Source organism: Adiantum capillus-veneris, chromosome 4 (assembly GCF_014529385.1).
Source record: "Adiantum capillus-veneris isolate H3 chromosome 4, ASM1452938v2, whole genome shotgun sequence".
NCBI classification, from domain to species: Eukaryota; Viridiplantae; Streptophyta; class Polypodiopsida; order Polypodiales; family Pteridaceae; genus Adiantum; species Adiantum capillus-veneris.
This window is the reverse complement of record NC_140934.1, coordinates 96,041,851-96,330,208: the sequence shown is the minus strand read 5'-3', so window position 1 is coordinate 96,330,208 and position 288,358 is coordinate 96,041,851. Positions and strand designations below refer to the sequence as shown.

At 42.4% G+C, this 288,358-nt stretch overlaps 1 protein-coding gene and 1 pseudogene across 1 annotated transcript; one reads left to right on the top strand and one right to left on the bottom strand.

The window, feature by feature from the left end:
• The first annotated feature begins 45,046 nt into the window (after window positions 1-45,046).
• On the top strand, window positions 45,047-178,564 carry LOC147459646 (transducin family protein / WD-40 repeat family protein). Its single transcript, XM_086510859.1, has 19 exons — window positions 45,047-45,199; window positions 45,339-45,481; window positions 47,222-47,249; window positions 48,457-48,557; window positions 48,958-49,161; window positions 49,840-50,083; window positions 64,994-65,169; window positions 65,433-65,515; window positions 115,086-115,158; window positions 115,333-115,398; window positions 115,551-115,736; window positions 130,317-130,529; window positions 130,606-130,690; window positions 130,774-131,068; window positions 131,140-131,419; window positions 176,566-176,797; window positions 176,884-177,098; window positions 177,690-178,019; window positions 178,104-178,564. The coding sequence occupies exons 2-18, from the start codon at window positions 45,356-45,358 to the stop codon at window positions 177,837-177,839; spliced, it is 2,757 nt and encodes a 918-aa protein (XP_086366985.1). The 5' UTR covers window positions 45,047-45,199; window positions 45,339-45,355; the 3' UTR covers window positions 177,840-178,019; window positions 178,104-178,564.
• On the bottom strand, window positions 63,132-64,520 carry LOC147459647 (uncharacterized; annotated as a pseudogene).
• Window positions 178,565-288,358: the final 109,794 nt, after the last annotated feature.

Sequence of the window (288,358 nt, the reverse complement as noted above, 5' to 3'; positions counted from 1 at the left end):
GAAATTGACTACAGGATCAGTTTTGACTTTGCCGGATTTGCAGAAGGCATTCGAAGTATATTGTGATGCTTGTGGTTGTAGTGTGGGTGCGGTCTTAATGCAAGAAGACCATGTCATTGCCTATGAGTGCCAATTGTTTTCAAGGCCGGAATTGACAGCACAGATATATGAGAAAGAGTTTTTGGCGGTTATCTATGCTCTTACTCAGTGCCGACATTACCTACTCGGAGCCGATTTTACGGTCTTCACAGATCATCATAGTTTACACTACTTCTTGTCACAGAAGCAGCTATCGGAAAAGCAGGTGCGGTGGGCAAACATCATGTCACAGTTTCACTTCCAGATTGTCCATGTGCAGGGAGAGAAGAACTTGGTGGCGGATGCTTTGTCCTGGAAGCCGTTGGTCTTGGCTATTTCTGTGATTCATCATAGAAGCTTCAAGGACATGGTCGATCAGTATGCCATAGATTCAGATTTTGCAGATGTATTCGGTCGAATACAGAATAGGGAGGTAGTAGGCGGATATTCCATTCGGGATGGTTACTTGATGAAGAAAACGATGTTATGCGTTACACAGCCGTTGATGGAAAAGGTTCTAACCGAATGCCACTATCCACCATTTACGGGTCACCGCGGCATTGATACCACCTTGAAAGGTGTGGAGAGATACTTCTTTTGGCCGAGACTCGAGAAGGACATGGACGATTTTGTACGCAGTTGCTTGGTATGCCAGAAGGTCAAGTTTGACAGGCATAAAGCACAGAGATTTGTTACAGCCTTTACCCATTCCCACCCACCCTTGGGAAAGTATTGCTATGGATTTCATTTTTGATCTCCTGAAGACACAGAGTGGGCATGATGGTATCTAGACCGTTATTGACAGATTTAGCAAGCAAGCTCATTTCATTCCAGTGAAGAAAACAGTCAAGCCGGATCACTTAGCGAGACAGTTCATTGCCTAGATATTCAGATTACATGGCATGCCTGAGACAATTGTCTCCGATTGAGATCCCCGATTCACGAGTTTGTCTTGGAAGGCTATTTGGGAGAACATTGGCACGAGGTTGCAGTTCTCATCATGTTTCCACCCGCAAACAGATGGGCAATGTGGGATTGCAAATTCAGCCGTACTGGATTTATTGAAGTCTTACATTTCGGATTAGAAGACTCAATGGGAAAAGTTTTTGCCTTTGGTGGAATTTGCCTACAATAACACGATTCACTCTTCGACGGGGAAGGCGCCATTTGATATGATTGAAGGTTCTCCGAAGGTTCCACCCTTCTTAAGCACGAAAGGTAATATTTTTGAAGCCAACCAGTACACGAGGGACTTGGACACTGCTTTTGCCAAGGTCCGAGAGGCTTTACAGAAATCTCAGGAAAGACACAAAAAGGCAACAGATCGACATGGTCGCGATTTGAAATTAAAGGAGAACCATTGGGTGCTCCTACGTTTTGAGAAGGCACGCCTGAGAAAGAAAAAGGGAAAGGAGCGTCTTTTTCCAAAGCTTAGCATGAGATACTATGGACCTTTCCAGATAAAAGAAAAGATAAATGATGTCTCCTTTGGATTGAAATTGCCCGATACTTGGAGAATTCACAATGCTTTTCATGTGAGTCTCTTGAAGCCTTTTAAAGGCAATGTGCCCAATTATGGGGAGCCAGATGAGCAACCCAAAGTGGAGGAAAGCAAAAAGATACTCGTTCCAAAACAGATATTGGCACATAAAGATAAAAAGATAAAAGGTAAAGTGATAAGGCGGTTCTTGGTTAAATTCAAGAACTATCCCGCATTGGATGCGAAGTGGATGGAGGAGTAGGACCTGGCAGATACTCCTCAGATTGTGAATCTTTACCTTGAAGCATTCGATTTAGCATAGTTTACTCCGATAGAACCCCGATTTTAGCATGGGTGGAATTTGGTGCAGCGGCCTTGCACAAGAGGGGAGTCACTCCGCTCCTTTGTCAACAAATTGCCCTGATTTTGATAATAGAGTCATTGATGTCCCTATTGGGTTTCAGGGATATTGTGGGCTGTCAGTATTCTGTTGTAATGACTTTTAAGATTTGGAATTCCTGATAATATGATACTGATTTGTACTTGACTTGTTTAAGTACAGGAGTTGATAGACAAAATGACTACAGCATTTTGGTCTGATAGATCTGTATAGACATAATTGCAATAAGGATTAGTTCATCGCGCATCTGAGAGGTCCCGACTAGATCTAGATGCGATTGCTAAATACGTTGCAATTTAATCATGGTCTGAGATTAGAATGATTGTTGAATGTGATTTTTCATGTGATGTCAAGTGATGTCCTGTGATGTGACTGTCGATTCGTACATGTGCTAGATGTGTTGTTCCTAGAATGTGTTGCTAAGACAGTATATGGCCTCTTTTTGTTTTGCAAGCGTAATCGAGGGCGATTACAATGCTTTCAAGAGGGGGGGTATGTCACAAACTGGTGATGTAGCATGACCCGACACAATCCCAGAGTGGGGCAGCAGACCCGGTTACACCCAACTGGCTGGCAACAGGCCCGTGAAATGCGGAGAGAGGCTGACGTGGCAACAGCGGAAAATCTGGAAGCTGTGGCACATGGCAGTTGTACGGCAGCTCCGTGAATTGTGACGCAAAAAGCGGATAGTGTGTACAGAAATCTGCTTTTTGCACAGGCTGAATTCCATGCAGGCTGATTTTGGCAGTTTTTGAGTCAATTTCTTTATTTTAAGAGCTTTTGAGTGAGAAGCTTTTGGGGCTCTGCTTTTTGGACATCCCTTGTAACTTATAAATTGGTGGGCAGGGCCCTCACTTCTCAAAGCATCTGGACGTAGAGTCTGAGAGTTAGAACCCTCCCACTCTCTTGTACTTTGAACACAGATTAATACAAAAGGAAATACCGAAAGGGGCGCCAGTCTTTGGGGCCAATATCTCTAGGCATGGAACTCCGTTGGGCCATGTCAAATCAATAGTCAATTGTGTACTGTTTTGAAGTGAATCTCTGTTGTGTCGCGGTAGAATCTTGATTTGGAGTGTCCAAGTTTGTTATAGTAGATGAGAGGATCTGCTTCACCACCCATTGCATCCTCTGTCATTCTTCTTGTGTCTATAGCTATGAGTAGTTCTCTACAAGGCCTTGAGAAATACTAGAAAATTTGGGAGTCGTCCTTCTAGGATTTTATATATGCAGGGGGGGTGCTCCTCCCTGGTCTCCTCCAATGTGTTGCGCTTATACGTAGTGAGGCCTATAGGCCGGTTTTCATATGCTTTGACGTTGAGTCTTTGTCTCTAGACTCTATCTCCATTCGGTTGGCCTTTTTCTCCCCCCTCTCTGATGTGCCATTGCTATGTCTCTTCCCTCTCATAAGGTTGCATCCTCTCTCTTCAAACTAGACCTGCCATCACCATTCCTTCTCCTTGCAAGGTGCAAGTGCAAGCATATCACATGCATGAGATCATGTGTTGAGAGATCATAGGCCTAGAGAGGCTCAAGATCATGCTTAGAAATAGGAGGTTTATTGTCAAATTCCACACCTTCCGCTTTCAATTCTATCAATGTCGTATCTTTCTAGGGTGTAGTATACGATCTGTTTTGGATCTGCCCAAAAGACACAAGTTAATGAGACACATTCCCGCATCGCTTGAGCCATTGTAATACTTACTCAACAAGTTTTTGTATATGATGAAAGAAAGTGTTATCTCGTTGTCGTTCACATCAAAACCTCTCTCTCTCTCTCTCTCTCTCTCTCTCTCTCTCTCTCTCTCTCTCTCTCTCTCTCTCTCAGACACACATATTCACTCACACTCAAATATATACACAATTAAGAGATGTGGTCTCTTTAGTTGAAAATAATAAACTGTCGATAATATCTTGTCGAATAAAAATTACATAAAGTCGATGTAGGTTTGAAATTACAACAAGGTTCTGGGAAATTACTCAATCGAAAAGAGTTTGATATAATTTTGAGATTACAAAAAGCTTCTGAGTGACTTATAAGTTTGATAGATTTGCTATAAGTTCGTCTATGGTAAAATTCAGCAACATCTTTATGTGAAGTGGTGGTATCATCTGGCAAAGGTCCATACAATGATTCATATCGTTGAAGCTTTGCTTGTGCATCACTTAACTCTATTTCAAGCTCAAGAATCCAGCCACGAAGCATGTCCGGTGTTTCTCCTTGGTTGGCAAGGTCTTGTCCTTGGCTGGCTAATTCAGTCAGTGTTTCTTACTCTTTAGGAAGTAAAACAATACGATGCTTGCGAGGAGGCATTGGATTATTTGCATTGCATGCTACCACCTTTTCTCCAATCGTCCACGTCCAACGCCAGCGGTGCTTGGACGATCTGACCAATCCACTCTCTTCAACAAAACATATTGAACATAGCATTGCTGGATAAAGTAAATTGCTACTTGGTTAATGTTTGTTAGGCATCTCTCTTGTCGTATAAACCTTTGCAGCAATACACGTGCCAGTCCTTTATGTTGCAAATCAGAGAGCTTTAACGGAGCTGTATCTTTTATTGAAGACATCCCTTGTGAGCTACCTCCTAAACGAGGTAATGATGACCATGCAATTGAACTTCTTCCAGGAAGTTCACCGCCTAACAAACCTCCTTATAGAGTTTCTCAAGCTCAACAAGAGGAGATTATGCGGCGAGTGCATGAGTTAGTTGAGAAGGGCATGGTTAGGCCTAGCTCATCTCCATTTTGCTCACGTGTACTATTAGTGCAAAAGAAAGACGGCACATATCGCATGTGTGTCGACTATAGAGCACTAAATAGGATCACTATCAAGAATAGGTTTCCCGTTCCACGGGTAGAAGATCTATTTGATAAGCTACAAGGATCGACCTACTTCAGTAGGATTGACCTAAAAAGTGGTTATCATCAAATAAGGATACTTGATCAAGACATTGTAAAGACCGCATTTCGCACCACCTTTGGTCTTTACAAATACATTGTCATGCCTTTTGGCTTGACCAATGTACCAACCACATTCAACCGCTTGATGGAGAAGTTGTTCAGGCCTCATCAAACCTTCACTGGAGTGTTCTTTGATGATATTATCATCTACTCTAATTCATTAGACAAACACAAGCAACACCTCCAGGTAATATTTCAAGTTTTGAGAGAGAATAAACTTTATGTTAATCGAAAGAAAAGTAATTTTTTCTTGCAAGAGATTCAGTATTTAGGTCACATTATCTCTCAAGATGGCATCCAAATGGATCCATCAAAGTTAGAGGTAATAAAAGGATGGCCTAAACCAAGGAATCTTCATGAACTAAGAAGCTTTATAGGTATGTGTGCATACTACAGACGCTTCATAGAAATATTCTCACAAATTGTGGGACCCTTACATGACCAAACAAAGAAAAGTGTTAGGTATACATGGTCTGCTAAGGAAAACAATGCTTTCGAAAAGCTTAAAGAAAAGCTTATCTCTCAACCTATGCTTACACTACAGGATCTCTCAAAACCATTTGAGGTCCAATGGGATGCTTGTGGTGATTGCCTTGGAGCTGTTTTGCTCCAAGAAGGGCACTTCATAGGATATGAGAGTCGAAGGCTCGACCCTGTTGAGCAAGCTCTAGGCATATATGAGAAGGAACTCCTTGCAGTTCTACATACCTTAGACTCATGGAAGCACTATTTATTGGGGAAAACGATTGGGTCTTCTTAAAGTTTCCCAAGGCTCGATTAAGGCACACGATGGGCAAGAATCCTACAGGCCACCAAAAGTACTATGCTAAACTAGCAAAAAGGTACTACGGTCCCTTCCAGATTCTTAGGCCAATCAATGAGATGGCCTATCAACTCAAGTTGCCCAATCATTGGCTCATACACAATGCTTTCCATGTGATCCTATTAAAGCCTTACAAAGGAGAGCCACCTCAAGAACCAACTATTGAAGACCCACCGGAGATCGAGGACCAAGAGGAGGTGCTACAGCCCGAGTCCATTCTCCGACATGAATACAAGGTACTAAGAGGCGGTAAGACTATCCGACGATATCTTATTAAGTTTAAGAATTATCCTTTTGAAGATGCTAGATGGATGCAAGGCATACAATTAAAGGATAACCTAAACCTTGTCAATGCTTACAATGCTTCCCAAGAGTAAGCAAATGTACAAAATGTTAAAAATGAACAAATTTTTTTGCCTTATAAGACTCTCTTTTTCTTTATTGTGCACAAAAATGAAGTAGTATGCATGCTTAGATCAAGTTTGCGGAGACGACGTCTCCCAAACACCAAGTAGAGCTTGTCACTCTACTATGGAAGATTGATAGGACTAATGTGCAGACATGCTTGCGGCAGCCTCAGGCTCTCAAGCGCCAAATGGACTAGTCATCCATTGTGGAATGATGTCGTAGGGTAACATAGGGAACCTCTACCCGCTAAGAAAAGGACTCATGAATATGCTTTATCTTCTCTACACCATAGTCGAGGACGGCTATGATTTCAAGAGAGAGGTAATGTCATAATAATCAATATCTAATTCTCCTAAATGATTTTCTCATATTAAACTGATCATTTAATGTGGGGAAGTGCCAGGGGAGAAAAAGCTAGAATATTGGTTAAGCTAGCAGACCGGCCACAGTAGGGATCCAAAGGAGGGAAAATAGGGATCCAAAGGGGGGGCCATCTACAAAAGATCCATGTGCAACAATGGGCTAAAAAGACCGTAAGGTTCAGCCCATTAAGACTTCCAAAATGCTAAGGTTCCGAAATTCAAAGGTTGTGTCCAAAGGTCAACCCTAGGGGAAATTGGATGCTTTGTGTGTAACTAAAAAGTCTTTGCATATCCCTACATGGGAGGGGGCGAGCCCTTCTTCTATGGGATGAGAGAGAAAGTCACACAAACACACACACACACACACACACACACACACACACACACACACACACACAGGCTCCCTTTACACAAAGGGAATTAGGGACACATGTCAGCTCCCTAGACCAGATGCCCACAAGGTGTGCCCAATTCCTATTGGATGGCCTTGGAGGTGGACCAATGAGAATTAGGCTAGAGTAAATCTAGTTTAATTAATTTAAAAACACTTAATAAAAGAACCAATGAGAATTAAGTCTCCTAGAAGACTATTGGACAGTCTCCCAAGGGGTCCAATGAGCATTCAGGAGCCCAATGGCTTGCCTGATTCCTATTGGCCAGGAGGCAAAGGGGTCAAATGAGAGTTTAGTTTAATTATTAAATTACCTAAAACTCTCACAAAAGGGGAAAGGGGGACACATGTCAGAAGGCTATCACTTATGCTACTTAATAGCCATTGGCTTGACTTGGGGAGGTCCAATGGGGAGCCTGCAAGAGCAATTAGCAAGAGGGCTCGCCCAAGAGAGAGAGGGGGCTGATTTTTGCAAGGCATTATCACACACACACTCACATAATCTCATGTGTGAAGAAAGACAAGACCATCTCTTACCAAGCTTTAATGGAGAGCCATCACCTACTCCAAGCTTGTGAGATAGAAGCCTACATCAACACACTCTTGGCATGTGGATGCAAATCCAACCAAGAGCCAAGCTTCAATGCATGCTCATCTCCTCTACCAAGCTAATTACTAAGCTAAATCTATGCTAATATGAGTGATTATGTGAGGAGATGTACATCTTTCTCGTAAAATATTCCTTCTTCCTCTCAATCTACTCTCATACCCTGCTAGCTCTCACCATCTTCGAAGGTGTATGAGGTCTTGGGTCTGAGAACGGGGATAATTAAAGTTGTGTTTGCTAAGTGTTTTGCTTAGTGCATGAAGCTTTCATCTTCATTGCACTAGCTAGTCTTGAAGGAACACAAAGAATTGTATTGTACAATGTCTCTCTTGATGGGAGAAACCATAATACAAAGCCTTTTCGAGGGGGGACCGGCTCCATGAAAATCCGGTCCTCAATTGTTGTCAATAGCTTAATTTCTCTCTCTTTTGAAAGTATTGTTGATGCTATCTAACTATGTGTTATGCTTTTTGTTGCTCTCTCCACCCAAGCACTCTTGTAATTCTCATTAGGAATATATTCTAATGAAATGCCCACTATGTTCATGCTAATTTCCGCTACACATAAGTTTTTAGGCCATTAAATGTTACATTGGTATCAGAGCACAAGGTTTCTCTTTTCTTGCTCAAGAAGGGAGGTCCTCAAGCTAGCTATAAATTGTTGGTATTATTAATTGCATGTGAGTAAGTAGAATAGGGATTTTTCAGCCTTGCAGTGCGCCTGCCTTCGTGCAGTTAACGGGGCATCACCGTCGAGAGCTATGGTCTTAATAGTGGAGTCCTATGGGGCTTGCCTACGGCTTAACCACTATTGAGCTATTAGAAGCTTGACAGGAGCCGGTGCTATTTTGGTGTCGAAAGACCCTCTCTTCTATTCCTTGCAATTAAGGGTATTCGAGCCGCAGGTACAGTAGCTTGAGTGCTTTTTCTAAAGGGGTAAAGAGGAGTAGCAACTATGGCTTGAAGTGCCAAAGTACACCTAAAAAGTTTACACCTAAAAGTTGTTAGAATGACTTACAATAGTAAAGAGAGTGAAATTAATGTTGATAACTTTGATTTTGCTCATGAGCAAGCTACTAATGATGCTTGTTAACTATCTTGTTTCTAGGCTTCAACAAGCCATGGGCAATCCATCTCTCCAAAGAGAAGTGCAACGGGAGCTCCGTGCTCACGAGATTCTCCAAGCTCATCACCATGACGAGAGAACACCTAGGAAGCCTCCTTGTGAGACTACCAAAAGAGGTCTCTCTCCGATTCGGGAAGAAGAAGAGAATCCCTACGAAGGACTCAAGAATTTACTTCTTGATGTTGCATCTCCTTCCCAAAGGAGAACTCAAGAGCCTCCATCGAAGGAACGAGAAAGAAGTGAGTCTCCCGCTACCTCGACAGAGATGGCTCCACGAAGACGGCGGGCTAAACGCTCTCCATCACCACCAAAGTGGAGAAGACCATCACACTCTTCTCCACGCCATAATTCAAAGAGGGATGATAAAAAGCAAGAGAAGAAAAAGGCGAGAAAGAGGACACCCTCTTCTCCATCTTCTTCGTCCTCTTCCTCTTATGGACGTGATGGTAAACACGAAGAAGATCAAGACAAGAAAAAGGCGAGAAAGAGGTCACCCTCTTCTCCACCTTCTTCAAATTCTTCACCTTCTGAAGAAAGTGATGGTGCAACCTTTGAACCATCAAAAAGAAGAGGCCATAGGAAATCCTATGCCGCATGGAAGAGGTCGTCCAAGCTGAAAAAATTCAAGGAGGGAGGGAAGAGGATCTCTTTCCTTACCTATGATGGTACCTTTGGTGCTACAGACAAAGTCTTGGCCTTTATCCAGCAATTCGATGCGGCGTTTGGAGATGAGGGCTTCACGGAGTCCTCTAAGCTACGCCATGTAGCTATGCACTTTCAAAAGTCCGCCAGGCAATGGTGGTCAACGGTGAAGCTCCAAGAACATGGAAAGCTTTAAGAGCTTCCATTATGAAGCAGTTTTTGGCCACCGATGCCAAAGACAAAGTACTCACCGAATGGCGAAGCTTAAAGCTCTCTCCCTATGAATCCATCCACAAATATGTAGACAAGTTTTGGGACCTACAACTCAAAGCCACTGTCTTCAAAAAGTTGGATTTTAGAGAACAAAAGCAACAATTTTGTGTGGGCTTAACCGAAGAAATGGCGGAGTATGTCAAGTCCCAAAGGCCACGTACCATATCGGCGGTAATACACCATACTATGGTGGCCTCTCGAATCAATTTCCAAACGGGGGCTAAAAGAAATAATAAGCCCCCGGAAAACAAGGGTTCCAATGAGCCTAAGGGGAAGGACAATGTCCAAAAGTCTCCTAAGGGCAAATCCAACAAAGCTAAAGAGAAGGGAGTTTACAAAGGTAAGAACAAATTCTCTCCTGAAGAGCTTGAGCGTTATCGCAAGGATAACTGGTGTTTCAAGTGCGGCGAACAAGGGCATGTGTACCGCGCTTGTCCCCAAAAGAACAACTGCCAAGATCCTCCTAGAGCTTCCTTGGTTGAAATCCAAGAGGAGGAGACTCCCCAAACTCAAGAGAGCTACACAAGACAAGCACACACCACACAGAGATGGAAAGCTTCTTCTTCTTCTTCTTCTTACAGAAAAGAGAGTACAAAATGACTAAGTGCTAAAACTGAAAAGTAGCACATATGTACATGTGGTCACTAAGTGTGAACTCGCTAGAAGCGTACTAGGCTGGCACTATAAGTGTAGTCCAGCTGTAGAATCACTGGCAGAGATCCTCTGTGTCGGTCACCTAACGCGCCAGTGAGTAAATGTCGTAAGCAGCCAAGACCCGTAGTGGATGCAGCTCAAGATGTAGAGCTCGACATCTCAACACTCCCCCTCGAGCTCTGCATGTCACAGAGTCCAAGCATAGTCCAGAAACGTCGAAGCTTCTCAGCTCCGAGGGCCTTGGTAAAGATATCCGCTATCTGCTCCTCTGTGCTGACGTAGACCAAGTCGATGTCGCCCGCCAACACTCGCTCTCGAACGTAGTGGTAATGGACCTCTATGAGCTTGGTCCTAGCATGAAACAATGGGTTCCTAGCCAACTGCATGGTGCTGAGGTTGTCACAATGGATGACAATATGCTGGTCCACCTGCACTCCCAAGTCCTCAAGTAATGTGCGTAGCCAAGCTACCTTGCACGCTGCAACTGTTGCACCTCTGTACTTGGCCTCTGTGCTCGATTGTTGAGCCAACAGAGGATCACACCCACATTTTTGCTCACACTCATCATTTTGTAACCATTGATTGTAATAAATGTCTTTCCGACATTAATTTTGATTTGAGCCATTCATTAAGTAACGGGACTCAATTGAGTTTCCAGCTTGTAATTCCGAAGTAATTTCACTTGCTGATGTAATTAGTTAGAGATGTTCTCACCTCCAAGGCTGAGGTATATAAGCCAAAGTTTTTGTAACCTAAAGGGATTCAGATTATTAATCAAGGTGAGTTTTTGAGCGCCGTGATTGTGTCTGAGAGAGAGTGAGAGAGAGAGAGAGTCTTATCTACTTGCTACGCGAGCTACGGAGCCGCCATTGGAGAAGCGACACCGCCATTGTGTTAGCAACGGCGAGAGCTACGCACAGATACCAAGAGTGCGCGCTATCGGCTTCTATGTGTGGTAAGTTCTTACGAGCTTCGGTGTGAGTTTTCTTCCAACTCGTGTGTCGGAATGGAGCGTACAGTATATCTATAGAACCACAACGAGTAGAGCTACACATTGGTACCATCGGGGTCAAGTTTTGATCACCTGTATTTTTCGGCCTGTCTTCATACGCGTTTACCACACGGAGTGATTATGGGTTGATTTTGCAGTTCAAGTCTTTAGGGTGCTGTTCTAACCTAGTGTATAGACTTCCCCTTGAGTTTGAGATTGATTCAATGATTCTAGATCCTGTTTCGTATAGCATTCGTTCGTAGTACGGATTTCAGTCACTTGCATATTTTAGAACTTAGATTTGATTTCCTTAGTAGTGATTGTCATTAGAAGGTCGAGTAGGTGATTTGACACCCACCTAGTTGTTTCCATGCGCCTGCGGGTCAAGCTCCGTCCTCGTCTGACAAATTCTGTTGTTGGTTGAGTTCTCGCTATTTAGCTTCCGCTAGCGGCGTAACCGCCTTAACATCGATAAAGCAATCGTAGGCTGCTTTTTGCTGCTCCAAGTAACAGCAGCACTCCCAAAAGAGAACATGAAGCCACTCATAGATCTCCTATCAACAATGCTACCTGCCCAATCTGCATATGTATACCCATACAATGCTAATGGCGCATCTGCTGCATAGAACAATGCGTAGTCAAGAGTCCCTTGCACATACCAAAGTGTGCGTCGTACTCCATCCAAATGTGGCTTCTTCGGAAGCTGCATGAACTGACTCTCCAAGCCTACTGTGTAGCTCAAGTCTGGCCTTGCGATAGTCAAGTAGATTAGACTACCCACAATCTTCCTGTACATCTTGACATCCTCAACAACATCAACCTTCTCTGCACTCAGCTTTGCATTCACATCCAAGGGAATAGAAATTGGCTTACAATCAGCCATACCATACTTTGACAACATGTCCAAAGCATACTGTCTCTGTGACAGCCATACACCCTCTGGAGTCCTGATCACCTCAATGCCAAGAAAGTAGCGCAACTCGCCCAAATCTTTCATTTCAAACTCCTGTTTGAGAAGACCCTTCACATGGTCAATCTCCATAGCATTGTCACCCACAATAATAAGGTAATCTACATATATGGTAATGACCACAATCCCCACATCACTCTCACGTACATAGAGTGAATGATCAGCATGAGCTCTCCTAAACCCAATACTAACAAGATACTTGGCAATCCTGTCATACCATGCTCTAGAGCCCTGCTTCAAACCATACAAATCTTTGAGAAGTCTGCATACATAATCTGGGTAACCTGGATCGACATAACCAGGTGGTTGATCCATATACACTTCCTCTTGCAACTCACCATTCAAGAAGGCATTCTTTACATCCATTTGATGCATAATCCATTCTCTAGATGCAACCACTGCTATGACAGCTCTCACAGTCGTCATCTTTGCCACTGGAGCAAAGGTCTCCTCATAGTCTATGCCATACGTCTGTGCATAACCCTTTGCGACCAGCCTTGCCTTGTGACTCTCAATGCTACCATCAGCCTTATGCTTGGTTTTATACACCCATTTACAGCCAATAGCTTTCTTGCCACTTGGCAATGGCACCAACTCCCATGTGTCGTTTGCTTCCAATGCAGCCATCTCTTCATTCATTTCATCATCCCCATGAACATTTCCAACTGCATCCTCAAAACATGTGGGCTCCACATCCTGTATCACCTTAGCCATGTAGGCTTGGTGATGCGCTAGATACCCATCATAAGTCAATTTTTGAACTGGATTTCTGACTCTGTTAGATCTGCGCGGTCCTGGGTCACTCCTTTGCCCTCTAGCATCTTCTTGTACTTTCCTTACACCAGATGTCCTGACAGCCGGAATTCCAAATTCCTCATCAAGACTTTGTTCAGAACCATCTGAATCCATGTCTACATGTGAAAACCCTGATGATGCATCAGCCATAAAGGGAGGTTCATCAACCTTTTCCTTTCCTTTTCGTGATACATTCCCTTTACCTGCTGGTGGAGTAACCTGCGTACGTAGTCTACCATTCCATGGCTTCTCAACAGAGCCACGAGAAGAGGACTCTTGTGGTCCACTCAAAACCTGTGACTGTGGCCTCACATTTTGTAGAACCACATCATCTTTTACATCAGCCCCAATAGTGCCATGTGCATTACTGTACCAGCTGCTCATCTCATCAAAGACTACATCTCTGCTCACTCGTAATTCTCGTGTAGTAGGATTGTAGCATCTGTACCCCTTTTGTTCAAGGGAATATCCCACAAGAATAAATTTCTCTACTTTAGGATCCAATTTCCTACGCAAATCATCTGGTACATGCACGTAAGCTATGCAGCCAAACACTTTCAAGTGTGCAAAATCAGGCTTTGTACCTGTAAACTTTTCCTCAGGCGTTACATCATGCACCGCAGCTGTAGGTGTCCTGTTCATAATGTACACAGCTGTATTTACAGCTTCAGCCCAAAAATGATGAGGCATGTTCTTCTCATTCATCAATGCACGTGCAACCTCTGCAATGTGCCTGTTTTTCCTTTCTGCGACCCCATTCTGCTGTGGAGTATATCTGCATGTAAACTGCCTGCGTATACCATGCATTCGTAGAAAATCTGAAAAATCATTGGAGAAGTACTCTCCCCCTCCATCTGACCTCAATGTCTTGATTTGCATATCTGTCTCCTTCTCAATCATGACTTTGAAGTCTTGAAAGTGACCAAACACTTCACTTTTGTTACGCATGAAGTAGGCCCATACTTTTCTTGTATGGTCATCAATGAAAGAGACATAATACCTACAACCATGTATACTTGCAGTATCGGTTGGACCCCAAAAATCTGTGTGCACCACCTCAAGTGGCTTTTTACATACATTGCGCTCATGTGGAAATGAGCCCTTTGACTATTTTCCAAACTGGCATGCTGCACACACTTTATGCATACCATCCACCTTGAATTTGGGCAAACCTTTAACAATCTGTTTTGATTGCATGCTGTGCAATCTCTGCTCATTGACATGGCCAATGCGTTTGTGCCAAATGTCAACATCAGCCACAACACCTGTGCCCTGTGCAAATAATGCAGCTTTTACCTCAGGCATGTCAACATTCAGCATAAACATTCAGCCCACACATTTGCCCTCTGTGATCAGCTTACAGCCATTGTGGAAATCTTCTATATAACAGCCATTTGGATTGAAGCGAACCTGCAAACCCTGCTCAACCATTTTTCCAACAAAAACAAGATTCTTTGTAATGTTTGGGACATGAAGTACATCTGCTAAGTACTTTGAGTTGCCACTCTTCGTATTTAGAAGTATGTCCCCTACATGAGCAATGGGGTGAGCTGTGTCATCTCCTGTCTGCACATAGCCTGACACATCTGGTTTGCGCATATCTCTAAACCACTCTCCACGAGACGTCATGTGATTAGAGGCACCTGAATCCACATACCAAACATCATCTCGGGTGGAATTCTCTGCAGTCATTGTATTCATTACATGCGCTCGTTTTTGTTGTCATCTGCATCTCTGCTAGTAGATGCATAGTTTCCCTGTTCTCTCTTTCCACTTGCTTTTCCCTTTGGACGTTCACGTGACATGTGACCTCTTTCACGACAAGTCCAACATTCTCTGCTATCTGCAGTATGTTTCTGCCTGCTTGATCCTGCACCACGACCTCTTTGACTCCCCCTGCCTTGAGACTGGTTTCCCCTGCCACCTGTATTGTTTTGATTTGATTGACCTTCTCAAAATTGGCCCCTGCAACCCCTTGGGCCTCGACCACGACCTCTACCTCTACCTCTGTTGGAGTTAGAATAGAAGGCCTGTTCAGAATTATTTCTACCATGAGAAGAAGATATGTCAAGGTTCTTCTCCTCAAGAATAAGCATAGAAATCAAATCTTGGAACACGGGGATGCCGTCTCTTGTATTCATGGAAGACCTGAAATGTACATACTCATCTCCTAGACCATCCAAGCATGCACGGACAATGTCATCGTCTTCCACTGAGACTTTAATAGATCCAAGAGCCTCGATGATACTCTTGATCTTCAAAGCATAATCATTGCATCCTGGGATAATTAAGCCAATTTGGCTTCTTTTCTGCAATCCTGCCATGCTCGTTCCAGTTTCTGACTCTTGGCACCGGGCAGAAGGTTGCATCCTCCCGAATCTCCTTTGGAGCCTCTACCAAGTAGATGAGGTAGGCTGGGTATTTGTTCAGCCAACCTTTCCTCCATCTAGGTTGAGAATCTACAATCTTCTTCGATTGTTCATCCTTTGTGATGTCGCCTTCATAAAGAGCGACATACTGCTCCTCCTCTATTCTCTTTTTCGTCTTTATCACTTCAAATTTCATCAGAGGGAAAGGCAGGCTGGGTTGCATCCACTCTTCGTGGAGCACTTTTGTGTCTAAACCTTGAAGTCTAATGGAGATGAGGAGTCTCCTTTCCCATTCCATTTCCGCCTTGGCACTTTCCTCTGTTGACTTTTCTATTTGGTCCTGGAGCCTTTGTTCTTCTCCTTCAGAGATTCCTGAAGTCGAGGCCACTTCTTGAACTGGGGCTGGATCTTCGATTGTGGTTGCTTCTCCAGTTTCTGGTAGCTCTATGGCTGCTTCCCCTGCTTCTTCTTGTGGTGTCTCTGTTTCTCTTCTTTGTTGCTCTTGGAGGTCTTGGAGCTGTTTGCGGAGGGCCTCATTTTCTGTCCTTAGTGTTTGGTTTTCTGATGTGAGCCTCTCCTCTGCAGCCAGTGATCCCTCTGCCATGTGCAATCTTTGTACTTGCTCTAACCTCAGCTCTCTTTGCAAACTTCTGATCTGCTCTTCCAGAGCTGGTACGAGGGCTCCCTCTTGTTCTGTTCCTGCTCTGCTAGCTCTAGGGGTGGTCCTGAGTCTCATGATTGTCCTTTCTTGAAGTTCGACTCTTTCCCTTAGCTCAATGAGCTCATCCTTGGCTGCCTCCAGCTCATCTTCTATTCGCTCCTTTGCTTCTTGTGAGCTTGTTACCTCTCTTGAAGCTTCGGCTAGTTGGAGTATCAAGCCGTCCCTCTCGTTTTCTGCGTCGTAGAGTGATGCTTTATGACTTTCAGATTCAGTCATAGCATTCTCTAACTTCTTCTGCAACTCTGCTTCCTTTTGTTTTGCTGTCTCAAGTGCTACTTCCTTTGCTCTGGATCTTTCTTTAATCTTGCTGAGCAATTCATGCACCATGTGCATGTCTTTTTCATCTTCATCTGTCAACTTGACAGCTCTTTCTGCCACCACCTCCAATGGCTTCGGCTCGACCATTTTTTCTTCACTCTCCATTGTACCCTTTGTCTTTTCTTTCGTCCCTTTCCGATCATCTTGTTTCCGTAGGGATATCCCATAAACTGCCTTCAGGGCCTCTTCTTCACTGTATCCGATCGCTACTAGATCCTCATAATCATCTTTCTTTTGCTGAACTGGATCTATCTCCTTTTCCTTGGTCCCGGCCTCCGGCTTTTCCATAAATTCTGTTTCTATTTCTATTGTGGTTTCCTCCACAATAATTTTCGTCTTCTTCGGGCTTGGTTCATCAGTAAAGGAGGGCTGATTGTCCTCAGTCATCTTGGCTTTCCCTTTGTTTGCTTGCCCGTCTTTCTCTCGAAGTTCAGTAGACTCATCTACTTCCTTCTTCTCCTTGTCGTCCTTTTTCAGCTCAGCTTTTAAAAGCTGTACTTCCTCTTCAGTATAAGGCTCGACAGGTTGCTGCTCCAGTATGGCCTCCGACTCCTCATAAGCTCTAATATATTGATCATATTGATCAACATGTGGCCTGGCTGAGCTGGTTCCGACTTTACTGGGGTCCGGCACCCACATTTCTTCAAAGTCCCCCTTTAGAGCTCTTTGCGCTCTAAACTGCTCCACCAGCCTTTCCATTCTTGCGGCTTTTTGACTTTTGGTCTGCTTGGGATCGGCCTTCTTCTTCACTTTCTTCTTGAGCGGCTCGTCCACGGCCTCTTCAGGTTCTGAAACTATTTCTAGTTTTCGGCGTGCTCTTGTGGACGCCCTCTTGGACACTTCTTGCTGTTCTTCCTCCTCATCGGCTTCTCTAAGCCACTCATTCTGGGAGGGAATCTGTGGCCCTTGATCCCTAGCTCCAATAGCTTCATAAGCTATTCTTGTTAGGATTTCTCCTCCTCCTATGTACCTTGGCTTCTGGTTGTGCATGGCGATTACTTGCTCGTGGATGTATTGAGCATAATTCACCTCTTTTGGCACGTTGCTCTTCAGTGCCCATGTGATGGTTGTGGCAATGGCATGGGGTGGTGTAGTATACTTCTGCGGTCTTTTGCTGCACACATGGAAAAACTGGTTGTATAATCGGCAAAGGGTTGCCGCTCGTTGATCTGCCATATCTCCGTAGGTTGTATTTTGTTTCTTTGATCCATAGACCTCTATGGCCTCTCTTCTTTCTCTGACAGAACTCCCTTTGTTGTGCAGCTTCAGTGCATCTGCAATGAGCTGTGGAGTGATCTGTACTTCGACTGTTTCTCCATCCATGGCTGTCAATGTGGCTTTCCCATCCTTCTGAATGGATGTTGCCAACTCATACACTCTTCTTGTGTCTACACCTGATGGTCTCGAGGTGAAGAACCTGTGTAAGTCAGCCTTTTCCAGGTATCTGCTGATGTTCTCTGATCTGCTATAATCCACTAATTCTCGTGGGATCATAGGTACATCGACCGATTGCCCTTGAGGATCTCTGAAAGTCCCCTGGTAGATCTTTATTCCCTCTTTTTCTAGTACTGCTTCCTCCATCCAAGTCTTGGTTGGCTTGAGGGTTTCTGTTGGAATATCAAAAGGTTCTGCTTCTGCAAGAGCATCCTTGATGGTTGGTCTTTTTCTCTTAGTTGCCGATGACTTAGCGGAATCCATGGATCCTGTAACTCCAATTACAGAAGTTAGCGTCTTTTTAGTACTGAAAGCCGAAATGAAGCTTTTAACTATTCAAATGACTTGAAAATTGAAACATGAGCTATTCAGGGCCTAAGGATGCAATGTAGGTGAAAAAATATGCAAACTGGGCTCAAAAACATGCTTGAGACATCATACGCGTATGATGTCTTTTGTGTCAGAATGACTTCATATTGGTTGTGCTTGTAGCTGATAGTGTATACATGAGTATCATATGCTTGGATTTGAGTTTGGATCCCATTTGGTCAAGTTTTGGCCAGTTTAGTCCAATTCAGGCTCTTGGGCAAAATTTTGAAAGGGAAATGGATTTTATGATCCAAATTGGGTAAAACTTGGTGGATCACCTTCAAATGGCATGTAGAACACTTCTGTTTGGTGGTTGAAGCCCTTAGATGCCAAAATCACATAGTGAGACATCATACGCGTATGATGTCTTTTAGTGCATTTTTGGACCAAATTTCTCTATAAGCTTGGATTTGGCTTTAGATAGGCTTATTCAGTGGATTTATCAAGTTTGGATAGAATTTGGGCTAAAAATGGCTCTGGAGACATCATACGCGTATGATGTCTTTTTCATCAATTTTTCATGGGATTGGTTCTGTGGACTCTCCATGTGCTAGTGAAGGATTGTTTATACTCAAATCTTGGTTTGGACTTGAATATGTTGGAATTGGGACAAAAATAGGCTTTGTATGAAGGATTTTCTCTTAATTGGGCTAATGGGGTGATCCACTTGACCAAATGGTTCCAAACTTCATATGTAGCATGTATTAGATATATATAATGGATGTATGATGACAAATGAGCATTTTTGGCTCTGTAAGTGCAAATAGACATCATACGCATATGATGTCTTTTGTGTCAAAATGGTGCTTTTTGGTTCCAGATAGCTTGTAGATGTGTTAATCAACAATCCTACAAAGTTTCAATGAGTTTGGAGTTATTTTGACAAAATTAGGACCAAAAATCAATTTTATGGCCTACTTTGCGTCTTTTTGGTTTTCCTTGGGTTTTCTAACTCCAATTCTCATGATACTTGGTTCATAGGATGTGATTAACATGTGGAATGAGGCTATGCACTCAAATGTTGAAATGGATGTGAAAATCATGCTGTGAGACATCATACGCGTATGATGTCTTTTCTTGAAATGTTGGTCTTTTTGTGCAAAGAATGCTTTGTGCTAGTGCCCTAAGCCCTGCTAACTAGTTTTCAACTTAAAAAGTCATCAGTTTAGCTAAAAAGCCCCCTTATAGGCCTTTCAGTCTCCGAAGTCGTCTTTTTGCCTTGGAGTTGAATTTCTTCAACTTTTCTTCTTGAGAGTTGCATTTCCAGCTCATTGGATATGTTGTGAAGCCACCTATTCGGTTGAACTTGACTTTGGCTCCCCGTTCTCCATCTTTCTCCATTTGGTTGCCCGAAAGCGTCTTTTTCACCATCGGTAAGTGAATCAGCTTTCTTTTGGGTTTTGCTTGCAAACATAAGTCATCCATGTATATTTTAAGCTGCTTGTGAAGTTTCATGTCATTTGGTCGTCAATTTTAGCCGTTATGCCAAAATGACGCTTTGTGTGTCCGCAGCCGAATCGGTTGTTCTGACTTACTTTTGGTGGTACAAACCTGGAGATACTCCATGGTTGCATTGCCCTCGATGTTGTTAAGCTTCCTGAGAAGTTTTGTGTCGTTCCGACAACTTTTTTCTGTTTGCCTCTTGCAGGCTCTGTTGACCTAGGGTTTTTCCAGTCGTTCTTTCTCGAGCTTTGAGTGCTAGAAACTCATCTTCTATGTTAGGGTAACCCACCTCTAAGTTCTTGCAAGGTTTGGTTAGGCGGTTGTGCCCCTACCTAGCGTTCTTCCCCATTCCCCGTCTGCTCTTGTTTCTTGGTTTTGGTGAGTTTTCGCGACAAAAGTTAACGATAAGAATCAAAAGCTTATGGCAACGAGTCTACCTCTCATGTCTGGTGTCCTCTGAGCTCTCGTAGCAGTCGTAGAAGGCGGTAGAAGGTCGGATGCTCCTGTGTGCTCTTTGCTCTCTCCAAGAAGGTAATCGTGGAAATGAGCTTGATAGTGAAGTGAAAAATACTTAACTTCGGGCTTCCCGGATCACTTGTTACCAAATTTGACATGTGCTCCTATCTCGTCGTGAAATGCACTTTAGGATTTGAAATTTCTCAATTTGGACTCCATTTGACCTGTTTCTGAGAAATCTGTCCACTTTGCCAAAATTCTGTCATTTCGGGCTTTCCGCAACTTTTTCAGAATTGTACCCCATTTTTACCATGGGTTGCCCTTGTCATTAGGATCATCACCGTCTATTCTTTTCTTTTTTCCGATCTCATTTCACCTGCTTTTTTATTTTTCTTTTACTTTTATTAAGAAAATCATAAAAATAAAGGAAAAATAGTAAATTGAAGCCAAAAAAATTCCAAACATACATGATAAATAGCTGGTAACCCTGTGTATATGAATATACACTTCTTTGTGATTTCTGGACTTGGATTACCACTTTTTTCCACTTTTTAGCTCCAAAAACACTCTTATTTAGTGATATTTACACATCTAGAGACCCAAATTCATCATCTGATCTCTTCTTTGTTGCAAAACAAGATATATAAGGGCATAAATATTATCAATATCCGCAATCAAACATAAAAAATTGCAAAATCATGTAAGACACTGCCCTTGTAATATAATTTTTGTTTTTCTTTGTTTTTTTCCGCTTGTAGCTGCTTTGTAGCTCCTGTATACCTCCCCCCCTCCTAGTCTGAGTCCTCCCGGATGACTATGAAGTGTCTGTGGGTGAAGCATTGTAGTTGTTTTGGTCATCAGTTCCCAATGCAATTGTAGAGCGATGATACAACAGTCTTTCCAATAAAGCTGCTCTTTGTTTGATTGAAGGATTGGTGGTCGGGTTTTGGGTTGGTTTTGGCACTTCGGTAGTAGAATCAGTAGATGGATTCTGCGTTACCTTGTTGTCTTTTTTTACTATCCAAATCTGCTTCCGCTTTGCTTGTGCTTGCCACAAACTCTTTGCGACCCAAACCTGCTTTGTTCTGTGTGTTGATTTCCTCGCCTTGAAATACCTAGGAGTTTCCGTTGATTGTATTGAAGTGAGTTCCTTTTTACAAATCTTTGGGATCCAAATTTGCTGGCTGTAGCTTTGTGCCGTCATGAACTTCTTTGGAATCCAGATCTGTTTCACTGTCCTTGATTGTCTGGGATCACTCTGTTGTCTGGTATTGAAGACTCTGTTTTCCACCTTTTTGTTCTCTGGCACAGCCTTTTTTGGTCTCCATACCAACTTTGACTCCTTTGTTTTCCAAGGTTGAGCTGTTATAATATTGCTTGTCTTCCTTATCCACTGTTGAGAATTCCTCGTCGAAGAGTACTCCGGTTGTATAGAAACTTTCGGTTGCCATTGCTTCTTCTTTTCCTGTGTTTGTTGTTTGCCCTTGTCCGTGGATTCTTCCTTTGGAGTTGGCTCTGCTCCTTTGGTGAACTTAACTGATTGACTTTCACCTTCGTATTTGATAAGCACTGATTTAGAATTCCAGTCAATCATTGCATTATATTGCTTCTGCCATGGTTGTCCTAGCAATAATGGATGTTGTGTAGCTTGGTCTTCAACCACGTAAAACATATGAGGATACACATATTGGTTAATCTGTATATGTAAAACTGTGCATCCGACAGTTTTGATTGCATTCTCAGAGTAACTCTTTAACTCTTGCTTGGCAGCAGTTAGTTTAGTGTCATTTGTCAATTGTCTATACAAACTGAGTGAAAGTAGGTTAGCTTGAGCTCCTGAATCCAATAGTGCTCTGGCTTTGATTTGGTTGGTTCCTATTTTGCATTCAATGATTGGTTCTTCTTTGTCATTATCCATTTCTGTTATACTAACTGCGTTTATTCGTATTGCTCCTTCATTGCGCTGTTTCTGACGCAGTAGTCTTCTTTTCTCCATTCTTTCCTTCGCCTCGGCTTGCGCTTCCTCCACAATCTTTTTCTTTTTCTGGACACGCAGCTTTTCTTGATGTATTTTGAGAAGCATGTCTTGTGTTAGCGGCAACAGATACTTTTTCACTCTGCATCCACTAATCCAATTGGGCATTTCTTCTCCGTCTAATGTAGCAAGCTTGACGGCTCCACTTGGTGATAGATCTTTAATCACCAGAGGTCCCATCCCTCGCTTTTTAAGCTTCTTAGCATGCTGTTTCAGAGTGTAAACTAGGACATAGTCCCCAACTTTAAACTCTTTAGTCCGCACATGCTTATCAAAAAATTCCTTTTGTCGCCTTTTTTGAGCGTAGATAGAAGCTACTGCTTTTAGGCGAAGCTCATCTAGCTTTTCCAGGTCATCTATTCTATCAGAGAGCTCGTGCCCTGTCCACTCTAGATCCTTAGCCACCCTTAAGGTTGAAATCAAGAATTCTATTGGTAAGATAGCATTTAGCCCAAAAACCATGTTATATGGGGTCGTTCCTATGGATGTTTTATACGCCACCCTATATGCCCATAATGTTGAATGCAACTTTTGGTCCCAGTCAGTTCTCGACTTAGATACAATCTTCGTGAGGACCGTGCATATGGTTTTGTTTGTTGCTTCAGCTTGTCCGTTTGCTTGTGGATGATACGGGGCTGATTTCCTATGGATTACCATGAATTCATCTAGAAGGATCTCTATCACTTCATTTATGAAATGTGTGCCTCGATCACTCACAATTTCTATTGGCAATCCATATCGTACAAAGACGTATTCATACAGAAATTGTGCCGTGGTCCTGGCATCTGCTTTTTGAGTTGCCTTTGCTTCGACCCACTTTGTTAGATAGTCTGTAGCCACAACGATGTATTGTGCATGAGTCTTATATGCAGGAGGTGAAATGGGTCCGACATAATCAATCCCCCATTTTGCAAAAGCTCTTGCCCCCATCATTGGTCTAAGCGGCATATCATCTCTTTTAAGTGGTACTTTGGTCCGCTGACAGTCATCACACCTTTTAACGTATTCCTCAGCGTCCATATGTAATGTTGGCCACCATATTCCTGCGGCTAAGACAAGTTTTGCTGTCTTATCACCTGAGAAATGGCCTCCACCTACTCCTCCATGAGCTTGCTCCAGGATTATCACATACTCAGACTCTGATGCGCAAATCCTAAGCTGGTTGTCTTTACCTCTCTTATAGAGTTGATCTCCTATTAAAGCGTAATCTCTAGCTTCTGTCTCTACAGATTTCTGACGAGCTTTTGACGTTCCTTCTGGGAAAGTTCTATTTGTGAGATATTCAACAATATACTGACTCCATTCTGGAGCGATCATTATCTGATATAATGTCGAATACTCCGCTGGCGGTTTTGATGAACATACAATACATACAGTGACATATTCATGTACGCTTTCTTTCATTCCTGGCCAATAGACTCCCAATTGTAACAAATTCCTATATGTGTTCCTTCTTGAACAATGAAATGCACATTCCTGAACATGTGCTTCGCGCAGATATATACTATATTCCTCAGGATTGATGCATAGTCGTAAAACATGATCATTTCCCAATTGATACAACCTTCCTGCAATCAATTGAAGATTCTTGGATTGCTGAATAGCAATATGTTTCAGGTTGTATTCTCTTCTATCGAACTCTCCTCCATAGGTTAATAGGTCAACGACATTTTGAGACCACTTAGGTATCATTTCTATGTTGAACAAGTACGCGTCTGGCATGTCGTCATCTACTCCTATAGGGTCTTCTCCATTCGTCAATCGCGAAAGATGATCAGCTCTAAGATGTGTTTTTCCTTTCTTTACTACTACCGTGAAGTCGAATTCCAGTAAGATAATGAACCATCTCACTATTCTCCCGGTATTGCATGGTTTATTCACTAGGTAGAGCAAGGCTTGGTGATCCGTAAAAAACACAAACTTGTTGGCTAGAAGATAATGCCGAAATTTCTTCACAGCATAGATCATTCCTAATCCTTCTCGCTCTGTTGTGGTGTAATTCTTCTCTGCATGGTTGAGCTGTCGACTGGCGTAACAGATAGGAAAATCCATGTTTCCTTCTTCTGGCTGAGCCAGAATGCATCCTATTGCATATGCCGAAGCATCTATGTGCACATGGAATATCTTCTCCCAATCTGGTGATTTCAAGACTGGAGCAGTAATGAGTGCCTCTTTCAATTTCTTGAATGATTCCTCACATCCTCTGTCCATTCAAAGTTCACTATTAGCCTGTAAAGTGGTTGGCCTATTATAGCGTACATGTAAATGAATCGTCTATAATATCCGCAATGTCCCATAAAGCTCTGTACTTGTTTCGCATTGGTTGGTCTAGGCATATCCACTATAACTTTTATCTTCTCTAAATCCGTGGATATTCCGTTTTGTGAGACAATATGTCCCAGAATTCTGCCCTGTCGGACCATAAACACACATTTCTCAGGATTGAGACAAATGCGATATGTCCTACATTTCTCAAATACTTTTCTTAGGTGTTCTAGATGCTCATCTCTCAGGAGAGAATGTACACATAAGTCATCCATGTATATTTCGAGAAACAGCCTTAAGTATTCTTTGAAAGCATGCGTCATCAGCCTCTGGAAGGTTGCGGGAGCATTGGTTAGACCAAAAGGCATAACCGATAAGCATAAATTCCCCACTCCGTTGCAAAAGCTGTTTTATGTTGATCTTCCAGTGCTATGGCTAGCTGGTTATATCCTGAAAAACCATCAAGAAAGGAGTATGCTGTTTTCCCTGATACACGCTCTAGAACATGATCAGTTATCGGCAGGGGATAATTGTCCCTGATTGTTGCAGCATTCACTTTCTTTAGTTGACACACACTCGGAGTTTTCCGTTCTTCTTAGGTACTACCACAATCGGAGATACCCAATCAGTGTGTTCAATCTCGTATATGAATTCAGCTTCCATTAGCTTATCTATCTCTTCTTTGATTCGCTTAGCAAACGTATCATTATATGTGTATGGTCTCTGTCTGCTAGGCTTTGCGTCTTGTTTCAGTGGGATTGTGTGTTGGCATATCGATGGGTCAACTCCCTTTAAGTCCTTATAAGACCATGCAAACACATCCCTATACTCTCTGAGAAGACTCAAAAGTCTCTCTTCCTCGCCTGGAGACAAATCTGTGGCTATGTACACCGGTCTAGGTGGCTCACCTGGAGCTGCTAAATCAACTTTTTTTGCATCCTCCGGTCCGTCATAAGATTCGTTCTCCTTCCTCTCTCGAATAGGTGGGGTTAATATCACCTTCCTATCCTCTATTGTGAATTTCCTATAGTGAGAGGGAACATCCATGTTTTCCTTGATTTTGGCGTTTTTGTCCTCTCCACTCTCAATTTCTGTAGTCCAAACTTCTTTCAGAGTTTTCTTGAGCTCTCTGTACTTGTTTCTACGTTCTAGCTTGGACTCCGTGTGTTCTCTGTTGCGCTTGTTCTTTTCTGATTTTTCTGTTTCAGTTTTCGTTCCATTATTTTGAACTTGATTTCTTGAGCCTCTTTTGTCTTTTCGTAAGCTCTTTTGATCACTGCCTCTCATTCTTTCAGAAATCTTATCCTTAACACAATCTTCAGCCTTTACTAGCATTAGGAATTGATTTTTTCCTCTTATTCTAGGCATCGGATTGGTTCTAACCCCTTTTGTTTTTTTCTTTGCTCTATAGTGTTTCTGGCGTTGTTTAGTTTGGTTCGGAAAATCATAAAATCGGACATCCGTTATAGTTTCTTCGTTTCCGCTTGAATTGTCCGTTGACTCGTTGTCTGCTTCATTTCCCCACTCTGGATGATCGGGAATGTCGTGAAACACCTCTTCTTCATCTTCCTTTTCCAGTGTATCGTTCTTTTCAGTTTCTTTTTTGAGTACAGTTCTCAACATGAAATACGGAACCACGTCGTACCCGTCCTTGTCGCAAAATTTCGTTGTGGGACCATCCGGAATTGCACAAACATCTAGGGTTGCTAGAATGTGTGTCCATTCTAATGGTTCAAACGTGTCCTCTGGAAAGGGTTCTCCTACATAAGTTTCGTCTTCGATAGCCCTTTCTAAAACACATTCTTCTCGTTTCAGACTTCCACATTTCGAAGCTCCACACATCCATAACTCCTTGGGTTTACCTAACCAAGCTGGAAATTCGGATCCCGCCAAAGTAGCTGAATCAAACTCCTCTACCGGTGTTCGGTTCACATCTTTGTAGCTATGGTCTTTCAGGTTCACACGTGTAGTGGTTTCCATATTTCTCAAGTATATGTGATCGTAGCCCCAATCTTGGACCATTTTCAACTGTCTCATGAATGGTCTTCCCAGTATGATATCATAGTTATTCTCCTTGCCAAAATCGACAATAGCAAAGTATGTTCGTATTCAATGCCGCAAGAAGTCACTACAACTTTCTCTAATAACCCCATAGGTTTCTCCATGTGTCCATCTGCTAATTGGAGTTTCAACCTAGTCTTCCTTATTGCTGGTTTCCCCCATTTTTTCCAGATTTCTTTTGTAGCAATGGCTACCCCAGCTCCGCTGTCTAGTATTGCCATTGTGTTCACTCCTTGGAATTCAACTGGTAAGGTTGTATTCCCCTCTTCACCTTCGCAATACTCTCCGACCTTGTTTAAGGGTACAGGCTTAGCGTTCTTTTGTGGCTTGCTCAGCTCCTCAATGCTCTCTTGCAATCTCGATGTTGGATCTTTTATCCCGAATTTCTCCAAGCATTTTCCTACAGTGGTCCACATATGTGGTCTTAGCCTCAAAAGCTCAGCTAGAGTGATAGTGCATGTCACTGGTGTTGACAAAATCTCTATCAATCCTTGCGAGTCCATGACTTTTTCTGATGAGATTCTTCGTGAGGGAAGTGCTCTAATCTCGGATTTTGCTTCATACTCTCCTAAGTATGAAGGTAAGGTTTTCAGTGAATGAGGTTTGCTCTCCATTGTTCTAACAGAGCCCCCATCTCCCCAGTAAGATTGCAGATCCAAGTCCACTTGAGATCCTGCCTCAAATTCCACTATGGGAGGATTCCTGATGTCCTTTTCCCAATTTGTCTGATTAGCTTGGCAACTTAGCTCGTTTGCAAAGTTTGCCTCTCTCACTTGTTTCCAAAATTCATTGTAATCCTCATCTTTTCGTAAATCCTCTGTATGACTGGATGAAAACTCTCTATCTCCTGATCGGTTGTGTTCAATACTATGCGGTCATCCTTTTGTGTATTTTCAGGCTTTTGTGCACTGGGAGTCTTTTCAGCTACCCGTGAAACGATAGTCTCTTGCTGAATTGGGTTTTCCTTTCCACAATTCATTGTTTCTTTTGGTGGTTCTAATAAGGCTTGTGCAGTCTCGATCATTCTCTGGCACATTTCAAGTCTCTGCTTTTCCAATTCCGCGTTTGGGTATGTCATCCACCTCTGTTCTTGTGTTTGGTTGTTGTTCTTTAACCTAGCTTCGTAAGCTCTCATCAGTGCGTCCAATGGTTCGTGTACTTGTCGACTAGCACTGATCCCCCTGAGCTTAAGCTCGTTGTTTCTTTGATACTCTTTTGTTTCGTTCTTTCCGGGCTCATCTCTCGTTCCCGTTTTGACTCTCAAGTTTTTCTAATCTAGCTTTAGTTTGCTTTAGTTCCTCAGCTAGAATAGCGTCTTCACGTTCTTTTCTCAACTTCATGCGTGCTTTTCTAGCTTTCCATGTGTTTTTCTGACTCCGCGGTCCTTGACTAACCACTTCAGTCGCTAACTTTCCATTCTCAGGTTCTCTAGTGGTTTTCTTAGCTTGAGCTCTAGTAACAACTTGCGTTGGTATCAGAGTTTCATTTTCAGACCCACTGCTGGTAGGAATAGTTTCTAGCATATTCAATGTCGTCTTTTGCACTTTGTTTGGATTCTTTGAACAATCCTCAATGAAGTGAGTAACCCCACACTCAGTGCAATAAGCGTTAATTCTAATGATTTCCGTATGTGGGCAAACATTCATCAGATGGTCACCTCCACACTTGTAACAGGGTCCTAGTGCTGGTCTTGGTCCTGCTTGATTCGTCCTTTGTGGGTAGGATGGTCTTTGTCCTGTTAACCCTCCATGAGCTATGAACATCAATGTTCTTGCGTCCAAATTGTATCTCTCTTCATCAGAAGCACTTGTAACTGTTGGTGTTCCAACATTCCCCATCATGCCCCATGGTTCTGGTTGTTTTGGTTCTTCTGGTGGGTAATAAACTGTCGGAGACATGTGTGCACCCGATTCTTCATAATAGGCTTGAACAGGCACTAAGGCTTGTTCTTCCTGATTCTCTAAGGTTGGTGCATATCTAATGCCCACTGGTCTTGCTCCTGGTAAAGGTGGTTGTTGTCCCAATACCGGTTGCGGTCTTTCTATCCCCATAGGTCCAGGTACATTTCCCGTTGGGTATCGAGGTACTGGATGTATTTGAGGTGGTGCTAATTGAGCAGGAGGTGCATACTGGCGCTCCCTTACATACCCTTTGTTGTAATAACACTCCTCTGTTGGATGATTTGTCCATTTTTGTTCAATAGCACACCATTTCAGTGTTTTTGGCAATGGTTTTTGGTATGGTGCCATCCTTTTTAGAGCATCTTCTATCATTTGCTCTACATTTGGCATGGTTGTTGTTTGAACATTCTTTTTAGTGGTAGTCTCGCTCGCTACGGAGGAGGAGCTACTGGATGCAAAATCTGTATCCGCTGACACCTCTCCATAAACCGTACAGTTATCCACTAAGTACAATGCCTCTCTCGTTACTTGCTCGAAACTTGTACAAGCTTTCAAGTGCAAGTCCTTCTTGAGAGTGTCGTTCCTCAGCCCCTCAATAAAGAGAACAGATAGTCTGTCATCTTGTGGTCGTTCACGTATTGGACATCTCTCAATGTATTGTTTGAAGCGAAGTGAAGCTTCCTTCACTTTTTCGTGTTCTCTCTGTTTAAAAGCATATATTTGTGAGACCGTATTGTGCTTAATCCCTCGTTTTGAGAATTCCTCAGCAAACTCTCTTAGCAAATGGTCAATGTCATGGAATCCCCCAATGTTCATTGGTTGAAACCATGTCAATGCAGTACCTTCTAGAGTAAGACCAAATCCCTCGTATTGTGTATGGAAATCTGTTATCTGCTCAGCTCTTAAGACTTGCTTAAAGAGTGACACATGTGCATACGGATCTCCTGAACCACCATACTTCTTGGGCATACACTTGGCTACTTGAGATGGTCTCATACGTCTATGATCTTTTACCAATCTCATTGCTCCTGTGTCTAGGCTAAAGCTTTCTCTAGCACCATGGACTTCATGGGTTACCCTTGTCGGTTCCTCTGCCCTCAATCTACTACTGGGAGGTAAATGTGATGGTTCCGCTTCAAACCTTGGACCTGGAGTGGTATAGGTGGGGATTGGAACAGCACTACCTCGATTCGTCTCCATTGACTCTCTGGAATGTAATGATCCCATTGGTCCGAGCTTCGAGTCCCAAGGTTGACTGAAAGAGTCAGCAACCTGAGTTCTTTGTCCTCCTGTTGTCATTGAGTTTTGCACTCCATTTGTTGGTGCTGGTCTATGTGAGCTAGAAGTAACATAATACTGATGTAGTGGTCCCCCAAAGTATGTATATCCTTCTAATTCTTTCTTGCCCATTGTTGAGTATTGCCTGCCATACTTATCGTAAGCGGCAATTTTCACTTCCGATCCCTCTGTGTAGGTAAAGACATACAGTCTTTTTTGGTCTGTCAACTCTCTGGTGTAGGGTTCTTCACATCTATAATAGAGATCTTGCTCCCCATTATTATATTTGTACAGCCCCACATAGATGTTATCAGTGTTGATCCTTGTAGTTTCATTCTCTCTTCTTAACCTCGCATTAGGGAAGTTCATTATTGGTGCTTTCTCCTCGAGTTCTTCATCTATTTTGGCTTTGGTGCCCATCAATCCCCACTTGTCCACAATGTTAGGGTTTAGGACTACCAAGTACATGGTACCCTCGTCATCTAGATATCTATCTCCGCTATAGCTCACAGGCACTAAGTCCTTGAACTCACTAGGTCTATCTTCTATCTTTACACAATAGCGGTCCATTCCATCTTTGTAGATCTTGGCACCTTGCTCATTGTCGTACTGGTATTTTATGAACAATAGCTTCATGGTGGCGGAAGGGTTTGATGATCCTGCTGCCATATTTTCTCTGTTGTTCAGCTTCAAGTGTTCCAAGTTTTCGGTGAAAATCTCGTAAGATCTCTCCGAAGAAGTATCAGAAACACTTCCTTCAAAGATCGGCTCTAATGGTTACACCCAACTTTGGTTTACACTTCCCTCGGTTGATATGACACTTGCTGGTTCCCCTTGTTTTGGTTGATTATTCCGAAGATTCCTGCCTGATCTCAAATTCATCAATTCCCCTAAAGGACTGTAACTTTTCCGTCTCGGCAATTTGTTTTCCCCAAGTTTTTGTGGTCAGAATTGATCCAAACTGACTGATACTTGGTCAATTGTTTAATCTTGTCAGTTGGGCAACTTCTGTTTCATCAAGTGAGAATTTTGTTACTGTTATGCTGAAAAAGACATTATACGCGTATGATGTCTTTTTTCACAGATTTTGACTATTTTGGTTATGCTCACTCTCAGTGACCCCTTTATGCTCTGTTCACTCACAAAATTCAGTTTGAACTCTGTTTGAGCAAGTTATGGCTAATTTAGGCTTTTCTTGGCAATTTTCTGCTTTTGACTTGTTCTTTTGGTCAATTGTGATCCAAATGGGATGAAACTTGAAATATAACCTCTAGACAGCTATTACAATGGATCTGTGTTAGCAAAGTATCAAAATATGTCCAAAATTAGGTCAAAGACATCATACGCGTATGATGTCTTTTTCATCAATTTGGGTCCAAACTTGATATTTATGCTTTCAACAGTGATTGTAACAATCTTGTCAGGTCAGATTTTAAAAATAAGCAGTGGATGTGCCAAAAGACATTATACGCGTATGATGTCTTTTGTCCCAGATTTTGACTATTTTTGGTTTTAAGCCTTCTCCAATGTTTATAATTGAGTTTCAAGTGTTTTTGTCAGGTTTGAATGTAAAAACAAGATTTGAATCCAAAATTTCCTATTCTTTGCGTTTCTTGGACTCCGACTTGTCTTTTCGGGTTTCTTTGAGTGTTAATGCTCTTGTTTTAAGTTGATCTTAGGGTAAAACCCCCCTTCTCAACACTCTGGCAATGTCAAATTTTCAATTTTAGTCTCTGTTTAGGTCCTAAGACATCATACGCGTATGATGTCTAAAGTTGCAGATTTCCAGTTTTTCAGCACAGAACTCTTCCAATAGCTCTTTTAAGTGCTCAGCCACAATCAGTTACACAGAAAATTTTTCTGAACTTTGCTTATTGCATATTTCACTACCAAAGAGACTTTTTCAGTGATCTAACATGCAATCAAACACATCAAGCAAATAGAACACCAATTGATAGCTCTAGATCAGGATCAAATCAGGCCCTACCTAAGCTACTTCTAATCATAAAATGGATTTTTTGCAATTGAAAATATAAAGAGATTTACTACCCCACAAGGAGTAGCAAATGCTTTTTATGTCAACAACCACTTAAACACCATCAAAAACAATCTAATCTAAGCTAAACTAAAAATACTGTCAACACGGAAGACCCAGGAATACCCCACTTCCTAGTATCTCTCGAGACCTTCGGAGTCCACCACTCCTAGATCTTTTCTAACTAAAGTATACAAAGTAGTTTATACGACTCACCTCGTAGGATTAGTCTAAGGTCACCTACTTAGGGCTCTCGTCCCCGGCAACGGCGCCAAATGTTAAGGCGGTTACGCCGCTAGCGGAAGCTAAATAGCGAGAACTCAACCAACAACAGAATTTGTCAGACGAGGACGGAGCTTGACCCGCAGGCGCATGGAAACAACTAGGTGGGTGTCGTTGTAGTATAGTGGTGAGTATACCCGCCTGTCACGCTGGTGACCCGGGTTCGATCCCCGGCAACGGCGCCAAATGTTAAGGCGGTTACGCCGCTAGCGGAAGCTAAATAGCGAGAACTCAACCAACAACAGAATTTGTCAGACGAGGACGGAGCTTGACCCGCAGGCGCATGGAAACAACTAGGTGGGTGTCAAATCACCTACTCGACCTTCTAATGACAATCACTACTAAGGAAATCAAATCTAAGTTCTAAAATACGCAAGTGACTGAAATCCATGCTACGAACGAATGCTATACGAAACAGGATCTAGAATCATCGAATCGATCTCAAACTCAAGGGGAAGTCTATACACTAGGTAAGAACAACACCCTAAAGACTTGAACTGCAAAATCAACCTATAACCACTCCGTGCGGTAAACGCGTATGAAGACAGGCCGAAAAATACAGGTGACCGAAACTTGACCCCGATGGTACTAATGCGTAGCTCTACTCGTCGTGGTTCTATAGATATGCTGCACGCTCTATTCCGACACACGAGTTGGAAGAAAACTCACACCGAAGCTCGTAGGAACTTACCACACGTAGAAGCCGATAGCGCGCACTCTTGGTATCTGTGCGTAGCTCTCACCGTTGCTAACACAATGGTGGTGTCGCTTCTCCAATGGCGGCCCCGTAGCTCGCGTAGCAAGGAGATAAGACTCTCTCTCTCTCTCTCTCCCTCTCAGACACAGTCACGGCGCTCAAAAACTCACTTTGATTAATAATTGAATCCTCTTTTTAGGTTGCAAAACTTTGGCTTATATACCTCAGCCTTGGAGGTGAAAACATCTCTAATTATTTACATCAGCAGGTGAAATTACGTCGGGATTACAAGCTGGAAACTCAATTGAGTCCCGTTACTTAATGAATGGCTCAAGTCAAAATTAAATGTCGGAAAGACATTTATTACAATCAATGGTTACAAAATGATGGGTGTGAGCAAAAATACGGGTGTGATCCTCTGCTGGCTCAACAATGCTCGAAAAGGATAAGGACTTTCTCCCCCCTCTCTCTCTTTCCCTACGTAGCAGGCACCCAACCTCTCAGCTCCAAGTGGTGTTGTTTGTCTCTCTCTCCCTCCCTCTCTCTCTCTCTCACTCTAACACACACAGACAAGCTGCAGTAGCTGGAAGTTCTATGCTAGACAATTCTCTCCCTGAGGCACATGAACTCAATAAGCATTAATGAGTTGATGATGGTTCTCTCTCACGCACATGAGCTCACATAAGGGAGGCTTTAATGTTGCTGGCAATTGCAATGCAACGTTATTTCTCTCTCTCTCTCTCTCTCTCTCTCTCTCTCTCTCTCTCTCTCTCTCTCACACACACACACACACACACACACACACACACACACAGAGAAGGTGTCTCTCTCCAATTGACACACATCAACACTGCACGAAATGATGGGAGACATTGGGAGTGGTTGTATCTCTCTCTCTCTCTCTCTCTCTCTCTCTCTCTCTCTCTCTCTCTCTCTCTCTCTCTCTCTCTCTCTCTCTCTCTTCTCTCTCTCTCTCTCTCTCTCTCTCTCTCTCTCTCTCTCTCTCTCTCTCCATCACACACCGACACACACAAGGTGGTCTCTTCCCGTGTAACTCCTACAACGCGCATGCCCCAGAAACACACGTACAATAGATCTACAGTGGATTCTATTCCCATGCTAATTGGAGATGTCGACGGCTTAAATGTGAGTAGTGTTGAGCAGTCTTCCTTGGAGAAGAAAGGGGAGGCCGACATGTGGAGGGGTTCATTGAGCTCCAAAAATTTAAGCTTCATTATACATACTAGTACGATCGGCCACCTTCAGTGGTCTCTCTCTCTTTCTCTCTCCCTCTTTTGGAATCTAGCCTTTAGCTCGCAGCTTGCGCCGCATGTAAAGGGGACTCCCCTCCGCCATATTATGTTAAGTAGAAGTATAGATTTTATCACGCGGAGTAGATATTTCTAGTTAAAGCAGGGTATGCAACCCAAGTTAGCAAAACCTGGGAAATGATTTCAGGCCATGCTAGGGACTGATTTAGTAGCAAAGAATAAAATTTTCAAATTAACTTAGGAAATTATGTAATGATTGTCAAAGTAAAAACACATTGTTAAAAAGCTAGAATAAAAATATCTTCATCAAATATTTAGTTTGAATCATTACTATGTCTAGATTCTCCATTTTTTATAATAAATTAAAAAGAAAAATTGGTAAATTAATTTAGAAAAGTATGTGATAATTTTTAGAGTTATAATAGAATATTAAAAAGCCATATTAAAAATTTCATTAAAAATGTACTATGTACAAAACTATAATGCAATGAAAAGGCTTAGATTTTTTTTAAATGATTGTATGAGCTAAGAAAAATTAGTCATGGAAATTTTCAAGGTAATGCGTATAATTTTTCTATACTTTATCTAATGATCGAGAATCCATTTAAAAACTAATAAACGGTATGGCTCCAAAAAGAATGCGTATGAGCTACCAGAAGGAGGGGGAGGTCAATTCAAGAGGTACAAAAAAGTTTGGATAATTATTATGTCTAAAATCCTTCGTTTTTTATAATAAATTAAATGGAAAATTACCAAAATACCCCTCCACTTTGTGGAATTTCCCAAAATACCCCTCAAATTTCAAAAATTTCCAAAATATCATTATATCTATTTTGGTTGGATTCTTCAAAATTTAATCTCACAATTAGGGGTATTTTGGGAATTTTGGAAAATTTGAAGGGCATTTTGGAAATTCCCACAAATTAGAGAAGTATTTTGGTAATTTTCCCTAAATTAAAAGAAAAATTGGTAACTTAATTTAGAAAATTATGTAATAATTTTAAGAGCTATAATAGGATATTAGAAAGTCATGAAAAAATACGATAGCAAATTTTTATTTTATACAAAACTATAATCTAATAAAAAAGGCTTAAATTTTTAAAAAAATCGATTATCTAAACGAAGAAAAATTATTCATGGAAATTATCAAGGTAATTTGTATAATATTTTGATAGTTTACCTAATGGTTGAAAATCCTTTAAAAAATTAATAAAAGGTATGGCTCCAAAAAGAACGTGTACGAGCTATCAGACGGAGAAGGACGTCACTCCAAAGAGATTTTTTTTTGCTCGAGCGAGCTATACATCTGACCAATGAGAAGATTGGTTAAATTACATGACTTCTTGGCATGTTTACAAAAGGAAGATGGTGTATAGAACACAATTTTAATTTATGATCATACTGCCATTGAAGAGATGTTGCACGTTCATGACATGAAACCCAATCATTTAGCTTGCTTTGGGGAGAGTAAAGACTACTCGTACTACCTAATGTACATGCGGACATTGAAGAGATTCCATTGCATAATGACATGGAAGCCATCTCTCTAAAGACAACATGGTACCCTTTCGGGCAGTTTCGGGATATTTTTGGTACAAAACCCCATCTTTGTGTGTTAAAATGAGACATTTGGACAATCATTTCTAAGGTTTTTGGGTGTTCCATATGCAATGTTGTGGTCAAAAATTGTCAAATTCTAACAACTGGAAAAATTTAGACCGATACAAACCCTTTTTGGATCTTTCCACTTTATTTTGATATTGAAACTCTATCTCTAAGCTCATGATGAGATGTATGGATATTTACTTTTAAGGTTTCCAGACATCTAAAATACAATAGTATAGTCAAGATGATTAAATTTTATCTTTCTCTCATATTATCATGCATAGAAATATTCAACAAATTATGTTTTGTAGATATAAATATTGAAGAAGGGGAGTAGACCATTTTTAAGTCAAAACATCTCTTCCTCGGGTGATATGTGGGGCACATGGATGCTTCATAAGTAAAATTATCGAATGTACCTTTGGTTTTTAGCTCAAACTTTTTTTTTTTGATATATGTTCTTTTAATAAAAGTATCAAAGGTGATCAAGACAGTGTTGTCTTTTGGTGTTTGTAATGTCCTCTTGGGTGTGGAAATTAAGATTGGATAGCTTTTAAAAGTAATTCACCTCCCATATTTTGTGGCCACATTTTGTGGTAGAACTACTTGAAAATAATTTTTTTTGCTTATAGAGAAAGATGGGCTTTGAAAACTCTTTTTTTTCAAGAATCACGTGTCTTCTCTCTTCATTGACTTGTTAACATTTTTGTAGCAATAACACCACCAAAATCTAGTATACTTTACCGCAAGCCTCAAGTGGTTTTTGATAGCCACAAGATCCAGAATGTACTCAAACTTTCCACAACAATAGGCCACATCCTAACAAACATCCCCATGATGAAAAATCTCTATTATGACACCTTGGCAAAATGCACCTATTTTTAGCAGATTGATTTGGGCAGTTGATGCACTCTATAACATCATCAAAGTGTGCTTTATCTACTTCTATACTTGAAACTTGATTTAGATGTGCTAAACATGCAATATAAGCAAAAATACAATGTAAATAGCCATACTTGAAGTTACACAATGCCACAAGTAATTTACATCAAATGGAAGAGCTTTCACCTACAAACACGTAGCTATGCTTGGAATTGCAATGCCAAATCATACAAGAGAGATACGTAAGGAATAAGCAAGAGGGTAGACACAAATAGCAACATTAGTCCTACACTCACTTTTGATTATCCAAAACTTAGGTCGGTTTTACAAAAGTTATCTTGTATACCTTAGCCAAGGTTTAGAAATGATGATTTTGACTCAAACTTGGGGTATAATGGGGCTAATAATTACAATCTGAAAGCTCGTGGCCCAACTATTGACTTTACATCTCCGAATGAATGACAATGTTTGGACTCGATGGGTTTTGCATAAATGAGGGTAGAGTTACAATAATTGGTCTCAGTATGATAAAAATAATGGAATTTTTATCTTGTGTGCTAAAATCCCCCCCTCCTAGCTTGGGTTGTTTGGGACACAACTACCTGATGGCGAAGTAGTAGTCAAACTTTCGTGCTTTGTGAAACTTCTACAAGGCTTCCAAGGCTTCTGGTACTTGATTTGCAGTTTCTTTTCCCTTTACATGAGGAAGCGCTCATCAATTTTATTCTTCAACTCAATTGATGAGTAGCCAATGAAGTGTGCCCAAAGGTTGCATGGCTGAAGATTTTTGATATGTGAGTGAAGAACCCCATGTAAAATGCTTCCTCAAAAGTTTGCATGTAATAGGATGGCAAAAACATTAACCTGACATAATACCCATAGAAGTGGTTTACTCAAATAAATCATAGCGTAATCCCTAGTTGCCTTTGAGGAAAGACATGCATGGCGCATTTGCCTGCTCGGCTCATGTAATCTTTTGTTTGCTTGCTTGAGGGTAATGCCAGCCATGGGTGGTCGAGCCTAGTGGCTTTTGAGTAAGAGTTTATGGTTGCCCCAACTTTGGACCCATGGATAGAGCGTTGGATCCTTCTTTAGAAAACTAAATAGCTTGAGTGGCAGTTGAGGCAAAAAAGAAACCATGAGGGGTGTGGCTTAGCAGTCAAATGCTTGATTTGTGAGTAGCCTTTCCTTTATCTTGAGTAGCTCATATTTGATCAAGGGATAGGGAAGGCTTTATTGATGCCATGTGTCATCAATTTGCTTTGGAGACACTTGGGCCACATTTGTTGAATGCAAAATTTGCTCTTCACATAACATGGCTTCCTTCCAAATTTCTTGTGCTATATTTACCTCTAGAGATTTTTCAACTTCAACGGACAAGCTTGTTGATGGCAAGGAGTCCATTTCTATCTCCAATGGGGCTATTTCTGGTAGAGAAGATGTTCCCCCTATCTCTAATATACACTATAAGAATTGTAGAGCTTCCGTATCCTGCATGCTTGCTTGACTATGTCTTCATCGATGACTGAAATTTTACCTTTGTTCTCTTCTTTTTTTAGCAAATCCACTTTTAACTTAGCTATCTCCTTGAGATAGACATCCTCTTTTTGTATAAAAATCAAAGACAATTCTCTTCTTTGCATTTGCTCAAGTTTGAGTTCTATTTTGAGGTCCTTTGTCTTCTTTTCCATAGCTTGGTAAGCTTCATTTGTACCTTGTAGTGTAAGGACAATACATATGGTTCTCAACCTAGTAAGGAGCTTGTCTTGATCTTTGTTTTGTGATTTTTCCCTTCTTAGTTGGGTTTTTGTCACCTCTAAGTGTATCTGCAACCATTGGACATGTGCACTCATATTGAGAAAGGCTATTGTCTTCTCCTTGGAGCATTGTTCACGTGCTTCTACAACAAATGAGAGTTGTTCCAATACTTTAGCCATTATTGTTAGCTCTTTCTATTGGATCTTGTACAATTGATGATTCTCTTCCAAGAAAGAATTTGATGCCCAACCTTGCTAATGTTACCTTTCAAGCTATTGTTTTCGCTTTGGTCTAGTAGGTGCGCGTGTTTTGGCTAGTGAAGTGACTTGTGCAAAATGACTGCAGTTGGTGTGTTGCAAAATGGGCGTGCCTATTTTCCAAGGTGGCTTGTGAGTTCCAATTTGAATTTTAGCACATATTCATGTTCCTAGTTCTACTTGGAGTGCTCTGGTAAACTTGCATGTGAGAATGAATTTTAGACTTGTCAAAAAAAGAGGCATGTCTATTTTGAACTTGGCCAGAATGTGGTCAAATGCAATTTCTTAAAGCACAGATGCAACATAGAGTATTTTACATTTACCCTACTCCTATTGTAACTAAAAAGTTACACAAGATGATGAAGTAACGACAATTATTTGAAATTTACCATCCTAACTTACTGACTAATCTTTAGTCTCAAGTGTAGGGTAAATCTATTGCTTCTCAGATCAACATGGCTTGGAGATAGTGATAGAGAAGATAAGATGCAGGAGTAGTGAGCAAAAGATAAGAGAGATTAGATTATGTTTTCTTAGCCTTTAAATAGGCTTACATCCTGTTCACACAAAGAGATGGCCACCCAAGTTGGGCTAACCCAACAATCACCCTCTTTAGCCAAACAGGGGCAAATTCATAGCTGATGGGATCTCTTGGATACAATGTGGTGGTTCGGCCATTAAAATTTAATCTGGCTCTGGCTCTTGATTGAATACCCCTCCAAGTCACTCAAAAATGATAGTTTCTCTCTCTCTCTCTCTCTCTCTCTCTCTCTCTCTCTCTATATATATATATATATATATATATATATATATATATATATATTTATTTATTTATTTATATATAATTCACTTGCCAAAAAAGTAAATTCTTTTACTTTCTTAGTTTGAGAGAGAGTATACCTTCATCTTTTGGCGTATTAAAACATTCCTCAAATGAGAAGGAGAAAGGTGTACAAAATTTTGACTTCTTTTCAGACAATGTTTTAAGATGGCTTTTTCTAGTTTGTAAAATGGGTCCCTTTAAAATTCGTATAAGGGCCTCATAACTTCCTTTCCAATTGTTTGTGGTTTTAAAATGCTAGCAACAAGAAAGTGTCTCTCTAGGGGTGCTCCCATAGTGGATCTCTTGTCACTGAGAATGATGATGGCCTACTGTTGGGGCAAGAAGGATCTAAGGGGGTAAAACTAGAGTATAGGGTTCATCCAGTTCTTGAGCACCTTAGAATGAGCTACAATGCGCGGATCTGGATATCACAAGTAAGCAAAATCCATCATTTTTGTTTATTGATGAGGGTAAAAAATGAGCCAACAACAACTATACAACTCCAAGCTGCCACGAGAAAGTTTTGAAGCCATCCCCTTTGGTGTTTGCAATATGACTAAGGAGATGCTGCATGGTGTTAATACATACAAACATAACAAATGTTTGGATGGTTACACATTGAATGTTGATTTTAATCTTGAGGTAGCTCTACAAAGCCTAGAGACATGTTGTGCTTAATCGGTATTTCTATACTTCATGGATAGGCATATGCTGACTTAAGGCCTATGGAATTGGGAGAGTGTGTGCCTCAGGGCAAGTGGTTCAAGATCGTTATAAGAGGAGGTGTATGGTGGGTTTCATTCTTTGCGTATGCCATGTTGTGCATGGCATACTTTTGCCCACATCAGGAGTTTAGGAATTTTTTCTCGGTGTGGGTTACGCTTAAAAACCTTCCTCGTTGGCTACATGATCATGTTCATTCCATTACCTCTCTAATGGGCTATGTGTTGTTCATATCGAGGCTACAACGGATTAGGTCTAGGTTGGATGTTAAGGTTTGCATCTTATGGAAAATAAGCAAGCCCATTCCCAAATATGTTGATCTAAACATGGGATGTTTTGGAGCCTTTTAGCAAGAGCTAGAATTTGCCTCTTTCCCCAACGCATGTTCTAAATGTCACAATATTGGTCACTATGCTATGAGCTATGCAAAGGTGGAGATTGTCAACAAGCCAGTGGTCACATCCACTTGGAGGCGAGTTGTTAGGGTTGTCAAGCCACCTGTTACTAAACATGCAACCCTACCAGAGCAAGGAACACGAGATCGAGCGGTGGTCAGGGATACACTGATTGAGAAGTCTACATCAAAAAAGCAGGAGGAAAAGAGAATACAGGGGAAGAAGTATTAGATCGGTTTGTGTATATAGTGATTGAAGAAGCTCGTCTTCCTATTACAAAAAAATAAGAGGTGGAACATAGTAGGCTCGAAGTGTCTTCACATGAAATATTGACAATTCAAGAAAATCAAACGCATGATGTCATCAGTGAAGCCACTCATTAGCAAAATCTTGATCTCCTTAGCCATATTATAGGTGCCCTAGTTCATCTAAAAGTACTAGTTTGGTAAAAAAGAAGAAGAAAAACAATGTATTGTCCTTCGGCTAAGACTACTCCATTGCACCATGAGGGGTTGGAAACTTAGAAATCTCTATTCAAGGGGAGGAGCATTAGCATCAGTTTTTTATTTCGCATTAGTGTTACTTAGCTTTCCATTTTCATTCAATAAAGCTCATGAGAAAGCTACTGCAACAACCATGGCAGCAACAACACCAAGATGGTGCCGGTAGCAGAGTCGAAAGACAAAGAAGTAGGAGTGGAGGAGGACAAACAACGAAATTGTGGAGATGAAAGTTTTATAGACTCTTGGACTAGAGTTATGTGTTGGACTCATGGATTGGAGTCGTGCTCCTGGATTTGAGTTTTTATCATCAGTTGTCTCTTGGATTGGAGATGGTCCTCTGGATTGGGGATGATGGTAAGCCTGGATTGGCATAACTATTTTCTATTGTCATAGTCCAAACCCCAAGGGGAGGGTTGTTGGGAAACGTGGGATTTGTCCTATGTTGGTGTGTATATACTCTATCCTACTAGGATGCATATGTGGCACAAAACCATGTGGTAGCATGTGGGAAAGGTACCTAAGGGTGTGGGTACCCGTGGGGGTCATTCCTAGAGGGTGTGGACTCACCTAGAGTTAGTCAATGGACTCCTAAATTGGCTTGAAAGGTCACCCACGAGTTTGCAAGTTGGATGGGCTCATTTGGACCCATTGTATGATGCTAGATGAGATGCCTTAGCCAACTCTATATAATGAGCCTTTTGTACACATTTTTAAGTAGAACCAATCAATCTAGTTTTGCATCTACATTCTACTCTATTTCTATTGTAATTAAATGTCATTGGCATGTTAACACCATGGATGCTTCTCTCTCTTATCCTCCATAAACTCTACAAATGTAAGCATTATAGCCTCTCATCAAACTTGTCATTATGATCCCTCCACCAAGGAGCTCTTTTACAAAGGAGCACTACCATAAATCGGCGACCCAACCATAGGAGTGCGATATATATAGACATGGCCATTCACACTTGATTGGAGGACACTAACCAAACATGAGTAGCATGTGCAACATAAAATAAACACCTTCATTGAAAATATGGACCCTTTTGTGCTTATTCCCTTGTTGAGTGTATCGGTCTTGTGAGTGTTTTATTGCAAATTGAACACTGAATGAATGTGATAAAAAATCAATACAAAGCTATTAATTGTAGGCACTATACATGGACAATCTAGATGCAGGTGAGGGAAGAGAATGAGCATAAACAACTTTAATGGAGACTTACCCATTGCAAGGTGAATGGTGTTATTGTATGCAAACTATAAAATATGAAAATAGTCATCCCAATTACTTGGTTGTGAATGCACATATACCTTAAATCAATGATAGTGCAATTAGTGACTTTAAATTGATCATTAGACTTAGGATGGAATGAAGAGGTGAAATCAAATGTTGTGCCCATATTTTCAAACAAACTAGTACACAATGCACTACAAAACTTTGAATCTTGATAAGAGATCATTATTTTAGGCAAGCCTTTTGCAGAAAAACAATGTCTAAATACAAAAGTGTGGCTTGATGTGAAATTAGAGTTTTGTTACCAGGAATAAATTATGTTTTCTTCAAGAATCGATCAATTATGGTCAAAATCATAACATGTTTATGAACGTTGGAGGAAAATCGGTAACAATATCTAGTGAAACATACTCCCAAGATCTCTCAAGAGTAAGGAGTGGGTATGATAAACTTAAGTTTTTACTATTAAGAGACAACCATTTGAGAAGCAAACAAGATGAAAAATATTGCTTAACATCAATTCTAATGGTTGGCGAAAAGAATCTTAACGCAAAAATTGATAAGTGGCTACAAAACCACTATGTTCAACATAACAAGGTTTGTGCAACTCCTCAATAATCTTGAGACGAAAAAGTTTAGTCACACAAAGCTTATGCATGAAGTACATAAAATTTTCTTGATTTGTGTATTCAAAAAATGAATTGGGTAATCCAAAAATGAATAGGTAGCATGCTCAATCAAACATAACCATGTAGTTTTGAAACTATTATGTGTGTGTAGTGGCAGCCATAGCTGCAAAAAATGTAACCTCAATGAGTGATAAATCATTAAGTTAAGGTCTCCTACTCAAAGCATCATGCACCCCATTCTCCTTCTACGATGTTATAGGTTGGTTTGAAGATTTTTATAAAAGATGCCCACTTAATATGTTTATTCAAAAGTAAAGGCTGGGAGAGAAAATATTTGAGGCTCTACTAATCTCTATAAATAACAAAATCAACAGGCATTAAAATTGCGCTTTCCATTTTTAATTGCATGCATAACAACTGTGAGTTATTTGTTGGACACATTCTCCTAAGATCCAGATGGCTTGAATTTGCAACCTTTAAACACAATGGCTGATTGTCTTGCATGCATGCACCACCAATTCCCTTACCACTTGCATCAGTAGCAACTATGACATGTGGATGAGAGAATCTGGTAATTGTAAAATTTGTGCACGGTCAATGAATCTCTTAATGCTTGTTGAACGGTCATACAAACCAGTCTAAAAATATGGTGGTCCTTTTTGCAACAAAGTGAGATAGTGTGCCTTTTATGCGATATCCCTAACAAATTTCCTTTAGGAGCTACACAAGTCAAGAAAGGCCTTAGCTCATGCAAATTCTGTCTGGTTGAAGTGTTATGTCTATGGTGAAGCTTGATGGCTATGTTAAGGTACTATAATTTAATGGAACCATGGAGCTCCAAAAAAAACATTCTCATGCTTTGAGGGGGAAACAAAGAAATCCTCTCGATGCACATATCCTTCAACATCTACTTGAAGCTTGTTAATGGACTAAAAGCATGCTATGGTACCGATAGCTTGTGTCCATCAATGTCTACTATCAAACCATGATGCTGCATTTTTTGTACGAAGCTATATTACTTCTTTTTGTATCGTATATTGTTGGGTAGCTCATTGCAAGTACAAACTAAAAATTATAATCTTTGACAAAATTCGATGAAATTTATAAATTTTTAACCACAAGTCCATTTGATGCTATGCTATTTGATAGCACAAACAACTTTTCACCATTACATGCTTTCACCCAAGGAGAAAATGAACTATAACTTCTTGCGTCTCAACATCTCCGTATATCCTTATCCGTACCTATATATGGTGGCTATGTCATTGGAGGAGCATATTGAGGTGTGGTGGGTGGGAAGTAACAAAGGGCAATGTAGAGTTCCTCAACTGCATCTAGTCTAAGTGCTTCATTTCAATCCCATATAGGTACAATTCCATATATGTAGCTTTAGAGTGGTCTTATAGATTTCATGGCCTTATTTGGGACTCTGCTAAAGAATACTGACTTTTTGTTCTTGATAAAAATCAAACTTTCTCTACTTTTGAGTAGCTATAATCGTTGGCATATGTATACCCATACATGAAAATTGATTTAGGGGCAAGACCATCTCCTAAAAAAATGCCCTTGCTCTTAAGTGTTCTTCTCAAGCTAAAAAGAAATCCTTCATAGAGCTACCATTACTAGAAAACAAAGTATAAAGGTTCTATCTTTAGAAGTTTCTATGGCTCCATTGGTGTTGCTACTTCTCTTCCTTATTCTCCAAGCAGTTGTATGGCTAAGATTTTCAATACACATTAGCTTGCATAGCTCCTTAGTCTCCACATGGTTCCTCATCATTAAACTGGTCACCCCCACATGAAGTGCCCCTGTCTTCCTCCTTTGTCCCTCTTGAAAATTCGTGTTGATGATAGAAGATGTTGGTTTGGGAGATGTCGAGACGTGAGCAATATTTAGTTTCCTTGCCACTTCCATCCATTGGATGCTCTCTACATGCTTGCTTACAACATCAATCCATGCCTTCAAGCCCTCTTCTACATGTGATATCATCATCAAATTTGTTTTTGGCATCTCACTTAGTGCTCTCTCTTTTTTGGTGACACGTTCTATGTCTAATTTGCATGCCAAAGTTTGGTTTTAAGTTGCTGCATTGCCCCTTCCATCTCAATTATCTTATTTCCAACGCTCATGAATGGCTTTGTATTTCAAAATGGCATCTTTCAAAGCATAATATTATCATCCTTCTTGTGAAGCCTTTTTCCCTTTTGTGTTTTGCATTTCTTCTTCCACTTTGCAAACTTTTTCTTCCATTAATGCTTGTATCTAGAACTCAAACTAGTCAAGTATACATACATGTCTTGCATTTTTGGGGTGTGTTTGATTTAGTTCAAGCGCTCTAGACCAAAGCGTGTATACATTTCCTGCAAGGGGTTTATCACAAACCTTCATGCTCGTAACTTGATAGTGCTTAACAACTAATTTAAAGTAATAGAGCCCCCTTACGAAGAAGCAGCGCAGAAGCCCAGCTGGCGAGAGAGAGAGAGAGAGAGGTAAGCTGTGGGACGGCTGCGCACTCCTCAAGTGATTCTTATTGGGCTGCTGCTTTTTACCAGTTGCAGAGAGAGAGAGAGAGAGAGAGAGAGAGAGAGAGAGAGAGAGAGATTTTACATTTCATGTTTTTTCTGAAAGGTCAAAAGCAGGAAGAAATGGGCATCTTTGAACCTTATCGCGCGCTTGGCTACATCACTGATAACATCCCATTTGTTGTGCAACAGAGAGGTTTAGAGAATTTTGTCACAGTTAGTGTTGGAAAAGCCTTCCAAATTTTCAATGTAAGCTTTGTTTCTTTAATTTGAAGTAAGGTTGAGTGATTGATTAAGTTAAGGAACGATTATACATGTCTATTTATTTTTTTGTGTATGTATTCATGATGGAGCTAGTACGTTTTTTTAAATTTGGTGGATGACTGTCATGATTTAGTACTTGCACTCTCCTTTATAGCTGAAATTGCTATTCATGAGTAAGTAAGACCACAGTACTGCTTACACAGTCTTGGTGCAGTCACTTAGTGGTTAAACCATATATAGTCCACCCCCCCCCCCCTCTTCTTCCCTTCTTCCTAGCAAAATATGATGGGAGGTGTGTGGGTTAAGGAGACTGAAAAAACAGCAGTGAAAACCCCAACCATCAAACACATAGTAGTACTATAGCATGCATGCTGTTTGGCTAGTTGTGTTTTCCGACACCAAGAATTGTTACATGGGGTAGGTTTGGTAAAATTATAAAGAGGCAAAGTGCTTCCTTGAACAGAGGCAAGGATCCTTCTTGAATGGAAGCAAGGGATTGGCGCGGCAAGTAGAGGGGTTACTTGCTAGAATCGGAGGAAGGCCCCTACCATGAGATCGGCAAATGAGACAGATTGCATGGTGAAAACAACCAAGAGGAAAAGGATCTCCAGGGTACCCGGACTGCCTATGGACACACATGAGGTGAACCTGATGCCCATAGCCACCGTCCTTTAGCACCCCCTAGTTGGGGCTAGCGTCCAAGGATGTAAGCATACACTTGTAAGACCAAGTGTTCCATATCACCCCGCCTCACCTCCTCGAGGTAACCTCGTGCATGCTTATGCCTCACGGGCTGACCATTTGCACTCTGCCAGTGGAGGTTGTTATCTACAAATGAGGTCTTAGCCTCCTTTTGTGAGTGACTGGTGGCATTGGCTGGTTTCACATTACGTCGCTTGGCCTTGGTTTGCTTATATATTATCTTACCCAATTTGCCCTACTTATTTCCCAACAAAAGTCACTCAAAATAATAAGTGAAAAATGTCAAAAATAAGGAAAATAGGTAAAATACACTGGAAAATTCCCCTGAAGGATTTTGATGGGAATGCTTATGATCATGCTGTGTGCAACCAGAGGATATGCATCTACACTAAGTGCATGGGCATGCATGGTCTGCGAACAGACTCACAAAAGTGCCAGATCACTTCTAAATCTAGACTGACTGGACTGACGGAACCCTTGTCGTGCTGTAGCTTGTCCACGAACACATAGGGTTGGATGTGTCTCGTGACAATATATGAAGAAGTGTACTCAGTGTCAGGTTAGCAAGGCACGTCTTAAGAAACATTGCCTCTTGCATCCATTAGAAATCCCTCATGCCAAATGACAAAGTATTTCTATGGATTTTATAGTTGGTTTGCCAAATGTAGTGACTGCAATAATGCCATTTGGGTCATGGTGGATAGACTAGCCAAATTTATACCAATGACATCGATAGTAAAAAGCCATGAGTTGGTGGTTTTATTCATCGATCAACTTGATAAGCTATATGGCTTGTGTGCGGATAACATCAGTGATCAACATACTAAGTTCATTGGACAATTTTAGCAAGATGTATTTACTCACCTTTAGACAAAGTTGTGTATGTGATCGTTATTGAGAGTCTAATTGACAAACTGAAAGGATGAATCATACATTGGAAGATATGTGGAGGGCTGAGAGAGAGAGAGAGAGAGAGAGAGAGAGAGAGAGAGAGATTATTTCTGGCTTATGTTTTCTTTGCAGTGTGCAAAGCTTTCACTCGTTTTTGTCGGTAAGAATCTTCTTTTTGAGAGCATAAGAGGTTATCTAAAAATCCTCTTTTGAAATTGTTTTAGAGGGTTAGTGTAAGCAAGTGTTCTTCAATGGTTGTCGGGATCTAATTCTTGTATTGCTTGGAGTCGCTGAAAGTTAGTATGGTGGGGTATCAGATAATTTTTGAGTGCTTTTTAATACTGTTACCTTCCTGAAAGTCTACTATCTTAGATAGTAAAGTTGTCAAATGATGGGCGTTCTGCGGGTAGATATTGACGTGGTACTTTAAATTTGCTTTGTATATAGGTGTATGTACATAGGTTTGGATAGGTCCTTCAAAGCATGTTGAAAAAACCTGAAGAAGGAAAGCCGATATAACTTACTGAGGAGAAGAGGGATATACACAGACTCCTCACGATGAGTGAATGACTATTTCAGTAGTGTGTCGTGCCTTCTGATTCCATGCCATTTGAATCGTGTAAGCCTGTTGTTGTTTAACTTTTTGAACCCATAACGTCTCTGTGGCCTACTTGAATGGGTAATGGTTCACTTCAAATGCGTTTCATGGAATCAAGGTGACAATCAAGCAGTGCTTAACAAGCTTAACAAGCATAAGGAAATCGTCAATTAAGTCTCCTTTTTAAATTTTTGGATGTGTAGCATTTAGAAAGACATTGTTGGAGCTTGAGGATTTGGGACATGAGTTGGACCAGTAGTGTTAGTCTGCGACAGTAGTATATCTACTTTTATCCAAAAGAATATGATATTAGAACAAGGTCTTTGAGGTGGCAATAATGAATTGCTGATCTAAACTCCACGTGGGAATACCATTGTCATATGCAAACTAGTGCTGGGAGAACAGGGGTTTCCTCACACATGCTCAAACTCCTTATTAAAGTGCAACATTTGCCTGTCCTACTATACTTTCAATTTTAGCATGAACTCGAAATCAGAATAACTCTTTACATTTGAAGAAGAGATTCAAAATTAATTGAGAAAACGTGGTACTTCTCAGCTGCGACAGAGTAAATGAGATGTGTTAAAAAATAGCCTGCCTACTACTGTGTTGATGGATCAGTATGTTGAGTGACAGCAAGAAGATAATTTCTTTGAATAACCTGCCTACTAGGGTGTTGACTGAATTCTATGCCTTTAGCATCAACATGTTGAGCTACGGCGAGTAGGTGATTGTTTTTTATTGTTACCGGTTTGTTACTTGTTTGCAGCACCTCAGCTGGAGAAAAGAATACGTTCTCTTGCTTGTTGGCGAGATTACACATATGCTGCCGCAGGAAGATCGATTTTTGTCTTTCGACGGGCACAACAGGTATCTGTTGCCGTTTTATAACAGGAAGCATCTCCTTGTAGTTTAACAATTCTAGCAAAACAGTTCACTTTTAACTGACATAATCAGTATTTAGTCTTTTCTGCTGGCAGAGTTGAGGTAAAGTGATGACTTGTTTTCTTCTTTTGAGGTCTTAAGAACGTAATTAGCTAGATCCACATAAAGAGCAGAGAGGAGTTTTGACAGTAGTGGGTTGGCTAGCCCTTTTCTTTTGTGAAGAATGCAAGTCCAAAGACAATGTCTAGAGCAATTGATTAATGAATGACAGATACAAATCTGGGTCTAGTCATCTACTAGCTACATTAATTCCTCTCCATGATCTGTCCATCTTGGCAAACTTTTCCTGCTTAGGTGTCACTAAGGGCTTTTCCTTTTGTCACAGGTTGCTCAATGGTCTGCTCATCAAAGTAAAATTGTGCACATCGTTGCTCTTGGAGATCATATCCTAAGTGCTGATTCTAAGGGATGGATTTTTGTCTGGGAAGCCACCAATCTGGAGAAAGAGGCTGCTCCAGTACGAAATTTTTTTGTGGAAGAGCCAGTCTTACCAACATGCTTAATGCATCCAGATGCTTACCTAAACAAGGTATTTTCTGGGAAGTTTCGGGCAATCTCCATGTATGCTGCATGTGTGTATCTTTTGGGAGCCGGTCTCTGGTTGACGTTCGCTCTTTGAGTTGTCTCATTAAGCACTTTGCACAGCTTTTGAGAGGGATGTTGTTTCTGAGAACAAATTTTGTGGAAGTCTCCTGAAGGTTTTTGAAAATTGGTGGGGAGCCATTATGTGCATTGAGTGGGTGATGAAATCAAGGTTTAAGGTATATGATCCATTTGAGGCCAATTGCCAGCTTTATGTATGCAAGCAAGATTTATGGGAACATTTTCAGTAAAGTGACCAATGGTGTCCTCGGTGCTAGCATTCTTTGAAGCTAATTTAGAGGCTAGAAAGCGTTCATAATTATCAGTGCTAGGAGATTTGAGTTGGGTTTTGGTACATCCAGCGTGTGAAGTGTGGGCTATGGCATTACTGCAGTGTTCCTCTTTCTACTCCTGATTGCGGGAACAAGCATGGAGCATGTTTTAAGGAAACCAACCCACTTAACAATAAAAGCACCCGGTTTTTTTCATGGAAGCACTTAAGGTTGTTCTGTTCAAGTCACACAAAGCTTTTGGTGCTTCATTGCCAAATTTAACCTGCTTTGTTTTTAACTACCATTGTTTTGGTAAGCTTCATGTGCTGTCTTCTGACTTTTCTTTTGTGCAGGTGATTGTTGGGACCGAAGAAGGATCTTTGTTTTTGTGGAACATCAGCACAGGAAAACTGCTGTATAAATTTAAAGGCTGGGGCTCTCCTATTCGGTGCTGTGTGTCGTCTCCTGCATTGGATGTTGTTGGTATTGGTTGTGGAGATGGGAAAATATACGTTCACAATCTTAGGTTTGATGAAACTGTCACTACCTTTAGTCACACAACAAGAGGATCTGTGACTGCCCTGTCCTTCAGGACTGGTAACACCTTTTTTAGAACTCCTTGGTGGTTTATATTTAAGAGTGGATCTGATGTTTAAGTCTACTGCTCTATTTTTGAGTGTTTCATTGAGAAAATAATGCTAGAAAGAAGAAAAGAGAGAAATGAATGTTTTTACGATGGTGTAATAGTATTGCAAGGGAATGGAGCGGTCCTTTGAGCAAAACGCAGCGTCAAAGTGGCAGCAACCTGTGAAAATAGAAAGTCTGGTGCTTTGCCTATTTCACAAGCCCTTTAACAAAAATCTTCATATTTTGCACATTGAAGCTTCTCATGTGTCTGCTTTAATCTAGTTGAGAGTTAATTTTGAGCACTAGTCACTATGTCAATGGTTTGGGTTCATCCAACACTACATTGCCGGTTTTATGAAGCATTTAGATCATCGAAGGATAGCTTTATTTTTAGAAGCTTCTGGAAGCTTTGATTTATTTTGAAAAAGATGGCAGCTTTTGGGGCTCTGCTTTGGCAACCCTTGTAAACCTTTAAATACGTGGGCAAGGCTCCCACTCTGCAGAGCATCTGGACGCAGAGTCTGAGAGTGAGAACCCTCCCACTCCCTTGTACTTTGAGCACAGATTTAATATAAAAAGAAATACCGAAAGGGGCGCCAGTCTTTGGGGCCAATACCTCTTGGCACGGAACTCCGCTGGGCCGTGTCGAATCAATTGTGAACTGTGAACTGTTTTGAAGTGAATCTCTACTGTGTTGCGGTAGAATCTTGACTTGGAGTGTCTAAGTCTGTTACAATGGTATTAGAGTGTGGCCGATTTCTCTTCTACCGGGAAATCCGATCCTTTGCTCGCGACACTTTATGGATTCAAACAGAGATCAATCAACTTCCTCTGCATCTGGGGATGCGGGAAGCGATCACGAAGAAGATTCTCATGAGGAGTACGACTCGCCTCGGCCTACTGAGGCGGAGATTGAAGAGATGGAGCGTCAGCAATTGGTTGGCGATATGACAAATATGATGATAAATCTTGCGAAGGATCCCAAATTTGCAAAATTTTTGACGCAGTCATCCTTCGACGAAGTGCACTCTCAGTGGTAGAAGGCCACATAACCACCCCTCAAACCGGCACTCAAGGAACCTCCTACTCCTATGATGTTTACAGAGCAAGAATTAGAAGAGGTGGTTGATACATGCATTACCCAGCTTTTTGACGTAACCAACAAAGCCAAAAAGCACGACAAAAAGCAGAAGAAAGGAATTGACTTCCCGGGCTATTTGGGTCGTCAATCTGCTTTTGCCTCGGCAAGAAAACAGAAGAAACACGTCAGATTTGAAGGAGTATCCAGTTCTTCTTCTTTGGACAGTTCCTTCTAGCTCTTCTGACTCGAGCGAAGAAGAAAAAGCGAAGCAAAAAGCAAAGCTTCGGAAAGGGCAAGAAAAAAGCAAAGAAGCCTAAGTTTTGCCCAGTTTCTGGCAGTTCTACAGAGGACTCTTCTTCAGATAGTTTGGACTCCGATGATCACAGATTTTATGCAAAGAAGAAGAGTTTCTATAAAGCCAACTAGTATGACTTTCTGGAGGATAAAAGCAAGAAAGTCCGAGAATCTAAAGAAGGTGGACAATCAATTTAATTTGACACGTTTTCTGGATTTCGAGATACTTCGAAGGCTTTGGCCTTCATACAGCATTTTGACATAGCTTTCTTGGAGGACATTACTCAAAGCACTCCAAGATTCGGAGGGCTACCTCTTAATTCAAGGGAAATGCTCGAACTTGGTGGTCCACTCTTCTATTGAACAAGAAAGCGCCAGTAAATGGCTGAAATTTAAAAGGCTTTTTATTTTTTCTTGGTTGACTCGGGAGTAGGAACGCGATATACGAACTGCTTGGAACCATCTTTGGATGACCAAGAAAGATACCTTGGACGCATATTGCGAGAGATTTTGGAGCTCTTTTGTAACTGCTTCTTCATTTAAGAAGATCTCGTTTATAGAACAGATTGAGCGGTTTACCTTGGGACTTCCTACGGAGATCCGAGCTCACTGCTTAGAGCAAAAGTCAGATTCTATTTAAGAACTGATGAGTCATGCGAAACGGGGCTTTGCCATACACTTAGGCAATTTGACTTACGCCGCAGATGAGATCATGACGCAGAAAACAGAACAGACTTCTAAAAATGAAAGTAGAAAGAGGAAGAGCCCCCAAGATCAGAAAGATAAGGATGCACGACCCCGGCTCACTCCTCAGGAGAGAGCCAACTACATTAAATAGCGGAAGTGTTTTGGATTCGGGGAATAAGAACACATCTCCGCGAAGTGCCCTAAAAAGGCACAGAAAGAACAAGATGAAGAAAGGCTAGAGAGTTCAAAAGCAGCTGAGGAACGTGGACGGAAAGGCAAGATGAAAGCAGGATTGGTTCCAAATTGCATGGGTACTGACCCAAGCACGATTGATGAGAGTACAGAACTTCGCCGAGCTGGGGGCAAAGTGAAAGATCAAGAAGCCCTGATTTTCTTTGATGGAGGAGCCAAGGCCAACTTCATTTCACCTGAATTGGCGGCGCGGCTCAAGATTACGCACGATCGGATGGGGCCACAAGCAGAGGCAGTTCTAGCGGCACCCGACAGGGACGTGGCCATTACACCCGTCATTGGCAAACTTCGGTTGCATTGTCAGGGGTATTTGGGGCGAGGACTTCTACATAATGCCCTTGGAAGGTTGTGATGTCCTCTTGGAAATTCTTTGGTACCATAAGAACAACGCCGGGGTCGACTATTGGGCGAAAAAAGCGACTTTGACTACAGAAAAGGGCCGAACCATTGTACTTGATGTAAAACTTAAGAGCGAGTCTGTCCCTATTGTATCGGCTTTGACCGTTTCAAAATTAATGAAATCCAGTCTCTTTGTTTACTCGATCTTTTTGAAAGAGTTGAATGATGATCATAGGACAAATATGTCCGATCTAGAAAAAGAACGCCAATATTTTCTCCACACTCATGCCTATTGCTTTTCTGAGGGCCTGATAGGCGAGTTGCCACCAGCTCCTCCCGAGGATCATACCATTGATCTGATACCTGGAAGCACACCACTGAACCGGCCACTTTATCGTGTGAGTCGAGCCCAGAATGAATAAATTATGAACCAAGTAAAAGACCTCTTGGAAAAGAGTCTCGTCTAGCCGAGTACTTCACCTTACGGCTCTCCGGTGTTGTTGGTTTTGAAGAAAGACGAATCTTGGAGAATGTGCATTGACTATAGAGCTCTCAACAAAATCACCATCAAGAACAGATTTTTGATTCCTAGGATCGATGATATTCTAGACCCACTACAGGGATCCTCTTGTTTCAACAGGATCGATTTAAAGAGCGGATATCATTAGGTGTGAATCGCGCCGGGAGATGTCTACAAGACAGCTTTTCGGACACCTTCGGTTTATTCGAGTTTTTGGTGATGCCTTTTGGGCTTACCAATGCTCCAACGACCTTTAACCGAATGATGGATAGGATTTTCAGAGAGTACAGATCTTTTGTGGGCACTTTCTTTCTTCTCCAAGGATGAGGCAGAACATAGAGAACATCTGCTACGGGTCTTTCAGGCATTACGAGATCACAAGTTGGTGATTAATGCAAAGAAAAGTGAATTTTTCCTACCCGAGATACACTTTTGGGGACATATCGTCTCAGCAGCAGGAGTGCAAATGGACCCTGCCAAGGTAGAGACGCTCCGTGATTGGCCCGATTTGAAGAATGCCCGTGAAGTTAGAAGCTTCTTGGGCTTATGTTCTTACTACCGGCGGTTCATTAGAAAGTTTGTAGAGGTTGCCTCCCCTTTGCATATCTTGACACAGAAAGGAATCCCTTTCTCGTGGGGATCCACAGAGGTGTCTGCCTTTCGACTGCCTTTCAGACATTGGAAGAGAAATTGACTACAAGACCAGTTTTGACTTTGCCGGACTTGCAGAAGTCATTTGAAGTATATTGTGATGCTTGTGGTCGTAGTCTGGGTGCGGTCTTAATGCAAGAAGCCCACGCCATTGCCTATGAGAGCCGTTTGTTTTTAAGGTTGGAATTGACAGCACACATATATGAGAAAGATCTTTTGGTGGTTATCCATGCTCTTACTCAGTGACGACATTATCTACTCGGAGCCGATTTAACGGTTTTCACAGAGCACCAAAGTTTACGCTACTTCTTGTCACAGAAGCAGCTATCGCAGATGCGGTGGGTGAACATCTTGTCACAGTTTCACTTCCACACTGTCCATGTTCAGGGACATAAAAACTTGGTGGCAGATGCTTTGTCTCGAAAGCCGTTGGTTCTGGCTATTTCCGCGATACATCATAGGAGCTTCGAGGATATGGTCGATCAATATGCCACAAATACAGATTTTGCAGATATTTTCACTCGGATATGGAATGGGGAGGTAGTAGCAGGATATTCCATTCGGGATGGCTACTTGATGAAGAAAACCATGTTATGCGTTACACAGCCCTTAAGAGAAAAGATTCTAACCGAATGCCATTGTCCACCTTTTACGGGTCACTGCGGCATTGCTACCACCTTAAAAGGTGCGGAGAGATACTTCTTATGGCCGAGACTCAAGGACGTGGACGATTTTGTACGTAGTTGCTTGGTATGCCAAAAGGTCAAGTTTGACAGGCATAAAGCACAGGGATTGTTACAGCCTTTACCCATACCCACCCGCCCCTAGGAAAGTATTGCAATGGATTTCATTTTTGATCTCCCGAGAACACAAAGTGTTATGAGCGCGTATAGAGCTAGAAGAGAGCAAGAGGAGACGCTCACAATATACAAGAACTTGAGACTCGATGATAAGCTTAATCTTGATTACAATACTTAATACTTTATTAAGAGAACTAGATACAAGACTTTGGATTACATGACTTGAGTACAAGACAAGGCTTGATTGCAAGGACAAGACTTGAACATAAGACAAGAACTAGAAGAGGGCTTTCCTCATAAGATGGAAGATCATGCCGCTCCTGAAGTACCTCCAAGCGTGTTGGTCCTGGCGGAATATAGAGAAGACCCTTATAGTAAATTAGTCCATCAGTTTCTTGAAAGTCCTCATTAATCCCTTGTCCTTGTAGTTGTTGTTTAATATTCTGAGCAAGTGGGTCCATGGCAATTTACGTCTTCACTTTAGAAAGAAAGGTAGAATGTTCAGGAGCTTGGCTTATGGTGGCGTTTAGCTTAAGCTGCTCAGGTTTCAAAATCATTGACTCTTGTTGAGCAAATGCTTCGTGCAAGGTAGGATCTTCTTGATAAGGCATCTGGCTTACCTTGTTGACGGCCAGCCCTATAAGAGATAAGAAAATCAAACCTTGATAAGATACCACTCCACCTGGCTTGGCGACGATTCAAGACGCGGGATACCATGAAGTATTCCAAATTCTTGTGATCTGTATAGACAGTGATCTTATGAGGAGCTCCTTCAAGTAGGTGACGCCAAGTGTCGGAGGAGTCGAGATTGCTAAGAGCTCTTTGTCATGGATTTCATAATTGATTTCTGCAGCTGAGAACTTGCAGGAATGAAAAGCCACTGGATGTACTCCACTATCCTCACCTACTTGGGATAGAATAGCGCTAAGGGCAAAATCTGAAGCGTCTGTTTCTAGAATGAAAGGCTTTGTAGGATTTACGTGAATTAGAATGGGTGCGGTCGTGAAAGCTTGCTTGAGAGTCTGAAAAGGTTTCGCTTCCTCTGAGTCCCAAACAAACTTATTATGGCATGTCAACCTTACGAGTGCTGTAACCACCTTGGAATATCCCTTGATAAAGATACGATATAAATTTGCAAATCCAAGGAAACATTGGACATCTCTTACCGAGGTGGGTGTCTCCCAATCAAGGATGGTTTGAACCTTCTTTGGATCCATGGAGATTCCCTTTTCAGAGATAACATAACCAAAAAAATCCACCTTAGATTGATGAAAAGAGCACTTCTCCAACTTTGCATATAACCTTGATGCACGAAGCTTTTCAAGCACTAACTATACACGGTGTGTCACGTGCACATCTAAACCTATGTGTACGTGGACAAGCTACTTCATGACTAGTGTTCAGTTCAGTTCGGTCAGTTTAGATTAGGAAGTGATCTGGCACTTTTGTGAGTTTGTTCGCAAACCGTGCATGCCGAGGCACTTAGAGTAGATGCATATCCTCTGGTTGCACACACCATGACCATCAGATTACAGTCAGAACCCATCAGTAGCATTTTTACAGTGCATAGACCTATTTTCCGTATTTTAGCCATTTTTCACTTATTATTTTTAAGTGACTTTTGCTGGAAACTAGGTAGGGCAATTTTGCAAGGAAGTATATAAGAAAACCCAGCGCTAGCACTTTCTGGTAGAAGAGGCAGTAGGAACTCCGATTCAACAGGCACCTTCTCAGCAGGGTCCCCAAGACCTAGCGTTTTCAATCATCTGCAAAGCTAGTGTTTTTGGACAAGACCAGCAGCCTAGCGTTTTTACATTGCAAATCAACCGGCAGCAGTAGAGGACAGATCAGCCCTAGCGTTAGTGGGTTGCACTAGCAAATTCACATCGTTGTTGCAGCAGGACCCATTTTCAGCCCTAGCGTTTTTGGATCAGCATACCATCCTAGCGTTTTGCAGATCCTTTGCGACAGAACTGTTAGAAGCATCAGCGTTTTAAGTTTTCAGTAGTCAGACATCGCAATAGAACCCCCGAACCTCGTAGATCTCACCTTCCCGCAGCAGATTCTCGCTGCATGGTGGATTCCGCGTAGTTTGCAGTTTCAGCCCGGAAAACGCAGATTTCAGCATCTGCGTTTCAGTGCGTCGTTGTCGCATCGTCGCCATCGACATCGTCACCGACCTAGAGCGAGAATTCAACAGATCAAGATTTGCATATTTCAGCCCTTAGCATTTTCAGATTTCAGCCCGTCTCGTCGCCCGTCCTCATCGTCGGCGACATCGTCGGCAAGTCCAAGCATTGTAGAGATTTGTGCAATCATAAGTAGACCGCTCTCTCCATAGAGAGTGGGGCCTTCGGAGGAGGGTGTGACAACATTCTGGTGTAGTATTCTTCTTCTCTTATCTCTCAGTCTCAGCACCTTCATTCACAGTGTTTATCCACTTTGTTTGTGTCCATTGCACTCTCTCACTAAAGGAACGGAAGGCTCTCCCTTCCGTAAGTAAAAGGAACCCTTGAGCACAGTTCGGAGCACTCATCTTGAGCAAAGTTCAACATTTACTTCCGCTGCACCTAACATGGTGCTCATGCTCTTCTTGATCCTTGGAAAATATCAAGATATAGTATATTATCACAAAATAATCCAAATACTCCCGAAAGATGTCGTTCATTAAATGTTGAAAAATTGCTGGGGCATTTGTGAGACCAAATGGCATGAAGGTATATTCAAAATGGCTATACCTTGTGCGAAAGGCTGCCTTCCATTCATCACCTTCTTTGATTCTGACTAGGTTGTAAGCACCACGAAGGTCTATTTTAGTAAAATATTCTTGCCTTGCCAACACGCTCAAGAAGCTCTGGGATCAAGGGAAGGGGATAGCGATTCTTGACGGTGATCTTGTTCAGGCCTCTATAATCCACGCACGTCCGGAGAGTTTTGTCCTTCTTTTTTGCAAAGAGTATTGAAGCTCCTGCTGGGGACTTTGAATGCCGTATGAACCCCTTAGCAAGATTCTCATCAATATTTTTTCGTAATTCTACCAATTCATCTTGAGATAGCTTGTATATTGGGCCAAAAGGGGGTTGGGTTCCGTCTTGAAGCTCTATAGCACAATCATAGGGTTGATGCTCCGGTAAGAGGTCTGCATTCTTCTTCTCAAAAACATCATTGTAATCTTGATATTGACGTGGCAATGCCTCCATGATGTTTGTTGTTGACATGTCGGTCGGTGTTGCAAATATCAAGAAAGTTGGATACTTTTTTGCTGCACGCATGAAGACCTTGGCTCCAAGATATATAGGCCTATTATGTCTTCCGTTCTTCTTTTGGACTTTCCGTGGTTCAATTCTCCGAGCCCTCCAATCGATGTCAGGGTTATGTAATTCATGCCACGGTAGCCCAATAACAATTGGATTGCTTGGGCTTTGTATGATATTGAACGCCGGCATATGGATCTTGACTAGTAGCATAAAACTTGAAGTGGACTCAGCGGGAAGAAAGAGACCTTCTTTTGCTTGACTTTTGTCCAAGTGGTCGGTCTCTATTCAGGTTGGACATCCATGTTTTTCGAACACGTTGAGGCCATTGCACCGTGAACCTTCATCCTTCTCTTCCTTGGACATTGTTGAACAATGTGCCCTTGCTCTCCGTAATACATACATAAGCCATTAATGCGTCGCCTTTGCTTCTCTTGGACGGAGAGAGGTTGAAACCGTGCGGAATCAATTTGCATGGGCTCAATGCTTGATTCATGGCCTTGTTGAGGTGTGTAGTCATTATGTGTCACTTTTGTTTGGGATCGCAAAGTGCCCCAAGACGCCTCTCTTGTCGTCTCTCAAATAGTCGATTATCACATTTTATTGCTTGAGAGATGAACTCGCTTAGTATGTGAACCTTTGGCATAGTCAATAAAAGATCTTTTACATCATCCTTTAATCCCCACCGAACTTGGCTAATGAAAAAATCGCAAGTGAGCTGTCGACGGATGCATAGACGGATGCAGGTCTTGATCTTGGGTGGAGATTTTTAAGTTTGGTTTCAGCAACCCTTGCTCTATCAGTATCCCCAAAGGTTGCAGAGAACTCCCGCACAAAAGCTTCAAAGTTATGAAGGAGAGGAGATTCTTTTTCAAGTAAGGGAGCAAACCAAGAGAGAGCCGTACCCGAGAGGAGGGTCCCAATAAGGCCTACTTGAGAGGCATCATTTGGATAACGCTCTTGTTGTATTTGAATGAAGAGACGCTCTTGTTGGAGAAAACCTCTAAACTTTGATCTAGTCCCATCAAATTTTTCAAGCATGTTGACCTTCGGCTCCTTCTTATGTTGTTGAGAATAGCTGGATCTTGCAGCTTGTGCTTGATGTGTGCTTGTCTTTTGCATGAGCACCATGTACGGTTAGTGCTTGAAAAGCTTCGTGCATCAGGGTTATATGCAAAGTTGGAGAAGTGTTCTATTCATCAATCTAAGGTGGAATTTCTTGGTTATGTTATCTCTGAAAAGGGAATCTCCATGGATCCAAAGAAGGTTCAAACCATCCTTGATTGGGAGACACCCACCTCGGTAAGAGATGTCCATGTTTCCTCGGATTTGCAAATTTCTATAGTATCTTTATCAAGGGATACTCCAAGGTGGTTACAACACTCACAAGGTTGACATGCCATAATAAGTTTGTTTGGGACTCGGAGGCCGCGAAAGCTTTTCAGACTCTCAAGCAATCTTTCACGACCGCATCCATTCTAATTCACGCAGATGCTACAAAGCCTTTCATTCTAGAAACAGACGCTTCAGATTTTGCCCTTGGCGCTATTCTATCCCAAGTAGGTGAGGATGGTCGAGTATATCCAGTGGCTTTTCATTCGCGCAAGTTCTCAATTGTCGAAATCAATTATGAAATCCATGACAAAGAGCTCTTAGCAATCTCGACTCCTTCGACACTTGGCGTCAACTTACAGATGCCGGCCGAGGGGCCTAAACCCTAAGAAGAACAAGTAACAGAAGAAGTTCTCCCAACTTATGGAGACCCGTCCGATGGGGCCCCAAGTGACAAAGGATTAAAATAAAGCAGAACCCGCACACACACAAAAATTGATGATGTGGTAGATTCTCGACAATTGCGCTGGCATGATGGCGTGGCAGGCTGTACAGATTTCCATAAATTGCACTGACAGCTTTTTGGCTTTGCTTTTGGACCAGAAGCTTTTGAGTTTTAAAGGCTTTTTTCTGCAACTGCTTTTCAGGCCAAGGGTCTTTAAATATGAGGGTAGGGCTCATTCTCTGGCATGCTTCCTGGAGAAGGTGCAGAGTCTGGAGTACCGGCTTGTACTATGTTGATGCAATATAAAGAAATACCGAAAGGGGGGCCAAGGTTTGGGGCCAATACTCTCTGGGGTGGAATTCCGCCACTCCTGTCGCGTGTCGTCTCTCTCTCTTTCTCAATTCAATTGTTAATGAAGTGCTAAAAGTCTGTTCAGTCTGTTCTTTTCTATTGGCACGTGGTGCCCGTCTTGTGACAGTGGTATCAGAGCATCAGGCGTGTGTTTTTCTGAAAGCATACCGGTCCTACAAAAGAGCAGACAGAGCTATTGGAATTTTATTTGAGGGATCTTCACCCTCGAACCCGAACAGAGCTATCGGAATTTTATTTGATGGATCTTCGCCCTCCAACCCGGACTTATTAGCCCCTCCCACCCTTACTTCATCGTGCATCAGGCGCGCTCCCGTCTTCATCGCTCGTCTTACAGGGCATAAGCCATTAAGATCACTTGCAAGAGAAGGATCCAAGATTTGTTTCGAGCTGTTGTTTTTCTCAGAGATAGTGCCATGCAGATGTTGATATCTACAACTACCAAGCCGCACACTTCCAAGGACTTGGCAAGCTTTCAAGAAAACTTTTGCCCGAAGTTATATGTTTCTGATATCTTCCTTCGGAGTGCAACTTCTGGTAGAGTGAGGTATCCTGAAATGCTTGCCATGGAAACCCTAGTAGATTATATTTCTCGACATCTCTCAGTAGATGTCTCTTCACGAGCAGATGACCTTGGAGATCCAGTGCGATTGCTATCTTGGGACTACCATCGCCGCCAAAGAAACATTGTTTGTCCAAGAGCTGATAGACCATGCTGTGCTCGGCTACGACCCTATGGGATGAACCTAACCCTAATTTTTGGTGCAGGTTTCAGGATGGAAAGTCAGTCGACTTTTCGAGCTCGACTGATGTCGAGATTGCCTTTTCTAAGTTTGAGTTCTGTTTGGAATTTGTTTGAAATGGATGGTATCTGTTTTGAACCTGTTTTGGTACTGATTTGAATTGTTTGACTTTGGTTTGATACTGGTCTGATACTGGTTTCAATATTCGTGATTTTACTCCCAAGTGGAGAAGTGAGAAATAGTGTTTTGGTATTGTTTGAACCTCGGAACGACGCAGGCCGATGCTTGGGAAGCGTTTCATTGTATGCTAGAAAACCTCCGAACGACGCAGGCCGATGCTTGGGGAGCGTTTGGTTGTATGCTTGTAAAATAATTGTTGTGACTCCCGGCCTGGACATGGATGGTTATGTGGGAGGAGTATTAAGAAGTCTGAGCAGTGGTTACTCTCAGCACCTCCAAACGATGCAGGCTGCGGTTTGGGGGTGTTTGGTTGTAAAAGGCCTCTATATCTCCCGGCCCGGACCTTTTTAGGTTATGCGAGAAGAGTGATGAGGGAGTCGTTGAATATCTCCCGGCCTGGACCTTGTTAGGTTATGCGGGAGGAGTGTTCATCGGCGACTTTATGTTTCTATGTCTTGTAACATGCATATGTGAGCATTTGTGTTGCATTGTGATGTGCCAACTACTGAATATTCCTAATTGGATGAGATTGCCTGGGTATGTAATTTTAGTGCATCAAACGGTCTGGGTGTGATGGCTAATTTTACTACGCCGGAATATCAAGAGTTTCGATCTGGACGAAAGGAGAAGCTAACTCCTTGATCAAAAGAGCAGAAAGGAGAAGCTAACTCCTTGATCAAAATAGCTGAAAGGAGAAGCTAACTCCTTGATCAAAAGAGCAGAGAGGAGAAGCTAACTCCTTAATAAAAAAAGCAAACCGATTGTCCCTCGGAATCTCCCTCGGAAATTTTTGAGCTAACTCGAGTTGTTTTGCAGATATGCTGTAATCGCGGACGATTACTCTCTTTCAAGAAGGGGAGATGTAACAAACTGCTGACGTGTCAAAGCCTAAAGAATGGAGCCAACTTACAGATGCCGGCCGAGGGGCCTAAACCCTAAGAAGAACAAGTAACAGAAGAAGTTCTCCCAACTTATGGGGACCCCGTCCGATGGGGCCTCAAGTGACAAAGGATTAAAATAAAGCAGGAGCCGCACACACGCAAAAATTGATGATGTGGCAGATTTTTAAAAATTGCGTTGGCATGATGACGTGGCAGGTTGTACAGATTTCCATGTTTTGCGCTGGCCGATGACGTGGTATGCTGTACGGATTTCCGTAAGTTGCGCTGACAGCTTTTGGCTTTGCTTTTGGACCATAAGCTTTTGAGTTTTAAAGGCTTTTTACTGTAACTGCTTTTCAGGCCAAGGGCCTTTAAATATGAGGTTAGGGCTCATTCTTTGGCATGCTTCCTGGAGAAGGTGCATAGTCTGGAGTATCGGCTTGTACTGTGTTGATGCAATATAAAGAAATACCGAAAGGGGCGCCAAGGTTTGGGGCCAATACTCTTTGGGGTGGAATTCCGCCACTCCGTGTCGCATGTTGTCTCTCTCTCTCTCTCTCTCTCTCTCTCTCTCTCTCTCTCTCAGTTCAAATGTTAATGAAGTGCTAAAAGTCTGTTTAGTCTGATCTTTTCTATTGGCACGTGGTGCCCGTCTTGTGACACACCTTGTAGATTTCGGATGATGGAAGCTTGGATGACCGCTTTCTCCTCTAGCGAAGCGATCCTCCTACGCATGCCATCTCTTTTTTGAGTCCATCTTTGAAGAATGGTGCTCCTCTCCTTCCTCCACTCTTCCACTTCATTTCTCCATTCTCTCATTTCCTTCTCTATTGCCGACATCCTTTTCCCTGCCCGCATGAAAGAGGCTTTGTGGGCGGTCGGCGAGGGATGCGTCTTCTTACACGTGGGGGAAGCCATTGGTACTTCTCCGATGCTTCCCATGTGAGATATGATATGATATGATATATTGACGTCTACAAAAGGCCAAAATGACCTATGAGACCAACAAGTTGCAAACTGGTGAATCTAATACAAAGTCCGTGTGCTGAAAGAAAGACTTAACATCCTAAACAAAATGTTGGAGTGAAAGTGAAAGGGGAAAGACTAGAGACTCTCTAGTCAATACAAAGGTACAAAATAATGAGGGATGCAAGAAACTTAAGCTACTAAGAAGGGGATAATCCTCCAGCTCAGAATAAATCCAACATCGGTCGATATCGAATCTCCTCGATGTCCTACATGGTCAAAAACGTGACTGGGTATCGTGCATGGCTCGCCAAAATAATCCGAATCCTCCTCTGTAATCTTCGTCTGTGCTGGGATGCCCTTTGTAATCGTGGACGCCTGGATCTCCCTAGGTCCATCACACGGTCAATCAATGTGCCTCTAGTGGAAGTGGGATATGAACTCTGCTGCAGAACTGTTTGTCTAATTGTCTAGTGGTAATGGTTGGCGTGAAATAGTCTGTAACCTGCCGCTAAGTCTGTCTCTTTGGTCGCCTCAACAAGCAATCTCTATGTCTCCTCAGCTCAAGCAAGAACAGACCCAAGCATCTCTGATCTTGATATCCCATAACTCTGGAAAGTGGTCCAAAACCCTCCCTGAATAAGTAATGGAATCGCGTGCGAATCTCAAAGTATCCGGAGCAATGACATATGTAATGCAATTTTATCTTTGGCTCGCTATGGCATACACGACATACCTTGGCCTCAACCGGAACTCCTTTATGTCTGCCAGTCTCAATCTCAAGCTGGTGTGAGGATGTGCGTATCTACATCGCACCCCATATGATAAATGTGTATCCATATAGTTGGGCTTGACTTCAAAGCCATCTGCTGTGAGTTGGAGAAAATGTTCTTTGTAAAAAGCCATCTTCGTGCCCAACTCTTGAGTAGGCTCTATCCAAGTCCTCCTGGTGTCCATTTGAATCAAGTCTTGGCGGATAAGTCTAGTAATCTCTGGCCGTGTCACAGTGAGAGAGAGGGCCTCCAAAGAGTACTGGAAGGGAGGCAGTCTGTCCATGCTAAAACCATGCATCTGGAACCAAGAAGTCATCTATCCATACCAGGAGGCCGTGTCTCCCTGTAAGGCAAACTGCCAGGAAGGCTTGAGAGCAAAGCGGGCATATCTGTTTCTGGGAAGGTCCCACAAGCTATGTATGAAAGAGACTGATCTAGTAAGTGCCTCAATCACCACCGTAGCGGCAACTAGCTCTGCTCTAATAATCTCATGAGGTACTGAGGCCTTGGCTCTGATCATCCGGGAAATCATAGATACCAAGGGCCTCTCCATCCCTTTCCATCGATTAGTGCTGCCAGCTCTGTCGTGACAACCAACTGAGGGGCCCCAAATCTGCACCCCATACATCATAGCTGAGGTCAGCAAAGTATCAAAAAGCCAAAGTTTGGTCCGAGGTTCCTGAAACTGAACCTATGAACACATGCTCTCAAGTCTGCCCAAGGGTGCATAGGCTTTGGTTAATCTAGTGTCTGCTGCTCTTCTCAGCGAAAAAACTGGCCCACTACAAACTACCCCCAGATAAGTATATGCATATGTATACTCCACAATCTCCTGCCCATAGGTAAATGTAGGAGCTGACCTCTTGACCCACTGTGGTGTGGTGTTAAACACCATAACCTTGGTTTTACCAAGGTTGACAGAAAATCCACTATCCTCCGGAAGGAAACACACGTAAGGCATCCAAATGGTGCTGCACTCCCTCTGGGGAGTCAGGCAAAACCCTTGAAAACAGCAAAAAACAGTTTCAAAACCCTAAAAAACAGTGACAAAACCCTAAAAACAGCAAAAAAGAAAGTTTCAAAACCCTTAAAAACAGTAAAAAACAGTGACGAAATCCAGAAAACAATGAAAAAAAAGTTTCAAAACCCTAAAAAACAGCAAAAAAGTGGTGGAAAAACCCTATAAACACACACACAGAGAGAGAGAGAGAGAGAGAGAGAGAGAGAGAGAGAGAGAGAGAGAGAGAGATTTTATTACTCTATTTGGCACATACCTAATGGCAAAAGCGCTTAGACTATGCTATCATGTGCAGATGGGCAGCCCATCTTGGCAGCTGGAGGCTCCTCAGGTGTCATAAGCATATGGAATTTGGAGAAGCAGAAGCTACAGGGTGTTATAAAAGATGCTCATGAATCTGCAGTTTGTGCTCTGTATTTCCTTTCCAATGAGCCTGTGCTACTTAGTGCAGCAGCAGATAATTCCATTAAAGTAGGTTTCAAACTTTATCTTTTCTCCCCCCCCCCCCCCCCCCCCCCCCCCCCCCCCCCCCTTTTTTGTACATGTACTGCCACATCACTTTCCACCTCATTAACAGCTTGTTGTGTATGACACAAGTGTGAAATTGTGTAAATGGCGGCAAATACTGAGAGCTTGTCTCTTTTATTACACATTTTTTTCTGCCAAAGTTGTAGTAATGGTTTGCCCACAACTATTGAATGGAGCAGTCTATTTTTTTCTTTTTGGTTTGATAGATGTGGATCTTTGATAGTAATGATGGGGAAGCTCGATTGCTGCGTTTTCGGAGCGGCCACAGTGCTCCTCCAGCTTTCATGAGGTAGTTAGGTTTTGCACAACTTTTCTTTTGAAGGTTGCATTTTTCATTTAAACGTGACATTGACTCATTGTGTTCAATGATTTATAGATTTAATTCTTGTTATGTCTGTCTTTGCATGTGTTTGTATATTTGAAGAAACATATATGTGCGTATGTGTTGGTCTGTTTGTAAGCATGTGGTGTGTGCGTGCATGTTGTGTGTGGGGAATGGTCAATGTCTGTTTGTTTTTCTTCCTTGACTAATTGCAAGGGATTGATCTCTACCCTTAAGAGGGTCTGATCAGAAGCTGACACACGGGAGGCCTTGGTGAAAAGCTCCATAAAGCATCCGAATTTTTTCATACGGCAAGCCAAATGGGCAGGATATTTCTCAGGGTCCTTCAGCTCCTTGCGTAAAGGACATGCGCTTGTGGGTGGTTATGGAATATTGTGATACACTGTACTATGTGGATGTTGAAAACTGCTCACATTATTAGAGGCTATAGAATTGTTTTATGGGCACAATGTTTCACTGGCAGCTTGCAAGCAGTAGCTGTAATTCACAAGGTTCTTTACTGGCAATTGTGAGATATTATGTTTTTGCTGGCCTTGAATGATAAGATTAATGATTGGTGTGTTCTCGGGCATTCACCCATTGTTGCCTTGTCAAGAATGTCAGCCAAAGTTTTGCTCTATGGCAACTTGCAAGCTACGAAAATTGGTGGGACACGTTGCCGACAAGTTTGCATGGGCACTTGGACTACCCCAATTTATGTCAGTGCAGGGAGTTCCTCCTCTAGAGCTTTTACTTAAAAGATTCTTGGTACCTTATCATCACCAAGAAGGGTTGCTTACAGGTAGCGTGTATTGAGACGGATGCGCATTTCTGTTCTCATCCCTGAAGCACTTACAATGTCCTGACTCCCAAGTCTAAACCCAGCAAGTCACCTCACAAGGCAGTAAAAATCTTGGAACAACTCTGAACTGACCTGAAAAACAGCAAACTGAACTTGCAAATAGTCTTCAGACAAGAGACACAGTGGCGGAGTGCCACTCAGTAGTAGCTGTTGGGTCATGTTTATCATCTTCTTCACGTCGTCGTCTAGATTAGCCAGTTTGCACAGCACGTCTGCACATCCCTGCAGAAGCATTGGACCCTCAACTAGGTGCCTCTGGCGGTATTTCTTTATTTTATTGATGAACTCTAGCAGTTACAACTGTTCTGAATGCTCACACTTACAATCAAATACAATCAGAGTTGCAAATTGTGCCGGAAATAAGCTAGTTTCATTAACTGTAGCGGACTTATATGAACAAAAGAGAGAGTTTCATTAAGGAGATTCCTCAGGAACAAAAAGAAAGTGCTTGGCTGGAGTCTATAACAAGAAACAACATAACTTGTTAGCTTGGCATGCAAATAACTTGAAAAAGAGAGAGAGAGAGGACCGGATTTACTTGGAGCTGGTTCCCCCCTCCTTTGTATCATAACTTCTCCCATTGAGAGGGACTTGTTTACAATACAATCTTTGTGTTCTTCATAGCCCAATTGATGCCATAAAGATGGAAAGCTTCATGCACCAAAATTACACTTGGTAGGTGCAAGAAGACAAAGTGATTGCAATGGATAAGCAGTTGTTTCTCGGGTACTCCAATATGCCCGAACTCAAGCACATGCCGAAAGTTTGAGTTATGATGATGCGATGTACGTACTTTGTCGTTACACGGAGGAGTTATGCCTATCAAATGTAAAATGGGACGGACACCACGTGCCAACGGAAAAGAACAGACTGAATAACTTTAAGCACTTCAAATAGCAATTGTATTGAAAGAGATACAAGACACGAGAGACGGGGATTGGTGGAGTTCTACCCCAAGAGAGCACTGGCCCCACTGGCGCGCCTTTTGATATATATATATATATATATATATATATATATATATATAATTTTTTTTTTTTCGAGAAAAAGATTCTTCCAATAGTTGATAAAACTGCCCATAGGGCTACAAACCACCTCTACTAGAGAAGGCTACATCAAAAACAAGGGGAGTGAGTAAACAATATGTACAATGGAGGCTAATTCACAAAATGGGAGGAGGAAAAAGCCACTTAGGTGGCCAAGAGTGCCATCTGGGCACACCTTGGACCATGGTGAAGAAAGGCCCTAGGCGCCAGAGTCGCAGGAAAGCCTCTTTGCGCTCCCGCTGCCTGCGGTCGGAGTTGCCATGGAGTCTCTCGAACTACCCTTGAGAGTGTGAATCAGCTCCAACCAAAAGTCACGAATAGTCTCTACCGGTGGGACAAGGTGAGCCTCGAAGATGCAGAAGCAGTGGGCCCGCCAAATGAACGAGTGTCAGGCTACAGACGAGCTCCCAACACACCTCTCTCTCGTTGCACCACTCTTGGGGGGTAAGCTCTATGGCAAGTTGGAGTGTAGGTCGATCCCCTGGATCACTATTATCTTGCTGGTGGGGGCTAGCTCAAAATGGAGCGCAGGGCTCGTGAGAGTGGATCGGACTGCAACACCTCAAGTGTACTGTCGAGCTGTGGAAAGAGCTGGCATCAACCGAAGAATCCAAAGCCAAACTTGCTGTGCCATGGGGCAGCCCCACAGACTGATCGGCGGAGCTTGAAGAGATGGAGCGTCGACAACTGATCAACAACGCAAGAAAGATGATAAATTTTGCGAAGGACCCGAAATTTGCAGAATTTATGACTCAGACCTCCTTCGACGAGGTGTATGCACAATGGCAACAGACCAAAAACCACGCTCCAAACCAGAACTCAAGAAACCTCCTACCCCAAGGATGTTTACTGAGCAGGAATTAGAAGAGGTGGTTGATGCACAGATTTCTTAGCTTTTTGACGCGTAGAACAAAGCAGAAAAGCACGACAAAAAGCAATAGAAAGGAATTGAGTTCTCGGGATATTTGGGTCGTCACTCTACTTTTGCCTCGGCAAGAAAGCAGAACAAGCTTGTGCGGTTTGAAAGATTACCTAGTTTTCTTCTTCTTCTTCTTCTTCGAGTTCCTCTAGCTCTTCCGATTTGAGCAAAGAAGACAGAAAAGGCAAAAAGAGAAGCAAAAAGCAAAAGGACAAGCAAAAGGCAAAGAAGTCTAAATCTCGCCCAGTTTCGAACGGTTCTACAGAGGACTCGTCTTCAGATAGTTGGGACTCCGATGGCTGCAGATTCTATGCGTAGAGAAGAATTTTTACAAAGCAAACCAATATGACTTTCTGGAAAATAAAAGCAAGAAAGTCCAAGAGTTCAAAGGTGGACAGTCAATTAAATCTAACATGTTCTCTAGTTCGAGATGCTTTGAAGGCTTTGGCCTTCATACAACAGTTTGACATAGCTTTCTCTGGAGGGCGTTACTCAGAGCACTCCAAGATTCGGAGGGCTACTTCCTATTCAGGGGAAATGCTCAAACTTGGTGATCCACACTTCTATTGAACAGGAAAGCGCCAGTTAAATGGCTGAAATTTAAAAGGCTTTTTATTTCTTCTTGGTTGACTCGAGAGTACGAACGCGACATACGAACTGCTTGGAACCATCCTCGGATGACTAAGAAGGATACTTTAGATGCATATTGCGAGAGATTCTGGAGCTCTTTTCTACCAGTCTCTTCATTTAAGAAGATCTCCTTCAAAGAACAGATTGAGCGGTTTACCTTGGGTCTTCCTACAGAGATCCGAGATCAAAAGTCAGATTTCATTCAGGAATTGATGAGTCATGCGAAACGGCAGTTTGACCTACCCCACAGATGAAATCATGACACCAATGAATGAACAGACTTCGAACAATGAAAGTAGAAAGAAGAAGAGTAACCCAGAAAAGAAAGAAAAGGATGCACGACCCAAGGTTACTCTTTCCCAGAGAGCTCTTTACATCAAAGAGGGGAAGTGCTTCGGATGCGGGGAAATTGGGCTTATCTCCGCGAAGTGCCCTAAGAAGGCACCGAAAGAACAAAACGACAAGGATGAAGACATGCTAGAGGGTTTGAAAGCAGTTGAGGAACGTGGACGAAAAGGCAAGATGAAAGTAGGACTGGTTCCTGATTGCATGGGTACCGACCCAAGCACGATTGATGAGAGTACAAAACTTTGCCGCCGAGCTTGGGGCAAAGTGAAAGACCAAGAAGCCCTGATTTTCTTTGATGGAGGAGCCAAGGCCAACTTCATTTCACCTGAATTGGCGGCGCGGCTGGAGATCACACCCGATCGGATGGGTCCACTAGCACAGGCAGTTCTAGCGGCACCCGGCAGGGATGTAGCCATTACACCTGTCATTGACAAACTTCGGTTGCATTGTCAGGGGTATTTGGGGCATGAGGACTTCTACATAATGCCTTTGGAAGGTTGTGATGTCCTCTTGGGAATTCCTTGGTACCACAAGAACAACGCCGTTGTCGGCTATCGGGCGAGAAAAGCGACTTTGACCGCAGAGAAGGGCACAACCATTGTACTTGATGTGAAACTTAAGGGCAAGTCTGTCCCTATTGTATCGGCTTCGGCCATTTCAAAATTAATGAAATTCAGTTTGTTTGTTTATTCGATCTTCTTGAGAGAAATGAATGATGAGAATATGACAAATATGTTTGAACTTGATAAAGAACGCCAAGATTTTCTCCACACTCATGCCGATTGCTTTTCAGAGGGCCTGCCAGGTGAGTTACCACCCGCTCGTCTTGAGGATCATACCATTGATCTGATATCCGGAATCACACCACTGAACCGGCCACCTTACCGTGTGAGCCGAGCCCAGAACGAAGAGATTATGAACTAAGTGAAAGACCTCTTGGAAAAGGGTCTTGTCCAGCCCAGTACTTCACCGTATTGCTCTCCAGTGTTGTTGGTTTTGAAGAAAGATAGGTCTTGGAGAATGTGCATCGATTATAGAGCTCTCAACAAAATCACCATCAAGAATAGATTTACGATTCCTAGGATCGATGATATACTTGACCTACTACAGGGATCCTCGTGCTTTAGCAGGATCGATTTGAAGAGCGGATATCATCAGATTCGAATCGCACCAGGAGACGTCTACAAGACAGCCTTTCGAACGACTTTTAGGTTATTTGAGTTTTTGGTGATGCCTTTTGGCTTAAGCAATGCTCCTGCGACATTTAATCGGATGATGGACAAGACTTTTTGAGAGTATAGACTATTTGTTGGCACTTTCTTTGACGACATCATTGTTTTCTCCAAGGGTGAGGCAGAACATTGAGAACATCTGCTTCAGGTCTTTCAGGCATTACGAGATCACAAGTTGGTGATTAATGCGAAGAAAAGTGATTTTTTCCTACCAGAGATACACTTTTTGGGACATATTTGTCAGTAGCAGGAGTGCAGATGGACCCGGCCAAGATAGATACTATCCATGATTGGCCCAATTTGAAGAATTTCCATGAAGTTAGAAGCTTCTTGGGCTTGTGTTCGTAGTACAGGCGGTTCATTAGAAAGTTTGTAGAGGTTGCTTCCCCTTTGCATATTTTGACACAGGAAGGAGTCCCTTTCTCGTGGGGACCCACAGAGGTGAGTGCCTTTCAGACTTTGAAAGAAAAGTTGACTACAGGACCAGTTTTGACTTTGCCGGACTTGCAGAAGTCATTTGAAGTATATTGTGATGCTTGTGGTCGTAGTCTGGGTGCATTCTTAATGCAAGAAGGGCATGTCATTGCTTACGAGAGCCGATTGTTCTCAAGGCCGGAATTGACAACACAGATTTATGAGAAGGAGCTTTTGGCAGTTATCTATGCTCTTACTGAGTGACGACATTACCTACTCGGTGCGGATTTTATTGTCTTCACAGACCATGAAAGTTTACGCTACTTCTTGTCACAGAAGCAGCTATCGGAAAAGTAGATGCGGTGGGCGAACATCTTGTCACAGTTTCACTTCCAGATTATCCATGATCAGGGATAGAAGAATTTGGTGGCAGATGCTTTGTCTCGGAAGCCGTTGGTTCTGGCTTTTCCGCGAAACATCATAGGAGCTTCGAGGGTATGGTCGATCAGTAAGCCAGAAATACAGATTTTGCAGACATTTTCACAAATTACTGGATGGGGAGACACTAACGGGATATTCCATTCGGGATGGCTACTTGATGAGGAAAGCCATGTTGTGCGTTACACAGCCGTTGAGGGAAAAGGTTCTGACCGAATGCCACTGTCCACCTTTTATGGGTCACCGTGGCATTGCTACCACCTTGAAAGGGGTAGAGAGATACTTCTTTTGGCCGACACTCAAGAAGGATGTGGACGAGTTTGTGCGCACTTGCTTTGTATGCCGGAAGGTCAAGTTTGACAGGCATAAAGCACAGGGATTGTTACAGCCTTTACCCATACGCACCCGCCCCTTGGAAAGCATTGCAATGGATTTCATTTTTGATCTCACAAGAACACAGAGTGGTCACGATGGTATCTGGACTGTTATTGATAGGTTTAGCAAGCAAGCTCATTTCATTCCAGTGAAGAAAACAATCAAGCTGGATCACTTAGCGAGACTGTTTGTGGCCCTGATCTTCAGATTACATGGCATGCCTGAGACGATTGTCTCTGATAGGGACCCCATATTTACGAGTTTGTTTTGGAAGGCTATTCGGGAGAACATTGAGACGCGATTGCATTTCTCGTCATCTTCCACCCGGAGACTGACGGGCAATCTGAGATTGCCAATTCAGTGGTACTAGATTTGTTGAAGTCTTACATCTCGGATTAGAATACTCAATGGGAAAAGTATTTACCTTTGGTGGAATTTTCCTAGAATAACACGATACACTCTTCGACGGGGTAGGCACCATTTGAGATTATTGAAGGTGCTACGAAGGTTCCATCCTTCCAAAGCACGAAATATTTGATTTTGAAGTCGATGAGTACACGCGCGACTTGGACATGGCTTTTGCCAAGGTTCTCGAGGCTTTGCAGAAATCTCAAGAAAGATAGAAAAAGGAAGTAGATTGCCATCATCGTGATTTGAAATTGCAGGAGAACGATTGGGTGCTCTGACGTTTTGAGAAGGCACGCCTGAGAAAGAAAAAGAAAAAGGAGAGGCTTTTTCCAAAGCTTAGTATGCGATACTACGGACCTTTCCAGATCTCCGACAAGATAAATGATGTCTCCTTCCGACTCAAGCTGCCCGAAACTTGGAGGATTCACAATGCTTTTCATGTGAATCTCCTGAGGCCTTTTAAAGGCGATGTGCCCGGAGATGGGGAGCGTGATCAGCAACCCGAAGTGGAAGAAAATGAGGAGATCCTTGTTCCAGAACAGATATTGGCACATAAAGACAGAAAGATTAAGGGTAAAGTGATAAGGCGGTTCTTGGTTAAATTCAAGAACTATCCTGCATTGGATGCGAAGTGGATGAAGGAGGAGGACCTATCAGATACTCCTCAGATTGTGAAACTTTACCTTGAAGCTTTTGGTTTAGCATAGTCTATTCCAATTGGAACCCCGAATTCAGCTTGGCCGGAAATCCAGTGCAGTGGGTATGCACAAGAGGGGAGTTACTCCGCTCCTTTGTCAAGAGATGCCTCGATTTTTGATACTAGAGTCATTGATATCTCTTTGAGCTTTAGGGCTACTGAGAGCTGACAATATTTTGCTGGAATGACTTTATGAAATGGAATTCCCGATAATATGATACTGATTTGTTATTGACTTGTTTAAGTGCACGAACTGATATACAAAATGACTGTAGCATTTTGGTCTGAATGATCTCGATAGACATGGTTGCAATAGGGATTAGTCAATCGGGCATCTATGAGGTCCTAATTGGATCTAGATGCGACTGCTAATTGCATTGCCTATAAATGATGGTCTGAGATCCGAATGAATTGTTGAATGTGATTTGTCATGTGATGTCAAGTGATGTCCTGTGATGTCATGTAATGTGACTGCCGATTGGTACATGTGCTAGATGTGTGTTCCTAGTGCGTCGGTACTAACAGTCAGTGTCAGTTAAGACAATTTATGGCTTCTGTCTGTTTTGCAGGCGTAATCGAGGGCGATTACAATGCTTTCAAGAGGGGGGTATGTCACAAAATGGTGCTGTGGCTGCCCAATGCACACACACAGAGCCATCCCTGGCCTTGCTGAATGCTGACGTGGTAGACACCGTACGGACATGCCGAAAATCGTGGGGCTGTTGACACGTGGCATGCTGTACGGACGCCCGCGTTTTGCGGCAACAACTGTACGGAAAATCCTAGCAGCTTTTTGCGTGGCCTTGCTTTATTCCATGCAAGAGAATCAGAGAGAGAGAGAGAGAGAGAGAGAGAGAGAGAGAGAGAGAGAGAGAGAGAGAGAGAGAGAGAGAGAGAGAGAGAGAGAGAGAGAGAGAGAGAGAGAGAGAGAGAGAGAGAGAGAGAGAGAAACCTCTTTTGCTTTATTTCAAAAAGGCTTTTGATTTTGAAGCTTTTGGGCTCTGCTTTTAGCATCCCTTGTAAATCTATAAAATAGTTGCCTGGGCTCTCATTTCTCAGAGCATCTGGACGTAGAGTCTGAGAGTGAGTCTCGACCACTCGCTTGTACTTTGAGTTGCAGATTAATAAAAAAAGAAATATCGAAAGGGGCGCCAGTCTTTGGGGCCAATGTCTCTAGGCCGGTCGGAACTCCGCCGGGCCAGTGTCGAATCAATTGTGAACTGTGAACTGTTTTGAAGTTTGTGGTGTCGCGGTAGAATCTCGACTTGGAGTGTCCAGGTCTGTTACATGACAACCCAGATAACGTAATGGAGTCCGTGGGGGAATCCACCTGAAGCCCTCACCCGGCGACCAATCAGGCGTAGGAGCATTGCCAACCCAAAAAACCACCGTCTTCCTTAGTTGATCAGTGCTCTTGATGCACAACAAAATACCTTCAGAGCGTGCTCACACCTATGCAAATTGGCCTCTTGGCCCTCCATGTACAAGGCTGAGTTGTCAGCAAACTCAGTGTCAAGTAGCTCGTCTCTCCTAATAGGGAGCTCTAAACCACGCAATCCAACCTGCTGTGAAGTCAAAAATCTGCTCATCGCCTCAACATAGAACAAAAAGAGGGAGGGGGCTAGAGGCCAACCCTGTCTCACAGAACGTGTGAGCATGAAGAGTTCCCCTCTTTCCCTTTCCAAGAACACCTGACTATTCGCACACCTGTAGAGAGTAGAGACACCTCTGATCCAAGCATCTAAGAAACCCATCTTGCGTAGAGTGCCTTCTTAGAAGTCCCAGTCAACTCTGTTGTAAGCCTTCTCCCAAACGAGGAGTATCACAAGATCCTCTCCTCGGAGACGCGCAAGGACAGACGCCTCCCAAAAGGTGAAAATGTTGTCAAGGATACTACTGCTCTCAAGTAGTGGCCGAATTCTCAAGCTCAGAGTCTTTGCTAGAATTTTGTAGATTGAGTTGAGAATGGTGATGGGTCGCCACTGCGGAATCTCATCCAAGGAGCCTTCCTCCTTGGGAATAAGGTAGATCAAGCCCTTACTCATGTTGTCAGGCATCTCGCCAGTGTACAAGATGTACTGATATGCGCTACAAAGATCTGAACCAAGCAAGTCGCAATACTCCAAGCTCCTCTAGCTGGAGGGGAAGCTCTAGTCTCTGACGCATCTCCTCAGTAACAAGGCAAGGCATCTGCATCCAAACCTGTTCTCTGCATGCATCCTGACGCTCTGATTGAGGCTCAGCTGACAACAAATCACAACAAATCACAGTTGACCGCCTCAATTGGATGACATTGGTGTGCCCATGGCGGGGCCCCACCGTCTCAAAGAACTCCCCTTTAACTTTGTTACCCACCTGGGTCCACTAAGATGCTTGCCAATGGAAGGCAAACTTCGGCCCCACCTCGCGCGCGTGCACACACACACACACACACACACACACACACACACACACAGAGAGAGAGAGAGAGAGAGAGAGAGAGAGAGAGAGAGAGAGAGAGAGAGAGAGAGAGAGAGAGAGAGAGAGAGAATCTACACAGGTGTGTGCCATTTTCCCTTTTTTTGTTGTGGTGCACACATAATTAAAACTAGAGTCAAACAATTTAAATCGGCACCAAGACAGGTTTAAAACAGATACCATCCATTTTAAACAAATTCCAAGCAATATCTCCAAACAATTTATCAAGGAAAATTCAAAAAACTGCTAAATCAAACTGGAAAAGCATTCTCGACATCAGTCGAGCTCAAAAGTCGACAAGGCTTCTGTCTTGAAACCTGCACCAAAATTTAGGGTTAGATTTATTCTATAAGGTTGTAGCCGATTGTGCTGTGGTCCATAAGCTCTTTGACAGACAATGTTCCTGAGCAATGATGGTAGTCCCAAGACATAGCAATCAGATGGGGTCTTTTGCAATTTAAAACACTAGAGAGCAACACAAAGCCACATAATGAATTAAAACACCATAGGAAATGTAGAATCTAGCCTAATCAAGGAGTCGGGAGTCAAGACAAAGGTCAATAGATACTAGAGCAAAGCAAGAGATGGCAAAATATGGAGCCTTCAAAACCAACAATACTGTAGACTCAAATGACTACAAATGACTAGAGTCTAGGGAAATGGCCCGAAACGTTTCAGTGAAATGGGCAAAACAAGTTGATTTTCTTTTTTTGCCCCCTTTTGACTGATTGACCTCAAACCACCGGTTTGGGGATTTTGTAAGCCATATACAAAGGTTGCCTTAAAAAATCGATAGATTTTTTGACCCTCACGCACATCAAATAATCTCTCTCTCTCTCTCTCTCTCTCTCTCTCTCTCTCTCTCTCTCTCTGAACCTTACACATAAGCTTGGCTCCCTCGTACGTTGCTTGAGTTGGCTTCCGACTTACCTTGTTCACTCATGACTCAAATCTCACATCTAGATTTTGGTGCTTCACATGTCTTGACACACGAATTTGTATGTATATTTAATGTATGATTTATAGGTACATACATGTAAAATGAAACCTGTGTTTCACTTTCTTTGAGGTCCAAAACGAAACATTTCAGAAACCTCAAAACCCCGAAAGGAAGGAAACACCGAAACGTTTCATGTCACATTGCTCGCCGCAAAGGGGCATGGTCCCCATGAGATTCTCCATGAGAACCCATGTGTGTTGCAGAAGGGATCGGATCCTTCGTAGAAGAAGAATCTTTGTGAGCTTTGATAGTACTATTACAGGCTTGGACAGAAATCGATAGCAACACATGAACAGAAACTGCAAATTCAATGAACTTGACGAGAGAGAGAAAAGTCGACATGGCACGACGCACTTCCGCACCCAAATTCGCTTGCCCCAAAGATTGGCGCCCCTTTTGGTATTTCTTTATTATTATGCTCGCAAAGTACAACTTGCCGGGGGTCCAACTGAAACCGGCCCGTAGGGCGGTAGGCGTTGGCTTTCACCTGAAATTCTTTACTTTAGACACACACACAGAGAGCACTTGCAAAGGAGACCTGTAACGGGAATTAACACTTAATCACACACACGGCTCGGAAGCTAGAATGCTCCGAGTAGACGTCGACAACCTGTAGGCCCCAAAATTGGCGCCCCTTTCGGTATTTCTTTATTCTTTAGGAGGGTAAAGTACAAAGAAGAGTCCTGGGAATCCTTTGACTGTATCCACTAGATACCGCCTGTTTTGGCAAAATTTCGGCAGCATAACAGCCCCAAAACCTGCGCGAAACCAATTCCCCTGTTGGAACTCGCTTCTATTGGCGTATACCCTCTGATTCCTGTCCAAAAACAGTAAATTCAGCACGCTGTATTTACTGGTTTTTGCCCCGTTTTCAGCCCCAAACAGTCCCCTAACTTGACGAGAGAGAGAAAAGTCGACATGGCACGACGCACTTCTGTACCCAAATTCGCTTGCCCCAAAGATTGGTGCCCCTTTCGGTATTTCTTTATTATTATGCTCGCAAAGTACAACTTGCCGGGGATCCAACTGAAACCGGCCCGTAGGGCGGTAGGCGTTGGCTTTCACCCGAAATTCTTTACTTTAGACACACACACAGAGAGCACTTGCAAAGGAGACCTGTAACGGGAATTAACACTTAATCACACACACGGCTCGGAAGCTAGAATGCTCCGAGTAGACGCCGACAACCTGTAGGCCCCAAAATTGGCGCCCCTTTCGGTATTTCTTTATTCTTTAGGAGGGTAAAGTACAAAGAAGAGTCCTGGGAATCCTTTGACTGTATCCCACTAGATACCGCCTGTTTTGGCCAAATTTCGGCAGCATAACAGCCCCAAAACTTGCGCGAAACCAATTCCCTTGCTGGAACTCGCTTCTATTGGCGTATACCCTCTGAATCCTGTCCAAAAACAGTAAATTCAGCACGCTGTATTTACTGGTTTTTGCCCCGTTTTTCAGCCCCAAACAGTCCCCTAACTATCCTCTGCCGTTTTCAGCCCCAAACAGTCCCCTAACTGTCCGTATGGCTGAAAAACAGTAAAATTACAGCGCATACACAACGCTGATTTTGCACATGTACGGTGAGGTTATGACCCTCACCAGTGCCTGCTTTGGAGCAGCAGCTAGCTACCCCTGTTCCTGCTCAAGGAGGCTCTTGCCTCAACACAAAAGCATGAACCCACACAACTGTACATCAGTCAAATGAGTAGCCCTCTTGTGGGGCATCACATAACTGCACGTAGGGGAGAGAGAGAGCAATGTGTAGCTTGCAGGGCATCACTCCTGGCACCACACTGTACATGAGAGGGAAAGGAAGCACTCCATAGCTCTTAACCTGTGCAAAAGCTGAAATGAGGCCTCTCCCAGCATAAAATTCAGCGCCACTTCTTCTGCAAGAGGAAAGTGCATGAAAATTCGACACTTGGCGCATTTACAAGCATTTGCCCGTTTCGGGTTTGTAGCTTAAAAATATCCTGACCGGTTGCCCAGTTGACTTCGTGGCAGAGTTATAAAATGTTCCCCTAGTCATACCGGAGGTAATGACGCGAACACATTTCACGGCCCAAAATAGCAGTTCCCTAAATTTTAGGAGATGCTTCCGTTGGGCTCCCACTGGTCTTCTGACCATCTATCCTCATTGGAGCCGCATCCAAAAGTGCAATGTGGCCCAACTGTCGGATACTTTTTGTTGGTAGTCCCACCTTGACTTTACCCCTTAATTGAGTTCACCTCCTAGTATCCACCAACTTGCTAAGTGCGACGGGGGGACCTATATGATCTTGCTTTGAGCCTAGACATCTGTAACCGGCCCGTAGGGCGGTAGGCGTTGGCTTTCACCCGAAATTCTTTACTTTATACACACACACAGAGCACTTTGCAAAGAGAACCTGTAATGGGAATTAACACTTCAACTCACACACGGCTCGGAAGCTAGAATGCTCCGAGCAGACGCCGACAACCTGTAGGCCCCAAAATTGGCACCCCTTTCGGTATTTCTTTATTCTTTAGGAGGGTAAATTACAAGGTAAGGTCCTGGGAATCCTTCACGTGTATCCACCTAGATACCATTTGATTTGGCCAAATTTCGGCAGCATAACAGCCCCAAAACTTGCGCGACACCAATTCCCCTGCTGGAACTCGCTTGCACTGGCGTATACCCTCTGATTCCTGTCCAAAAACAGTAAATTCAGCACGCTGTATTTACTGGTTTTTGCCCTGTTTTCAGCCCCAAACAGTCCCCTAACTGTCCTTTGCCAGTGGGGCACGATTCCCAATGATCCTGGCGTCCGTATGGCTGAAAAACAGTGAATTTACAGCGCATACACAGCGCTGATTTTGCACCTGTACGGTGAGGTTATGACCCTCACCAGTGCCTGCTTTGGAGCAGCAGTTAGCTACCTCTGTTCCTGCTCAAGGAGGCTCTTGCCTCAGCACAAAAGCATGAACCCACACAACTGTACATCAGTCAAATGAGTAGCCCTCTTGTGGGGCATCACATAACTGCACGTAGGGGAGAGAGAGAGCAGTGTGTAGTGTGCAGGGCATCACTCCTAGCACCACACTGTACATGAGAGGGAAAGAAAGCACTCCATAGCTCTTAACCTGTGACAGGTTGCAAATGAGGCCTCTCCCAGCATAAAAATCAGCGCCCATTTTTCTGCAAGAGGAAAGTTCATCAAAATGTGACACTTGGCGCATTTTCAAGCATTTTCCCGTTTCGGGTTCGCCGCTTAAAAATATCCCAACCGACGCGTCAGTTGACTTCGCGGCAGAGTTATAAAGTGTTCCCCTAGTCATACCGGAGGTAATGACGCGAACACATTTCACGGCCCAAAATAGCAGTTTCCTAAATTTTAGGAGATGCTTCCGTTGGGCTCCCACTTGTCTTCTGACCATCTATCCTCATTGGGACCGCATCCAAAAGTGCAATGTGGCCCAACTGTCGGATACTTTTTGTTGGAAGTCCCACCTTGACTTTACGCCTTCATTGAGTTCACTTCCTAGTATCCACCAACTTGCTAAGTGCGATGGGGGGACCTATATGATCTTGCTCTGAGCCTAGACATCCTCTTACCATACGAATTCCAGTGCCGACCACTTCCCGTCTGCGGGTGAATCTACCGTTCACATTGGCCATACAATGTCCGACCGTTTGCTACTTCAAGAAGAGGGTCTTAAACAAATAAAATAAACCCCATTGGAAAGAAACCAACAACCAAGGTTAGCAGTTGCCACATCTCTGTGACATGGTTAATAACTGCCACGTCCTCGTGACATACCCCCCTCTTGAAATCGCAAACGTCCTCGATTGCATACCATAAATACACGCCACTGATGATCTTGTGCTATTAACACTCTTTTATCATCGCATGTATCCGCAAGAAAGGTCGTAACATACATAGATACAAATGACTTAATGAGGCCTTCATACTTTTGCCATTTCCATCTATGGCACTGAATTCATATGTACATTTGATGTACTAGCTCTATCATTACCCCTCCTTTGCACACGCTGGGTTGGGGCATAAGTAGGCTGTAACCCAAAGGCTTCAAGGTAAAGCTGCAATACATTTGGTGACTCTGACAGTTCATGCTCTTCCATCCACTTTGCATCCATAGGCGGATAGTTCTTGAACTTCACCAAATAGCGTCTTGCAACTTGTCCTTTAACTTTTCTGTCCTTATGTGCCAAAACTTGCTCAGGTACCAGGATCTCATCAAGTTCCTCAACTTCTGGCTGATCCTCAACTGGCATATCTTCTGGCACATCACCCACGAAGGGTCTTAGAAGACTCACGTGAAACGCATTATGAATCTTCCATGCATCAGGCAATTTCAGCCTGTAAGCCACATCGCTGATCTTGTCAAGCACTTGAAAAGGTCCATAGTAACGCATGCTGAGCTTAGGAAACAGCCGTTCCTTGCCCTTCATCTTCTTTAACTTTGCCTTTTCGAACCTTAGGAGAACCCAATCACCAGGTGATAGTAGCAATTCACGACGGTGACGATCAGCAACATTTTTCTGTTTTGCCTGAGTCTTCTCCAAGGCAACTTTAATCTTCTTATACATCTCATCCATGTTCTCAACATATCGATCTGCCTCAAAGATCCTGTCCTTGGTGTGCAAAATGGGAGGAACCTTTTTGCCGCCTTCAACAATCTCAAAAGGTGCTTTGCCAGTAGACGAATGCACCGTATTATTGTACGCATACTCAAGCATAGGCAAATACTGTTCCCACTTGCCCTTATTATCTGACACATAGCATTTCAGCAGATCTAAGACAGTAGAATTAGCCTCTTCTGACTGTCCATCAGTTTGTGGATGAAACGAAGACGAGAACTTGAGCGTAGTACCCATGTTCTCAAACAATCCTCTCCAGAACAAACTGGTCATGCGAGGATCACGATCACTGATAATCGATTGTGGCATACCATGGTACTTAAACACATTGTACATGAACAAGCGTGCCATCTGATCAGATTTTATCTTCTTCCTGACAGGGATAAAATGGGCCTGCTTGCTGAACCTGCAGATAATGGTCCATATACCATCATTCCCTGTTGGCGTTCTTGGAAGATCAAAGATAAAGTCCATAGCAATGCTTTCCCATGGCTTATTCGGAATCGGCAGTGGTTGTAACAACCCTGGTGCCTTTTGCCTGTCAAACTTGACCTTTTGGCAAACTATGCATGCTCGCACAAAGGCATCCACATGTCTCCTCAAGGTAGGCCAATAGAAGAACGTCTCTACCGCTTTAACTGTTGGATCAATGCCACGATGCCCTGCATACGGTGGGATATGACTCTCTTCCATGACCTTATGTCGCAGTGGCCTAGTGACACAAAGTCTGCCATGCATCATCATAAAACCATCTCTGAGGAGGTAGTGCTCGTGATGTTGCCCCTCTTGTAACTGTTCAAAGATCCTTGCAAAATCTTCATCAGCAATATACTGTTCCTTCATGTCATCTAACTCATGATGATAAGGAATTGACACATCTGAAATTTGTGGCTTTCTTGATAACGCATCAGCCACAACATTCTTCTTGCCTTCCACATGCATAATCTGGAAGTGGAACATGGAAAGAATGTTTGCCCATCGCATATGCTTTTCGGATAACTTTGACTGTGTCAAGAAGTATCGCAAGGTCTGATGATCTGTTTGGACAACAAAATTAGCACCTAAGAGGTAGTGCTTCCAGCTAGAAAGCGCATGAATCACGGCCAAGAGCTCTTTCTCATAGACTTGCATAGTCCTCTCTGGCCCTTGCAAAATTCGGCTTTCATAGGCTACTACCCGTCCATCTTGCATTAGCACTGCTCCGATGCTACTGCCACACGCGTCACACTGGACCACAAATGACTTCCTGAGATCTGGCAAAACAATAACTGGATCTGAAGTCAACTTTTCCTTTAAGAGACTAAAAGCTGAAATCTCTTTTTGGGTCCATCTGAAAGTGACCTCTTTCTTTTGCAATGCGTGAAGAGGCGATGCTATCTCTGCAAAATTTCTGATAAACCTTCTATAGTAGGAACACAATCCCAAGAAGCTTCTGACATCGTGCACAGTCTTTAAGTCTGGCCATGTCTTGATAGCTTCGACCTTTGCGGGATCCATTCTAACACCATCCTTTGAGACTATGTGGCCCAGAAAGTGGATCTCTTCAAGGAAGAATTCACTTTTCTTAGGATTGACAAGTAACGTGTGACTGCGCAGCTCTTCGAACACAATGGTCAAGTGACGCCTATGCTCCTCTTCATTCTTCGAATACACTATCATGTCATCGAAGAACGTTCCAACAAACAGTTGATGCGAGCGGAAAATCCGGTCCATCATTCTGTTGAACGTGGCAGGAGCATTTGTTAGCCCAAACGGCATCACTAGAAACTCATAAAGACCAAATGTCGTTCTAAACGCAGTCTTGTGCACATCATCTGGCCTTATACGAATCTGATGGTACCCACTCTTAAGGTCTATCCTGCTGAAAATTGCAGCACCCTCTAAACGATCGAGAATATCATCAATTCTAGGAATAGGGAACCTATTCTTGATGCTATTCTTATTCAACGCATGGTAATCAATACACATGCGCCATGAGCCATCCTTCTTCTGCACTAGGAGCACTGGGGAGCAAAAGGGTGAAGAACTAGGCTGAATCAGCCCCTTCTCTAATAACTCCTCAACCTGGCCCATAATCTCTTTCTGCTGCGCCGCACTAACCCTGTAGGGAGGTCTATTTGGTGGGCTACACCCTGGCACCAAATCTATCCGATGGTCCTCAAGTTTCTCTGGCGGCAATTGCGACGGTAATGAATCAGAAAAACAGTCACTAAACTTTTGCAAAAATGCTGACCTTTCTTTATCTAACACAGATAAATTTGACCGATCACTATCTGAGACATCACGTGCAAAAATCAAGTACACAGAAAGATGATTCTTTATTACAGAAGTGATAGCAGAAGCAGATACAATAGGGACTGACTCTCCTTTAAGCTTTACATCCAAGATGTGAGTTTTGCCCCTATGCTGTACAGTGATCTTTTTGTTGTAGGCATCCAAGACTCCATGGATTCGGAACATCCACGGGATCCCCAACAAGGCGTCACAACCTTCCAGCGGCATGATATAAAACTCTTCAGTGTCCACATACGACTGAATATGCAGACGCAGTTTTCCAATGATGGGAGTAACACACTCTGAGTGGCCAGGACATGCCAACCCTGCCTCTGCTGTGTATCCCATCTCTTCAGCTTTGATGCCCAGCTTCATAGCCAACTCTGGTCAGATAAAGTTGGCTTTGGCTCCTGGATCAAAAAGATGAGTGCCTTCTGATCCCTAACTTTACCCCATGCCTTGCATAACTCACTGGCATCTGTGCTGGGCCTGTCACCCACCATGTCTGGCACTAAACCTGCCGTGGGTTTTGGCTTCTTGCCTTTCTGATCTTCTTTATCCTCTGAGTCAGCTGGCCTTTTCCTTTGTGGACAATTGATAGAAAAGTGACCAGGCTGCTCGCATATAAAGCATTTGTTCTCAGCCATTAGGACCTTCTTTTCCTCGAGCGACTTGCGCACAAAAGGCTTCCTTTTCTGTTTCTTTGCCTGCGCTCTAGAAGTGCCGGCTGAATCCTTGTCTTTGATGGCCTTTTCTGACCCCTGTGACGCATCAGGAGCCGTTTCCACAAAGGACTTCTTCGCTGAATTTTTTTTTTGCTGCCCTCCTTTGTCACTGCTCGGAAATCCACTGTCCTCTCCTTTCAACAAGGTAAGACTAGTGTTCGCAACTTCCATAAGCTGAGTAAGGGTAGCCACTCTGTTCTTTGTACAGTAATCGCGAAGCCCTTTACGCAGCCCTCAACAGTACTTCTCTATCTGCTCTGTCAATGGCACAAATCTGTAGGAGGTCACTCAGAGTAATGCTTTACAAAACCTCCTATTGTACTCCAGCAAGCTCTTGCACGAAGCTGCCGTAAGCTGGTGCCAATCTGTCAGGACATCGGCTTCAAATTCATTCGATAGCCAAGCAGATACAAACATTTGCTTGAAGTAAACCCAAGTGGCGGGTGCCTGTCCTTGCATTAACAATGTCGTCCACCATGTAAGCGCATTGTCCTTTAAGAAAGTGGTAGCTTTTCTGACCTTAGAGGCCTCTGTAAAATTCCCTCCCGCATAAGCTGTATCAAACTGCTGGAGGAAAGTGAGTGCCTTCGTCTTGTCCTCGAAACCACTGAAGGTACTGAACTTTACCGCTGCACCACCTTCTTTGTAAGCCTTCGGCTTCTCTAGTGCCCCCAAATTGTCATACGGAATGGTCTGCAACATGGGCACTGTAGTAGGCATGATTGGCACGTGTTGGCCATTCACATTTTGCGTCAGAGGTGCGATATCTGGCTGCTGTCCAGAAAAACCAGCCATGCCAAAATGACCCTGTGGCACCCCAAACTGGCTGTGGTTGCTCTGAAAACCCTGTTGCATGCCGATACTACCATACATGGGGTTTGGCATGATGCCTTCCATACCCCCGAACACTGTTCCTGGCATGTACGGCTGACTTCCAGGCGCATAACCAGCCATACTTTGGAACACTGATCCACCCTCGAAATACCCAGGATGTATCGTGGGTGGTGGAAAAACTGAGTGCATGGCCTGGTATCCAGCTCCCTGTCCATTCAAGACAGCATGCTGGCTCTGAAAGGTGGCGGGCTGAACTGGCATAACCTGTGGAATAGGCATTCTAGCCACCTGTTCAAGCATGGGAGGAACCTGCTTTGGAGCCCCCGACTCCGCAACATGCGAGTGTTCCCTTTCCTCCTGCGTCACATGAAGTACCTGGGCTTGAGCATCAACAAGCTCCGTACGCGGCGTAGGTTGCCTATTTTGCTGTTGCACTGGTGGCGCTTGTAAGAATTCCATAAACCTCGGATTCTGCACCAGCTGCGAAAAGACATTCACCGCGGCAACTAACTGAGTCTTGAACGCATCATCCTCAAGTTGCCCTGTCATAAAGCCCTGTACTACTGGAGGGACATTCACGTTGACAGGAGGTACAGACTGACATGGCCGTGAGCTCTCGCCAATCTTAAAAACCATAGGAATCTCCTGCCTGTCCTTTGAAGAGGAACCCTCTTCCATAATTCCTTTCCCCTTGTTGGTCATAGTGTGATCCCCGTGTTCCTGCACTGTGTGTCTTTACCCTGAACAATCCAGGCTCACTCTTTGAGGAAAAAGTGATTGGTATCCCGGCAATGGAACCATGAAATCGGCCCGTAGGGCGGTAGGCGTTGGCTTTCACCCGAAATTCTTTACTTTAGACACACACACACGGAGCACTTGCAAAGGAGACCTGTAACGGGAATTAACACTTAATCACACACACGGCTCGGAAGCTAGAATGCTCGGAGCAGACGCCGACAACCTGTAGGCCCCAAAATTGGCGCCCCTTTCGGTATTTCTTTATTCTTTAGGAGGGTAAAGTACAAAGAAGAGTCGTGGGAATCCTTTGACTGTATCCCACTAGATACCGCCTGTTGTGGCCAAATTTCGGCAGCGTAACAGCCCCAAAACTTGCGCGAAACCAATTTCCCTGCTGGAACTCGCTTCTATTGGCGTATACCCTCTGATTCCTGTCCAAAAACTGTTAGGGAATAAAGGCCTAAGTGCCTTGTACTTATAACTTATAAGTTAAAAAGACTTATAAGTGAGGGGGCCCAAGTGTGAATGGCCCCCTAGTCACTTACTCATATACTCAAATGTGAAGCCCAAAAACAATAGCGTGGCTTTTCCCAAAAATTAAACGAGCTCTCTCTCTCTCTCACGTTTTCTCTGCGTGTGCTCTTTCTGCGCCAATCTCCCCTTCTCCTTCACTCTCATTGCATAGGACAGCAAGTGGGCTCTCTCTCCTGCTCCCCCTCACATGGTATCAGAGCTTTAGGGTTTCCAAGAGAGCCATCTTCGCAACACAGATCAGAATTCTGTTTTTGCTCGCTGCGGGAAGGATATATTCAACCGTTTTCGATCAACTCTGTCGCGAAGGGATCCTCTCACCGTGTAGAATCGACCTCCGGTGACAGTTTCCGCAAAATTAGGGTTTCAAAACTGTCGAACAGCAGCCTATTTCTGCTGAAATTGACCAATTTCGGGGTCAATTTGATGCAATTTCATTAGGGCAAGTCTCACAGGTCAATCTTACAGGTGTTTCCACCAACGAGGTTCTGAAAATTCAGCAAAACAGGTGTTTACAGGTCCGATTTTTGCTCAGTGAATGTACGCTGTTTTGGGGTGATTTCGCGTGAAATTTGCTCGCTGTTTTTCTGTAACAGCAAGTTGTTTTTTGCCCGATTGCGCACATTTGGGCGTGTTTAGGTCGGCAAAACAGGGTTTCAGTGTTTGCAATCACTCAGAATGGCTTCTAGCAGTGAAAGTGGCAATTTGTTGCACATTCGCAAGCTTGAAGGTGCCCATAACTTTGCTATATGGAAGAAGCAATGTTATAATGTGATGTTGCAAAAGAAACAGGCGAAACCTATTAAGTTATAGGGTGTGAAACCGGTTGATATGGAGATTGAAGAATGGGAAGAAGTGGACGAGTTGGCTCGCTCCACGATCATGCTTTGGGTGTCTGACAATTTACTTTTCAATGTAGAGAATGAGCAGACAGCATGGGGCATGTGGAAGCGTTTAGACGAGTTGTATGCACAACAGAGTGCTGCCAGTAAAGTGTATTGGCTTAAGAAGCTTATGGATCTCCGCATGAAGGAGGGCATGCACATGTCAGTGCACCTCAATGAATTCAATTCTATTTTCAGCCAACTGACAGAGCTGAAATTCACGATTGATGAGGAGTTCAAAGCTACTTTTCTGCTATGCACATTGCCCGAGAGTTGGGATGTATTCCGGACAGCTCTTAGTAACTCAAGTGCTTCACTTAAGTATGCAGATGTAGAGAGTTCTCTCTTGATGGAAGAGATGAACAGGAAGAACACCACAGGTGGGTCTTCTAATGCATTGCACTTGAGAGGCAGGTCTCAACAGAGGGAGAAATCTGACAGTAAGGACAGGGCACGCAGCAAATCTCGTAGGAAAGATGTTGTGTGTCATCATTGTGGAAAGAAAGGGCATTATAAACGGGAATGCTATGAGTGGAAGAAAGAGAAGAACAAGGGTGCTGAAACTGATGCAAAGGACAAGGGAAATGCCAAGAAGAGCACTGTGTTGATTGAGGAAATCAATGTTGCTAGTAGTTGTGACAGTGGCAGCAGCACTGATGTACTCAATGCCTCTTCTGTGGATGCACATACCCTTGCTATGGGTTCTGATGTGGACATGCATACTTGGATTCTTGATTCAGGTGTCTCCTTTCATGTAACACCTCATAGGGATTGGTTTACACAGTACTCAGGTGAGGTGCAGGGCACTGTTTATTTGGGAGATAACTATGCATGTGACATTGCAAGTATTGGCAGTGTCCAGTTTTCCTTTGCTGATGGTATGACTTTTGTTTTGCACAAAGTGCGTCATGTGCCACAACTCAAGAAGAGTTTGATTAGTACAGGGCAGCTAGATGATGCAGGCTATCACACCACTTTTGGTGATAGCAAGTGGAAAATTTGTAAAGGGGCCCGGATTGTAGCCAAGGGTTGTAAATCGGACACTTTGTATCCTTTGCATGTATCTAGTGTGCGTGACCATGTTGTCGCCGTAACCGAGCAGCCAAGTGTTTCTTTGTGGCATGGCCGGTTGGGACACATGAGTAAAAGAGGAATGGAAACTCTGTCTCGTTGTGGTTATTTGCCGTGTTTGAGGTATGCTGATTTTTCTCATTGTGAGCACTGTATTTATGGTAATCACAATCAAACACCGCACAAAAGGTCTCTCTCTTTGAAGTCTGACAGGTTAGACTTAGTGCATTCCGATGTATGTGAAATGCCACAGTTGTCCTTAGGGGGAAAGAAATATTTTGTCTCGTTTATCGATGATGCTACACGTAAGGTGTGGGTGTATCCAATACGTGCTAAAAGCGATGTTTTGGATATTTTCAAGAAGTTTCTTGCGTTTGTTGAGAATCAAACTGACAAGAAGCTTAGGTCTTTGCGCTCAGACAATGGGGGGGAGTATGTATCAAAAGCATTTATTGACTTTTGTGCTACTAAAGGTATTAAAAGAGAGCTCACGGCTCCTTTTAATCCCTCTCAGAATGGAGTTGCAGAGAGGTTGAACCGGACTATCCAAGAGAAAGTTCGGAGTATGCTGTCACATGTTGCATTACCTCATGGTTTTTGGGCAGAAGCTGTGCAAACAGCTATTCACTTGATTAATCGCTCACCTAGCAAGGCTTTGGGTGGAAAGGTGCCTGAGGAGGTGTGGTCTGGCAAGCCACCCTCATATGCACATTTAAGAGTGTTTGGTTGTGAGGCCTATGTTCACATCCGGAGTGAACTGCGCACCAAACTAGAACCAAAGTCTCATAAATGCATTTTCCTAGGATATGGTGAGGATGGTGAAATGGGGTATAGATTATGGGATCCCGCATTACGGAAAATCATACGCAGCAATGATGTCATCTTCAATGAGAATTGCATGCACAAACAGCCCACAAAGGTGGAGGAAGTGCGCCGGGTTGTTTTTCGTGAAGATGTTACATATGGACAGCCAAGAAGGCCCAATGTTCAGCAGCCTTTACATGCTGAAAATGGTGCTGAAAATTAGCCATTAGCTGCTGAAAATCAGCCCCAACAAGTTGCCATTGATGCACCACAGGTAGGGGAACAGGTTGATGCTCCTAGACCGCCCGTTGTTGCGATGCAACCGGCTGAACAGCCTGCTGTTTTTGATGGTTTACAGGCTGAAAATCCACCTGTTATGGATCATTGGGTGCGTAGGTCTACTCGGGTGACAAGGCCCCCCGATAGATATGAACCGTCTTTGGACTATGTCATGCTTATTGATTGTGGTGAGCCGCCTTGCTATAAAGAGGCTATGCAACGGGAAGACAGTAAGAAATGGTTCAAAGCAATGGTTTCGGAAATGCAGTCTTTGGAGAAAAACCATACATGGGACTTGGTTGATTTGCCTAAAGGGCATAAGGCTCTGCCATGTAAATGGGTTTACAAGACCAAGGTCACATTTGACGCTTCTTCTAAATACAAAGCACGTTTGGTTGCTAAAGGGTACAAGCAAAAGCATGGTGTGGATTTTGATGAGATTTTTTCTCCTGTTGTAAAGCTTGCCACATTACGTTTTGTTTTAGGCCTGGTTGCTTCTGAAGATATGGAGTTAAAGCAAATGGATGTCAAAACAGCGTTTTTGCATGGCGATTTGCTTGAGATGATCTATATGATGCAGCCAGAAGGTTTTGTGTCAAAGGGGCAAGAGAAGAAAGTATGTAGACTCTTGAAGAGCTTGTATGGTTTGAAACAGTCTTCCCGTGCATGGTATCACAAGTTTGATACATTCATGAGGTCTCAAGGATACAAAAGAAGTAATTCTGATCACTGTTTGTATATCAAAACGGCAAGTGATGGATCTCTTCTATTGCTGATTTTGTATGTTGATGACATGCTTATTGCGGGTAACAATGTCACGGAGTTGGATGCACTACAGCAAAGCTTAAAGCATCGCTTTGACATGAAGGATCTTGGTAATGCTAATCATATTTTGGGCATGCGTATCTCTCGAGATAGACTCAACAGGCGTCTGTATCTATCTCAACGAGATTATGTTATCAAAGTGCTACATCGTTTTCATATGGATGGGGGAAAGGCACTTGGTACTCCGCTGCCTCCATATGTAAAACTGACTGCACGTGACTGCCCAAACACCAAACACAGATGATATGCGGGCTGAAATGGCCAAGATTCCTTATGCATCAGCCGTTGGCAGTTTGATGTATGCTATGGTTGCTACACGTCCGGACATTGCATTTGCGATGGGAGTGGTAAGCAGGTACATGAGCAATCCTGGCAAAAAGCATTGGGAAGCAGTGAAGTGTATCTTGAGATACTTGAAAGGCACTAAAGACTTGTGTATTTGTTTTGGGAAGAGTGAGACATCTGTGCATGGTTTTACAGATGCAGATTTTGCTGGACATCCAGATTGCAGGAAGTCTACCTCTGGATATGTGTTTACATTCACAGGAGGTGCAGTTTCTTGGATTTCTAGACTGCAAAAATGTGTTGCTTTATCTACCACTGAGGCTGAGTATGTGGCTGCCACTGAGGCATGCAAAGAAGCTTTGTGGCTCATGCGTTTGGTAGAAGAGCTTGGCATTAAGTCACCGGTTCCTGTGCTACACTGTGATAGTCAAAGTGCTATTATGCTTGCAAGGAATCCTGTTTTTCATGCCAAGACAAAGCACATAGAGGTGAAGTATCATTTTATGAGGAGTGTGCTTGATGACAAGAGCATTACACTTGTCAAGGTGCACACAGATGACAATCCTGCAGATGTTTTGACCAAGAGTCTTCCAGCAGAGCGGTTTGCATATTGCCGTCAGATGATGGGTGTTGGATGAGTAATTGCATGATCAGCTGTTGTATCATAGTTAGCTAATTCTTTGATCTCCCAAGGTACATTGCCTTTAGGTGGGAGGTTGTTAGGGAATAAAGGCCTAAGTGCCTTGTACTTATAACTTATAAGTTAAAAAGACTTATAAGTGAGGGGGCCCAAGTGTGAATGGCCCCCTAGTCACTTACTCATATACTCAAATGTGAAGCCCAAAAACAATAGCGTGGCTTTTCCCAAAAATTAAACGAGCTCTCTCTCTCTCTCACGTTTTCTCTGCGTGTGCTCTTTCTGCGCCAATCTCCCCTTCTCCTTCACTCTCATTGCATAGGACAGCAAGTGGGCTCTCTCTCTTGCTCCCCCTCAAAAACAGTAAATTCAGCACGCTGTATTTACTGGTTTTTGCCCCGTTTTCAGCCCCAAACAGTCCCCTAACTGTCCTCTGCCAGTGGGGCACGATTCCCAATGGTCCTAGCGTCCGTATGGCTGAAAAACAGTAAAATTACAGCGCATACACAACGCTGATTTTGCACATGTACGGTGAGGTTATGACCCTCACCAGTGCCTGCTTTGGAGCAGCAGCTAGCTACCCCTGTTCTTGCTCTAGGAGGCTCTTGCCTCAGCACAAAAGCATGAACCCACACAACTGTACATCAGTCAAATGAGTAGCCCTCTTGTGGGGCATCACATAACTGCACGTAGGGGAGAGAGAGAGCAGTGTGTAGCGTGCAGGGCATCACTCCTAGCACCACACTGTACATGAGAGGGAAAGGAAGCACTCCATAGCTCTTAACTTGTGACAAAAGCTGAAATGAGGCCTCTCCCAACATAAAATTCAGCGCCACTTCTTCTGCAAGAGGAAAGTGCATGAAAGTTCGACACTTGGCGCATTTACAAGCATTTGCCCGTTTCGGGTTTGTAGCTTAAAAATATCCTGACCGGTTGCCCAGTTGACTTCGCGGCAGAGTTATTGGCACATCATCACTATGTTACAGATTCCAAAAAGATGATTACAAAAGGGACGGAGGCCTATACTAGCACCACTGTTGAAAATGGGTTGCCTAGACTCCAACCTAGCAGGAAAGATGGATTTATTGATATGAAGATCGTCACTTGGGTGTTTGCCTCTATTAATTGCCCTGGCTCAAAAGCGTCTGGATCACCCAAAGAGGACTACTCCCATATAGTTACGTATAGTTCGGGGCGGGTTGGAAAACCGCCGAAGCCCCAAAACCACGTGATTATAAATCTTGGCAAAAAGTTTGCTGAGGGCTCACTTGTGAGCCGCAGGTTCAAAAATTTGCCGCAATTGCCAAAACAGCACCTCGGAGGCTCCTCAGGCCATTTTGGACCGCAGGGACCAGGGGGCTTGGTTATGGCCCATGCGGGGCTCTCAACTTCAAGACATCCCTTCAGGGAGCTCTTGGAGCCATCGAGGCTCATGGGGCCGACGGGCCCGAAAAACGTCGAAAAATTGTCCGCGAGGAGGGGGGGATGTGTGAGGGACTCCATGGGTGTTATGGGGGCTAGCCATAGGACCTTCAAACTTGACTTGGAGCCACGGGCAACAAACGATCCTTCAATGTAAGCAAAGTTAGCACCTAGATTCCTTTGCAGCCATCGCATCCTTCCAGAACTTTCAATTTGCTCACCACATGATCTAGTCATCCATCCAGATAGGAATCTTGATGCACTAGTATCTCATTCCATCATTCATCATTCTTCATTATTATACATTCATTCAAATTTCATAAGACAAAACAAAATTCATGGTTCTTATTGTCAATGGAAAATTATCGAATTCATTCCTGGGCCGCTGTCGCTCCCAATTGCTTTCAGATGCATTCTCCTTGCTCCTATCAACTGTAACCTGTACACAATTGGCCGCCATGAGACTTTCTTGTCAGCTGTTTTTGGGACTGGAGGCCTTCAGGGAGGTGTATATATTACTATTGCGGACTCATGGTACCAGGCTATTGTGGGCAGAGGTATCATTGTGCCAGGTAGGGCCCAGTGGGTTACTATGCAGGTTCATGGTAGCCTTATGGGCCTCTTGAACATTTATGCGTCCAACTTGTGAGTGCACGGCGTGAGTTTTGGTCATATCTTTGCCTCATGAAGAGCAGTGGTGTGTTGGGGGGGACTTCAACATGTTGGAGGATCGTTCGAATAGGATAGGAGGCAGCCATACTAGTGTGCACAGGGTTGAGTTGGCAGCTTGGGAGAGTATGTATGACCTCGAGGATTTCAGATGTGTGGCAGCTTTCAACTGAACCATAGTTAGAGCTTTGAGATGCATGCAGGGAACAGGTTTGGGCATAGATGCCTCGCTTAGTCATTGAGGAGATGCAACAAAGGCTTGATACACCAATCGAGTTGGAGGAGCTTCATGAGGCCCTTAGGGGTAGCTGCCCAGGGGAGGATGGTTTGACTCCCATCTTCTTTTTGGAGTGCTGGGAGCTGCTTGGTCATGATCTTTGTAGTGCTTACTAGCACATTCTGCACACTAGAGAGATGCGTGACGTCATGAGTGACGGCTTGATCTATCTTATCCCCAAGGAGGGAGGCTCCTTGGACTAGATTCGGCAGTGGCGTCCCATCACTATTCTCAACTCAGCCTTCAAAATCTTAGCAAAGGCTCTGAGTTTGAGAATACAACCGCTTCTCGAGAGTATTATGCATGAGACCGAGACATGTTTTGTCAAGGAGCGTAGCATCCTTGACAACATCTTTACATTTTGGGAGGCATTTACCCTCGCACGTCTCCGAGGAGATGATCTTGTGATACTCCTCTACTTTGAGAAGGCATATGACAGACTTGACCTGTCACAAAGTGATGACGTGTCTGCCTGAGAGCATGCGGGAAACCCTAACCCTGACTGCTGCTGAAAACCCTAACCCTAAAACCTGCAAACCATAAAATCTGCAAGAAACTCAACCCTAATCCTAACCCTAAAAACTGTCATAAACCCTAACCCTAACCCTAGGGCAGCGCTGATCTGATGACGTGGCACTGTACGGCCCTACTTGGTTATTTGGATCGTCTGTCGACATTTGACAAAGCAAAGAAAGAGAAGAAGCGTGTTCGATTTGAAGAAGTACCCAGTTCTTTTTCTTCTTCTTCTTCTGACAGTTCTTCTAGCTCTTCAGATTCGAGCGAAGAAGACAGAAACGGTAAAAAGCGAAGCTAGAAACAACGCTTCGGAAAGGGCAAGAAAAAGGCAAAGAAGTCTAAATCTCGCCGAGTGAGTGGCAGTTCTACAGAGGACTCGTCTACAGACAGTTAAGACTCCGATGACGGAAAATTTTATGCGAACAAGAAGAATTTTTATAAAGCCAACCAGTATGACTTTCTGGAAAATGAAAGCAAGAAAGTTCGAGAGTTTAAGGAAGGTGGACAGTCCATCAAATTTGACACTTTTTCAGGACACAAAGATGCTTCGAACGCTTTGTCTTTTATACAGCAGTTTGACATCGCTTTCGCGGGAGGACGCTACTCTGAGCACTCCAAGATTCGGAGAGCTGCCTCTTATTTTAAGGGGAATGCTCGAACTTGGTAGTCCACACTTCTTTTAAACAAGACTACGCCAGTTAAATGGCTGAAATTTAAGAAGCTTTTTATTTCTTCTTGGTTGACGCAAGAGTATGAACGCGATATACGAGCTGCTTGGAACCATCTTCGAATGACCAAGAGAGATACAATGGATGCTTATTGTGAGAGGTTCTGGAGCTCTTTTCTACCCGCCTCTTCATTCAAAAAGATTTCGTTCAGAGAACAGATTGAGCGGCTCACCTTGGGTCGTAAAGGAGATCCTTGTTCCTGAACAGATTTTGGCACATAAGGATACGAAGAATAAAGGTAAATTCTGAAGGCGGTTCTTGGTTAAGTTCAAGAACTATCCTGCATTGGATGCGAAGTGGATGGAGAAGGAGGACCTAGCAGATACTCCTCAGGTTGTGAAACTTTACCTCGATGCCTTTGGTTTAGCATAGTCTACTCCAAATGGAACCCATAATTCAGCTTGGCCGGAGATTTGGTGCAGTGGGATGCACAAGAGGGGAGTTACTCCGCTCCTTTGTCAACAAATGCCTTGATTTAGATACTAGAGTCACTGGTGTCTCTTTGAGCTTCAGGGATACTGAAAGCTGACAGTATTCTGCTGTATGACTTTATGAAATGGAATTCTTGATTATGATACTGATTTGTTCTTGACTACTTTTAAGTGCAGGAAGTAATAGACGAAATGATTGCAACATTTGGTCTGATTGATCTCGAATAGACATGGTTGCAATAGGGGTTAGTCAATCGGACATCGATGAGGTCCTGATTGGATCTAGATGCGATTGCTAGCTACATTGCCGATAAATCATGGTCTAAGATCCGAATGTATGTTGAATGTTATGTGATGTCCTGTGATGTCTAGTGATGTCCTGTGATGTGATTGTCGATTGGTACATGTGCTAGATGTGTGTTCCTAGTACGTAGGTACTAACAGTCAGTGTCTGCTAAGACGGTTTATGGCTTCTATCTGTTTTGCAGGCGTAATCGAGGGCAATTGCAATGCTTTCAAGAGGGGGGTATGTCACAAAGTGATGACGTGTGTTCGAGAGTGTGCGGGAAACCCTAACCCTGACTGTTGCTGAAAATCCTAATTTTGGAAACCCTAACCCTAAAATCTGCCAAAAACCCTAACCCTAATCCTAACACTAAAAACTGTCATAAACCCTAACCCTAACCCTAACCCTAACCCTAACTCTAGGGCAGCGTTGATTTGATGACGTGGCACCGTACGGCCCTACCCGCTTTTTGCGGCGTAAAATACGGAAAAAAAGGGCCAGCTTTTGGCGGCAGCTTTTCTCTACGCTAGTATGAGAAAGACAAAGAGAAAGAGAAAGAGGATACTTTGCTTTATTTTATGCTTTTGATTTGAAGCTTTTGGGACTCTGCTTTTGGCAACCCTTGTAAACAATAAATAAGCGGTTTGGGCACACTCTGCAGAGCATTTGGACGCAGAGTCTGAGAGTGAAACCCTAACTGCCCTCTTGTACTGTGAACATTGATTAATACATAAAGAAATACCAAAAGGGGCGCCAATCTATGAGGCCAATATCTCTAGGCACGGAACTCCGCCGGGCCAGTGCAAATCTGTTGTGAAGTGTGAACTGTTTTGAAGTGGTTATTTGGTGCTGTCGTGATTGATTCTTGACTTGGAGTGTCCAAGTCTGTTACATGACCGGGACTTTCTTGAGGGCAGTGTCAGCTTTCTACAGGTGTGCACAGTCAGGTGCTTTTGGCAGTTGGAAGAGGGGAACGCTTCATGCTCACGCGATCAGTTAGACATGGCTGCCTGCTTGCCCCCTTTCTTTTTCTCTTCTATGCTGACGCGATGAGCAGATTTTTGACTTCACAGGAGGTTGGTTTGCTAGGATTAGCACTTCCTACTAGGAGAGATGAGCTTCTGGATGCTGAGTTTGCTGACGACTCAGGCATGTATTTGGAGGGCCAGGAGGCCAATTTGCTCAAGTGTGAGCAAGCTCTCGAGGTGTTTTGTTGTGCATCGGGAGCATTGATCTATTGGAGGAAGACAATGGCTTCCTAGGTTGGCAGTGCTCCCATGCCTACTTGGTTCTTGGAGAGGGTTTAGGTGGATCCCCCCAAGGAAAACCGTACTCTATTGGGGCTGTCAGGTTGGTTTGGATTCATCTCTAGAGCAGCAGATTGCCTCTCCTCCTCTCCATTAGGGGGAAACTGCTCTATTGGAGCTCAACATGGCTCTCTTTGGCTGGCAGGGTTGTAGTGGCCAACCAGGTGCTTTTAACTACTATGTGGTACATCACGTCTTGCTGGATCTTCTCGAGTTCATGCATTAGACATCTGGAGAGGCTGATCAAGAATTTTTTGTGGTCAGGGCGTGACACTCAGTCAACTCGGGCCAGAGTTTCCTGGCATGTCATCACTTTACCTTGCTTTTAGGGAGGGTTGGTGATGATTGATCCATCATGGCAGAGTAGAGCCCTCCTTGGGAAGCTTGTGATTAGAGGACTTCTTCCAGGGGAGTAGCCCTGGAAGGAGTTATTCCTACACCGGATTCATACCTAAGTCCCTCAGCTGGGCGGCCCATGGAGCCCTTCCACCAAGTGGGTTTTCATAGAGATGCGCAAAGTTGTCCTCAGCAGGAGTTGGGAGGATGGCTTTGATGTGAGCCTACTAAGGTCTTGGGAGCAGCTGCGGAGTGGCCTTGAGTAGCACTGGCCCACTTGCATTGAGGAGCTTGAGGTAGCCTCGTGTTTGGAACCCTTTGGTCAGTAAATAGCGAGGTCACATGGATGGTAGCATGCCTCATGTTTCTTGGGGTACCATGGTAAGGGTCTGACACATACTTTTGGGGACCGACTGCAGTTTTCAGGTCTTCCCGAGGAGATTCAGAGCACTCAAATGCGTGTGATGAGGGGGATGCAGAGCATGTGCCAGGACATTATAGAGGCTATGCCTGCTGAGTGGCATACCATCTTGAACCGACAGCTCCCCGCTAGATGGGGGCTTTCACGCGTTTGGAGGTCCTCATTGGAGCTAGGGCTTGTTGAGAGAAAGGATCTTGCATGTACTTTGAGGTTCAGGGAGAGGGTCGTCTCCACAAAGTCTCGGTTGAGGCACCACAGGTGGCAGAGTGCTGATTTCAGAGGATCTGAGTTGTGGGCATTAGTGGGAGGACTTGTCTCTTAGATCCTGACGCGACAGATCTTGGGTCAGGACATTGACGGCTTTGGGCTTAGGAGAGCCGATCTTTGGTACGAGTGTAGTGGGACTCGGGAGAGTGGTTTTGACAGAATTCTTTCTCTCAGCAGATCACCCAAGGACCCTTTTCTTTCAGTACACAACTCATCTAAGGCGCCACATTTTGATAGCAGGGAGAGAGACTCGTCTTGCTGCAGCACTTCATTGGCAGGAGGAGGGTCTCACAGCCGAGTTCTTGTTAGTTTTTTTGGGAGCGCTTGTGGGATAACAGACAACCGAGGAGAGTCACCATGTTTCAGTTGCTAGTAGTGCATAGAGCTATTGCAGTGGGGAATTGGTTGGTACACAATGGTCTCTCGGTAGAATGCGCAGCCTGTGGTCACCCACTGGAGACTCAATGCTGTTTGTGGGACGGCCCCATTGTCACAAATTGGTGACGTGGCAACCCTAGAAGTTGTCCCAACTTATGGCAAGTGACACAACAATTAATCACAGCATGCTGTCATGCTGTAGGATACCCAAAAATCACGTTGACTTGCTGACGCGGTAGGGCGTACGGACTTCGGCGTTTTATGCTGGTTGTACGATCTCCGCGTTTTACGCCGACTGTATGGACAGATTCCACAAAACGCGCTGATTGCTTTTGATGGCAACTTTTGGGACAATTGCTTTTGGAGATTATAAGCTTTTGAATTTAGAGATTTTCGGGCTCTGCTTTTGGGGCATCCCTTGTACTTACCCGCTCTCTTGTACTTTGAACACAGATTAATACAAGAAGAAATACCGAAAGGGGCACCAGTCTTTGGGGCCAATACCTCTAGGCACGGAACTACGTCGGGCCGTGTCAATTTTGTGAACTGTCTGTGCATTGAATCTCTGTGGTGTCGCGGTAGAATCTTGACTTGGGGTGCCCAAGTTTGTTACCGTGGTATCACAGCACGACCAATTTCTCTTCTATTGAGAAATCAGATCCTTTTCTCGCGACACTTATGGATTCCAACAAGAAACAGTCGACTTCTTCTGGATCTGCGAATGCGGGAGGAGATCACGAAGAAGATTCTCATGAGCAATCAGAGGAAGAGTACGGCCCACCTCGGCCTACTCAGTTCGAGATTGAAGAGATGGAACGTCGACAATTGGTTGACGAGGCAACAAAGCAGATGATTAAAATTGCGAAGGATCCAAAATTTGCAAAAAGTGCCGATTAATCATTCGAACACAGAATACTTCCTGTAGGGGTTCTTTGGACCTCGACTCGAGAGCCAAGATCGGTTCTTCGTGACTGATCGAATCTGCAATGAGGTAGCTTCACTACACAAAGTATCAACTAAACCATCATCCTTGTGAACAATCACATCTTTATCCTGCAAAACATCATGCTCGTGAATAATCACATCTCGATCATGCAAATCATCATGCTTATCATTATAATGCAAATCATGTGTGTCGTGCTTTGGAGAAGAAAAGACTGAGAGAGTCTCCTTTTCCTGATTCTTGTCAATTTGCGTCCGCACACTAGAAAAGAGTCGAAACAACTCTTGCATGTGTTGGGCTCTCTGCGCTTCACTTTCTAACCGTCGTTCTTCGCACTTGCGATCGAATTCGGCTATTCTTTCTTCGCACTCGCAATCGAATGCGGCTATTCTTTCGTCGCACTCGCAATCTTGGTCCATCATCGTCTTGACCAAAGCCTCCATCGGATTTGGTACAATCCTTGGCGTTGATGGGGAAGGGGGAGGGTCGGAAAAACCTCCCGGTTTAGGGTAAATTCTTCTTCGCCACTCCCATGCTCATTACCTCCATGCGAAGTATCCATTCCACTTCGGGTAATAACCATACGCTGAAGTCTTGGGTTCTTAAGTTCACCAGGAACTTGGGTTCTTGTGGTTCTTGGGTTCTTGGGGGTCTTGAGGTTCTTGAGGGTCTTGAGTCTTGAGGTTCTTCGTTAGCTTGCAATCTGTGTTAGAGAAGGATCTTCTCTTACCGAGCTCTTCTCTTTCCTGCGGGCGCACCCCTTGGCGGCCTTGCACTCACACCAAGGTTGCTTTTTCCCACCTCACGTCGATTGGCCGGCCGCTAAGTGCACGGTCCGCTCTCAATGAGTAAAAGAGGCACAAGGGGAGGTTGGACAAGCCCTTCTTTCTTGGGATTCCTATCACTCTTCAAAAACACGATCAGGAATCGACACGCCCAAGTGGACTTGGGTTACGTGCGACCACAACAAGTAAAAAACATTATGTGGTTCTTTCCTTGAGTGATACAGAACACTGCCAAAGCTCTAATACCAATGTAAGGTGCAGCGGAAGTGAATGTTGAACTTTGCTCAAGATGAGTGCTCCTCCTTTTACTTACGGAAGGGAGAGCCTTCCGTTCCTTTAGTGAGAGAGTGCAATGGACACAAACAAAGTGGTGAACACTGTGAATGAAGGTGCTGAGACTGAGAGATAGAGAGAGAAGATTACGACACCAGACTGTTGTCAAACTCTCCTCCGAAGGCCCCACTCTATGGCGAGAGCAGTCTACTATTGATTGCACAAATCTCTACAATGCTTTGAACTTGCCGACGATGTCGACGACGATGAGGATGGCGACGAGATGGGCTGAAATCTGAAAACGCTAATGGCTGATATCTGCAAATCTTTATCTATTGAATTCTGACTCTATGTCGGTGACGACGGCGATGACGACGATGCAACGACGACGCGCTGAAAACGCAGATGCTGAAATCTGTGTTTTCTGGGCTGAATTTGCAAACTTTGGTGGATCTGACCGTGCGGCGATGATCTACTACGGGAAGGTGTGATCTACGAGGTTTGGGGGTTCTATTGCGGAGTCTGACTGTTGAAAACTGAAAACGCTGATGCTAATGATGGTCTTGTCACGGAGAATCTACAAAACGTTGTGTTGCTTTGCTGATCCAAAAACGCTAGGTCTGTTCTGATCTTGCTGCAAAAACGTTGGGGGATCTGCTATGTCTACTGTCGCCAGGCTGCTGCAACTGCAACACACTGGGCTGAATCTGCACTTGAAGAAAACGCTGGCTGTTCTTGGCAGAAAGCGCTAAGTCATCCGTCGGTGTGTGTCTTGCTGAGAAGGTGCGCTGTTGGATGTCAGGTCCTTGCTGCCTGTTCTCCCAGAGAATGCTAGCGCTAGGGTTTCTTATATACATGCTTGTCAAATTGCCCTACCCAGTTCCCAACAAAAGTCACTTAATAATAATAAGTGAAAAATGACTAAATAGGGAAAATAGGTCTATGCACTGTAAAAATGCTCTTGATGGGTTCTGACTGTAATCTGATGGTCATGCTGTGTGCAACCAGAGGATATGCATCTACTCTAAGTGCCTGGACATGCACGGTCTGCGAACAGACTCACGAAAGTGCCATAACACTTCCTAAGCTAGGCTAACTGAACTGAACTGATTTCATGTCATGAAGTAGCTTGTCCACGTACACATAGGGTTAGATGTGCACATGACGTTTTTGGTGATGCCTTTTGGCCTTACCAATGCGCCAGACTTTTAACCGAATGATGGATAGGATTTTCAGAGAGTACAGATCTTTTGTTGGCACTTTCTTTGATGATGTTATAGTCTTCTCCAAGGATGAGGCAGCACATAGACAACATCTGCTCTACAGGTCTTTCAGGCATTGCGAGATCACAAGTTAGTAATCAATGCCAAGAAGAGTGAATTTTTCTTATTGGAGATACACTTTTTCGGACACAGATGGACCTGGCCAAGATTGAGACTATACGTGATTGGCCAGATTTGAAAAATGTTCATGAAGTAAGAAGCTTTTTGGGCTTATGTTCTTTCTATCGGCGGTTCATTAGAAAATTCGCAAAGGTTGCTTCCCCTTTGCATATCTTGACACAGAAAGGAGTCCCTTTCTCGTGGGGACCCAGAGAGGTGACTGCCTTTCAGACTTTGAAAGAGAAATTGACTACAGGACCAATTTTGACTTTGCCGGATTTGCAAAAGTCATTCGAAATATATTGTGATGCTTGTGGTCGTCGTCTGGGTGCTGTCTTAATGAAAGAAGGCCACGTCATTGGCTGTGAGAGCCGATTGTTTTCAAGGCCGGAATCGACAACACAGATTTATGAGAAAGAGCTTTTGGCAGTTATCCATGCTCTTACTCAGTGGCGACATTACCTTCTTGGAGCTGATTTTATGGTCTTCATTGATCATCAGAGTTTACGCTACTTCTTGTCACAGAAGCAGCTTTCGGAAAAGCAAATGCGATGGGCTAACATCTTGTCACGGTTTCACTTCCAGATTGTCCATGTACATGGACATAAGAACTTGGTGGCAGATGCTTTGTCTCGGAAGCCGTTGGTCTTGGCTATTTCCGTGCTTCATCATAGAAGCTTCGAGGACATGGTCGATCAGTACGCCACGGATCCAGATTTTTCTGATGTATTCAATCAAATACAGAATGGGGAGGCAGTAGCGGGATAATCCATATGGCATGGCTACTTTATGAAGAAAACGATGTTGTGCGTTACACAACCGTTCAGGGAAAAGGTTCTAACTGAATGCCATTGTCCACCATTTACGGTTCACCGCGGCATTGACACCACCTTGAAAGGTGTGGAGCGTTACTTCTTTTGGCCGAGACTCACGAAGGACGTGGACGATTTTGTACGCAGTTGCTTGGTATGCCAGAAGGTCATGTTTGACATGTATAAAGCATAGGGATTGTTACAGCCTTTATCCATTCCCACCTACCCTTGGGAAAGTATTGCTATGCATTTCATTTTTGATCTCCCGAAGACACAGAGTGGACACGATGGTATCTGGACTGTTATTGACAGATTTAGGAAGAAAGCTCATTTCATTCCAGTGAAGAAAAGAGTCAAGCTGGATCATTTAGCGAGACTGTTAATGTCCCCAATATTCAGATTACATGGCATGCCCGAGACAATAGTTTCTGACAGAGATCCCCAATTCACGAGTTTGTTTTGGAAGGCTATTTGGGAGAACATTGGCACACGGTTGCAGTTTTCGTCATCTTTCCACCCGCAGACAGATGGACAATTTGAGATTGCAAATTCAATCGTACTGGATTTATTGAAGTCTTACATTTCTGATCAGAAGACTCAATGGGAAAAGTTTTTGCCCTTGGTGGAATTTGCCTACAATAACACGATCCACTCTTCGACGGGGAAGGCGCCATTTGAGATTATTGAAGGTGCTACAAAGGTTCTACCCTTCCTAAGCACGAAAGATAAGATTTTTGAAGCCGATCAGGACACGAGGGACTTGGACACTGCTTTTGCCAAGGTTCGGGAGGCTTTAGCGAAATCTCAAGAAAGACAAAAGAAGGTAGCAGATTGACATTGTCGCGATTTGAAATGAAAGGAAGACGATTGGGTGCTCTTACGTTTTGAGAAGGCACGCCTGAGAAAGACAAAGGGAAAGGAGCGGATTTTTCCAAAGCTTAGCATGAGACACTATGGACCTTTCCAAATAAAAGAAAAGATAAATGATGTCTTCTTTAGATTGAAGCTGTGCGATACTAGGAGAATTCACAATGCTTTTCATGTGTATGAGACCGAAATGCTGCAGTCATTTCGTCTTTCAGTTCCTGCACTCAAGTATGTCAAGTACAAATCAATCAGTATAATTTTCATTTTAAAAAATTCCAGTTCTTAAAGTCATACAACAGAATATTGTTAGCCCAGTAGTATCCGTGAAACCCAAAGGGACATCAATGACTCTATATCAAAAATCGGGGTTATTTGTTGTCAAAGGAGCGGAGTGACTCCCCTCTTGTGCAAATCCGTTGCACTAGATTCACCCATGCTGAAATTGGGGTTCTATCGGAGTAGACTACGCTAAACCGAATGCTTCAAGATAAAGTTCCACAATCTGAGGAGTATCTGCTAGGTCCTCCTCCATCCACTTCGCATCGAATGCAGGATTGTTCTTGAATTTAACCAAGAACCCCTAATCACTTTACCTTTAATCTTTCTATCTTTATGTGCCAATATCTGTTCAGGAACAAGTATCTCCTCGCTTTCCTCCACTCAGAATTGCTAATCTGGCTCCTCATCATCGGGCACATCGCCTTTAAAAGGCTTCAAGAGACTATGGTCAAAGATTTGGAATGAATTTGAATGTGATTTGTCATGTGATGCCCGGTGATGTGACTGTCGATTGGTACATGTGCTAGATGTGTTGTGTCTAGTGCGTCGATAGTAACAGTCAGTGTCTACTAAGCACTGTGACATAAAAACGCGTTTCGGCCCTTCGAAACGGCGAAACGGCCGAAACGTTTCGGTGAAATGGGCGAAACGAGAGGATGTTTTTTTATTTCTCCCCTTTTGACTTGCTGACCCAAAACGGGTGTTTTAGGACTTTTAAACCCATTACAAAGCTTTATGAGGAGGACTCTAGCTAATTTCTTATTGATATTTGGGCATTTTATGTAGTATGGCCAAAACTCAACTCATGTATTATTGGTCTTTTGGTTAGGACTCAAGATTCAGATCATGTATTAGGAACTTCTGGTTTGATTTGAGTCCTGATTCTTGTTTTGAGAACATGAGTTTAGACATTGTTATTTGTTTTACTGTTGTAATTTATCATGGTTTTGGCTTGGCTAGGTATTTCAATTTCAGCTCTTACCTTGTTCACTCGTGACTCAAGTCTCACATCTAGATTTTGGTATTTCACATGTCTTGATAGGTGAATTGTATGTATATTCAATGTATAATTATAAGTACATACATGTAAAACGAAACCTATGTTTTGCTTTCTCTGAGCTCTGAAACGAAACGTTTTCAGAAACCTCGAAACCCCGAAACGCACGAAACCCCGAAACATTTCATGTCACACTACTACTAAGACAGTTTATGGCCTCTGTCTGTTTTTGCAGGCGTAATTGATGGCGATTACAATTCTTTCAAGAGGGGGGTATGTCACAAATTGGTGATGTGGCAACCCTAAAAGTTGTCCCAACTTGTGGCCAGTGATGAGGGGACCCCGGGGACACATAGCAATTAATCACAGCATGCTGCCTTGCTGTATGGATACCCAAAAATCACGCTGACTTGTTGACATTGGCTCTACGGATCTCTGCGTTTTACGCTGACTGTACGGACAGATTCCGCGAAACGCGCTGATAGCTTTTTATGGCAGCTTTTGGGACAATTGCTTTTGCAGATTATAAGCTTTTGAATTTAGAATTTTTGGGGCTCTGCTTTTGGGGCATCGCTTGTACTTATAAATTAGTGGGCAGGGCCTCACTTCTCAGAGCATCTAGACGCAAAGTCTAAGAGTCAGCACCTACCCGCTCTCTTGTACTTTGAACACAGATTAATACAAAAAGAAATACCAAAAGGGGCGCCAGTCTCTGGGGCCAATACCTCTAGGCACGGAACTACGTCGGGCCGTGTCAACTTTGTAAACTGTCTGTGAAGTGAATCTCTTTTGTGTCATGATAGAATCTTGACTTGGGGTGTCCAAGTTTGTTACACCCATGGCATAGCAGGTTTGGCTTCGGATTCTTTGGCTGATGCCCTCACTTTCTACAGCCAGCCAATACACTTGGGTGCTGCAGCTTGGTCCACACTCACGGGCCCAACGCTTCAATTTGAGATGGCTTTTGCGAGCAAGATGGTAGTGATTCAGGAGGGCAGGCTTGCACTCCAGCCCGCAAGAGAGCTCATTCTTTGGGAGTGGTGAAGTGATAGAGAGTGGTGCTGGGAGCTCATTTTTAGAGGGTTTTGAAGTCAAACTTGAGAAGCTAGGAGGGCAAAATTGGTATGTAGATTGCATGAGGCATTCTATGGCCTAAAACAAGGCTCAAGGTAGTGATACATGAAGTTTGAGAAGTAAATGCAGTCCCAAGGGTATGAATGGAGCTAGGAAGATCACTGCTTGTATACTTGGAAGTTGAACGATGGTTCACTTGTCATCTTGATACTTTATGTCGATGATATACTCATTGCTGGGAAGTCCAAAGATGAGATTGCCATCTTATAGAAGTCACTTAGCACGCAGTGTTTTATGAAAGATTTGGGAGATGCGAGTCACTTTCTTGGTATGGGTTTCATCTAGCGAGCCCGCTGCTTTCGCATCTTTGAGGCTCATCTTGTCCCACCGGTAGAGATCGTTCGTGACATATGGGTGGAGCTGATCCATAGTACATACACTTAGGAGCCAGTTTGAGAGACTTCAGGGCAGCTCCGACCGCATGCAGGAGCGCCGTGAGGCCTTTTTGCGATTTTGGCGCCCATGGCCCTTCTTCACCATGGTTCAGGGTGTGCCTAGATGGCATGACTGGCCACTAGTGTGGTTGTTTCGTCCTCCTATCTCTTGATCTAGCCCTCACTTCACATATCTTGTCTTCTCATGGGGAGAGTCTCCCCATGGGCAATTTTATTACCTAATGGAAGGATCTTTTTCTTGCAAAAAAAAAGAACAAGAGCTTCCAGAAACATTAATTTAACACATGCTGAAAGTTTTTGCAAAAACCCTAATTTGCTGCTAGAAACCCTAATTTTCCAAAGTCCTCAAAATCAAAATCCGTTTGCGTCAATGCGTAGAGCTCATCGAGAGGATCAACTTTGACTTCTGTTGCGTATCCAAGTTCTGAACGGCTGAAGAGATTTTTAGAGGCCTTTGCAATATAGAAAAACATCAAAAAGCATGTTATTAGAGCTTCTTAGGGCGAAAAGGAACTTCTGTTTCTTCTTCTCCTCCTCTTGTCGTTTCTTCTTCATCCCACCTTATAGCTCCCATCTGTAGGTTGACATAGAACCAGTTTTCCTCTTGAAAAAGGAAAGAAAAGACAATTGTGTATATCTCCATGTTTTCCATCCATGTTGGTAGATTTGCAGAGGGCAAGGAAGCAAGTTGTGCTTTGATACCACTTTAGTAACTTCTGACGACGGATCGAAAGGGAAACACGGAGATATTTTGCAATCTACACACTTGGCAACACTTTTAGTACTTCAAAACAACTTCAAAGAGAAAGATAGAGAGAACCCATGCGAGATACAGAGTGGCGGAGTTCCACCCCCTAGACGCCACAGACTAGCGTCCCTATCGGTATTTCTTTATTATCAATTCACGAAGGTACAATTTTTGAGCCTTTCCTTTGCTTCTCCACGCGGTAGAATAATGCCAAAGGGAGACCCCTCGTCACATATTTAAAGGCCTTTGGCCCAAACTCAAAAGCTGTACATGAAAAGCACGTAAGTTTAAAAGCAACTTCTTTATTCATGTTTTAGGCCCCTCGGCCAAGGTTCTATAAGATAATCGGGTTGGGATTTTCAATCCTAACCCCTCTTGATCTTTTAGGCCTCTCGGCCATCTTTAATAAGTTGGTAAAGTCTTCTGTGTGTTCTTCTTCTTCTAGGGTTCAAGCCCCTCGACCGAGATCTATTCCATTGGTGAGAACTTGATGGTGCCACGTCACTGACTGGTCACAATTTACCCCTACGTTGATTTTTCGGTGAGGGCACTCCCGTTTTGCTGGGGTCTCTCAAACCCAACCACGCGTCTGCTACAAGCGGAGATGGTAGACCGAGAAGAAATGGTGGGGTCAGGACTATGCCCCATTATTCGTCGTCCTCAATGAAAATGAACCAACAAGAGGGAGCTTTCCCCGTTCGTCGACGCTTCTCCGCCTTTTCTTCACAGCAGCAGACACAGATGGAGGCTCAAGCTTCGCCACAGAGGGACTCCAATGAAGTCCCCTCGCCTGACTCCGCTGAGCTCACTATTCAACTTGCTCTCTCACACATAGAGCAAGCGAGACTAGCTGCAGAGATGGAACGCCTGTAGGTGACTTCCGTCATCTGCAAAATTCTCGGCACCAGACCGAGCAGAGGAGAGCTACGTGATCTTCTTCAGGCCCGCCTTCTTGCAGAGGTGGGCAAGATCTTGGACGTTCAGTTCTTCAGACGCGGCTACTATTAGATAAAGTTTGAGACCTCCGAGATGGCGTCCAAGGTCATTGCGATGAGCCCCTGACCATCCGAGTAGCTCGAGCCTACTTTCGACAGTGGAGACATGGTTTTGACCCAGCTTCAAATGTTCTGGTAGAGGAGGTAGACCTTCTCATCTCCGTCTGCTTGCTTGGTTTGAGGAGGGAGTACCTACCACTTTTGTCCAGGATGGGCTCAGAGATTGGGACCGTCCTGGAGACACCTCGCATGACAGCCTCAGTAGCTGCCAAGGCGGCGGGCATTCCCTCAGTACGTGTTCTGGTTAGGGACACACCCACTCTCCCGAAGGTCATCCTACTTCCTCAGGTGAGTGGGGGTTGGTTCCAACAGAGCGTGGAATATTCGGGCCTCCCGATCCAGTGTTTCATTTGTCGACAGATGGGCCATCTTGCGAAGGCCTGTCCACAGAGGAGACCCCGACCTACACCACAGGCCTAGCCCTAGCCCTCAAGGGCTGGCCAGCAGCAGTAGGCAGAGGCACAGAGTACTCCGGCAGAGCCACCCTCCGAGCCTGGGGTTGAAGCGGAGGAGGGCTGGCAACAGGTTCGTGGTCGACGTCGGCAGGGGCCACCGCGCCAGCTTGCACTCAGAGTGGTCCTCAGGCTCCTGCCCAGCAGCAGTGGGTTCCCACGAGGAGCCGATTTGACCCTCTTCAGCAGGACGAGGTCCTTGCTCCAGCCTCCGCCTCAATCTCTCCCTCGACAGCCCCTCCTCCCCTTGAGTTCCCCCCCTCTGATCACATGGGAGACCTAGGGGTTACAGACGTGCTTCAGACTCTTTGGCCATTGGCCAAGTTTGTTGTGACACCTCCAGATGTAGCAGGATGTAGACACATTGTGGTTCACTTTTTTGCTGACACGCAAAGTCTGCCATGCTATGTACACATACATGAGGTGTCACAAGGACGTGGCAGCTGTTGACTATGTCACGAGGACGTGGCAACTGCTAACCTTAGTTGTTGGTTTCTTTCCAATGTGATTTTTGTTTTATTTTTGAGACCCTCTTTTTGAAGTAGCAAACGGTCGGACATTGTATGGCGAATGTGAAAGGTAGTTTCACCCACAGACGGGAAGTGGTCGGCACTAGAATTCGTATAGTAAGAGGATGTCTAGGCTCATAGCAAGATCATGTAGGTCCCCCCGTCGCACTTAACAAGTTGGTGGATACTAGGAAGTGAACTCAATAAAGGCATAAAGTCAAGGTGGGACTACCAACAGAAAGTATCCGATAGTTGGGCCACGTTGCACTTTTGGATGCGGTCCCAATGAGGATAGACGGTCAGATGACCAGTGAGAGCCCAACATAATCATTTCCTAAAATTTAGGGAACTGCTATTTTGGGCCGTGAAATGTGTTCGCGTCATTACCTCCGGTATGACTAGGGGAACATTTTACAACTCTGCTGCGAAGTCAACTGGGCAACCAGTCGGGAGATTTTTAAGCGGCAAACCTGAAACAGGAAAATGCTTGTAAATGCGCCAAGTGGCAGATTTTCATTGACTTGCCTCGTACAGAAAAATGGGCGCTGAATTTTATGCTGGTAGAGGCCTCATTTTGGTTTTTGTCACAGGTTAAGAGCTATGGAGTGCTTTCTTTCCCTCTCATGTACAGTGTGGTGCTAGGAGTGATGCCCTGCACTCTACACATTGCTCTCTCTCCCCCCTACGTACAATTATGTGATGCCCCTCGGTTGGCTCTTCATTTGACTGATGTACAACTGTGTGGGTTCATGCTTTTGTGCTGAGGCAAGAGCCTCTTTGAGCAGGAACAGGGGTTGCTAACTGCTACTCCAAAGCAGGCACCGGTGCGGGTCATAACCTCACTGTACAGGTGCAAAATCAGCGCTGTGTATGCGCTGTTAAATGACTGTTTTTCAGCCATACGGACGCCATGTCAGAACCCTTGGGAATCGTGCCCCACTGGCAGAGGACAGCTAGGTGACTGTTTGGGGCTGAAAACAGAGCAAAAACCAGTAAATACAGCTTGCTGAATTTATTGTTTTTGGGCAAGAATCAGAGGGTATATGTCAGTGGAAGTGAGTTTTAGTAGGGGAATTGGTTTCGCGCAAGTTTTGGGGCTGTTATTTTGCCGAAATTTGGCCAAACCAGGTAGTATCTAGTGGGATACAGGTAAAGGATTCCCAGGACTCTATTTTGTAATTTACCCTCTCAAAGTATAAAGAAATACCGAAAGGGGCGCCAATTTTGGGGCCTACAGGTTATCGACGTTTGCTTGGGGCATTCTAGCTTTCGAGCCGTGTGTGAATTTAAGTGTTAATTCCCGTCACAGGCTTCCTTTGCATGTTCTCTGTGTGTGTGTCTAAAGTAAAGAATTTCGGGTGAAAGCCAAAGCCTACCGCCTCACGGGCCGGTTTCATGAGGACTCTTGGACAGAGGAGGTTGCTTTATGCACGGCCCGGTCTTCTTGGGCTTGGGCTAGACACTCTTTGCAGTCACGCCTATCTCGAGGACGCTCGGATGCGGATTACTCCCCATCCAAGCCTGCCTGGAAGATAGCACGATTAGTTGCTGCGGCAGAATCAGTTCTCTCTCGCTCCTCATGAGGATCGTCTCATGGAACATACAGGGATTAGGTGGGCCCCAGTTTCAGTGTCAGAGGGGCCGACTGCGTCAGGAGCTTCAACGATGCCTTGGACCTTCTTATGCTACAGGAGCATCATCTGTGTGAGAGCCACATTAGACGTTGTGGTCAGCTTTTGCATGGACGATATGAGACTTTTTGGGCAGCTGCATTTGGACCTGGAGCCATCTAGGGCGGGGTATGTATGACTATTGCGGATTCTTTGCAGCAAGCCATTGTGGGAAGACGGATTATTGTGCCAAGCAGGGCCTAGTGGATCACTATGCACGTTCAGGGTTGTCTCGTGGGCTTCCTGAACATCTATGCGCTCAATGTGGCGAATGCACATGCAGAGTTTTGGTCTCAGATTGTTGAGTCTTTGCCACAGGCAAAGCAATGGTGCATAGGGGGTGACTTCAACATGTTGGAGGAACCCTCTGATAGGATTGGTGGTAGCCATACTACTGTGCATGGAGTTGAGCTGGCAGCTTGGGAGAGGTTTTGTATGACTCTGTGGGTTTCAGATGTGTGGCAACATTCTAGCTTTGTGAGGCCCCCAGATAGCCAGGCCTTCTCTCGTTCGGACCGCAGAGTGGGAGGCGTGAATCTATCTCTGATAGATCGCTTCTACACTAGGTACCACTTCTGTGACTTGGGTGGGATAGTTGGCATTCTGGCAGGGACTTCCTTTTCGGACCATGCACTAGTGATCCTTACAGTGACTGATCGGCAGAGGAGGGGGAGCACGATGCTACGCATCCCAGAGAGGGTCTTGCTGGACTCAGCGCTTAGAGAGCGAGAGGAGGCTCTTTGGATAGAGAGCTTAGACATGCAGGAGTCTCGGGCTGACAGAGTGGCCTCAGGACTTGCTCAGCTTAGTCGACTCTTTCTTCAGGAGTCTTCGGCTCGCCTGGGTGCAGCGAGAGAGGAGGAGCAGTGTCTCCGATGGGGCGTTTCTTCCTTGCAGAGGATGCAGGAGCAGCATCCAGACAGTCCTTGGGTGGAGGAGCAGTTACAGCAGGCTCGCCAGGAGCTGGTCAGGACAGAGGAGAGGCGCCATGAGTTTGCTTTCCATTGACATGCATCTCAGTGGACCCAGGTGGGTGACAGAGTGACAGGCGCTTTCTTTGAGGCAGTGGGACCCCGGCATATGCATGCCAAGGTCAGCTAGTTGAGGAGGCCCGACAGGTCAGTTGCTTTAGAGCCGGAGGAGATGCGTGCAGTCGCTACTGACTTCTACCGTAATCTACTGTTTGCAGAGCCTCAGTCAGAGCATCAGGATGCATGCAGAGAGCAGGTGTGGGCACAGATGCCTTGTCTTGTGACTGAGGAGATGCGCCAGAGGCTTGAGCTGCCTCTTCAGCTAGAGAAGCTACACACGGCTCTTAGAGAACTCCCCCATGGTAGCTGTCTAGGTGAGGATGGCTTGACTCCCAGCTTTTCCTTGGAGTACTGGGACTTGCTTGGCTCAGATCTTTGTAGTGCTTTTCAGTTCATCCTGCACACAGGAGAGATGCCTGACAGCATGAGTGAGGGCCTGATTTACCTCATTCCCAAGGAGGGTGGCTCCTTGGATGAGATTCGATTGTGGCGCCCCATCACCATCCTCAACTCACTCTACAAAATTCTTGCCAAGGCTCTGAGTTTGAGGATCCAGCCACTTCTAGAAAGCATTATACATGGGACACAGACAGGTTTTGTCAAGGAGCGTAGTATCCTTGAGAACATCTTTACTTTTTGGGAGGCTTCTGCCGTTGCGCGGCTCCGTGGTGAGGATCTGGTGATTCTTCTTCTCGATTTTGAGAAGGCCTACGACAGAGTTGAGTGGGACTTTTTGGAGGGCACTCTACCCAAGATGGGCTTTTCAGATGCTTGGACCAGAGGGGTGTCAGCTTTGAACAGACGACACACAGTGAGATACTTTTGTCAGGAGGTAGAGGTGATCGTTTCATGCTCACACGTTCGGTCAGACAGGGCTGCCCTCTTGCCCCCTTCCTCTCTCTGTTCTATGCTGAGGCGATAAGCAAGTTTTTGGTTTCACAGCAGGTTGGTTTACGTGGCTACTGGACGCTTAGTTTGTAGACGACTCAGCCTTGTACTTGGATAGCCAGGAGGCAAACCTTCACAGGTGTGAGCAGACTCTTGAGACTTTTTGTTGTGCATCAGGCACATTGATCAACTGGAGAAAGACAATGGATTTCTCGATTGGTAGTGCTCCTACGCTTGATTGGATGCCAGGTGAGGGTTTCAGGTGGATTCCCCAAGGGACTGCAGTTCGGTATTTGGGCTGTCAGATTGGTTTGGACTTGTCTCCCGAGCAGGAGATTGCTCCCCTCCTCTCTATTAGGAGGAAGTTGTTACATTGGAGCTCCGCATGACTTTCTCTGGCAGGCAGAGTTGTAGTGGCCAACCAGGTGTTGCTGGCTACTATGTGGTACATCACTTCTTGTTGGATCTTTTCGAGTTCTTGTATCAGCCAGGTTGAGAGGCTGACTAGGAACTTCCTTTGGTCAGGGCGTGACACTCAGATAGCCTGGGCCAAAGTGGCATGGCATGTCATCACTCTTCCTTGTTCTCAGGGAGGATTGGGGATCATAGACCCAGCATAGCAGAGCAGAGCCCTTCTTGGGAAGTTTATCGTCAGAGGACTTCTTCTAGGAGAGGAGGCCTGGAAGGAGTTCTTGCTTCAACGGCTTAGTGCTAGGGTCCCTTAGGCTGGAGGCCCCTGGCGACCCTCGACTTAGATGGATTTTCACAGAGATGCGCAGAGTTGGCTTGAGCAGGAGACTGGAGGACCGCTTCGCTATGAGTCTACTCCGATCTTGGGAGCTACTTCGGAGAGGCCTGGAGTAGCGTCAGCCTACTTGCACGGAGGAGCGCCTGAGACCACTTGTTTGGAACCCCATGGTTAGAACTTAGAGAGGCCACTTGGTTGGTAGTCGGCCTCATGTTTCCTGGGGTTCCATGGCAGAGGGTCCAACACGCTCTTTAGGTGACTGGCTATAGTTTTCAGGCTTGTCAGAGGAGCTTTAGGGCATTCAGCTACAGGGCATGAGAGGGGTGCAAACTTGCAAAGTATGTGTCAGGACATCTCAGAGGCTGTACCAGCTGAGTGGCTCACACCTCTGGAGTCAGCAGCGCCTAGATGGATGGGAGCCTTCATGCGACTGGAGGTTATCATCTTAGTTCGGGCTTGCTCAGAGATTGTACCCTCCCTGTTTTTCGAGCTACAGGGTGAGGGACGCTTACACAGAGTTGCAGTAGAGGCCCCACAGGTGGTAGAGTGCTGTTTCCAGAGGATCCGAGTGGTGGGCATCTGTGGGAGGACTTGTGTCATAGATCCGACCCAACAGCTCTTGAGACTGGCCACTCGAGACTGTGGGCTTGGGAGAGTTGTCCACTGGCACGAGTACAGTGGGATCCTGGAGAGTGGCTTTGGAGGGACCCTTTCTCCTCAGCAGACCATCCAGGTGTCCCTTTCTTTTAGTACACTGTTCGACTGGGACGTCACATACTTGCAGCATAGAGAGAGGCTCGTCCTGCTGCAACACCTCATTGGCAGGAGGAGGGTCTCACAACTGAGTTCTTGGCATCTTTTTGGGAGAGGTTGTGGGACTCCAGACAGCGGAGGCGAGTCACTTTGTTCCAGTGGCTGGTTGCACACCGAGCTACAGCAGTTGGGAGCTGGCTTGTACATAGTGGTCTCTCGGCCGCATGTGCAGCTTGTGACCATCTTGTGGAGAGTCAGCTTCACTCTCTTTGGGACTGTCCTTTGGCACAGCAGGTGTGGCTTCGTGTTCTCCGACTGATGCCAGCTCTTTCCACAGCTCGGCAGTACACTTGGGGGGCAGCTGCTTGGTCTACTGTCACGGGACGGCCAGCACTTCAGTTTGAGCTATCATCCACCAGCAGGATCATGGTGATGTAGGGGGGTTGACCTTCACTCCAGCCTGCTACAGAGCTTACTCCAAGGAGTGGTGCAGTGAGAGAGAGGAGTGTTGGGAGCTCATCAGCGGCATGACACACTGGTTTTGCATCTTCGAGGCTCGCCCTGTACCACCAACAGAGACTGTTCGGGATCTTTGGCTAGAGCTGATCCATACTCTCAGAGGACAGTTTGAGAGACTACAGGGCAGCTCCAACCGCATGCGGGAGCGCAGAGAGGCTTTCCTTCGACTCTGGCGTCTTGGGCCTTTTTTCACCATGGTCAAGGGTGTGCTCAGATGGCACTACCGTCCACCTGTGTGGCTTTTCCCTCCTCCCATCTCTTGATTTAGCCTCATTGTACATATGCTGTTTTTTCATTGGGAGAGTCTCCCCATCATGATTGTTGTAGCCACCTTTTGCAAAGGTGGTTGTAGCCCTATGGGCAGTTTCATGAACTTATAGAAGGATCTTTTTCTCGAAAAAAAAAAGCACACAAATCATATGATATTACTAATTAATGCCTGAAAGTATCCAAAAACGGCTTTCATATTGTGGCACCCAAAAACACATTTTCAGTGTCCAACTGCCACATCAGCAATCCGTACAGCTACCATGTCAGCACCCGTGAGGTGCGATTTGCAGGCAGCTGTGCTGTAACTTGGGCGTTGAGTTCCACATCCAGTTGTCTTCTACTCTGCTCCTGTTGGATAGTCGTGACACGTCACTATTTTGTGGCATACTCTGGTAGTTAAAAGGTGTGAGTCCCAACCATAACATGCATTTCCCAACAGAGAATTTTGTGCTGATGATACAAGACCATTGTATCAAACAATGTTTCAGATTTGATGCATGGATAGGCTCCATGACGTGACTCATGTTTCAGCTGGTATGATAGGGATGCTATCGTTTGTGATTTGCTGTTGTTTTCTTATATTAAACGCTCATTGTAGTATCTTATAATCTATGCATGTTGCTGCCTATGCTAAATGACATTGGACAACACTTTGAAGGTACTATGGAAGTGGAAGGCATATTCTTTCTGCAGGTCATGATCGGGCCTTTCGAATGTTCTCAACTATTCAGGTACTAAGGCTGTCCATCGAAGACGGGCTTAACAGTTGCTTACTTTGATCTGGAGGATACGTTCATAGGACAACATGGTTTAGGCTGAGATGTTTGTTTGGCCAATGAGATGCTGATGTCCAGTTTTATACAGCAAATGTTTTGAGACCTTCTGATTATATTATGGGTGTCCAGGATCAACAAAGCAGGGAACTTTCCCAAGGGCATATCGCTAAACGAGCGAAGAAACTCAAATTGAAGGTATTAATGGGTATGGACCTTTGCATGCTTGAGAGTATGTGGGTTCTTTGCATGCTTGAGAGTATGTGGGTTCTCTTTCATGTTCAGATGTTTACCTGATTGGTCAAGTATCTTATGGTGTGCCATAATCACGTTGCATTAATCTTGAACAGGAAGAAGAGTTAAAGCTTCCTCCGGTAGTCTGCTTTGATGCAGCAGAAATACGTGAACGGGACTGGTGCAATGTTGTGACATGCCATGTTGATTGTACTGTGGCTTATACCTGGCGATTACAAAATTTTGTGATTGGAGAACAGATTTTGAAGCCAACTGTTGGGACTAATCATGGGTCTGTTGAGGTAGGTAGACCTGGAACTATCCTGATCTCTCTCTCTCTCTCTCTCTCTCTCTCTCTCTCTCTCTCTCTCTCTCTCCCCCCCCCCCCCCCCCCCCCCCCCCTCGCTCCCCTAGAACAGCATCTTCTATGAATAAGGGCACAGGATCTTCTATGAACATCTCCCTAGAGCCCGACACAAACTATACAAAGTGGTTGATTAAAATAGGGGTGTATCCCCCAAAAGAGTCAGAAAGCAATCTCCAAGACTATTCCTTGGTTTTCAACGTCTCAGTTTATTACATGTATAATTCTATTAGTTTTGATTACATTAAGAAGTGGAAATTTCTCCTCTTATGATCTCATCAATGCATCAGCACAGCTAGAGGAATATTATCTGTGTCAATACTACAAGAAGGGATGCAATTGGATGAGAAAACCATTATGCTCTGAAGGGGAATGTGGCCGTATTAGAAGAAAGATCTGGAGCAGGAATTCAAGGTCTCTCTTTCTCTCATTTTTTCAAGAAAAAGCATCTATTAATTAAACAGCTCAGGGGCTTAGATCCCAAGATAAAATATACCAAGTAGTGGATTGCAACGGAGTTGTATTTCCAAATATGATTCAAAGCAATCTCCTACACTAATTTTTGGTTGCCAACCTGTCCCAGCTTCTTACAAATACAATTTCATTAGCTTTGGATACATCAAGAGGTGGAAAATTTCCCTCATACGTTGTCATTAACACAGCTAGAGGAATATCATCTTTCTTGGTACTACAAGCAGGGATACAAGGTAGAAGAAAATCATCAAGTTGTACAAAGGAATGTGGTGGTACCACTGCAGAAGTAGAAGGAATGTCTGGAGAAGTAATGGATTGTGGAATCTTTGCATCATTTGTGTCATGGGCACACTCATGGAGATTGGAGGGGGTGATGGAGGGCCTCACTAAAGTCTTGCGCACGGAGACAAACGAGAGCTTGGAGAGGGGAGTACCTAGTACAAGGCTACCAGTGGGAGTCTTCATAGGTGTATGCGACACATCACTTCTCGAGGCTCAGATGGAGTGGCAATCCTCGACATACGAGAGTTGCAGTGCAGAGTATGGATTGTAGCCAGAGACCTTGGGGTCGGCTTTATGTGGATAGTGGATGAGGCTACAACTACAGGAGGAGCGCTTTCTTTATATTGCCATATGCTACTTTTCCTTGTCAGGGGCGAAGTTTGCAGGTGCAAAAGGAGACACAAAGGAGGATGGCCTTGGAGAGGAGGAGAGGGAGGAGGGAGATACACTCTCACCACATGCATGTCTCGTAGAGGGGATCTTGGAGCACTCTACCTTGGGAGAGGTCTTCCCCATGGGAGACTTCAACGGGTAGGCAAAGAGCTGGTAGTGTGAGACATATGATTCTGAGGAGTAAGTTTCTACCCCCCTCGGATGAGGTAGGCATGGAGACGACCTTAAGCGATACGACGACACCCATACCATATTGGTGCCACGTATTTTGACTAGGGCCGCAACATTGTCTCATTATGTATAACGAGATGGCTTAACCTTAAGCGATACGACGACACCCATACCATATTGGTGCCACGTATTTTGACTAGGGCCGCAACATTGTCTCATCATGTATAACGAGATGGCTTAGAGGCCCATTCAAGGACTGATTTGTATCCACCATTAGTCTGATGAAGGTTGCACAATGGATTGCGCACTCGGGTCTATAAAGGCTCTACACTTGCAGCATTTCGGACCATGCCCCATAATATATGGTATGATGGAGTGCAGAGATCTCTACAAACGACGTTGAGCACGGAAATCACTCAAGGAGATCATAGAGCACAAGACCCATGAGATCACAGAGCGCAAGGCACAAAGAATCTACCATGCCTTCAAATAGCCACTGATATTGGAGCCCCAGTACCCACGTCCCACCCCATCGCCATTCTTCATGGATGTGATGGTAGTAGAGAGGGCCATCCGTCGCTTACAGCATGGCCGGTCCACAAATTATAAGAGGTATGCAGAGTAAGCACCTCATATATGTAGACTATCCCGATTGGCCACTAGGTTGAGTTGACCTCATATGGAGAGAGAGAGGGGCTTAGAGGACCATTGATCCAAGAAAGCAAGATAAATGCACTGGAAGGTCGTGTGGCGACTCTCAGGATGAAGAGATTGCGTCACTCAAGAAGGATCTCGCTGAAGCACGATCAAGAAACACTCTTGAAGAGGGAGAATTACAATCCTTAGTAATAGAAGAACTCAACACGATCAAGGAGCAAGTACGGGCCATCAAAGAAGGAAAAGAGCAGCACAAAGAAATGACGACTTCTTGGTTGGATGTTATTACGAAGACTCAACAGAAGGCGGATAAGGCGTGAAATGGACCAAGGTTGTCATGAAAGGAAAAGGTGTCATCAAAACTAATATCTAACCAACCCGAATGATTTTCTCATATTAAACTGATCGTTTAATGTGGGAGAATAAACGGGAACAAGGGTTAGAATAGAGACATGTGGCTTTCAGATCTATCTCAACATGGATCCAATGGTAAAGGGGTCCAAATGAGAGATGGTGTGTCAAAGAGCAAGGCTAGCTAATGGAGCTTAAAGACCTTAGGGTTAGCTTCAGTAAAGACCTCCAAAGATTAGTGTTAAAAAGTCCTTTGACCTTACGTAAGTTAGGGTTGAGCTTGAGGTGGGAACCCGGCCAAAGCTTGATGTGCTTGTTGTGCTTGATGACTAAGGTGCTTGAGGTGCTTGTTGTGCTTGCCAGCTAGGGAGCTTGAGGTGCTTGTGGGAACACCACCCAAGCTTGAGGTGCTTTGTCATGCTTGCTGATTAAGGTGCTTGAGGTAAGGTGTGCCGAAAGTCAAACCACTATCCCTACAAGGAGGGGCGAGCCCTACAAGAGGGGGCTAGAGAGAGCACACACACACCCTCACACAAGGCAAGCTTAGTACAAAGAAAGCAAAAGGGACACTTGTCAAGCTCCTCCTCATGTTGTCCTCATGGTGTGCCTAAAGCCTAGTGGTTGGCCACCCAAGGGGTCCAATGATAAATTAGTAGCTTTAATTAATTGTTTTTGTATTTATCAAGTCCTCTCTCTCAAAGGGGAAAGGGGGACACTTGTCCCAAGGCTAGCATGCTTGCTTGATATGCATCTTGCTTGTGATTGGCCAGACTTGCAGGGGTCCAATGAGCTTCAAGGCTTATGCTAGAAGAGGGGATCGACCAAGGAAGCTAGGGGCATGCTTGGGGGGTATGCTCTCCCCCCCCTCTCCACACACACACACACACACACACACTCTCATTGTGTGAAGTGCAAAGTGCAAGAGGTCCATCTCCTTCTCCAAGCAAGTAGAGAAGTTGAGAGCTTATACCAACACTCTTGGCTATGGAATGCAAATCCAACCAAGAACCATGCTTCAATGCTTAAGCTTGCCATCTTCTCCATCTTCATTTCTATGCTATTATGTATGCTAGCATGAAGAGTGATGATAAGTGAGGAACCTAGTTCTTTCTCCTATGAAATGTTTCTTCTTCCTCTTCCCTACCCTCATTCCCCGCTAGCTCTCTCCACCTGCGAAGGTGTTTGAGGCCTTGAGACTGGGGCTTGGGATAGTTAATGCTTTCCACAAAGTTTATGTTATGCTCGTGATGCACGAAGCTTTCCATCTTGATTACATCACCTAGGTCACAAGGAACACAAAGATTGTATTGTACCAAGTCTCTCTTGATGGGAGAAAGTATAATACAAATGCCTATTTGAGGGGGGACCGGCTTCACATAAATCCGGTCCTCGAGTGTTGTCATGTTCTCTAAACTCTCTTGCAAAAGTATTGTTCATGCCAAGTTAACTAAATGCTATGTTTATGTTGCTACCATCAATCAAGTTCACCCTCTATGCTCTCAAAATAATTTCACCAAAGTATTTTCTTTAATTTTCGCTACTCTCAAAGTTAATAGGTCATTTCCATTACATTGGTATCGGAGCATTTGGTTTCTCTTTTCTTGCTTAAGAAGAGAGGTCTTTAAGTAGCCTATAAATGGTTGATTTTGTTAATTATAGTAGGGAAAGTGGGACTGGGATCTATTATCGGTTTTGTTGAGTCCACTATGTGGGATATGGTGCAGACCTCGGGAGCTTTGGACTTAATAATGAGGTCTTTTTAGACTTGCCTACGGCTTTACCATTATTGAGCCATAAGAAGTTCGAAAGGAGCTAGCCCTTGGCAGCTTTGCAATATTAGACCCACTCTACTACTCTCTATAATTAACCAATTCTAGCCGTGGGTGTAGATACTTAAGTGCCGATTTTCAAAGGCTAAGAGGAGGAGCAACTAAGGTTTTGAATTGCCAAAGCATACACTAAGTACGTACACAAATTTTGTTAACATGGCTGACAATAACCACAAGAGAGTAGAATGAAAATTGATAACTTTGATTTTGCACATGAAGGTGCTAATGATGATGCCCCCATGTTTGTCAATTATCTTTTTACTAGGTTGCAGCAAGCTATAGGCAACCCTGCTTTGCAAGCTGAAGTTTCTCAACAACTTCGTGCTTATGGGATTTGCCTTCCTCTCCAAGAGGAGAGAGAGCTTAGGAGGCCTCTTGAAGAGACCCCTAAAAGAAGACTCTCTCCCATACAAGAGGAGTAATCCAAAGAGCAAGAAAGCAATGAATCCCTAAGTTCCTCTGAAGAAGTGGCTCCAAGAAGAGGGCGGTCTAAACGATCGCCAACTCCTTCCAAGAGGAAACGTTCAACCCACAATCCTTCTCCTCGTCACTCCAAAAGGGAAGAGAGGAAACAAAGGATGAAAAGGGCAAGAAAGAGGTCACCCTCTTCTCCTTCTTCACCTTTCTCCTCTTCCGACGAAAGCTATGGCTATTCTCCTAGAGAATACAAGAGGGGAGGATATTGCAAATCTTACCCTGCATGGCGAAGGTCACAAAAGCTCAAGAAGTTCAAAGAGGGAGGAAAGAGTATCTCTTTTCTCACCTATGATGGCACCTTTGGTGCCACCGACAAAGTATTGGCCTTCATTCAGCAATTTGATGCGGCCTTTGGAGAGGAGGGCTTCACGGAGTCCTCCAAGCTATGCCATGTAGCTATGCATTTCTAGAAATCGGCTCGTCAATGGTGGGCTAGCCTTTGTGGCAACGACGAAGCCCCAAAGACATGGAAAAATCTATGAGTTTTCATCATGATGCAATTCCTTGCAAGCGATATAAAGGACGAAGTGCTTACCGAATGGCGTAGTTTAAAGCTTCTCTCTCATGAGTCTATCCACAAATATGTAGACAAATTTTGTTATTTTTATCTCAAGGCTACTGTCTTCCAAAAGATAGACTTCACCGAGCAAAAGCAACGATTCTGTGCGGGACTACCTGAAGGGATAGCGGAGTATGTCAACTCTCAACGGCCTGCTTCTATCACCGAAGTAATCCACCACACCATGGTTGCTTCGTGTATCAATTTCCAACAAGGGGCTAGACGGAATGTCAAGCCCATGGAAAACAAAGACAAAAATGATGCAAAGGGAAAACCAATGCCCAAAATTCTTCCCAAGGCAATTCCAGCAATAATAACAACAACAATCGGTTGAAGGAGAAGGGAGTTTACAAAGGTAAAAAAAAACTTTCTCCTAAAGAGCTTGAAGCTTTTCGCAAGGACCATAAATGTTTAAGTGTGGGGAGCTGTCACAAGATAGGCACCACGTGCCAATAGAAAAGAGCAGACTAAACAGACTTTTAACACTTCAATAACAACTGAACTGAACGAGAGAGACGACACGCGACACGGAGTGGCGGAATTCCACCCCAAAGAGTATTGGCCCCAAACCTTAGCGCCCCTTTCGGTATTTCTTTATATTGCATCAACACAGTACAAGCCGATACTCGAGACTCTGCACCTTCGCCAAGAAGCATGCCAGAAAATGAGCCCTAACCTTATATTTAAAGGCCCTTGGCCTGAAAAGCAGTTACAGTAAAAAGCTTTTAAAACTCACAAGCTTATGGTCCAAAAAGCAATGCCAAACGTTGCCAGCGTAATTTACAAAAATCCGTACAACCAGCCACGTCATCATGCCAGCGCAATTTTTGGAAATATGCCACGTCATCAGTTTTTGGCGTGTGTCCAGATCCTGCTTTATTTTCTTCCTTTATGTCACTTGGGGCCCCATCGAACGGGGTCCCCATAAGTTGGTAGGACTTCTTCTGTTACTTGTTCTTCTTAGGGTTTAGGCTCCTCGGCCACATCTGTAAGTTGGCTCCATTCTTTAGGCTTTGACACGTCAGTAGTTTGTTACAGGAGCAAGGACATGGCTATCGTTCTTGCCCCAAGAGGAATGATCGCAATGAGACTCCTAGAGCTTCCACCATCGAAGCTCCAAAAGAGGATGCTCATTGCAAAGGTTCACCTCTGTACTATGCTTGGGGAAAGGTAAGGGAGCATGATGTCTTCATCTTGTTTGACCTTGGCTCTACGCACAACTTTATATCAACGGTGTTGACCATCAAGTGTTGGGCATTCAAGCTTTTGAGATGGGAGATGCTGTAACGACCGACACTGCTTTCAAGGGACAGCGAGCCTCCGTTGCTCCCTTGATTGGGAAGTTGAGGCTCCATGTCCAAAGCTTGTCGACAAAGAAGACTTTTTCATCTTTCCTCTCCAGCATGAGGATGCTATCCTAGGGGCATCATGGTTCAACCGCATGGCTGCCAACATGAAGTTCCCTGAAAGGAGAATCTACTTCACCTATAGGGGAAAGAACATGTATATAGATGCTAGTGAGTTTAGTCGCACTATACCACTTGTAAATCCTCTTGCTTTTGATAAATCAATAAAGAGCTCAGTTTCCGCGTACATGATTTTTGTCAAAGAGTCTCTAAAAGATTCTAATGTTTCATCAAATGTAAATGGTAGGAATCAAGAAGAGTTAGACTTGTCTAATTTTCTAAAAGTATTCCAAGATCTGTTCATCGATGATATCCCTATGGATTTACCTCTAAAACGAGGGGATGGTGACCATCAAGTTGAGCTCCTACCAGGAAGCTCACCGCCTAACAAGCCTCCTTATCGAGTTTCCCAAGCTCAACAAGAGGAGATCATGAGGCAAGTACAAGAATTGGTTGACAAAGGGATGGTGAGGCCTAGCTCCTCTCCCTTTTGTTCTCCAGTCCTATTAGTGCAAAAGAAAGATGGTACATACCGTATGTGTGTGGACTGTCAAGCACTAAACCATATCACTATCAAAAATAGATTTCCCTTGCTTGAGGTAGAAGATCTGTTTGATAAGCTACAAGGCTCTATCTACTTCAGTATGATTGACCATTAAAGTGGCTATCATCAAATAAGGATAGTGGATGAAGATATTCTATAGACCGCGTTTCGTACAACGTTTGGCTTTTATGAATATCTAGTCATGCCTTTTGGCTTGACTAATGTACGAGCCACGTTCAATCGTTCAATGGAGAAAATCTTTAGACCCTACCGAAAATTCACTGGAGTGTTCTTTGAGTCTTTGGAGGAACACAAGCAACATCTCCACGTGATTTTTTAAGCATTGAGGGAGAACAAGCTTTTTCTCAACCAAAAGAAAAGCGAATTTTTCCTTCAAGAGATTCAACACTTAGGTCATATTATCTCTCAAGATGGTAGCCGGATGGATCCATCGAAGTTAGAGGTAATAAACGCATGGCCTAATCCAAGGAATCTACATGAGCTAAGAAGCTTTATTGGTATGTGTGGATACTATAGATGCTTCATAGTAAAATTTTCTCAAATAGCATGACCATTACATGACTTAACAAAGAAGAATGTTAAGTATTCATGGATTGCTAAGGAGCAAAATGCTTTTGACAAGCTCAAAGAAAAGCTTACCTCCCAACGAGTCCTCATGCTTCCGGATCTCTCAAAGCCATTGAGGTCCAATGTGATGCTTGTGGTGATTGCCTTGGAGCAGTCTTGCTTCAAGTAGTCTTAGGTATTTATGAGAAAGAGCTTTTAGCTGTTCTACATGCCCTAGACACATGGAAGCACTATTTATTGGGGACTCCATTTTTCTTACAAACCGACCATCAAAGTCTCAAGTACTTCATGACGCAAACCAAGCTTTCCGACAAGGCAAATTTTCTTTCGCAATTTAATTTTCATATTGCTCACGCTACGGGTAAGCACAATCAAGTGACCAATGCACTTTCACGACGACCAAAAGTTAATGTAGTGTCTATAGCTACTCACAATGATCTATCTTCTATGATAGATGAGTATGCTACTGACCCTGACTATAGAGATATACTGTGAGCCCTTGCTTTGGGGAAAGAAAGAGGAACCATTCACCTTGCAGGATGGTTATCTTCTCTACGGAACTAGGCTATGTGTTACCTATTCCCTTCGTGAGAAAGTCATGTATGAATCCCATGCTCCTCCCTATGCCGGTCATAGAGGCATTCAACCTACTCTCCGAGGAGTAGAGATTTTCTATTGGCCTACCATGAAAGTGGACATACAAGAGTATGTTTCAAAATGTGTAGTATGCCAAAAGACCAAATATGATAGAGGGAAGCAACCTGGATTACTCTAGCCATTGCCTATCCCAAATTCACCATGGGAGAGTATATCCATGGATTTTATCTTTGGATTACTCAACTCTATCCATGGGAATACGGGAATATTGACGATACTCCATAGATTTAGCAAGCAAGCACACTTTATTCCTGTCAAAAAGACTATTAAGGCACACCAAATGGCAACACTCTTCATATCACAGATTTTCAAACACAATGGATTGCCGACGTCCATCGTGTCAGATAGAGATCCTAGGATGACGAATAATTTCTGGAAAGGTCTCTTTGAAAATCTAGGAACAAGATTGAATTTCTTTTCAGTCTATCATCCAAAAGGTCTCTTTGAAAATCTAGAAACAAGATTGAATTTCTTTTCAGCCTATCATTCACAAACGGATGGCCAAAGTGAGATAGCCAATCTTATGATACTCGATCTACTAAAGACTTATGTTACCGAAGTAGATCAATGCTCACAATGGGAAAAATACTTCACTCTTGTACATTATATGTACAATAATACTGTACAAACTAGTACGGAAAAGCATCTTTTGAAATCATCGAGGGAAGACCTAAAAGTCCCTTGCTACTTAAAGTACATGGGAAGATCTTCGTTGCCGATGAGTATAGCCGTGACCTACAAGAATCTTTTCAAAAGATTAAGGATGCTATATCCATTTCTCAACAAAGGAAAAAAGCTGCTAGTGACAATCACAGAAGGGCCTTATCGTTCAAAGAAAATGATTCGGTCTTACTTAAGTTTCCTAAGGCTTGATTGAGGCAAACGACGGGTAAAAATTCTACAAGCCATCAAAAGTATTATGCTAAACTAGCAAAAAGATACTACGGTCCTTTCCAAATCTTGAAGCCCATCAATGAGATGGCTTATCAACTCAAGTTGCCCAACCATTGGCTCATACACAATGCTTTTCATGTGAGCCTACTTAAGCCCTACAAAGGAGAGCCACCAAGCGAACCAATTATTGAAGACCCTCCCGAAATTGAAGACCAAGAAGAGATGCTACAACCCGAAGCTATCCTTTGGCATGAAGACAAGGTCCTACGACATGGTAAGATTATCCGATGGTATCTTATTAAGTTCAAAATTTATCCTTTTGAAGATGCTAGATGGATGCAAGGAGTACAGCTTAAGGATAGTATGAACCTTGTCAATGCTTACATTGCTACACTAGAGTAAGCAAATGCACAATTGTTTTTTTCAAAATGATCAATGTTTGTGTCTTATAAGACTAGTTCTCTTTTTTATTGAGCACAAATTTAAGTAGTATGCATGCTTAAGAATCATGTTTGTGATGATGACGTCTCTCAAACACCAAGTAGAATTTGACACTCTACTCTGACAGAATAAAATGGACTAACGAGCAGATATGCTTGCGGCAACTGTATCTCCCAAGCACCAAATGGATTAGTCATCCATCTTGGAAAGATGTCGTAGGGAAAGAAGGGATCCTCTACCCGCTAAGAAAGGTTGACTAATGACTAGGGATCTCTCTCTTCTACCTCATAGTCCAGGACGACTATGATTTCAGGAGAGAGGTAATGTCATAAAAACTAATATCTAACCAATCGAAATGATTTTTAATATTAAACTGATTATTTAATGTGGGAGAATAAACGGGAACAAGGGTTAGAATATAGACATGTGCTTTCAGATGTATATCAACACGGGGCCAATGGTAAAGGGGTCCAAATGAGAGATGGTTTGTCAAAGAGCAAGGCTAGCTAATGGAGCTTAAAGACCCTAGAGTTAGCTTCATTAAAGACCTCCAAAGGTTAGTGTTAAAAGGTCCTTTGACCTTAGGTAAGCTATGGCTGAGCTTGGGGTGGGAACCCAGCCCAAGATTGAGGTGCTTGTCGTGCTTGATGACTAAGGTGCTTGAGGTGCTTGCCGTGCTTGCTGACTAAGGTGCTTGGGGTGCTTGTGGGAACACCACTCAAGCTTGAGGTGCTTTGTCATGCTTGCTCACTAAGGTCCTTAAGGTAAGGTGTGTCACGATTGTGACTATGTTAACAGCATTACATCTACTCCTAGTTGCAGATACGCGAAGTGCCATGCCAAGGAGGACCCCTACGTTTGGATGGTCACACCCCTTCGCTCAAAAGACGTGCCTCTTCGCCAAAAACCACGCTTCTTCGACGATTGGTCACACCCCTTCGCTCTATGGGTGTGACTCTTCGTCCAATGGTTACAGCTCTTCGCCGAAAGGATATGTCTTTACGTCCAAAGTCATGTCTCTTCACCAGGAGACGTGTTTCTTCATTTCTGTCTCTTTGTCTCCTACATAAGGAGCCTATTGTATTCAATTTCAAGCAGTCATTAATCAAACACAGAGTCTTCTGAGTCTTTCTTTGAGTTCAGTTCAGTTTCTTAAGTCTTAATCATGAGTTTAAGTACTTAATAAAGGATTAGTACCTAGAATCCTTACAGTGGTATCAGAGCAAAAATTTTCCGAGACCCTAAGGTTGTGAGCCTTTCATCCTCGCCGCTGCACTCTACCCCCTTCCCGGAATTGTATGGAAGCAAAGGAAAGATGGCATACTAGCTACCAGCTTAATGTGAGGTATTCCTAAACTCTACCATTTACATCCTTAATACAGATATATGTACGGAGGGATGACATACCCGATGTGCGTGCGAAAAGACAACTCCCTCAACCTCCCCCTTCTCAATCGGAAGCCTTAATACCCGCTGAGAAAGCTGAAGATTCAGAAGATTCCAGTTCTTATGTGACAACCAATAAGCACATAGCTCCTTCTTTGGCCGTGATCCAGGCAAGAAAATTCGCCTCATCACTGTCCTTGCAGAATATAGTCTTTGTCTCTCTACGGATACCAAATGCTATGGTGAATGATAATTTTTTAAACTTGAAGATTCCAGACCTTAGCTTCAGCGGTGCAAAGGACAAAGCAGATACAGACTATTGCAGCATGACTTCAGTCTCTGCAATTGAATCTTTGGACACAACTTGTTCGAGTGATAAAGCTTTACAGATGGATATACCTTCAGACACTACTCTGTCTCAGTCTACGACAGCCCTTCAGGAAGATTTTACTGTTCCAGATAAACCAATGGAATCCCTTACAGTATTCAACCAATGGTCATCACTCAACAGAAAACTCAAGTCAATTTACTAATAATTTCACTCGAAGCAGATACAGACTCAATCTTTTATTGGACAAAGCTCGAAGTTACAAATAACTTTGACAAAGGCACTTATCAAGTTGCAGATATGATCAGTTTTCAGTTTGGCAAAATAGTCATGGTCAATAACAGTGCCATGGCCTGGGACTTAACAGAAAGAGCTTTGGATGCAGAAGCACTACAACAATACATTTCCTTCTTTCCGGAGTTTCTACAACTACCGTGGGTTTTATTTAAAGAGGGAGGGAATATCACGATTGTGACTATGTTAACAACATTACATCTACTCCTAGTTGTAGATACGCGAAGTGCCATGCCAAGGAGGACCCCTACGCTTGGATGGTCACACCTCTTCGCTCAAAAGACGTGCCTCTTCGCCAAAAGCCACACTCCTTCGACGACTGGTCACACCCCTTCGCTCTACGGGTGTGACTCTTCGCCCAAGGGTTGCAGCTCTTTGCCGAAAGGATGTGTCTTGACGTCCAAAGTCATGTCTCTTCACCAGGAGACGTGTCTTTTCATTTGTGTCTCTTCGTCTCTTATATAAGGAGCCTATTGTACTTAGTTTCAAGCAGTCATGAATCAAACACAGAGTCTTCTGAGTCTTTCTTTGAGTTCAGTTCAGTTTCTTAAGTCTTAATCATGAGTTTAAGTACTTATCAAAGGATTAGTACCTAGAATCCTTACAAGGTGTGCAAAATTCAATCATCAATCCCTACAAGGAGGGGGCGAGCCCTACAAGAGGGGCGATGAGAGAGAGCGCGCACGGCGCACACACACACACACAAGGAAAGCTTGGTACAAAGAAAGCAAAAGGGACACTTGTCAAGCTTCTCCTCATGTTGCCCTCATGGTGTGCCTAAAGCCTATTGGTTGGCTACAAGCATTCATAGGAAAGCTGATGTATCTCTGCGGTGATATCACCAACTTCCAAGGCAAACCTAAAGATTGCCTAAGAGAAAGCTTGATGAACGGGAAGGGACCTGCATGAATGCGATGGAACATTTAGCCATTACAATGGCGCCACAGGGTCCAGTAAGCCGAATATTTGACCCTCATAAAGAAGATCGCGAAACGTTGTAATGTCGGTGAGAAAATGCCAAATGCCCAAAACCGTTTGTGGAAGACTATGCCTAGAAAACGGAGCCGTATACAAGCCGATACGCGGCGAAGGAAATCTCTAGTAATGCAGCAATCCCACAACAAGTGGCAAACATTCTCTTCCGCAATCGAGGAATGGACACAGGAAGAAGGGCGGATATGACATGCCCTAAGAAAAGTGTCGATTGGGAGCACTCCAAGCAAACAACGCCAAAGAAACAATCGCTCCTTCAAAGGCAGTTGGCTTTTCCATAGGGCAGAGAGAAGCTTCCTCCACTAGATATCAAGTGCAAAAGGGCATTACAATGGTCAGCAAGCCAGGGTTGTGGTAGAAGAAGAGCATAAACTCGACTGGCAAAAATATCTCAAAAAGGCATTTCCTGAAGATTCCAATCAGACGTGCGATCACCATCAAGCAAAGGTGTAATGGAAAGAAAATCAAGCAACATGTGCTGAAGCTCTCTCCAGAATTGATGGTAATGCATGGCCAATCCAAAACGACGAGCGGCGAAAGGAAACTCTAAAGTGTATCTAGTCGCATCCACCACATCCTCAACCACACGAATGCCACGACAAGAGAGAAAGTAAGCCTGGCGAGGCGAGCGGTCGACCAAAGTAAGAGAGAATGCGCGGCTCCAATGAAGACTCTCCAAACGAAGAGAATCAACTTCTAGCCGAGCATTCCATGATAGATGAATCGTAACCTCTTTCCAAGCAGATATCAAAGTAGAAGCAAGAGGATATCCAGGAATGTGCCCTGCCATCTTGCCAAATACCACCTCCCAGATAGATGATTTTCAATGGCCAAATGAGGAAGTAACAACATGCTGACTTAGGCATGCAAACACAAGAGTCCAAGGATGAATTTGTTGCGCAAGTGTAGGGAACAACATAGCTTTTCTAGCAAGAACATGCTTGCGCAAGTCCAAGATATTAAGACCACCAAGACGTTGAGGAGTGCAAAGCTTCTCCATCGACATAAAACGTAAGCCTTTTTCACGAGCATGAGTCCGCCACAAATGAGACAAAACCGGCTGACATGAGAGAATCAAGACAATGACGAGGCCAATGCATCAGTGGCAAAAAGAACTGAACATGTGTTATTAGGATGCTCTGAACGATTTGCAGTCGAACATGCAATGGCCAAGTTCCAGTAATTGCAATTTGACATTCAATCGTTGCATAACCCAATCCACTTTTTGAGAGTGAGTGACATTCCATCCAATTGGATACCCCAAATGCCTAGTAATCAGATTCGGAGGAACAATCTCACCTGGCCACAACAGACTATGCCAATCGCAAGAACAAATTGGCAGAAGCTTCAATTTACAAAAGCACCTTCTAGGATCCCTAAAGACGTACTACAAGCATCCCTAGGACCGAACCCTAGGCACCTCATCATGGCAGCAATGAAGTCCCAATGTACAGCGTCAAAGGCCTTTTCAATATCAACTTGCATAAACTATTCTCCAGATTGAGTCCTAGCACCAGCTTTATCAATTACTTTTAGTCTTTGGTTTCCAGTTCGGCTTTTTCTTTTTTGGGGATGTATAGCGGATATACCATACATGTACATTGACTTGTCTCATAGGCCGAGTTCGAGTTTTTGAAAACGTTAATGAAATTCCTCATTCTCTCTCCCCCCGCGCCGTGTTCTGCTTTTCGAAAATGTCAATAAAATACTCTCTCTCTCTCTCTCTCTCTCTCTCTCTCTCTCTCTCTCTCAATAAAATGAAGATGCATTCAAAATTTTTATGGATATGTTCAGGCTTGTGCGTTGAGCTCTTGTGGGAACTTCGCAATCATTGGAACCGAGGCAGGGCATGTGGAACGGTTCAACATACAATCAGGTTTAAGCCGGCAGATTTACCATGATGCCAGTTTAAATGATTACAAAGCTCATGAGGGGGCAGTAGTTGGACTTGCTTGTGATGGCACCAACAACCTGATTATTAGTGGCAGCTATGATTGCCATGTCAAGGTAAGCTGGGCATGTGACAACCTGCATGTTGATTTTAGTTTTGTCTTTCTCACGTTGTTATGCTTTGGCTATGTAGGTGTGGAGTTTCAAAGGGGGTCAAGAGAAGAGCAGATGGTTGTTGGGATCACCGCTTGTAAAGATGATTTTCAATCGAGGGAGTGGTTCGTGTTCCTTTCATATATGTCCATTCTCATTATGGTTCTCTAATCAGACAGGACACATCGAACATCATGTTGTGTTTCAGGATTGCTTGCAACCGTGTCATATGATCTGGTTTTGCGCGTTTATGATGTCGAAGCTGCAAAGTTGGTACGCATGTTTGAAGGTCACAAGGATCGTGTAACAGATTTGTGCTTTAGTGAGGACGGAAAATGGCTTTTGTCTTCTGCTATGGATGGGACCATTAGGGTTTGGGATGTTGTTTCATCGAAGCAGTTGGATGCAATGCGTGTTGTGGACCCTGTGACCTCTCTCTCTCTGTCTCCTAGCATGGATATGCTAGCAACAACTCACATTGGACATAATGGAATATACTTATGGTGTGTATTTAATCTCATTTTTCCTCTTTTTACAAACCCCCAAGTTTTGATTATTTGTTTCATGATCATAGGGGCAACAGGCTGATTTATACCAGCACGATGGACTATGAGAATGCTGGGAGTGGAAAAAGGGTGGTTGACAAATCATTGCCTACTGTCCCCTCTGCACATGAAAGCACAGAAAATTGTTCGTTTATTGAGGATCCAACAGCACTCAAGACTGAGCAGAGAGGGCTGCAGCAAGAAGAGGAAGATTTTACTACCAGCTCTCAGATCATGCCTCAGTTGGTTACCTTATCGCTGCTTCCTAAAGCTCAGTGGCAAAGTCTTCTACACCTCGACATTATTAAGGTCTCTCTCTCTCTCTCTCTCTCTCTCTCTCTCTCTCTCTCTCATTGGCACGGTTGTATGCATCTATTCTTGAGCAGCAGCTAGTAGATGGGCAGAGAGGGAGGGGATATGCGCAGCCGGGCAGGCAGGGTTCAGGAGGGGTTTTTCTACTCTTGACCATATCTTGACACTCAAAGCCATCATTGAGGAGGGCAGATCGCATGGGAGACGGATCTATTGTAGCTTTGTGGATTTCCGCAAATCTTTTGACATAGTGCCCAGAGCTAGATTGATGCGTAGATTACAGCAGATGGGAGTGTTCACAGAGCTCATTTGGGGGGTAATGGCATTATACAAGTCAGTAGTGGGGCATGTACGCACCTCAGAGGGTCTATCCACACGGGTTCACTCCACTATAGAGGTGAAGCAGGGCTGCCCGCTCTCTCCTACTCTATTTGGTATGTATGTGGATGAGGTTTCTGACTACATTGAGAGAGATGGTGATAGAGGTGCACAGCTGGCAGGGACATGGATACCACTATTGTTATATGCTGATGATATTGTGTTGATCTCCGACTCTCCGGAGGGGATGCAACGTCACTTGGATGCTTTGCATAGGTTTGCCCAGGAAAGTGGTTTGTCCGTCAACCTTGGTAAAACCAAGGTCATGGTATTTAATACCACCCACACTGGATCAGGAGGTCAGCACCCACATTCACATACGGCCAGGAGACAGTGGAGTATACAAATGCTTACACTTACCTTGGAGTAATTTTTAGTGGGCCAGCATTTTCATTGAGGAGGGCAGCAGAGACTAGATTGACCAGAGCCGATGCAACATTGGGTAGATTGGAAAGGATGTGTTCACAGGTTGAGTTTCAGGAGCCTCCGACGAAGCTCTGGTTCTTTGACACTTTGGTGGCTTCTGCATTGGTTTATGGAGCTGAGATTTGGGGACCTTCATTGGATCAGCACGGGAGGACAGGCCGCTGTGATGGATGGGGGGACATGGAGAAGCCTCTGGTCTCTCTGATCTCGCGGCTCATTAGAGCCAAGGCTTCAGTACCATGTGCTATTGTACGAGCAGAGCTAGCTACCCCCCCACTAGTGGTTGAGCCGCTCACCAAATCTGTCTCCTTCATACACCGCATGTGGGAACTTCTTAGAGACAGATATGTCTGCCTTGCACTTGAGTCCTCTCGACAGTTAGCCATGCAGGGAGATACAGCATGCTGGTATGGGGAGATGACATCATGGTTTGAGGGGCATGGGTTCAGCATAGACAGATTGCCTCCCTTCCAATACTCACTGGATGCACCCTCTCTGACTCTTACACAGTCCGGGATCACGAGGCTCATCCGCCAGGACTTGACTTAGCTAGACACCAGGAGGACATGGATATAGCCAGCACAGGAGATGGGCACGAAGATGGCTTTCTACAGAGAGCATCTCATCTAGCTTATGGAGGATGGTTTTGTGACGAGGTCCAGATACATGGACACGCACTTGTGCATGACCAGCCATGCTCTGGAATACCGATCCACCTCCAAAATAGCCAGGGTGTACTGAAGGTGGTGGGAAGACCTGTTGCATAGCTTGTAGGTTGCTTCCCTGCCCATTAGAACCAGCTATAGGCTGCTGAAAGGTGGCGGGCTGAACTGGTACAACTTCAAAGACTGGCATCTCAGCCACCTGTTCTTGCACCTTAGGCACAGGTTGTGGAGACTGCATGTTCTCCGTCAAGTGTACAGGTGTTTCCATTGACTGTGCGGTATGAATCACCTGTGCTCGAGCCTTAACAGGCTTTTGAATATGATCCAGTGACCCAACTTGCTGAGACGGAACAGGAGGTTGCAGAAAGGCTAAAAACCTCGGATTCTGCATTACTTGTGTGAACATAGCCACAGCAGTAGCCAACTGGGTCCTGAATATATCGTCATCTGTCTGTGGTGGTCTTGAGGACTCACTCACTTCATGTGTCTGTTGACCCTGTGAAGAGGAAACCTCTTCAGTCACATCATCTGGTCTGGGAAAAAGTGATTTAATCCCGGCGATGGAACCATGAAACCGGCCTGTTCAATCCAAAAAGGGCGGTAGACTTTACTTCAAACCTTGATTTAGCTTTCACCCATTATTAGTCGTCTATTTTACCTGTACTTTCAAGACACAAGAGAGGGGAATGGGATACAGATGCTAGAATGCACCTGTATGAGAAGACCGACACCAGATTGGCCCCTAACTTAGGCGCCCCTTTCGGTATTTCTTTATTGTTTAGAAGAGGGAATATACGCTGTGGTTCTTTCCAAGCTGCCCCGCACAACCTTGGCTGAATTTTGACTGTTTTGGCTTGATTTCGGCAACATAACTGTACTAGAACCCTTCACAGTCAGTATTCCCACGCATTGGCAGACTTTCCCGACGCATACGGGCACTTTGCAAAACCTGGCGAGAATCTGCAGCACGCTGAATTCTCTGTTTTCAGCCCTGAAAATGCGCCAGATCGCCTGCACAATGGTCCGCTTGCGTACCCGAACTTCTTGGGGGTATTAGAGTCCGTTTAGGGCCAAAACCCTAAACCTGCAAAAATACACAGCAGGCTGTAATTTACTGTTTTGGGCTCCGTTTCGCGTGCCGGTCGCATCCGTAGCAAGTCCTCGAGCTCCCGCACCTGTAGGGCTACTTGCCCTTTGAATCGGACGAGATTTCTGGCGTGAAACCTCTCCGAATTCACCTGTACCTGCGGGGGATTAGCCGCTAGCTAATCCAGTACATGTGCAAGAGGTTCTTGCCTCGGCAATCGTGCATGAACCCACACAACTGTACATTGGTCAAATGAAAAGCCCACTGGTGGGGCATAACATACTGCCAAAGGGGAGAGAGAGGCCAGTGCGTAGCGTGCAGGGTATCACTCCTGGCACCGCACTGTGCATAAGAGGGAAAGCAAGCACTCCGTAGCTCTTAACCTGTGACAAAACTGAAAATGAGGCTCTCCCTCTCTTAAATTCAGCGCCAACTCTTGTTGCATGAGGCAAGTGCACCAGAAGGTGCCACTTGGCACATTTACAAGCATTTTCCCGTTTCGGGGTTGCCGCCTAAAAATCTCCCAACCGGCTGCCCAGTTGACTTCGCGGCAGAGTAAGAAAATGTTCCCTTTGTCATTCCGGAGGTAATGACGTCAACACATTTTCAAGTCCCAAAATAGCAGTTCCTTAAATTTTAGGAGATGCTGCCATTGTATCTTTCTAGGTCATCCGACCCTCTTTGTACACTGCGGCCACATCCAGAACTGAAATGTAGCCTCTGTAGCAAAGGATTCAACTTTGGCTAGTCAATGACCCCACTTTGGCTAACCATAGTCTTTGTCCAACCTTAGTGCTATCTTGCCTTAGTGCTATCTTGCCCTCAGGCTTGGACTCCCTCTGAACAGTTCCACACTAGCTATGCAATGCAGGGCAATTAGATTTCCCGAGGGGTGTTTGCAAAAGGTGAAAGTAAAGAGATAATAAGAAAGAAATCAACAAAAAGGATAGATAGTAGTCACACGCTGGTGACAAGTATCATTTCATCAGGGAAATACTGGAGGATAAGCAACTTCAGCTTGTCAAAGTTCACACCACAGAAAATCCTACTGATCTACTTACAAAAGGACTTCCCTCAGAGAGCTTTGCGCATTTTTGCAAGCAGTTAGGTATAGGATAGTACATCACTTCTCTACATCTCTTGTATATTAGCTTGTATAGTAGCTTCTCTCACACTTAAAGTACCACATTGGACTTTAAGTGGGAGGTTGTTGGGGTATAAAGCCCAATGTGGTCGCCCAGGTAAGTGGGCGGGCCGCCAGGTATGTACACGTATTCTTTTGTAAAAACCTAATAAGAACTCACTATGCTCTACACATTACAGTAGAGCGAGTTCACCATATCGTCATGCTCTTCTTCTCGCACTCTCTCTCGCGTCGCACTTCCGCTCGTACTCCTTCAGCTAGTACTCCGCTATATCTCCCAGTCTCGATCCGTAGCTGATGTGAAGATGTGCGTATCTGGCCAATAGCACATCGTATCTGGCCAATAGCTCAAACGATGATGCCTAACCCCATGTATGGTGTCACGGGCATGCTACCAGGGTTTCAGAGCACTCAAGGCCAATTTGGGATGCCACAGGCAAATTTTGGTATGGCTGGAATTACAAATCAGCAGCCAAATATGGCGTTTCCAGGTCAAGTTAATAGCGGCCAAGGAACACAGATCAACCCTAATAGTGTTCCCATGTTTCAGTCACTTCCATATGACAATTTAACGCCGCTGGAGAGGCCAACTCCGTACAAAGAAGGTGGCAAAGGTGTGTCTTTCACGACCTTTACACGGTTTGATGACAGGAAGAAGGCTCTCTCATTCCTCCAGCAGTTTGACAAGGCCTATGCAGGGGGAAACTTTACAGAGGCTTCAAAGGGCCGCAAGGCAGCCACTTTCTTGACAGGGAATGCGGGACAATGGTGGACAACTTTATTGCTTCAAGGGCAAGCTCCGTCCACATGGATTTACTTCAAGCAGATTTTTGCAGCAGCATGGTTATCTGATGATTTTGAAGCAGATGTCATGACAGAATGGCACTTGCTTAATGTTGCTACTTGCAAGAATCTGGATGACTACAATCGGAAGTTTTGGAAAGCTCTACTTCCAGTAACTTCCTATAGGTTTGTGCCATTGACAGAACAGATTGAAAAATACTGGTGTGGCCTACCCAAAGGATTGAGAAAGTACTACACAAAGACCAAAGTCACTACTTTGACGCAGCTCATCGAGGTAGCAAACACTGGCAATGGTTTGCACAAGGGAGAAGATTGTGAATTCAATACTGGCGTCAAGGAAGGATCAGCCAAGAAAAATTCAGCGAAGAAGTATGTTTCCAAGGAGGTTCCTAAAGTGACTCAGGAGCCGGCCAACGCAGGGGAAGGCAAAGCTTCGGCTGAATCAGAAAAGGGGCCAGTGAAGAAATGGAAAAGACGTTTTCCTCGCAAGTCTGAAGAGCAAAAGAAGGTCCTGAGGACAGAGAACAAATGCTTTATTTGTGAGCAGCCTGGCCACATTGCTTGCAATTGTCCCACAAAGAAAAGGCCAGCTGAGTCTGAAGACAAGGAGGACAGGAAAGGAAAGAAGCCCATGGCTGGTCTAGTGCCAGATATGGTGGGCGACAAGACAAATTTAGATGCAAGTGAGCTTTGCAAAGCATGGGGAAAGGTCAGGGATCAAACAGTGCTTATCTTCTTTGATCTAGGTGCCAAAGTCAACTTCATTTCCCCAGAATTGGCTTCAAAGTTGGGAATCAGACCTGAAGAGATGGGGTATACAACAGAGGCAGGTTTGGCATGTCCTGGCCATACAGAGACTGTGACACCCATCATTGGAAAGTTGCGCCTACATATCCAATTCTATGTAGATGCTGAAGAATTTTACATCATGCCACTGGACGGATGTGATGTGTTGTTAGGTATTCCTTGGTTATTTCGTGTACAGGGAATCATGGATGCCTACAACAAAAAGATCACTGTACAGAGCAGGGGAAAGACTCACATTCTGGATGTAAAGCTTAAAGGGGAGTCTATTCCCACTGTATCAGCTTCTGCTATTACTTTGGTAATGAAAAAGCATCTTTCTGCGTACTTGGTTTTTGCACGAGAAGTGTCAGATTGTGATGAATCAAATTTATCTGTGTTAGATAAAGAAAGGTCAATGTTTTTACAACAGTATAGTGACTGTTTTTCCGATTCATTACCATCTCAATTACCGCCAGAGAGACCCGAGGACCATGCGATAGATTTGGTGCCAGGCAGTAGCCCACCAAATAAGCCTCCGTACAGGGTTAGTGCGGCTCAGCAGAAAGAGATAATGGGCCAAGTACAGGAGTTGTTAGAAAAGGGGTTGATTCAGCCCAGTTCATCTCCATTCTGTTCTCCAGTGTTGTTGGTGCAGAAAAAGGATGGCTCATGGCTTATGTGCATCGACTACCGTGCACTGAACAAGAATACCAGCAAGAATAGGTTCCCTATACCTAGAATTGATGATATTATGGACAAATTAGAAGGAGCAGCTATGTTTAGCAGGATAGATCTAAAGAGTGGGTACCATCAGATCCGCATTAGATCAGAGGATGTGCACAAGACTGCTTTTAGAACAACGTTTGGCCTTTACAAATTTTTAGTGATGCCCTTTGGTCTCACAAATGCTCCTGCTACGTTCAATAGGATGATGGACAGAATTTTCCGTCCACACCAGCAGTTTGTTGGTACATTCTTTGATGATATGATAGTCTACTCAAAGAATGAAGAGGAGCATAGGCATCACTTGGCCATTGTGTTCAAAGAGCTACGCAGTCATAGGTTGCTCATCAATGCAAAGAAAAGTGAGTTTTTTCTGGAAGAGATTCACTTTCTGGGACACATTGTCTCAAAGGATGGTGTCAGAATGGATCCTGCAAAAGTTGAAGCGATCAAGTCATGGCCAAATTTGAAGACGGTGCATGATGTCCGAAGCTTCTTGGGACTATGCTCCTATTATAGAAGGTTTATCCGAAATTTCGCTGAGATTGCTTCACCTTTACATGCTCTTCAAAAGAAGGCAGTCACCTTTAGATGGACACAGAAAGAGATTTCAGCTTTTAATCTCTTAAAGGAAAAGATGACTTCAGATCCAGTCATTGTGTTGCCAGATCTTAGGAAGTCATTTGTGGTCCAGTGTGATGCCTGCGGTAGTAGCATTGGTGCAGTGCTAATGCAAGATGGCAGGGTAGTAGCCTATGAGAGCAGAATTTTGCAAGGGCCAGAGATGACCATGCAGGTCTATGAGAAAGAGTTACTGGCTGTGATTCATGCGCTCTTAAGTTGGAAACACTACCTGCTAGGTGCAGATTTCGTTGTCCAAACGGACCATCAGACCTTGCGATACTTCTTGACATAGACAAAGTTATCTGAGAAGCATATGTGATGGGCAAATATCTTGTCCATGTTCCATTTTGAGATTGTGCATGTGGAAGGCAAGAAGAAGTTGTGGCTGATGCCTTGTCAAGGAAGCCACAAATTTCAGCTGTGTCAATTCCTTATCATCATGAACTTGATGATATGAGAGAAATGTATGCAAATGATGAAGATTTTGCAAGGGTCTTCGAGCAGCTAATGGATGGACAACGTCATGAACACTATCTTCTTAAAGACGGGTTCATGATGATGCATGGCAGATTGTGTGTCACAAAGCCATTGCGACGCAAAGTTATGGAAGAGAGTCATGTCCCACCGTATGCAGGGCATCGTGGTATCGATGCTACAGTTAAAGCGGTTGAGACATTCTTTTTTTTTTTTTTTTTCGAGAAAAAGATCCTTTTATTAGTTAATGAAAACTGCCCATAGGGCTACATCCACCTTTGCAGGAGAGGGCTACAACAAGCATGATGGGGAGACTCTCCCAATGAAAAAACAACATATATACAATGGGGCTAAATCAAGAGATGGGAGGAGGGAAAAGCCACACAGGTGGAGAGTAGTGCCGTCTGAGCACCCTCTGGACCATGGTGTAAAAAGGCCCAGGGCGCCAGAGTCAAAGGAAAGCCTCTCGGCGCTCCCACATGCGGTCGGAGCTGCCATGTAGACCCTCAAGCTGTCCTCTGAGAGTATGGATCAGCTCTAGCCAAAAGTCACGAACAGTCTCTACTGGTGGCACAGGGCGAGCCTCAAAGATGCGGAAACAGCGGGCCCGCCAGATGAACCAGAGAGCTAAGCCGCTGATGAGCTCCCAACACTCCTCCCTCTCACTGCTCCACTCCTATGGAGTAAGATCTGTAACAAGCTGGAGTGTAGGTCACCCCCCCTGTATCACTATCATCCTGCTGGTGGAAGATAGCTCAAACTGAAGTGCCGGGCCCGTGAGGGTGGACCAAGCTGCTGCCCCCCAAGTGTACTGTCGAGCTGTGGAGAGGGCAGGCATCAGCCGAAGAACTCGTAGCCACACCTGCTGGGCCGAGGGACAGTCCCAAAGACAGTGACGTGACTCCACCAACTGGTCACAGGCTGTACATGCGGCCGAGAGACCACTATGCACAAGCCAGCTCCCAACTGCTGTGGCTCTGTGTGCAACCAACCACTGGAACAAAGTGACGCGCCTCGGCTGTCTGGAGTCCCACAGCCTCTGCCAAAAAGCTGCCAAGAACTCAGCTGTGAGGCCCTCCTCCTGCCAATGACGTGCTGTAGCGGGGCGGGCCTCTCTTTGCGCTGCAAGTATATGACGTCCTAGCCGAACAGTGTACTGAAAGAAAGGGACTCCTGGGCGGTCTACAGAAGAGAAGGGGTCCCTCCATAGCCACTCACCAGGATCCCACTGCACTCGTGCCAATGGACAACACTCCCAAGCCCATAGCCTCCAGTGCCTTGTCTCAAGAGTTGTTGGGTCAGGGTCTATGACGCAAGTCCTCCCACAGATGCCCACAACACGGATCCTCTGGAAGCAGCACTCTGCTACCTGCGGGGCCTCTACTGCAACTCGCTGTAATCATCCCCCACCCTGAAGCTCGAAGAACAGGGCTGGGACAGTCTCTGAACAGGCCCTGACTGAGATGAGAACCTCCAGTCGTGTGAAGGCTCCCATCCATCGGGGTGCTACTAGCTCGAGAGGTGTGAGCCACTCAGCGGGAAGTGAATCTGAGATGTCCTGACACATGCTCTGAACCCCTCTCATGCCCTGTAGCTGGATCGCCTGTACCTCCTCTGACAGACCTGTGAACTCTAGCCAGTCACCTAGAGAGCGCGCTGGACCTGCTGCCATGGGACCCCAAGAAACATGAGGCCTACTCCCAACCAAGTGGCCTCTCTGGGTGCTAACCATGGGGTTCCAGACGAGGGGTTGCCGTAGGCGCTCCTCCGTGCATGTCGGTTGTCTCTGCTCTAGGCCACGCTGTAAGAGCTCCCAAGAACGAAGCAAACTCACAGCGAATCGGTCCTCCAGTCTCCTGCTCAAACCAACTCGGCGCAACTCTGTGAAGATCCATCTGGTCGAAAGTTGCCAAGGTCCTCCTGATTGAGGCACCCTGGCACGAAGCCTCTGCAGCAAGAACTCCTTCCAGGGCTCCTCGCCTGGAAGAAGTCCTCTGACGACGAACTTCCCAAGAAGGGCTCTGCTGTGCTGTGCTGGATCAATGATCCCAAGCCCTCCCTGAGAGCAAGGGAGTGTGATGACCGACCAAGCCACCTTGGCTCGGGCAATTTGAGTGTCGCGTCCTGACCAAAGGAAGTTCCTGATCAGCCTCTCTACCTGGCTGATACAAGAACTCGAGAAGATCCAGCAAGAAGTGATGTACCACATAGTTGCCAACAACACCTGGTTGGCAACTACTACTCTACCAGCCAGCGAAAGTCATGCTGAGCTCCAATGTAACAGCTTTCTCCTGATGGACAGGAGAAGCGGAGCAATCTGCTCCTCGGGGGACAAATCCAAACCAACCTGACAACCCAAGTATCGAACTGCAGTCCTTGGAGGAATCCACCTGAAACCCTCTCCTGGCATCCACTCTGGCACATGAGCACTGCCAACCGAGAAAGCCACTGTCTTTCTCCAGTTGATCAGTGCGCCCGATGCACAGTAGAAGGTCTCCAGAGCCTGCCCACATCTGTGTAAATTGGCCTCTTGGCCCTCTAAGTACAAGGCTGAGTCGTCTGCAAACTCAGCGTCCAGAAGCTCATCTCCCCGTATAGGAAGTGCTAAGCCCCTCAAACCAACCTGTTGTGACACCAAAAATCTGCTTATCGCCTCCGCATAGAACAGAAAGAGAAAGGGGGCAAGAGGACAACCCTGTCTGACCGATCGTGTGAGCATGAAGCGCTCACCTCTACCTCCTACCAAAAGCACATGACTGTGAGCCTGTCTGTATAAAGCTGACACCCCTCTTATCCAAGCATCTGAGAAGCCCATCCTGCGAAGCGTGCCCTCTAGAAAGTCCCAGTCAACTCTGTCGTATGCCTTCTCAAAATCGAGAAGAAGAATCACAAGGTCCTCCCCACGGAGACGTGCCAGGGCAGAAGCCTCCCAGAAAGTGAAGATGTTGTCAAGGATACTGCGTTCCTTGACAAAACCTGTCTGAGTCCCATGTATAAGGCTCTCCAAAAGTGGCTGAATCCTCAAACTCAGAGCCTTGGCAAGAATTTTGTAGGCTGAGTTGAGGATGGTGATGGGGCGCCACTGTCGAATCTCATCCAAGGAGCCACCCTCCTTCGGAATGAGGTAAATCAGGCCCTCACTCATGCTATCCGGCATCACTCCTGTGTGCAGAATGTACTGAAAGGCACTACAAAGATCTGGGCCAATCAGGTCCCAGTACTCCAAGAAGAGCTGGGAGTCAGTCCATCCTCACCGAGACAGCTACCACGAGGAAGGGCCCTAAGAGCCGTGTGCAGCTCCTCAAGCTGAAGAGGTATCTCTAGCCTCTGGCGCATCTCCTCAGTCACAAGACAAGGCATCTGCGCCCAAACCTGCTCCCTGCATGCATCCTGTCTCTCTGACTGAGGCTCAGCCGACAGTAGCTCACGGTAAAAGTCAGTAGCAACTGCACGCATATCCTCAGGCTCACAAACAACTGACCCATCGGGTCTCCTCAGCTGTTTGACCTTGGCATGTGAGTGCCGAGATCCCACTGTCTCAAAAAAAGCACCTGTCACTCTGTCACCTACCTGAGTCCACTGAGATGCCTGTCGGTGAAAGGCAAACTCATGGCGCATCTCCTCTGTGCAAGCAAGCTCCTGTCGAGCCCGCTGTAGCTGCTCCTCCAACCATGGACTGTCTGGATGCTGCTCCTGCATCCTCTGTAGTGAAGCAATGCCTCGTCTGAGACGTTGCTCCTCCTCTCTCGCTGCAGCCCGTCGAGCCAAAGACTCCTGGAGAAAGAAGTGGCTAAGCTGAGCTAGGCCTGAGGCCACTCTATCTGCCGGTAGAGCCTAGCTGTCCATGCCCTCTGTCCAAAGAGCCTCGACCCTCTCTCTGAGTGCTGAGTCCAACAAGACCCGCTCTGGGATGCGAAGCATCGTGCTCCCACTCCTCTGCCTGTCTGCCACTGTGAGGATCACTGGTGCATGGTCCGAGAAGGATGTCCCTGCCAGGATGCCCACTGATCCCCCCATGTCACTGAAGTGGTCACTAGTGTAGAAGCGATCTATCCGCGATAGATTCACTCCTCCCACTCTGCGGTCCGATCTAGAGAAGGCAAGACTCTCTGAAGGCCTCACAAAGCCTGAATGCTGCCATGTATCCGAGACCCTCAAAGTCATACACAACCTCTCCCAAGCTGCTAACTCGACTCCATGCACAATAGCATGGCTGCCTCCGATCTTGTCAGAGGGGTCCTCCAACATGTTGAAGTCCCCTCCTACACACCAATGGTCAACCTGTGGCAGAGACTCAACAATCTGTGACCATTACTCTGCACGAGCACTCGCCACATTGGGCGCATAAATGTTCAGGAAGCCCACAAGGTCACCCTGAACCTGCAGAGTGATCCACTGAGCCCTGCCTGGCACAATAATCCCTCTGCCCACAATGGCCTGCTGTAGTGAGTCCGCAATAGTCATACATACCCCACCCTGGATGCCTCCAGGTCCAAAAGCAGTTGACCAAAAGGTATCATAACGTCCACGCAAAATCTGACCACATCGGCGAATGCGGCTCTCAGACAAATGGTGCTCCTGAAGCATAAGGAGATCAATCTCTCCTCCCACAAGGCAACGCTGCAGCTCCTGACGCAATCGGCCCCGCTGTCGCTGAAACTGGGGCCCACCTAATCCCTGCACATTCCACGAGACGATCCTCATGGGGAGCGAGAGAGAACAGATGCTGCCGCAGCAGCAAGACGGGCTATCTTCGAGGCAGGCTTGGATGGGGAGTAATCCGCATCCGAGCGTCCTCTAGATAGGCGAGCCTGTAGTGAGTGTCTGGCCCAAGCCCAAGCAGAGCGAGCCATGCGTAAAGCAACCTCCTCTGTCCAGGAGTCCTCATGTATGTATACATAGCAAGGCAAACACTGCGTATCAGCAAAAAAGTATACCACAATGTGCCTACATCCTGCTGAGTCTGGGGGTGTCACCTCAAACTTGGCCAATGGCCACAAAGTCTGCAGCAAATCTGTAACTCCAAGTTCTCCCATGTGGTAAGAGAACTCGAGAACCTGTGTATGCAACCATCCCTCCACTGAGTCGAGGGACCACTTTGTCTCGGTCCTACCACAGAGGGGAAAGGAGAAACCAACTGCCGAGTCCAAGGCCTCTGTCCCCCTAGCGGCGAGGAACAGAGCGTGGACCCTGAAGCAGGCTGCCTCGTGGTCTGCTGCGGAATCGCCGAGAAAGCGAGTGAATCCGTAATCGAAGAAATCCGAGCGGCGTCGGAGGTCAATGCTCGTTAGACCACGAGGGATAGCTGCAAGGGAAGATGTCTGAATCTGCAGAGGGGGCCGCAAGAAGGGCTGACCCTCTCTCGCTAGGCGACTCGTGGCAAAAGCACTGCCAAGAGATCTCCTAGCCGCCGGCGAGGGACCAGTCTCCTGGGTCGACTGAGGTACTGGAGCAGGAGGAGGAGGAGCAGGAGCAGGGGGGGGCGGAGGAGAAGAGAAGCGGGGTGGGGCGATAGAGACAGAGGGGCGAGGTGGGGAGTGGGCGGGAGCAGAGGACAGAGGAGGGGATGAGGAGGAAGAGGGGAGATATGGAGGTGGGAAGGCTGGCGAGGGTGAAGCGGAGGTGGAGGCTGGCGTAGGGGACTCCTCCTGCTCAAGAGGACCAAAGCAGTTCCCCGTGGGAACCCACTGCTGCTGAGTAGGCACCTGAGGGCCACTTTGCGTGCCAGGCTGTCGCTGTGGCCCCTGGCGTCGATGGCCACGGGCCTGCTGCCACCCCTCCTCCGTTGGAGCCCCAGGCTCGGAGGGTGGCTCAGAATCTGTGCGCTGTCGCTGGCTGAGGTTGCGGCCCAGCCTTGGCAGGCTGGGGCTGAGGCTGAGGTGCAGGTCGTGGCCTCCTCCGTGGACAAGCCTTCGCTAGGTGGCCCATCTGTCTGCAAATGAAGCACTGGTTCGGGAGACCCGAGTACTCCACACTCTGTCAAAACCAACCCCCACTCACCCGAGGCAAGAGGATGACCTTCGGGAGCGTGTGGGTATCTCTGACCAAAACTCGAACTGAAGGGATGCCAGCCGCCTTGGCAGCTATTGATGCTGCCGTACGAGGTGTCTCCAGAACAGTCCCGATGGCGGAGCCAGTCCTGGAGAGAAGTGGAAGGTACTCCCTCCGTAAACCCGGAAAGCAGACTGAGATGGGGATGTCTGCCTCCTCTACTAGCACATCCGAAGTCGGGTCAAAACCATGTCGCCACTGTCGAAAGTGGGCGCGTGATGCTCGGATAGCCAATGGACTCATAGCTATGACCTTGGAGGGCATCTCAGAAGTCTCGAACTCGATCTGGTAGTACCCCCGTCCGAGGATCTGAACATCCAAAATCTTGCCCACCTCTGCGAGAAGGCGGGCCTGGAGAAGGTCTCGCAGCTCTCCTCTGCTAGGACGGGTGCTGAGAACCTTGCATTCAAGGCTCGCTTGCTCTGTCGGCGAAAGAGCAAGTCGAATGGTGGGCTCAGTGGGGTCGGGCGAGGGGGCTTGAGGTGAGTCCCTCTGTGGCGGAGCTGGAGCCTCCATCTGTGTCTACTGCTGAGTCGAAGAGGCGGACGGAGAAGAACAATCTGCAACCGAGGACGCCGAACACTTGTCCGAAGAACAAATGTTGCAGAGCCAGGCGCAAAGAAACCTTCGGGGATAATGCGGACAAAGAGGGGAGGGCGGGGGGGTGGGGGCAGCGGGCGGGCTAGGGACGGTTGAGACATTCTTCTATTGGCCTACATTGAGAAGGGATGTGGATGCCTTTGTGCGAGAATTCCTAATATGCCAAAAGGTCAAGTTTGAGAGGCAAAAGGCACCAGGGTTATTGCAACCACTACCTATTCTAGATAAACCATGGGAAAGTATTTCTATGGATTTTATCTTTGATCTTCCGAGAACGCAGACAGGAAACAATGGTATTTGGACCATTATTTGCAGATTCAGCAAACAGACTCATTTTATTCATGTCAGGAAGAAGATAAAGCCATATCAAATGGCACGCTTGTTTATGAGCAATATTTTGAAGTATCATGGCATGCCACAGTCGATTGTTAGCGATCGTGATCCACGCATGACAAGTTTGTTCTGGAGAGGCTTGTTTGAGAATATGGGCACCACGCTCAAATTCTCTTCGTCATTTCATCCTCAAACAGATGGGCAGTCAGAAGAGGCAAATTCTACTGTCCTAGATCTGCTGAAGTTCTATGTGTCAGAGCATAAAGGAAAGTGGGAGCAGTATTTGCCATTGGTGGAGTATGCATACAATAATACAGTGCATTCATCAACTGGCAAGGCACCCTTTGAGATAGTTGAAGGTGGCAAGAAAGTTCCTCCCATACTGCATACAAAGGACAAGATATTTGAAGCCAGAAGTCGAGGAACTTGACGAGATCTTGGTCCCCGAACAGATTTTGGCACACAAAGAAAGGAAAGTGAAAGGCAAGGTTGCTAGGCGTTACTTGGTAAAGTTCAGAAACTATCCACCAATGGATGCTAAGTGGATGGAAGAAGGTGAACTTGTAGAGTCACCAATTGTGTTATCACTTTACCTTGAAGCCTTCGATTTGCAACCTACCTTGACCCCTTGAGTTTCAGAGCTACATGGATTGTCAGTGTGACAATGGCTTCTGAAACAAATGATGTACATGGTATTTAAAGTGAGCTCAAATGAAATACCTGTTACATGAATGTTAGAGCTGTACAGATTGTCAGTTTGGCAATTGCTCTTATGGAATGTCCAAAAGTGTGCTTAGTGCTATAGAAGTGAGTATCTCTTGTCAGTTTGTCAAGAATAGAGTAATTGCTTCTATTAAAGAGTACATGTGTAACTGCATTCTTAAACTGTCGGTTTGGGTATGCTTGAAAGTGTTACGGGATCCAACGTGTACTATAAGACAGTGGCAAAATTTGCAGCTACCATTTTGTCATTGGAAAGTTAGTGACTCAAAGCAATGGCAGAGTGCGCAGCTACCACTATGTCATTGGGACAGGGTTCACACGCAGGCAATACATGTGTCAACGAGGTGTTGAATACACCAGGGTTGACAATGAGCATGTATGTGTCGTATATGTGTCGACAGGTGTTGAATACATCAGTGTTGACTAGGAGCATGTACGACATAGATGCAAATGAGGACGTTTGAGATTTCAAGAGGGGGGTATGTCACCAGCGTGTGACTATTATCTATCCTTTTTGTTGATTTCTTTCTTATTATCTCTTTACTTTCACCTTTTGGAAACACCGCTCGGGAAATCTAACTGCCCTGCATTGCATAGCTAGTGTGGAACTGTTCAGAGGGAGTCCACGCCTGAGGGCAAGAGAGCACTAAGGTTGGACAAAGACTATGGTTAGCCAAAGTGGGGTCATTGACTAGCCAAAGTGGAATCCTTTGCTACAGAGGCTACATTTCAATTCTGGATGTGGCCGCAGTGTACAAAGAGGGTCGGATGACCTAGAAAGATACAATGGCAGCATCTCCTAAAATTTAGGGAACTGCTATTTTGGGACCTGAAAATGTGTTGACGTCATTACCTCCGGAATGACAAAGGGAACATTTTCTTACTCTGCCGTGAAGTCAACTAGGCAGCCGGTTGGGAGATTTCTAGGCGGCAACCCCGAAACGGGAAAATGCTTGTAAATGTGCCAAGTGGCACCTTTTGGTGCACTTGCCTCATGCAACAAGAGTTGGCGCTGAATTTAGGAGGGGGAGAGCCTCATTTTCAGTTTTGTCACAGGTTAAGAGCTATGGAGTGCTTGCATTCCCTCTTATGCACAATGCGGTGCCAGGAGTGATGCCCTGCACGCTACGCACTGCCCTCTCTCTCCCCTTTGGCATTATGTTATGCCCCACTAGTGGGCTTTTCATTTGACCAATGTACAGTTGTGTGGGTTCATGCGCGATTGCCGAGGCAAGAGCCTCTTTCACAGGTACTGGATTAGCTAGCGGCTAATCCCCCGTAGGTACAGGTGAATTCGGAGAGGTTTCACGCCAGAAATCTCGTCCGATTCAAAGGGCAAGTAGCCCTACAGGTGCGGGAGCTCGAGGACTTGCTACGGATGCGACCGGCACGCGAAACGGAGCCCAAAACAGTAAATTACAGCCTGCTGTGTATTTTTGCAGGTTTAGGGTTTAGGCCCTAAACGGACCCTAATACCCCCAGGAGGTTCGGGGACGCAAGGGGACCGCTGTACAAGCGATCTGGCGCATTTTCAGGGCTGAAAACAGAGAATTCAGCGTGCTGCAGATTCTCGCCAGGTTTTGCAAAGGGCCCGTATGCGTCGGGAAAGTCGGCCAATGCGTGGGAATACTGACCGCGAAGGGTTCTAGTACAGTTATGCTGCCGAAATCAAGCCAGAACAGTCAAAATTCAGCCAAGGTTGTGCGGGGCAGCTTGGAAAGAACCACAACGTATATTCCCTCTTTTAAACAATAAAGAAATACCGAAAGGGGCGCCTAAGTTAGGGGCCAATTTGGTGTCGGTCTTCTCATACAGGTGCATTCTAGCATCTGTATCCCATTCCCCTCTCTTGTGTCTTGAAAGTACAGGTAAAATAGACAACTAATAATGCGTGAAAGCTAAATCAAGGTTTGAAGTAAAGTCTACCGCCCTTTTTGGATTGAACAGGCGGGTTTCATACTTCACATCCACATGCTTTGTCTTTGAGTGATAAAGTGGATTGCGAGCCAATTGTATAGCACTTTGACTATCACAATATAACACAGGCATCTCTTCTTTTATTCCCAAATCTGTTACTAGTCGATTAAGCCAAATTGATTCTTTGCATGCTTCTGATGCTGCAACATATTCAGCCTCTGTAGTAGACTCAGTAACACAATCTTGTAATCTAGAACGCCATGATACTGCTCCACCAGCCAATGTAAAGACATACCCTGACGTAGACCTTCGGTTGTCTAAGTCACTTGCATAATCTGAGTCTGTAAAACCCTTTACACTTAGCTCCTGACTCCCATAGCATATACGCATACTCTTTGTAGCTTTCAGGTATCTCAATATTCCTTTCACTGCCTCCCAATGTTCCTTGCCTGGGTTTGACATGTATCGACTTACTACTCCCACTGCAAATGCAATGTCTGGGCGAGTAGCAATCATTGCATACATCAAACTACCCACTGCAGACGCATATGGAATCTTATCCATTTCAGCCTGTTCTTCCTCAGACACAGGACAATCTTGTTTGCTAAGTTTCACATATGGTGGCAATGGAACACTCAATGCCTTTCCCTTCTCCATATTGAAACGTTGCAAAACCTTGTCAATATACTCTGTTTGAGACAACCAAATCAACTTCTTTGATCTGTCTCTTCCAATGCGCATACCAAGTATATGACTTGCCTCACCCATGTCTTTCATGTCAAACGATTTTGCCATCTTTGACTTCAAAGCTGAAATTTCTTCCAAGTGCTTGCCAGCAATCAACATGTCATCCACATACAAAATAAGGATCAGCCAACTACCATCCTTAGCCTTCTTTGTATATAGACAGTGATCGTACTCACTACGTTTGTCGCCTTGAGAAAGCATAAACTTGTGGAATTTATGGTACCATGCCCTCGGTGATTGTTTTAAGCCATAAAGACTCTTTAACAACTAGCATACCCAATCTTCCTTGCCTTTCTCAACAAACCCGTCTGGATGCTGCATGTAAATTTCCACATCTAAATCACCATGCAAGAACGCTGTCTTGACATCCATTTGGTGCAACACCAAATCTAATATGGCAACCAATGCAAGAAAGCATCTCAATGTAGTCATCTTGACCACCGGAGAGGATACTTCATCAAAGTCAATGCCTTGTTCTTTCTTAAAGCCCTTGGCAACAAGCCTTGCTTTGTACTTTGGTTGACTATCATGAGCGGTGATCTTATACCTGTAAACCCATTTACAAGGTAGAGCCTTATTGCCCTGTGGTAATTTAACTAGCTTCCATGTCTTGTTTTTATGTAGAGCTGTCATCTCTGACTGCATGGCCAATTGCCAATTCCCGGAGTCCTTCATTTGCACTGCTTCCTTGTAACATGAAGGCTCATTGCAATCAGTCAACATGACATAGTTCATAGATGGAACAAACCTATCAGGAGGTCGCGTGACACGTCCAGATCTACGCACAATAGGTGGCTCAGGCTCAGCCACAACCTGTGGTTCCACTCTATCCTGTCCTTGCTCCTCTTGAGCCCTGACATTTTGTCTTGCACGTGCAGGTCTATCTTCTTGGAAGACAACTCTTCTAATCTCCTCAACCCTTTCTGGTTTAGAATGATATTTGGCTTCATTAAAGTGAACATCATTGCTGCGGATAACCTTTCTGGATTCGGGATCCCAAAGTCTGTACCCCATCTCACCAGAATTACCCTAGCCTAGAAAGATGCACTTTCTACTCTTTGGCTCAAGTTTGTTCCTAAATTCCTTTGCAACGTGAGTATATGCCTCACAGCCAAAGACTCTGAGATGCTTGTATGAGGGCACCCTACCTGACCATACCATCTCTGCCACTAAATCCTTCTGCAAAACCTTGCTAGGAGATCTATTTATAAGATGAATAGCTGTTGATACAGCTTCAGCCCAAAACCCATTTGGCAGCTGTGCATTAGACAATATACTTCTGACCTTCTCTTGTATGGTCCTATTCATCCTCTCAGCAACACCATTTTGAGGAGGATTGTAAGGAGCAGTAAGTTCATGTTTTATACCTTTTGACTCACAAAAGTCCTGAAAGGCCTTTGAAACATACTCTCCACCATTGTCAGTGCGTAAGCATTTAAGCTTCTTGCTACTCTGATTCTCCACAAGTGTCACAAACGTTTTGAAAACACTAAACGCTTCATCTTGTGCTTGAGAAAGTAAACCCATACTTTCCTCGAGTAATCATCTATAAATGTCATAAAGTAAGAAGCTCCCCCTAGAGATAGGTTAGGCATAGGTCCACACAAATCACTATGAACAAGTGCCAACTGTGTATCTCTTCTACTGCTTCTATGCTTATGTGGCTGCTGTGTTTGCTTACCATACAGACAATGTTCACAGAATTCAAAATCATTAAATGAAAAGCCAGGCAAATAACCAGAACAAGACAAGATTTCCATTCCCTTCTTGGACATATGTCCTAACCGGCTATGCCACAAAGAAACGTTCGGCTGCTCGGTTACATTGATTACATTTTTAGAGACATTTGATACATAAATCATGTAAAATCCTCCAGACTTTACTCCATGTGCTACTGTCATAGAACCCTTGGATATCTTCCACACGTTCTATCCAAAAGTGGTGACGTAGCCAGCATCATCAAGTAAACCTGTGCTGATCAAGCTCTTTGTAATTGCGGGAACATGTCCCACATTCTTCAGCGTGAAAGAAGAGCCATTCTGAAACTTCAATTGAACATCTCCAACACCTAAGATCTCACATGCCTGCCCATTGCCTAGCCGAACATGATCTTTAGTGGTCACATAAGAGGTAAACCACTCCTTGTTTGGAGACACATGAAGTGATGCCCCTCAGTCTATAATCCAGTCACTCAGTGCATTTCCATCAGATGCTGTAAGAAGAGCTGAGTCCATTGTATTCTTCAAAAAGTAGATGTCTCCTGACACTAGACTGTCATCCTCTGCAACAGTGTTTGTCACATTTATTTCTTGAATCTTCACTGAGGACTTGTTCTTCTCACCATGGTCTTCAGCTTTCTCTTTGCCTTTTTCTGCTTTCCATTCTCTGCAGTCTCTTTTCATGTGACCCTTCTTGCCACAATGGTAGCATTCTATGTCACTCTTGCCTTTAGCACTGCGGGACTTGCTACGAGACTGATTCCTCTTTCCACCTTTGTACTTTTCTTTGGTCCTTCCCTTGACAACTAAGGCTGTTCCTTTGCCTTTGTCTATTGTCTTTCTATTGGTTTCTTCAGTAAGCAGATTTCCTTCTACACCTGCTATGTTCAAGCCATCTGGAGGTGCAGAATTACTCAAAGCTGTGCGAAAAGTGTCTCAACTTTCCGGCAATGTGATCCATAGGAACATAGCTCTAACAGGTTCATCAAACTTGACACCTTGAGCTGACAACTGACTATAGATTGTGTTGAATTCATTCAAATGATTGGACATAGGTGTCTCTTCTCTCATCTTTAAGTCAACAAGCTTCTTAAGCCAGTATACCTGTGAAGCTGCACTCTGCTTCTCATAAAGATCACTCAGCTTTAACCATGCTTGATAAGCCGACATCTCGTCTGCTACGTTGAAGTAAACGCTTTCTGCCAAAGTCAGCATAATGGTAGAAAGTGCCAATTCATCCATTTCGCTCCATTCATCTTCGTCCATATCTTTTGGTTTTATCCCCTTGAGCTTTATAGGTTTTATCTGCTTCTTTTGTACCAACACGTGCCAAATCTGCTTCTTCCACAATGGGAAATGGATTCCATCCAGCTTCTTGATATTGTAAAGAGCAGTGTCCTGTGATCCAGCCATAGCTACGCTTCACAGTAGTTTACTTTCCTGGGAAAAATTCGGTAGAGTTTCCCCTGTAATTTGACCTTTGAACCAATATCAACCTGTCAAATGAACCAAGAAAGCTTCAGATTCTGCAGAAATTTTGGCCGAGTCTCCTTTGTAAAATGGCTCTGGTGTACTAAAAAACAGACCAAAAACAGCTAAAAAAAAACCACTCTCTCTCTAACACTGTAAGCTGTGGGTAAACCTGTCCTGCACCTATACTGTCTCTCACTGTCCTGCACTGTCCTGTAAGCATAGACTGCGACAATGCCTCAACGGCAGTAAAGCAAAGATGCAATCCCAACTGTCTAACTCACAGTCAATACATCCTAGCTGCCTCTAAGGGTGCTCGAGGGATCGCTCCAAGACCTGTATCACCGAAAGGATCTCAACATTCGAGAATCCCCCAGCTCAATAAAACCTCACTCGACCCTCAACAAAGGCTGCAGTAAATCTGACAGTACATAGACTTCCCACAAAGTCAATACATCCACAAATTTCCCACTGTATGCTGTAACCGCTGCGGCGGTTGTTTGTTGCGTGACTCACAGCCAGCAAACCCTCAACAGACATACATCATCTCTGACAATACATCCCATGTGGAAGTACCTGCAATGTCAGGATGAAATCTGGAATATCAAGCAACAAACACAAGCTACCTGATGAACTAGTGGATGTCGCCTACAGTCTGTGTGTAGATGCGTCCATGTCGTATGTGACACGCCTCCAAGAACTGTGAGCCGTCCTTTGATGTGTAGACAGCCACAAATCAACACTCTGGGAGTGTTGATATCCTCAGCACCTGCAGTCGTAGGCCGAAAAAACCCCAAATTTGCAGAGTCGGATTTGCACCCGCTGAGACCACGTAGTCGAAAATGGCCTGCGCAGAACCTTGTCGAAGCCGAACGGTGGCCGAGATGACCTCATAATGAAATTCTGAGCACACCAAGCCCTTCGGGCTTTCCCACAAGATTTGGGGCTGTGTCTTTGCCTGTCGAATTTCACTCCAATCTGAGCTGGTGACTCTAGCCTCCTGCAGTGCTGCCCCGAGCCTCGATCTGAGCTCTGATACCAGTTGAAAGAGTACGAGCGGAAGTGCGACGCGAGAGAGAGTGCGAGAAGAAGAGCACGACGATATGGTGAACTTGCTCTACTGTAATGTGTAGAGCATAGTGAGTTCTTATTAGGTTTTTACAAAAGAATATGTGTACATATCTGGCGGCCCGCCCACTTACCTGGGCGACCACATTGGGCTTTATACCCCAACACCAGCAGACGGCAGGACATGCCTCCTGTGTGACATCGAGCCTGAGACATAGTTGCACTACAAATGCCACTGCCCTATCTACTACGAGATACGAGGCCGCTTCCATTACTTGTTAAGAGAGGGCTTTGGACCATTCTTTAGAGTCATGCTGTACGAGGATCAGATATGCCTGGGTTTGTTTTTGCTCGGGCTGCGCAGACATAGAGAGAGCCTGATGAGAGGAGAGGCTAGCCAGTCTCAGAGACAGATCATAGATTTCTTTAGAGCTGCCAACTGGACACCCGGAGGAGTTACTACCACCACAGGAGAGCTCGTCGCCTCACACCAGAGGCATACTGATCGACCGATCGACTGAGCTGGGGAGATCCAGACGCCCATGACTGCGGAGGACTACACAGCATTGACGGAGGCTGCATGAGAGGATTCAGATCACGTTGGCTCGACATGCACGACGCCCGGTCAGACTACTGACCATGGAGGAGATTGATGAGATCCGCCAGCAATCGATGCTGGATCTCTTGTGGTCTAGCTATCCCAGCTAGCTGCTTAGCTGCTTAGTTCACACCGAGCAGTTTAGGATTCCATCGTATTTTATTTTGTCGTTCTGTCATTTTGTCATCTTGTTACTCTGACTTTGTATCAGATCCACCACATTGTAACTTTCTGGTCTCATAGGTCATTTTGGCCTTTTGAAGAGGTTAATATAACATTTCATATCTCTCTCTCAGTAGATCATCATAATCGTTAGCATGGACGTATAGATGGGTGGCGAGGCGTGGAGAGGCCACTTATTGTGGGGGAGCAGGAGAGAGAGCCCACTTGCTGTCCTATGCAATGAGAGTGAAGGAGAAGAGGAGAGAGGCGCTGTAGAAGCACACGCAGAGAAGAACGTGAGAGAGAGTGAGAGCTCGTTGGATTTTTGGGAAAAGCCACGCTATAGTTTTTGGGCTTCACATTTCAGTATATGAGTAAGTGACTAGGGGGCCATTCACACTTGGGCCCCGTCACTTATAAGTCTTTTTAACTTATAAGTTAAGTCTTTTTAACTTATAAGTTATAAGTACAAGGCACTTAGGCCTTTATTCCCTAACAACCTTCCACCTAAAGGCAATGTACCTTGGGAGATCAAAGAATCAACTAACTATGATACATCAGCTGATCATGCACTTACTCATCCAACACCCATCATCTGTCGGCAATATGCAAACCGCTCCGCTGGAAGACTCTTGGTCAAAAGATCTGCAGGATTGTCATCTGTGTGCACCTTGACAAGTGTAATGCAATTGTCATCAAGCACACTCCTGATAAAATGATACTTCACCTCTATGTGCTTTGTCTTGGCATGAAAAACAGGATTCCTTGCAAGCATAATAGCACTCTGACTATCACAGTGTAGCACAGGAACCGGTGACTTAATGCCAAGTTCTTCTACCAAACGCATGAGCCACAAAGCTTCTTTGCATGCCTCAGTGGCAGCCACATACTCAGCCTCAGTGGTAGACAAAGCAACACATTTTTGCAGTCTAGAAATCCAAGAAACTGCACCTCCTGTGAATGTAAACACATATCCAGAGGTAGACTTCCTGCAATCTGGATGTCCAGCAAAATCTGCATCTGTAAAGCCATGCACAGATGTCTCACTCTTCCCAAAACAAATGCACAAGTCTTTAGTGCCTTTCAAGTATCTCAAGATACACTTTAATGCTTCCCAATGCTTTTTGCCAGGATTGCTTATGTACCTGCTTACCACTCCCACCGCAAATGCAATGTCCGGACGTGTAGCAACCATAGCATACATCAAACTGCCAACAGCTGATGCATAAGGAATCTTGGCCATTTCAGCCCGCATATCATCTGTGTTTGGGCAGTCATGTGCAGTCAGTTTTACATATGGAGGCAGCGGAGTACCAAGTGCCTTGCCCCCATCCATATGGAAACGATGTAGCACCTTATTAACATAATCTCGTTGAGATAGATACAGACGCCTGTTGGGTCTATCTCGAGAGATACGCATGCCCAAAATATGATTAGCATCACCAAGATCCTTCATGTCAAAGCGATTCTTTAAGCTTTGCTGTAATGCATCCAACTCCGTGACATTTTTTCCCGCAACAAGCATGTCATCAACATACAAAATCAGCAATAGAAGAGATCCATCACTTGCCGTTTTGATATACAAACAGTGATCAGAATTACTTCTTTTGTATCCTTGAGACCTCATGAATGTATCAAACTTGTGATACCATGCACGGGGAGACTGTTTCAAACCATATAAGCTCTTCAAGAGTCTACATACTTTCTTCTCTTGCCCCTTTGACACAAAACCTTCTGGCTGCATCATATAGAGCATCCCAAGCAAATTGCCATGCAAAAACGCTGTTTTGACATCCATTTGCTTTAACTCCATATCTTCAGAAGCAACCAGGGATAAAACAAGACGTAATGTGGCAAGCTTTACAACAGGAGAAAAAATCTCATCAAAATCCACACCATGCTTTTGCTTGTACCCTTTAGCAACCAAACGTGCCTTGTACTTAGAAGAAGCATCAGATGTGACCTTGGTCTTGTAAACCCATTTACATGGCAGAGCCTTATGCCCTTTAGGCAAATCAACCAAGTCCCATGTATGGTTTTTCTCCAAAGACTGCATTTCCGAAACCATTGCTTTGAACCATTTCTTACTGTCTTCCCGTTGCATAGCCTCTTTATAGCAAGACGGCTCACCACAATCAGTAAGCATGACATAGTCCAAAGACGGTTCATATCTATCAGGGGGCCTTGTCACCCGAGTAGATCTACGCACCCAATGATCCATAACAGGTGGATTTTCAGCCTGTAAACCATCAAAAACAGCAGGCTGTTCAGCCGGTTGCATCGCAACAACGGGCGGTCTAGGAGCATCAACTTGTTCCCCTACCTGTGGTGCATCAATGGCAACTTGTTGGGGCTGATTTTCAGCAACTAAAGGCTGATTTTCAGCACCATTTTCAACATGTAAAGGCTGCTGAACATTGGGCCTTCTTGGCTGTCCATATGCAACATCTTCACGAAAGACAACCCGGCGCACTTCCTCGACCTTTGTGGGCTGTTTGTGCATGCAATTCTCATTGAAGATGACATCATTGCTGCGTATGATTTTCCGTAATGCGGGATCCCATAATCTATACCCCATTTCACCATCCTCACCATATCCTAGGAAAATGCATTTATGAGACTTTGGTTCTAGTTTGGTGCGCAGTTCACTCCGGATGTGAACATAGGCCTCACAACCAAACACTCTTAAATGTGCATATGAGGGTGGCTTGCCAGACCACACCTTCTCAGGCACCTTTCCACCCAAAGCCTTGCTAGGTGAGCGATTAATCAAGTGAATAGCTGTTTGCACAGCTTCTGCCCAAAAACCATGAGGTAATGCAGCATGTGACAGCATACTCCGAACTTTCTCTTGGATAGTCCGGTTCAACCTCTCTGCAACTCCATTCTGAGAGGGATTAAAAGGAGCCGTGAGCTCTTTTTTAATACCTTTAGTAGCACAAAAGTCAATAAATGCTTTTGATACATACTCCCCCCCATTGTCTGAGCGCAAAGACCTAAGCTTCTTGTCAGTTTGATTTTCAACAAGCGTAAGAAACTTCTTGAAAGTATCCAGAACATCGCTTTTAGCACGTATTGGATACACCCACACCTTACGTGTAGCATCATCGATAAACGAGACAAAATATTTCTTTCCCCCTAAGGACAACTGTGGCAACATACATCGGAATGCACTAAGTCTAACCTGTCAGACTTCAAAGAAAGTTTCCTTTTGTGCGGTGTTTGACTGTGCTTACCATAAATACAGTGCTCACAATGAGAAAAATCAGCATACCTCAAACACGGCAAATAACCACAACGAGACAGAGTTTCCATTCCTCTTTTACTCATGTGTCCCAACCGGCCATGCCACAAAAAGACACTTGGCTGCTCGGTTACGGCGACAACATGGTCACGCACACTAGATACATGCAAAGGATACAAAGTGTTCGATTTACAACCCTTGGCTACAATCCGGGCCCCTTTACAAATTTTCCACTTGCTATCACCAAAAGTGGTGTGATAGCCTGCATCATCTAGCTGCCCTGTACTAATCAAACTCTTCTTGAGTTGTGGCACATGACGCACTTTGTGCAAAACAACAGTCATACCATCAGCAAAAGAAAACTGGACACTGCCAATACCTGCAATGTCACATGCATAGTTATCTCCCAAATAAACAGTGCCCTGCACCTCACCTGAGTACTGTGTAAACCAATCCCTATGAGGTGTTACATGAAAGGAGGCACCTGAATCAAGAATCCAAGTATGCATGTCCACATCAGAACCCATAGCAAGGGTATGTGCATCCACAGAAGAGGCATTGAGTACATCAGTGCTGCTGCCACTGTCACAACTACTAGCAACATTGATTTCCTCAATCAACACAGTGCTCTTCTTGGCATTTCCCTTGTCCTTTGCATCAGTTTCAGCACCCTTGTTCTTCTCTTTCTTCCACTCATAGCATTCCCGTTTATAATGCCCTTTCTTTCCACAATGATGACACACAACATCTTTCCTACGAGATTTGCTGCGTGCCTTGTCCTTACTGTCAGATTTCTCCCTCTGTTGAGACGTGCCTCTCAAGTGCAATGCATTAGAAGACCCACCTGTGGTGTTCTTCCTGTTCATCTCTTCCATCAAGAGAGAACTCTCTACATCTGCATACTTAAGTGAAGCACTTGAGTTACTAAGAGCTGTCCGGAATACATCCCAACTCTCGGGCAATGTGCATAGCAGAAAAGTAGCTTTGAACTCCTCATCAATCGTGAATTTCAGCTCTGTCAGTTGGCTGAAAATAGAATTGAATTCATTGAGGTGCACTGACATGTGCGTGCCCTCCTTCATGCGGAGATCCATAAGCTTCTTAAGCCAATACACTTTACTGGCAGCACTCTGCTGTGCATACAACTCGTCTAAACGCTTCCACATGCCCCATGCTGTCTGCTGATTCTCTACATTGAAGAGTAAATTGTCAGACACCGAAAGCATGATCGTGGAGCGAGCCAACTCGTCCACTTCTTCCCATTCTTCAATCTCCATATCAACCGGTTTCACACCCTGTAACTTAATAGGTTTCGCCTGTTTCTTCTGCAACATCACATTATAACATTGCTTCTTCCATATAGCAAAGTTATGGGCACCTTCAAGCTTGCGAATGTGCAACAAATTGCCACTTTCACTGCTAGAAGCCATTCTGAGTGATTGCAAACACTGAAACCCTGTTTTGCCGACTTAAACACGCCCAAATGTGCGCAATCGGGGAAAAAACAGCTTGTTGTTACAGAAAAACAGCGAGCAAATTTCACGCGAAATCACCCCAAAACAGCGTACATTCACTGCCAAACCCTTACCAAAGGTTTCCACAAGGTGGATACATCATTTGCTTGCTGAAATTCCCTGTTTTAGGGCAAAAATGAGACCTATAAACACCTATTTTGCTGAATTTTCAGAACCTCGTTGGTGGAAACAGCTGTAAGATTGACCTGTGAGACTTGCCCTAATGAAATTGCATCAAATTGACTCCGAAATTGGTCAATTTCAGCAGAAATAGGCTGCTGTTCGCCAGTTTTTGAAACCCTAATTTTGGGGAAACTGTCACCGGAGGTCGATTCTACACGGTGAGAGGATCCCTTCGCGACAGAGTAGATCGAAAACGGTTGAATATCCTTCCCGCAGCGAGCAAGAACAGAATTCTGATCTGTGTTGCGAAGATGGCTCTCTTGGAAACCCTAAAGCTCTGATACCATGTGTGGGGGAGCAGGAGAGAGAGCCCACTTGCTGTCCTATGCAATGAGAGTGAAGGAGAAGAGGAGAGAGGCGCTGTAGAAGCACACGCAGAGAAGAACGTGAGAGAGAGTGAGAGCTCGTTGGATTTTTGGGAAAAGCCACGCTATAGTTTTTGGGCTTCACATTTCAGTATATGAGTAAGTGACTAGGGGGCCATTCACACTTGGGCCCCCTCACTTATAAGTCTTTTTAACTTATAAGTTATAAGTACAAGGCACTTATGCCTTTATTCCCTAACACTTATCTCCTTTATTTCTAGGATGATCAAGGCTAAGGTCTGGGTTCCTCATGCAATCATCAGAGGAGAGCCGATTGCCCCTCTTATGGTGGTGGAAGCTCTTATGAGATCAGTGACATTTATACACAGCTTATGGGAGCTCCTACGAGATCGTTATGCTCGGTTGGATCTGGAGTCCTCACGACACTTGACAGCACAGGGAGATGCATTATGTTGATATGCACAGATGGAAGCATGGTTTGAGCTTCATGGCTTCTCTATGGACAGGCTCTCCCCCTTTGAGTATTCTATGGATGCACCCTTTCTCTCTCTCTTTGACACGGAGGGAGGTTTCTAGACTTATGTGACAAGACTTGTTTTAGTTGGATACCCAGAGGACATGGATACAACCTATACACAAGCTACTCGAGCTGGGCACGAAGATGACTACATGCAGAGAGCATTTTCTCCAGCTCACAGAGGATGGGTTTTTATCTAGGCCTGCCTAGCAGGCCTACCTACATGGACACTCACTTGTTCCACGGCTTACAATGTGCTATTGGACAGATTCGCACATCTTCACACGAGTTGGAGATTGAGATTTGCCCGATTTCGAGAGATCTCAACCAAGGCTAGGTTATGCCAGTAGTGTCAGAGGGAGCCAAAAATAGTGCTCCGCTATATATGCCAGTGTACAATATACTATGAGATGGCCGCTCTCACAGCCTCTTTAGAGAGGGGTTTGGGCCTCTATGTAGAGTTATGAGATACCAGGATCACAGATGTCTTGGACTCTATCTACTGGAGATTCAGCGGCATCGAGCAAGGTTATTGAGAGAGAGAGGCCTGCAAGGCAGGAGACATACCCAGAGACAAATCTTAGTGTTCTTTCATCCAGAGAGGGAGCAGAGACGAGCAACCAAAGAGGAGGGATATGGGGCATATCACTAGGAGTGGTATTCTAAGTGATCGAGCAAGCGAGCTGGAGAGATCTAGGGGGGCCAAGATGAGGGGATCCTCCCAACATCGTAGGAGGTTGCAGCATAGGATTAGATTTGCATTGGGGAGACACTCTGTGGGGACTCTCACAATGGAAGACATCGATACGATCACCATATGTATTTTGGGATACCCACCCACTTTTTGTATATGTACCCTCAGGCTCATGCTAGCCGCCTTTTACAGCTCTATATTGTTCTTGTTAAGTTTAGTTTCTTTCCTTGATCTAGACTTTGTATCAGATTCACCATGATGTAACACTTCGGTCTCATAGGTCATTTTGGTGTCTAGAAGACGTTAATATAATATAATATTTCATGTCCTCCCTCCCCCTCCCCCCCCAACACACACACACACACACACACACACACACGAATACACACATGTTTTTTTCTTTATGTAAATCTGTTTTGATTAATTTACAAGTGGGAAACCTCAAAGCGAGGAAAACCCACCAAAAAGATCAAATACATGTTCTCTGATGTGAAAGCGCTAAAAGCAAACATAGAAGAGTTGCAATATTTCCAGGGATATGTCCCCAATATCAAAAGCAAAATGTAACAATAGCCTCAACGAAATCTTGAACGAGGGAAAAGAATCCGCCTCATGCCGATGAGACATGCGAAAATTGCGCTCGCGCCACAAAAACATAGCGACCAAACTCTCACCCACGTGAAGAAGATCTTAGATCGCAAATTGTTGAAGGGAAGTTGAAAGAATGCCAAAAACCTAGAATCGTTTGTGAAAAACTACTGAGGGAAATTGAAGGTGCATACAAGTAGAGATGTGGTCAAGGAAAGCCCTGATGAAGCGACAATCCCAAAGCAGATGCCTGACAGTCTCATCACCAACGGAGCAACCGACACAACGAGAGGAGCTGATGTGAGCGTCGCAAGGAGAGTGCCAACTAGAAGAACTAGCAAACAACGCCAAAGAAACAGACACTCCTTAAGAGGCAAGTGGGACTTCTAGATTGTAGTAAGAGCCTTTCTCCACCATTGATCAGATTTGTGTAAAGACCAAAGCGCATTACAGTGATCAGCCAGCCAAGAGTCTTGTGTAAGAGAAGTATAGATATTGCGGGCTGAAATTGCATCAAAAGGAATGTCCCGTAGATCATAGTTACCCGGAACGGGAAATCGGAACGGGAACGGGGAACGACAACATGCATGAAATGCCATTCCTTGTTTCGGATACTCATGTTTGAAACACGGAACAGGGATCCGAGAGGGAAATTGGGATGGGAACGGGGAATGGGGACCTGAAAATGGCCATTCCCTATAACTATGCCATAGATTCCAATCCTGCATACGGCATCCACTGGTCAGTGGCGGAATGGGAAGGAAAACAGCCAGCAAATGCTCAAGCACGCTCCAAATGTGACGATAATGCAGGCCCAACCCAAAGTGTGCCGTTGCCTGAGAAAAACTAAGCAAATTCCGAGATGGATCCACCACATCATCCACCGTGCGTATGCCTCGACCAGAGAGGAAGTAAGCTTGGCGAGGCGACCGATCAACCAGAGTAAGAGAGAACACCCTACTCAAGTGAATGCTTTCCAAACCCAACGAATTCCCATCTGTTTACTGCCTGCCATGCCAAGAGAGATGATTGGTAACAACTTTCCAAGCTGAGAGCAAACTAGAGGTGATCGAACAACCAGGAATATGACGGACTAGCTTGCCAAACACAATCTCCAAAGGGAAGCCTATCAATGACCAAAGGCGGGAGTGCTAACATGCTGACATAGATCAACAATTATATATGTCCATGGCTGAGATTGCTGTGCAAGAGTAGGCAATAACATAGCCTTTCTTGCCAATGCGTGGCGGCGAAGGTCCAAAATATTTAGCCCCCCAAGACACTTTAGAGTGCGAAGTTTCTCCATTTACTAACAAATGGAGGCCTTTCTTATGAGAACTTGTCACCAGGAGTGTATTTTTCCTGTTGCCTTCCGTAAATTAGTACTAGAAAATTTTATTATTTTTATTTTTACTTGTTTTTCCCGAAACCCTTGAAAAGGTGCAAGTGGACATTGCATGGCCAGTGTGAAACGGCTGCGGCCGAATAGGTTTCTCACATCAAGAGTTTGGGTGGTCAATCTGGGACTGGTCGGGCCAGTTAGCAATGAATTCTGATGAGTATGGACGCCTGTGTGCGCCAAATGAAGTCTGGGCCACTCGAAAAGTCACTTACAACTTTATAAGTCAATGGGAACTAGGGAATTAACTCAAAGGGGCCAATTGGACACTTGGGAAGGAGAGCAACCTGCAAGACACCTCAGCAAGAGGAGCGCCCATTTTGAGGTTGGGGATGGTTTTTGGTTCATGAAGTGACCTACAGTGTGTGTGTGAGTAGTGGGTGCATGTCTACAGCTTTAATGGAAAACTTGCCTTCTCCTCTGTCTCATGTAGCGCGATGACTTGCTCTTGTGCATCTCTTTCTCCCCTTTGGCACATATAGTAATGCCCCACTAGCTGGGCTACTCAGATGAATATGTACAGTTCTGGGGGTTTATGCGTGTTTGCCAAGGCAAGAGCCTTCTGAACAGGAACCGGATTAGCTAATTGCTAATCCCCCACAGGTACGCACAGTTCCATCGCAAAAGATTGCGATCGCGTTTGGAGAGTTTTCTCGCGTGAAAATTCGTCCAATTCATAGGGGGACTGTCCCATTGCATGCGGGAGCCCTTGGGACACGCAGCATAGGCGTGTTCGCTCCGCTAAAAACGATCCGAAACAGGGAATTACAGCCTGCTGTGTTTTTCTGCAGGTTTCAGGTTTCGCACCTAAACTGCAAGGAACACCAGGGGAGCCTCGTGAGAGCCTTAGGATGCGTGCACAGGGCTTTTGGGGCACCCGGCAGTGAAAAACAGAGAATTACAGCACGCTGAATTTCTGTGACAGCTCACCAGAAAGCTTCTAGATAGTGAGGGAATCTGCCCTAGACAGTTACTTTTGACCTACAGGGGTTTTTGTGCCATTATGTTGCCGAAATCAGGTCGGAAACCTGCGTTTTCAGCTCTCGCCAGGTTTGGACAGCTTTGTGAAAGCTTGTACTAAGTGGTCGGATCGTCTATCTTAAATTGAATAAAGAAATACTGAAAGGGGTGCCAGTCTTTGGGGCCTATAGGGTGTCGGTCTCGTGTGTGCAGTGACATTCTAGTCGCTGGACGCATCTGTGTTCTCTTTCCTTCTCAGTGCTCTGTGTAAAGTTAACAGTTAATTGAACTAGTACCGCCCTCTACGTTGTATAGGCCGGTTATAGAACTAGTGCACCACAAATGAGATACAATATTCGACATAAGCAACAAGAGGTAAGAGCGAGGCCAGTGCAACAACGGCTATGCCATCATGATACTTTGGACACTACAAAATCGAACATGTAACGGCCATGTAAAGAGTTTCCAATAGTGCAATTTGACATTCAATCGTTGCATGACCCAATCGACTTGCGGGGTATTAGTTACCTGCCAGCTAGTAGGATATCCTACATGTCTGACCACCACATGTGGATCGATAATTTCGCCAGGCCACAAAAGATGATGCTAGTCACAAACACCAAGAGGCAAGAGTTTGAATTTTCGAAAGTCAACCCTAAGGCCCACTGCAAGACCAAATATATCCAATGCTTGCATAATCTCTCGCACATCAACTTGGTTATTGCGGGGCATGAACAAGGAATCTTAAGCATAGGCCTATCCTATAAAGTCATTGCCATTGGGTAATTTCAGCCCGTGACGACGACCAAACGAAGTCAAGTGATCCAAATGCAATAACAAGGGCAGTGGCATACAACAAGGCACCAAGTGGGCAACCTTGTCTGACAGAGCATCCAAGAGGCAAAGGTTTAGTCAGCTTACCATCAAGAAGGCCTGAAGACGTACCGTGAGCATACAAGAAGTATACAACATTGGCCAACTTTGGACCAAAGCCAAGGGCCCGCATTGTAGTGGCAATGAAATCCCACTGCACTGTATAAAAAGTCTTTTCAATGTCTACCTACGTTATGAGCACATCTTGCTGTGTATATTTGACATATTCCATTCCAATCAATACATTAGCCAGATTATCCAAAATTTGGCGACGAGGAATGAATCCATACTGCGTGGAATGGATACCTGACATAAGAGGTTCCTTGATACGATCCACAATCATTTTAGCCAAAATCTTATATATAACTTGCATAAGAGTAATCGGCTATCAATGCGAGATATGCTCACAAAGCACTTTTTAGGCAACAACTTCAACAAACCCTCTTTCCAAGATATCGGCGAATTCTGTTTCGCCCACGCAACGTCCATCATGTAGGCAAATACAGGCTTTCCTTTACCTCGGAAGATTTTGGGAAGCAGCAGGTTTGACCTTGCCTTTATCCTAAGGTAGAGCATCAGGCAACGCAGAAGCCGTAGCAGTGGTGGCGGATCTAGGATTAGGGACTTCTTTCTCATTAGAAACCACAAGTTGAGGGACCACTGAAGGAGGAGGTTGCAAAATAGGCTTAGGACATTCAGATTGCATGTCTAGATTTCCCATAGCGAAAACATGAATTTGCAAATTTTCCCCATTTGAGCTAAAAAGGGCGCTTCCCAATGATCGGGTCCTCCAAGTTGACAATGATGCCTTCAGGGGTGGGAACATCTGTATCCCAAAGCACACAAAAGTGACTTGTATTTGCATCAAGTTTGGGAGGACAAATCACTTTCCCTAAATGAGAAGCGAGCATAGGAAGAAAGTGTCGCTAGATGCGTGGAAAGTCAACGATTTCCACCCATACAGGGCACTTATTATGAATGAGGCTTTGATAGTCCTTGGTAAGAGCCATGGCAATAAATGTGTCATCTGAGTACCAAAAAACAAAGGAGATAACTCAAGCAACATATTACGGGCATCAAGATCCACCAGCAAAACTTCATAGAATCCTTTGGCGCCAAACTAAACGTCTCGAACTGCCTGGCGTTTAAGTAGGGAGTCTACCCACTGACCCACGTCTTGCGTAGTAGGCATCTTGCCCGGGAAGAACAAAATAACTGCATTTAAAGCATATTGCGCCACCGGGTCCATGAGGGCTTGAACAAGACTGAGCACTTCAGTAGTGGGTTCATGTCCCTCCCAAGCATTCCGTGTACCTTCAAAATCCCCTAGCAAACATGCTCGAATTTCACCCATTTCCAAAGACTCAGGTGCCATCTGTTTCCTGCATTTGTAGTTGTTGATAAACGACGTACCGGAATCTGACATGCATTGAGAACCTTGCGTTCATATACTTACTCACTCGTGTATACAAATTCACCCTAAGAACTCAAGCAAACCAATCTTTGTACAGTTGCCGCAGTTCTGTACTAGAAATTCTGTACAAATACTAACAAAGACTTGCCACACTGAGAACACTGAGAACAAAGACTGTCACTAACTTTCAGACTTTAGTAAACTAACTTGAAGACTTTAGCAGCTCAATTCAAACATACATATCTGATTTCCAAAAATCTTAGACAGAGGCTCTTCTGGAAGAAGATTCGCAGCTTATCTGTACAGCACTCACACACACCCACATACACACACCAAAGCTGCCCAATGGTAGGGCAAGAAATGCAGAGAACAGTGATTCGCTACACACACACACACACACACACACACACACTATCTATCTATCTATCTATCTTAACTCTCTCTAGCTATGGCTGCTACCGGGACCTTTACACCTACTCTTACACTACCTACCTTAAAACTAGATTCCTAAACCCCCTAGCATGGGGCGCGCGCACACACACACACACACACACACACACACACACACACACACACACAATACCTATGAAGGCCGCTAGCTATTCAAAAACCTACATTACTCTTGACATTTATTCCTACACACTCGTACACTTACTCTAATACTACCTACCTTTAAACTGGATTATTAAACTCTCTTGCATGGGGCACTACCCTTACATGATAAAACTTATTATCTCCTAATATTGGGGGACATATGGCCATTACACTTAATGCCCTCCCCCAAATCGAGCCGGCCTGCGATCTCTGATTTGTCTCCCCACTCTACACGGCGCACTCATTCCCTCACTCCTGCACTCTGTCGCGCGGGTTCCTATACGCTCTGCTCTGCTCACTCAGAACGCCACCGAAGGCATTAACCTCGGGGATCGTGCGTATGGATCTCTCCCACTCCTCCAGCTGCTGCGCGAGTTGTATATAAAGGTGAGCTCTCTTGGAGCTCACTTAGTGTTGTGCACTTGTTCATTTCGTTGTGTGTTTGCAAATACCACTTAGTAGTCGCACTATCTCTTGTTGGGGAAAAGCTTTGAGTGATGGTTAAAGAGAAAGATAAATTGGCAGTTGTGGAGCTGGCTGCTCCAACTCAAACACAGGTATTAGTGTTGGACATGGGCTTTCAAATACTTGATCTCTTGTTTAATTTTTGTGGTAAAAAGCTGGCTTGCGGTTTGGAAGCAGTCTAAATAGTTTTTTTCTCTCCTTTACTTAACTCAATGTAGTTGGTTGTTTCCGTTATAATCTGATTGTAAGTTGCCTACGACGTTTTCATATCGTTGTTTTGGTTATCTACCCATGACTAAATGAGTAGGAAAATCTCATTGGATTGGTTGTTTTCTGTTGGCCGGAGATCTTGGGGATGGTGCTGTAATGAGAAAACTCTGATCTGGAAAATTCTGAGGTTAAAATATCACCCAGGTTCTGTCTCTATTTTGTACTAGTAAAGGATATCCAGATTTTGTCGATTATTCTATGAACTTCTGTCTAGGCTTGCTTGCTTTGGAGACCGGACTGTTTTTAAAGGGCTCTTGTGCTTAGCCAAGCAACTTATGTTCTATGGTTATAACTAAGTAGTCGGATTTTGGTCTTTTGGCATGAATACCATGCCTGACTGAAGGATACTCGCAGAACTCGGTTGATTGAATGCTTATGCCTGCATTTATATTGAGCGTTATTTAGGTTCAGCTTCATGTGGTTTTGTAGCTGCTCTTCTCCATTCTGATAGGCCATGTGTGGCATTACAGCAATATAACATACATATTATGACTGGTGATTTTGGTGGAACTTGGCCTAGTGGAGCTTCTCTAGGTCTGCCTATGGTATATGAATGGTTCTCTGTTTGGGAGATGTGTTACTGTTCTGTTTGGGGTTGAGCTACATCTATATGGCTCCATGAAAGTCTGGCCATTTCACCGCTTTGCATAAGGGGGCAACTGATTGTGACTGAATTCACTTTTGCACGATTTTGCTAAAACCTTAATAGCAGCAACTTTTTTTGGGATATGACTAAAAAGACCCGTAGATGGGATGATGTAAACCTAAAAGGTAGTAACTAATTCAAGTTATTATTATTTACCTTGGGAGCTAATACTTGTATATTTACAGGAAACACCAGAATATACATTAACGGCACGCATGAGCACAATTTCAGAACCTAAAAAATTGCGGCAATAAATGCCAAACTCCGCCAAGTGGAGAGACGGGCGTACGCAGTCCACTTCGGGGAAAAGATAGCCTCCAAAGCTCGCCTCCGACCTTTCCTTTTTAGAGCTTGTAAAATTAAAAAGAGCTCCACTTAGAATTCCTAAATCTAAGTTTGTTTTGGTTAGACAAATCTGTTTTGATATCAGGAATTCTGCTAATTAAAAAAAACTACATTTTGTCCCCATACAGCTTGGTTTTTTATGATTGTTAAACTGATAGAGTTGTATGGTCTTTGATATCGTGAAACACATAAGTCTAAAACATTTTTTCCCATTGCACTGGTTAAAAGTTTTCATCTCTTTACTTTAATTGATAGCAATTTTAAAGTTGGGTGACATCGATAACAAGTGGGATACCTATGCATCACCTGCAGTCAGTGCCAATACTAACTAAATGTTATATTGTCTCTATGGATGCAGGTGAGGGTTACCTTCTCAACTCTAAGCTATCAAATTTTTGTTGGTCTGGAGATTTGCAGGACTTGTATCTCTTCATCCTTACTAGGGAAGCTTTTTAAATTTCCCCACTTGTGTATAAGACCATTTTTTGACATGATAATGGAATTATACAGCCCTCTTTCCTGACATAGTTTCTAGTGTCTTTTGAATTTGGTCAAATTCTTTGGTGTCAATGTATTAATATTATTGAAACACACACACCTAACACCAAGAGTAATATCACTATTGCTCAAAGACCTAGACACTATATTTAGTTTCTCATACCTAGTCTTTGGTTAACACCAATGGTCTTGGTATTGGGGAATGGGGCCATCTGCACACGACCCTTATGGTTCGGCCTGGTCGGTTTAAAGTTGGAATGGCTACCTTATCTCTGCTCATCTTTATTACTAAGACTAAACCTTACTTCATTTGCAGACTTTGACTCTTTCCCAAGGACTTGAGCTTCCAACTGAACCCCTTTCTAAAGCATCCTTACAAGTGTTAAGATGCATTCAAGACCCCAAAGCCTCTGACCTTATTGCTGGTGCCTCAGAGGACCTAGCTAACTCTCTTGTGCAAACCATCTCCTTTGACAAATGCGTGCACACGTTGGCCCAACTGGTGAATAATCCGAAGGAAGGAGTTATTGGCCTATCTGAGTTCATTAATAATATTCCAGCCATGACTCTTGCCCACAAATTTGAACTAATCAAGTTTTCCTCTGAAGGAGCTGAATTGGTTAACTGCTTACGCAAATTATGTGGCCTTACTCCAGGGTTTGTTTCTACCCCTTCTATGCCCGTACAGACTGTCTCCAACAGTCTATTCTGCAGGGACCCCCTTGCTATGGATGCTGTAAATGCTTTCCAAAAGGAATTGTGTTCACTTAGTGAGGGCTCGCTCATGGATATGGTTCCGAAAGTGTCTAGGGTGTTTCCCTTCCTGCCTTCCAAACAGGTTGAGATCGAATCCTTTGGTGTGGATCACCACCTGTGGTCCCTACCTAATAAAGGCTTTTTGGCACCAATCTCCATTGAAACCTGGGTGTTTCTTGCAAATCTTCCGGCATCATCTATGGAAGATGCAAGATTAAAGGTGCTCAGAGGAGTTCAATCTTTAGACAAGGGGGATCTTATCAAAGCTCCCTTTACTATGAAATTTCTTGACAATAAAAAATGTGGTTCAAATACAGGATTGTATGTGCGGACGAAAGGCCTCATGGAGTTCGCAAAAAGTAACTCGGAATACTATACCGAGTCTATCTGGAATATCTACAGGCCCTATGTCAAATGTGCTTGTCGTTTTCTTGACCCGAAGGCCTCCTGTGATTCCAGCATTATTTGGTTTGACCATGCTATATGGTTTGCCCTTAACAACCTGGACCTTCTATTCCCGGACACCCCTGCGGCACATTACTTACCTTTGTTCTGCTCCTAGCTTGGAGGCCAGGCCAAAGAAGCCGTGCTCGCACAGTTGGCCTTTGTTCAGTTTCGGAATTTGATGCTTGCTCTACTTAAGGAATTGGCAGCAGAAAAGCCTGGAGTGTTACTGACTACGTATGGAAGTCACCTCGGTATAAAAACACTCCTTGGTTTGCTTAAGCCCAATACTGACCTTGAAGACTCCCCCAGCCTTAAAAGGCCTAACTCTCTCATCTCCCCAACCTCCTCCTACACATCTTTTTTAACCCCTGCTGCCTCGTCAGCTGACTCTTTTGGAGCGAGAGGAAAGGCTAGAAGTGTGATTAGAGGAAGAGGAAGAGGATACCCGGTTAAACACTTGTTGGACCCTTAATTTTGCAGGTGCTTTGTAACAACGTAGGCAGATACCAGCTTACTGGAAAGGAAGAAAACTTGAATGGTGTTTTTATACATTGTGTGTTTGCCAACAAGTTACTTGACTTTTTTTCTCCTAGGTTTATATTTAACAAATGCTTTATGGCCAGGTTTGGCAACCTTGAGTTACTTAACAATATAAATATTGGATGGAAATTTACTGAATCTATCTCACAAATTGTTTTTTCTCATGACTTCCTTAGAAAAACCAGGCCGATGTCGTGTGAATGCCACCTCTTGAACAATTATTCTAGGGATTTTGGAAATATTGGTAAACATGTATGTACCACCGATTTGACTATTATTGGGAACTTGGCAATACAAAACCTCTTATCCCAAGGTCTCAATCATATTCCCCCTCATCCACTTAACCCTCAAAGTGCCTTGAAAGCACTTAATGAATGTCTGACCGACTTGGTCAGCAGGCTTCAGCTGGAGCCTTCAATTCACCAAGAATTGAAAATTATTATGGCAGATATGTTCGCTCAACTAATCCCTCAACTTCCATCTGGATGGATTCAGAATGAGTCTACATGGCTCAATGCTGACCTTGCTTTAGCCTTTGCTCAACTAATCTCTCAACTTCCATCTGGATGGATTCAGAATGAGTCTACATGGCTCAATGCTGACCTTGCTTTAGCCTTTGAATAAATGGTTCATTGTTGGACTGGATAAAGCATCTAACACAGCGTCAATACTATGCAAAAAACTTGTCTATGAAGCTGTGGAGACTCGACTCCGCGGTAATGAATTCCAGTACATTGGTAACAATCTGAAAACAATAATAGAAAATATTTGTAAAGAGATCTCAATCTTAGGATATCAAGCCGAAAATACTAAACTTCCCATCTTATTTCCCACATATAAAAGTCATAAAAATAAATTCCGGTGGATATCAGATGCCTCCAGCTGCCTGTTCACTAATATCACTTATCACGTTACCGTTGGGCTTAACATAATAAAAGATGAACTCATACAGATCTGTGCGGATAAAAGGGAAGTCTTGAAATGGTTTTCAAGAGTAGACATCCAACCATTTTGGCTAGTTAACAATTCTGCTGAAGTACTTTTAAACTTTCCCTCGGCGGTCTACTGCATGTATACCGCTGACATCACACATTGTTATGAAAATATTCCATTGGTAGGTGAATATGGTCTTATCAATGTTCTAAACACGCTAATTGACTCCAATAGAGCTAGCAATGGTTTCTCTGGCTTATCATTTGTTCACTCGGGAAAATGGATTAAAAAGATTACAAAAAAACCCCCCCTTCATGTATCCCAGATACAGTTTCAAGAGGTAATACATTGGGTTCTAAATCACTGCTATATTCTTATTGGAAACAACTGTTTCCAGCAAACTTGTGGCATTCCGATGGGATTCTCATGCTCCCCGGCCATGTGTAATCTTTATTTGTTCTACTATGAGTATAAGTCGATTACCAAACATACCAACAACTTAGAAAGTTTAGCCTTACTCACAAAATGTAATCACACCTATAGGTTCATGGATGATATTTTAAGCATCAATAATCCTATTTTTGCCCTGTTTGCTACTGATATTTATCCTCCCTGTTTAGCTATTGAAGCCACTTTTTTAGAACAAGATAATTTCAGGGATATACCCTCCTCGAAGCGAGTTAACTATCTTTCCATCGAGATAAATATCATTAACCCCCTAGATGGCGTGTTTACCACACGATTCCTTTGGAAAAGAGACCAGCTCAAACTCACGGTAGCTGAATTTGTTAAGAAAAAGAGTAATAGACCCTTTAAATTAGCCTTGAACACTTGTCTAAGTATACTACACTTAATTATCTTCTCTTCCTCTGATGTGTTCTCTGCCTTCGAAGAAACCGAAGCTCTTATCAGGAAATTTCAAACCAATGGCTTTCGTAAACGAGATTTGATCTCTACTATAATAGCTGCCTTAACAAAGAGTTCTTGGCCTGGCGCCAAATTTAATACTGAATCACTTATTCTCTTACTGAGGAAGTAGGTCCATATCTAATGGGCCTACTAGACTCATTAGATATGGTGCTTGGGTATGGGCGGGCACACACACACACACACACACACACACACACTATATCTTAACTCTCTCTAGCTATGGCTGCTACCGGGACCTTTACACCTACTCTTACACTACCTACCTTAAAACTAGATTCCTAAACCCCCTAGCATGGGGCACGCACACACACACACACACACAATACCTATGAAGGCCGCTAGCTATTCAAAAACCTACATTACTCTTGACATTTATTCCTACATACTCGTACACTTACTCTAATACTACCTACCTTTAAACTGGATTATTAAACTCTCTTGCATGGGGCACTACCCTTACATGATAAAACTTATTATCTCCTAATATTGGGGGACATATGGCCATTACACTTAATGCCCTCCCCCAAATCGAGCCGGCCTGCGATCTCTGATTTGTCTCCCCACTCTACACGGCGCACTCATTCCCTCACTCCTGCACTCTGTCGCGCGGGTTCCTATACGCTCTGCTCTGCTCACTCAGAACGCCACCGAAGGCATTAACCTCGGGGATCGTGCGTATGGATCTCTCCCACTCCTCCAGCTGCTGCGCGAGTTGTATATAAAGGTGAGCTCTCTTGGAGCTCACTTAGTGTTGTGCACTTGTTCATTTCGTTGTGTGTTTGCAAATACCACTTAGTAGTCGCACTATCTCTTGTTGGGGAAAAGCTTTGAGTGATGGTTAAAGGGAAAGATAAATTGGCAGTTGTGGAGCTGGCTGCTCCAACTCAAACACAGGTATTAGTGTTGGACATGGGCTTTCAAATACTTGATCTCTTGTTTAATTTTTGTGGTAAAAAGCTGGCTTGCGGTTTGGAAGCAGTCTAAATAGTTTTTTTCTCTCCTTTACTTAACTCAATGTAGTTGGTTGTTTCCGTTATAATCCGACTGTAAGTTGCCTACGACGTTTTCATATCGTTGTTTTGGTTATCTACCCATGACTAAATGAGTAGGAAAATCTCATTGGATTGGTTGTTTTCTGTTGGCCGGAGATCTTGGGGATGGTGCTGTAATGAGAAAACTCTGATCTAGAAAATTCTGAGGTTAAAATATCACCCAGGTTCTGTCTCTATTTTGTACTAGTAAAGGATATCCAGATTTTGTCGATTATTCTATGAACTTCTGTCTAGGCTTGCTTGCTTTGGAGACCGGACTGTTTTTAAAGGGCTCTTGTGCTTAGCCAAGCAACATATGTTCTATGGTTATAACTAAGTAGTCGGATTTTGGTCTTTTGGCGTGAATACCATGCCTGACTGAAGGATACTCGCAGAACTCGGTTGATTGAATGCTTATGCCTGCATTTATATTGAGCGTTATTTAGGTTCAGCTTCATGTGGTTTTGTAGCTGCTCTTCTCCATTCTGATAGGCCATGTGTGGCATTACAGCAATATAACATACATATTATGACTGGTGATTTTGGTGGAACTTGGCCTAGTGGAGCTTCTCTAGGTCTGCCTATGGTATATGAATGGTTCTCTGTTTGGGAGATGTGTTACTATTCTGTTTGGGGTTGAGCTACATCTATATGGCTCCATGAAAGTCTGGCCATTTCACCGCTTTGCATAAGGGGGAAACTGATTGTGACTGAATTCACTTTTGCACTATTTTGCTAAAACCTTAATAGCAGCAACTTTTTTTGGGATATGACTAAAAAGACCCGTAGATGGGATGATGTAAACCTAAAAGGTAGTAACTAATTCAAGTTATTATTATTTACCTTGGGAGCTAATACTTGTATATTTACAGGAAACACCAAAATATACATTAACGGCACGCATGAGCACAATTTCAGAACCTAAAAAATTGCGGCAATAAATGCCAAACTCTGCCAAGTGGAGAGACGGGCGTACGCAGTCCACTTCGGGGAAAAGATAGCCTCCAAAGCTCGCCTCCGACCTTTCCTTTTTAGAGCTTCACACACACACACACACACACACACACACACACACACACACACACACACACACACATGCTGGCTGCCCAGCGCTCTAGAGGGCGATAACTCGGAGCAAGCGACCACGGTAGGGCAAGCGAGCGTGCAGAGGTAGCAGGGCACGTAGGGTTGAAGGTCGAGCTGGGACTCGTGCAGAGCATGCAGGGCTTCCTCTTGTGTAGAGGTTGCAGGAGGAGGTAGCGGTGGTGGGGGACTATGAGCAGGAAAACGCTTCTTATGGTATAGCTTTGTTTGGACTTTTGAGAGGGTTTACTGGAGTGGGTAAGGGCGAGAAGAGGGGAGGGTGGGGGCGAGAAGAGGGTGGGTAGGGAGAAGACCAGGGGCCAAAGGATGAGTCTGGGGATCAAAGCTTTTGTTGCTCAAAACTTCCAGCCCGCAGATGCTGGGCACTGCATGCTCTTGAGCTCACTTATCCTCCTGTCAAATAAGCTTGTTGAAGACGTGCTCTTGGGTATTGCGGCTGTTTGCTTCTGAAGTGAGATTTTTGACTTGCCTTTGTACTTAACTCTTCCCCAACCTTTCCAAATTGTGAAATGCCCCGCCGAATGTTAGTTGCAATATGTGAAGATTTATTTCCAGTAGCTTGGAGCTTCTATTTCACAATAGTGCTAATTCTTCTACAGGAGAAAGCTGGTCACTGGAGCTAGCAAACTCAAAATCCTCATGTAGTAAGGCAACAATGCTAGAACTCTCAGGTCTGGCCTCGTGTTCTGTAGAGATACCAGAAAAATCTGCACAACGATACACAAGAAGGTCAATATATCTATTATCTGTTGACAGTGGAGAATTTTGGCATGGCCAGTAGTGTACACTAAAGATATCTGACCATCGTAGGTGTTTTGACTCTAATGTTAACTTGGACATCTTGTAGTTCTCCTGTTAGTTCACAAGGTACTTCAAAAACCTGGTAGTGTTCTTTGAAAACCTTGTGGGTGACTACCATGGGTCTATACCTTGCACTTTCCTTCAAGGGTGAATCTGGGCTTATCCTGGATTCATCTAGGTAGATATATTCTTTGAAAAATTCACAGACAGCTTTTGGCAGATGAAGCTTAAGATGACCTGTTCGAGGATTTGAACGAAACATGCCTTTTGTGGCCCTTGCAAGAAATTCCCTATGCAGAAATTTTGATTCGGGCTCAAAGACGTGGATGCCTGTTGTTTAGGACAATCCTTAGTGTAGTGATCCTTAGCCTCGTGGCAATGACGACAAGGAGGAGATCCTTCGGGCAGGGGACATTTGCTTTCGTAATGTCCATATTCCCCACATCTGTAGCACAAAATGGGTCGATTGGACGAGCGAGACGGATGACGAAATGGTCTCTGCTCTTGCTGCATGGAGGTGGAGGCTGAGGTGTAGAAGCTGTGAGGGTCTGAGGGAGCGTTAGCGTGATAGAAGCTTTGAGGTGGAAAATTGCTTTGCAGACCTTGCATAGGTGGCATGTAGTTTGGATGGCCATAGTGGGAAACCATGTTAGATGTCGGTGCCAACTCTTGTTGAAGAGTAGGAGGAAGCTGAAGGTGTCGTAATCCCTTTAGGCAGTAAGCGTGAAGAGGGCATTCGTGTGGAGGATTCCGTGGAGAGCGACACGAGCTACACCATACCATAGCCTTAGACTCATGCTAAGTCCTGAGCTCTTCGAGCTCCCGCTTCGAAGAGAGAAGGATCTCTCCTCTTGAAGAGCTCGTTGTAACGTCAGGGCTTCTAGTTCCCCGTGTAAAGAAATCAAGGGGTCAGGTGGACTTTCCAAGAGTGCTGAGGCGGTCTCTACCTAAGGAGGCTCGTTGAAATAACTTCCTTGCTCCTCCTATCCCAGTAGCAGCAGCGACAAACTCCTCAAGAGTGGCTTCAGGTCAAAGACTCTCTCAGAGTTTTTCTGAGAAGTCTCGGGGGAAGAGCTTTCTCCACCCACTTTTTGACCATGAATTCTCGTGGTTATTGGGGAAGCTTGGCGACCAGAGACTTTGTTCTTGCCATGAGTTCTGCAAAATTCTTATTTGGCTGGAGCACAAGTGTTGCCTTAGTGTTGCCCAAGTAGTGAAGTGGTTCTCAGAAAACTGACTGTACCGTTTATCTGCTTAGCCATCCAAGCTCCTCATTAGCCCTCATGTGATTGTACTTCTCCCCGTATGTTTTGAGATGATCTATTATGTGATGGTGATGATGATGATGAATATATAGGGTAGGCTTAGGTACCTACCCACTCTAGGTACCCTCGTTTATTTTTATTTTTAAGTTCCCAAGACATATACTAGAGTCACACATGGATGCAACCTTTTGGTCTCATAGGTCATTTTGGCCTTTTGAAGACGTTAATATAACAATTCATTTCATTTCTCTCTCTTTTGCATATGGTCTCTTTAATAGAGCTTTCATATAGTTGTTTGTGGCTGGCAGATGCGCAATAAACCGGTGGAGCCGCCAAAGAAACCCAAAAAAGCACCTTTCTTTTTACCCTCTTTGCCTTCCTTATCCGGTGATCCTACCTTTGTAAACTTGGGCAGTGTAGGTGGTGGTAAGAGATCTGAAACTGAAGAGAAACGGCAGCATTTGTCAACGAAGAATACTGCGATGGATGGGGACTCGTCTTTTATACGATTGTTGTATTCCTGTTCTGAGTCCAAAGACTGTAAGTAGCACACCGACCTATGAGTACTTAGCCTTTTAAACCTTTGCAAGTGTAATGTTGATTAAAAAAAAAACTGTTTTCTGCAGTTGGGAATCTCCTTCTTTTTCTGAAGGGCTTATCACCTTCAGAAGTAGATTTGGAGTTCCAAATGCTAAGGGTGGTTGATGATTTGGAGTCGATGGATGAAAGTCGAGGAAAGCAGCTCCAAGAGATAGGTTTGATGCTGGATTTTCTCACAGAGGCAGTCAGTTCAAGGCGAGATTTTGAATTTGTTCATGGGTTGACTCGACTCTTTCTTAAGGTAATTTGCAAATACTTTTATCCAAGCGGCTTTTCTCAGCCTGCTTATATTGTCCACAGCTTTATTTTAAATTGGGAAAATTACCAAATGCCCTGAAATTTGTGGAAATTCCCAAAGTACCTCTCAAATTTAAAAAATCACCGTCCAAAACTTTCAAAATGCTCTTAAATCTTTTCAAAATGCTCCTTGTTATTCTTGTAAACATCTCTAAAGACGTTTTTTTTTTTGCACCTGTTCATAGGAAGATTGGTTCTCTCACAATAGAAGATGATAGAACTAGGATTTTAGGTGGTATTGTTGGCTCCTCAAGATGATTTGTAGACTATGACATATGCCTCTATTTCTCAGTGGATTGTTAAAAGTCTTTTTCTAGGAGATAGATCTCTACTGTCAAAAAGAATATGCAAAAATTGAGCAATCCATCCAAAATTGTACAAGGGTATTTTGGGGAAGTTTGGGAGTTTCCACAAATTTCAGGGTTATTTTGGTAGTTTTCCTGCTTCTATTTCAGGTTCTATGGGAAGTTCAGAAGAAATAACATGTTTGGGAGAGATTTTTCCTTGTTGATTTACTCTTGTATCTTGCATGCAGGTGCATGGAGAAACTATTTTGCAACAATCAACTCTGCAAGAGAAAGCGAAGCTGCTGTCAGATTCAGTGTCGGCTAGCTGGGAAAGGCTAGACCATATGTTCCAAAATGTTCGCTGCACTTTAAGTTTCTTGAGCAATGCTCTGTACTAATCATACTCCTGGGGTTGTTCCACTCTTTTTATCAACATGAAGCAATGCCACTACTCATATCACTGATGTGTGTATATAGAAGTCCTCAAGGCTCAAAGCTCCCCTTTCATGTTTGGAGCTTAAGGCACGTCATGTTGAAGTGGAGAGAGACATGGTCTAAAGCTTGTGCTTCACAGCCAGGTAGTTCAATTTGTTCAATTTGCGGTACTTGGTTTCTTTTAATATCTTGTTTCTGAATGGAATATAATGTGGGGATTTCCGTAGGGGTGAGAGATGGATGCGGTCGAGACAAAATGGCAATGGGCGAGTATCAGCTGTGAGACCTTAATAAGGTCAATTTCCCCTGCTTCAGTATCTAGGAATCATAGTTGGCATGGAGCGTCTCCTCTGAATTGAAAGCAAACACTCATGTTCCAACATGAAAATTTTGAGACCCCGCAGAATCGTCGTGGCAAATTTTCTTACAACAAGTTTGCATACAATCTAACTGTTTTTCCTTATGCAGAGACAACAACACCATCAAAATTTTGAAGGGTTAAAGTGGATGTTCCACTCTATCCTTTTATGCCATTTGATTTGACTTAGCAGTTAAGAGTAGAAAAGACAAGTTCTGCAGAGTTTTTCTAGTAACACTGTTCATATTTAGATTCAGTCATCATACAAGCTGTAAGACATCATCTAAATGAATTCATGCAAGAGATATATGTTTAGACTCAGTTTTCAAAGCAATGTCTATTTTTTACCATATGTGTGTATATGAGAGAGAGAGAGAGAGAGAGAGAGAGAGAGAGAGAGAGAGAGAGTTCTATTAACGTCCTCGGAGGTCAAATATGACCTATGGGAACATGTCATGTGGTGTGAGTGGAGGTCATAAGTGATTCTCGATGCTCAAAAATGGTTGAAATGAGCGTCGCAATAGAGAGTCCACATCGTGGTTGGGAGAGGAAGGTATGTAGGGAGAGCTCATGGCTTAATAAATGGGGAAAAGAGGACCTAATGTGGTGATTTCGTTATCGTCCTTAAAGGTCCAGTATACCTATGATTGAGCATCACAATTGAGATTCCACATTGTGGTTGGGAGAGGAATGTATGTAGGTAGAGCTCATGGCTGAAATATGGGGAAAGCAAGCACTAATAATACCAAAAGCTGAGCACTCAAGTGGGGTGCCTGTCTCACGAACTTTTTGGGGACAAAGTGCATTGTGAAGAGACTCCTCAAATGTGTCCCAATGCTTGTCTAACATAGAAGTGAATGAGAGCTGAGCCGGATAGTGTTGATAGTGTGGATCACACTTATGGGGAGAGGATCAAACATGCAAAGGTGGGTGCAATTCCCTCGTTTGAAGAAGATAGTTTTTTATTTGGTAGCACCATGTGATGTAATGTATGAAGTGTGAACCCTTGGATTTCTTCAAGGCCGTGATACATTCACGATCTTTGGGCCTCTTAAGACATCATGAAGCAATTGTAATGCATCCCTTCTTCCAAATCACTTCTTGATGGCTTGCATCCATCATGAACTTCATATTTTGCTTGTGCGCATCTTTTGAACTTTTCAGTTGCTTCTCATGCAATTCTCAAAAGTTGATGCGAGGGGTTTTGCCGCATCTTAACTATGCACTCCGCAACTCTTTATGGTGCTCGTGTCTCGACTTGGAGAAAGTTGTAAGCAACGCTTGGGGACATTCAAACTCTTTCCAAGTAGAGTTAAGAGTAAAGTTAGAGATGCTACCATCCCGTACTTCAACTCCAAAAAGAAGTATCGGTGTTACCAACATGTCAAGAAAGGTATTTCTTTAGAGCCCAACATTTAGTTTCTCTCACTCCACATGTTCTCAAATGCATATTAAAGTTCCTTCCCGGCTTAAGCGTGGCGTAGTGTAATCGTTCCATTTATGATTGGCCGGAACTTCAAGGCCAAGTTACTTGGAGCTCTCTACCACTTCAAGGGGCTCTTTTATTATATACAATGCATGGCTTCTCATTGTTGAAAGTTTTGACAAGCATAAAATTTATTTTGGAGTAATTCATAGTCCGTCCACTATGTAAGCAAAAGTATTTCAAGACAATCATAAGCTTTTGTGCATCTTCTAAAGTATGGGACAAATCACCATATCATCTGCATATAACAAAAGCGTGATCACCACATTTCTAATCATAACCTCTTCAAAACCTTGTTGCATAAATTCAAGTTCTATGTATTCCATTTCATTGATGAGTAGCCCAAAGAGAGTTGGTGGAAGTGGGCATCCTTGCTTGACACCAAAAGTGCTTGTGAAAAAAATTGAAGTTCCCTCTCATGTGCACTTTGACATATTTTCTCCTCCTAATGGCACTTGGAATTCCTCCAAACATCTCCAAAAGCTCTCTTGAGGAGTGATGTTAAAACCTTTCTTGAATTTTGTAAAGCAACAATACAATAACCTATCTTTCAAGCGACTTTCCTCCTTGAGAACAAGAGTCACAAGTTGATTAATGATGCTATTTATTTTTTGGAGATTTGTTTGTGTATATGCATGTTTTACATTCCTTTCGATCCGTTTGGAACTTTTTATTTTCGTGACACTCATCATTATAGTCTGGTAGTTGTTTACATTGTTCACATTGCTCCTTCTATTTAGAGGGTTGATCCAATTTGTACTCCAATCATAAGGCATGCCTTGCTCAAGTGTGCGGTTAAAACATATCATGTATACAATATTTTGTTTTCTTGCTTGTTCATTTGAACATTTTGAGCTTGATACCTTGAAGATCTCCTTCCTTGTAAGTGGTCAATTTCTTAAACCCTCCGCATACATCTTTGATGGTAAAGAAAGATGACATATATAAAAGGGGAACCATGACACAATACCGTTCCCATATTTGGTTGCTCATATAGATTCTTACAATAAAAAACACGTCCCTAAAAATCAAGTCAGTGAAACTATCGACACGTTTGCTCTTTGTATCGCTTCAAATTTTACCACATGCTTGTGGCTTCTCTTGAGCCTGAAGAAATCGTTGATTGACTTCTCACCTCCTCCTCTTCTATTAAACATGTCTAATATATGCATGTAGATGTTTTTGATAGTCCTTATCACTTTTCCATGTAAACTCCCCAAGTAGTGTATCCTTTAAGATAGCCTTCATTGATGGTTTTGGGGCACATGTGCTTCATGTAAAAGTAGTCCTCCACACGAGAAAATGACACGCTTGTAACGCTTGTATTATTTGAGGGCCTTGTTTTCAGTAACATTTCCTTGATCATATCAATATACAAAGGTGCTTGTTTGAAGTGTATGCATAAAGATGATTGTCCCACACTACATGTGGACTTGACATGCTTGGGTCTTTCTATATATTTAAGATCAATTCATAAAGTCATGTGATCCAATTTTGAATTCCATTGGTGTTTGAAACTTTGTATGCGATCCAAGATAGCTTCCAAAAATAAAATATAGTCAAATCATACTCTTTCCAAAAATTTTAATACATGTAAGTCCATTAGTGCCATTGTATAAAGATACACCATTTGCAATGAGGATCTATCACACATATGTAGAAGTGACTTGCATTTTGATCCAACTCTTTTCATCACTAGAGATTTGGTTATACATGCACATAGATTCTAGTCTCCTTTAAACATGCGATATATCAAATTTTTGCGTCTCACATTTGCAAGGTCCTTGAGTGTGCATCATTTCACCAAAGACAATAACATCACCCTTGTCTTTGTCTTCCTCTAGGTCGATAAAAGGTTGATCTCTAGCAAGCATAAAGTTGGAATCATGATGAGGAATGTAACAAATCACAAAAGTGGATGTGTCGGTTGTTGTCATTATTTTCAGCCATATGTATGTTCATGCTTTTAATTTTTTATGATAGAAACATAACCTTCCAATATATTCCTAGTTATAATGCAACAACTGCTTCGTCTCTTCATTACCTTGAAAGTTTGGTTCACATCAAAGAATGCGCATTGTATTTGTCCAATCCTAGAATTGGTTGGGCAACATTCTCCCATGTTTCAACAAAAACAAGTATGATATATGATTCATTGGTTAGCTTGTCTATGCCAATTAGCGCATTCCATGATTATCCATTACCAAAAGGAAACGTGCAACCGTGAATTGGTCCGCTAGATCGTGTCCCTACTTTGTTGGAAAGCCTTGCTTCCTCTTTGGGAGTCTTTTATTCATGATAGCTCCTTAAGATTTTTGCTTCTATGTTCAAATGTTTTGCGACGAGAATTTTATTGCAGAATGGTGCAATCTTTGTACACAAAAGAAATTGTCCTCTTGAGATAGATCCAAATATTGTCAAAGAGAATCTTTGGATTTATTTCATCAACCATAGTGCATACAATAGGCTTTCCTCCCAAGTGAGGGACTCTTTGTTTTCCGACTCGGTGCACCATAAACCTTGATTCTTGACATGCCGAAGTGGGTGTTGAGAAACTGTCCAATGAAAATTGCAAGAGATGGAGGTGTTTCCAAATTTGTTCAATAATCCCATGGATAACAATGTTATTGGAACATCTCTCTTGTACTTTCAATTCTTGGGCATCCGCATTCTTTGCTTGAGCCATAACTTGCAGGATAGATTGTAGTAGGCATTGCCGACAAGATGACCGAAAAAACCTTAAGTTTTTGCAATCTATTCAGTTTATTATGTTGCTATAGAAAATCCTTCCATTGCACACACACACACACACACACACACACACACACAGAGAGAGAGAGAGAGAGAGAGAGAGAGAGAGAGAGAGAGAGAGAGAGAGAGAGAGAGAGAGAGAGAGAGAGAGATAATTGGCACATACTTGCCAACCATTATTTACTAGACATGGCATGGTACGTGTATGTGATACATTGATACTAGGTTTGTCATTGTTTTGCCATCCACATCGTACATTCATATACTAGAATAGAACTATAAAACAAATGATCAAATTTATGAAACAAAGTTCACGCTCTAGAATCCTCATGCTTAGAATGATAACACTTTACCATGAGTCTCATCATGACGTATATTATTCTTCGGTGCATGATAAAAATTGGTACTCTTGAAGTAGCCAATAACACATGGAGAATGAGAAGAAGAGCTTCTTTGTGGGAAAATCTTTCTATGTAATTACACTCATCAATTTCCCTTTCAAGGCGGCTAGTTTTTGTTTCTCTAGTGGTTTACATTCAAGAAGTTTGGAGCCAAGAAAACAGTCCATTGGATAATGTTTCTCTCAGCGAGACTTGTCGAAGTAGATTCGTGACATGACTCAGGGCTCGATTTTATCTAAACAAGATATGCAAGATTTTATCTAAACAATAGCTTTTTGGCAATAACAACTCTATAAAGAAATATGTAAATGGTGTGATGTTAGCTTTCTTTGGAAAGGTAGGTCTTTGAAATAATCAAAGCATGCACTATGTTTTAGTTTTTATTCACTCAGAGTGACAAGTCATACTAGGGTGTTAGTGGTCTTTAGCTTTAGGGTTCCAAGAATCAATCAACCAAGAGACCACGAACATACTAGGGGTGTTCGTGGTCTCTCTTGGTTGATTGATGCTTGGAACACTTGAAAGAAAAGGCTCTTCCATGGTTGCATGCTATGCATTCTTCAATATGTCTTTACTCATTTGATAGTAGATAAGGCCATGTGCCATACATCTTGATAATTCTCGTGAATTGATAAAGAAACAAATATCGTGTGTGTGTGTGTGTGTGTGTGTGTGTGTGAGAGAGAGAGAGAGAGAGAGAGAGAGAGAGAGAGAGATCAGGGAAAGTCGCTAGCTCTAATCGATGCGTGGTCATCGTGCCTCTATGAAACTCTCATCCAAATCTCGCTATATCACATACATTCTAGAGTTTAATAACACCCCTATAAACATGTTATATTTACATTGTGTGCTTAATATACCAACAACCCCCCCCCCCAAGAACCCCCTTATACATTTTGGAGTATAATCCGCTCTAGTCCACTCACGTGATAAATATTTTTGAAAAGTGACCAACCTAGGATCGTGCTGTGGTTATCATTGCATGTAATTTTTTTTTTCTTGGGATCACGTTTGTATAAAAATGCTCGTGCACACTCAATGTTTTGGGAGCAACAAATAGTAAATGTTTTTCTTGTTGTGGACGTTGTTATGTCTCCACTTCTTACTTACTGACATTTTCCCAACTGAGCATGATGCATTGGATAGATTTTTGTTTAGGATCTTGACAATGGACTCCTAGCATATGTGTTTATTTATCCATCCCTATGGTTCTTTGTATCTTTCTTGGGGTTTTAGATTCCAGGGTGGGTGCCTTTTGACGCGTTTTATGTTGGAGATTTGGTAGGGAAGTGAGGAGGAGAGCTCTCTATTTTAGTGGGGGCATGATAGGGTAGCGAGGTGATGAGGGGAGCCCTCTATTTTAGCAAGGACAGTGCTCTCTGATCACGCCATGCTCTTGGCCGTGCTCTTTGTGCTCTATTGGACATGGACGATCATGTATGTATTGATCCGGAAAGAGTCTTGGAGATTGCTATGGAGTTCTACCCAGTGTTGTTCACGATGCTGCGGGTCACAAAGGACATGCTTCGTACTAGAGATGAGATTTGGTCAGCAATTATGCCTAGATCGCTTTGCTGATGAGCGTTGTTCATGGTGCTGCCGGTCACAAAGGACGTGCTTCGTACTAGAGATGAGATTTGGTCAGATCACTTTGCTGATGAGGAATTTGTTTTTGGCCTCTTTTATAGTCCACTAGATCTAACTTCTCAAGATTTTTCTTGTTTGATAGACTAGAACGACTAATCTAGCATGCTTGAAATCATACACACAATGCTCACATTGTACAAAAATGGAAAAGTTGAGAGCTGGTGAGAGTAGGCACGTGTCTCACATTATTGACCACACGTAGTGTTGCATAAGCAAATTTGTTGCTCAAGTATACGTGTACACATCTGTTATCACCATAGGTAGAGAAACCATCCTGTATGAAGCGAAACATGAAAGAATGCACTAGATTCTTCGTAAACTATTTTTTACCTCTATCGACACTGAGTGTAGCACCTTGCTTGACTTGATCCGTAGACTTCCATCTAGTCTCTTCAGAAAGTTGGGTGCCAAGTATGTCATCAAAGTTTAGGGTACCATTATTAGAAAGATATTTATTGATTGCAATAACATATGTATCCCATGCAAAAGGTGATCAACATAACATACATAAAGCTTTTGATTCCACATTCAGATTCAGCTTTTCACATGTATCAGCTAAAAATAATGTATACATTAGAATCAACAATGATGTCTTCTTTCATCCTCAAAAGGAAGGGCTCTTTCATTTAGGTTAATCTTATTTATAGTAATTTCCTTCTCATAAGCTCCATAGGGCTTTTTCCATATGTAGTGAGTGGTCTTCTGTTCAATCATTGTTAATTAAATAGATTCTACCAAGTGTATTCTAATAGTAAACTTTGTTGATACATGTTAAGCCATCCTCCTCAAACATGGTAGCAGGCATAGATCCCAGGCCAAACGTCTTTAATTGACTCTTGTGGACAAGAAAATTTTAAATTTTCTCTTTCCACAAAGAGAAATTGTTTCCATCAAACTTTTTGATGGTTAATTTCTTATTGTCTGAGGTAACTACTTTAATATTCAAGCACAAGACTAAAGCAAGCTCATGAAAAAAAAAAAGCAAGTTTCAACAAGAATTTGTAAATATTTCAAACCAAGAACAAAAGAATGTATAAATCCAAAAGATGAACTATGGCAAAAAATCTGACAGAATTTTGACACAATTTTAGCTTAATTTTGATATAAATCTCAAAACATAACATCCATAAATAATGAGAGAACAATGTATAAGTAATCTAGGCATGAACAAGAGTTGAATTGACATAAGAGAGTATCAAGAAAACTTAGCTATCGTGCACCCATACCCATATATAAATGTTTAATGGAGAGGCTACAATAAGGATAGCACCAAGAACCTAATCCATCTCACACCAAGTAACATGCCTCCCATTGCTCCACTTCAAACACCTTATTACAGCCCTCACAAAAGGCTATGCACACACTAAAAACCAATCCCCATAAAATGCCAAAATTGATACCACACAGACGTAAAAAGTAGTTTTGCACATATAAATGTGAGATAACTTGGCTGATAACTATACCAGATGCATATAAACAAGTGCCAAATTAAAGTAAGAAAATTAAACACTGCTAAAAATTTATGAAGCTCCCACCCAAGGAAAAAAAAAATATCAACACGCAAACAAGATGTCAAGAGAGCATGAAGGCACGCACAATGTAAACTGATAATGTCGGCAACAAATTAGTGCCATATTGCATAAATGAGACCGTAAGTTGGCTCATATCACCATAAGACAATTCTCTTTGCCACACAACATCAAGTGCACATAAATTGGCATAAAATTGACCATTGACGATAAACAAAACTCACAAAACACAAGTTAGGCATAAGTCATAGACCAGCATGACTACACAGAAGGGCACAATTTCCATACAAGGTTGCAACGACGAACCATAAATCAAAGAGTAGCATAGATCAGCATCAACCATTTATGCATCAAACTACCATAAAGTGGCTTAAGCAGATGTTTATATGAGATTCCAAAACGTTAGTGATAGATAAAAAAAAAGCTATACAAGATGCAGAATTTTGCATACCATAAACTGACACAAGTAATAAAGATAGAAGTGACTAACACTACTCTAGTACAAAATTTTCATAGGCATACATTGGCATCATCGCCAAAAAATGCTCAGCATCAAATTTACACCATCACTTGCTCTCAAAAAAGCAATATAGCTAGTGTACTTATGAGAAGCTTGTCAAGCATTATGTGATGTTTGGAATGACCACATTAAGACACCAAACATCACCACATCAAGACATACACGTGAAACCAAGGCATTTGAAAGATAATTTCCAAGAGATTATTGCTTCTTAGTTCTTTGATGCCTCTTGCAAGCGATATTGATTAACTGCTCATGGTTGAAAAGTGTTGCCTTTTGCTTCTATTCTACATGAATGAACTAGTGTTGCCTTTGTTAATGGCTGCGCTCTTTTCATTTGGCTTTGCTCAAGAAAAATCTCCCAACACTGGTAATTTCAAAGCTATACCTGCTACCTCTAAACCTACAAACTATTACTTCATGTCTGCAATAGTGATGCCAACATTTTATAAAGCTAGCTTTAGCTTTTGCTACTACTGAGTGTAGCATTGTAGCTTTTCTTTTAGGCAGACTCCAGAGTTTGAAATGTTGCTTCTATGATACCACTTTTTGCACTCACAATTTGTGCACAGAGAGTGTGAAAGGAAAAGGAGAGTGACTATTAACCACCGGCGTCCACTTCTAGTAGTCATGGGCCGGGCTTGTCGGTCCAATAGGAAAAGGGTAAGAGTGATTGCCGATGAGAGGTGCACTCTAACTGGAACATTCAAGGGTTAGTTCACTAAGCATGGGCGTCCAAGTGTGCTCATATAAAAGTCACCTAAATCTAAAAATCGCTCATTCTCTCATTTGTACACTTGAAGAGTGCTCTTGCTCCATCTCCATCTTCTTCTTCATCTCCTTGTGTATGTTTGTATGCGAGAGAGAGAGAGAGAGAGAGAGAGAGAGAGAGAGAGAGAGAGAGAGAGAGAGAGAGAGAGAGAGAGAGAGAGAGAGAGAGCGCATTGCGATGGCACGGCGGCGGCGAGGCGATTGAGCGTGGCACGGCGGTAGCTCCCTCTTCTTCGCGGCGAGGAATCCTTCACGAAGGAGAGCGTACGGTGGTGAGTGACACACCCTTCCTCTCTTGAGCTTGCTAGATTAATCTGGTTGTGTGCTTGCAGCCATTTGTGGCTCGCACACAATGTACGGCAAGTCCCTTGCTTTGACACGTGCGATCGATGCGCACATTTTTGGCGCCGTTGTGCCGGGGAGATGCCCTGCACTAAGCTCAAATAGCACTTTATGCTGCTTTGTGGTGCAATATGAGATGTAGGAAAGGTAGAGAAAGAAGGTGTGTGGCTATTGAGAAGGATTTGTGAACTTTGTTTTTGTTGCAGTGTACTGTTTTCTGTTAATAAGGCGTTATATTTTTTTGCTGCAATGTATTGTTTTCTGTTGATAAGGTATTAGACATAAGGTATTAGGTCTATAATGCTAGATTTGTAAGGTACAGTAAGTAGATCTATTAGTTAATTAGTTGTTGTAGTACTGTGTTAAACAGTGTGTAACATTAGCTCTGTTTGCAATTAGGTAGGTTAGGTGTGTGAGTGCACGCGCGCGACACGACTGCGGTGACCTTATCCGCAATATTTATTTAAAAGGAAGGACCGGGATCGAGAACATTTCCCAAGCCCAAGCCCATGCTCAGGCCTCAATCACCTTGGACTTACTTATTTGAGCCTCACGCCTAAGTAAAAATCGACCCTTTTGAGGACCATCGGAGCTTCGGGTAATCGAACGTTGTGCTGTAAAGCACACCATGATTTCGAGCTATCACATGCTCTAATCCAAAAACCGATTGTAAAAAGACATTAAAAAACATCAAAAAATGAGTGAAAACGGGGTGCAAAATGCCCAAAAAATAGAGCGGTTAACCTTTGAGGATATTCGTCAACGCTTGTAGGGTGCCAAAGGCACATGCATCTGCACTCTGGTTGTGTGCTAGAGGCCGAATAACTAGCGAGCACTTCGAGTTATGCGGATTCTCAATACCCACCTACCTTAGGTTCCGGGCCCTCGGTGGAGACCCAAGGTAGTACAACCCAAGACCCAGACAGAGCGGCTAGTGACTCTTCATCTGACTACGATATTATGGAAGGGAATCCTACACCAAACCCCGAGCAAGTAAAAAAATATATACCTGTATGGACCCCACGGCTTGGATCTAGTGTGTTTAGTCGCTTTATAGAAACCTTTAGTAGAGCTACTCGCTCTGAACCTGCGGGGCTGGTGAAGTTAGCGAAGGAGAGGGAGAGGTAGATTCACCATTGGTATCTCAAGGGGAGCTTATACTCCCCAAGAGTGTCCACGTCAATATCCTGCCCCCTGATTTCATGGAAGACCCTGCAAAGCAATCACCCCCGAAGTTCTACTACCCGATGGTAGGAGTCTTGCGGAGGTGTAAGAAGTTGAGCACTATATGCAAGCAGCTAGGGAGAGGGAAATGGGGATTTTTCTAGAACAACATCGAGCCATGAAGGGAAAGACCCCTGGGACAACAAGCATAGAAATCAAGCAATCGAGTGCTTCTAAGTTAGTAGGCAATGTGGGTGAAACTGTGAGGAACAACAATGCTTCCACCTCAAGGGAAACCTCTAGTACACCGGGCTTAGAAGGGTTCTTTCTCAACGAAAATTGGAAATATGACCTACAAACTGAAACCTTGACTAGCCTGTACACGGGTTATACATACCATATAGGTTGGTTAGAAGTTGTACATTCTACTTCTAGTGCCACAAGTCTAGAGGAGCGGCAACAAATGGTCTGCAATGTCATCCATTGCATCATCCAATCGGAGAGGCAAAAACGAGAGATTAACATTCTTTCAACGGGCCTTATGAGATTCTTGGATACGGGAAAGGCCAGAAAACCGACACTATCATAGATGGAAACTCCTTCAATGAGTCCAATGGACCCTTCATATATTGTGTCGCCTGGAGTTTCGGTACAGTCTGAACCCACAAGTAGTAGTTTTACTTTTCCAAATCTAGCTCATCTGTCTCTTGGAGACACTACAACTATGATATTTACTCCGGTGATGAGTACAAAAAGTACACCTTGGACCTCGTTTGTTAGCACTACACCACTACCTAGTAGCACAGTGCCTCCAATAATACCTACAAGTGTGCATCAAGCCTATGTACCTGTCGCACCTCAAGCCCACGTAGCTCCCAGACCCCCATTTATGCCAAGGGCTCACACTCCACAATGGCATTATCCGAGCTCTTATTCAAGTGCATACAATTTAGCAATAACATGTTGTATTCGGCACTGGCTATGCCTAGGGCCACACCTATGAACTTTGGACCACCAAGTTACACCACCATACAAGGTATGGGACCCAAGGGCAGCGTGTATGCCAAGGCCAACGCCAACTCCCATCCCACATGTAGTTTCAGGAGCACCTGCACCTGCGACCACTATACCTGCTTATTTAGGACGAAGTACGGCAGTACAAATATCCAAACTCACACAAAGATTTAGTGGAGATGGGGATGTGAGAAAGAATATTGAAGTTTTTGAACAAATATGCAATTCTGTAGGAGAACACAATGACCTGCATAAGAGTAATTCTTTAAGCTTAACCTTAAGTGAGAAGGTTGGGGATTGGTATAGAACCCTAAGGGTGGAAGAAAAAACGATTTACTCTACTCTTAGGAGACTGTTCTTGAAAGAATACATATGAGAAGGACTGCTTTGGGGTGTAGCATCTAAGCTCCAGAAAGCCCGACAAGAGGAAGGAGAGTCGGTGAGAGACTTTATTAGTCGCTTGAAGCATTTGAATTCTCGTTGTAATCCAAATGAGCGCTTCAATAATAATCAATTGCTTGATAGATTAATTAGGGGATTACGACATGAGGATATCTATAATAGCCTAGTCATTAGAGGTATCACCACTTGGGAAGCAGTCACCACTAATACGATCCAATTGGAGGATAATTTAATGATTCAAGGAGAAAGAGTGTCTGTTGAGCCTAAATCTACTAGCTCGCAAGCATCGGGGCATCAGCCAATGACCCTAAAGCCTATTGCTAAGGAGCCAAATATATCTATGATGACTTTAGCAAACCTCACCAAGGCCATTCAAGAGAGTTTTAGAGACAATGGTGCTCCGCAAAACAATCATATGTATCCAAGAAGGGAGCAACAATGGTGCTCAGTAAGCTATGGTCCACATAGTACCAGTGAATGTCCTACTTTTAGAGTAAAATTCAATGGGAATTGCAATGCCTGTGGGAGGTATGGTCATCAAGCTAAGGTAAGGATTGCATAGTATTTAAGCGCGCGATGGCCAATAGACCAACCTTAGCATGGACAGACACACCTCGAGTGCATGCATTGATGTGGGCCCCACTTCTTGAACAAACGTCACAACACATGGTCCCTAGGGACCAAAATGTTGTTCAAACAACACCCTTACCACCTTCAATGCTAGGACCGCAACCACTACATTCGAGAATCATTTCTGTGAATCAAGTGGATTGTGAGTCATCTATTGCTTGTTTGGGTTGTGAGGAAGATATAGAGCCTAATATTGCCTATGGGATTGATGCGCTAAGAAGAATGTCCACAATACTACATGGAGGACTATTGGGGACAAGTCAAACATGTCTATCAAGTAGCTGCTCTTGCTGCAAGAGGCCAAAATATCAATTACACTGCCAAGAGACCACACCACCTCTTCAATGCTATGAGTGTGGAGGTCCACATCGTGTGGCTGAATGTCCTATTAGGCTACAAAAGAATGCCACACTAATGCAAACCAATCAAGCAAGCACATCTACAATGCCGATACTCATGTGTAATTGATGTGGCATAGATCATTTGATTTCCCAATGTCCAAATAATCCAAATGCACCAAAGATCACACCATTAAACTTGATTGAGGTTACCGAGGAGCCATCACAAAGTACACCTATGGTACCAATAAACGTACTCACTCGATCGATGCTCCAAAAACAAAATTATATTCTTGAGGAAAGAGACATGGCATCAATTGCCCAATCTCATAAGAAGAAGAAAACAAGAAGGAAGAGATCGCAAAAAGCAGCGAAGCTAGGCCCCAGTTCAAAGACCAACATAGGGACTGGTGACGACTCCTAATGTAAGAACGATGCTGAAGAGGATTCCGATTCAGGTGAAACCATGGAGAACAAAACGACCACTAAGAAAGAAACCGACAAGGAAGATCGTCATGAGCCACAATGGCCAGGATCCAAGAAAAAGGTAGGAACTTATCCAAACCCTACAGAGGAGATAGAGCGAGTTAAGAAATTAAGGAGTTTGGTAGAAGATACCCAAAGGGATGTGGAACCAGCACCTAGACAGATCCAGATTACAAACACATTTTTCCCTACGCAACAACAACATCACAAAGTCCATAGATCCCTAGCCATACCTAGTGTCATCCAAGAAGAAAGTGACTTCAAGTCATGGAAAAGTGGGCATACTCACTTCTTCTTGGAAAGAATGTTTACAGAGGGACTACCTGACCCTATCGAAGAAATGGAGATCCCATCCTCCCCACGTCAAGGGATTGAAGCCCAAAAGGTGCCGTTAAATATTGCCAAACATGGCATAATGGATTTCATGGCTTCACAAGTCAGAACCACCATCATGTCCAAACTATATGGAGACCCTGAGCTATTCTTAGCTCTTCAAGCTTTCTTCAATGGAGATTTGAAGGTCGACGGGCTATCACAATTTGCACAGATGGATGGAGCTATGGAGATGCCAATAGAGGAGGAACACTTAGATCCACAACCCAACCTAGATGAGAACCCTGTTGTAGAAGAATACTTTGAGGGTGATGAATCCGATGCAGCCATACCAATCACTACCAAGGGATTAACTGTGAATGGAATCCTTGATGGTGGCGCTGAGGTTAGCATTGTGACTAAAAATTGATGGAAAACTATGGGAAGACCTCACCTTGGGACCACAACCATAGTAGTAAAGATGACCAATGGGTCTATTGTTAAACCTATTGGGATTCTAGAAGATCTCAAGATCAAGGTCTTTGGACACAAAATAAGAAATACCTTCATTGTTATGGATTTCTCCAAGCACACTATGGCATCTGAGATGATCTTAGGACGCCCTTTCATGAGGGAGGCAAAAATGGTGCATGATTGGTCTAAAAACCATGTCTTCTTGCAGTTCCAAGATTCTGTCATGCGAGTGGATCTTGTAGCTGGTCGAGCACATCCTCTAGGAAACAGGTTTATAATTGATCATAGATTTGACACCACAATTCACTTGGCCCCATTGCAGTATTTTTATACATGTAAAGTGGATACAGATGCTGGGGAAGATTCTCCTTATATGGATGTACTACCTGGGATGACTGAGTCGGACAATGTGGATTGGGTCCACTTAGGAGCAACCATAGACACTTGGGGAAATAGGGGGACGACCTTGGTAACACATGAGGGGGATGAAATGCCACCACTCGTACCCTTAAATATGCTAGAAGCAATGCATATAGCTTCTGATGACCTACAAGATGAAGGTTTGACTGGCATTGGAACCAGTAGCGTCTCACAAGACTATAGCCCACACGATTTGGGGTGAGAATCATCAATTGAAATTGACTATGAGGACGAAGAATCTGAGTTGAATCTTAGTGCAAATGTGGGGACAAACCATTCACGGCCCACTGGTACCCTAGATGACAATCTATCAAGGGAGCAGAAGAGACAAGTAGCGATTCATCTAGTGACTCTTCACTACAGACCGACCTTAATCGAAAATTAGACAAGAAGAGTAAGAGATATAAGAGTAAGAGTAAGCAAATGTGCGTGCTAGAATAAATGAAAAGAAATCTACCGCAAAATGGCTTAATTATATACGGGGCATGTGACGCTCATCAGAAGTTGGTAGATAACTGGGGTGAATACCTTCAAAGTGTTATGTGGTGTAGTCCATAACCCATTAACATCGCACAACTAGAGGCTACAAAGAAGCCAAATTTGAGCAGTACTGTAAGGAGATGACATAATAAAGAGTTACAAGCCATCCATCAAAAGAAAGTAGCCAAAGAACAAGTAGAGCTTAAAAAGATCCAAGCAAGATTTGAGGCTTGAGAAGACAACAATGTCTTAGACGCCAACGAGAGGCTAATCTGGGAATCACGGAAGCGTTTTTTGAAGACACCGATGATGATTCATTGGTATCTGAGCCACATCTACAATATTCAATTGAACTAAATAGCCTCTATGGGAGAGTACTATATAACGCATTATTGGATACAGGAGCTCAACATAATTTGATATCCTATGGAGTTTGGTGTTAGCTAGGAAAACCACCCCTATCCACAAGCACCATCCAAGTCAAGGGTGTCAATAAGAAAAAGACCACTGTTTTTGGAATCCTACACACTCATGTTATTTATGACAATGGAACCATGGTTCAAAGCTTTTTGGTCATGCCTGTTGGTACTATGGAGGGTAATATAAACCTAGGACGCAAATGGATGTCTGCAATCAAATGTATATCGATTGAGATATTGGGAGTATCATGATGTAGAAACCAACTCATGGCCCTAGGGCTCAAGGAATAACACCTGAAATATCACCTCTTCATAACACAAAAAAACAACAAAATATTGCCAATCCAAAAAGTCACAACATCCTTGCCAGTAGCACAACCCTCTAAAGCTTCAACTTCCATGGCTACGATAGACAGTGCTACATCAAAAGCTCCACGTGATCTGACCAAGGGTACATATCAATGGGTTCCCAAGGTATCATTATCGAACCCCCCTATGGTTCAAGTTAATTCACAAAGGAAACCTCAAAGGAAGGCGTCCACTCAGGTTAAGAAGGTGAAAACCAAATTATGTTGGATTCCCAAACAACTATTAGAAGCCCAAGGCTACTATGATGGAAATGATCTAATTTGGGTACCTAAACGTAAATCCTGTCCTTCCCTATCCATTACGAAACCATGTGAGTCAAACTTTGTGATTCAAAGCCGATGGAAGACCGTGGGAAGGGAAATATCACAGAATGCTACACACCTATTCCAGAGCTAGTTTGGGTTTCAAGGCAAAACCAATCTATTTGGCTTAGCTCAGGAAAGGGGGAGTTCCATGAAGCTTCTAGCTCCTCATGGAATGAATCCATAGAGTTAAAAGCTTCTACAAAACCTCCACCTACCATAGGCAGCCTCCATAAAGCTACAAAAGATTGGACACCTCCCATTGTTCAATTATTACCTGATGCACTACTTCAAGTTCGTTCATGGGAGAGTACCTTACCACCCTTGCAACTCGATGAGGCACCCAAGGTAATAGATCACCTATTACCAATTGGAATAATTGATTCCGAAAGGTGATGACATCCTTCTAAAGTATGATCTACTCAAGGAAGGGGGGAGTCTTCATTCACGTGAGCCTATTGAATTATTTCCCTCTTACCCTTCTTTCCTTGACCCTTGAGCTTTTTGACTTTAGAGATTGTATATATATAGACATATTGTGACTAACTGCCCTAGTTTTTTTTTTTTTTTAAGGGAGTAGAGAGCAAGAGCAATTAGCAAATGAGTGTGCACAATACTAGTCAAAATCATTGACCCAGACCTACACATGTCACATCAAATACACTGAAACAGAAACCTATGTCATCAAACACCGAACCACCCTCTATTTGTGTTCACAGATATGGTTGATTCTTGTGAATATTCTTTTTACCTGTCCCAAGTAATGCATTTATGTTATTGTCATATTTCCTCTAAATGGGATTCGGTTGAAACACTCACTTGTGAGAGAAATGTTGAGAAGTTAGAGTGGCTGATCTGCCTCTTGACTACGACGGATCCCTATTCTATCCAAGAAGTTCTCCGAATTGCCCAAGTTTATCCTTTTGCCCAAGCTGAGTATACACGCCTCGTGACATTCCTAATACTATTCTGCACGGAAGAGGACAAGGGCGATAATGGTGATTGGATAGACGAGACACATGGCCTTACCGAAGAGGATTACACCTACCTTGATGATGAGGATGGCGGTTTAGCCTTAGAGTTACCGATCGAGCTGTCCAACCTTCACGTACTTTGATCCTCATCATTCCAGTGATGGAGGGTAGGTAGGATTAGTACGATAGGAGTGCTTGTGCTTTAGAGTTTAGTGCAAAGTTCTTTTTTCCCACTGATGTGCCTCTAAAAGGTGGATGTTTGGTGGTGACTATAGTGCAGTTTGTGACTATATAAGGATGCCTTCGAAGGACAACGACAATGGATGTTTACATGTTACAACGTATGTTCTCCATTATATCAAGTGTACTACTTCCTTTTATCTATGCTTCCACAATTACATGTTTGCATCTTGTCATTTGAGTTTCTAACAATGCATAAAATTTATGAAGTTGTGACATTGTCAATTTAGATGCTATAATTTTTTCAAACTTCTAGTACCTTGTTCTTCTCTTTGAGTTTGGTCTATTACTTGGCTTTAAGTAGGTATCGGGACCTTAGGCTAAACTAGGCCACTTAATTGCTGACTTTAATTCCTAAATAGTATATTAATTGTAGTAACTTTAGTAATGTTTTAGGCTATGAGGATATAGTTCTCTCTAGCTTATTCCACCTAGGTGTGACTTGTGTTGTGGAAGTCCTTGTGTTAAGCTAGAATTTGAGACCTCAAGTCTCCTGGCTAGTTTATGCTCAAGCTGGTATTTTTGACCTCGAGTCCCCCAGCTACTTGTAGCAACTACGACAACAACAAAAAAGAAAAAAAAAAGAGAAAACAAATAGCACAAACTTCCTTGTATTTTATGTTGATCACACTTAAGGGGTATAAGTGACAAGATCACTAGTCTTTAGACCCCGACAAGCATTCCTAGGGTTAACTACTCTTTAGTCGACATTTTTTAATTAAGATTGGTCAACCTAGTACTTACTTTAGAACTAGCTCTTGTGTACTTCTCTTAGAGTCAACCTAATAGACCTTAACACAATTGCATTTAATTCACGTACTATGCTTATTCTAGTTGGCAATGTTACAATTCATGATTTTTTTTTTGCATTTCCTAGAATATCATGTATGCAACTCACTTATTGCACGCCTGCACATGCTGCCTTTGAGCTTTCACAATGTTGTTTTTCTTCTGCTATAAGTACTCCTATCATGGATCCCGATGCTACACTATTATATTCCGAGGACGGAATCTACATCAGAAAGGGGGGCATGTTAACCATTGGCATCCACTTCTAGTAGTCATGGACTGGGCTTGTTGGTCCAATAGGAAAAGGGTAAGAGTGATTGCTGATGAGAGGCGCACTCTAACTGGAACATTCAAGGGTTAGTTGGCTAAGCATGGGCGCCCAAGTGTGAATGGGTGAGCTCATATAAAAGTCACCTAAACCTAAAAATCACTCATTTTCTCATTTGTGCAATTGAAGAGTGCTCTTCCTCCATATCCATCGTATTCTTCATCTCCTTGTGTGGGTGTGTGTGTGTGTGTGTGTGTGAGAGAGAGAGAGAGAGAGAGAGAGAGAGAGAGAGAGAGAGAGAGAGAGAGAGAGAGAGAGAGCATTGCGACGGCACGGCAGCGGCGAGGCAATTGAGCGCGGCACGGCGATAGCTCCCTCTTCTTCACGGCGAGGAATCCTCCATGAAGGCGAGCGTAGGGCGGTGAGTGACACTCCCTTGCTCTCTTGAGCTTGCTAGATTAATCTGGTTGTGTGCTTGCAGCCATTTGTGGCTCGCACACAGTGTACGGCAAGTCCCTTGCTTTGACATGTGTGACATATGCGCATAGTGACATAGAGATTGTGGAGCAAGCCTTCACTCTTGCAATCAATGTAACTACGATTCATTATGTGCACGAAGAGTGAGAGAGAAAGAGGAGAGTGATATGCATGTTTTCAAATAGTGCCTTATGTCGTAAGAGATGAAGTAGTAGTAGAGACGGAGACAGGGGAAGAGCACAAACCTTACATGCATAGAGGACAATATATTCTTCAATGTACTCGCAGGTTTAGTTGTTTTGATTGTCCACCAATTCCTTTATGTTGATTGATCCCTTATGCAAGGGCGAGAGGCTTACGAGATGATGTTAGTTGATTGAAAGCTGCTTTTGCAAAGGAGGGCTACATGCAAGAAAAAGGATCTTTTATTGTTTTAGTTTGGAATTGCAAGAAGGAGGAAGCTTATGTGACAGGTATTTCATTTCTTTGCTTTGGTCTTTCCTACTCTCTATTTCTATGGTGTTTTTTGTGGTAGAGCAAGCCCTCACTCTTGCATGTTGGAATTAGGGTTGCAGGAAAACACACACAACTTGGAGAAGACGAAGGAAGCTCAAGGCACACAATAGAGAGTGTATTACTTAGTGTGGAATGGAAAGATAGATAGTCCTAGAATGATGGGCGTATATACAATGCACAGGGGGAAAAACCTCCTAGTGAGGGAAAAAATGCCCCAATGCTTCTAAGTGTGTTCACACACATCACTACCACATGTACATGGTAACAAATTCCCATTCGAGTGATGCAGTGTGAATGAGAGCTGGTACATATAGTAAAGGGAAGTGCCATGCCTTGAGGACATGATCAGTCCACAAAGGGGAGTAAGCCCAAATCTTTGCGGAAAGCTTCAAACTTCTCACGAGACAATGCCTTTGTGAAAATATCTGCAAGGTTGTCCTGTGTTGGCACATAAGCCAAGTTGATCTCTCCTGCAGAGAGCCTCTCCCTGACATGGTGGTAATGCACCTCAATGTGCTTTGTGCGAGCATGAAAAACTGGGTTCCTCGCAACTGCCAATGCACTCTGAATGTCAGTGTAGATAGTGTTACCAGTGTTTTGTCCAACACCCAAATCAGCCGTAAGGCGTCTGAGCCATACACACTCAACCGTAGCTGTAAAGATTGCCTCGTACTCAGCCTCACAACTAGAAGTGGCCATAGTAGGTTGCTTCTTGCTCAACCATGATATACATGAACTTCCAAGCATGAAACAGAAACCACTTGTGGACACTCGCATGTCAAAACAATCAGGCCAATCTGAGTCTAAAAAAGCATGTAAGTCTAGCGAAAATGATCCCCCTTGGGGATAAAACAAGCCAAGATGTAAAGTGCCACTCAAGTAGTAGAAAATCCTCTGGACAGCCTGCTAATTCTTAGACCCAGGGATATGCATAAATTTGCTGACCTGTGAGATTGCAAACTAAATATCTAGCCTCCATTGCATACATACATGAGGCATCCAACATCAGTTTGGTAAAGAGTGACATTTGCAGGATCACCACCATTATGAAGGCTCAATTTCAAACCTGTTTCCATGGGAGTGGCAATAGGTTTGCAATCCTCAAGTCCAAACTTTGTAACTTTTCTGACACAAGGCAATACCACCATCAACACTGCTTAAACTGTATACCCAAGTAATGATGCAACAACCCCAAATCTTTCATTTTGAAAGTAGCATTCAAATAGCCTTAAATTCAGCAATATGTCTCTCATTTGGTCCAGTGATCAACAAATCATCCACATAAAGAACCACAATGAGAAGTACATCACCCTCACGCTTTACATACAATGTGATTTTTGTTGGACTGTTTATGAAAGCCTCGTTTAACCAAACGAGTGACAGGATTCTCATACCAAGCACGAGGAGATTTCTTCAACCCATACAAAGATTTGTTACATTTGCACACTTTATCCTCTTGCCCTTTCTTTTCAAAACCGCGAGGCTATATTACATAAACTTCTTCAAATATGTCACCATTCAAGAAAGCAGTAACAATGTCTGATTGATGTACATCCCAACCAAAATGAGCTACCAATGCACATAGAAAACGAATGGGTAAAGGCTTTAACAATCCCTCTACTTTATGCCTGTCAAACTTGACCTTTTGGCATACCAAGCAACTGCGTACAACGTCGTCCACATCTTTCTTGAGTCTCGGCCACAAGAAGTAACGCTCCACACCTTTCAAGGTGGTGTCAATGCCGCCATTACCCATAAAAGATGGACAATGGAACTGAGTCAAAACCTTTTCCCTCAATGGCTGTGTAACGCACAACATCGTTTTCTTCATCAAGTAGCCATCCCGTATGGAATATCGGGTTACTAGCTCCCCATACTGTATTCGAGTGAATACATCCAAAAAATCCAAATATGTGGTGTACTGATCAACCATGTCCTCGAAGCTTCTATGATGAATCGCGGAAATAGCCAAGACGAACGGCTTCCGAGACAAAGCATCTACCACTAGGGCAAACCACATAAAGTCCATGTGTCATTTTCTAAAAATGCATCATATTATCATTGCATGGGAGCCATCCAATTTTCTAAATTCTGTGCTTCATCAAAAGATAAAGGTTCCTCAACATCATGTAAGCTAGACACAGCCAAAGCATAACAATCTGATGCATAAGATGCATGGAAAGAGACTGAACGAGTGCGACTAGACAAAGGTGCATCCAAGTTACTTTCACGCAATGTATGTACCAGCCATTTTGGCATACCTCTAGCCTACTCATTTTCAGCCCTTTCAAACATGCCTAGTTCAATAGAAGGCTTTCTATCATGCCATGCTTCATATGCAGTCATAGACTGCAAAGCTTTTGGAAGACACCTTTAACGTTAAATACATAAATGGCACACATGATGGCCTCAAGGCAAAGCAAAGCTTGACTTTTGACCATACATCGTGCTATTTTCGTAAGTGACCTGTTTTCTCTCTCAAAAACACCATTTTGCTGAAGCGTATGGCACTGTACATTGGTGTTTTATCTCACGACTATCCCAAAATGCATTAGATTCATGAGACATATACTCTCCTCCTCGATCGGAACGGAGGGTACCCATAGTATATTTTGAGACATTTTTAGCCCACAGCATAAAATGCCAAATGCAACAATTTCATCTCACCAAAATTGAGATCATGTAATGTACATCTGTCATCCACAAATTTAACAAGACCAAGTCTAGCAAGTGCGGATAGAGACAAAAGATTCTTCTTGATCCCAGGTACATAAAGTGCATCAACAAGTGTGAAATAACTGCCATTTGCAGCAGTAAGCACAATCTTTCCTACTCCCTGAACCGGATAAGAGGCATTGTTGGCACAAGTATCTGAATTTCCATAAGGGATAGACTCAAGAGAGGTGAACAAATCACGATGTGAGGTAATGTTCTTTGTAGCACCACTGTCAAAATACCACACATGTGAATCTGCAACAACTCACATGCATGCATCATGGACAACATGATTATAAGTGCACTCTGCATTAAAAGCCCATTCTACATCAACATCAGCATCACAGTCTCCTTTCACAAAAGACTCAACAATAGATGCATTTGTAGTGGAACCAACATTAGTGTGGAACCAGCCTCTTTCTTCTTAGCCTCTTTGGCCTTCAACTTAGGACACTACTTGATCAAGTGATCATTAGCTTTACAATAATGACAACGCATCTTCTTTTTGCCCTTATCACCAAAATTTCCAAAAAAATTACTGCCAACAGAAGCATTAGAAACATGTGATTTTTCACTCGCAAAAGAACCATGAGAAGTGGCTGCATTACTGTTACCATCTTTTCTTTGAGCACCAATAAAGGTCTGTTCAACTGCACCCTATCTAGTCCTTTTTTTTTGGGAAAGCAACTCTTGCAACAACAATGTGCATAATGCATCAAACTTGACAACTTCAAGACTTCCTTGGGTCATACGTCTCCAAGTACTAGCAAAAGTCTGGTAAGAATCTAGCAAGGCATCAAGAACAATCTGCACAAGCGAACTGTCTGAAATGACTTCACCTGCAGAAATAATTTGTTCATTGATATCCTTGACACCAACAAGGAGAGTGTTCATATCATCTTCCTCATGCATAATCTTTGACTCTAGCTCTTTACGCAACAATGCAATTTTTGCATCATTGCAACTTGCATAAAGACCAATCAGAATACCCCAAGCCTATTTTATAGATTTCAATGAACGAATGTGATTCGTAATAGTGCGCTTCACAGACAATGCAATCAATGCATGAGCCTACGCATATTTTACATCCCAGCGAGCTTGTTCTACCACATGCAAAACAACTCTAACAACAACAATCCTTGCAGCAAGACCTACAACATCCTCAACATTGCCTACATCCTTAGAACCAGGACGTACATCAATGCCTTGCACAATATTCTAGACACACTTTGACACAAGAACATGTTGTATCATGTAAGACCACATAGGGTAATTGTCCCCATCCAATTTGTCCTCAACAACAAACATCTCGAACACATTTGTGTTGTTGTCAGCCATGGTGAATGCCTGCATCTGATGTGATGCCCAAAAAGAGGAGAAATGGAGTGGGAAAAACATGTTCTATATAGCACAAATCATAGAAGACTGTAAGGGACATGTTATGCAAAAAATGGCACTGACAAAAATTCTGCACAAAATGACGAGATAGCCTGTGCAATCCTGCCTGTAGTGGAAACGAAGGTCGAACTGAGCCTGAATCAAAAATCAGAGCGGACTGAGCTCTTCGAGATTTTCCAAAATATTTGTCGACCTGCAAACGCTTGCCAAAGCTCACAGAAATCAAAGAAAGTGAGCAGGCATGTGCTAGAGGTGATGGTGACTAAGCTCGGGAGGATGCAATCTACTTTGATACCAATTGTTGGAATTAGGGTTGCAGGACAACACACATTTTGGAGAAGACAAAGGAAGCTCTCAAGGCACACAATAGAGAGTGTATCACTTAGTGTGCAATGGAAAGATAGATAGCCCTAGAATGTTGGGCGTATATACAATGCACGGGGGGAAAAACGCCCTAGTGAGGAAAAAAAATCCCCCGACGGTCCTAAGTGTGTTCACACACATCACTACCACATGTATATGATAACACTACAATTATTGTAATGAGGCCTCATTATGTGCTCCTTATTCCCTTGTGAATATACATAATAAATGTAAAATATATAATTGAGGTTGTTCAGATGAGCGGTCGGCAATTCTGGCCCGATACAATAGTCCTTTATCATGTTGCAAAAGTGCAGTAGAATGGTGGGGAAGCAAGATGCCACTCAAAACAAATTGCATGTGTAACGGGTTTGCTTCTATCATTATTATACAACATACAAAGGTTGAAATTTTAGCACTTATTGAGATTGGATTGAATGCATTAGTTGCTACTTGGAGTATTTTGATTAAGGGTGAGATTCTTCATGTTAGGAAGTGAAATTTTGTTTTTATGAGAAAAGATGTGTCTAGGGAATATGTAGTGAGGTTGCCATGGACGGATGGATCTTAGATATTAATGGGATCCAAAGCAAGGAGCCAAAGTTGCTTCTATAAGGATCTACCCTCTACAACCATCTGTTAAGTATATGAGTCAATGAGGCTTTTTAGATTTATTTCAGTAATATGATTCTTCACCTTGGTATAGAGTTTTTTTCGCCCTTCAAACAAGATATAATCATGCACCTATCGGATTATTTTCCTATAGCCTACTATTTATCAAGGATTGGATTTTGAACCTAAAATTGCCTTGTGTACTTATTTGCTTGGTCACAATCAGTGTTAGAAAAAAACCGGGGTCTAGTGTATTTTAACCGACTGAAATTATAAAATCCCGGTTAGATTTTGAGCTGAGATCGGCAAATTTACACAAGTGTTAGTGTAATTACCGGCAAAAGCTTCAAATTTTGACCTGAAAACCGGGAGAATTTTAAGTTTCCCCTTATTTTGTTCGGTTAGGAAAAATGTATTTTTCTAGCCCTGGGACTCACAATGCATTCTTCAAAATTGTAGTGAATGGGCAATCATCATACCTTGTGTCCGTATGTAGATTTTGTGGTGAGGTGTGTCTATCCAATCCATTGATGTTTCATATGGCTACTCATCCCTTAATAATATAAATGCATGTCACTAGTGGAGCCCATGATGCTCAACTTCATCCAACATTTGTGGGCATCCTTTGGCCCATAAATGTATGCATCTCTAATGCATGGCTTGTGATGCTCAACATTTGTGAGCATCCTTTTGCCCACAAATGTATGTCTCTGGTCTATGATGCTCAACTTCATCCAACATTCATGGGCATCCTTTTGCTAGTGATAACACTCAACTTCATGCAACATTTGGGGGCATCCTTCATAAGATATGTATGCTTCCCTAGTGCATGACCCATGATGCTCAACTTTATCCAACGTTTGTGGGCATCCTTTTGTGAGCCACCACCATCCAAGGATATCTTCGACTATGGTTTTACTATAAAAGAACGCAAACCAAGCCATTCTCTCAATGAATTCCCTCCATCACGTGTGCATTAATCACCCCATACACCATGCGCCACAAATTTCCTAAGAGTGAAGGCAATGCCCACAAGAAGTTTTGGACAAATTCTCACAATAATTTTCACATTCTGACTTACCTCAACATCATGAGCTTCTGTGAGGGAGGCACCGCATGCCTAGCTAGGTACGATTGGGGGCAGGGGACCGCCGGCCCGGTGGGAGGGCCGGGGGTCCCCTGCTCCCAATCGTACCTAGTTAGGTATGCGGTGCCTCTCGAGCAGAAGCTCATGATGTTATTCATTGTATGAAAAACACTGGAAAACACTCCGTTCTCCTACATGAGAAAATTTCTAAATCTTCTTGTGGTCGAGGCTAGAGTGGCACTCAAGCCTAAAATCTCATGCCGAGGTTCATGAGAAAAACATCCAAAATGCATTCTTACAAGGCTATGCACAAGAAGATAAGCTTACATACTTGGATGTTGAGGAGCGATTGCATGATGTGTGGCTGGTCGTAATCTATTTCTTCCTTTTTAACAATTGAAAACCGTTTTTAAGTGCTTAGCATGTAATTTATCACAAATTACCTCGCAAAAAAAAGACAATTATGTCTAAAAATAATGAAGCAATTTATCTCCAAAGCCTACTTAACTAACTCAAAGTCTAGTTTTAGCATCTTGTAACGATAGACAATCAGTCTTCTTGTGAAAAGCTTAAAAAAATTGTATCTTTGGAGAAATTTAATCAAACAACAAGGAGTGTTTTGGTAATTTTGGAATATTTGAAAGGCATTTTGGAAATTTATGACAAAATATCGTTGGTATCTTGGAATTTTTGGAGTATTTTGGGAATTTTCACAAATTAGAGGGTTTTTTGATAATTTTTCCTTTTTTTTTTTCCCAGACTTGGTTGTTGATGGTGGTAAAGGCATAATATTGTAAGACTACTTACAATTAGGCCAAGAAGCACTCAAGCAAGAATATATACTTTGGACAATGGTGGTTCGTCAATGAGTGCATGTTGAGAAAAGGGCATGGTGGCCAACAACGTGATTAGTGTAGACCTAAACACAAGAGCAATGCTTTCATCAATGCTCACGAGTGCAACCATGTAGAGCAACCAATTGAATTTGGTTTCAGTGGTGGAGCAATCATAAAGGAGGTGTCGGTTTGCACCTACGACACCATGGCTGTGACAAACGTCCCTCCCCCCCAAAAAAAGAAGAAGATAGATACTCTAATGTTGCCAAAGCCCTGTAGACAATTGGTTTGGAGGTAGTAGATGAATAGAAGGGACCTTGCCAACACACACGAAAAAGAGAGGGTGGGTGAAAGATATTGAGGAGGGATCACATCATTGGTATTCTAGCTGGAGACACTGCCACATGAAGGCTCATTCTTGCTCGCAACCATAGTGTTGCTCCTTAGGTTCCCTCTTTATTTTTCAACGTTCTGAATTCCACCTTTTTCAGACCCGTTCTTTCACATGTGACCGTTTGGTGGTTGTCAGTAACACCACAGCTAGGACCTCCCTGTAGCTTGCAATTGCAAAGAGACAATCAAGGTGGCGGGGAAGTATCATAGCTAGCCATTCTCACAGTGGCAAAGAGGCAAGGCTAGCCATTATCACAATAGCCTCCTTAGCAAGGTGGAGAGCCAAAGCAATCTCAAATCATAGACAATCATTCTCACAGTAGCCTCCTTGGCAAGGTGAGGAGATAAGGTGGATGTGGGGAAGACAGAGAGATAGAGCACCGGTAGTCCTTAGCAATCCTTTGTCAATATCTTCTAATCTTTACTGAAGATAAGTTGAATTGTTCAAGATCTTCTAGTCTTTATTCCTTTTTGACAAATGAAATCCATTTTTGAGTGCTTAGCAATTTGTCACAAATTACTCGCCAAAAAAAGGCAATTGTCTAAAAACAATGAAGCAATTCATCTCCCAAAACTACATAACCAACTCAAATTCTAGTTTTAGCATCTTGTAGTGACAGACAACAGGTCTTCTTATGAAAAGCTACAAATTTTCTATCTTTGGAAAAATTTAATCTCACAACCAGGGGTATTTTGGGAATTTTGGAAAATGTGAAGGGCATTTTGGGAATTTATGACAAAATAGTGGGAGGGTTTTGGGGATTTTTAAAAATTGAGGGGTATTTTGGGAATTTTCATAAATTAGAGGCGGTATTTTGGTAATTCTTCAAAAAAAGTAAGAGGCTAGGGAACGCAGACTAAGACAAGCCCTCTTTTGGTAATTTTTCCAAAAAAGTAAGAGGATAGGGAACGCAAACTAAGACATACCCTCTTTTGGTAATTTTTCAAAAAAAGTAAGAGGATAGGGAACGCAAACTAAGACATACCCTCTTTTCTTGAAGGGGTTAGGTGTCACCCAACTTGCTAAAATGATATATATAGGCTGGTTACAGATCGCGTGCCCAAGCTTGGGCGCGCAGACGTGGAGGCTAGGCGGCGTTTGCTGATATGCAGGGCAGAAAGGGCAGAGGACAAGGTCTTGGACAGGCGATACCCCCTGCCCAAGCTCGGGCGGGGGTTGAGCTTTTGCCAGGTCAGCCAAAATCAGGCGGCGAACCAATGAGATGGACGCAGCTGCTGAAAATGATTTTTCTTTATGATAAAATAATGTAGCCAGTGTGTAATGCATGCCCGGCCATCATCAAAAGTGACGGGCACCCGCATTGGCAGTGTGTATCCAGCCATAGTAGAATGCAAGGAGATGCCCTTCTCTAGCTAATATATCCATGGCCTTTGGACTCTCCACGGTGAAACCCAGGTAAACTTGTCTCTGTGTGTTCTGTGTCTTTCTTTTTGTCTGCAACTCTCCCTCTCTCTCTCTCTCTCTCTCTCTCTCTCTCTCTCTCTCTCTCTCTCTCTCTCCTCTACACAATTGCAAACTCGAATCCCACCTTTGTTTATTTCCTCTATCCTGGTGGCCCGAAGTAAGATCAGTGATAGGTATGAAGGTTTCTTATGAGTAGCATCTGCACTTCCACATAGCATCATTACTGCAGCCCGCATTAACCATAGCAAGGTTGTTCCCTCTCCCTTGTAAGCGTACAATTTGCCTCTAGAAGATGCAATCAACTGGGCGTGCGTAGAATGAAAGATTGCCTTCGGTAGGCATGTGAGTGTGTGTGTGTGTGTGTGTGTGTGTGTGTGTGTGTGTGTGTGTGTGTGAGAGAGAGAGAGAGAGAGAGAGAGAGAGAGAGAGAGAGAGAGAGAGAGAGAGAGTATACATGATCAAACGTACCCACTTCCCGCAGTCCCCACCCAGGTATGGCCTCCGCAATGTGGCTAACTCGTCGAGTTACACTTGCTCTTGAAGCACCAACTTGAGGCGCATGGCATAGCACTAGAGCTCGGTAAGTTACTTAAACGAGTGTCCATGTAACTCGTCAAGTTACGTGTTCACTCCACGGTGGTGTGAACACCCTTACATGTTCATGCCCATGTGGACCCACCATGTACCTCGACGAGTAACATGGCTAGTCCACGTTGCATGCCACAAAGGCAGTCCACATAACTCGACGAGCTACATGTCTTCCACCATGCAGACACGGTCCATGCCATGGTGCCAACCCTGTCACCTGTCCATGTAACTCGGCGAGTTATGTGGACACATCACTCACCGACACTTTGACCACATAACTCGGCAAGTTATGTGGCATGCCATGTAACTTGGCAACTTATGTGGCCAGGTGACTCAGCGGGTTACGTGCCATGCCACGTAACTCACTGAGTTCAAGAAATTCAAGTGAAAAAAAATGAAGGCGCTTTAAATTGTTCAAGGCAAAACTAAAACTCAAAATTAAAATGAAGGCTAGTCCAACCTTGAGAGCACCTAAAATGCGAGCATCTGAGAGCATGTACAAATTAGAACACCAAAACGTGAGTAGAGCACCCAAATTAGTCCATGTGCAAAATGTTGCCCAGATGGATGGAATCTGTAAAGATTCCATTTGATGAAATAATAGATTCTAGCTATTACGGAGAAGGGAATTCAAATTGCCTACATGGTGGCAGATAGAAAATGCGGGGAGCGAGATGGTGATCTAAGCAGGGTTGGTTTTTAACAAGCACCCTTGTGGGGTTTTGCAAAGGTCATGCTTTCAATTATCAAAAAGAGCTATCGTTTCACCTTGAGGCCACTGAAATAGATAGCAGTGTTGTGGACATTAAAGACCATATAAACGAAAGTGGGACCTAGCTATGGATCATATAGCAATTTAGACCAGACCAGAGAAAAATATCAGCAAGCAGCAAGCAGCGTGTTGGACATCTTGGCCTCATAGCTCCCAAAAATTACAAATAATGATAGTACCATGGGATCATAATTGCATTAAGAAGTCCAATGCCCATGCAATTCTTCACTTTTTGATACAACATGCACTGGCTGGTTGCAACAAACTTGATTTCCCTCAAGTCAAAACTGAAACAATTTTGTCCAACCTGAAACAAAACCAACTACCCAAAACTATTTGATCATAGCACAATAGATTGTATTCACAGCATCAGTTATGCCACTTGCCTGAGTCTCCACATCCAGTGACCAGTGAGCTTGATTCTAGTATTGCAGCCTCTGAATATTGCCATCAATTCAATCACCTCCACAACATTAGTTATGGCACTTGCCTGAGTCTCCACATCCAGTGACCAGTGAGCTTGATTCTAGTATTACAGCCTCTGAATATTGCCATCAATTCAATCACCTCCACTCAGGACATCCCACTGAATTTTTATACCCATCAAGACCTGCTTGATGGCAGGTAACCAACGTAAGAGATGAACTGCCATGTGGAAAAAAGGAGGCGAGAAAGAAAGAAAGCGACAGGTTTTTATCATCACCACACATCCGCTCATGACTGTAGTAGATGCCCATCTTATAACTCTTCCTTCTAAAACGGTGTTTCTCATAAGAGCATTGCCACGTAAGATGAACCACCTCTATGAAACACTAAGGCCCCGCGATGGCAGCCGACCATAAATTTTCACTAGAAACTGATTTATTTCCAATGCTCTTCTTTTTTCCATTGGTTTCTAAAAAAGTTTTTGGTGAACATTAGAGTGTAGCGTTCCACAAAACCGGCCTTTAGTGTATTTTTAAAGGACAAAACCCAAAAATTCTTGACTACTTTGGAGGGTCACCTTGATGGAAACCGGCCAAATTTAGCAGATTTTAGTGTGCAAACCGATAAAAGCCCTAAAATTTTCACTAAAGACCGAGAGATTTTCAATGCTCTCCTTTTCTTCACTGGTTGCTAAAAAAGTGTTTGGTGAATACTAGGAGACTGAGTGCTGAGACTATCGAGAAATTCAATGTCCATGAATAGATCATGGTCATGAATAGGAGGCTTGCTTGCGGAGGAATCCTGCTCGATTGTTTGGTTTTTGTTGTTTGAAGATAGAAGCATAAGTTCTCAATTGAGAGGAAAATTTGATCTATTTTGGCAATCCTTGATTGAAGCAGGCTTATAGACTTATAAATTACGCTACTTTGACTCTTTGGCTCCTAGGCATGCGTTGTGCTATACTTAGAACTCGTCCTATGTAGATGTAAGCCCCTTGGCTTTGTGCATATTAGCACCCAATGAATTTTTTGTACATACAACTGTAAAGACCCCAAATCCTTATTCTCATAGCATCTCCTTGACTTTGGAAGTTGTTATGCCATAATCACAAAACAAGAAGCATTGCACAGTTGTCAATGGCATTGAGCGGTTTCTTGCAAGTTGACCACCTTTGGCATCTTAATATCATTGTTGAACCCTTTGAGCATCCAAACAAATTACCTCGTGAGTATGTATAGATTTATGGATTCGGGAGATGGGACAACAAGCTCATGACACACTAGCTGACCATGAGCTGGTGATGGCCAGGATTCAGTTCTAGCACGAGGGAGCTTGGGTAGAGGGAGAGTCCTCAATAGCAACTGAGGACCGCACTGAGCATACTGTAGCACTTGGAAATTAGTGCACCATAGCACAAATAGTGTATGCCCCCCATGCTAGGGTGCAGCTGGCAGCGTACATAGAGCATGTAGCTATAAACTTTGATTCAGATTGATTTACTTGTACATATTTTAGCGTTTGTTGCATTTTCTCTATGTTTGTAGTCACCATGTTCTACTTTTTCTAGTCCATTTGTACCATACCTTAGCACCATGTATCTTTATGATTATATTTTCCATGTTCTACTTTATGCAGTCCATTTTTATCCTATCGTTGTATGATGTGTCTTTATGATTGTAGTCGCCATGTTCTTGTTTATGCAGTCCACTTGTACTACACCTTTATATGATGTGTCTTTATGAGCGTAGTTTCCATGTTTTGACTTTATGTAGTCCATTTTTACCGGACCTTTGCACCATGTATCTTTATGATTATAGTTATCTTGTTCTAGTTTATGTAGTCCACTTGTATCACACCTTTGTATGTTGTGTCTTTATGAGCGTAGTTACCATGTTTTGCTTTATGCAGTCCATTTGTACCAAACCTTTGCACAATGTGTCTTTATGATTATAGTCATCATGTTCTAATTTATGCAGTTTACTTGTACCACACCTTTTGTACATTGTATCTTTACGATTGTGTGCTTAGAGATGATAGTTTATCGAGATCACTTGATATAAGTTGATGATAATGTACTTATATTGCAACGGATGGCACATGTTACAAGGAAGACGAGACGGGAATGGATGGCCATGAAACTTTGCAGGGGTTGGGGAATCACACTAATCCCTACCCCTACGAACTTTCATGGGCATCACAATCCATCTCGATGGTCAAAGACGGTACAATTGTCAACTTTTGGCCGTTGGACCCTTTGCAAGCCACAAGACCAAAAAATTGATGATTGTGTCACCCTAGACCGATGAGACGGGAATATATGGCCATGAATTTGTAGGGGTGGGAAAAGGATACTACTCCCCATCCTTACAAAGTTTTATAGCTATCACAATCCGTCTCAATGGTCAAGGGCGGCACAATTGCCAACTTTTGGCCATTGGACCCTTGGCAAGCCCAAAGCTCAAAAAATTAATGATTATACCACCTTGGACCAACGATGGAAACATATTTCCATGAAACTCTGCAGGGGTAGGAGAAGCACAATATTCCTTGCCACTACAAAGTTTCATGGACATCGCAATCCGTCTTGATAGTCAAGGGTGGCACGATCGCTAATTTTTAGCCGTTGGGCCTTTGGCGAGCCCCAAGCCCAAAAAATTGACAATTGTGCCGCCTTGGACCAACAAGACGGGAATAGATGGCCAAGAAACTTTGCAGGGGTAGGAAAAGAACACTAATCCCTAACCTTACAAATTTTCATGGCCATCGCAATCAGTCCCAATGGTCAAGGGCGACACAATTGTCAACTTTCGATCGTTGGGTTTTTGGATGTTGGGCCCTTTGCGAGCGCAAAGCTCAAAAAATGGCGATTGTGCCGTCCTAGACCGACGAGACAGGAACGCATGGCCATGAAACAATACAATCATGGGGGCAATAAAGTAATCCTTTCCACTGCAAAGTTTCATGGCCATCGCAATCCTTCTCGATAGTCAAGGACGACACAATTGCCAACTTTTGGCCGTTGGGCCCTTGGCGAGCCCAAAGCCAAAAAGATTGGCAATTGTGCCGCCTTGGATTGACGTGACGTGAATGGATGGCCATGAAACTTTGCAAGGGTGGGAGAATCATACTATCCCTTGACCTTACAAAGTTTCATGGTCATCTCAATCCATCTCAACGGTCAAGGGTGGGACAATTGCCAACTTTTGGCTGTTGGGCCCTTGGCAACAAGCCCAAAGCCCAAATGATTGGCAATGGGCCACCCTAGACCAATGAGACAGGAACAAATGCCCATTAAACTATGCAAGGATAGGGGAAGCACACTAATTTCTACCTTGCAAAATTTCATGGCCATTGCAATCCGTCTTGACGGTCAAGGGCGGCAATATCGTCAACTTTTGGCCGTTGGGTCCTTGGCGGGCCCAAAGTTAAAAAAATTGGTGATTGTCTTGCCTTGGACTGATGAGACAAGAATGGTTGGCAATGAAACTTTGCAAGGGTAGGGAAAGAACACTAATCCGTGCCCTTGCAAAGTTTCATGGTGGCCATCTCAACTTTTGTCGTTGAGTCCTTGGCAAGCCCAAAGCCAAAAAGTTGGCGATTGTGCCGCTTTGGACCAATGAGATAGGAACGGATGTCCACAAAAATTTGCAAAACAGGGTAAGCACGCTAACTCCCACCTGTGAAATGTTTTATGGCCATCCCAATCTGTCTTAATGGTCAAGGATGACACAATTGCCAACTTTTGCCCGCTGGGTCCTTGGTGAGTTCAAAGCCCCAAAAATTGACAATTGTGCCACCTTGGACTGATGAGATGGAACCGATGGCCATGAAACTTTTCAAGGACACAAGAAGCATACTAATTCCCACCTGTGCAAAGTTTCATGGCCATTGAAATCCGTCAGGATGCGGTGAAGGGCAACACAATCACCAACTTTTGGCCATTGGACCCTTGGCGAGTCCATAGTTTAAAAAAATGGTGATTGTGCCGTCCTGGACCGACAAGACGAGAATTGATGGCCATGAAGCTTTGTAGGGGGAGGGTAAGTACACTTATCCCTATTTCTACAATGTTTCATGGCCATCACTGAAGTGTGGCACAATTGCCAACTTTTGGCCGTTGGGACCTTGGCGAGCCCAAAGCCAAAAAAATTGGCGATTGTGCCGCCCTGGAGTGAGGAGACAAGAACAGATGGCCATGAAAATTTTTAAGGGCGAGAGAAACACACTAATCCCTGCTTGTACAAAGTTACATGGCCATCATAATCCGTCTCAACAGTCAAGGGCATCACAACCAACTTTTGGTCGATAGTGGGTCCTAAGCGAGCCCAAAGCCCAAAAATTGGTGATTATGCCGCCTTGGACCAACAAGACAGGAACGAATGGCCATGAAACTTTTTAGGGGTGGGGAAGGCATACTAATCTCCACCCCTACAAAGTTTGATGACCATCGTAATCTGTCTCAATAGGGCGGCATAATTGCCAACTTTTGGTCGTTGGGCCCTCAGAGAGCACAAAGCCCAAAAAATTGATAATTGTGTCGCCCTAGACCAATGAGACAAGAATGGATGGCCATGAAACTTTGTAGGGGTATGAAAAGCACACTAATCCTTGCCCATGCAAAGTTTCATGGCCATAACAATCTCTCTAGATGGTCAAGGGCAAAACAATCGCCAATTTTTGGCTATTGGCTTTGGGCCCTTGGCGAGCCCAAAGTCCACAAAATTAATGACTTTGCTTCCTTCGACCGACGAGACAAGAATGGATGGCCATGAAACTATGTAGGGGCAGGGGAAGCATACCAATCCCCTCCCTTGCAAAGTTTCATGGACATTGCAACCCGTCTCGATAGTCAAGGGTGACACAATCGTCAACTTTTGGCCATAGGACCCTTCGCGAGCCCGAAGCCAAAAATAATGGCGATTGTGCCGCCTTGGACCGACGAGATGAGAACAGATGACCATGAAACTTTGCAAGGATAGGGAAAGCATACTAATCCCCACCCCTACAAAGTTTCATGGCCATCGTAATCCGTCTCGATATTGAAGGGTACCACAATCGCCAATTTTAGTTGTTGGACCCTTGGTGAGCCCAAATCCAAAAAAATTGGTGATTGTGCCGCCTTGGACCTACGAGATAAGAATGGATGGCCATGAAAGTTTGCAAGGGTAGAGGAAACACATTACTCCCCATCCCTGTAAGGTGTGATCTTTGTCCTAGAGTCACTAGAGTGTGAGTCAAGGAGAGAAAAGCTAGAATTATCCCACATGAAGTGGTGCAGGCTGTAGAGCTACTTAAATCTCATTTCATGAATGAATAAACACAAGTCTATTTTGCATTACATCTCTCTTGTTTATGATGAGCTTGTGATGGCTTAGCAACAACTCAAGGTCGTGTTAATGATTCCAAGTTAATTGACCTTGAAACCTAATTTGCTTGAGTGATAACCTAGCCAACACACACTCACATTGTGTGCACAATGTTTCATCCACCATAGCTAGCATGATTCCATTCCCATCAAGTGGTATCAGAGCTCCATGGTTTGCTAGCTAGGTTTGTTACTATGATTTTGTGTGAATGTAATTAGCATTTCCATTAGACTTCCCTTCTCTCTAATCAATTCATGATTAGGCTATGTGTGGGCGAGTTCATAGTGAAAGTTCATTGAGCCACTACCCTCCATAGCTAGGTCAAGCTTGATTAAGAATCGTAGGATCTTTGCATTTGATTTGTGCATGATTGCATTCTCTTGTGCGCTCTCATCTTTGATTTCCCCTCTAGGGTCGATTTTTTGCTAATTTGCATCTTCAATTAATTTCATCGGGTTTGCTTTCTTGTCACATTGGTCACATAGTCTTGAAGAGCTCGTTTCAAGTTTTTTATAGACTCCTCAAGCTCTCCATTCCGAGCTTGGGAGCCCCCTCTTCTCCATCCCCAATCTTTTACTAAAAAAAGGGTGTGTGTGAGTGAGGTTTTTGTGTGTGGCTACATTGTGCAGACGAGGATAAAATTGGTTATTTTTGGGGCTTCAATCAACCAAAGCCTTGAGGCTTGTTGGATAGCTAAATTTGGGAATGTTATTACTATCCCTATGGGTCGTGGGCTTGAATTGCCTTAATTTGGTTTGGGCTACACAAAAAACGGATCCGAAGACTGGCCTTCATTTTGCCTTATGAGGATGGCGGGTCCGCAAACAGGAATTCCCACGGCGTTGCGCTGACCCTGTCGGCGAACGCAAGCCCAAATCAAGTGAGCCTTTTTGGAGATTTTTGGGTCCACTAGGGTTGAGTCTCACGTGTTGAACACCTCTGTAGAGGGTCCGTTCCCGTGTACTGAGAGGGCCACTCCTCTGCGGACTTTCCCACGGGCAACAAGCAACAAAGATTCAACATAAAAGGAACTCCAATGAGCACCGAGTTTTTCATGAGCCTGCAGCCTCACCAAGCACCCCTACCCCCCCCTTCCCACATGACTAAAGCTCCAAAGCCTTCAAGCCACAAGAGGTAATTCTCGCTTGCCAAGAATCTGAAAGACCACATGCTCACTTAGACCATTGTAATTACCTTTTTTGCACCTGTAATTAAAAGATTTGCATAATGTAATAAACTTTGGGTACACACTGCCTTGAAGAGAGTCTCTTCAACTGGAAAGACCCCCAATTGCACCCATTACACTATCATCCATGCACTAGTATCCAATGAATCAACCAAAGGAAACTATTGTGAAGAGGGGCTTCACAAAGCTTAAAGGTTTTCTCCCAAAGCATTCAAGAAATTTTCACATCGAGCATGCCATAAAGATCATGAAGACCATCAATGTGGAGATGAAGAAAAGAAGAATGAAGATAACGACAAAGGCACCCATTCAAGGGGAGGACATGGATACAAAGAACATGAAGCTGAAGGAGTACGAGCGGAAGTGTGACGCGAGAGATAGTGCGAGAAGAAGAGCACGACGATATGGTGAACTCGCTCTACTGTAATGTGTAGAGCATAGTGAGTTCTTATTAGGTTTTCACAAAAGAATATGTGTACATACCTGGCGGCCCGCCCACTTACCTGGGCGACCACATTGGGCTTTATACCCCAACAACCTCCCACTTAAAGTCCAATGTGGTACTTTAAGTGTGAGAGAAGCTACTATACAAGCTAATATACAAGAGATGTAGAGAAGTGATGTACTACCCTACACCTAACAGCTTGCGAAAATGCACAAAGCTCTTTGAGGGAAGTCCTTTTGTAAGTAGATCAACAGGATTTTCTGTGGTGTGAACTTTGACAAGCTAAAGTTGCTTATCCTCGAGCATTTCCCTGATGAAACGATACTTCACATCCACATGCTTTGTCTTTGAGTGATAAGCTGGATTGCGAGCCAATTGTATAGCACTTTGACTATCACAATATAACACAGGCATCTCTTCTTTGATTCCCAAATCTGTTACTAGTCGATTAAGCCAAATTGATTCTTTGCATGCCTCTGATGCTGCAACATATTCAGCCTCTGGAGTAGACTGAGTAACACAATCTTGTAATCTAGAACGCCATGATACTGCTCCACCAGCCAATGTAAAGACATACCTTGACGTAGACCTTCGGTTGTCTAAGTCACCTGCATAATCTGAGTCTATAAAACCCTTTACACTTAGCTCCTGACTCCCATAGCATATGCGCATACTCTTTGTAGCTTTCAGGTATCTCAATATTCCTTTCACTGCCTCCCAATGTTTCTTGCCTGGGTTTGACATGTATCGACTTACTACTCCCACTGCAAATGCAATGTCTGGGCGAGTAGCAATCATTGCATACATCAAACTACCCACTGCAGACGCATATGGAATCTTATCCATTTCAGCTTGTTCTTCCTCAGACACAGGACAATCTTGTTTGCTAAGTTTCACATATGGTGGCAATGGAACACTCAATGCCTTTCCCTTCTCCATATTGAAACGTTGCAAAACCTTGTCAATATACTCTATTTGAGATAACCAAATCAACTTCTTTGATCTGTCTCTCTCAATGCGCATACCAAGTATATGACTTGCCTCACCCATATCTTTCATGTCAAACGATTTTGCCATCTTTGACTTCAAAGCTGAAATTTCTTCCAAGTGCTTGCCAGCAATCAACATGTCATCCACATACAAAATAAGGATCAACCAACTGCCATCCTTAGCCTTCTTTGTATATAGATAGTGATCGAACTCACTACGTTTGTAGCCTTGAGAAAGCATAAACTTGTGGAACTTATGGTACCATGCCCTCGGTGATTGTTTTAAGCCATAAAGACTCTTTAACAACTGACATACCAAATCTTCCTTGCCTTTCTCAACAAAACCTTCTGGCTGCTGCATGTAAATTTCCACATCTAAATCACCATGCAAGAACGCTATCGTGACATCCATTTGGTGCAACACCAAATCTAATATGGCAACCAATGCAAGAAAGCATCTCAATGTAGTCATCTTGACCACCGGAGAGAAGACTTCATCAAAGTCAATGCCTTGTTATTGCTTAAAGCCCTTGGCAACAAGCCTTGCTTTGTACTTTGGCTGACTATCATGAGCGGTGATCTTATACCTGTAAACCCATTTACAAGGTAGAGCCTTTTTGCCATGTGGTAATTTAACTAGCTTCCATGTCTGGTTTTTATGCAGAGCTGTCATCTCTGACTGCATGGCCAATTTCCAATTCCCGGAGTCCTTCATTTGCACTACTTCCTTTTAACATGAAGGCTCATTGCAATCAATCAACATGACATAGTTCATAGATGGAACAAACCTATCAGGAGGTCGCGTGATACGCCCAGAAATATGCACAATAGGTGGCTCAGGCTCAGCCACAACCTGTGGTTCCAGTCTATCCTGTCCTTGCTCCTCTTGAGCCCTGACATTTTGTCTTGCACGTGCAGGTCCATCTTCTTGGAAGACAACTCTTCTAATCTCCTCAACCCTCTTTGGTTTAGAATGATATTTGGATTCATTAAAGTGAACATCATTGCTGCGGATAACCTTTCTGGATTCGGGATGCCAAAGTCTGTACCCCATCTCACCAGAATTACCATAGCCTAGAAAGATGCACTTTCTACTCTTTGGCTCAAGTTTGTTCCTAAATTCCTTTGGAACGTGAGTATATGCCTCACAGCCAAAGACTCTAAGATGCTTGTATGAGGGCATTTTGCCTGACCATACCATCTCTGGCACTGAATCCTTTTGCAAAACCTTGATAGGAGATCTATTTACAAGATGAACAACTGTTGATACAGTTTCAACCCAAAACCCATTTGGCAGCTGTGCATTAGACAACATACTTCTGACCTTCTCTTGTATGGTCCTATTCATCCTCTCAGCAACACTATTTTGAGGAGGATTTTAAGGAGTAGTAAGTTCACGTTTTATATCTTTTGACTCACAAAAGTCCTGAAAGGCCTTTGAAACATACTCTCCACCATTGTCAGTGCGTAAGCATTTAAGCTTTTTGCCACTCTGATTCTCCACAAGTGTCACAAACGTTTTGAAAACACTAAACGCTTCATCCTTGTGCTTGAGAAAGTAAACCCATACTTTCCTCGAGTAATCATCTATAAATGTCATAAAGTAAGAAGCTCCCCCTAGAGATAGGTTAGGCATAGGTCCACACAAATCACTATGAATAAGTGCCAACTGTGTATCTCTTCTACTGCTTCTATGCTTATGTGGCTGCTGTGTTTGCTTACCATACAGACAATTTTCACAGAATTCAAAATCATTAAATGACAAGCCAGGCAAATAACCAGAACGAGACAAGATTTCCATTCCCTTCTTGGACATATGTCCTAACTGGCTATGCCACAAAGAAACGCTCGGCTGCTCGGTTACATTGATTACATTTTTAGAGACATTTGATACATAAATCATGTAAAGTCCTCTAGACTTTACTCCATGTGCTACTGTCATAGAACCCTTGGATATCTTCCACATGTTTTGACCAAAAGTGGTGACGTAGCCAGTATCATCAAGTAAACCTGTGTTGATCAAGGTCTTTGTAATTGCGGGAACATGTCTCACATTCTTCAGCGTGAAAGAAGAGCCATTCTGAAACTTCAATTGAACATCTCCAACACCTAAGATCTCACATGTCTGCCCATTGCCTAGCCGAACATGATCTTTAGTGGTCACATAAGAGGTAAACCACTCCTTGTTTGGAGACACATGAAGTGATGCCCCTGAGTCTATAATCCAATCACTCAGTGCATTTCTATTAGATGCTGTAAGAAGAGCTGAGTCCATTGTATTCTTCAAGAAGTAGATGTCTCGTGACACTAGACTGTCATCCTCTGCAACAATGTTTTTCACATTTATTTCTTGAATCTTCATTGAGGACTTGTTCTTCTCACCATGGTCTTCAGCTTTCTCTTTGCCTTTTTATGCTTTCCATTCTTTGTAGTCTCTTTTCATGTGACCCGTCTTGCCACAATGGTAGCATTCTATGTCACTCTTGCCTTTAGCACTGCGGGACTTGCTACAAGAGTGATTCCTCTTTCCACCTTTGTACTTTTCTTTGGTCCTTCCCCTGACAACTAAGGCTGTTCCTTTGCCTTTGTCCATTGTCTTTCTATTGGTTTCTTCAGTAATCAGACTTCCTTCTACACCTGCTATGTTCAAACCATCTGGAGGTGCAGAATTACTCAAAGCTGTGCGAAAAGTGTCCCAACTTTCCGGCAATGTGATCAACAGGAACATAGCTCTAACAGGTTCATCAAACTTGACACCTTGAGCTGACAACTGACTGTCGATGGTGTTGAATTCATTCAGATGATTGGACATAGGGGTCCCTTCTTTCATCTTCAAGTCAACAAGCTTCTTAAGCCAGTAGACCTGTGAAGCTTTACTCTGCTTCTCATAAAGATCACTCAGCTTTGTCCATGCTTGATAAGCCGACATCTCGTCTGCTACATTGAAGTAAACGCTTTCTGCCAAAGTCAGCATAATGGTAGAAAGTGCCAATTCATCCATTTCGTTCCATTCATCTTCGTCCATATCTTCTGGTTTTATCCCCTTGAGCTTTATAGGTTTTATCTGCTTCTTTTGTACCAACATGTGCCAAATCTGCTTCTTCCACAATGGGAAATTGGTTCCATCCAGCTTCTTGATATTGTAAAGAGCAGTGTCCTGTGATCCAGCCATAGCTACGCTTCATAGTAGTTTACTTTCCTGGGAAAATTCGGCGGAGTTTCCCCTGTAAACTGACCTCTGAACCAATATCAACCTGTCCAATGAACCAAGAAAGCTTCAGATTCTACATAAATTTTGGCAGAGTCTCCTTTGTAAAATGGCTCTGGTGTACCAAAAAAACAGACCAAAAAACAGCTCAAAAAACCACTGTCTCTCTAACACTGTAAGCTGTGGGTAAACCTGTCCTGCACCTGTACTGTCTCTCACTGTCCTATAAGCATAGACTGTGACAATGCCTCAACGGCAGTAAAGCAAAGATGCAATCCCAACTGTCTAACTCACAGTCAATACATCCTAGCTGCCTATCTAAGGGTGCTCGAGGGATCGCTCCAAGACCTGTATCACCGAAAGGATCTCAACATTCGAGAATCCCCCAGCTCAATAAAACCTCACTCGACCCTCAACAAAGGCTACAGTGAATCTGACAGTACATAGAATTCCCACAAAGTCATACATCCACAAATTTCCCATTGTATGCTGTAACCGCTGCGGCGGTTGTTTGCTGCGTGACTCACAGCCAACAAACCCTCAACAGACATACATCATCTTTGACAATACATCCCATGTGGAAGTACCTGCAATGTCAGGATGAAATCTGGAATATCAAGCAGCAAACACAAGCTACCTGATGAACTAGTGGCTGTCGCCTACAGTCTGTGTGTAGATGCGCCCGTGTCGTATGTGACACGCCTCCAAGAATTGTGAGCCGTCCTTCGATGTGTAGACAGCCACAAATCAGCACTCTGGGAGTGTCGATATCCTCAGCACCTGCAGTCGTAGGCCGAAACCCCAAAATTGTAGAGTCGAATCTGTACCCACCGAGACCACGTAGTCGAAAATGGCCTGCGCAGATCTTTGTCGAAGCCGAACGGTGGCCGAGATGACCTCAAAATGAAATTTTGAGAACACCAAGCCCTTCGGGCTTACCTACCGGAATTGGGGCCGTGTCTTCGCCTGTCGAATCTCACTCCGATCTGAGTAGGTGACTTTGGCTACCTGCAAATGCTGCCTCGAGCCTCGATCTGAGCTCTGATACCAGTTGAAGGAGTACGAGCGGAAGTGTGACGCGAGAGAGAGTGCGAGAAGAAGAGCACGACGATATGGTGAACTCGCTCTACTGTAATGTGTAGAGCATAGTGAGTTCTTATTAGATTTTTACAAAAGAATATGTGTACATACCTGGCGGCCCGCCCACTTACTTGGGCGACCACATTGGGCTTTATACCCCAACAAAAGCAGTTGAAGACAAAGCATTGAAATAGACGAAGGTGCTCTTAGATTAGAGCGAAGCGAACATTTTTAGGATTTTTCTCTTGGATTAGAGCATTTTTTTGCGCTGTGGCTCCTAGATTAGAGTTCTATGTTGTTTGTCTCTTGGATTGGGGATGTATGTTGTCTGTGCTCTTGGATTGGAGTGTTGTCTTTCTTTATCAAGTTGTAGCCCAAAGTTCAAGGGGAGGACTCCTCTTGTATTGTCATCCTTAGTGGATAAAGAATCTTCCATGTATTTTTCCTAGTCCAAACCGTAAGGGGAGAATTGTAATGTGCGAGCTTTGTCCTAGAGTCATTAGAGTGAGTCCAGGAGAGAAAAGGTGGAATTATCCCACATGCAGTGGTGCAAGGCTGTAGATCTACTTAAAGCTCATTTCATGAATGGATAAACACAAGTCTATCTCTCTTGTTTATGATGAGATTGTGATGGCTTAAAAACAAGTCAATATCGTGTTTATGAGTCCAAGATAATTGATCTTGGAACCTAATTTGCTTGAGTGATAACCTAGCCAACACACACTCACATTGTGCACAATGTTTCTCTTTCATCCACTATAGCTAGAACGATCCCATTCCCATCAACCCCTACAAAGCTTCATAGCCATTGCAATCCGTCTCGATAGTCAAGGGTGACACAATTGCCAACTTTTGGTTGTTGGCCCTTGGTGAGCCCAAAGCCAAAAAATTGGCAATTGTGTTGCCTTGGATCGATGAGGTGAGAATAGATAGCCATGAAGGGCAGGGAAAACAAACTATTTTCCACCCCTGCAAAATTTCCTGGCTATCAAAATCCGTCTCGATGATGAAGAGTGGCAGAATCGCCAACTTTTGGTCATTGGGCCCTTGGCGAGCCCAAAGCAAAAAAATTGGCAATTTTGCTACCTTGGACCAACAAGACGGGAACATATGGCCATGAAACTTTATAGGATTTGGGAAGAATGCCGATCGCCACCCTTGCAAAGTTATATGGCCATCGCAATCTATCTCAACAAATTGGCATTCGTCTCGCTAATGACAATTGAGACAACAATAGAAGGCCATGAACCTTTAATAAAAGTAGATCAATGCTAAACCTAAATAAAAACATACTAATGGTAAATTTAGAAATGAACTACAAATGAATGAGAGAAGGTACAACACCATAATATGAAGATCCATGAAAAAAGATAAAATGATAAATAGCAGAAATGAAGGGGTCATTGCTAGCACTCATCATCACAGCTGTCATCTCCGAAATGAGCGCCAGTGTCATCGGTAAGGTCTGTAGCTCCTGCTCTATTGGACATTGTCTTCATGATGCTCTCATGATCATATGAACCCAAATGCCAGCAAGGGGTGCTCCCTTTATTCTTGCTGACAATCCTCTCCAGTCGTAGCTTCACAACAAGGACAAGATGGGAGTACTATATGGCCACCTTCGACCACTCATACTGTACAAAATGGATGTAATGCCCCACATCCATGCACTTGCTGAGAATAGTGCCTTGAAATAACCATACTGATGTAATGCCCCACATCCATGCACTTGCTGAAAATAGTGCCTTGAAATAACCATACTGTGACCATCATATGACTCATCATAATCATCCACAATGGATTTGTGAAGCACAAACTTTGCCATGGTGCATCTAAGAACATAGTAGTCAACTCCCTCCACATTCCCCTCCTCAACAATAACTACAAAAACATCCCCCTCTACCAAGTAATCTGTGAGAGTATCAACATCATCTGAGAACTGTGTGATCTTGCTTTTAATGGAGCTGCTTGATGTGATCATAGCTTGTGATTGTGAAAGAGGCTATAGTGTCCACCTGTTAGCCCACTCTATCATGGTGCAATCTACCCACTCGCCATGTACACACACACATCACAAAATCATGAGTGGTGCCTAGTAAAGATGGTGGAATCCCTGGCTGTGGTGCTCTGAATGTTGTGCAACTGGTGCATACCTGATATAGTGTCACAGTCCCAACTAGTGAGATCAATATCCTGGCTATCCATACACCAAAAGCACCTCCATACTGAGCATCCATTGGTTGGAGATGAGTCACATCCATGTGCCATGAGCACACTCCACAACCTGTCTAGCATCTCTAAATTGGTTGCTATCCTGCTGAAGTTGAAATTGACGAAGAGCACACTTCACACAAGCACCTACACCGTCGTGCTCTCCCTTTTCATGGACCGACTCAAAGAAGCTCCAAATGCAAGATATTTCATTGCTATGGTGCCATCTATACAACCAAAATAATTGAGCGTGCTTTTGAGTTGCACACCACAACCATCCACATAAATATAGAAATAAGAGTATGAGATGTGACGCTCTCAAAGGAAAAGATCATGTTGCTGGAAACAATGATGCACAAACTGTGCAATGTGGGAGCGATCATCACTAATGTAGAAATGGTACTCGTGTATGATCACCTGCAAGTCCTTAAAGCTCTCCACTCCATCGACTTCCACCTCTGCATGACGATAAGATATATGGACAAGGATTTCCACCTTCAAGAGCATTTGAAAAGGTTAGAATACATGAAACAACGGATTTACATCATGTGGCTAAAAATGCAAAGCAAATGTAAATTTATCCAACTATTATCAATTGTACCTGCTCAAAGAAGTAATATTCGGACTGGATATCCTCCTGTGGAGCAAAGCTGTAGTTCTCTGAAAATCCCATGACAGAGGCCACAATTCCAATGGAGAAGGAGGCAAGGCAAGCACAAAACTGGCGATCTTGCCACTTTGCACGATGTGCATGCATTAGGAGAACTTTGGACTCACTTTTGGGCCCTGTAAGAAGTTCCATGTCATCTTAGAGAGAGAAAATGAAAATGTTAAATAGTACATTTTAGGTGATGCTTTTTTGCACCAACAAATAGCCAAAATGACATTCATTGTTAGGTAGCCACCGCCTTCTTCTCTTGTCCTTCCTTCAATTTACAAGTGTTCCCTCCAAAAACATAAGCTACAGGAACTCTATCAACTCTAAACATGGGACTACAATGATTTTAAATGCAAGCTTCGAAACCTTTGCTGCCAAAACTTGAGATATTTCGTTACTCATAGTGTCTATATGTCTCTCTAGTAACTCTAGGAATGGAAAATACTTCTTTTTTTTAATGAAAAAATCAATTTGAACTTTCAATCCTTGTTAGGGGTCCCATCATTGCATAGCTCCAATGACCAACAAATTATCAATCCGGAGGGATGAGCTACCCGGCTAGGGCATGGAAACACTCACACGGTTAGTGAGCTAATCATGGCAAAACAAATGGTTAACTCTATGAGGTGAGCTTCTCGGCCTATGGAGGAGCTAAGCCACAATGAAGGGCAATCTCCACATCCACTTCTCTTCACCTCTAATCAACCCAATCACACACACTAACGATTGCAAGATGCAACAACACTAATCCTATCATGCAACACACTAATCGCAAGCACACACACATAGATCTATCGAGCACCAGACTCCAATCAAACCTACATGCACACACAAGCAAGAAAGGACAAACACACAAGATTAGAGAGGGATTAACCACTAATTAGTTAAGATCTAGCTAATATAAGCATCATAGGCAATCATAAGAAGCATGAGAGAGGCATAGTGAAAGAGAATGAATCATTGATTAATGTTAATCAAGTCTCATGAGCAAGGAGAAGCTCAAGGACTCCATAGCCACACACCTCAAGAGCTCTAAAGAGTGCTCTCAGCAAATAAGCTTGAGAACCCTAATTTCTTTTACACACTGCCTTATACACCTAGGGAAAAAATATACAATGTCCAGGCACCCAAGGCCTTTAGGGCTCCACCACTTACTGAATCTGCTACCTAGGCACACTAATTGACCTGCTCTTTACAACTTCAAACTCCCATTGAGTCTGTAACACATTAAAATATTACAATGGCTTGAAATAAATTGGGAATTTACAATACGTGACCATTTTGGAAAAACGTGAAAAATGTGTAGCTGCAATCTTCACTGCTTCTTTGTGTTGATCTTTGAATGTGCATCCATATGTCTTCGGTCTTTAGCAGCTTCTGTTAATTGACGTTGACTCAGTTAACATTCCCCCCTTCCAATTTTAGTGGCCTTCCTCGGACATTGTTGAAAAGTGTTCGTGGAGGTTGTGGAAGGTTTTTGATTTGTTGTTGATGGGCTGATTGTCTTCATTTGTCGTTGAATTTGTTGATGAGGTTCAATTTGCTGCAGCATCTTGATTGGTCCATATATGTCTGATGTGAGAGATGATGTCACATTTGTCCGTTGTAATAGCATAATGAGAAGGCTTCTGTTTATTTATGAAAAGTATGTACAAGGGAAGTAGAATGATGAGGTTCTAAATTAGGGTCTAATACTTGCATGACCAAAGGGAAAAACCCAGTGGGAAAAAGCGCCTTTGGGATACGTGCATTATTGGGGTATTTATTACCATTGGAAATATTAATAAAGTATCAAGTGATTATTTGCTGGTAGATATGGAATTAAAAAGTTAACGAATATGAGAGGGTATCATGACGGAACATTGGTTTGCCTGTTGTAGTCCACTCAAGGTGCATAGGTGGAAGCAAAAAAGAGTGTCTAATGCATATGTCCAATGATGGGACATCCTATTTATGCATCATTGAAATGCATGGGAAATAATATGCTATGCAAGAAAGATTTTGAGGGGTAATTCAAAAAGATGGTGTAGCTACAAAAGCATATGACATGGCTTTGCAAGCTAGCACCCCTTTAAGAATGGTTTTCGTTAACGAGGATATGTGATCTCATCTTACTGTGCACTGTGCATGAGTGTTGGACTCTACAACACTCCACCAATTGTAAGTTAATAGACTTTAACTCTTATGCTCATCTCATCCAACATGAGCGACACGACTTAGATATGCTCAAATCTTCCAGCTTGAGCGTAAGCCTAATAGCTACAACTCTTAGCACAGAGTTTCATATGACTTGAAGGTTTGGGACTAATGATTTGCTCATTTTATGGCTCAACAACCCGACTATGACTATGCCAAAGAGTGTTTTTTGCACCCTGGTGAGTTGAATTTATACATTCTTGTGCTTACTACAAACAATTCTTCAGGTAAAAGTAAACTTGAATCCTCAAAACGAGGATTAGTGAAGGACCAAGTTGGCATTGAAGGTTTCTTTTTCCATACCTGTTTCATCATCTTCAAATCTGCATTCGCACTGGTTAGGTTGTCCTTCTTTGATGAGGAAGACTCCATTATCTGTTTGATTCTTCAATTAGGCCTGTTGTAAGAAGTCTTTGATGTTGTTGTAGGCCTTTGTTGGGTGTCAACATCTAGCTTTTGACTCGGTTTATTGGAAGACTTGGGAATCCAAATCTTTTGAGGACCTTTGTAACTCCTTTTTTAACTTTGTTGAGCTCTAGGTCTTGTTGAGTTCTTGAGATCTTCATGCAGGTCTAGCCTAGTTGCAGTTGGCTTGTGATTGAATGGTAGCCAAATCTTTGTATAACCTATGTAGAATATTTGTCTAAGAGGAAGATTATTTGAGATCCCTCTTTATTCCTGTATCTTCTTGAGAGTTGTGGTAGACTTTAGCATCTTTTGATGTGGTTCTGTTGTATACCTGCTTCTTAGGTATCCTAGGATATGTCGAGGTTGATACCTTGTGGGACTTCTTTCTTGGGAGGGACTTGACATTACTTCATATGCTCTAACCGTACATGCGGTTTTGGTACCCATATTTGTCTGTTATCTCCATAGTACTTCTGTTCTTTTAAGCCGCATTGTGATGCTATCCATCCCATGTGTTTGTCTTTCTGTGTTGATTTCCCATCCTTAATCCAAACCAGATCATTGAATTTGACTAAACTGCTTGGAACAAACACTTGATTGACTTTCCTTTGATTTCTTGAGTACTTTGGCTGATATATCTTTGCTAAGTTTTGGGTGTCTCCTTAGAGGTTTCAGTTGTGTCAGCAATTGACTTGAAGTTTTGAAAGCCTGACTTGCTTGAAGAAGCTAATCCATGAGGGTTCTTTGATATAGAGGCACATGCTGTCACACCTTTTGTGCTAATCGGTGGAAGTTCCACTTTAGCTTTACCTTTGTCTGCAAGGTTTGTCTTTGATTCTTGTGACTTTTGTAACTTTGAATTTAGCATTAACGGTACCTGTAAATGTTGCTGGCTGCCTCTTGGAAAAGAGAGTATTAGCATTGTATCTTCTTTTAGGCCTTGTGTTGGTCTAACCACTGATGTCCAAGGATGACATTTGCATGCATTTCCTTTGAAGGCTTTACCTGGAACTTTACCTGCTCTTCATGATTTTGGATGCTAAGAGTAGCAACCATTTCTTCTTGACTTGTAGCCTTACCCATGATTTCTCTATTATCTGGCTTGCCCTGAGTAATCTCTAGAATGTTCTGAATGTTGTTTGCAACCATATTGTACTATGCTTCTTTATCCAATAGAGCATTGCATCTGACACTTGCTCCTTTTCTAATGCTGAGAACTATAGCTATTCTCATTGTTGGTTCTATTGAAGATGTTTGCCCAGCTTTTTCCATGGTTTTATCTTGATTTAATTGTGTCTCTATGGAGGGTAGCTTGAGACTTTGTTTTCTAATCTAAATTACATCAGCTGATTCAGTTAGCAATGTCTGGATCTTTGGACTTCCTATTGCTTCCTGGTTTTTTGCAAACTCATTCTTCTTAACTTCTGGATTTTGTGGCATTCTCTGCCCAATAGATTTCATGGTTGTTCTTTGTTCTATTTGATCTACACTTGCTATTGCCTGATTTACTTTAAGCTCTTCTGAAGTTCTGTTTGATGGAGATGAATCATCTTCAATAAGATCTGCTTTGATATAAGTCTTCATTTTAACTGTGCTCTAGGACCTTATGTTGTCGTCCGCGAGTGACGAATCTTGGTCTTCATTCTTGGTTGTCTCTGAAGACTCCATCTTTATTGAACTTTGTATCTCTAGGACCTTTTGGGTCATTAGCATTCCCATTATGATGTTGTATGGCATATCTTTTGCTGTGATCACGTGGAATTGAGCTATGATAATTTGTGAACTTACTTCAATGGTGGTGGAGATGATTCCCCAGCATTCTGCTCGTTTGTCTCCATATATGCTCACAAATTCAAGAGCATCTTCTAGCTGTGGTTGGCCACATCTTTTCCAAGTGTGAAAAGACATGAGATTCTTGTCTAACTGAAAATATAGCTTTACTTCTCTTGACAACTTTTCTTCGTTTTCACCAACAATGTTGCACTTGATCATCTTAGGATTCCTTTCTATATTGACTGCTTTGCTGTGGTAGTGTCCTGTGGTTGAACTTTTTTTGCATTTTCTTTGCTTTGATCACTTGCTTCAACGATGCTGACTCCATTGACTGTTATTGCACCTTTTTGCAATTGTTGAGCATTATCTGTCTGCATTTGAGTAACCTTTGACCTTAGAAGATCCACTGTACTTTCTGGAAGAATCTGTCTCTTCGGAGGAGATTTCGGTGGTGAACTTTGTGTAGCTTTCTGGAATTTAGCTTTCATTGATTTTGACTTTTCTATGACCTGTTCTGCCAGCTTGAGGCTTTGCATCATCTTTAGATAGTCTTTTACTTCAATCTTACCATCCGTAGGAGTTTGTACTAGGTCGTGATCTTGTTGATATTCATTACCATCTGCATCTTGATAAGCATACGTGAGCTTGGTCACATGTAACTATTTGAACACTATGGGACTTGTCGGTTTTTTACTTTGACTTATGGAGATCAACTGAAACTTCTGTCCTTGATGATCTTCATATAAACATTTGTTTGTAGATTTTGATGGAATCTGGGTCAATTGGAAACTTCCAACAACCATATGATCTTTCAATGGTTTCTGCTTTGAAGGAGTTTGTTGGTTAAAGGCTCTAAGGATTCTAAACTGGTGTAGCATTTCCTGGTACATAAGCTGAGCTTGATGGATTTGCAGCTCCCCTCTTCCTAGGGTGATCACTATAGCCTGCTTCATTGTAAGAGTTCAAAATTGTTTGGCTCTGGTTTAGTCTCATCTTTTGGGACTGTGAAGGTACACATTGGGTAGCACTGTTGATGTTTGGCATCTGCAAACCTTCTGCATAGTTTCCTATGTATCTCCTTGAAACATGACAAATTATTCCCCAAGTCAAGCTGTAATTAGCATTATCTTTGCCCTGATATTGTCTATCCCATGGGTCTCCTATGATATGAGGTTCTGTGGTTTCAGGACCCAAGGCACAATAGATGCTAGACTCTCGTCTATATCTATGACTGTTTTGATCAAAGTATATGCTTGTTTGGTTACAACATTGAAGCTTGATTTTTGATGGAGAAGAGTTTGGCTCTAAATAGATTTCTAGGTTCACTCGGGTAATATCCTTCAACTCTAAAGAGGATGGGCTATAATAGATTCTTTGCTCTGAAATGAACTATCCTTTTTTATCTATCATTGGACTCACTTCTATGAGTTGGTATGTGGGCCGTTCAAACACTCGTTGATCCTTTTTGTACAGTTTCCTTTTTAGTCTACATAGTGTGAATATGAATTATGTGTACCATACAAGGCTAACAACATTCTGTTTGATGTCTCCCTTAGACTCGTGAATGATTGCACACTTGTGGCAGTGGATGCAGAATCATTTGCAAACCTAACAGTCTTTTCAACATTCGGTGATATCTGGACACCTTGACCAAATTCATGCAGGAATTTGTTGTTCAAAGGATCAATTTTAAGCTTTTCAGGTGCCTGTGCATCTTTATGTTGACTTTGAACTTGTAGTGTTTTTATTGGTGCTTTTAATGGTAATGCAGAATCATCCGATTGCATTAAAAGTGACAAGCTAAATGCACTTACATCGAGATTCGCACTTCCAATTTTCTTCGTACCTTGCTTGGCAGTTGTTAATGTATCCCTATTGTCTGGATTTCTTTGACAATCTTCAAAAAAAATTCCACCTTTTCGTCCACAATTTGAGCAATACCGCCATGACTGGTGGTATTTCATTTGGTTCTGTCATGTCAAGCTCTTGCTGAGGAGCTTTTGTTTTTGTGCTTGCCAAGTTGTCGGCATTTTCTTTTAAAACACTAAGCATCTAGATGTAGAATGCTTCGTCTAGACCTTTATACCGTCTTTGGCTCGATTCTCCAATTAGATTGGATTCTATTGGTTGATATGTTGGATCTTGCAATTCTAGTTCTCAACTATAGATCTGACCACTGTATTTTTTGTACAATGACCCTGATTGCATATGCACCAGCTGTATGTTTTGCTGGTTTGTGCAAATTTGTGGATAACCACTTGGGTCAATTTTTTGCACTTCTATCTGCACTTCATCTTTGAGCTTGCAATACCTGGCTCCACTAAAGTCTGTGAGCATCTGGGAGTTCCCTGAATTTGGATTTACTCTGATCAATAGAATCTTGGCTCCTGTGCTGCTTTTATTGCTCATCAAGTATCTATGGCCTTTTGAATCTGCATATAAGACTTTATCTCTATTATAGCCATATAACTGTAAAATCTACTCTGTTGCAGTTGTACCTGTATTGCCACTGCTACTGACTTGCTCTGTTGTACTTGAACTCTCAGCTCGAGATGAGTCCATGTCGATTGGTTATGTAAAGACTCTCTCCTAGCAGATTTTGGTATTGATTAGCTGAATTTTTGCTGCTCGATTTTGATAAAACTGTGTGTGCCAAATCACTTTTGCAATTGAGTGCTCTTTAGACTCACAAGAGTTGATTAACTCTAGCAATTGATTGCAACCTTTTGAAACAATGAAAATCTGGGCCTTGAATAGCCTAATTTGCAATCCATCGAGATTTGTGTCTGTTTATGGAAGCTCAATTTGTAGTGCAATTATTGCACTAGCCAATTTCTAGCTTGCAGAATTTTTGAAATTTGACTGACACTCCACTGCTCCAAGTTGGCCTTTTTGCTCGCCTTTTGCGGGTATTCTCCATCTATTTTTGACTGTTCCGTTGTTTGCTCGGTTTGCGGCTCTTCTGGCTTTTTTGCGGTTTGTTTTTGTGGTACACTTCCTGGCTTTTCTTTCTTTTGACTCGTTCGCTTCTGCGTGGTTTGTTTGGTGTGATTCTCTGGCTTTGCTTTTTTTTTCCCCTTTTCTGGGTCTTTCTAGCTTTTTCTGGTACTTTCGATGACTTTCTTTTTATTTTTCTTAATATTTTGTGAAATTTTGAATTTTCTAAATTTTTAATTACTTTTATGATTTTTAATGACTTTTAAAGGAAAGTTTTGTTTTATTTTACAAATTTTTTTTGTGAATTTTCTATAGTTTTCGTGAATTTTAGTATTTTTATGGAATTTTTCAAGGTTTTATGATCTATTGGATTTTTTCCAATCAATTTTTGAGTTTTTATTATTTTCTTGTGACTTTATATGAATTTTTTACAGTTTTTGTGATTTATTTATGGAATATTTGAATTTTTTGTGATTTGTGTTTTAAGACCATATTAGGTAAAGTGGGAAAATCCCAATTCCCAGATTGGACAGCTTTTCAATATATCATGTACAAGGTGTTGACGTTTTGTACTAGACTAAACATTTGAAAGAAACATTGGCCAAGAAAAATTATGGTTTTGGGTGGTTGCACCATCAAGAGACTAGTACATTGATTCCATTTTCATTGTTTATACTCTATTGTCCTACCTACAACTTATCTTAACATGGAGACATTGGTTTGAAGGCCCACAACTTGTTCAAGCTAAGGTCAAATGGAGGACCTGAATTTTTGATTCAAGGTCCACCACTTGTCCAAGCTAGCACCCATTGAGAAATAAACCCACTTGTGCATGGCATCAAAGCAACACACACCTCTAATCTAGAAATTCTTCACTTAAGGTACGAGCCATTTATAAAATGTGTAGCATATGTCAATTGCAACATAGGAGGGCTAGTTTCAAGGTGCATTTGTCTAAGATAGGCTATGGAGGAATGCAAAGTCCACTTCTTATCTAAGCTACAATTAGTGAAAGGGTAAGCAAACGTGTTTACATAAAAATTTCTCTAAGTACTTCTCCATAGCAAAGTAGAATGTTTAATTTGAAGTTCAGGAAATTATCCTAAAACATATATAGTGAAATAAATACTACCCACAAGAAAACATTAAATATGTTATTTTATAACAAATTGGAGAAGTTAACGTCCAGAAGCATCCAATTATGCGTAGACTCTAATAAAGATATGCATGCATACATTGACATCTCAATACATGCACTTAGACTCCATGGTTTTCCTCTCAGCATATTTTAGTTTCCAAAACTCTCTTACATGGAGGATGTAAAATAACCATTCTTGATTCAAACATTTTTCTCCACAAACAAGGTCTCTCACACAATTCAAAGTCCATGATTTCTTTTCTCTCAATGTAAACAATTAGACTTTATATTTTTCCTTTCAAAGACTTGTAGGTTCTAAAAATCTTTTATATGAAGGACACAAAAATAAATGTTTTAGGTAAACATGCGTACCAATACCAAGATATTTCTTGCACATCCATGAATTCTCCATTCCATACTTGTAAGGTTTATTTTGATATCAAACATAAGTTTCTCCTAGTTACAAATGGATGCAACCTTGATATGGAATGATATAGAATTGCTAAAGAACAAAAATAAATATTTTTAAATATATCATGATGAAACACAATCATAATCTAGTAAAATGAGTCCCCAAAAACAAGATGCAATCTAGAAGTACATTGAAATCTCCTTAGACTTGAATACACTCTAGTAATTTAGTGAAGTCCCCTTAGACTAGGGTATAGTTGATCGACACATTTTTGTTCTAAAGCAGGATGCTTTGTCATTACATTGGATTCTTCTTGTAATTGAATACACTCTAGTAATACATGGAAGTCCTCTTAGAGTAGAGTGCACTCCATTACAAGTCCCTTAGAATAGAGCACGATCCATCACATAGGATTCTCCTTATAATACTATACACTGGAGTAATATATGGAAGTCCCCTTAGAGAAGGGTGCACTCCGTGTACAAATAAATTTTTTTATAATAGGATACCCTGTAGAATACATGCAAGTCCCCTTAGAGTAGGGTGCACTCCATGCAAGTGTTCATCAAATTGACACATCTTTGTTTTAAAATAACCTTTGAACTATATAGTAATACAAATACACATCATACTAAAAGGACATCATCTGGCCATAAAAAGGATCATTGTCAACCTTCTTTAATGTTATTGCCTTGACACGTACACATGAAGGACATGATTTGTCTCAAGATCACTATACTGATTTACAATTGTGTTACGGGTATAATCTCTCTTGTCTCTTGCATACAACCATCCAAGTAACCATGGAATAATCGTTTCTTGCAAGAATCTTTGAAGCTGCTCAGGTGTTTGCCTCCATATCTTTGGAAATATAAGATATGTTCCTTGCATATTCCACATCATCCTATATGTACTATCATAAAAAAATCAAGGTATTATTTTGCATCCAAGTCCTCAAACATCTTCCAACTATCGCTCAAGTTTTTATGATAAACCCTTCTAAATCCTAACATGATGTTTGGATTTTGGCAACACATGTTACTCATCAAGATCTTGAACTTGCTATAATGATTTGGGAAATATTTTTGTGTGATGTGTTGCACTCTTGTTAGGTTATAGCAACTCCATATCCACAGCTCAAAGTATTCGATGGCATAGAATCTCCATGTTTTGTTTCAACTGTCTTCAAAAGCAGTCCTTCAAGGTCCAAAACAAGCACTCTTTTGATATTCTTGACAAGAAGTGGTAGGTGACAAGGAGGTGATTGATATATACGACAAGGCCTTGGATGAGGTTCGTTGGGGGTGCTTCAAAACCTTCCTTCAAATCATGCCTACAGATAGTCAACCCACTTTCTTGTAGTGATGACTCTGCAATTGAAAAACAAGAAATTTATTATATTTCAAAGAATACAAATAGTTTCTACATTTTCTACACTGTGGTATTATTAGATGCCAAAGTCCATCCTCACTGCTATAAACAAATCCCAATTGAAACCTTACAAAGATTTACCATTTCTCCAAGCTATGCTTCTTTGAAGCATTCAAAAAAGTAAGGTCTACCACTTGGCTAGGCTAGGCTCCACTATAAATGGGAAAAAAGTAAGATCTACCATAGGTCCAAACTAGGATTGATGATGAGGGGTCTCTTGTTTCAAGGTCTACCACTTGTTCAAGCTACACTTCATACAATATAGTGGATAGCTAGACTAGATTGGGAATGGGAGAAAAGGTGCAAGGTCCAGCACCTGTCCAACCTCTTAGGCTCTTTGTTAAATGTTTTCCTTCTCACTACATGGAGGACTTGTGATATGTTTCACATGAGGGGCTTTACCAAAAGGTCCACCACCTGTCCAAGCTTGCTCCATGGGATATCTAGATTTTTTTTAAAAAAAACATGCAAGAAGAAACAAAAAGAAAAATTTGATACCATGCACATGTATATTCAAGTATGTGAAACAAGGTTCAAGTCATGAAAGATACCTTAGGGGTGTGTTTTATTTAGCCTTAGAAGGTTGTTATCAGCTTTGAACTTTCTTATATAAGCCTTTGCAGTGGTTGCCTTCAATGGTCCCTTTGTAGTACATCCCAATTGCCTAGCTAGATTGATCAATTGTGGTACCTTCATGATTTCAATAGTTGTACCTTCCTTTTCCAGTATCTCTTGTATCTGGGCTCGTCTGATGTCATTGTTGTCGGTTTTGTCACTTGCTCGATTGTGTTTGCCTTCAAGGATAGCTTCACCTTTGTCACTTGCTCGATTGTGTTTGCCTTCACTTGCTCGATTGTGTTTGCCTTCAAGGATAGCTTCACCTTTGTCATATTTTGCAGGAGTTATCCTTCTTGTAAAGAACACCTTGGCTGACCAAGCATCATTTTTTTGCTTCCAATTATCTTTGATTTCTTTATATTCACTCGCAGTTGTCAATGCTGGCTGTCTGTAACAATTAGAGGCGATGAAATTCCGCACATCCCTTGTCTCATCCAGCTCAAACAAGTAGGAAGACAACTCCTCCAAGAGCATATTTTCAACCAATTTTTCACCATCAAATTGGGATGGAAAAATACAATTGTTTGCAGCTAGAGGCTTGAACATTGCCTCAATGGTTGGATTGTCAGGTCTAAATAATTTATTGCTTTGACAAATGTAGCAACCTTCTGGATTCCAAATTGCAAAGAAAGTCAATGTACCTTTTGCTAAGCTCTCTATTGCTTTAAGAATTTGAAGCACATTGTTCCTAAGTAGACGTCGACCAAATTGCAACATTAAACCTCTCTAATATAGACTTCAAGAATTGGATGCAACCTGGCCTAAGTATAACATATCTTTTTGGATCTAGTTGCACTGGCTGGTGGTGTGAGGACAGCTTAGGGGAACATTTCAATAGCATACCATTTAAGTCCAAAAGAATTGTGAATATGGATTCCTCAACATCTGCACTAGATGAAGTAGCAACAAATGGAAATGGCTCTTAAGCAGACATTTTAGTCTCTTTTGAAGTAGGTTGTATTGTTGGAGTAGGCATGTCAAAAATAATAGAATCAAGGGGTTCAACAATTGCGGACTCAAACACAGGGGCCTTATCTATCCCAATTTGCGAATCTAAAAAACACAAATAACATTGGTTTCTCAAAAATCAGTAGAATTTAAATCACCAATTTTAAACATGTGGAAGTTGAACTTAGGAGTCTATTCAAGGTAAAATCCATATTATAATACTTGCAAGTGTTGGTACACAAGGCAACACTAGTCTATACTACAATAAGTTTTGTGGCAAACTTGTACACCCTACACTTTAATAAATATTAGTACTTAAGTGAATATTGAAGGCCACATAAAGTTAACAACAACCATGATTTACTTGATTGAGATTTGATCCATTAAAAGTTATATTAACACATGTAATTAAGACGTCTATCCATATAAATACTTGAAAACATCAAATAAAGTCATAGTCAACAAACTATGTGTCTCCTCATTCAAGTCGACCAATAGTCTCAACACATGCATAGCCATAACCTCTTGATTTAATGTCTAAAGATAAGCCTTTATCCAAAGGTGTTAATTTTGGACGTTTTGGACATTTGTACAATGAGAGGTATTTTTGTAATCCAGCACGTTTCCCTTTTCTACAAATTTACAAATCTATGCCTAGTTAATCTCTCTCTTCTTCTATATTCAATTCTTCTCTCAATAGAGACCTTAATAGAAGCAAGGTCTACCCACTTGTCCAAGCCAGTGCAAGAAAGTGGCTATTGTTTTAAGTCTACCACAATTAGACTCCACAGAAGGTTCACCACCACACTTGTTTGAATTAGCCTCCATGGAAGGTCCACCACTTGTCCAAGCTATATGGGGTTGTTTGAAGGTCTAACACACTTCTCGAGATTGGGATCTATGTATGGTTCACCTACCCATGCTAGCCTTGAAAGTATAAAATAAAGGGGATAGTACAAGGTCTAAAACTCATCAATTCAAGCTCTTAAGTCTGGGCTAGTGTTTTTTTTTAATCTAAGGATTCATCACTCAAAAATTATAAGATTATTCTCTACATTTAAGCCTTTAATTCTTGAAGATGAAAAAGATGGACTCAAAAAATACTACATAAAACAAAACCTAACATTAAGAGTATCAAATCAACAAGAATAGATGTTAACATATACAAGAAGTTCAAAACATACGTCCTTCCACGTCCAAGTAGGCCTCCATTGACAAAGGAGGTTGGTCTTCTTCTCCTTCTTCTTCTTTCGGTGGAGAAATCTCTTCTCTGATGGGCACATTGTCAGCTAATTACAAAGTAGGTTGTTGATCTTGAAGGCCAGCCCACTTTTCTATATCAACATGGGCCTTAGCAAATTCGAGAAGCCTAGTTGCTAAGGTTCCTTGCTCTTGCGCGCTCTCAACTAAGCAGATGACATCTTTTTTTTGTTGTAATCCTTCTTGTGCAACCAAAGAGCCATCACTAAAGAGATCTACAAGCTTGCAATCTTCAAAACAGTATGTATGAATGTAGTGCTTGACAAAAACTCTTTTTGGCTTCCAAATATTGCAAATTTGACATGCCTTCATTTTCTACTTGAAGCAAAGAACAATCAACTAGGGGATGTTGTTTTGATCTCCTTCTCAGGTCTTCAAATGCATTACCTTGTCCCATGAAGGCAATAACCACAAAGAATTGAATTGCTCCTTTGCAAGGTGCTAATGTAAAGTGATGCAAGACACCACAACAATGGTAGCTCACATTATATCCCATACTCTGGAATGCACATTGCAATTTTGTGAGTTTAGAGAAATCTACAAAAGCAAGAAACACAAATCCAGGATCAATTGAGCCTTCAAAAATAGCCAACATCCCATCCAAAGCATTGCTAAATATCTCCTCACTCCACTGCAAGTTGTCCCCATAGTGTTTTGTCAAGTCTAACATGCATAAGCCAATAGGAATTTGGTTGTTGAAGTGGCGCTTCAAGTAGAGATTTTCTTCCATCTATAGGTTCACCACATAGATGGACCATGGAAAATCAAGAGACTCAATTTTCTCCTTGTGAAGGTGAATTGCCCATTGTACCCTTCTTTGCCTTTGCATTTTGAATAGGCATTAAATATGCACACGCTGCAAGCTTAGTTGTACTCCGGGAAAATCCAAATAGCATGCTTTCAGCATGTTGTCCATCAATAGTACGTACATTATAGTGATCAGGAGCCAGCCAACAATTTTGAAGAGGGATATCAAACTCCTTATATTGGAAAGGAAAATAGCTTATATAATTATTCATTCCACCTGTATCTTTATCTTGTCCTTTCATGGCCTCTGCCTCTAGAGCTTCTGGATCCACAATTCTCATCTTGGATGTTGAACCTTGTGTTGAGGATGCTAGAGATGCATTGTCTACATCCAAAATAGAACTATTCTTCTTAGGTTCTACTTTTTGCGCTTTGAATTTCTTGTTTATAGGTGGTCGTGAAGCTTTCACCTTCTTTCCCTGTAGTGTGGCTATGATGGAGCTTTGAAGTTGATCTGCTCTAACACCTTGAGTTGACTCTTCAAACTTTCATCCTCGAGAAAACATTGTCTCATCTTTATTTTGAGACATGCGTGAAAATGCATATGCTCCTGGAGATAATTGGAATTCTTGATTCATTGGGAGTACAATATCAATGCATTCTACCTGTGGATGACCATCAACTGTAGAGATAGAGGCTTCCACTACTTGGCCAACATCTTCAAATAGACTATCATTCTCTTTCTTTGCAATAAATAGATGCACCTTATGAAATAGTACACCATGTATATCCAGATACCAATTCCTTTGATCATTGCAAGTATAGTCAATTGAGATATCCACCCTTGTAACATTTCTTTTTGGTGCCATATCTTCCTTTTAAAAAGAAAATTCAGTTGTTACTAAATAATATAGTCCACCACTTGTCCAAGCTAGCTCTACTAAAACAAGCTATCTCTATTGTTTCAAGGTCAATGTGTGAATGGAGTGTAGCTACTATGTCTATTAGCATGAATGGTTTGGGGCAAAGGTCCACCACTTGTCCAATCTACTATCCATTATGTTATGGAGGCTTTAGCCCAAGGTGACTTGAAGGTCCACCACCTGTCCAAGCTAACTCTATTGAAACAAGATATCTCTATTGTTTTAAGGTCAATATGTTAATTGAGTGTAGCTAATATGTTTACTACCATGGATGGTTTGGGGCATAGGTCCACCCCTTGTCCAACCTACTATCCATTGTGTTATGGAGGTTTTAGCCCAAGGTGGTTTGAAGGTCCACCACCTGTCCAAGATATTTCTATTGAAACAAGCTATCTATGTTGTTTCAAGGTCAATGTGTGAATGGAGTGTAGCTACTATTTCTATTAGCATGGATGGTTTGGGGAAGAGGTTCACTACTTGTCCAACCTACTATCCATTGTGTTATGGAGGTTTTTGCCCTAAGTGGTTTGAAGGTCCACCACCTGTCCAAGCTAGATCTATTGAAAGAAGCTATCTCTATTATTTCAAGGTCAATGTGTGAAAGGAGTGTAGCTACTATGTTTACTACCATGGATGGATTTGTACAAAGGTCCACCCCTTGTCCAACCTACTAATCATTGTGTTATGGAGGTTTTAGCCCAAGGTGGTTTAAAGGTCCAGCATTTGTCCAAGCTAGCTATATTGAATAGTCCTATCTCTATTGTTTGAAGGTCATATTGTGAATGGAGTGTAGCTACTAGATTTATTACTATGGATGGTTTGGGAGAGAGATCCACCACTTGTCCAACCTACTATCCATTGTGTTCTAGAGGTTTTAGCCGAGGTTGGTTTGAAGGTCCACCACCTGTCCAAGATAGATAAATTGCACAAATCTATCTCTATTCTTTCAAATTCAATGTGTAAATAGAGTGTAGCTACTTTTTTTTCTACCATGGATGGTTTGGGACAGAGGTCCACCACTTGTACAACCTACTATCCATTGTGTTATGGAGGTTTTAGCCCAAGATTGTTTGAAGGTCCACCACCTGTTCAAGCAAGCTCCATTGACAGAAGATATCTCTAATGTTTCAAGGTCACTGTGTGAATGGAGTGTAGCTACTTTGTTTACTACCATGGATGGTTTGGGAAAGAGATCCACCACTTGTCCAATCTACTATCCATTGTGTTATGGAGGTTTTAGCCCAAGGTTGTTTTAAGATCCACCACCTGTCCAAGCTAGCTCAATTGAAAGAAGCTATCTCTATTATTTGAAGGTCAATGTGTGAATGGAGTGTAACTACAATGTTTATTACCATGGATAGTATGGGGTAGAGGTCCACCACTTGTCCAACCTACTATCCATTGTGTTATGGAGGTTTTAGCCGAGGGTGGTTTCAAGGTGGACCACCTGTTTAAGCTATCTCTAATGTTTCAAGGTCAATGTGTGAATGGAGTACTATATCTATTACCATGGATGGTTTGAGACATAGGCACACAACTTGTCCAACCTACTATCCCTTGTATTATGAAGGTTTTAGCCCAAGGTGGTTTGAAGGTCCACCACCTATCCAAGCTAGCTCTATTCACAATAGTTGTATCTCTATTTTTTTAAGGTCAATGTGTGAATTTAGTGTAGATAGTATGTTTACTACCATGGATGGTCTGGGGTAGACGTCCACCACTTGTCCAACCTACTATCCGTTGTGTTATATAGTTTTTAGCCCAAGGTGGTTTGAAGGTCCACCACATGTCTAAGATAACTCTATTGAAAGAAGCTATCTCTATTCTTTGAAGGTCAATGTGTGAATGGAGTGTAGCTACTATGTTCACTACCATGGATGGTTTGGGGTAGAGGTCCACCGCTTGTCCAACCTAATATCCATTGTGTTATGGAGGTTTTAGTCCTATGTGGTTTGAAGGTCAATCTGTGAATGGAGTGTAGCTACTATGTTTACTACCATGGATGGTTTGGGGCAGAGGCCCACCACTTCTCCAACCTACTAACCATTGTGTAATAAAGGTTTTAGTCCAAGGTGGTTTGAAGGTCCACCACCTGTTCAAGCTAGTTCTATTGAATAGTCCTATCTCTAGTCTGATCACGTGGATGGTTTGGGGTAGAGGTCCAACGCTTTTCCAACCTACTATCCATTGTGTTATTGAGTTTCTAGCCCAAGATGGTTTGAAGGTCCACCACATGTCCAAGATAGATCTATTGAAAAAAGATATCTCTATTGTTTAAGGGTCAATGTGTGAATGGAGTAGAGCTACTATGTTGACTACCATTGATGGTTTGGGACAGACGTCCACCACTTGTCCAACCTACTAACCATTGTGTTATGGAGGTTTTGGTCCAAGCCTTGTTTGAAGATCCACCACCTATCCAAGCTAGCCCTATTGAAAGAATCTATCACTATTGTTTGAAGGTTAAAGTGTGAATGGAGTGTAGCTACTTTGTTTACTACCATGGAGGGTTTGGGACAGAGGTCCATCACTTGTCCAACCTACTAACCATTGTGTTATGGAGGTTTTAGCCCAAGGTGGTTTGAAAGTCCACCATCTGTCCAAGCTAGCTCTATTGAATAGTCCTATCTCTACTCTGATAGCGTGGATGGTTTGGGATAGAGATCTAACACTTGTCCAACCTACTATCCATTGTGTTATTGAGGTTTTAGCCCAAGGTGGTTTGAAGGTCCACCACTCGTCCAAGCTAGCTCTATTGAAAGAATCTATCTCTATTGTTTGAAGGTCAATGTGTGAATGGAGTGTACCTACTATGTTTACTACCATGGATGGTTTGGGCAGAGGACCATCACTTGTCCAACCTACTAGCCATTATGTTATGGAGGTTTAAGTCCAAGGTGGTTTGAAGGTCCACTACCTGTCCAAGCTAGCTCTATTGAAAAAGGCTATCTCTATTATTTGAAGGTCAATTTGTGAATGGAGTGTAGCTACTATGTTTACTACCATGGATGGTCTGGGGCAAAGGTCCACCACTTGTCCAACCTACTTTCCATTGTGTTCTGGAGGTTTTAGCCCAAGCTAGTTTGAAGGCCCACCACCTATCCAAACTAGATCTATTCAACAAATCTATCTCTATTTTTTCAAAGTCACTGTGTGAATGGAGTGTAGCTACTTTGTTTACTACTATGGATGGTTTGGGGTAAAGGTCCACCACTTGTCCAACCTACAATCCATTGTGTTATGGAGGTTTTAGCCCAAGATTGTTTGAAGGTCCACCACATGTCCAAGCTAGCTCCTTAGAAAGAAGCTATCTCTATTATTTGAAGGTCAATGTGTGAATGGAGTGTAGCTACTTTTTTTACTACCATGGATGGTTTGGGGCAGAGTTCCACCACTTGTCCAACCTACTATTTATTGTGTTATTGAGGTTTTAGCCCAAGGTTGTTTGTAGGTCCACCAACTGTCCAAGCTAGCTCTATTGAATAGTCCTATCTCTAGTCTGATCACTTGGATGGTTAGGGATAATTGTCCAACCTACTAACCATTATGTTATGGAGGTTTTAACCCATGGTGGTTTGAAGGTCCATCACCTGTTCAAGGTATCTCTATTGAATAGTCCTATCTCTAGTCTGATGACGTCGATGGTTTGGAATAGAGTTCCAACACTTTTCCAACCTACTATCCATTGTGTTATTGAGGTTTTAGCCCAAGGTGGTTTGAAGATCCACCACTTGTCCGAGCTAGATCCATTAAAATAAGCTATCTCTATTGTTTGAAGGTCAATGTGTGAATGGAGTAAAGCTACTATGTTTACTACCATTGATGGTTTGGGATAGAGGTCCAACACTTGTCCAACCTACTAACCATTGCGTTATGGAGGTTTTAGCCTAAGGTTGTTTGAAGATCCACCACCTATCCAAGCTAGCTATATTGAAAGAATCTATCACTATTTTTTGAAGGTTAGAGTGTGAACGGAGTCTAGCTACTTTGTTTACTACCATGGAGGGTTTGGGACAGAGGTCCATTACTTGTCCAACCTACTAACCATATTGTGATGGAGGTTTTAGGCGAAGGTGGTTTGAAGGTCAACTAGCTGTCCAATCTAGCTCTATTAAATAGTCTTATCCCTACTCTTATAGCATGGATGGTTTGGGGTAGAGGTCTAACACTTGTCCAACCTACTATCCATTGTGTTATTGAGGTTTTAGCGCAAGGTGGTTTGAAGGTCCACCACCTGTTCAAGCTAGCTCTATTGAAAGAAGCTATCTCTATTGTTTGAAGGTCAATGTGTGAATGGAGTGTAGCTACTATGTTTACTACCATGGATGGTTTGGGGTAGAGATCCACCACTTGTCCAACCTACTATCCATTGTGTTATGGAGGTTTAAGTTCAACATGGTTTGAAGGTCCACCACTTGTCTAAGCTAGCTCTATTGAAAAAAGCTATCTCTATTGTTTGAAGGTCAATTTGTGAATGGAGTGTAGCTACTATGTTTACTACCATGGATGGTTTGGGATAGAGGTCCACCACTTGTCCTACTTTCCATTGTGTTCTACAGGTTTTAGCACAGGTTGGTTTGAAGGTCCACCACCTATCCAAGCTAGATCTATTGAACAAAGCTATCTCTATTGTTTCAAATTCAGTGTGTGAATGGAGTGTAGCTACTTTGTTTACTACCACGGATGGTTTGGGGCAAAGGTCCACCACTTGTCCAACCTACGATTGTGTTATGGAGGTTTTAGCCCAAGATTGTTTGAAGGTCCACCACTTGTCCAAGCTAGCTTCTTTGAAAGAAGCTATTTCTATTGTTTGAAGGTCAATGTGTGAATGGAGTGTAGCTACTTTTTTTACTACCATGGATGGTTTGGGGAAGAGGTCCACCACTTGTCCAACCTACTATCTATTGTGTTATGGAGGTTTTAGCCCAAGGTTGTTTGAAGATTCACCACCTATCCAAGCTAGCTCTATTGAATAGTCCTATCTCTAGTCTCATCACATGGATGGTTTGGGGTGGATGTCCACCACTTGTCCAACCTACTATCCATTGTGTTATGGAGGCTTTAGCCCAAGGTTGTTTGAAGGTCCACCACCTACTCAAGCTAGCTCCATTGAAATAAGTTATATCTCTATTGTTTCAAGGTCAATGTGTGAATGGAGTGTAGCTACTTTGTTTACTAACCATGGATGGTTTAGGGAAGAGGTCCACCACTTGTCCAACCTACTACCATTGTGTCATGGAGGCTTTAGCACAAGGTGGTTTCAAGCTAGCTCTATTGCAAGAAGCTATCTCTATTATTTGAAGGTCAACAGTGTGAATGGAGTGTAACTACTATGTTTATTACCATGGATAGTATGGGACAGAGGTCCCCCACTTGTCCAACCTACTATCCATTTGTTTATGGAGGTTTTAGCCCAGGGCGGTGTGAAGGTGGCCCATCTGTTCAAGCTATCTCTATTATTTAAAGGTCAATGTGTGAATGGAGTGTAAATACTATCTCTATTACCATGGATGGGTTGGGACATAGGTCCACCACTTGTCCAACCTACAATCCCTTGTGTTATGTTGGGTTTAGCTCAAGGTGGTTTGAAGGTCCACCACCTGTCCAAGCTAGCACTATTTAATAGTCCTATCTCTATTGTTTGAAGATCAATGCACGAATGGAGTGTAGCTACTATGTTTACTACCATGGATGGTCTGGGGTAGAGGTCCACCACTTGTCCAACCTACTATCCCTTGTGTTATAATTTTTTTAGCCCAAGGTGGTTTGAAGGTCCACCACCTGTCCAAGCTAGCCCTATTGAAAGAATCTATCTCTATTGTTTGAAGGTCAATGTGTGAATGGAGTGTATCTACTATGTGTACTACCATGGATGGTTTGGGATAGAGGTCCACTGCTTGTCCAACCTACTAGCCATTTTTTTATAGAGGTTTTAGCCCAAGGTGGTTTGAAGGTCCACCACCTGTCCAAGTTAGCTCTATTGAATAGTCCTATCTCTAGTCTGATCATGTTGATGGTTTGGGGTAGAGGTCCAACACTTTTCCAACCTACTATCCATTGTGTTATTGAGGTTTTAGCCCAAGGTGGTTTGAAGGTTCACCACATGTCCAAGTTTGATCTATTGAAAGAATCTATCTCTTTTGTTTGAAGATCAATGTGTAAGGCATGGAGTGTAGCTACTATGTTTACTACCATGGAGGGTTTGGGACAGAGGTCCATCACTTGTTCAACCTACTAACCATTGTGTTATGGATATTTTAGCCCAAGGTGGTTTGAAGGTCCACCACGTGTCCAAGCTAGCTCTATTGAATAATCCTATCTCTACTCTAATAGGGTGGATGGTTCTGGGTAGAGGTCAATCAGTTGTCCAATTTACTATTTCTTGTGCTATAAAGGTTTTAGCCCAAGGTGGTCTGAAGGTCCACCACCTGTCTAAGCTAGATGTATTGAAAGAACGTGTCTCTATTTTTTGAAGATCATGTCCAATCTAGATCTATTGAAAGAATCTATCTCTATTGTTTGAATGGAGTGTCTACTATGTTTACTACCGGGGATGGTTGGGGCAGAGGTCCACCACTTGTCCAACCTACTAACCATTGTGTTATGCAGGTTTTAGCCCAAAGTTGTTTGAAGGTCCACCACCTGTACAAGCTAGCTCTTTTTAAAGAAGCTATCTCTATTGTTTGAAGGACAATGTGTGCATGGAGTGTAGCTACTATGTTTACTACCATGGATGGTTTGGGGCGTAGGTCCATCACTTGTACAACCTACTAGCCATTGTGTTATGGAGGTTTTAGCCCAAGGTGGTTTGAAGGTCCACCACCTATCCAAGCTATCTCTATTGAATAGTTTTATCTCTACTCTAATAGCGTGGATGGTTTGGGGTAGAGTTCCAACACTGGTCCAACCCACTATCCATTATGTTATCGAGGTTTTAGACCAGGGTGGTTTGAAGGTCCACCACTTGTCAAAGCTAGATCTACTGAAAGAATCTATCTCTATTGTTTGAAGGCCAATTTGTGAATGGAGTGCAGCTAGTATGTTTAATACCATGGATGGTTTGGGATAGAGGTTCACCACTTGTCCAACCTACTTACCATTGTGTTATGGAGGTTTTAGCCCAAGGTTGTTTGAAGGTCCACCATCTGGCCAAGCTAGCTCTATTGAAAGAAGCTATCTCTGTTGTTTGAAAGAAGCTATCTCTATTGTTTGAAGGTCAATGTGTGAATGACGTGTAGCTACTATGTTTACTACCATGTATGGTTTGGAGTAGAGGTCCACCACTTGTCCAAGCTACTATCAATTGTGTTATGGAGGTTTTAGCCCTAGATGGTTTGAAGGTCAATCTCTGAATGGAGTGTAACTACTATGTTTACTACCGTGGATGGTTTGGGACAGAGGTCCACAACTTGTTCAACCTACTAACCACTTTTTAATGGAGGTTTTAGCCCAAGGTGGTTTGAAGGTCCACCACCTGTCCAAGCTAGTTCTATTGAATAGTCCTATTTCTAGTCTGATCATGTTGATGGTTTGGGGTAGAGGTCTAGCACTTTTCCAACCTACTATCCATTGTGTTATTGAGGTTTTAGCCCAAGGTGGTTTGAAGGTTCACCACATGTCCAAGTTTGATCTATTGAAAGAATCTATCTCTTTTGTTTGAAGATCAATGTGTAAGGCATGGAGTGTAGCTACTATGTTTACTACCATGGAGGGTTTGGGACAGAGGTCCATCACTTGTCCAACCTACTAACCATTGTGTTATGGAGGTTTTAGGCCAAGGTGGTTTGAAGGTCCACCACCTGTCGAAGCTAGCTCTATTGAATAATCCTATCTCTACTCTAATAGCGTGGATGGTTTGGGGTAGAGGTCAATCACTTGTCCAATTTACTATTTCTTGTGTTATAAAGGTTTTAGCCCGAGGTGGTTTGAAGGTCCACCACACCTGTTCAAGCTAGATGTATTGAAATAAGCTATCTCTATTGTTTGAAGGCCATGTCCAAGCTAGATCTATTGAATGCAGCTATCTCTATTGTTTGAAGGTGAATGTGTGAATGGAGTGTCTACTATGTTTACTACCAGGGATGGTTTGGGGCAGAGGTACACCATTTGTCCAACCTACTAACCATTGTGTTATGCAGGTTTTAGCCCAAGGTTGTTTGAAGGTCCACCACCTGTACAAGCTAGCTCTTTTTAAAGAAGCTATCTCTATTGTTTGAAGATCAATGTGTGCATGGAATGTAGCTATTATGTTTAGTACCATGGATGGTTTGGAGTATAGGTCCATCACTTGTCCAACCTACTAACCATTGTGTTGTGGAGGTTTTGGCCCAAGGTGGTTTGAAGGTCCACCGCCTATCCAAGCTATCTGTATTGAATAGTCCTATCTCTACTCTGATAGCGTGGATGGTTTGGGGTAGAGGTCCAACACTGGTCCAACCCACTATCCATTGTGTTATCGAGGGTTTAGAACTATGTGGTTTGAAGGCCCACCACCTGTCAATGCTAGATCTATTGAAAGAATCTATCTCTATTGTTTGAAGGTCAATTTGTGAATGGAGTATAGCTACTATGTTTAATACCATGGATGGTTTGGGGTAGAGAGTTCACCACTTGTCCAACCTACTTACCATTGTGTTACAGAGGTTTTAGCCCAAGGTTGTTTGAAGGTCCACCATATGGCCAAGAAGCTCTATTGAAAGAAGTTATCTCTATTGTTTGAAGGTCAATGTGTGAAGGAAGTGTAGCTACTATGTTTACTACCATGTATGGTTTGGGGTAGAGGTCCACCACTTGTCCAAGCTACTATCCATTGTGTTATGGAGTTTTTAGCCCTAGGTGGTTTGAAGGTCAATCTGTGAATGGAGTGTAGCTACCATGTTTACTACCATGGATGTTTTGGGACAGAGATCCACAACTTGTCCAACCTACTAACCATTTTTTTTTGAGGTTTTAGCCCAAGGTGGTTTGAAGGTCCACCACTTGTCCAAGCTAGCTCTATTGAATAGTTCTATCTCTAGTCTGATCATGTTGATGGTTTGGGGTAGAGGTCCAACACTTTTCCAACCTACTATCCATTGTGTTATTGAGGTTTTAGCCCAAGGTGGTTTAAGGGTTCACCACATATCCAAGTTTGCTCTATTGAAATAAGCGATCTCTTTACTTGAAGATCAATGTGTGCATGGAGTGTAGCTACTATGTTTACTACCATGGAGTGTTTGGGAAAGAGGTCCATCACTTGTCCAACCTACTAACCATTGTGTTATGGAGGTTTTAGCCCAAGGTGGTTTGAAGGTCTACCACCTGTCAAAGCTAGCTGTATTGAATAATGCTATCTCTACTATAATAGCATGGATGGTACTGGGTAGAGGTCAATCATTTGTCCAATTTACTATTTCTTGTGTTATTGTAAGGTTTCCAGTTTCTGAAACCTTAGATGTTGTACAAAGTCTGATCAAATTAACTTGGTTGGTAAGAAAACCGTGTAGAATGATCCAACTATGGCAAATATTGGTATTTTTGGAACCGTAACCAAAGCTTTACTAGGGTTAGAAATTTTCAGAATCGAATTCCGATAAAATCTAGGAAAGTTACGAGCTCTAAAAGGTTACAGTATGAATTTAATTAGTTAAGTAAAATTGAATGGTTTCAGTAATTATTACTGCTAAGGACTTTTTATCCTAAGGTTCTGGAAATTGCAGATATTTCCAAGTTTAATCATTAAAAGTCAGGAAAAATAGCAAAAATTGATTCTGGAATCTGGGGGGGAATGTGTGGAACCTGCCAAGGACTCAATTAGTTGCAGGGGGCACCATCTTGAGCCTGGGGGCTGCTTGAGCTGCAAGCAACTGCCTTTTTCAGCCTGTGAGAGTTTATGAGTGCAAGAAACCTATAAATAGGACCCCTTGCTTCACAATTTCAGCAGACTCGGAGCCTTGGTACATTCTCTCTCATCTAGAGGGACCTCTACGTAGAAATCACTAGAGAGCAAAGCTCTAGTTGGTTAATCAACGATAATTAGCACTAACCTCTTTTAATTAGTAAAACTATGTTAACTTATTTACATTTTTCTTAATAATTGAAGATTAACCTTACGTATACTCTAAAATTCTCTCCTAATTCAAAATTCTATGCTGATTATTGAGATTAAGCTTAGGCACACTAAGCTAATTAATTATTATATTATATTAGAAGTGAAATTACTCATTTTAATCATAAATTAATGATAATTATACTAATTAAATTTAGAATAAGACGAGATAATTATCAGAGTTGTGTTAGATTGTCATTATGCAAGAAAAATTATCTTTTAATTTTTTGAGTAGTTTTTATAATTATTTAAGTAGAATTACACTGTTTTTAAGAGAAAAGTAAAGGGAAAAATGATCAAATTAATTCAAAATTGTAAGGTCTCCAAACCCGCCAACACCAAAAGCGGGATGGTACCATTGACAGGTCTCTAGGACTACTAAAGTCAAAGTCTTTAAACAAGAAAAATTCCAAGGAATTCATCCTTACCATTGGCAATGGTTTAAGTTTATAGCCCTAGAAGAGACCCAGTCCTGTCTCGCAGTGGAAACGGGACCCTATAAAAAAAATTCCGGCCCTATATCTTCATCCTTTAGATTAAGGTTTCCTTAGCCAACGCTTTTTTCCCCCTTGCATATGTGAGGGCACAGCAGCTGGTGGATTCCTCGTCCAAGTGAAGAAGTTTCTAAACGTTTTAGTGCACGGGAATGGATAGTTACCTGACTAATCAGGTCCACCCGTCCATGATTGACAACCTTAGTCAATCCCCACTTACCACTCCGCACTCACACATGATTCTATTGTTGTTTAATTACTACCACATTCTTTCCACAATTAAAACAATGATTCCTTTTTAACTTTTCAAACTGCATTTCCTTAAGACAACCTCTGAAAACAGTATTGAAGACATTCTTTCAGAAAACAGACATCTTTAAACTTAAGACAAGGTACTGTCATTTTAAAGTATCACTGACCAATACTAACTTGTCTCAAGACCACCTATACAAGGGTGAAAAACGGCACCCATTCCTTATTTATATAACCGGGGTGAAAAAGTCTTCACCCAAAGTCCGAGCGCCCATACGCCAAAACCAGTTGCCCATACAATGGGGCGGTTCCTCTAGGATAAACTTAAAAAGTACTATCCATAAACATAAACAAGCACGGGGTAAAGACTCCACACGTGCTGAGGTAACCGACTCCTCCATGATGGTATCTCCATCATTACTCATTGCCTGGAGTAAAATATTTCCAAGGAATCAGAGGTGTCTTGAGACAAGCTGTCTTAAGGATGGTCAAACATTTCTTTCCTAGGTCAATCAGTCATAACCCAATCATTCCTTTCCTAGTTACAATCATTGCTCGTGGGTTTCGTGGAAGTTACCTTCCATTTACAGCCAGTTTTTTTTTTCTTCCTAACCTTACGTATGCAATGCTTAACTTAAAATGAACTCTAAAAGCTATTAATGACATAATAGAAATCAACCTGGGACTGCTCGTCCATGTGCTGTGAGGCAGGTGCCCGTACACTCTCCTCTGTTGGCCTATGGCTAGGCCCTGCTTCATGGTCATTAGTTGCTTTGTTGCGCTTATTACTAACATCTTCTTCGTCAGTCAAAGGATTCCCCCTAGTTCTCTTGGGAGACATTTCGGCAGCCTTATTAAAAGACTTAATCCATTAGAAGATTAATTGAATAACCTTTATTTTCTTTGTTTACCCAAAAATAAGGATTTTTGGAATAGATAGGGATCTTTAATAGTCGATTTGATAGGTTACTCATCCCATAACTTAATTATGCTATAAGTAATTTTTTTCCCACCCTTCAATAAGGATTTTGGACCTCGGTCAATTATTTGGCAATTAGATAAATTTATTTCCTAATTTTTCTTGTCCATTATATACAAAAATCTGTTACTTTTGACCAAAATACGTACCTAAACTATTTATCTAAGGTTAGGATAATTATCATAGATTCCTCAAGGTATATTCCTTCTTTGGTATTGATATCAAAGGTTTTCGGTTTACTTTACTATATTTTCCTTTTTATTTTATCCAAAAATTAGAGTAATTTTACTGGGATATATAGTTAAACTAATTTTCTAATGGTAGCATAATTACCACCGGTTATTTGAGGCCTAATAAACCTCTGACAAGTATCTCAATTCAATTTAAATCTATTTATTAATTTCTCTTATTTAATTTGTCTAAAAAATAGAGTTTTTCTACTAGAATAATTAGCTAGATTAATTATTTGAGCTTCCTCTAATTATCACGGTCTCCTTAATACCTAATTAACCCTTGATAAATATATCACAGCATTTGAATTCAATTTACTAAATTCCCCTATTTAAATTACTCAAAAAACAGAGTAATTTTGCTTAAGTAATTAGCTAAATTTATTATTTGAACTTATCCTAAATATCATGGATTCTTAAATACATAATTAACCATTGATAAATATATCACATCATTTGAAATCCAATTTCTAATTTCCCCTATTTAAATTACTCAAAAAATAGAGTATTTCTGCTAAAGTAATTAGCTAGATTAATTTTCTGAGCTTCTTCTAATTATCAAGGGTTCTTAAACACCTAATTAACCACTGATGAATATATCACAGCATTTGAAATCTATTTATTAATTTGCCCTATTTAAATTGATCAAAAAATAGAGTATTTCTGCTAAAGTAATTAGCTAGATTCATTTTCTGAGCTTCTCCGAATTATCACGGGTTCTTAAACACCTAATTAACCATTGATAAATATATCACAACATTTGAAATACATTTATTAATTTCCCCTATTTAAATTGCTCAAAAAACAGAGTAATTATGCCTAATTAATTAGGAAAACTACTCAAAACATTATAGGATAATGTTCCTAGATTAATAACTGTCTAATGCATCTTTGATAAATACTTCAACTTAATCTAATCTTAATTGATATATTTACCATTAATTCATGGTTAATTTGGTTAAATTTCAACCCTAATATGATAGGATAATTAATTAGCTTAGTATTACTAAGCTTAATTATAATAATCAGCAGAGATTAATTAATTAAGAGATATTTTATGAGCATACATAGGCCTAATCTTTGATTTATTATTAAGTATCTTAATCTAACCTTGCTAATTAAGAAGGATTAGGCTAATTACCGTTAGGGTTAATCAATTAGAGATTAATCTCTAATGATTTCTGCGTAGTGTTCTCCCTAGATGAGAGAGAAAGTGTCAAGGCTCCGAGTCTGAGAAATTATGAAGAGAAGGGGTCCTTTTATAGCTTTTTCTGGGCACCTGGCAATTTTTCCACATTCCAAGCAACCCCCCAGCTTGCATTTTGCGCCATTTTCAGCTATCATTATCCTTGGCAAGTTTTCCCAGCTTCCACACTCCTCCCATACCTTCCAAGATTTACTTGGTTGATTTTTGCAGATCCTTAATGATGAAAATTGGAAATTTCTAGCTAATTCTAGAACCTTAGTGTAAAGAGTCTTTGCTAATGATTAATACTGGAACCATCCAATTTTTGTTACTAATTGAATTTCTATTGTAATTTTCCAGGACCATAACTGTTCTAGTTTTTATCAAATTCAGATTCTGAAAATTTCTAAACATAGTAAAGCTCTGCTTATGATTCCAAAAATACCAAAATTAATAGTGTTTGGAATTCTTCACTAGTGTTTTTATTAAGTTTTGCAAGCTTTGTACAATTTTTAAGGTTTCGAAAACTGGAAACCTTACAATCACCCCAACTTAAGGATTTGAGATGTCCTCATCTCAACCGAAATTGGGAAAATCCTTGTGAAGGGATACTTCATCCTCCCAGGTGGCGTCCTCGGTAGGGTAGTCCTTCCATTTGACCAAATATTCTCTGATAACCATGTTTCTCAGACTCCTTTGCCTAGTGTCGAGAATACAATCTAGTTGGAGTTCAAGAATTCCTTGCTTTTGCATCACAATTTGTTCGTCATCTAGAGTATGATTTGGATTTGGGATGTAAGGTTTTAGAAGAATGATATGGAATACATTATGGACCTTGAGGTGCTCAGGAAATTTTAGTTTATAAGATTGATCACTGATTACTTTAATCACTTCATATGGTCCACAATATCTGGGGCTTAGTTTTTTGTATTTTCCCAAGGATAGAGTGCTTCTTTTTGGCCGAACCCTTAGGAATACTTTATCTCCTTGTTTGAAAACCCGATCAGACCGTTTTTTATCAGTATATTGTTTCTGGCGATCCTTGGCTACCTGAATGTCTTGCCTTATGGATTTGGTTTGAGCATCCATCTCCTCCAACATTTGCTTTGAAGCTTCTACTCTTGTAGTAGGGTCAGAAAAATTTAGGGGTGATATACACTCATGCCCATAAAGAGCATTGAATGGTGACATCCCAATGCTTTGATGAAAGGAAGAGTTATAGGCGAGTTTCACCAGAGGAAGACATTGGATCCATTTCCGGGGTTCCCTACCACAGGCTCTAAGGATGTCTTCAATAACTTGGTTCACTCTTTCTGTCTGGGGGTGATAGGATGTACTGAAACATAGCTAAGTACCTAAGGATTCAAACAAAGCTTTCCAGAATTTTGAAGTGAATTTTGTGTCTCTGTCACTGACTATTCTCTTAGGAAGCGCGTGTAATCTGAAGATCTCTTTGATAAAGAGATGGCTTATGTCTGATGTAGTGTAAGTTGTTTTTACAGGCATCAAGCGGGAGACTTTAGTGAACATATCTACTACCACCATAATGGAGTCGTAACCCCCTTGAACAGTGGGAAGGCCTGCTACAAAGTCCATGCTAATGAGTTCCCACTTCATTTGAGGAATGTCTAAAGGTTGAAGTTTTCCTGGCATCATTATTCGTTCAGCCTTAATCCTTTGACAGGAAAGACATTGTCTGATGTAACGGAGTATATCTCCCTTCATTCTTGGCCAGAAATAGCTTTTCCTTATGGCATTAAGGGTCTTTGCATACCCAGGATGGTCGGCAACTGGAGCGTTATGTCCTTCATAAAGGATTAAATCCTTTAACTCCTGTATTGATAGGGAGAGTTTCATTTCACAATATACCATAATTAAAAATGCAATACAACTTGTGTCTATTTGCCAACTTTTACCCTCCTAAGGTCAGGACCTTATTAAATCATGCTCTGATACCACTTGTAAGGTCTCCAAACCCACCGACACCAAAAGCGGGATGGTACCATTGACAAGTCTCTAGGCCTACTAAAGTCAAAGTCTTTAAACAAGAAAAATTCCAGGGAATTCACCCTTACCATTGGCAATGGTTTAGGTTTATAGCCCTAGAAGAGACCCAGTCCTGTCTCGCAGTGGAAACGGGACCCTATAAAAAAAATTCCGGCCCTATATCTTCATCCTTTAGATTAAGGTTTCCTTAGCCAATGCTTTTTTCCCCCTAGCATATGTGAGGGCACAGCCGCTGGTGGATTCCTCGTCCGAAGAAGTTTCTAAACGTTTTAGTGCGCGGGAATGGATAGTTACCTGACTAACTCAGGTTCACCCGTCCATGATTGACAACCTTAGTCAATCCATACTTACCACCCTACACTCACACATGATTCTATTGTTGTTTAATTACTACCACATTCTTTCCACAATTAAAACAATGATTCCTTTTTAACTTTTCAAACTACATTTCCTTAAGACAACCTCTGAAAACAGTATTGAAGACATTCTTTCAGAAAATAGACATCTTTAAACTTAAGACAAGGTACTGTCATTTTAAAGTATCACTGACCAATACTAACTTGTCTCAAGACCACCTATACAAGGGTGAAAAATGGCACCCATTCCTTATTTATATAACCGGGGTGGAAAAAGTCTTCACCCAAAGTCCAGGTGTCCATACGCCAAAACCAGTTGCCCATACAACCGGGCGGTTCCTCTAGGATAAACTTAAAAGTACTATCCATAAACATAAACAAGCACGGGGTAAAGACTCCAAACGTGCCGAGGTAACCGAATCCTCCATGATGGTATCTCCATCATTACTTATTACCTGGAGTAAAATATTTCCAAGGAATCGGAGGTGTCTTGAGACAAGCTGTCTTAAGGATGGTCAAACATTTCTTTCCTAGGTCAATCAGTCATAACCCAATCATTCCTTTCCTAGTTACAATCATTGCTCGTGGGTTTCGTGGAAGTCACCTTTCATTTACAGCCAGTTTTTTTTTTCTTCCTAACCTTACGTATACAATGCTTAACTTAAAATGAACTCTAAAAGCTATTAATGACGTAATAGAAATCCATCTGGGACTGCTTGTCCATGTGCTGTGGGGCAAGTGCCCGTAGACTCTCCTCTGTTGGCCTATGGCTAGGCCCTGCTTCATGGTCATTAGTTGCTTTGTTGCGCTTGTTACTAACATGTTCTTCTTCAATCAAAGGATTCCCCCTGGTTCTCTTGGGAGCCATTTCGGAAGCCTTATAAAAATACTTAATCCATTAGAATATTAATGAAATAACCTTTATTTTCCTTGTTTATCCAAAAATAAGGATTTTTGGAATAGATAGGGATCTTTAATAGTCGATTTGATAGGTTACTCATCCCATAACTTAATTATGCTATAAGTAATTTTTTTCCCACCCTTCAATAAGGATTTTGGACCTCGGTTAATTATTTGGAAATTAGATAAATTTATTTCCTAATTTTTCTTGTCCATTATATACAAAAATCGATTACTTTTGACCAAAATACGTACCTAAAATATTTATCTAAGGTTAGGATAATTATCATAGATTCCTCAAGGTATATTCCTTCTTTGGTATTGATATCAAAGGTTTTCGGTTTACTTTACTATATTTTCCTTTTTGTTTTATCCAGAAATTAGAGTAATTTTACTGGGATATATAGTTAAACTAATTTTCTAATGGTAGCATAATTACCAAGTGTTCTCTAAGGTCTAATAAGCCTCTGATAAATATCTCAATTCAATTTAAATCTATTTGTTAACTTCTCCTATTTAATTTGTCTAAAAAATAGAGTTTTTCTACTAGAATAATTAACTAGATTAATTATCTGAGCTTCCTCTAATTATCATAGGTTCCTTAATACCTATTTAACCCCTGATAAATATATCACAACATTTCAATTCAATTTACTAAATTTCCCTATTTAAATTACTCAAAAACAGAGTAATTCTACTTAAGTAATTAGCTAGATTTATTATTTGAGCTTCTCCTAATTATCAAAGGTTCCTTCACACCTAATTAACCCCTGATAAATATATCACAGCATTTGAAATCCAATTACTAATTTTCTCTATTTAAATTACTCAAAAAATAGAGTATTTCTACTAAAGTAATTAGCTATATTAATTATCTGAGCTTATCCTAATTATCAAGGGTTATTCCACACCTAATTAACCCCTCATAAATATATCACAAAATTTGTCATCCATTTACTAATTTCCCCTATTTAAATTATTCAAAAAACAGAGCTAGATTAATTTTTTGAGCTTCTCCTAATTATCACGAGTTCTTAAACACCTAATTAACCATTGATAAATATATCACAGTATTTGAAATCTATTTAGTAATTTTCCCTATTTAAATGGCTAAAGAAACAGAGTATTTCTGCTAAAATAATTAGCTAGATTAATTTTCTGAGCTTCTCCTAATTATCACGAGTTCTTTAACACCTAATTAACCACTAATAAATATAGCACAGCATTTGAAATCCATTTACTAATTTCCCCTATTTAAATTGCTCAAAAAATAGGATATTTCTGCTAAAGTAATAGCTAGATTAATTTTCTGAGCTTCTCTTAATTATCACGGGTTTTTAAACACCTAATTAACCACTGATATATATATATATCACAACATTTGAAATCCATTTATTAATTTCCCCTATTTAAATTGCTCAAAAAATAGAGTAATTATACCTAATTAATTAGGAAAACTACTCAAAAAATTATAGGATAATGTTCCTAGATTAATAACTGTCTAATGCATCTCTGATAGAAACTTCAACTTAATCTAATCTTAATTGATATATTTACCATTAATTCGTGGTTAATTTGGTTAAATTTCAACCATAATATGATAGGATAATTAATTAGCTTAGTAATACTAAGCTTAATTATAATAATCAGCAGAGATTAATTAATTAAGAGAGGTTTTATGAGTATACATAGGTCTAATATTTGATTTATTATTAAGTATCTTAATCTAACCTTGCTAATTAAGAAGGATTAGGCTAATTACCGTTAGGGTTAATCAATTAGAGATTAATCTCTAATGATTTCTGCGTAGTGTTCTCCCTAGATGAGAGAGAAAGTATCAAGGCTCCGAGTCTGAGAAATTATGAAGAGAAGGAGTCCTTTTATAGCTTTTTCTGGGCACCTGGTAGTTTTTGGCAGTTTTTCCACATTCCAAGCAGCCCCCTAGCTTGCATTTTGCGCCATTTTCAGCTATCATTGTCCTTGGCAAGTTTCCCCAGCTTCCACACTCCCCCCATACCTTCCAGAATTTACTTGGTTGATTTTCGCAGATCCTTAATGATGAAAATTTAGCTAATTCTAGAACCTTAGTGTAAAGAGTCTTTGCTAATGATTAATATTGGAACCATCCAATTTTTGTTACTAATTGAATTTCTATTGTAATTTTCCAGGACCCGTAATAACTATTCCAGTTTTTATCAGATTCAGATTCTGAAAATTTCTAAACATAGTAAAGGTCTACTTATGATTCCAAAAATACCAAAATTAATAGTGTTTGGAATCCTTCAATAGTGTTTTTTATTAAGTTTTGCAAACTTTATACAATTTTTAAGGTTTCGAAAACTGGAAACCTTACAAAAATGTTTTGAGATAATTATCAGAGGTAAATCACATCTTATGAAACTCGTGATAATTTTTTTAACCTCAAATAATTAGTTTAACTAATTATCTCAGTAGAATTACATTGTTTTTGGGGAAAAATAAAAGAGGGAAAATAGCAAACTAACCGATAATGCTCTGAAATAATTATCAGAGAAAAGAAAATTTATGGAACCCATGATAATTATCTTAGCCTTAGATAATTAGTGTAACTAATTATCTCAGTAAAATTATACTATTTTAAAGAAAAATAAAAGATGAAAAATAGCAAACTAATCCAAAATGCTTTGAGATAATTATCAGAGATAAAAACCATCTTAGTAAACCCATGATGATTATCTTAATCCCAGATAATTAGTTTAACTAATTATCTCATCAGAGAAACACTGTTTTTAAGGAAAAATACAAAAGGAAAAATAGCAAACTAATCCAAGAAGGTTTGAGGTAATTATCAAAGCAAAAACACATCTTATGAAACATGTGATAATTATCTTAATCTCAGGCATTTAGTTTAACTAATTATTTCAACAAAAAAACACTGTTTTCAAAGAAAAATAAAACGAGAAAAATAGTAAACTAATCCAAAAATAGTAAATGATTTGAGATAATTATTAGTGGTAAAATACATCTTAAGAAACCCGTGATAATTATTTTAACTTCAGATATTTATCTTAACTAATTATCTTAGTATAAAAAAATAGTATTTTTAAGAAAAAATTAAAGAGAAAAAATAATAAATCATGTTAAACGATTACATGCTATTTTTCATAGCTAGATTACATTATAAATAAGTTGTGATAATTATGTCAAGGATAGAAACTTAGTATAGATATTTATTTGAGTCAAATTATACTAATTTTAGATATAAAGTAAAGGGGGAAATTAGTAAATCATGTAGGATGATTACATGCTATTTTCCATAGCTGTATTACATCATTAGAAAACTGTGATAATTATTTCAAAGCTCGAAACTTAGTATAGATATTTATCTAAGTCAAATTATACTAACTCTAGCTAAAAAAGTAAAGGGGAAAATAAGTAAATCATGTTAGTTGATTACATGCTATTTTTCATAGTTATATTACATCATGAGAAATCCGTGATAATTATGTCAAGGCTAGAAACTTAGTATAGATAATTATCTAAGGCAAATTATACTAATTTTAGCTGAAAACTAAAGAGGAAAGTTAGTAAATCATGCTATATGATTACATGCCATCAGAGCTAGATTACATAATGAAAAGGCCGTGATAATTATGTCAATGTTAGAAACTTAGTATAGATATTTATCTTGGTCAAACTATACTAATTCTAGCTAAAAGCTAACATGGAAAATTAGAAAATCTTTCTATATGATTACATGCTATTGATCAGAGCTAGATTACATGATGAAAAGACCGTGATAATTATGTCAAGGTTAGAAAAGTAGTATAGATATTTATTTAAGTCCAATTATACTAAATTTAGATGAAAATTAGATAATTAAGCTGAAAAATAATAAAATAACTACCAAAGGTCAAAAAAATCCTTATCTACTTGTGATAAATATACCATAGTTAATTGGTGAGTTTAGAGAATTATAATTGACCAAAAGTCCTATTTTTAACAAAAGATTAATTAAAATGAATAGACTTTGCGGTCAAAAGTTTTTAGGAAAAGTATCGTAAGTGTAAACCTATGATATAAAGTTGAAGAAATGAAATCTTTAAGAGAAAATAAATAGAATAAATATTAAGCCCAAAATAAGTAGATTCCAAGCTTAAAATTTGATTAAAATTTAAGAAAAAGATATAGAAAATTATAATAAAATTAGGAGAGCTTAGAAAACCCTTAAGGAAGCGGTGGAAAAATTTATCATGCCTATATAGACAAATTAAAAATTACTAGGTCAAGAATTTACCAATTAAAACTATAAATTTAACTTTGGATGGGTTACGATTGAATATAAAGGTTAAGTCTAGATTTTGAATTATTTACCTAATGATTAGACGTCCTTTTTATAAGGATAAGAAGTTATGGCACCTAAAAGGACCCAAGCCAATCCTACATCTGATGATGAGGGCAGAGCTCTAAAAAGAACTAGAGCGTCACACGACGATGATGTTGGGCTTAGTAGTAGGCCTGCGGAGGAGAGTCTTCAGGTGCTAGCGCAGCAGCAGATGGTCAACCAGTCCCAGGTGGGTTTTCCATTATTCAATTAAGTCTTTAAATAGTTTAAGTTCTTTTATAAGTTAGCATGATGCCGAAGCATGGTTAGATGCTATGGACAACTATTTTAAAACTGCAGGAACTGCTCAGGAAAACCAAACAATGTTGGGTATGTTCCGTCTCAGCGGAGATGCCAAACTTTGGTGGAAGCAACACTGCAGAGATAATCCCATGAGTAGTCCATCTTGGGAGAAAATAAAGTAGGCAATCAAAGAACATTATCTCCCTCCTGCACATCAGGCTATCAAGATGAACGAATTCTTTAGTCTATGTTAGCTAGGACTTTCACTAGAAGAATACTATACCAAGTTTGTGTCCTTATCGCTTCTGTCAAGGCATCAATAAACCCTTGAGTACACGTCTCGAAGCCATGAGGCCTACATCAATTCAGGACGCCCTTCTCAGGGCTAAGCCTCTTGCAGCCGAAGGAACTATAATGGATTTAATAACTTTAGGGGAAGAGTCAGAGGAACTTTCAACCAAGGATATCAACAACGTGGAGTAGCTGCAGCAGTGAATTTGGAGCAGACCTTCCCAAAAGTTAGGTGCTATGGATGTAGTCAAATGGGGCACTACAGAAATAACTGTCCAAAAGAGCAAAACCCTCGAACTACTGCTAGAGCCATTCCTCAAAATCAAGGAGATAATCTAAGAGGAGGTAGAAATGGAGGACGAGGTAGAGGAAGAGCAAGAGCAGCCAGATCTTATGCAATCATGGGAGAACCAACCTTATGAAGGAGGAAGATAAAAGAGCCACTCGCTTGGCCATAGTTAGCAGTCCTAGAGCTTTGTAAACCACTATAATTCGATAGTGTAAAACTTTGAGTCACTTATATAACGGTATACATTATTTTCTTTCCCAAACTACTTAAGGAATCTAAAGTTAAATTAGCATTCAATCAAGAAATTAAGGGTTGATCTAGCAAATGAGACAGAGGTTCTCTATAGTATGAAAAGAATTTGAATCTTGAGATTGAGATAGCTTTAAGAAACCAACTCACATTCTTTGTGCACACGATAGCCTTCCTTGGAAAATGACCTATATATGAAAGTATTAAGGTATGAGACTAATAGGAAGCCAAAAAGAACTCTTGATATGATACTTCTTAAAGGCCTTTACATAATGTTGGTCAACCAGGTTAGAGCACAGAGAGCGTAACTCTAGTGCAATGGTGGAAGCTTGTGCCGAACGCAGATTGCTCTGAATGGTCAGTTAGACCGAGCGCGTTCATGTTGACAAGGTGGATGTATGGATCTTCTATGGAATTGATTTAACCTGGTTTTTGAGATGATACAAATGGTTTGTAAAGGTTTTTAAGATGGGCTCAACACTGAGAGTTTCTTAGGATAAAATTGAGTAGCAAGTAATCAGTAAGGAAGTGTAGAAACCCTCACAAGAGTGTATCCTTGAAAAACTAGAAAGAACTCTTAGAGTAATCAATAACATTTGGTAAAGTGGAAAGATTATCCCACCAAAGATGCCACTTGGAAGGATGAATTTCTCTTCTCAAAGATTTTCCCAAATTCGGTTGAGATGGGGACATCTCAATTCCTTAAGTTAGTTGGGGTGATTGTAAGGTTTTCAATTTCTGAAACCTTAGAAATTGTATAAAGTATGATCAAATTAACTTGGTTGTTAAGAAAACACTGTGGAATGATCCAACTATGGCAAATATTGGTATTTTTGGAACCGTAATCGGAGATTTACTAGGGTTAGAATTTTTTAGAACCGAATTTCGATAAAGTTTGGAAAAGTTACGGGCTCTGAAAGGTTACACTATGAATTTAATTAGTTAAGTAAAATTGAACGGTTTCAGTAATTATTACTGCTAAGGACTTTTTATCATAAGGTTCTAGAAATTGCAGATATTTCCAAGTTTAATCATTAAAAGTCAGGAAAAATAGCAGAAATTGATTTTGGAAGATGGGAGGGGATGTGTGGAACTTGCCAGGGACTCAATTAGCAGCAGGGGGCGCCATCTTGAGCTGGGGGCTGCTTGAACTGCAAGCAACTATCTTTTTCAGCCTGTGAGAGCTTATGAGTGCCAGAAACCTATAAGTAGGACCCCTTGCTTCACAATTTCAGGCAGACTCAGAGCCTTGGTACATTCTCTCTCATCTAAAGGGACCTCTACGCGGAAATAACTAGAGATCACAGCTCTAGTTGGTTAATCAACAGTAATTAGCACTAACCTCTTTTAATTAGTAAAACTATGTTAACCTATTTATATTTTTCTTAATTAATTGAAGATTAAATCTACGTATACTCTAAAATTCTCTGCTAATTCAAAATTCTCTGCTGATTATTGAGATTAAGTTTAGGGACACTAAGCTAATTAATTATTATATTATATTACGACCGAAATTACTCATCTTAATCATAAATTAATCATAATTATACTAATTAAATTTAGAATAAGATAAGTAATTATCAAAGCTGTGTTAGAATGTCATTATGCTAGGAAAATTATCTTTTAATTTTTTGAGTGATTTTTATAATTACTTAAGTAGAATTACACTGTTTTTAAGAGAAAAATAAAGAGAGAAATGATCAAATTAATCCAAAATGCTTTGAGATAATTATCAGAGGTAAATCACATCTTATAGACCTCGTGATAATTATCTTAACCTCAGATAATTAGTTTAACTAATTATATCAATAGAATTACACTATTTTTTGGGAGAAAATATAAAGAGGAAAATAGCAAACTAACCTAAAATTCTTTGAGATAATTATCAGAGGAAAAAGAAATCTTATGAAACCCATGATAATTATCTTAACCTTAGAATATTAGTGAAGCTAATTATCTCAGTAGAATTACACTGTTTTTAAAGAAAAATAAAGAATGGAAAATAGAAAACTAATCCAAAATTATTTGAGATAAATATTAGAGATAACAAACATCTTGCTAAACCCGTGATATTTATCTTAACCCCAAATAATTAGTTTAACTAATTATCTCATCAGAGAAACACTATTTTTAAGGAAAAATACAAAAGTGAAAATAGCAAATTAATCCAAAAAGCTTTGAGGTAATTATCAAAGCAAAAATACACCTTATGAAACATGTAATAATTATTTTAGTCTCAGAAAATTAGTTTAACTAATTATCTCAATAGGAAAACACTATTTTCAAGGAAAAATAAAACGGGAAAAAAAGTAAACTAATCCAAAAAGCTTTGAGATAATTATCAAAGGTAAAATACATCTTAAAAAACCCGTGATAATTATTATACCTACACATATTTAGCTTAACTAATTATCTTAGTAGAAAAAAATTATTTTTAAGGGATAATTAAAGCGAAAAAATAATAAATCATGTTAGATGATTACATGCTATTTTTCATAGCTGTATTATATCATAAAAAAGCAGTGATAATTATGTAAAAGATAGAAACTTAGTATAGACATTTATTTGAGTCAAATTATACTAATTTTAGATAAAAAGTAAAGGAGAAAATTAGTAAATCATGTAGGATAACTACATGCTATTTTCCATAGCTGTATTACATCATTAAAAAGCCATGATAATTATGTCAAGGCTAAACACTTAGTATAGTCATTTATCTAAGTCAAATTATACTAATTTTAGCTAAAAAAGTAAAGGGGAAAAATGATAAATCATGTTAGATGATTACATGCTATTTTTCATAGCTGTATTACATCATAAAAAATCCATGATAATCACGTTAAAGCTAGAAACTTAGTATAGATAATTATCTAAGTCAAATTATACTACGTTTAGCTGAAAACTAAAGAGGGAAAATAGTAAATCATGCTATATGAATACATGCTATTTATCAAAGCTAGATTACATAATTAAAATACCATGATAATTATGTCAATGTTAGAAACTTAGTATAGATATTTATCTAAGTCAAATTATATTAATTCTAGCTAAAATCTAAAGAGGGAAATTAGAAAATCTTGCTGTATGATTACATGCTATTTATCAGAGCTAGATTACATAATAAAAAGGCCCTGATAATTATGTGAAGGTTAGAAAAGTAGTATACATGTTTATTGAAGTCAAATTATACTAAATTTAGATGAAAATTAGATAATTAAATTAGAAAATAATAGGATAACTACCAGAGGTCAAAAACATCCTTATCTACTTGTGATAAATATACCATAGTTAATTAGTGAGTTTAGAGAATCATAATTGACCAAAAGTCCTATTTTTAACAAAAGATTAATTAAAATAAATAGACTTTGCCGTCAAAATCTTTTAGGAAAATTATAGTAAGTGTAAACCTATGATATAAAGTTGAGGAAATGAAATCTTTAAGAAGACTATAAATTTAACTTTGGATGGGTTACGGTTGAATACAAAGGTTAAGTCTAGATTTTGAATTATTTACCTAATGATTAGACGTCCTTTTTATAAGGATAATAAGTTATGGCACCTAAAAGGATCCAAGCCAATCCTACATCTGATGATGAGAGCACAGCTCTAAAAAGAACTAGAGCATCACACGACGATGAAGTTGGGCCTAGTAGTAGACCTACGGAGGAGAGTCTTCAGACGCCAGCGCAGCAGCAGATGGCTTATCAGTCCCAGGTGGGTTTCCCATTATTCAATTAAGTCTTTAAATAGTTTAAGTTCTTTTATAAGTTAGCATTGCATACGTAAGGAGTGAGTAAGAATCAGAAAAGGAATAATGGACCAAAAACGGAAGGTAACTTCCAACGTGCATTTGTTTATAATGTAGGAAAGAATTGTTTGGATTAAAACTGGTTGAATTAGGAAAGATATGATGGATCATCCTTAAGACAGCTTGTCTCAAGACACCTCTGACTCCTTGGTATATTTTGATGATAATAATGGCTTCCTAGCCACACGGATAAGTCGGTCACCCCCATGAACAATGAGTTTCTACTCCGTGTCATGGCTTGATGTTTCTACATAAGTTAGGATACCGTTTTTTATCCTAGGGGAGCCGCCCGGTTGTATGGGCAATTGGTTTGGTGTATGGGCACCCGGAACCTTGGGTGGGGGTTTATCCACTCCGGATTGTGAATAAGGAATGGGTGCCGTTTTTTCACCCTTACATGGTCTTGAGACAAGAAGAGTACTGGCCATGGTTATTATGGACAATGTTTTGATTGATAGTACCCTGTCTTAAGTTTAAAGATGTATGTTTTCTAAAAGAATGCTTTCAATGTTGTCTTTAATAGGTGATTGAAAGAATTATTGTGACGGAAAGTTAAAAGAAACTATTATTGTAAGCGTTAAAACAATGTGATAGTAATTAGAAAACAAAACAATCATGTGTGAGTGCGGCGTGGTAACTGAGGATTGACTAAGATTGTCAATCATGGACGGGTGGACCTGATTTGTCAGGTAACTATCCATCCTCCACACTAAAGACGTTTAGAAAACTTCTTCACTTGGAAGAGGAGTCCACCAGCGGCTGTGCCCTCACATCTTCTAGGGGGAAAAAAGCATTGGTTGAGGATACCTTAGCGCAACTTGTGGAAGTTATAGGGCCAAAATAGGGTTGAACTTTTAATATATTATCCCATTTCCGCTGCGAGACAGGACTGGGTCTTCTTCTAAGGCTATAGACCCAAGCCATTTTCAATGGTAAAGGTCTATTCCTTGGATTTTTCTTGTTTCGAGACTCTGATTTTTATCAGACCTAGAGACCTGTCAAGGATCCCATCCTGATCTTGGTATTGGCAAGTTGGGGATCTCATAGTTATAAAGGTTTTAGCCCAAGGTGGTTTGAAGGTCCACCACCTATCCAAGCTAGATGTATTGAAAAAAGCTATCTCTATTGTTTGAAGTTCATGTCCAAACTAGATCTATTGAAAGCAGCTATCACCATTGTTTGAACATCAATGTGTGAATGCAGTGTTTACTACCAGTGATGGTTTGGGGCAGAGGTCCACCACTTCTCCAACCTACTAGCCATTGTGTTATGCAGGTTTTAGCCCAAGGTTGTTTGAAGGTCCACCATCTGTACAAGCTAGCTCTTTTTAAAGAAGCTATCTCTATTGTTTGAAGATCAATGTGTGCATGGACTTTAGCTACTATGTTTACTACCATGGATGGTTTGGGACATAGGTCCATCACTTGTCCAACCTACTAACCATTGTATTATGGAGGTTTTAGCCCAAGGCTGTTTGAATGTCCACCACCTATCCAAGCTATATCTATTGAATAGTCCTATCTCTACTTTGATAGCGTGGATGGTTTGTGGTAGAGGTCCAACACTGGTCCAACCCACTATCCATTGTGTTATCGAAGATTGAGAACAAGGTGGTTTGAAGGTCCACCACCTGTCAAATCTAGATCTACTAAAAGAATCTATCTCTATTGTTTGAAGGTCAATTTGTGAATGGAGTGTAGCTACTATGTTTAACACCATGGATGGTTTGGGGTAGAGGTTCACCACTTGTCCAACCTACTTACCATTGTGTTACGGAGGTTTTAGTCCAAGATTGTTTGAAGTTCCACCATCTAGCCAAGCTAGCTCTATTGAAAGAAGTTATCTCTATTATTTGAAGGTCAATGTGTGAATGAAGTGTGGCTTCTATGTTTACTACCATATATGGTTTGGAGTAGAGGTCCACTACTTGTCCAACCTACTAACCATTGTGTTATGGAGGTCCACCACTTGTCCAACCTAGCTCTATTGAATAGTCCTATCTCTACTATGATAGCATGGATGGTTTCGGGTAGAGGTCCCAACACTTGTCCAACCTACTATCCATCGTGTTATGGAGGTCTTAGCCCAAGGTGGTTTGAAGGTCCACCACCTGTCCAAGCTAGCTCTATTGAATAGTCCTATCACTATTGTTTGAAGGTCAATGTGTGAATGGAGTGTAGCTACTATGTTTACTACCAAGGATGGTCTGGGTAAAGGTCCACCACTTGTCCAACCTACTAGCCTTTGTGTTATGGAGGTTTTAGCCCAAGGTAGTTTTAAGGTCAACCACTTGTCCAAGCTAGCTCTATTGAATAGTCCTATCTGTACTATGATAGCATGGATGGTTTCGGGTAGAGGTCCAACACTCGTCCAACCTACTATTCATTGTGTTATGGAGTTTTTAGCCCAAGGTGGTTTGAAGGTCCACCACTTGTCCAAGTTAGCTCTATTCAATAGTCCAATCTCTATTGTTTGAAGGTCAATGTGTGAATGGATGGTTTTGGGCAGAGGTCCACTACTTGTCCAACCTACTATCACTTGTGGTATAAAGGATTTAGCCCAAGTTGGTTTGAAGGTCCACCCCTTGTCTAAGGTAGCTCGATTGAAAGAAGCTATCTCTATTTTTTGAAGGTCAATGTGTGAATGGAGTGTAACTACCATATTCACCCCCATGGACGGTTTGGGGAAGAGGTCCACCACTTGTCCAACCTATTATCCATTGTGTTTTGTTTTAAGGTCCACCACTTGTCCAAGCTAGCTCGTTTTAAATGAAACTGCCTAAATTTAAATAATCTCATCTTATTTGAATTAAACCGCCCAAATTTAAATGATGCCGCCTTAATTCAAATCAAGCCTCTCAAATTTAAATAATCCCACCTAAATCAACTTCACCGTTTTGCTTAAATTCAAATTTTCCTATCCAGATTCAAATTTGAAAGGAAGTTCAGCTAAAAGGATGTTTTTGTCCCGCCTAAATTCAAATCCACCCTTGTTGAATCACATTTTTTGCAGCTATAGCCAAACAAGGTCCACCACTTGCCCAACCAGTAACACCAAGAAAAACCCCAACATTATACATCTACCAAAATTCTAGCTCAAATATTTCATATTTCAGCCATTTCAGAAACAACAAACAATGAAAGTAGCCATCAGCAACTCAATAAAGACCAACCATCTGGCCAAACCAAGATTTAAGCAAGTAAGTCGACTTGTCATTCGTGTTTACTGTTAATACACTATATATTTAATATTACACAAAGAATATATTTGCATATCTTTGTATGTTTGAAATATGTGTATTTGCATAGTAATACAATATGTGCATTTGCATAATAACAATACTAAACCCTAAAACCTAAAAACGTAAATTATGTCTCTTTGAAAAAAAGAATAACAGATAATTGATGACAGAGAGTGCGAGAGAGAGAGAGAGAGAGAAAGATGTACCTGTTCTGCTGTGTCGACCTATTTTGTTGTGTGAATGTGTTCCACAATAGCGACTTGCTCTACAATAACAACTTGCTTTGCAATAGCGATCTGCTATGTGATGGTGCAACCTGCTCTGTGATGGCGATCTGCTCGATGATGGCAATAGCAACCTGATTTTCTCAGATGGTGATGGAGAACTGTTCTTTGGTGTTGAGTTGTTCTGCGATGGCGATACCACCTGCAATAGCAACGTGGTTTGCAATAGTAACCTGCTCTACGATGGAGACCTGCTCGGTAACGGCAACAACGACCTATTTCTCTGATGACGACCTCTGCAGCAATACCTATTTCGTGTTGTGCGTGAAAGCGACCCTAGGTTTTTGTTTTTTGTGTGCGAATGCCAAGTAAGCAACGAACACGACCTTTAAGATTAGAAGGATAATGACCTATATCTTGGTTTGTGCCATGAGGCACAAACCAAGATATAGGTCATTATCCTTCTAATCTTAAAGGTCCCATATGTGCCTCATGGCACATATGGGACCTAAACTTCAAATATAGCCTGTTTTGAGTTTTATTATCCTGTTTCAAGTCCAGGTTGCCTATTCTGTCATAACTTTTGACTGGGAACTTAGAATATAGCAACCAAGGGCTAGGATGAAATCTTGCGAGATAATGTACACACCTAGACCTTTTAAAGGCGTTTCTTAATACCTTTTCCAAGTTAAAACTTTTGGGTACCCAACTTAAGCATCCTTACCCTAAAAAGTCTAGAGAGACAAGTTTCATATCAGTTTCAAAGGCCACCTGCATAGAATTAAAGCACAAAAAGGGACAATTAAGTTGTTCATATTCCCAAAAGCTATCACTTGGCTTCACTTGAAAACCAATCTAGTAGCGGTATGAAAGGACGAATGGTCAGGGAATTGGTGGAAGCAGCACCGCTGTTAGACCTTCCTATAGCATATAACTTCTTGGCCAAAAAGGTAATAAAAAAAGCAACAAGTCACATTATTAAACTGGTCTTAGACTCTTCCATGACTGCTTCTGTTGCTTTCCGAGCCCTTCAGATCAGGAAGCAAGATCTTAGCCCAAAACCTACACAACTCACTTGTTTAACATGTAGTCTAACATAGTAGGCCTAGTCCACTATCTGCCACCAGGTCCCATCGTCAATTGTCCAACCAGTTTGTTATTGCATTAGTATTTTACCTTCAGCATTGGCCATTAAAACTAAGTCCACCACTTGTCCAAGCTATACTATGGCAATTGCCACCACTTGTTTCACCCGCCAACCACTTTGTTTTTGCATTAGTAGTTCTTCTTAGTCATGGACCATTAAAACTAGGTCCACCACTTGTCCAAGTTGTACTACTCTAACATAGCACTAATTGTCCAACCATTTTGTTCTTGCATTAATATTTCACCTTCGACATTAGCCATTATAATCTGGTCCACCACTTGTCCAAGCTATACTTCTAGTAGGCCTCGTCCACTTCCACCACTTGTTCTGCTCGCCAACCACTTTGTTTTTGCATTAGTAGTTCACCTTAGTCAAGGGCAATTAAAACTAGGTCCGTCACTTGTCGAAGTTGTACTACTCTAAAATAGCACTATCCGCAACTGGATTCCACCCCGCCAATTGTCCAACCACTTTGTTCTTGCATTAATATTTCACCTTTGGAATTGGCCATTAAAACTAGATAGTAAAACCGGTCCACTATCCACCACTTGTTCCACCAACCAACTCCTTCTTGCATTTGTAGTTCACCGTTTGCATTGGCCATTAAAACTAGGCCACCACTTGTCCACGCTATACTCTTAGTAGGCCTCATCCTATTTCCACCACTTGATCTTCCCGCCAACCATTTTGCGTTTGCATTAATATTTCACCTTAGTCATTGGCCATTAAAGCTAGGTCCAACACTTGTCCAAGCTATGCTTGAACGTAGTAACCCTAGTCCACTATCCACCACCAACCACTTTGTTCTTCCATTAGTAGTTCAGCTTCAACAAGGGCTGTTTGGAGATTGGAAATTGACCTTGGTCATTAAAAGTAGGTCCACCACTTGTCCAACCTTGCTTACATTTTCAGAAGCAATGACTGCTTGGACACTAGGAAGCAGGGTCTTGCACTAGTTTACCTTGGACAATGAGCTTTAAAACTAGGTCCACCACTTGTCCAAGCTATGTCACTAAAATAGGGAGGGGTTCTTGAGCCAATATCCACCGCTTCTCAAACCTTGCTTCCATTGAAATAATTAAGGCCTACTTGGACATTGAGATGCACGTCCTATAGTATTTTAGTGATTACATTAGAACTAGGTCCAACCTACTACCCGCTATCTTATGGAGGCTTTAGCCCTAGGTGGTTTTAAGGTCCACCACCTCTCCAAGCTAGCTCTATTGAAAGAAGCTATCTTTATTGTTTCAAAGTCAATGTGTCAATGGAGTGTAGCTACTATTTTTACTACCATGGATGGTTTGGGACAGAGGTCCACCACTTGTCCAACCTACTATCCATTGTGTCATGGAGGCTTTAGCAAAAGGTGGTTTGAAGTTCCAACAACTGTCCAAGCTAGCTCTACTGAAACAAGCTATCCCTATTGTTTCAAGGTCAATGTGTGAATGGAGTGTACCTACTATGTTTACTACCATGGATGGTTTGAAGCAGAGGTCCACCACTTGTCCAACCTACTATCCATTGTGTCATGGACACTTTAGCCCATGATGGTTTGAAGGTCCACCACCTGTCCAATCTAGTTGTACTAAAATAAGCTATCTCTATTGTTTCAAGGTCAATGTGTAATTGGAGTGTAGCTACTATGTCTATTAACATGGAAGGTTTCAAGCAAAGGTCCACCACTTCTTCAACCTACTATCCATTGTGTTATGGAGTATTTAACTCAAGGTGGTTTATTGAAGGTCCACCACATGTCCAAGCTAAATATATTGAAAGAAGCTATCTCTATTATTTCAAGGTCAGTGAAAGAATGGAGTGGAGCTACTATGTTTACTACCATGGATGGTTTGGAGCAGAGGTCCACCACTTGTCCAACCTACTAAACATTGTGTTATGGAGGTTTGGAGCAGAGGTCCACCACTTGTCCAAGTTAGCTCTATTGAAAGAAGCTATCTCTATTGTTTCAAGGTCAATGTGTGAAAGGAGTGTAGCTACTATGTTTACTACCATGGATGGTTTGGGACAATGACTACTTGGACACTAGGAAGCAGGGTCATGCACTAGTTCACCTTGGACATTGAGCTTTATAACTAGGTCCACCACTTGTCCAAGCTATGCCACTTAAATAGGGAGGGGATTCTTGAGCCAATATGCATCACTTCTCAAACGTTGCTTCCATTGAAATAATTATTACTTGGACATTGAAATGCAAGCTCTATAGTCGTTTAGTGATGACATTAGAACTAGGTCCACCACTTGACCAAGCTATGTTTTAATATAGTAAGTGGGTCATCATTTATCCACTTTCATTGGGGCTCTTCAAATTGAAAGTCATTGGACTATTAACATTCATAATCCTCGTGTCTTTTATAATGGAAATTATAAAATTTTGCTCAAAGAGAAGAACCTATGAGTATGAACTTGACAACATATTTTTTTCACTTGCAGGATGGACTTCGAATATGGGGAGAAAGTACATTTGATTCTTGATAATGAAATTGTTGGTATTGGTTGTGTGTTTAGAACAGATCCATATTCCACATGTGGTGGTACAAAAATAGGGCAAGGAAATGTATCTATACTAGTGGAGGATGTTTTAAGGATGTGATGCTCCCTTTTCCTACAACGGATACTACATCTCTCCAAAGGTCATTATGAAGTGCCGTTCGATGGCCCAAGCTTCTTTTGCAGTCTTCCATGATAAATGACAACCCGATTGACACAAATGAAAGCTACAGTGGTGATGAACAAGGGGATCAACCTGATCCTCTACTTAACAGATGCAATACCTATAACAAGCCTAGAGTTTGAAACATTGATACCAGAATCTTGGAGAAATCAAAGGGTACTTTTAAAGGATGACACTATGATGTAAATTGCATATGAAGGGACCATCTTATATGTATTTCCAAATGATTATGTTAACTTCCATGTACTTGGTGATGATTTTGTGGGTGTGGGTATTGAAAGAGAGAATGAAATTAGTGAGAACATGCCTGATGTGGCTAGCATCACTTTGGTAAAGTGACCCATCAAGCAGACAACCATGTTGGATGGGATGCCATTACAACGCTTTGTTCATATTAATGGGATTCATGCTAGATGTGCAAAATCTGATGTATCCATTGATGATAATGCTATAAAATATGGTGATGGGAATATCGTTGCTACACTGTTAAGGAAGCGGCGCTACACTTTTATCAACAGATCTCGGAAAAAAAGAACAGCACCAGCTTCTGCTTTTTATCTTGCAATTGAGTCCACTCAAAGGGTTTCATGTATTGATTGTTGTGGACAAAAATGCTGTCAGTTTGCAGATCGGGATATGGTGACAAGGTTACGGCAAGAATTTTGGGGAGAGTCTCAGAAAGCATATACTAATTATGTTTATGATGTCCTATCTATATGCTATCAGAAAGATGAAAAGATGCGATACCAATTCAAGATAAATGGCTATATTGTTTGTTGTAGAGCATGGTATGAGTTGCATGGGATACCAAAGACATCATTTTACCACTACAAGGAAAATTTTGAAAATGGTGTGCGCCATAATGTGCATTGTAACACATGCACATTAAGACGAGGACTTCAACATACTAATTTAGCAAGAGCATTGCTAAATGAGTTTGTGGATAACAACTCTGAGAAAATGCCACACAGAAGTAGAACACTACTAGATGGCTCGAGAGACACTCAATTAGTGATTCCATCAACGTACAAATAGGTTGACATTTTAAGAGAAATCAACATGACACTTGACCAAATGGGTTATGAGAAGAAGTTATCTCAGTCTTCTTTTGGTAGGATGTGGAACAAAGAGTATCCACATGTCACTTTAACAAAGACAAGTGAGTTCTCTAAGTGCAATGTTTGTAATTCAATCAAGGCAAGGCTAGAAGCTAAACCTTCTCTTGAGAGAGAGAGAGAGAGAGAGAGAGAGAGAGAGAGAGAGAGAGAGAGAGAGAGAGAAGTTCACATGGCACAACAAAAGAGTTGCAGGAGCCTATATTATGCATGGTGCACATATTCAGAAACACAACCACAAAAGTATGTATGCATAATTCATGATAGGATGGATCAAAAGAAGATTGCAATTCCTAGATTACGCGTTGTTCCTAAGGGTGTGGACTCCAGATACAATTTGCAAGTGGCATTGATAGGTATGATCACTCATGGACATGGAGAAGCTCATTATGGTCACTTTGTCTTGAATGGTTTGTGGCCAATTGATCCAAATCTTACAATTGGCTCAATTGCTAATTGTTTACATAACCTAGAGAGGATAGATAAGCATCCTCTTGGTGATCTAGCAACCAAAGGACTACCAAGGAGCTCTATCTCACTACTGAATTCTTTGAACTCAAGGGATGCTTTGGACTACCACAACTTGAGTGATCGCATTGTGCAGACATCAAAAACTACAGAAGAAGAATTGGCGGACCATCATTTTGCAAGTTACCGAAGAACTTGTTACTACAATTAGATAATTGTACAGGGGAGAACAAAAATCGATACTTATTTTCCTATTTGTCCATGCTTGTTGCAAGGGGCGTTTTCAAAACCATTCAACTAGGATTCTGATGGTTGGGCATACACATGAGGACATAGATGCAATGTTCAGTAAGTTTTCACAGAAGTTGAGAGTTACATAAACTTATACTTTGCCTCATTTGATGGATACACTAAGGAATAGCTCATCTTCATCTCCAGCTCCATTTATGCTCACAAAGGTCCCTGATTTCAAGCAATATTGTGATGGCTATCTTTGTGATGGACAAGACATACTTGTTGGCCATTGCAAACCTCTTCAATTTAGGTTTTTTATGCAAGATGAGACACCCATGATGCAATATAAGGCACATGTAGGTGTATCAAATTGGAGTGGAAGTATTTGCCTTTGGAAAACTGACATATAAGGAAATCCAATGTTACCACATGGAGATCCACCTTTGGTGTTGTAATGGAATTGCCTATTTATTTTGAGAGTAGCGGAAATTAATGAGAGTACTTTTGAGAACTGGATTTGTGAGCATATCGGGTGAACATAATTGAAGATAGCAACATAATCATAGCAATTAGTTAACTTGGCATGAACAATGCTTTTGCATGAGAGAGAATTTAGAGAACATGACAACAGTTGAGGACCGGATTTATGTGGAGCCAGTCCCCCCTCCAATAGGCATTTTTATTATGATTTCTCCCATTAAGAGAGACTTGTTACAATACAATCTTTGTGTCCCTTGTAAACTAGGTGATGCAATGAAATTGGAAAGCTTCATGCATCACAAACATAGCATAAACTTGAAGAAAGCTTTAACTATCCCAAGCCTCATTCCCAAGACCTCAAACACCTTTGAAGGTGGAGAGAGCTAGCAGGGAATGAGGGTAGGGAAGAGGAAGAAGAAACATTTCGTACGAGAAAGAATTAGTTCCTCACTTATCATAACTCTTGTTGCTAGCATACATAATAGCATAGTAATGAAGAAGAAGGAGATGGAAAGCTTAAGCATTGAAGCATGGCTCTTGGTTGGATTTGCACTCCATATCCAAGAGTGTTGGTGTAGGCTCTAAACCTCTACTTTCTTGGAGAAGGAGAGGGGGATCTTGCACTTTGCATAGCACACAATGAGAGTGTTTGTGAGTGTGTGTGGGTGAGTATACCCCCTAAGCAACCCCCTAGCTTTCTTGGGTTGACCCCCCCTTGTAGCTCATGCTTGAAGCTCATTGGACCCCTCTACGCCTAGCCAATCATAAGCAGGAGGCATTACAAGCAGCAAGGGTAGCCTTGAGACAAGTGTCCCCCTTTCCCCTTTGAGAGAGAGGACTAGATAAATGCTAAATCAAATAATTAAATCTCCTAAATTATTATTGGACCCCTTGGGTGGCCAACCAATAGGCTTCAGGCACACCATGAGGGCAACATGAGGAGGAACTTGACAAGTGTCCCTTTTGCTTTCTTTGTACCATGCATGCCTCATGTGAGTGTGTGGGTGTTATCTCTCATCCCCCTCATGTAGGGCTCGCCCTCTCCTTGTAGGGATTGAATATTTGACTTTGTGACACCTTAAGCCCCTCATGCATAGGCCCAGTTCCCACCACAAGCTTGGCTCTTAAGCACTTTAAGCTTGGGTTGGGTTATCACCTCAAGTGAAACCCTAGCATCTCAAGCATGTCAAGCACCTCAAGAATCTCAATCATTATGCACCTCAAGAATCTCAAGCACCTCAATCATCAAGAACCTCAAGCACCTTAGTCATCAAGCATGACAAGCAGGACAAGCACCTCGAGCTGGGTCGGGTTCCCGTGTCTCAAGCTTAGCCCTAGCTTACCTAAGGTCAAAGAACTTTTACACACATTATTGGAGGTCTTCAATGAAGCTAACCCTAAGGTCTTATGCTCCATTTTTTACCCTTGCTCTTTGATAGACCATCTCTCATTTGGGCCCCTTTACCATTGGCCCCGTGTTGAGATAGATCTATAAGCACATGTCTATATCTTAACACTTGTTCCCGTTTATTCTCCCACATTAAGTGATCAATTTAATATGAGAAAATAATTTGGATTGGTTAGATATTAGATATTAGATATTAGATTTTATGACATTACCTCTCTCTTGAAATCATAGTCTTCCACGACTATGAGGTAGAAGAGATAAAGCCTTAGTCATTAGTCAATTTTACCGGGTAGAGGATCCCTTTTTACCCTACGACATCTTTCAAAGATAGATGACTAATCCATTTGGTGCTTGGGAGACATAGCTGTCGCAAGCATGTCTACTCTTTAGTCCATTTTATTCTCCCAAAGTAGAGTGACAAATTCTACTTGGTGTTTGAGAGGCGTCGTCATCACAAACATGATTCTAAGCAAGCATACTAGCTAAATTTGTGCACAATTAAAAAGAGGACTAGTCTTATAAGACAAAAACATGAGTCGTTTAAAAGACATTTGCTTACTCTAATATAGCATTGTAAGCATTGACAAGGTTCATACTATCCTTAAGCTGTATTCCTTGCATCCATCTAGCATCTTCAAAAGGATAATTTTTGAACTTAATAAGATACCATCGGATAATCTTACCATGTCGTAGTACCTTGTCTTCATGGCGAAGGATAGCTTCTGGTTGTAGCACCTCTTCTTGGTCTTCAACTTCGGGAGGGTATTCAATAATTGGTTCAGCTGGTGGCTCTCCTTTGTAGGGCTTAAGTAGGCTTACATGAAAGGCATTGTGTATGAGCCAATGGTTAGGCAACTTGACTTGATAAGCCGTCTCACTGATGGGCTTCAAGATTTGGAAAGGACCATAGTATATTTTGCTAGTTTAGCATAATACTTTTGATGGCCCGTAGGATTTTTTCCCATCGTTTGCCTTAATCGAGCCTTAGGAAACTTGAGTAAGACCCAATCATTTTCTTTGAGCATTAAGGCTCTTCTATGCTTATCAGCAGCAGCTTTTTGCCTTTGTTGAGAGATGGATATAGCCTCCTTAATCTTTTGAAAAGATTCTTGTAGGTCACGGTAAAGATCTTCCCATGTACTTTGAGTACCAAAGGGACTTTTAGGTCTTCCCTCAATGATCTCAGAACGTGCTTTTCCCGTAGAAGTATGTACAGTATTATTGTAGGCATACTCTACAAGAGGTAAGTACTTTTTCCATTGTGAGCGTTGATCTACTTTGGTAACATAATTCTTGAGTAGATCGAGTATCGTAAGATTGGCTATCTCACTTTGGCCATCCGTTTGTGGGTAATAGGCCGAAGAGAAATTCAATCTTGTTCCTAGATTTTCAAAGAGACCTTTCTAGAAATTACTGGTCATTCTAGGATCTCTAGAAATTACTGGTCATTCTAGGATCTCTATCTGACATGATGGATGTGGGTAATCCATGGTGCTTGAAAATTTGAGATATGAAGAGAGTTGCCATTTGACGTGCCTTAATAGTCTTTTTGACAGGAATAAAATTTGGTTGCTTGTTAAACCTGTCGACTATTGTCCATATTCCTGTATTCCCATGGATAGACTTGGATAATCCAAAGATGAAATCCATGGATATACTCTCCCATGGTGAATTTGGGATAGGCAATGGCTGGAGTAATCCAGGTTGCTTCCCTCTATCATACTTGGTCTTTTGGCATACTACACATTTTGAAACATACTCTTGTATGTCCACTTTCATGGTAGGCCAATAGAAGTACGTCTCTACTCCTCGGAGAGTAGGTTGAATACCTCTATGCCCCGCATATGGAGGAGCATATGATTCATACATAACTTTCTCACGAAGGGAATGGGTAACACATAGCCTATTGCCATGGAGAAGATAACCATCCTAAAAGGTGAATGGTTCCTCTTTCTTCCCCAGAGCAAGGGCTGACATTATGTCTCTAAAGTCAAGGTCAGTAGCATACTCATCTTTCATAGAGGATAGATCATTGTGAGTAGCTATAGACACCGCATTAACTTTTGGTCATCGTGAAAGTGCATCGGCCACTTGATTGTGCTTAGCAGCTATGTGAGAAATATGGAAATTAAATTGCAAAATAAAATTTTCCCACCTCATTTGTTTGTCTGAAATCTTGGTTTGCGTCATGAAATACTTAAGACTTTGGTGGTCGGTTTGTAGGATAAATGGAGTCCCCAATAGGTAGTGCTTCCATGTGTCTAGGGCATGTAGAACATCTAAAAGCTCTTTCTCATAAATGCCCAAGACTCTTTTCATCAGTATTGAGCCTTCGGCTCTCATATGCTATGGCATGCCCTTCTTGAAGCAAAACTGCTCCAAGGCAATCACCACAAGCATCACAGTGGACCCCAAATGGCTTTGAGAGATTCGGAAGCACTAGGACTGGTTGGGAAGTAAGCTTCTCTTTGAGCTTATCAAAAGCATTTTTCTCCTTAGCAGTCCATACATACTTAACGTTCTTCTCAGTTAAGTCGTGTAGTGGTCTTGCTACTTGAGAGAATTTTGCTATGAAGCGTCTATAGTATGCGCACATACCAATAAATCTTCTTAGCTCATGTAGATTTCTTGGGTTAGGCCATGATTTTATTACCTCTAACTTTGATGGATCCATTCGGATACCATCATGAGAGATAATATGACCTAGGCATTGAATCTCTTGAAGGAAGAATTCGCTTTTCTTTTGGTTGAGAAAAAGCTTGTTCTCCCTCAATGCTTGAAAAATCACTTGGAGATGTTGCTTATGTTCCTCCAAAGACTTGGAGTAGATGACGATATCATCAAAGAACACTCCAGTGAATTTGCGATATGGTCTAAAAATTTTCTCCATCAGACGATTGAACGTAGCTAGTGCATTAGTCAAGCCAAAAGGCATGACTAGATATTCATAAAGACTAAACGTTGTGCGAAACGAGGGCTTTAAGATATCTTCATCCACTATCCTTATTTGATGATAGACACTCTTAAGGTCAATCCTAGTGAAGTAGGTAGAGCCTTGTAGCTTATCAAACAGATCTTCTACCCGAGGCACGGGAAATCTGTTTTTGATAGTGATATGGTTTAGTGCTCGATAGTCCACACACATACGGTATGTACCATCTTTCTTTTGCACTAAAAGGACTGGAGAATAAAAGGGAGAGGAACTAGGCCTCACCATCCCTTTGTCTACCAGTTCTTGTACTTGCCTCATGATCTCCTCTTGTTGAGCTTGTGAGACTTGATAAGGAGGTTTGTTAGGCGGTGAGCTTCCTGGGAGGAGCTCAATGCGATGGTCATCATCCCCTCGTGTTGGAGGTAAGTCCATAGGGATATAATCAATGAACACATCTTGGAATCCTTTTAGAAAATTAGACAAGTCTAACTCTTCTTGATTCCTACCATTTACATTTGATGAAACATTAGTATCTTTTAGAGACTCTTTGACAAAAATCATGTATGCAGAAATTGAGCTCTTCATTGACTTATCAAAAGCAAGAGGATTTACAAGTGGAATAGTGCGACCATGCTCACTAGCATCTATATACATGTTCTTTCCCCTGTAGGTGAAGTAGATTCTCCTTTCAGGGAACTTCATGTTGGCAGCCATGCAATCAAACCATGGTGCCCTTAGGATAGCATCCTCATGCTGGAGAGGAGAGATGAAGAAGTCTTCTTTGTCGACATAGCTTTGGACATGAAGCCTCAACTTCCCAATCAAGGGAGTAACAGAGGCTTGTTGTCCCTTCAAAGCTGTGTCAGCCATTACCATACATTCCATCTCAAAAGATTGAATGCCCAACTTGGTGGCCAAATCCATTGATATGAAGTTCAGAGTAGAGCCAGGGTCAAACAAGATGAAGGCATCATGCTCTCTTACCTTTCCCCAAGCATAGGAAAGTGATGATCCTTTGCAATGAGCATCCTCTTTTGGAGCTTTGATGGCGGAAGCCCTAGGAGTCTCATTGCGAGTATTCTTCTTGGGGTAAGAACGATAGCCATGTCCTTCAAGAGAGAGTTTGTTTTTACCTTTGTAAACTCCCTTCTCCTTGGACCGATTGTTGTTATTGTTGGAAGTGACTTGGGAATTATTTTGAACATTGGTTTTCCCCTTTGCATCATTTTTGTCTTTGTTTTCCATGGGCTTGACATTACGTCTAGCCCCTTGATGGAAATTGATGCGTGAAGCAACCATGGTGTGATGGATTACTTCGCTAATAGTACCAGGCCGTTGAGAGTTGATGCATTCGGCCATCTCTTCAGGTAATTCCGCACAGAATTGCTGCCTTTTCTCGGCAAAGTCTATCTTTTGAAAGAGAGTAGCCTTGAGATGTAAATCCCAAAACTTGTCTACGTACTTGTGGATAGACTCATGAGAGAGAATCTTCAAGCTGCGCCATTCAATAAGCACTTTGTCTTTTGCATCGCTTGCAAGGAATTGCTTCATGATGGAAACTCGTAGAGTTTTCCATGTCTTTAGGGCTTCACCATTGCCACAAAGGCTAGCCCACCATTGACGAGCTGATTTTTGGAAGTGCATAGCTACATGGCATAGCTTGGAGACTCTGTGAAGCCCTCGTCTCCAAAGGCCGCATCAAATTTCTAGATGAAGGCCAACACTTTGTCGGTAGCACCAAAGGTGCCATCATAGGTGAGAAAAGAGATACTCTTTCCTCCCTACTTGAACTTCTTTAGCTTTTGTGAACTTCGCCATGCAGGAAATGATTTGCGATGTCCTCCCCTCTTGTATTCTCTAGGAGAATAGCCATAACTTTCGTCGGAAGAGGAGGAAGGTGAAGAAGAGTGTGACCTCTTCCTAGCCTTTTTCTTCCTTTGTTTCCTCTCTTGCCTTTCAGAGTAATGAGGAGAAGGACTATGTGTTGATCTTTTCCTCTTGGGAGGAGTGGGCGATCGTCTAGACCACCGTCTTCATGGAGCCACATCTTCAGAGGAACTTAAACTTTCATTGCTTTCTTGCTCTTTGGATTCCTCCTCTCGAATGGGAGAGAGTCTTCTTTTGGGGGTCTCTTCAAGAGGCCTCCTAAGCTCTCTCTCCTCTTGGAGAGGAAGGGAAATACCATAAGCACGAAGTTGTTGAGTAACTTTGGCTTGCAAAGCAGGGTTGTCCATAGCTTGCTACAACCTAGTGACGAGATAATTCACAAACATGGGCGCATCATCATTAGCACCTTCATGTGCAAAATCAAAGCTATCAATGTTCATTCTACTCTCCTGATTATTTTCAGCCATGTTAACAAAATTTATGTATGTACTTAGTGTATGCTTTGGCAATTCAAAACCTTAGTTGCCACTCCTCTTAAGCCTTGAGACAAGTGTCCCCTTTCCCCTTTGAGAGAGAGGGCTAGATAAATGCTAGAACAAATAATTAAATCTCCTAAATTATTATTGGACCCCTTGGGTGGCCAACCAATAGGCTTCAGGCACACCATGAGGGCAACATGAGGAGGAACTTGACAAGTGTCCCTTTTGCTTTCTTTGTACCATGCATGCCTCATGTGAGTGTGTGGGTGTTCTCTCTCATTCCCCCTCATGTAGGGCTCGCCCCCTCCTTGTAGGGATTGAATATTTGACTTTTTGACACCTCAAGCCCCTTGTGCATAGGCCCAGTTCCCACCACAAGCTTGGCTCTTAAGCACTTTAAGCTTGGGCTGGGTTCTCACCTCAAGTGAAACCCTAGCATCTCAAGCATGTCAAGCACCTCAAGCATCATGCACCTCAAGAATCTCAAGCACCTCAATCATCAAGCACCTCAAGCACCTTAGTCATCAAGCATGACAAGCAAGACAAGCACCTCGAGCTGGGTCGGGTTCCCGTGCCTCAATCTTATCAGCCCTAGCTTACCTAAGGTCAAAGGACTTTTACACACATTATTGGAGGTCTTCAATGAAGTTAACCCTAAGGTCTTATGCTCCATTTGTTAGCCTTGCTCTTTGATAGACCATCTCTCATTTGAGCCCCTTTACCATTAGCCCCGTGTTGAGATAGATCTATAAGTACATGTCTATATCTTAACACTTGTTCCCGTTTATTCTCCCACATTAAGTGATCAATTTAATATGAGAAAATCATTTGGGTTGGTTAGATATTAGATATTATTTTATGACAGGTACCAATGGCAGAGTATGTCAAGGCCCATGAAGAAGTGATTTCAAGGTTGAAGAATTATATTAAGTTTTGGCAAAATTTAAGAAATGGTTCAAGTGTGCCACGATATTATAGGCCTGTGATAGATTACTGGACTAAGGTAATTGACAAGCTTGGAAGAGCAATCATATCAGAGGGAGTCTTGTACGAACAATTTTGGCAAAAAACGCTAGAATCTCGTCATGAACAATGCAGCACAATGAGCTTACAACAAGGAGCCAAAAGATTCCTAGGTCTTGAAGAGCTAAATGATTATTTTTGTGGTCCTCAACGAGATAGACCAAGGGAAGAGTTTGACCCTCTATCTGATGTGCACCAAGGTGACTTTGTTATGCTACTTCCGAGTGACATGGATATCTATCCAGTTTGGCTTGCAATGGCTTTACAAACATTGACAACGAGCCTACATCACCAAACTACAAAAAAGTTTTGATTCAATATTGGGCACCTTGTGCAAGAAAGAGTGGGATGACAGATACTCAAGCTTACACTAATTGTTAGAAGGGTTTTTGGTATGTCAACTATAAGGACCTGCAAATGTGGGAATCTGTAGATGCGATTGTTTGGTCTTGGAGACCCACCAAAGAAGGTCCATTTTCAAGGATTAAGATTCCAGAAAGGCATGCTCTAAAAGTTAAAGCTGGCCTTGCTCGTGCACATTATCAACCACACTTGGATCAAAGTTTGGACATGGCATCCAATTTGGAGTAGATTATATGGAGCTTCTATTGTTACTATAATGGTTGTAAACAAGACCTTTGATTGTAGTGACCTTTCTTTATTTTATTTCATTACTAGTATTTATTCAAATTCATGCTTTGTGCATCCTCAAATTTTGGTGTGTATCAACACCACAATTCTTTAAGATTTCACTCTACCCCATCAGCAAGTATATCAACATTTTTCCCACTTTACATGGAAAATTCCCAAATTACATGAATTTAGTCAATTTGGAGATTCCCATAATGAGGGATTTTTACCATAATACCTAATATGGTCTTTTTTTTGTGAATTTTCTATGTTTTTTTCTTTTTTTAAAAAAAAATAAACTCTTTTTTTTATTTTTTCATGAGTTTTATTCTCTTTTAAATTTTTTACTAGATTTTTGAATTGAAATGAAATGAAATTTAAAAGGAATGAAAACAAAATGAAATGAAATTAAAATAAAATTGAAAAGAAACAAAATGACTTAAATACAATAAAAAGTCAATGACAAAAAAAAAAGGAAAAAGACAAAAAGCTCGGCAGCCATAAAAGAGAGAAAGAGAGGTCCCTTTTTCTTTTGAATGTCTTCTTGTAGCTTAATGAATTGTGTGTGTAGGGATGCGTTCCGCATGTGTGTGTGTGTGTGTGGTGGTTGACGACGTTCCCGTGTACAGAGGATGGAGACGAGAGAGAGAGAGTGTGTGTGTGTGTGTTGACTTGCAAGGTGCGTTAATACGGGCAGCAAGGAGTCTGGTGCGCCGTACGGAGAGGGAGAGAGAGAGAGAGAGAGACAAAGAGAGACAGACAGAGACAGAGAGAGAGAGAGAGAGACGTGGTGCACGTGCTGGAGAGAGAGAGAGAGAGAGAGAGAGAGAGAGAGAGAGAGACGTGGTGCACGTGCTAGAGAGAGAAGTGGGAGTGTTTGTCAACGCAGGAGAGAGAGAGAGAGTGTGAGGGGGATGAGAGAGAGCGTAAATGAGCGCGATTTGAGGGAGAGAAAGAGGGATTTAGAGAGAGAGTGAGGGAGTTAGAAAGAGGCTGTTAATAATCGTTGGGAGAGGAGAGAGAAAGGGGAAGTTAGAGAGACAAAGAGAGAGAGGGACTGTGTGTGGGTGGTGTTCACGCGGAGCGAGACAAAGAGAGTGGCCGACAGAGGAAAAAGAAGAAGAAAATTATTTTAACGTCATAGGAAACTATCCCAAGAGACAGTGAAGATATATCCGATGAGAAAGTTCATGCGCCAAAAGGCACGTTCGGGAACCGAAAGAAAACCGAATTTAGTTCGAAAATTAGCCGAAACGCTAAACATCACCCGAGAATCCAAAAATTCGCCAAAAAAATCCAAAATATTCCCCGAAAATTCTAGAAATCTTAGAAAATCATCAAAAATCACAATCGAACACTTTCAACATGCATAAGCACACCAGAAATAGCAATTTTTATCGAAAATGCCAAATTGGACAAAATCATCGACCCGACCCTCGAAAATAGCAAAACGCTCAAAATTTGGCAAACGAAAGCCGAAATGCGCTCGAAATCAAGCGTAAAGACACATTCAAAACACCTCGTAAAGATTGCAAGTTATCAATTTTTTATGGAATTAAGCAAAAATTACCAAAATTATCCAAAAAATACCCTTTTTTTGGAAATTCTACACACAATGGGGATTAGTGCAGCCAAATAAAATCATAGAAAGAACATCAATTCAATTGCCAATTAATTTGATCAATAAAATTCAAACTAGGCAATTAAATCGACAAAATTGCGGCAAAATTAGATAAAAAATTGACGTATTTGGAGTGTGTAAATTCCTGTTTTAACCATTACACACATCAAATATGCAATCAAAAATTGAATTAATCATGCACATTAAGCCCTTTTTAGGCGCGCACACACACACACACTAATAATTGGTAGTTTTTCCCAATCTTTAAGTGCATACACAAAAGGGTTAACCTTGTCAAAATTGCAATGTGATTTGACAAATCTTTAGTTGACCATGACCACAACACAAATCAATCATCACAATTGAAAAATCATTAAGCACACATTGATTTTTAGGTGCACAAACAATGGCAAAATAGTATACACACACCTAAAATTAAGCATACACACACTAATAATTGGCAGTTTTTACCAATCTTTAGGTGCGTACACAAAAGGGTTAATCTTGTCAAAATTGCAATGTGATTTCACAAATCATTAGTTGGGCATGACTACAACACAAATCAATCATCACGATTGAAAAATCATTAAGCACACATTGATTTTTAGGTGCACAAACAAGGGCAAAATAGTGCACACGCACCTAAAATTAGGCATAGATACATTCAATTAGAATGCACACACACTTGACTTTAGTGCACACACACTTGTAGTTGACCATTCAAGCATGCAATTAACTCAATAAAGAACCCAATTAGCAATGTACAATCACCAATCAACAATTGAACTTGTCAAATTCATACGCCACCAAATTTGGAAAATTTCGGCATTACAATGGCATGAAAACAAACAATCCAAAAAATTTCAAAGCAACATAGCATTAACATTGCATTGCAATAACATTGCATCATGGTGGAGTCTCTACACAATTCTACACATCTTTAGATTCTAGGGAGGTTGAGAATACCACCTTGATTACCTTTCCATTGAAGATCGATTAAGGCGCCAAATGTTGGGGGTCCCATTGTTGTATAGCCCCAATGACCAACAAAATTATCAACCCAAAGGGATGAGCTACCCGGCTAGGGCATGGAAACACTCACATGATTAGTGAGCTGATCATGGCAACATGAATGGTTAACTCTATGAGGTGAGCTTCTTGGCCTATAGAGGAGCTAAGCCACAATGAAGGGCAATCTCCACATCCACTTCTCTTCACCTCTAATCAACCCAATCACACACACGAATGATTGCAAGATATACACAATACTAATCCTATCATGGAGCACACTAATCGCAAGAACACACACATAGATCTATCGAGCACCACACTCCAATCAAACCTACATGCACACACAAGTAAGAGAGGGCAATCACACAAGATTAGAGAGGGATTAACCACTAATTAGTTAAGATCTAGCTAATATAAGCATCATAGGCAATCATAAGAAGCATGAGAGAGGCATAGCGAAAGAGAATGAATCATTGACTAGTGTTAATCAAGTCTCATGAGCAAGAAGAAGCTCAAGTACTCCATAACCACACACCTCAAGAGCTCTCACCAAAGAGTGCTCTCAACAAATGAGCTTGAGAACCCTAATTTCTTATACACACTGCCTTATATACCTAGGGTAAAAATATGCAATGTCCGGGCACCCAAGGCCTTTAGGGCTCCACCACTTACTGAATCTGCTACCTAGGCACACCATCTGACATGTTCTTTACAACTTGGAACTCCCATTGAGCCCGTAACACATTAAAATATTACAATGTCTTGAAATAAAACGGAAATTTACAATACGTGACTATTTTGGGACTGTAACTGCAATCTTCACTCCTTCTTTGTGTTGATCTTCAATGTGCATCCGTATGTCTTCCGTCTTTAGCAGCTTCTGTTAACTAATGTTTGACTCAGTTAACAATCCTCAACCCCTTCTCTTCAACACTTACCCAAAGAAAGGACACACATCATCTTCACGTTGATGTATTGTAAGAGTACGCACCATTGCAAAAATGTAGGAAGGACTCTTTCTTATCCCCATGGGAGAACGAACTTAGAAAGACAAAAAAGGAACATCATTTAGATTTGTGGAACGATGGGTCTATTTACCCAAAGTATCCTACAATAAATGCGCCAACTCCCTTTGCTAATATCACTAACCTTTTACATTTTACAATCGATAGCAAGGATGAGCTATTGGGATGCACTGAACATTCGGAAATGCGAGGATTGAATGTGGAAAAGCAAATAAACCTCCTAGAAATGGAGAACATGCAGCCGAAGAAACTTAATGAAGCATGCACTCAGAAGATTTCATCAAACATAGAGACAATCCAAAGCCTTGAGAAAAAGATCACAAGTTTGCATATGAAAGACACCGTGCTTGTTGGGAGTCAAAAAAGGAAATAAGAGCCTGCGTAACTTAGAGAACATGAAGATGGGTAGTGGCGGCCTGGAAAACGAATACAAGATTTAAGGTAGCTTAAGGTTTGGTTCTGCTTTTGTATTATATATATGCTTTACAATTTCCTATTTTGATCATGATGCATGGTGTTTTCTTTGCAGGTCTTTGCTACATCCAAACTCGAACGGAGTAGGTTCCAATGCCGGAGTAGGTTCCAATGCTAGAGTAGGTTCCAATCCCGGTGTGCATTACGATTGTCTAGATCCAAAACATGCAGTTGAGGAGATGATAGCTCAAAAAAAATTTGCTAAATTGAAAGGGAGGCTCCTTGCCTCCTTCATGAAGGAGAATCAACTAGAGCCAATGGAAGTGCAAGCAATACCTGATGAGAGTGGCATCTCGTAGATGGGATACATGGCTCTCTTCAAAACATTAGCTAAAAAGTCTCAAATAAATTACAAAGAGGATCATTGTTGCCAAATCCATCACATTTAAAGGCTTCATGTTGAAACGTAAATGATAAGTTGTTTGAGAAACTTGGATCACCATTCCATATTGAAGAAACATTCATAGGTAAGGGGGGGAGAGAGGTACAATATAACAAGCATAACAACCTCTTTGTTGATCTTGAAGCATTGCAAAGATATGCAATTCCCTTCTTTGATATGAGTCAAGAGGAGTGCAATGGGGTTCTCAAGTTTGCTTTGAAGCTCGACGAGTGCGAGGTCCTGGAGACCAGGAAGCTAGAGAGAGTCACCATTACCCCTCATGAAAAGAGCTTTGGATCCATCAATAACCAAAGAGGACCCACCATATTTCAGCGTGCAATCCAAAAATAATATTCAAATGCTAGGTTCATTTGAGGTATACTTGGTTCCATCATTGCATGTATGGTTCTTGGATTTATTGTAAGACCTAGGGAACTCAGACGTAGGATCCTCCTCCCTACCGCCCTTTATATAGGCCTAGCTCCTAGCTCTTGCCCTAAGCGGATCCCCAGTCCACACTGGTCCAGTTCAGGCCCTTGGCCTAGTTCCTTGACCCCCTATGTTGGGCCTTGCCCCGTAGGACCCTTGTACTGACATTACCCCCCCCTTAAGAAGAGTTTTCGTACTCAAAAACAAAAGTGGAGAACTTCTTCTTAAGAACACTAATGTTTTCCCAAGTGGCATCGCTCATGGATCTAGCTGTTTGGTTGCCCAGAACACGGTTCAGCAGGAGGTTCAATGAAACCAAGAGTAACATCTTGATTTTCCACATTGTTGTCCATTTGCAACCATCTAGTGTACAGACTCCATTTAGAACGCACATAAGCATGCTAAACGAGTTATCCCGACAAAGATGTACCTGAAGAGTACCGCTTTTCACTTTCTGTGAAAGTAACTTGCTGACCTAACTCATCAGCCAAGTGTAAGTCCTTGACTTGCTATCAAATTTCATCAGTAAACAACCCCACCCTAACGAGTGTCAAGGTTGAGAACCTGACTTATACATGAAGAGACTACCGAGTCGCCACATGCATTAACTGATATTAAGTAAACTCCAAGAAGAGCAATAAATGCTTACTAATTGGATCACTTGGTGCTAACGTACACACTTTGCTTATCCTTTAGCACAAGATTACTCTTTGTAATCTGCCTATCCCCTTGGATAACTGACAGTACTGAATGTGTTTTTCTCACGGTTTACAGACAGTCGTCCTAGATGACTGGTAAACGGGGAATCACAGTAGTGTATAACATTGGTGAGGAATCAAAAATGTCCAAAATAAACATCGTGGTTAACTTGAAAAAATCCACAAACGCCCAAACCGAGCCATGACCTCTATTGGTGATTAGTAGACCCAAAAGTAGTTCTCCTAGAGATATTGCACTTAGAGTGAAAAATGCTTCATAAGCACCAACTTAAGGAATATGCATGCCGTTCCAAATCAGCCTTTGCTAAACATTAGGGCCCATAACACCTAGTGTGCATGCATTTAGCAAAAACAAACCCGAAATTGTATATCCATAATGATCTTTGCCAATACTTATGGAAAATGTGATGCGCCTAGCACGCATTAAAAGGAATGTAAATAGCTCTAAAAAGAAACTAAATACTTTTAGTTGCAATCTTTTGCAAGCCTTGCTGAAACATCTGAATCACAATAGAAGGTGAAACATTGATCACTTCTAGGTACAGACAATGAAACTTTTTCATTAACAACTTATAGCCTTGCTATATGTATAAACAACCCTCTGTAATTTTGTTTAGCAATACTTGTAGTTGACCAAGTCATTGTAAGTATTCGACAATTTTTGGCCCCACTAAAATTGCTCCTGATACGTCGTGCTGAAA

Bases quoted from the DNA above. Each gene is read 5' to 3' on its own strand.
- LOC147459646 (XM_086510859.1), top strand. From the start codon at position 45,356: ATGGGCATCTTTGAACCTTATCGCGCGCTTGGCTACATCACTGATAAC. The intron at 130,530-130,605 runs GTAAGCTGGGCA...TTGGCTATGTAG, and splicing joins GCTATGATTGCCATGTCAAG to GTGTGGAGTTTCAAAGGGGG. The intron at 176,798-176,883 runs GTAAGTAGCACA...TGTTTTCTGCAG, and splicing joins CTGTTCTGAGTCCAAAGACT to TTGGGAATCTCCTTCTTTTT.